This window comes from Dendrobates tinctorius, unplaced genomic scaffold (genome assembly GCF_039654945.1).
Source record: "Dendrobates tinctorius isolate UK_male_01 unplaced genomic scaffold, ASM3965494v1 ptg000041l, whole genome shotgun sequence".
Taxonomy (NCBI): domain Eukaryota; kingdom Metazoa; phylum Chordata; class Amphibia; order Anura; family Dendrobatidae; genus Dendrobates; species Dendrobates tinctorius.
Genome location: NW_027361709.1, coordinates 6,428,295 through 6,682,765, shown reverse-complemented (window position 1 = coordinate 6,682,765; position 254,471 = coordinate 6,428,295). Strand labels below are relative to the sequence as shown.

Sequence of the window (254,471 nt, the reverse complement as noted above, 5' to 3'; positions counted from 1 at the left end):
TGTTCATTTTGGAGGTTTAGGGTCTGTTCTTAGTAGATTTGTGTTCATTTAGTGGTCTGATCTGGAGGGTCTGTATTATTTTAGGGGGTCTGGTTTGATGTCTGTTACTTTGCGGGGTTCGATCTTGGGTCTGTAATTATTTAGGGATCCTGGTCTGGGGTCTATTTATGGGGTTTGTTCTTATTCAGGAGTTCTGGTCTGGGGGATCTCTTATTATTTTAGGGGCTCCAGATCTGTATTGATTTATGAGGTCTATATATTGGGGTCTGGTGTGTGTATTTAGAGGGGCTGACCTGGTGTCAATATTAAAGGGATCCACTCTGGGTCCTCTAGTTCTTTAGGGGGTGAGCTGTGACCAGTGCGGAGCGGATATGCGGTAAGGAACTTCGTAGACTTCGGAGATCTTGGCCGTTGTGCAGCGCTTTCTTCTCGATACTCTGGAAACTCATCGCATCGGCGCCATTTTTGTGACGGGATAGGGCGTAACGGGCTGATAACGGAGGACAATAGCTCCCAGAGAGCTGATGTCTGTAATTATAGTAATAGTTAATGATGAAGGAATTGGAGGCGATGAGGAGTAACCTGACAGTGAAGGCAAACACAGGGTTACTTTAGAGAGAAGCTTTGGGCAGACAGGACCCGACACGCCGCGCCTGACACATCTGCACCGTGCAAGTTCCATCGGGCCTGGTATCTGCGCAAGAATGAAAGGCGTCCAATCTAGGACCGGAGCTCTGTCCATCATCGTCGCCACCTCAAGTCAGACATTGTCGTTTCCTCCAGATTCATGCTTGGGTTTCAGATGATGTGCAAATAGCCTGTGGCACTCCAGTTATTGTAAAACTACAATTGCCAGCATGCCCCATGGCAACCACAATGCCGTACTTGCTTGATTTTGGTCCTATTTTCTGCATATAGGCTGCAGCTCGGACTTTTCTAACACATTGCTCCAAATCCGCTCCATAGAATGAGTGAATTTGCCTGCAGTCACCACTAGAGGGAGCTCACCAAGGGCAAGTTTACTATTTAGGTCAATGGGAGCTCCCCCTGGTGGTGACTTCTGGTAGCCACAATCTTAACCTTCAGGCTGTGTGCCCACGTAAGCGTTTTTTTTTTGCGTTTTTGAAGCGTTTGTCCTGATCAAAATGCTTCAAAAACGCATACAAGAAGCATCCCATTCATTTTACATGAATTCTGCACTTTTTGTGCACATTGATGCTTTTATTTCCGCGAAAAAAACGCTTTGCAGTAAAAAACGCAGCATGCTTATTAATTTTGCGGAAAAGTCTGCGTTTTTAGCTATTTTCTATGAGTCAGAAGACGCATAGAAAAAAACGCATCAAAAACACGCGTTTTTTGTGCAAAAAACGCGCGGAAATAAAACGCGCGTTTCCTGGGAAGGAGTCCGGTTTTGAAGCAGAAATTTTCTGCATACGTGTGCACATAGCCTTAAGACTGTGTGAAGGGAAAGCAGGAGCTTTGGAGCTCTGTATCGGATAAAACTAAGATCAAGACCCCATAAAGGAATTTTATCAGCCCATAATTTTACACTTATTCTGGTCGGGGTTCTTTATTTCTGTAATCTGGGGTCTATATTATTTAGTTGTTGAGTTTATTTATTTAGAGGGCCTGGTCTTGGGTCTAAATCTAGAGAGTCTGGTCGGGGGGGACTGCATTATTACAGGGGGTCTGTTCTAGGCTCTAGGGTTTATTTACTTCTACCTTTTGCCAGTCATTACACTGGCTACCCATCCACTCCAGAATTCAGTATAAACTTATTACCCTCACCCACAAAGCCCTCCATGGCTCAGCACCACCCTACATCTCCTCCCTTGTTTCAGTATACCACCCTACCCGCGCCCTCCGTTCTGCTGATGACCTGAGGTTAGCATCCTCAATAGTCAGAACCTCCACTCCCGTCTCCAAGACTTTACACGTGCCGCGCCAATTCTTTGGAATGCACTTCCCAGGTCAATACGATTAGTCCCCAATCCCCACAATTTTAAGCGTGCCCTGAAAACGCATTTATTCAGACTGGCCTATCGCCTCAACACATTAACCTAATCTATCCCTGTGTGGCACAGCCAAAAGTTTTACCATAACCAGGTTCCCCGCATCATGTTCCCACATGCTTTATGCATCCATTATCCCTCTGTGTCTGTACTGTTACACACTTAACATTATGGCTGGTCCATACAATCAGGGCAACTGTTACCACCCACCTCTTGTGTCTACCTCTTTCCTCATAGACTGTAAGCTTGCGAGCAGGGCCCTCATTCCTCTTGGTATCTGTTATGATCTATGTGATTATTGTTATGCTGTAATGTCTATTGTCTGTACAAATCCCCTCTGAAATGTAAAGTGCTGCGGAATATGTCGGCGCTATAGAAATAAAATTTATTATTATTATTATTACTTAGAGGGCCTGGTCTTGGGTCTAAATCCAGAGGGGCTGGTCTGGGGGAGGCTGTATTATTACACGGGGTCTGGGCTGGGATCTATTCATCTAGTGAGTATGGTTTGGGGCTATATCTAGAGGGTCTGCTATGAGGGGCTGTATTATTACAGGGGGTCTGGTTCCATTTATTTAGAGGGTCTGGTCTGAGGGGCTTTATTATTACTGGAGGGACTGGGCTGGCATCTATTTAGAGGGTCTGGGGGCCATATTATTACAAGGGGTCTGGTCTGGGGTCCATTCATTTAGTGGGTTTGTCTTAGGCTATATCTAGAGGTCCTGTCCAGCGGGCTGTATTTTTATAGAGGGTTTGGTCGGCAGTTTATTTATTTAGAGGGTCTAGCTGGGGTCTTTTTATTTGAGGGGGCCTGGTCTGGGGTTTGTATTGATTTAGGAGGTCTGGTCTGGTTGAGGTGTACTTTAAGGAACATTTTGCCGTAAAAAAAAAAGTTATTTTTGGGCGGCCGTGGATTCTGGTATTTAAAATATTTGTAAGATTTATATCAATAAAGCGTAACTACTGTAGAATAAACTGATATCTGTTGTTTTTTTTATTCCTTACTATGGCCAAGCTTTCTGCTTGCTGTCAGTGAATGTGAACATGATTTTCATGCAGAGGCTTAAAAAAAATCTGTCCTGATCGTGTTGGAGGACTCAGATACACTGTGACCAGCCAGACCCCTGTGTAAGCGGCTGATTGTGTCGGAGGACTCCTGTGTAAGCGGCTGATTGTGTCGGAGGACTCCTGTGTAAGCGGCTGATCGTGTCAGAGGACTCCTGTGTAAGCGGCTGATCGTGTCGGAGGACTCCTGTGTAAGCGGCTGATCGTGTCGGAGGACTCCTGTGTAAGCGGCTGATCGTGTCGGAGGACTTTCTGTGTAAGCGGCTGAGCGTGTTGGAGGACTCCTGTGTAAGCGGCTCACGCTCTATCAGGGCGTGCGATGAAACACTGAGATTGACTCAATCCTGATCCATTGTGCAGCCAGAATGAATCATGCAGATACCCTGCGACCACTAGGGAGGGCTGTGAACGGCCACATTCCTTCTGAGTTTGCATAAACTCTGTCAAGAGAAATCTGATGAGGACACTCAATGTCCAGAGGCTTTTCCGACTCTTACAAATGAGTTGTTGTAACCCGGCCGATCCCTGGAGAGCGTTAACCACAAGTTATTCTATCTACAAGGTCATCACCAGCGGTGAAGGGATCATCGTGTGCAGATGTCTATGAGGTTTGCACAGTTTCTTGGAGTGGTTGCTCTCACTGCAGATGCAGGAGATCGATTTCTCTGATACAAAGCTCCAAATCTCCTGCATAAATATGAAAAATCCAATGAGAATAATTCTGGCTGCTCAAAGTCACCACTAGGGGGCGCTCACTGCAATGGGTTTCATACAGCTCCCATTGAACGCAATAATAAATCCATCTGATCTCCCTCTAGTGGAGACTGCAGGAAGACAAAATATTATCTTTTTTCTTGCTTATGCAGAGGGTTTGGACCTGTGTATTAGAAAAACAGAGCTCCATTGCCAGCAACTATTCAGGCTGCAAATAAAGTGCAGGATAAGTCAGTGGGGAAATGAATAGATCTTCTGATATTGCAGGACTATAACTCGCAGCATGCCCTGATTACCTTTAGCTATCAGGGCATGCTGGGTGTTGTAGTTTTTCAATGGCTGGAGGTTTCCTCTATAACTTCTTGCATTCAGCCTCTCTTCCTCTCACATTGCCCATCTCAGCCTCTGTATTCGGTTACATTCCGGCCGCAGATATATGGAATTTCTGGAATCCTCGGAGCTTTGCTGCCTGTAAGGCTTTTTAATAGAAGAACATCTATTCCTTACTCAGGACATATAAGGGACTAAATCCAGGTGACAGGAGGAACACCCAAATGTGGAATCTATGGGAACAAGGGTGGTCCACCGCATCTGATGTATGGGAACGGTAAAGGGGCCTGAAGGTCAGCAGCCCCATCCGACCACAAGGTCATCATATCCATCCCCCCTGATGGATATAATTGTAGGGGTCTTCCAGGATGGAGTAGAGGCATACATGTCCTATTCTTGCTCACAGCTGAGGCCTTGTTACAATGTATGAGTCTGGTCAAGTCTTGAAGCTGCAGCACAAGTGTCTCCTGGTTTCAGGCTGATTGATACATTGTAACAATCTAGTAAGAAGCTTTGATCCTCCATTAGGGCAGAGGATGAGGATGTCACCGGCCTCCACTGACAGCCCTGACTTCATCCTCCGCATCTTGGGACGTCTCATCAACACTCGGGCTCCTTTCCTTCTCCTATAGGGATAAGTGGATATCAGCAGACGAAACGACGTCGTCATTCTGCAGCGGATACATTGTATGGACGGGAAATGAGAAATCCAAAATGGGGACATTACCAAAAAGAGCAATTATTTGGGTTATTTGTGTAAGTCTGGGTCATAGTTAAAAATTCTTTGTAAGGAAGTAATTTGGAATATTGACCAAATCTTGTATTATTGGTTAATGATTGCAATTATTTGAATGGCTATTGTCAACGTATCTTCTCGCTCTGGAACCAATAAAGTTTAAGTTACAAAAGAAATACAAAATGGGGACAAGGCAAGAATCAGCCGCCAACCGCAGAGCTGTAAGGTGTCGCCACCCCTTTAAATTGTACTTGGTATTTTTTACCTTTTATCTCTTGCATTGTTTATATTTATATGTGTAAATAAACTTGAATACAAAAAAAAATGTCCATTATTGCTGGATTGTCCATTGTTTTCTTTGGTTATTTGTGCTAAATTCTATGGATGAGTTCTTTTTCAGCCTTTTCTTGGGATTATTATCTTTCTCGTCTGCAGCGCTCAGTCGTCGTCCGCTCTGTATTTCCCGTCCTGTCACTGATGAGAAATGATTAGATTTTAGTTTGTTTTTATTTCCAGGATTAACTTTCATTTCTCTATTTGTATAATATGAAAGGAAACAGTTCAGGGAAGCAGAGACCAGGATTTTATGAGCAAACTTTGGGGGCCCTTGTACTTGAAGCCTCCCCCATCTGAGCAATTCAGGGAAAACACTGAGATGTTCTCTGCAAACGTCAAACTGAGCTCAGTAGGAACTGTTTACACTCCTATGTACAGAACTCGCAGTAGTGGTGGATGTATAAACCCCTATGTGAGCTCCCCCTAGTGGTGGCTGTATAGACCCCTGTATACTGTAGTGAGCTCCCCCTAGTGGTGGCTGTATAAACCACTATGCAGTGAGCTTCCCCTAGTGGTGGCAGTATAAACCCCTATGTAGTGAGCTCCCCCTAGTGGTGGCAGTATAAACCCCTATGTAATGAGTTCCCCCTAGTGGTGGCAGTATAAACCACTATGCAGTGAGCTTCCCCTAGTGGTGGCAGTATAAACCCCTAGGTTGTGAGCTTCCCCTAGTGGTGGCTGTATAAACCCCTAGGTAGTGAGCTTCCCCTAGTGGTGGCTGTATAAACCCCTATGTAGTGAGCTCCCCCTAGTGGTGGCAGTATAAACCCCTATGTAGTGAGCTTCCCCTAGTGGTGGCAGTATAAACCCCTATGTAGTGAGCTTCCCCTAGTGGTGGCAGTATAAACCACTATGCAGTGAGCTTCCCCTAGTGGTGGCAGTATAAACCCCTAGGTAGTGAGCTTCCCCTAGTGGTGGCTGTATAAACCCCTAGGTAGTGAGCTTCCCCTAGTGGTGGCTGTATAAACCCCTATGTAGTGAGCTCCCCCTAGTGGTGGCAGTATAAACCCCTATGTAGTGAGCTTCCCCTAGTGGTGGCAGTATAAACCCCTATGTAGTGAGCTTCCCCTAGTGGTGGCAGTATAAACCCCTATGTAGTGAGCTACCCCTAGTGGTGGTTGTATAAACCCCTGTGTAGTGAGCTCCCCCTAGTGGTGGCTGTATAGACCCCTGTATACTGTAGTGAGCTCCCCCTAGTGATGGCTGTATAAACCACTATGCAGTGAGCTTCCCCTAGTGGTGGCAGTATAAACCCCTATGTAGTGAGCTACCCCTAGTGGTGGCTGTATAAACCCCTGTGTAGTGAGCTCCCCCTAGTGGTGGCTGTATAAACCACTATGCAGTGAGCTTCCCCTAGTGGTGGCAGAATAAACCCCTATGTAGTGAGCTACCCCTAGTGGTGGTTGTATAAACCCCGATGTAGTGAGCTCCCCCTAGTGGTAGCTATATAAACCCTTATGTAGTGAGTTCCCTATAGCGGTGACTGTATAAACCCCTATGTAGTGAGCTCCCCCTAGTGGTGGCTATATAAACCCCTATGTAGTGAGTTCCCCATAGTGGTGACTGTATAAACCCCTATGTAATGAAATTCCCCTGGTGTTGGCTGTATAGACCCCTGTATAGTGAGCTTCCCCTAGTGGTGGCTGTATAAACCACTATGCAGTGAGCTTCGCCTAGTGGTGGTTGTATAAACCCCTATGTAGTGAGCTCTCCCTAGTTGTGGCTGTATAAATCTGTAAGCCATGAAGTTCCTCTAGTGGTGGCAGTATAAACCCCTATGTAGTGAGCTCCCCCTAGTGGTGGCAGTATAAACCCCTATGTAGTGAGCTCCCCCTAGTGGTGGCAGTATAAACCCCTATGTAGTGAGCTCCCCCTAGTGGTGGCTGTATAAACCCCTGTGTAGTGAGCTCCCCCTAGTGGTGTCTGTATAAACCCCTATGTAGTGAGCTCCCCCTAGTGGTGGCTGTGTAAACCCCTATGTAGTGAGCTCCCCCTAGTGGTGACAGTATAAACCCCCATGTAGTGAGCTCCCCCTAGTGGTGGCTGTATAAACCCCTATGTAGTGAGCTCCCCCTAGTGGTGGCAGTAGAAACCCCTATGTAGTGAGCTCCCCCTAGTGGTGGCAGTATAAACCCCTATGTAGTGAGCACCCCCTAGTGGTGGCTGTATAAACCCCTGTGTAGTGAGCTCCCCTAGTGGTGGCTGTATAAACCCCTATGTAGTGAGCTCCCCCTAATGGTGGCAGTATAAACCCCTATGTAGTGAGCTCCCCCTAGTGGTGGCAGTATAAACCCCTATGTAGTGAGTTCCCCCTAGGGGTGGCAGTATAAACCACTATGCAGTGAGCTTCCCCTAGTGGTGGCTGTATAAACCACTATGCAATGAGCTTCCCCTAGTGGTGGCAGTATAAACCCCTATGTAGTGAGCTTCCCCTAGTGGTGGCTGTATAAACCCCTATGTAGTGAGCTCCCCCTAGTGGTGGCAGTATAAACCCCTATGTAGTGAGCTACCCCTAGTGGTGGCTGTATAGACCCCTGTATACTGTAGTGAGCTCCCCCTAGTGGTGGCTGTATAAACCACTATGCAGTGAGCTTCCCCTAGTGGTGGCTATATAAACCCCTGTGTAGTGAGCTCCCCCTAATGGTGGCAGTATAAACCCCGATGTAGTGAGCTCCCCCTAGTGGTGGCTGTATAAACCCCTTTGTAATGAGTTCCCCATAGTGGTGACTGTATAAACCCCTATGTAGTGAGCTCCCCCTAGTGGTGGCTATATAAACCCCTATGTAGTGAGTTCCCCCTAGTGGTGACTGTATAAACCCCTATGTAATGAACTTCCCCTGGTGTTGGCTGTATAGACCCCTGTATAGTGAGCTTCCCCTAGTGGTGGCTGTATAAACCACTATGCAGTGAGCTTCGCCTAGTGGTGGTTGTATAAACCCCTATGTAGTGAGCTCTCCCTAGTTGTGGCTGTATAAATCTATATGCCATGAAGTTCCTCTAGTGGTGGCAGTATAAACCCCTATGTAGTGAGCTCCCCCTAGTGGTGGCAGTATAAACCCCTGTGTAGTGAGCTCCCCCTAGTGGTGGCAGTTTAACCCCTATGTAGTGAGCTCCCCCTAGTGGTGGCTGTATAAACCCCTGTGTAGTGAGCTCCCCCTAGTGGTGGCTGTATAAACCCCTATGTAGTGAGCTCCCCCTAGTGGTGGCTGTGTAAACCCCTTTGTAATGAGTTCCCCATAGTGGTGACTGTATAAACCCCTATGTAGTGAGCTCCCCCTAGTGGTGGCTATATAAACCCCTATGTAGTGAGTTCCCCATAGTGGTGACTGTATAAACCCCTATGTAATGAACTTCCCCTGGTGTTGGCTGTATAGACCCCTGTATAGTGAGCTTCCCCTAGTGGTGGCTGTATAAACCACTATGCAGTGAGCTTCGCCTAGTGGTGGTTGTATAAACCCCTATGTAGTGAGCTCTCCCTAGTTGTGGCTGTATAAATCTATATGCCATGAAGTTCCTCTAGTGGTGGCAGTATAAACCCCTATGTAGTGAGCTCCCCCTAGTGGTGGCAGTATAAACTCCTGTGTAGTGAGCTCCCCCTAGTGGTGGCAGTTTAACCCCTATGTAGTGAGCGCCCCCTAGTGGTGGCTGTATAAACCCCTGTGTAGTGAGCTCCCCCTAGTGGTGGCTGTATAAACCCCTATGTAGGGAGCTCCCCCTAGTGGTGGCTGTGTAAACCCCTATGTAGTGAGCTCCCCCTAGTGGTGGCAGTATAAACCCCCATGTAGTGAGCTCCCCCTAGTGGTGGCTGTTTAAACCCCTATGTAGTGAGGTCCCCCTAGTGGTGGCTGTATAAACCCCCATGTAGTGAGCTCCCCCTAGTGGTGGCTGTATAAACCCCCATGTAGTGAGCTCCCCCTAGTGGTGGCTGTATAAACCCCTATGTAGTGAGCTCCCTCTAGTGGTGGCTATAAAAAACCCCTATGTAGTGAGTTCCCCATAGTGGTGACTGTATAAACCCCTATGTAATGAACTTCCCCTGGTGTTGGCTGTATAGACCCCTGTAAAGTGAGCTTCCCCTAGTGATGGCTGTATAAACCACTATGCAGTGAGCTTCGCCTAGTGGTGGTTGTATAAACCCCTATGTAGTGAGCTCTCCCTAGTTGTGGCTGTATAAATCTGTATGCAGTGAGGTCCCTCTAGTGGTGACTGTAAATAAATCTGCAGTGAGCTCCTCCTATTGGTGGCTGTATAAACCTCTATGTAGTGTGCTCCCCCTAGATGCAGCTGTATAAACCCATGTGTAGTGAGCTCCCTCTAGTGGTGGCTGTATAAATCTGTATGTAGTAAGCTCCCTCTATTGGAATTTGTATAAAACATTATATTTTGAGCTCCCCCTGGTGGTGGGGAGGGGCTTTGGAACTGTTTATCAGAAAATAGAACTCCAGCCCTTATAAGAATTCGGGGCCCAAAAATGAATTAAAGCTGTACTTCACTGCGCAATGTCACCTCCATTGTCCCCTATTCCCTAGCTATATTATTATAAACTGTACAATGAATTTACATGAATATTAATCACTACAACACCCTGAGACAGAGATATTACATAATAACTGACAGCCCCCCCAACCGTCAATGGATGAATGATGTCAATTTAAGAATTTATTAATTCTTTTGATCAAGAAAATCAGACCCCAACTCTGACCCCTAAAATGAATCAGACCCTAAAATGTTGTCCTTCCCCCGACTTTTCCAATTAATCAACCCCCAGACCAGCCCCGAAAATGAATCCGACGCCAGACCAGACCCCAGACTTGAATCGATCACAGTACTAAAGCTACAACTCCAATCCTGTATGAGCATGATGGGGATTGTAGTTTCACAAGTGACGAGCCACAGGTTAGGAGGCCAGAACCGGTGCAGGCAGCCCCCCGAGTCCTGTATATCCAATCCTGGGGCATATGGGGTTAATAGATCCCACCTGTCTAATGTGTATATGGGACTAGTCATGGTATAAGAGGCGAGTGACTCAGTCCGCCCACAGAGGAGACGCAGGGTCTCATGTACAGGCAGCTGTGCCGAGTCTGAAAAACTCATCGGAATCAGCAACAAGTCCCATCGAAGTCCCCCAGGACCGACCCGAACACGGCAATGCCGGTCACAGACCGCAGAATCCGGCCGCAGCCCCGAGACCGTGCCCCATGGGAGCCATTACCCTTCTAGATTTACTGAACAGTCAGCTTAAAGGGACGGTCCAGGAACTTAGGAAAAGTTGCGTAAGAGCAGGAAAAGGTATAAAAATAACTTAAAAATCCCCATCTTCTAAAAAATGCCGCCACTCCGCTGGTCCCTGCTGATCCAGCATAGATGACATCACATATATCGTTGACATGACCGCTGCAGCCAATCGCTGGCCTTAGAGCACAAGACTGTTGAGGCCAGTGATTGGCTGCAGAAGGTCACGTGATTGATTAACATGTCATTGCTACAGGACCCTCAGGGTCAGGGACCATCCGCCAGAGAGGTCAATGGGTATTTAGCCAGCATTGGGTATTTCCGTCTCCAGCTTTGGGCATGTTTCTACAAATTCCTGGAGAACCCCTTTAAGGAATATACGTTAAACTCCTCCCTGCAGTGAAGAACGTAGAGCAGGGGGAGCCCAAAAATCAAATATTGCCCCCTACTGGTGCTAGATAATAGCCCGAGACCGCTCATTTCGGGGCAGGATGGATCAGAGCCTTTTTTTCCTCAAACCAACTCCACTTTTCAACCTCCCCAGAATAGAGGAGACGGGTGACATTCATTCACCTGCCCGATTCTACTGTATCCCAGCAACTCTCAGAACATGTCTCAATACCGCCTTGTGCCGTTTCATTTTTTTTTTTCCAGAAACAGCGCCACCTTTGTCCATGGATCGGCATTGCAATATTGACATAAATGTGCTGCAATACCAGGCACAGCCATTAGACAAGGGTGGCGCTGTTTGTAGGAAATAACGCAGGGGCAGGAATGATCAGATTACAAGGGATTCTCTATCTTCCAGCTGCTTCCCATCTTCCTCCTGCAAACTCTTTGCCTTTCCAAGTTGCAAATAAATCTTTTTTTTTTCTTTTCCCCCTTTCAGACAGGAGGCGGAGCGGGGGACGATGGAGGGGAGACTCTGTGTCACACAGGGTCCGGCGTCCATTCACCTGGCTGGCAGCAGATTGTAGCTGGGATTTCCATATCTCCCCATCTATTGGCTGTGAGCGGCAGGGAAGGGCTGGGGGATTCATTACAGCGCAGCCACTTTCTGTAGCTTTAGGGTACATGCTAAAAAAAAAAAAATCTGGGAGAGGCAGCGACAGAAAGGAGCAAAAGAAGAACCAGGAAAGGAAAATTTGGGGAGTCGTTTCATGACATTTCTGCATTTCTTCCAAGGATTTTCTCATCTTCTGGGGCCAGAAAGTGAATTTTAAAGAGGGCGGAAAGTGAAGAAGGCGACGGGACGTGTTGTGCCCCCCTGAGGATTCCCGGCTACCTATAGGAAGGGGACGGATCTGGAGGGTGGATTATGCACCTACAGCAAAGGTAACCGCTCAATTTACCTTCATTTTCGGAAATAGGAAGTTGATGTCTCCCCCCAAGTCCCTGCAGGACGACATATTAAGGGGGCGCGCGTCCCCTCTGCTCTCTAGAGCCACTTTTCAGGACCCCAGGAAAGCCGGGCATGCTCGTATGCCGGCATTACTCAGATTTCTTCTGCGGATATGCAGCAGATCCAGGCAGGATATAAGCCCACACCTTAGATTTTAGCTTCCTCTGACTATTGTGCCCCCTTTTCTGACTATATGCTGTCCGCCCCCCACACCTGCAGACCGGGAACATTATTGCCCTAGTGGGGTCTCTGATTTCTCATCTGAGATTTGATCCTTTTTCTGTTATACAAAGATTACATTTTAGCCCCTAATTTACTGCTTATTGGGGGTACAACCGCTGGGACCACCAGAGAACGGGGCCATGCAGACCCCTATCTAAATGGAGAACGCGCCCCTCCGCCCTGATCACTGTCTATAGGACTGCTGGAGATAGGGGACCCATTAACCCCTTTAGTACTGATGGGTGAGTTTTTTCATCTGTGACCACCAGGTAGACGGCACTACGACTGGCAGTAAGAAGACTGGTGGGAGGAATCGGAGCTCGGTTCTTCCAGGATCGTCATAGTTCGGAAAACTGAACTGAAAAACTTTGCCAGAATTTGATTCTTTGGCTTTCCTAAATTCTGGGATAATATTTGGCACCATCACACCGATCTGTGTATGCCGAGACCCGGACACAGGTGGGCGAACCATCCTGCTGATCATTTTAGAATAGATGGGATTTTTTTTTCATCTGTGACATCTGGCAGAGAAACGTTGCCGGTCTACAGTGAGGAACCAATACAGGCAGATTGTGATCGCTCCATCAGGGGTTGGTGTTTTGGGGCGGGTGCCTAGGTTAATGCCTTATGCCATCTGCAATTCCACCAAGGGCAATCCATAAGAGAGCATTCCCAAAGCATGGGCGTCCATTCTGTGAGCAAGCCTCTAATGCCAGGAAGAGGTTACTAAGGGAGGATGTAGTATGAGGGTGTAGAACGAGGGATGCCCTAAACTGATGCGGGCAACACAATGTATCTGCCACTGGGTGCAATAATGGTAGAAATGACAAAAAGTGGTAATGAAACCAGCTCGCCTCCTGTTCCTCCTTGCACAAAGGCTGAGGTAGCGGTCCTGCTGCTGGGTTGTTGCCCTCCTTCGGCCCCCTCCACGTCTCCTGGTGTACTGACCTGTCTCACTCTGGACACTATGCTGATAGACACAGCAATCCTTCTTGCCACAGCTCGCATTGATGTGCCAACCTGGATGAGCTGCACTACCTGTTGTGTGGGTGGTAGAGTCCGTCTCATGCTACCACGAGTGTGAAAGCACAACCAGCATTCAAAAGTGACCAAAACATCAGCCAGAAAGCATTGGTACTGAGAAGTTGCCTGTGGTCCCCACCTGCAGAACCACTCCTTTATTGAAGGTGTCTTGACAATTGCCAATAATTTCCATCTGTTGTCTATTCCATTTGCACAACAGCATGTGAAATTGATTGTCAATCAGTGTTGCTTCCTAAGTGGCCAGTTTGATTTCACAGAAGTTTGATTTACTTGGAGTTATATTTTGTTGTTTAAGTGTTCCCTTTATTTTTTGAGCAGTGTATATATCTATATCTATCATCTATCCCTCCATCCATCCATCCATCCATCTATCCCTCCATCCAGTTTCTAGGGGAATCCCTTGGAATGGCTTCTCGGTGGCTTTCTTGGCTCTGCGCAGTACTGGAGCATTAATCTCTCCCGGCCCCTCGCTGAGAATGGGGTAGACGGAGCAGAGGTTGCTGCCTCCATAAATAGGGGGAGATGTCTCCTTGGCAGCAGCACAATGACTGTCGTCTTCTCGGAGCCCCGAGCTCCAGCCGTGCCCTTTACAATGAACCAGAACCGGCCTCTCAGGATGTCAAAGGGCCTGGAAACTCCTCAGCCGGAGGCCCAACAGACCGATCAATAAATGGGGGGACCGGGTGGTGTCCGGGCAGCAGGGGGGCACCATGTTTTATGTCTTTCAGACCTTGAACATGAGACTTTAATAGCAAAATGTAGAAAAGTGACAAAAAAAACAAGATGTAAGATCATAAAAAAAGCAAAAGGCAAAAAGAAAACCAAACAGATAGATAAAGAGAGAGGGATGGATTGTATGTATTTTTCATATAGCGCCATTAATTCATCAAGTTCTGGCCTATTTTGTGGACAGGTGATCACTTTGCTCTCGTCATTTCTTCCTTTATCTTATGGCGACATTACACCGTGCTGTGAGGAGTTTCGCACCAGTACATCTGCTGTCTGCTCATTCATCCTAACCCTTTTATGAAACATGGACAATCCCTTTAATAAACATGTCTCTGTAACATGTGGCGGCATTATATATCTACCTGCACACCCAGCGCCGTGTGGCGTAACCAGGGACGGTTATATTCCTATTAATAGCTGGTAATACATAATCTGTAGCCTGCGAGCATACAGTGTGCGGGATAAGGATTGCCGCGTATGATGGGTGGCGTCCTCCATGCCCCCGGCTACACATTACAGCATGAGACACACCTATCCAGGTACAGATTATAGTGCCGAGCAACCAGATGTCCACCGGTGTCTCCTGCCTGGATCTGTACAGAGGAAGCGGCAACGTACACTATAATCAAAGCCTTCCATAGTCACTATACAGAATTCACGAGTAACACATAGGATAGATGTGTCACAGCTGCAGATCTGTACTATTGTGCCAGTGCAGTCACTGTGTACATACATTACATTACTGATCCTGAGTTACATCCTGTATTATACCCCAGAGCTGCACTCACTATTCTGCTGGTGCAGTCACTGTGTACATACATTACATTACTGATCCTGAGTTACATCCTGTATTATACTCCAGAGCTGCACTCACTATTCTGCTGGTGCAGTCACTGTGTACATACATTACATTACTGATCCTGAGTTACATACTGTATTATACTCCAGAGCTGCACTCACTATTCTGCTGGTGCAGTCACTGTGTACATACATTACATTACTGATCCTGAGTTACATCCTGTATTATACCCCAGAGCTGCACTCACTATTCTGCTGGTGCTGTCACTGTGTACATACATTACATTACTGATCCTGAGTTACATCCTGTATTATAATTCCAGAGCTGCACTCACTATTCTGCTGGTGTAGTCACTGTGTACATACATTACAGTACTGATCCTGAGTTACATCCTGTATTATACTCCAGAGCTGCACTCACTATTCTGCTGGTGCAGTCACTGTGTACATACATTACAGTACTGATCCTGAGTTACATCCTGTATTATACTCCAGAGCTGCACTCACTATTCTGCTGGAACAGTCACTGTGTACATACATTACATTACTGATCCTGAGTTACATCCTGTATTATACTCCAGAGCTGCACTCACTATTCTGCTGGTGCAGTCACTGTGTACATACATTACATTACTGATCCTGAGTTACATACTGTATTATACTCCAGAGCTGCACTCACTATTCTGCTGGTGCAGTCACTGTGTACATACATTACTGATACTGAGTTACATCCTGTATTATACTCCAGAGCTGCACTCACTATTCTGCTGGTGCAGTCACTGTGTACATACATTACATTACTGATCCTGAGTTACATACTGTATTAGGCTACTTTCACACATCAGTTTTTTGCCGTCAGGCAGGATCCGGCTTTTTTTAGAAAAAACGGATCCGGCATAAATTTTGGAGAACTGTAGAAACGGATCCGTTTTTTTGCTGGATCCGTCTCTGTTCCTGGCGGCTGGCCAATTGGATCTGAGCATGCGCAGACTTAAAAAAACCGGATCCGGTGGCTGGATCCGTCTTTTTCTGGATCCGGCGCATTCCGGCGCCCATAGACTTTCATTGTAGCAAAAAGCTGGAAGCACCGGATCCGGCGCTTCCGGCTTTTTCGCCGGAGACAAAAAACGTTACAGTAGCCGTTTTTTCCAGACGCCGGAATGAGACAAGTTGCCGGATCCGGCAAAAAACGGATGAAACGCAATGCCATCCGGCACGATCCGGCGCTAATGCAAGTCAATGGGGAAAAACCGGATCCGGCATTGCATTTTGCCGGATCCGGTTTTACAAAAAAAAGCCGGATCGCGCCTGAAGGCAAAAAACTGATGTGTGAAAGAGGCCTAATGCTCCAAAGCTGCACTCACTATTCTGCTGCTATGTAGCTTTTGCAGAGTTATGGGCAGCGGATCTCTGCACCGTGTTCTTCCAGCTTCGCTGCTGTGTTGCGGCTGATTACACAGACGTGCGGTGCAGGTTGTCACTCCGCTTTCCTAGAATCAGATATTAGTATTACACAGGTGACAGAATGGTTCTCACCTTCACAGATGATGGCGGTTGCAGCATTGAGGAATTATAGAAGATCACTAAATATTGGGCCTGGCCCAGAATCGCAGCGCTGACCTCTGACCCCTGTGATGGGTTTCGCAGGCGCTCTGCACGGCTGGTTTTTAGATTTCCTGAGCTGCCTCCTCCGTTTTGCACCGTCATCCCCCAGGTTGTAAGTAAACCAATGTTTCCTGGAGCGCAGCGGGCAGCCTGTGGGTGACAGATCAGAATTCATTTATATTGTGTTTACTGGAGGAATCACAGAAAAGTAACGGGATTATATTTCCAATACGCTTTGTGCATCTTCAGTGAGTTACCATGGCCGTATCTCTGCTTGCTGTCACTAAATGTAAAGATTTTGTGGAGTTAATGGCATGGAAGCCTGTGCGGCCTTTTGTGCATTTACATGTTTCAGGTTGTTACATTTATGTCCGGATGAGATAATTAGACATTTTGCCTTGGGGTCATCTCAGGGAAGACAGCATCCTATTGTCCTGGTATTAGGTGTGATTTGCCGATTCCACTGTCAGGAGGTCACCGACGAGTCCCCTACGGAAAACACACTGTATATAGGGGTCAGACACGATCCTGATGTGTTCTCCAAGTGTAGAGATGTTTTTACAGGTCATCACGGAGTTGACGTGTCTAGTGAGAGATCATGGGCTACAGACTTGTCTACTAGGTAATCATGGATTCATCATGTGTCTACTACGTCATCATCAAGTACACAAGTGGTTACTGAGGTGTCATAGTTTGGACAGGATGCTACTTGGTCATCATAAAGTGAACTTGTGTCTACTGGGTCATTGTGGAGTAGATGTGTCTACAAGAGTTACAGGTATCTACTGTGGGTCATCATGGAGTAGATATATGTCTGTCGGGTCATCATAAAGTGGACACGTGTCTAACTGGTCATCATGTAATTAGCACTAGTCTACTAGGTAATCATGGAATGGACACATATCTACTGGGTCATCATGGAATGGACACATATCTACTGGGTCATCATGGAGTGGACACATATCTACTGGGTCATCATGGAATGGACACATATCTACTGGGTCATCATGGAATGGACACATATCTACTGGGTCATCATGGAATGGACACATATCTACTGGGTCATCATGGAGTGGACACATCTACTGAGTGATCATGGAGCGGACAAGTGTCTACAGGCTGATCATGGAGTAGACATGTGGACTCGTGCCTACTGGATCATCGAGTCAGCACGTCTTCTGAGTCATAAAGGAGTGGACACATGTATACTGGATCATTATAGAGAGAGTAGATGTAAACTGGGTCATCATGGAGTGGACAAGTGTCTACTGGCTGATATGGAGTAGATATGTGGTCTTGTGTCTACTGGGTCATCATGGAGTGGGCACCTGCCTACTGGGTCATCTACTGTACTGAGTCATCATGGAGTAGAGATATGTCTCCTGACTGATATGGAGTAGACACGTGGTCTTGTATCCGCTGGGTCATCATGGAGTGGTCATCTGCCTCCTGGATAGTCATGGAGTAGACATGTGTCTACTTGGTCATCATGGAGTTATCACCTGCCTACTGGGTCATCGTAGAGTGGACACTTGTCTACTGGGTCATCATGGAGTAGTCATTCTTGGTTCTCTGGGTCTTAGGAGACCTGAATGGAATCTACATAGTTAATTTTCGAACTGCCTTCACCTTTATGGCTCATCTATTTGTAAAACATCCATGTTATGGGCTCGCTTGCAGGTGCATCATCACCGCCAAGATCGCTGTCAGCCGCCCTCATAAATTATCTGATATTTCGGGCTCAGCCAATCAATACTTTAATAATACGAATTCTTCAAAGCCGGGAAGCACAAAGGAAATCTGGGGGTGTCAGCGACGGTGGGACATTCCTACATTATGAGCTCACAGAGGGCTACGACTGATCATTTACCTCTTACCTCGGGTCACAGAGGAGAAAAGCAATGAGGACTTCAAAGGGAAAAACTTTCGATATAGAAGTGTTAGAAAGGATAATATGATTAATGTTCCTCGTGTGAAGGAGACTGGGGAATAAAGAAGGATACTTCACAGCCCCAGCCATTTCATCTGCACATAAGAGGTCTCAAGTGCTCCGGTCATGGCCATTTATTGAACAATGCAGAAAGTTCTTATTTGCAGCCACTTTACAGTCCACAAAAGTTTTAAAAAGTTTTCTAATGTACTTTCTGTATCAGCTTGTCATAGTTTTCAAGATCTCTGCTTCAATAAGAACCTTCTCCGAGTATAATAAATCAGCGCTGGTCATGTGCTTCTAATTAACATGACCAAGTCTGAAGCTGCAATACCAGACCATGCCTACAGATGAGAGTGGCGCTATTTCTAACAAATCCTATTTGTGGTTATTTTTAGTGTTACCATTGCCAATGGCATTTCTTAATATCATTTTTGACGCTTTGGAACCCCTTTAACATACAAGAGCAGATTCCCAAAAATTGTCCCAGGAAGATTCAATCCTGTTTCCTAGTAATGGGAGTTGTGGACACACAAAGGGTAAACTCCCAACATGTGTGTGTCAGGACTGGAGCGACAGATGTAAGGTTGCCATATCTGCTCGGCTTCTTAGCTCCCACAACCTGTAGATGCGAAAATGCTGTAAATTTCTGCAGATTCCAGAAATTCCAAATATAGAACAAATGTCAAGACGTGAATCACTCTCTGATCTGATCGGCCCATAGACGGTGACAGGCCCAGAGGCGCTGGAGACGCCCGTCATCTACTTGACTCCACGCTCTATTTAATAGACTTACTCTGGTAATGGACGGCAACCACATCATAGCGCCACATGTGAGGTCTGAACAGTCACCTCCGCAGCCAAAGTCAGTGTTTAGACACAAGTTTCCTCTTTTATAATCGTTCCCGGCCGGGATTGACCCTCTGTCTGTAGCTAACGGCAAATATTTGGATAAGGGATGTGTATGTGACTCATAACGGTGCTCGAAAATATAAGGAAAGATGATTAAGGGGAACGGGTTATAAGAAAATGGCCGAGTGTTTAAATCATGATTTTATGTGAAATTTATTCTTACATGTTTTTAAAATAATTTAATGCCACAATTTTCATGCTAGTCACTTGGCCTAATACTAGACTCACACTGCCTGAACAGATTACTTTCCAGCAGTGTCATTATCATCCCAGACAGGATTACAATGACTGATAACACCTCAAAATAAAGTAGGTAACACAGGATCCACCATTCACAATAGGTGATGTCACAGCTCACCTCCTCCTCCTGTACAATGACTCATAATACCTCTATATACAGTAGGTAACACAGAATCCATCATTCACAATAGGTGATGTCACAGCACACCTCCTCCTGTATAATGACTGATAACACCTCTATATACAGTAGATAACACAGGATCCACCATTCACAATAGGTGATGTCACAGCTCACCTCCTTCTCCTGTACAATGACTGATAACACCTCTATATACAGTAGATAACCTTGGATTCCCCATTCACAATAGGTGATGTCACAGCTCACCTCCAGTGTTACGGGTGGGGTACCACAAGGCTCTCTCCTGGCCCCAGTGTTGTTCAATATTTTTATAAATGATCTGGATAAGAGAACTAAAAGTAAATCAAATTTGCAGACGATGCAAAGCTAGAAGAGATAGCACTAGAGAAGACCGAGAAAGGATTCAGAAACATCTAGATAATCTTGAACAATGGGCAATGACTAATAGAATGGTATTTAACAGGGAGAAATGCAAGATTCTACATCTGGGCAAGAAAAATGAAAATTACATCTATAGAATGGGAGGAGTAGAACTAAGCACAGCACGTGTGAAAAAGACTTGGGTATACTAATAGATCACAGACTGCACATGAGTCAACAGTGTGATGCAGCAGCAAAAAAAAAAGGCAAACAGTACACTAACAGAAGCATAGAGTCTAGATCACATGAAGTAATTATCCCCCTCTACTCCTCCTTGGTCAGACCTCATCTGGAATGCTGTGTTCAGTTTTGGGCACATTTTAAAAAATACATTGAAAAACTGTAGAAAGTTCAGAGAAGAGCGACCAGGATTGTGAGCTGACTGCAAAGTATGTCCTACGAGGAACGGTTAAGGGATCTGGGAATGTTTAGCTGCAAAAAAGGCTAAGAGGAGACTTAATAGCGGTCTACAAATATCTGAAGGGCTGTCACAGTGTAGAGGGATCATCCTTATTTTCATCAATGAGTGGAACAGGCTGCCATGAGAGGTGATGAGTTCTCCTTCAATGGAAGTCTTCACACAGAGACTGGACAGACATTTATCTGAGATGGGTTAGCGCCTCCTGCATTGAGTCAGGGGTTGGACACGATGACCCCGTAGGTCTCTTCCAACTCTAACATTCTATTATTCTATGATTGTATGTTACAGCTCACCCTCTCCCCCTCCCTTCACAGTTATCGCTAGTAATGTCCATGTAACTAATAGGAAGTGGATCTAACATTAGGCCTAGTGTCCACTGTGAAAATTGCAATTTCTTATTTTTCCAATAATAATGATATGAAATTAACCTGATTAAAAAAATGATAATTTTCTAATGACTCGTTGCCTTTAAATGCATTGACTTTAAAGGGTGTGTAGATTTCTGCAATCATTTTTACTATTGCAATGCATCTAAAATAAAATAAAGCAGCTTAGTCATGATTAAAAATCTGCCGTTTTGCGTACGCAGCTCCTATGCAGAGCTAAATGTTTCCATGGTTTCAACAACAAAAAACACTCTCTTTGCTAACATATCGCTTGTAGGCTATAATATGCAGGCAGCACACTAATCCCACACGTCCAGCTCTGCTAGATCCCAGTATACCTGATGTGTCTGAATGATTTTCCATTCTGTGATGCGTCTCAGGCTTCGGGAGACTGTCAGTAGGAATGGCACGGACTTTATGTTTTCTATTAGCAGCATGCATCACTTGGCCGGCTGTTTCCTGTAGAGGAAAAACCAATCTGTAAATCTGGTCCCGATTTTCTACGTGTGATATGATCTAAAGTTGGACTTCCCTTAAAACTTTTCCAAACTAATTTCCATCCTAACAGACTTTGTGCATCAATTCCTGACTATTTGGTAAACACCTCTGCTTGCTGTCACTTTCATTGCTTGATACAATCGCAAAAAATCTGTTTTCTATTTGTTTATATTTATTTATTGATTTTAAATTTATTACTTTTTTTTTTGCATTATATGAGAAATTGATACATAAAAAGTTTACTAGAAAGTTTGCTAGAAAGTAAAACGCCTGCAGCGTTAGGGGGAAATCTAATTTTGCTACTTAGAAATTGTCGACAAGCTGCTGCTGACGGATTTTGTGGTTATAATTATGGGTTATTATCAGCATTTTGCTTCCAGACTCGTTAACAAGTAAAGAAACAATGTGTTATGGGATTCCTCTTACTATTTGTATACTTGCTTGTTAATTGATAAAAAAAATAATAATAAAAAATACCCAGAATTTGACATTGGAGGATATGAAGTTATGTCTGCAGCAGCATCAGTAATATTAATCATTATCATTATTTCTACATCTTCTATTTTTTTTTCTTATGTACCAATCATTTTTTTGTCTTGCAGGAATAGAAGATGATAGGGTCAATTGCCCTCCTAGTGGCACTGCACGCACTAATAATATTCCCTGAGCGCAGCTCCGGTCAGCAAGGTACGTAGCTGCAGGATCGCTGATCTTCCTGCTGACATCCATTAGGTCAATTTTTCTAAATCATCCTTTATTTCTACTGTATATTTCTACATTCTGGCTCGGTGGTTCACTGCACCTTCCCAAGTTAATTTAATTAATATGCAAATGAGGCTAAAGGACTATGGTAGATCTGAAGCCTCCGTCACTCCAGCTCTATTCCCTCCTCCTGCTTGAATGACAATCTCTGTGTTGTGTGACTTCAGGCATGGAAGCTTTCAGTGAAGCAGGGGGAGACAGCGCTGGGCGGGGAATAGAGCTGGAGTGACAGAGGCTTCAGATCTACCAATAGCACTTCACCCTCATTTGCATAAATTCAAACGCTGATTTCTCAGTAATGGATGAAAAGATCAGCCAGGTAAAGATATTACCGATTTTGGATTTAAAAAGAGCCAAATAATTTGGGTTGTGAAATCCCTTTAATCATTGATTGGGAGCTAACAGACAGAATCCCTTTAATCCCCCACTGTCCTAAGGAATAATGTATTGCATTGCTATAGGGATCACTTACTCATTTATATAGAGATATATTCTTGGCTGGACCATAAATAAATTTATTTCTGACAATGTATCTGAAATCATGTAGACCTCACTTACATTTCGTTGCCCTTCTCTTAAAGTCAAACTGTCTCTTGTTAGAAATATCTATTTTTTTTCTCTTGGTGTAAATGCTGCTGTTCTCCTGAATCCGGCGATGTTTTTCTTGTGTTCCTGCTCCTCTCTGTTCCTGAGATATGACCTGGATATAAATCTTGAATTATTAGCCATGTGGGTGCGGTTTTCAATGGTTCCTTGTGGGCGTCTCCTTTAGGACCACGCCCAATTGGTTGAAAAATAAATTTATATATATAGGGAAAAAGGGGTCACATCTCTGGAATGGAGAGACATAGGAAAAAAAGAAAAACATTGCTGGATTCAGGAGAACAGCGGCATTTACATCAAGTAGAAATACAAATATATGGAGTGATAGCCCTTCTTTAACCCCTTAACGTAAAAAGACGTTACATTATGGAAGGAATGCTCATTTGTGGAGGGGGCTCAGTGACAGCTCGGTCCACATGCGGTAGATGAGAGTTATGTTACATAGCCGGTATCTGTGTCTAATAGTGATGTGTCGTTCGCGAACGATCCAACACAAAGAGCCAGCTCCCTGCTGTGAATGATGGGAGCCGGCACCCCAGTGAGAGCCACTAAAATCCCTGAATGGCTCTCACTGGGTGTAAAATCCCGTTGTTCAGCAGATGTAACTCCGCCCACCCAAACAAAACTCCTCCCATTCAGCAGTTTAATTGGTCCCTAGAAAGTGGGCGGGGTTCATGTGGTAGGTGGGCGGGGTTTCTGACGCCTGCACAAGTATGCAGTAGGGATCCATTTAGGATCCAAAAAGAACCCGCTCCTTTTGGTGAGCGGAGCCGTGAGAGCCAGATCACCAAAAAGAGCCGGACTGCCCATCACTAGTGTCTAACAGCAGCAATTACACATCTCAGCTCCGATTGCTGCCATTAACCACATAGATGCTGCTGTCAATCTCTGACAGAAGCATTTATATAGAACCCTCGCTGGTGCTCATGTGCATCAGCTCCCATTGCCCCCCCCCATGACGCGATTATGGGGCACCGATGGGGTACCATAGCTGTCTTTTTATCTTTTTAATACGAGTATTTTATGGGGACTAACAAAAAATGTAAAAAATGAAAAAAAAAAAAAGTTTTAAAAATATTAAAAATTCAAAATTAACCCTCTTTTAAAAAAAGGAAAATACATAAATAAAAAAAAAAAATCTATATTTGGTATCTCCGCAGCTGTAAAAGTCCAGTCTATCAAAATATAAAATAAATTAAACCGTATGATAAATGCCGTAAAAAAGGGGAAAAAAAAATCAAAGTGCCAGAATTCCGTTTTTTTTTTTTAAATTTGTTTCTGTTATACCCAGGTTCCGTGTGTAGGGATAGGACATAGTATCTACAGCAGAACGTAGTTTTGGCTCATCTGCAAATACAGAAAGTATTTTGAAGTTTACTTAAACTGCGCCATAGAAGGGTTCTGCTTCATTATACTTACATGTTAATATTCCATATAAATCTGATACTAATTTTGCAGTTTGGTTGTTGGATTTCTCCCTTCTGGTTAGTTTTTAGTTGTATCCTTTCCGAGGCCCCTCTCAACTGAGGCAGAGAAATGTTTCACCGCTTTGTGACTTTTCATCCCCATCAGTTATTTTGTGGTCTCACGGTTCTCACCCGCGGTCAGACCTGCAAAACCATTTACAGGAATCTCTCAAACAAATCCTCATAAATGACATAAACACGAGCGAAAGAGCAAAAAAGGAAAAGGAAAAAATAGTGATAAAACGGTACTTAGAAAAGAAGAACCAAAATGGGGCCACACACACCCTGGTGCTAGTTCTTGCACATCCTCCCTGCCCATCACATGCAGATGGACCAGTGCAGGGGAGGAGGTGCACATCACCATGGGGAGGGGGTGAAGCTGAGCTGCAGCCGCACTTCTCACCATTATGATTGATAACAATGGATAATCTGGATTTATTGTCATCAGTGAAAGTAAATGCAATCAAAATGATTCGCCCTCCGCGCAGAGCAGGTTTATTGGCAAAATATACAAACTTTCTGCTGTTTCAAATAAATAAAACAATATAAATAGCTCAGTACAACTAATATAATAAGTGGTTTCTCCATATTCAGCACACATTGCCACTTGTACTGACTACTGCAGTCTGAGAATTGTTTATACCTTTATCACAAGCATCTCTGGCTGTTATAACCTGCTGCAGACATGATGTACAGTCAGACACCAGCTTCTTGTAGCATTCCTGAGGAATCTTAGTCCATTCCTCATGGGCAATGGCCTCCAGATCATTAATATTCTTGTGCATGGTACAAACTCCATGTTTCACTGTAGACATCACTGAGCTACCACCATCCTTCACTGTAGGCATCACTGAGCTACCACTATTCTTAACTGTAGGCGTCACTGGGTTCCAGCCATGCTTCATTGAAGGCAGCAGTGAACCATTGCCATGTTTCACTGCAGGCAAAACGGAGCCAACACCATGCTGTAGGCACAACCGAGTGACCGCCGTGCTTCAATATGTAATGACAAGTGACCTCCGTGCTTCATTATGTAATCACAAGTGACCTCCATGCTTCACTGTAGGCATCACCGAGTGACTGCCATGTTTCACTGTTGGTACCTCCGAGCCACTGCTTCACTGTGTGCATCAGCAAGCCACCACTATGCTTCACTCTAGGCATCACTGAGTCGCTGCCATGCTTCATTGTAGGCAATGATCCATCACTCTGCATTACTGTAGGCACCATTGAGCCACTGCCATGCTTAACTGAAGTCATCAGTAAGCCACAGCCATGCTTCACTATAGGCTGAGTGTTCTTTTTTGTTCATTGCTCCACAAAACAGAATCCCAAAACTTCTGTGACTTATTTCTATGTTTTAAGCATATTGGGGGCGACTTTTCCTTTGCTTTTGGGTCAGTAAAAGTGAAGTCTTGAAGTTCAAGCATGTAGAGCTTCAGCACTTAGTCACTTATGCTCCTTACTTTGCAAACTGAAACCTCAGCGTTTGCTGCCACCAAATCTTTCTGCAGTCACTCCACTGTTTTTCACCACCTGCCTCCTCGTGAATCTACTGGCAGCCGGTGACCTATCTGCCACATCCAGGCAGTGTAACCAGTGTTCCTTTGTGATCTCAGCTTCCAGCTGTATCTCTAGGAGCATTGGTTGGGTTTGTATCTCTATTTGAATCCTTTTCATTGTTTGTGCCGACAATGATTTTCCTTTCTTTACTTTTTGGACCACTCTCTTGACTTAGATATATTCCCATTCTACAATCCCCTTGCCAGTCTGGGTATTTGGTGAGTTTTAGCTGAATAGTTGTATCAGGAGAACTGGAGACGGCACCCAAGTTGCAAACCTGTGTTCTTGGTGAATCTCTTCAGGGGACTAATAATTCGGAGGTTGTAGGAGTCAGTAAAATTAGCATTTTGTGCCTAATTTGGAGAAATCATTTGTTATATTAGTTTTGCTGAGTTTTTCCCATTGTTCTTGTTTCGTTGACTGTTCACAAACAGCAGAAAGTTTGTAAAGGTCGTTTACTTTGCTTTTGATGTGAATAGAGAAGATATGATCTCGGACAGAGACAAGGTAATGGCAAAAGATGCACAGCATAAAATATTGGGTTTGTATCAGAAAGGGTTAATTTGTGTCTAAAAATGTTATGTAAACTCTCAGCAAAAATCCTAAAGTTTATCTATTAATGCACACAAGATTTAATAATAGTGACATACAGATAGATAAAATGGCTTATATTGTACAGATGGTTTCTGGGCTGGGGATCTGTTTCTTCTCAAAACCGTTGTGCTTTTAAGTTTTTTTGTTGTTGCTGAAAAGAACAGCGCCCCCTATATGCACATATTCAAAGAACAGCGCCCTCTATATGCACATATTCAAAGAACAGCGCCCCCTATATGCACATATTCAAAGAACAGCGCCCCCTATATGCACATATTCAAAGAACAGCGCCCCCTATATGCACACATGCAAAGAACAGCGCCCTCTATATGCACATATTCAAAGAACAGCGCCCCCTACATGCACACATGTAGAGAACAGTGCCCCCTATATGCACACATGCAAAGAACAGCTCCATCTATATGCACATATTCAAAGAACAGCACCCCTATATGCACACATGCAGAGAACAGCGCCCCCTATATGCACACATGCAAAGAACAGAGCCCCCTATATGCACATATTCAAAGAACAGCGCCCCCTATATGCACACATGCAAAGAGCAGCGCCCTCTATATGCACGTATTCAAAGAACAGCGCCCCCTATATGCACACATGCAAAGAACAGCGCCCTCTATATGCACACATGCAAAGAACAGCGCCCTCTATATGCACATATTAAAAGAACAGCGCCCCCTATATGCACATATTCAAAGAACAGCGCCCCCTATATGCACACATGCAAAGAACAGCGCCCTCTATATGCACACATGCAAAGAACAGAGCCCCCTATATGCACACATGCAAAGAACAGCGCCCCCTATATGCACACATGCAAAGAACAGTGCCCCCTATGTGCACACATGCAAAGAACAGAGCCCCCTATATGCACACATGCAAAGAACAGCACCCTCCTATATGCACACATGCAGAGAACAGTGCCCCCTATATGCACACATGCAAAGAACAGCACCCTCCTATATGCACACATGCAAAGAACAGTGCCCCCTATAGCCACACATGCATAGAACAGTGCCCCCTATAGCCACACATGCATAGAACAGCGCCCCCTATGTGCACACAACTAGTGATGGCATTACACCTGTACTCTATGATTCACTGTACTCTTGCACCGTAATGTAGCAGAGCTGGGATATATACAATGTCCCTCATTACTGTTTCTTTTTCCCTGCAGCAAGATGCGACAATATTTACGACTCCGATATAGTGTTTGTGATAGACGGATCGTCCAGTATCGGAAGGGCAAACTTCCGGATGATTAAGACGTTTATGGAAGGATTGGTCATCCACTTTGTAAATGTCGTCAGTCAGGATGGAGTCCGGTTTGGAGTTGTCCAATACAGCGATGACCCAAGGTGAGTCTTCTAGTCCAGGCGACACGTAGGTAGAAACAGGGTGGGGATTGCAAGTGGGTGAAATAGGCAGCTGCCTAGGGTGACATTAACAGGGCTAAGAATTTAGGGAGCAAAATCAATATCCAAACTTATACAGGAGGGTAACAGCAGGCGCTGGAAGAGAAGCTGCAGGAGCTGGGAGAGAAGCTACAGAAAGTGGAAGAGAAGCTGCAGGAGCTGGGAGAGAAGCTGCAGGAGCTGGGAGAGAAGCTGCAGGAGCTGGGAGAGAAATTGGAGAAGCTGGGAGACAAACTGCAGGAGCTGGGAGAGAAGCTGCAGGAAGTGGGAGAAAAACTGCAGGAGCTGGGAGAGAAGCTGCAGCAGGTGGGAGAGTAGCTGCAGGAGCTGGGAGAAAAACTGCAGGAGCTGGGAAAAAAACTGCAGGAGCTGGGAGAGAAGCTACAGGAGCTGGGAGAGAAGCTACAGGAGCTGGGAGAGAAGCTGCAGGAGCTGGGAGAAAAACTGCAGGAGCTGGGAGAAAAACTGCAGGAGCTGGGAGAAAAACTGCAGGAGCTGGGAGAGAAGCTACAGGAGCTGGGAGAGAAGCTACAGGAGCTGGGAGAAAAACTGCAGGAGCTGGGAGAGAAGCTGCAGGAGATGAGAGAGAAGCTGCAGGAGGTGGGAGAGAAGCTGCAGGAGGTGGGAGAGAAGCTGCAGGAGGTGGGAGAGAAGCTGCAGGAGCTGGGAGAGAAACTGCAGGAGGTGGGAGAGAAACTGCAGGAGGTGGGAGAAAAGCTACAGGAGGTGGGAGAAAAGCTACAGGAGGTGGGAGAGAAGCTGCAGGAGATGAGAGAGAAGATGCAAGAGGTGGGAGAGAAGCTGCAGGAGATGAGAGAGAAGATGCAAGAGGTGGGAGAGAAGCTGCAGGAGGTGGGAGAGAAGCTGCAGGAGCTGGGAGAAAAGCTGCAGGAGCTGGGAGAAAAGCTACAGGAGGTGGGAGAAAAGCTACAGGAGGTGGGAGAGAAGCTGCAGGAGCTGGGAGCGAAGCTCAGGGACAAAAGATGCAGGATTTACTATAGGGCAATGTTTCCAAAACTCCAGTCCTCACAGACCCCAACATGTCATGTTTTCAGGGTTTCCTTACTATTGCAAATGAGAACATTACAAAACTTATGGATATAAAAGGGAATCTTTTATAAAAACAGACTTTGATGCCAAAAGCAACTAATCAGAGGACAGCTTTTATTTCTTATACTGAAATGAAAGCTAAGCTGTGATTGGTTGCCATGTTAAACATAGACTTAAGAAAAGAGCCGTGAAGTGTTTTATAGATACAGTGGGGAAAAAAAGTATTTAGTCAGTCAGCAATAGTGCAAGTTCCACCACTTAAAAAGATGAGAGGCGTCTGTAATTTACATCATAGGTAGACCTCAACTATGGGAGACAAACTGAGAAAAAAAAATCCAGAAAATCACATTGTCTGTTTTTTTTTCATTTTATTTGCATATTATGGTGGAAAATAAGTATTTGGTCAGAAACAAAATTTCATCTCAATACTTTGTGATATATCCTTTGTTGGCAATGACAGAGGTCAAACGTTTTCTGTAAGTCTTCACAAGGTTGCCACACACTGTTGTTGGTATGTTGGCCCATTCCTCCATGCAGATCTCCTCTAGAGCAGTGATGTTTTTGGCTTTTCGCTTGGCAACACGGACTTTCAACTCCCTCCAAAGGTTTTCTATAGGGTTGAGATCTGGAGACTGGCTAGGCCACTCCAGGACCTTGAAATGCTTCTTACGAAGCCACTCCTTCGTTGCCCTGGCGGTGTGCTTTGGATCATTGTCATGTTGAAAGACCCAGCCACGTTTCATCTTCAATGCCCTTGCTGATGGAAGGAGGTTTGCACTCAAAATCTCACGATACATGGCCCCATTCATTCTTTCATGTACCCGGATCAGTCGTCCTGGCCCCTTTGCAGAGAAACAGCCCCAAAGCATGATGTTTCCACCACCATGCTTTACAGTAGGTATGGTGTTTGATGGATGCAACTCAGTATTCTTTTTCCTCCAAACACGACAAGTTGTGTTTCTACCAAACAGTTCCAGTTTGGTTTCATCAGACCATAGGACATTCTCCCAAAACTCCTCTGGATCATCCAAATGCTCTCTAGCAAACTTCAGACGGGCCCGGACATGTACAGGCTTAAGCAGTGGGACACGTCTGGCACTGCAGGATCTGAGTCCATGGTGGCGTAGTGTGTTACTTATGGTAGGCCTTGTTACATTGGTCCCAGCTCTCTGCAGTTCATTCACTAGGTCCCCCCGCGTGGTTCTGGGATTTTTGCTCACCGTTCTTGTGATCATTCTGACCCCACGGGGTGGGATTTTGCATGGAGCACCAGATCGAGGGAGATTATCAGTGGTCTTGTATGTCTTCCATTTTCTAATTATTGCTCCCACAGTTGATTTCTTCACTCCAAGCTGGTTGGCTATTGCAGATTCAGTCTTCCCAGCCTGGTGCAGGGCTACAATTTTGTTTCTGGTGTCCTTTGACAGCTCTTTGGTCTTCACCATAGTGGAGTTTGGAGTCAGACTGTTTGAGGGTGTGCACAGGTGTCTTTTTATACTGATAACAAGTTTAAACAGGTGCCATTACTACAGGTAATGAGTGGAGGAAAGAGGAGACTCTTAAAGAAGAAGTTACAGGTCTGTGAGAGCCAGAAATCTTGATTGCTTGTTTCTGACCAAATACTTATTTTCCACCATAATATGCAAATAAAATGAAAAAAAAACAGACAATGTGATTTTCTGGATTTTTTTTTTCTCAGTTTGTCTCCCATAGTTGAGGTCTACCTATGATGTAAATTACAGACGCCTCTCATCTTTTTAAGTGGTGGAACTTGCACTATTGCTGACTGACTAAATACTTTTTTTCCCCACTGTATATGTCAGATTAATTATATTTTTATGTCTACACCTTTTAAGACTCCATTAATAATTAAAAGTTGTAGATGCCAATTAGGGCATACGTCTGTGTAAGCCATAAAGGGGAAACATTTTAATTTTTATTTCCTAAATTAATAGCACAGATGAAAATAAGAAACTTTGTAATATATCGTATCAGAAAATGCAGCTTTTTTCTCAGCCTGGACTGATCTTTCACTCTCAATTCCGTGGTAAAATGTGTCTTGATTTTCCCATTACTGAGATAGGAGATGGCAGTTGGTGCCTATAGGATTCTATGGAGATGGGAAGGGGAGTAGGAGGGAGGAGTGTTATGAACGGGTCGCCGAGGAGGAAATAAAAAACAACACAAGCTAAGTCTCAGAAAACAAAAGAGGTTGGTAACTATGCAGACTGCAGACCCCTGATCCTAACACGCAACTAGCAGCAGTCGTGGAGCGTTCCTACGGTGGTCCTAGACGCCTCGTCACAACCGGAGAGCTAAATAACCCTAAAGCAGGAAAAGAGGAAAACTAACTGCCCCAGAGCAGACCCCAAAGGAAAGACAGCCCCCCACATGTATTGATGGTGAAACAAGATGAAAACACAAACAAAGGCAGGAAAATAGGCTGAGCAAACGATGGGGCCAAACTAACTAGAAAGGACAGGAAAGGAAAGACACTGTCTGAAATCTGCCAAAAACCCTACCAAAATGTCCGCCACAACTGATAGCAAAATTAACCCTGAAGTCACTAGACTTCTCCCACTATATCAGCACTCTGAAATATTCTGAGACAGAGCAAAAAGAGGCCAATCTAATAAGGGACAAAAAAGGCAAATTGGCAAATACAGATAAATAAGAGTGGAAATTCAGCACAGCTCTGTCGGGCTGGCTGACCACACAAAAAGCTGAATTGACCAACAAGAGCAAGTGTGAACATTAGCAAAAACAAACTTAACTTGAGAAGACTGGAACAGAGCTGAGTCCAAGACCTGAGAAGCAGACTGAATCACCAGCACCAGGCTAGGGCGTCGGCTGTCTTATATCCAGTCTGATACTCCAGAGATCCAATCGTCATCTTCCTCACCAGGTGGCAGATCACTACCAATTAAACCAACCTCACTACCTCCTGTCACCACCAGAGGGAGAACGGAGGGAGAACTCTCAACTGGTGGAGCAGAAAATGAGCTCATAACAGAGGAGTTAGAGGGGTGGAGCTGGAGGCAGACAGACAGAGGGGAGTAGCCAGAGGCAGCAGGGAGGGAATAACTAGAGGCTGACAGGGGAGCAGCTAGAGACAGACAGAGGGGAGGAGCTAGAGGCAGAGGGGAGGAGCTAGAGGCAGACTGAGGGGACAAGCTAGTGACAGAGGGGAGGAGCTAGAAGCAGCTGGGATGAAGGAGCTAAAAGCCAACAGAGGGGAGGAGCTAGAGATAGACAGAGGGGAGAGGCTAGAGACAGAGGAGAGGAGCTAGAGGCTGACAGAGGGGAGGAGCTAGACACAGGAGGAGGAGCTAGAGAAAGCAGGGAGAAAGGAGCTAGAAGCCAACAGAGGGGAGGAGCTAAAGGCAGACAGAGGGAAGGAGCTAGAATCAGCTGGGTGGAAGAAGCTAGAGGCCAACAGAGGGGAGGGGCTAGAGGCAGACAGATGGTAGTAGTTAGAAACAGAAGAGGGGAGGAGCTAGAGGAAGCAGGGAGGAAGGAGCTACAGACATCAGGGAGGAGCTACAGGCAGACAGAGGGAAGGAGCTAGAGGCATACAGATGGGAGTAGTTAGACGCAGACAGAGGGGAGGAGCTAGAGGAAGCAGGGAGGAAGGAGCTAGAAGCCAACAGAGGGGAGGAGCTACAGGCAGCAGGGAGGGGCTAAAGGCAGACAGAGGGAAGGATCTAGAGGCAGAAGGGAGGAGCTTGAATAATCAGGGAGGGAGGAGCTAGAGGCCAATAGAGGGGATGAGCTAGAGGCAGACAGATGGTAGTAGTTAGAAACAGAAGAGGGGAGGAGCTAGAGGAAGCAGGGAGGAAGGAGCTAGAAGCCAACAGAGGAGAGGAGCTACAGACATCAGGGAGGAGCTACAGGCAGACAGAGGGAAGGAGCTAGAGGCATACAGATGGGAGTAGTTAGAAGCAGACAGAGGGGAGGAGCTAGAGGAAGCAGGGAGGAAGGAGCTAGAAGCCAACAGAGGGGAGGAGCTACAGGCAGCAGGTAGGAGCTAAAGGCAGACAGAGGGAAGGAGCTAGAGGCAGAGGGGAGGAGCTAGAATCAGGGGGAGGAGCTAACTGAAGCAGGGAGGAAGGAGCTAGAAGCCAACAGTGGGGAGGAGCTACAGACAGCAGGGAGGAGCTAAAGGCAGACAGAAGGAAGGCGCTAGAGGCAGAGGGAAGGAGCTAGAGGCAGAGGGAAGGAGCTAGAGGCAGAGGGGAGGAGCTAGAAGCAGCAGGGAGGAAGGAGCTAGAGGTCAACAGAGGGGAGGAGCTAGAGGCAGCCCGGGGAGAAGGAGCTAGCGGCAGACACAGACATTTTGCTGTTAGTTCTGAATCGACAGTTACAGTTTAAATCCCAGGGATCAGAACTCTGGTATTTATTGCTCAAAGGAGTAAAAGGGAACACGGAGTCTCATGTATGACTTGAACCTGTCAGTTGTAATCTTTTCATTTTATGGCTTTATGCTCCAGCTGGAGGCAAAGTTGATCCCCCAGCGAGCAGGTGAGACCGTGAGCGCAAACTCTGTACTGTACAGCGACAAAAAGGGAAATCTCCTCTCTGCCCAAATCTTCTAGTGCAGACATGAGGGCAAAAATGTTTTACCCATAGTCTCCAATCAGATCCCGATTTACAAAAATAAGACCAGTGATCTGTTGATTTGTTTTTAATATATACTGTATGTGTGTATAATATATATATAGTAATTTTGCGTATAGCCCTAATGGATACATGTCCTGCTATTTTGTGTTTCCAGCTCCTCTGCAGACCTATGTGTCTCTGTGGCGAGAGACATCAGACACTGTATAGTCCGATGCTTCAGTCACGCTCATTTCCATCCATTCCCTAGTTGTTAATAACATATAATCAGTATATTAGCAGGAAAAAGCAAACAGCAAGAAACCAATCCGACTGAAGGATCAGACTACACAGCGTTTGTTGTCGTCTGTTACCATGGCGATGCATAGGTCCGCATAAGGCACACAATGCAGGGACACTTTTAATCATGAATCTGAAGTTTCTGAATAATGTGTATTAAAATAAATAAATATTAATGTAATTGGTATGAAGTCAGGGACAGATTGAAATGAGCACCAATATACGCTCAGACTACATAAGGTTTGCTTGTTGTCTGTTACCATGGAGACACAGGTTTGCATGGGGACTGCATGCACAGAACAGTAGGACATTTTCAATCAGTGTTGCGCTATTTTGCATCATGGATACACTGAGACAATAACGCGGCGGGTTACGTCAGCTCCACAAATGCTCAGACCAACGCCTACTTTTTTTGTGGTTAAATAAACTGGAATGACCTTTCCTTTTAGAACAGAGTTTGACTTTTCTCGATACCGAAATGGGTCCGAGGTGATTCAGGCCATAAGAACCCTGGCCTACAAAGGGGGGAACACGCGGACGGGCGCTGGACTGAGATATGCCACAGATAATTTCTTTGGACCAGCCATCCTGCGACCGGACATACCAAAGGTCAGAACTGGAATCTGCACGAACAGTAGAAATCACATTGTACAAACACCGCAATGTACCGCAATATGAGGTGGGGAAAAGGATGCAGTGAAATAGGAAGAATGATGAATGCAAAAGTGTTCTCTGCTATACCTGACGAGTCATCACACTGTATGTTCCTGAATAAAGACAAATTAGAGGGAAGGTTAAAAAAAATAAGAAATCCCCCCGAAAACAACAGAAAATGCTGCAATACAAAAAATAAACCCTTCTCATGTCTTCTATTCCTGCCAATGTAGCGCTGAGCTACAATGTCATTAGTGCAGGACATGAAGGCGCATAATAATAATAAAAAACTATGCCTAAATGATACCACCATATAGGGAATAAATAATACCACCATAGATTGCCTAAATAATGCCACCATTCAGTGCACAAATACTTTATAATACCACCATATAGTTCATAAATAACACCACCATGCAACGCTAAAACAATACCTCCATACAGTGCATAAATTAAAACTCCACATAAAGTATAAAAAAATACTTCCATGTATAACTGAATATACCACCATATAGTACATTAATCAAACTTTACAGTTCATAAATGCCACCATACAGTGCATAAATATACCACCATACAATGACTAAATGATATCACCACATAGTGATAAATAATACCGCCATACATTGCCTAAATAATACCAACATTCAGTGCACAAATACTTTATAATACCACCATTTAGTACATAAACAGCACCACCATGCGACGCAAAAACAAAACCACCCTACGGTGCATAAGTTAAAACTCCAAACAAAGCATAAAAAATAATTCTATATATAACTAAATATAACATCATGTAGTGCATGAATAACACATTACAGTACATAAAAATACCACCATACATTGCATAAATAAGACAGCCATTCCGTGCACAAATATGTTATAATACCACCATATAGTGCATAAATAGCACCACCATATAACAGAAACAGTTCAGAAATTCAAACTCCACATAGAGCACAGAAAATACTTCCATATATGCTTAAATAATACCATCATATAGTGCACTAATAACACAGTACAGTACATAAATACCACCATATGATGACTAAATGATGCCACCATAAAGTGCTTAAATAATACCACCATATAGTGCACAAATACAGTGATATCATCATATAGTGCACAAACAACATGACCATATGATGCCAAAATAATATTGCCATACAGTGTAAAAATAAGAACTCAACATAGAGCATAAAAATGCTACCATGCATACCTACATAATACCACGAAACAGTGCTTCTATAACAATCTACAGTACATAAATACCATCATACAAAGAATTAAAATACCACCATATAATACATAAATAATACTACCAGAAAGTGCATAGATAATACTACCATACAATGCTAAAATTATACTATCAGAAAGTGTATAAACAATACCACCATACAATGCTAAAATAATACTACCAGAAAGTGTATAAATAATACCACCATACAATGCTAACATAATACTACCATAAAGTGCATAAATAATGCCACCATACAGTGCTAAAATAATACTACCTTAAAGTGCATAAATAATACCATCATACAATGCATAAATAATACTACCATAAAGTGCATAAATAATACCACCATACAGTGCATAAATAATACTACCAGAAAGTGCATAGATAATGCCACCATACAGTGCACACAAACTATGGCGAGATGCCATCATCATAATCCAGCTCAATACCCAATCACTGTCCCCCACCAAACGTTACAATCCCACGCTGCTATTCACAGGGTAGTCACATACAGTGTACAGCTCTAGATTACTGACCGCATTTTGTGTTTTCCAGGTTGTAATTTTGATAACGGACGGAAAATCCCAGGATGAGGTCGATCAGGCGTCGCAGAGACTGAAAAATCTAGGGATAAAAATATTTGCTGTTGGTACGTCCCAGAGAGAAACGTAAACCTGGATCAGGATCTGGATCAGCCATTTACAGCAATGACTGAATATATTAGGGCATAGGTAACGGAGGATCAGAGAGAGGTGTCACACACAGGCGCTGGTGCCTGAGGGGGCCCAATACTTACCTCCTGACGTTTGTACCCCATTAGTGGAACATTTTAAGGAACGGCCTCAAAATCTCCCAGAATCTCCCCTTTTGAAGCACATTTGCACAGTCCCCACACCTTTTATGACCATTTCACAATGCCACAGAATAGTTTGCTTACTTGCAGCTCCCACTAGAGGGCGCTCACTGTATACAGATTTATGCAGCTCCTAAAAAGGCCTGTATACACCAATAGGACAGTGAGCTCCCTCTAGTGGTGACTGCAGACAGTCTCATCTTTAATATTTATAGCCCATTAATTTATTTACAGGAATTGAGGCTGAGTCTCGGTGTAATGTCACCCTATTAAGGAGTGACGTGACACTGGAGCTATACTGGTTCTGACCCAGTGTTCTCCGATATATATGACGATGGATTATAATAGGGAAGAGTGGAGGACGACTCAAAGACTTCATGACATTCTCTAATATGTTCATCAGGAATCAAAAATGCCGACAGCCGAGAGCTGACCAGGGTAGCGTCCACTCCGACAGAAGACTACTTCTTCTATGTGACTGATTTCAAGATTCTGGGGACACTTCTTCCTCTGGTTTCCCGAAAAGTCTGTATAACGACTGGAGGAGTCTACATACCTGAAAGCAGTAAGTCCTTACCAATGCCAAAATGTGTGGATGCAGCAGAGTAAATTTTAACAATGAATTTGAGTTACCTGAAGTCCTGTGCAATGACAACTGAGCAAACTCCGCTCTACGGCACCCCACAATACCAGCTCTGCTACATGTAACACTGTCAGGTTATTTACACATTTAAAGCAAAATGAATAATATGCCATAGGTTTCATCCGGCCTTAGTAATGTATACACAATTTGGTTCTAGCCTCAGAAACTTATAGAGGACCTTCCAATCTGGTATTCTCCGACCAGACAGCAGATTCCATGAGGATACAATGGACGGCAGCCACCGGGCCAGTTACTGGATATAAAGTTGTTTATGGTCCCCTGACGGGTTTAGGACAACAGATCCCACTGGAGCTAAGAGAGGTACGAAGGCAACTTACATATAAATGAGTCCTCTATTGCTGCAAACAAAATACAGTCACTATAATACTGCCCCTATCTATAGAATATAACTACTATAATACTGCTCCTATGTACAAGAATATAACTACTATAATACAGCCCCCTATATACAAGAATATAATTACTATAATACTGCCCCTATGTACAAGAATATAAATACTATAATACTGCCCCTATGTACAAGAATATAACTATTATAATACTGCCCCCTATGTACACATGGTCTGCCTGATACCGACTGAACACATGTGAGTGTTACTTTCTGTCTTTTAATCCCTTTATGTTATATTTGTATCTGTACATATTTAATGTCTCAATTTTGTAACAATTCTTTATCTATGTAATCACTGCCCTTTTGGGAATAAATGGTAAAAATCTATTAGTTTGCCTCCATGCTCTAAGAAACGAACTATGCGCCTATGTAAAAGAATATAGCTACTATAATACTGCTCCCTATGTACAAGAATATAACTACTATAATACTGCTCCTATGTACAAGAATATAACTACTATAATACTGCTCCTATGTACAAGAATATAACTACTATAATACTGCCCCTATGTACAAGAATATAACTACTATAATACTGCCCCGATGTACAAGAATATAACTACTATAATACTGCTCCTATGTACAAGAATATAACTACTATGATACTGCTCCTATGTACAAGAATATAACTACTATAATACTGCTCCCTATGTACAAGAATATAACTACTATAATACTGCTCCCTATGTACAAGAATATAACTACTATAATACTGCTCCTATGTACAAGAATATAACTGCTATAATACTGCTCCTATGTACAAGAATATAACTACTATAATACTGTCCCTATGTACAAGAATATAACTACTATAATACTGCCCCTATGTGCAAGAATATAACTACTATAATACTGCACCTTTGTACAAGAATATAACTACTATAATACTGCACCTTTGTACAAGAATATAACTACTATAATACTGCTCCTATGTACAAGAATATAACTACTATAATACTGCTCCTATGTACAAGAATATAACTACTATAATACTGCTCCTATGTACAAGAATATAACTACTATAATACTGCTCCCTATGTGCAAGAATATAACTACTATAATACTGCTCCTATGTACAAGAATATAACTACTATAATACTGCTCCCTATGTACAAGAATATAACTACTATAATACTGTCCCTATGTACAAGAATATAACTACTATAATACTGCCTGTTATGAATGAGTCACCGTAGGAGGCAAAAACAGAAATACTAGCTAAGTCCAGAAAACCAGAGAAGTTGGCAGCTATCGGATTGCAGACCCCTGAACCTATCAACAACAACTAGCAGTAGCCGTGGGGGGTTCCTACGGTGCCCTAGACCCCTCGATCACAGCCGGAGAACTAAATAGCCTAAAGACAGAAAGGGAAATCTAAACTGCCCCAGAGCAGACCCCAAAGCAATAGGCAGCCCCCAACATATAATGACGGTGAAGCAAGATGAAAAAACACTCACACAGATAGAAAGATAGGCTGAGCAAATGATGGGGCCCAAGCTAACTAAATAGGACAGGATAGAAAAGCTGCTGTCTGCAATCCGCCAAAAACCCTATCAAAACAAGAGCCAACAGACTGATAGGGAAAAAAACCCTGAAGACGCTAGGCTTCAAAAAGACTATATCAGTACTCAGGTATTTTCTGAAGACAGAGCAAAAAGGAATTCAGCTCACCCCAGCAGGGAATGGCAGAAATCCAGAAAAACAAGGCAAAACAAAACCAAAACACAAATGCAAAAAGCAGAGCAGAAAACTTATCTTTTGAGGAGCAGGAATCAGACTGGTCTCCTATAATCCCTCAGAGAAATCACCTGCAAGGCAGAAGGGCGTCGGCTGCATTATATCCAGTCAGTAATTCCAGTCACCCAGTCATCATTCTGCTCAGGTGCTTGGTAATCAGCCTCACTACCTTCCTTCACCAGAAGAGGGAGTTCATCAGCCCTCAATGGTGAAGGGGAAAATGAACTCACAACAGTACCTCCCCCTTAAGGAGGGGTCACCGAACCCTCATCCACGCCACCAGGGCGATCAGGGTGAGCCCGATGAAAGGCACGCACCAATCTTTTGGCATGAATATCAGAGGCAGAGACCCAGGAATTATCCTCCTGACCATAACCCTTCCACTTAACCAAATACTGGAGTCTCTGTCTAGCCAGACGGGAATCCAGTATCTTCTCTACCTCATATTCCATGTTACCTTCAACCAATACAGGGTCCGGAGGTGCCACCCCAGGAACAACTGGTTCAACAAACCTCTTCAACAAGTACTTATGAAACACATTATGGATTTTAAATGTGACAGGAAGAGCCAAACGAAAAGAGATGAGACCGGATTAATAATCTCCAAAATCTTGTAAGGTCCAATAAATCTAGGCTTAAACTTAGGAAAAGCCACCTTCATAGCGATATTTTTTGATGATAACCAAACCATAATACCAACCTTAAACTGGGGACCAATGGTCCTATGTCGGTTGGAAAAACGCTGGGCCTTTTCCTGGGAGAGAGATAACTTATCCACCACTTGGTCCCAGATCTCGTGCATTCTCTCCACTACAGTGTCAACACCTGGGCAGGCAGAAGGCTCCACCTGCCCTGAAGAAAATCGAGGATGAAACCCAAAGTTACAAAAAAAAGGTGACATCAAAGTGGCAGAACTAGCTCTATTATTTAAAGCAAATTCGGCCAAGGGCAAAAATGAAACCCAATCATCCTGATCAGCGGAAATAAAACATCTCAAATACGACTCCAAGGTCTGGTTTGTTCTATCCGTCTGCCCATTGGTCTGAGGGTGAAAAGCAGAGGAGAAGGACAACTGAATTCCCAGCTTGGAACAGAAAGTCCTCCAAAATCTAGACACAAACTGAACTCCTCTGTCAGATACAATGTTCTCAGGAATCCCGTGCAAGCGAACCACCTGTTGCAAAAACAGGGGCACCAACTCAGAGGAAGATGGCAACTTAGGGAGTGGTACAAGATGAACCATCTTAGAGAACCTATCACAAATCACCCAAATAACAGTCATTCTCTGAGAGACAGGCATATCAGAGATGAAATCCATTGAAATATGGGTCCATGGCCTCCTGGAGACCGGCAAAGGCATCAACAACCCACTAGAGCGAGAACAAGGTTTAGACCGGGAGCAAGTCCCACAGGACTGCACAAAATTCCTGACATCACGAAACAAGGTGGGCCACCAAAAAGACCGACTCACCAGATCTCTAGTACAAAAAATACCTGGATGACCAGCCAATGCAGAGCAATGAACTTCAGACATCACTCTCTTCTTCCACTGGTCAGGAACATACAACTTTCCACTGGGACAACGCTCAGGTTTGTCCTCCTGGAACTCTTCCAGAGCACGTCTCAAATCGGGCGAGATGGCAGAAAGAACTACCCCTTCGCCTAAGATGGTAGCAGGCTTTGGTCACCACAGGAGAATCAGCAAAGAAGCTCCTAGAGAGGGCGTCTGCCTTGACATTCTTAGTGCCAGGAAGAAAATAGACCACAAAATCAAAACGTGTAAAAAACAAGGCCCACCTAGCCTGTCTAGGGTTCAAGCGTTTGGCCGACTCCAGGTAAATCAAATTCTTGTGGTCAGTGAGTACCAGACTTGATGTTTAGCTCCCTCCAACCAATGTCTCCACTCCTCAAATGCCCATTTCATGGCTAACAGTTCCCGATTCCCCACATCATAGTTACGTTCAGATGGAGAGAACTTTTGGGAAAAGAAAGCACAGGGATTCATTTTAGATGTTACAGGATCCTTTTGGGACAAAACAGCTCCTGCACCAATCTCAGAAGCGTCCACCTCTACCTGGAACGGGAGTGAGACATCAGGTTGCCGCAAAACCGGGGCAGAAGTGAATCTTCGCTTCAGCTCCTGAAAGGATGAAACAGCCTCCGGAGACCAATTCAACACATCAGCACTCTTCTTAGTCAGATCGTCAATGGCTTGGCAATACTAGAAAATTTTGCTATAAATTTCCGATAAAAATTAGCAAAACCCAAAAACTTCTGGTGGGTCTTCAAAGAAGTGGGCTGAACCCAATCATAAATGGCGTGTACCTTGGCCGGGTCCATTTCAATAGTTGACGGAGACAAAATAAATCCCAAAAATGAAATCCTCTGTACCCCAAAAAGGCATGACATACAGGGAATTCTCCCTCAAGATCCGGAACACAGTCCAAACATGTTCCACATGAGAATCCCAGTCCTTGGAGAAGATCAAAATATCATCCAGATAGATAATCAAAAATTTATCCACAAAGTCTCGGAAAATGTCGTTCATGAAGCACTGGAAGACAGAAGGGGCATTAATGAGCCCAAAAGGCATCACCATGTACTCAAAATGTCCCGGCGAGTATTAAACGCCGTCTTCCATTCATCCCCATGCTTAATGCGGATAAGATTATACGCCCCCCTGAGGTCAAGCTTGGTAAACCAGCAAGCACCTTTAACTCTGGAGAATAGATCCGAAATCAGGGGTAACGGATACTGATATTTAATAGTAATTTTGTTGAGGGCACGATAATCAATACAAGGCCTTAATGAACCATCCTTTTTGGCCACGAAAACAAAAACGGCACCTAAGGGTGAAGAGGATGGTCTAATATGACCCTTCTCCAACGCCTCCTTAATATAGGATCGCATAGCCTCGTGTTCGGGTACAGATAAATTGAAAAGCTGACCCTTGGGAAATTTACACCCCGGGCTCAGTTCAATTGCACAGTCATAACTCCTATGAGGAGGCAAAGACGCAGACTCATTCTCACTAAATACATCATAAAAGTCCGCCAAATAGTCAGGAACATCATGCGACTGAGGAGAGGTGGAAAAAACCGGAGCCTCACTAAGGGCACACCGACAACCCCAACTCACCACAGACACAGATTTCCAATCCAAAACTGGATTATGAATTTGCAATCAGGGAAACCCCAGAACAATGGTATCATGCAAATTATGCAACACCAAAAATCTGCAATTTTCTTGATGGTCTGGGGCGACCCGCATTACCACCTGGGTCCAAAACTGAGGTTTATTTTTCACCAAAGGAATAGCATCAATCCCCCTCAAAGGGATAGGCGTCCGCAGAGGTGTCATAGGAAATCCACAACGTTTAGCAAAATCCAAGTCCATTAGGTTCAGGGCTGCTCCCGAATCCACAAAAGCCTTGGCGGAAAATGTGGACAGGGAGCAGATCAGAGTAATTGCCAGAAGAAACTTAGGTTGAACACCACCCACAGAAAACGTGTGTGCAAAACGTTTCTCTCGTTTAGGACAGACAGAAATAATATGCGAGGCATCTCCACAAAAAAAACACAGCTTATTACGCCTTCTGGACTCCTGACGTTGCTCTCTGGACAAAACTCTATCACATTGCATAGGTTCAGACACTTGTTCAACAGGTGGCAACACCTCTCGTGCAGTCCTGCATTCATGTAAATGCCGATCAACCTGAATGGCTAATGACATAGAATCGTCAAGACCAGAGGGAACAGGAAATCCCACCATAGTATCTTTTACGGCTTCTGACAAACCCTTCCGAAAGAGAGCTGCCAAGGCATTCCAGGTAGTTAGGACCGCCCACTTTCGGAATTTTTAACAGTATAATTCTGCAGAATCTCGACCCTGGCTCAATGCCAACAGGGTCTTTTCAGCCTGATCAATAGCACTAGGTTCGTCATACAACAACCCCAAGGCTTGAAAAAATGCGTTCACATTAGTCAGAATAGATCATCTGGTTTCAAAGAAAACGCCCAATCCTGGGGATCGCCACGCAGCAAAGAGATGACAATTTTAACCTGCTGCGCGGAGCTCCCTGACGAGTTAGGCTTCAAGGCAAAAAATAATTTACAATTATTTTTGAAATTCAAAAATTTAGACCGATCCCCAAAAAACACATCAGGGGTAGGGATCTTTGGTTCAGCAGCATGTGAATGAGCAAGGTAGGCGGAAATTCCCCGCACTTCCGCAGCGAGCTGCTCCACACGATCAGACAATTGCTTTATCTCCATTGAGAGAAAAAAAATTCCCCCTACGGCCTCAGAGATATAGAGGAAAAAATATACACACTTTTTTTTTTTTTTACAATTCTTTCCTGCTATTGAGTACCCTAGGATCTGTGGTATGGCGGGTGATTCTGTTATGAATGAGTCACTGTAGGAGGCAAAAACAGAAATACTAGCCAAGTCCAGAAAACCAGAGAAGTTGGCAGCTATCGGATTGCAGACCCCGGAACCTATCAACATCTAGCAGTAGCCGTGGGGGTTCCTACGGTGCCCTAGACCCCTCGATCACAGCCGGAGAACTAAATAGCCTAAAGACAGAAAGGGAAATCTAAACTGCCCCAGAGCAGACCCCAAAGCAATAGGCAGCCCCCAACAAATAATGACGGTGAAGCAAGATGAAGAAACACTCACACAGATAGAAAGATAGGCTGAGCAAATGATGGGGCCCAAGCTAACTAAATAGGATAGGCTAGAAAAGCTGCTGTCTGCAATTCGCCAAAAACCCTATCAAAACAAGAGCCAAAAGACTGATAGGGAAAAAAGCCCTGAAGACGCTAGGCTTCAAAAAGACTATATCAGTACTCAGGTATTTTCTGAAGACAGAGCAAAAAGGAATTCAGCTCACCCCAGCAGGGAATGGCAGAAATCCAGAAAAACAAGGCAAAACAAAACCAAAACACAAATGCAAAAAGCAGAGCAGAAAACTTATCTTTTGAGGAGCAGGAATCAGACTGGTCTCCTAGAATCCCTCAGGGAAATCACCAGCAAGGCAGAAGGGTGTCGGCTGCCTTATATCCAGTCAGCAATTCCAGTCACCCAGTCATCATCATTCTGCTCAGGTGCTTGGTAATCAGCCTCACTACCTTCCTTCACCAGAAAAGGGAGTTCATCAGCCCTCAATGGTAAAGGGGAAAATGAACTCACAACAACTGCCCCTATGTGCAAGAATATAACTACTATAATACAGAACCTTTGTACAAGACTATAACTACTATAATACTGCTCCCTATGTACAAGAATATAACTACTATAATACTGCACCTTTGTACAAGAATATAACTACTATAATACTGCTCCTATGTACAAGAATATAACTACTATAATACTGCTCCCTATGTACAAGAATATAACTACTATAATACTGCTCCTATGTACAAGAATATAACTACTATAATACTGCTCCTATGTACAAGAATATAACTACTATAATACTGCTCCTATGTACAAGAATATAACTACTATAATACTGCTCCTATGTACAAGAATATAACTACTATAATACTACTCCTATGTACAAGAATATAACTACTATAATACTGCCCCTATGTACAAGAATATAACTACTATAATACTGCCCCCTATGTACAAGAATATAACTACTATAATACTGCTCCTATGTACAAGAATATAACTACTATAATACTGCTCCCTATGTACAAGAATATAACTACTATAATACTGCTCCTATGTACAAGAATATAACTACTATAATACTGCTCCCTATGTACAAGAATATAACTACTATAATACTGCTCCTATGTACAAGAATATAACTACTATAATACTGCCCCTATGTACAAGAATATAACTACTATAATACTGCTCCCTATGTACAAAAATATAACTACTATAATACTGCTCCTATGTACAAGAATGTAACTACTATAATACTGCTCCTATGTACAAGAATATAACTACTATAATACTGCTCCCTATGTACAAGAATATAACTACTATAATACTGCTCCCTATGTACAAGAATATAACTACTATAATACTGCTCCTATGTACAAGAATATAACTACTATAATACTGCTCCTATGTACAAGAATATAACTACTATAATACTGCTCCCTATGTACAAGAATATAACTACTATAATACTGCTCCTATGTACAAGAATATAACTACTATAATACTGCTCCTATGTACAAGAATATAACTACTATAATACTGCTCCTATGTACAAGAATATAACTACTATAATACTGCTCCTATGTACAAGAATATAACTACTATAATACTACTCCTATGTACAAGAATATAACTACTATAATACTGCCCCTATGTCCAAGAATATAACTACTATAATACTGCCCCCTATGTACAAGAATATAACTACTATAATACTGCTCCTATGTACAAGAATATAACTACTATAATACTGCTCCCTATGTACAAGAATATAACTACTATAATACTGCTCCTATGTACAAGAATATAACTACTATAATACTGCTCCCTATGTACAAGAATATAACTACTATAATACTGCTCCTATGTACAAGAATATAACTACTATAATACTGCTCCCTATGTACAAGAATATAACTACTATAATACTGCTCCTATGTACAAGAATATAACTACTATAATACTGCCCCTATGTACAAGAATGTAACTACTATAATACTGCTCCTATGTACAAGAATATAACTACTGTAATACTGCTCCCTATGTACAAGAATATTACTACTATAATACTGCTCCTATGTACAAGAATATAACTAAAATACTGCTCATATGTACAAGAATATAGCTACTATAATACTGCTCCTATGTACAAGAGTATAACTACTATAATACTGCCCCTATGTACAAGAATATAACTACTATAATACTGCTCCCTATGCACAAGAATATAACTACTATAATACTGCCCCCTATGTACAAGAATATAACTACTATAATACTGCTCCCTATGTACAAGAATATAACTACTATAATACTGCTCCTATGTACAAGAATATAACTACTATAATACTGCCCCTATGTACAAGAATATAACTACTATAATACTGCCCCCTATGTACAAGAATTTAACTAATATAATACTGCTCCTATGTACAAGAATATAACTACTATAATACTGCACCTTTGTACAAGAATATAACTACTATAATACTGCTCATATGTACAAGAATATAACTACTATAATACTGCTCACTATGTACAAGAATATAACTACTATAATACTGCTCCCTATGTACAAGAATATAACTACTATAATACTGCACCTTTGTACAAGAATATAACTACTATAATACTGCTCCTATGTACAAGAATATAACTACTATAATACTGCCCCCTATGTGCAAGAATATAACTACTATAATACTGCCCCTATGTACAAGAATATAACTACTATAATACTGCTCCTATGTACAAGAATATAACTACTATAATACTGCCACTATGTACAAGAATATATCTACTATAATACTGCCCCTATGTACAAGAATATAACTACTATAATACTGCTCCTATATACAAGAATATAACTACTATAATACTGCCCTCTATGTACAAGAATATAACTACTATAATACTGCTCCTATGTACAAGAATATAACTACTATAATACTGCTCCTATGTACAAGAATATAACTACTATAATACTGCCCCCGATGTACAAGAATATAACTACTATAATACTGTTCCTATGTACAAGAATATAGCTACTATAATACTGCCCTCTATGTACAAGAATATAACTACTATAGTACTGCCCTCTATGTACAAGAATATAACTACTATAATACTGCTCCTATGTACAAGAATTTAACTAGTATAATACTGCCCCTATGTACAAGAATATAACTACTATAATACTGCCCTCTATGTACAAGAATATAACTACTATAATACTGCCCCTATGTACAAGAATATATCTACTATAATACTTCTCCTATGTACAAGAATATATCTACTATAATACTGCCCTCTATGTACAAGAATATAACTACTATAATACTGCTCCCTAGGTACTAGAATATAACTACTATAATACTGCTCCTATGTACAAGAATATAACTACTATAATACTGCCCCCATGTGCAAGAATATAACTACTATAATACTGCCCCTATGTACAAGAGTTGATACAAACTATAATCTGATTTCTGACCACAGATCAGCCTGACCTCAGCTCAGACATCTTCCCTCCTACAAAACCTCAGGGCCGGCTCGGAGTATTCGGTTACTGTGACCGCTTTGTACGCCAACAGCATTGGAGAATCGGTCTCTGGTCGGGGAAAAACCTGTAAGATTTTCTCGTCTCGTATCAGAGAGAAGAAAGCAAAGTGAATTGAATTTTGCTTATCTGAACCTTAAGCTCCGCCATTATTACATGGAGTTCTCCTTTAATAATAATTGTCTAATGTTTTTTTCCTATAAAGTTTTCCAGGTCACTGATTATAAATTGTGTGTTTTTATTTAGTAAGCGCCCTTGGTTTATCCAACTTCAGGGTGGCAGAGGCCGGACCCTCCTTCCTCAGGTTGGCGTGGAGCGTTTCTGGAGGAGAACCCCCATCGGGATACCGGCTCACCTATTCCACTAGGGGTTAGTGTCATCTATCATTATTTTGTCACTTATGAAAGGAGTGCGCAGATCTATTAGCTATACAGAAACTACAACACTTAGATTGCCATATCTGCAACAAGCTATAGGGGCATGCTGGGAGTTGTAGTTTTACCATGGCTAAAAAACCGCAGAGAGCAGTCCACTGTTCTAAGAATTTTTCCACTTTGTATGATCCCTGCGATCAGATATAATCCTGCATATAAACAGTGCTGAATTTCCCTGCAGCGCCACCACTGGGGCAACAAAGCATTACATGACTTTCGTTGAAATATATAGACATTTTGTAGTGTGAATTCTCCTATAAAGTCTAACCTGTGATAGGAGACGAGATATATCTCAATATGCTGTAATGCTGCAGCATTGCCATGTATTGTATGGGCGATGGAGCAATCGCAAGTTCAAATAACCTAAAGAGGACCAAAAAAAAAAACCAACACATTATATATACAGTGTGGAAAATAAAGTATTTGATCCTCTGACGATTTTGCAAGTTTCCCCCCACCTACATAGAATGGAGAGCTCTGTAATTTTTATTGTAGGTACACTTCACCTGTGAGAGACAGAATCTAAAAATAATATCCAGGAGATCAACTTTTATGATTTTTAAATTAATTTACATTTTATTGCATGAAATACCGTAAGTATCCGATCACCGACCAACCAGCAAGAATTCTGCTCTCACAGACCTGTTAGTTTTTCTGTGAGAAGCCTCCTCCTCTGCACTCATTACCTGTATTAATTTCACCTGTTTGACATCGTTACCTGTATAAAGACACCTGTCCACTCAATCAATCACACTCCAACCTCTCCACCATGGCCAAGACAAAACAGCTGTCTGAGGACCACAGGGACTAAACTGTAGACCTGCACAAGGCTGGGATGGGCTACAGGACAATAGGCAAACAGCATGGTGAGAAGGCAACAATTATTAGAAAATGGAAGAAATACAAGATGACTGTCAATCTTCCTCAGTCTGGGGCTCCAGGCTAGATATAATTTCATGGGGTAAGGATGATTCTGAGAAAGGTCAGGAATCAGCCCAGAACTACACGGGAGGACCTGGTTATTGACCTGAAGAGAGCTGGGACCACAGTCTCAAAGATTACCGCTAGTAATACACTACACCGTCATGGATTAAAATCCTGCAAGGCACGCAAGGTCCCCCTACTCACGCCAGCACATGTCCCGGCCTGTTTGAAGTTCGCCAATGACCATCTGGATGATCCAAAGAAGACATGGGAGAAGGTCATGTAGTCAGATGAGACTAGAATAGAACTTTTTGATATCAACTCCACTCACCGTGTTTAGTGGAAGAAGAAAGATGAGTACAACTCGAAGAACAACATCCCAACCGTGAAGCATGGTGGGGGAAACATCATACTTTGGGGGTGCTTTTCTGCAAACGGGACAGGACGACTTCACTGTATTGAAAGAAGGATGGATGGGGTCATGTATCGCAAGATTTTGGCCAACAACCTCCTTTCCTCAGTAAAAGCATTGACGATGGGTTGTGGCTGGGTCTTCAAGCATGACGATGACCCGAAACACAGAGCCAGTGCGAACAAGGAGTGGCTCCGTAAGAAGCATTTCAAGGTCCTGGAGTGGCCTAGTCAGTCTCCAGACCTGAACCCAATAGAACATTTTTGGAGGGAGCTAAAACTCAATAATGCCAAGTGACAGCCCCGAAACCTGAAAGATCTGTAGAAGATCTGTATGAAGGAGGGGGCCAAAATCCCTGCTGCAGTGTGTGCAAACCTGGTCAAGAACTACAGGGAACGTCCGACCTCTGTAACTGCAAACAAAGGTTTCTGGGCAAAATATTAAGTTTTGTTTTTCTATTGTATCAAATACTTATTTCATGCAATAAAATGCAAATTATGTAACAATCATACAATGTGATTTTCTGGATTTTATTTTTAGATTCTGTCTCACAGGTGAAGTGTACCTATGATAAAAATTACACACCTCCTCTATTCATTGTAGGGGGGGGGGGACATACAATACATGACAATACTGTAGTATTATGGCATATTGAGATATCACTCGTCTCCTATCACAGGTTAGGCTTTATAGGAGAATTCGCAGTACAAAATGTCTATATATTTCATTGAAAGTCATGTAATGCTTTATTTCACCAGTGGTGGCGCTGCAGGGAAATTCATCACTTGTTTATATGCAGGATTATAGGTGATATTTTTGTCTCTTTTTTTCTTTTCATTTTATTTTCCCAAATTAAAAATAGCAAAATGTAAAAAAAATAAAATAACTAACTTGACATTGCTGAGTGTGTAATCACCTGAATTAATAAAATATTAATTCAGTGAACACTGAAACAGAAAAAAAAATATATATAATATGCCAGAATAGGTGATTTTTCAGTCTCCACAATTCGCCCAAAACACAATAAAAATGTTCTATGTAAACAATGTGGCATAAAAAAAAAAAAGTCCGCTCTATGCATGAAAACTTGAGCCCACACACAGGTCCACTGATGAAAAAAAAAAAAAGTTATAGTTGCCGAAAACGACAACAAAAGGCAAATTTTGTTTTGCTAAGTTATGAATTTCTTTAACCACTAAAATATAAAAATCCTTTTAAGTTTGGTATCTATGTAATAGTACTAACCTGGAGAATTATGTTAATTGTGAATTATGTTCCCTACACGATCAATGTTGTAGTAAAACCGCCCTAAAAAATGATGCTGGAATTGCGCAGTTTTCACCATTTTGCCGCCCTTGAGTTTTTTCTTCTATTTTTTTTTAGTCTATTATATGGTAGAATGAATAGTGTCAGTCAAAAGTACAAAGTAACGACCCCTTATGTGGACAGAAAAATAAAAAAGTTATGACTTTTGGAAGAAGGAAAGGAAAAAAATGGAAGTGCAGAAATGAAAAATTGGGGTTCCGTTACCCCTGACCATCAGCACAGGGCCGTGGCGTCCAGTTCACACTGGCTGAGATGTGTCACATACACGCTACATAATATCCTCGCCGCATCTATGTTGATGCCAAATCCTTCACGGCGGCTTTGACATGTTGGGTCACAACAGATCTCCCCAGACAGTTGTAATTTTCCGTGCGAGGTTTTGACATTTATGTCTTTGTTTGGGCTCATTAAGGAATTTTTGTGATTTTTGAAGTTTGTTGTTCGGGGCTCCCAGTGCAGCTGGATGTGCTCCAGCCTCATCCGCAGACATCCCTGTACATGTCTGCTGCTCTGACGCTTGCATGCGTGCAGTCTTGTGTCGCCTCTGCTCCACGCCCTGTCGAGTATCTCCAGCAATTAGTGAACTCTCTGCCCTGGGGCTGATACATGAACGGTCTCATGACTCACCGGGAGATGACAGATTATGAGATTCAGGTGACAGGTCTGGAGGAATATCACTCTCATCCGGCTGATTTTATTTACAGGAGATGCAAGGACTGGAGAAAAGACCCTGAGTGGAAGCGCACTGTCCGACACCCTCGGCGACCTGCGACCAGATACCGAGTATATTCTTGTGCTCTATCCGCAGTACCAGCGGCAGACTGGTGCACCGGTCACCATCACTGGCCGAACGCGTAAGTACAAGATATTGCTTAGGACAGACAGTACTACTGACAGCCTGGTATCCAAGGCCTGCAACCGCTACCTTCTTTAATATGGATTGTATGGCGGTAATTTTTATACCACTGTACAGTGGTAGTATTTATGCATTGTATAACGGTAGTATTCATACATTGTATAATGGTGGTGTTCATACATTGTACAGCGGTAGTATTCATACATTGTACAGCAGTATTATTTACTCATTGTATAGTCATATTATCTATACACTGTATAGAAGTATTATTTATACATTGTATAGCTGTAGTATTCATACATTGTACAGCTGTATTATTTACTCATTGAGTAGTCTTATTATCTATTCACTGTGTAGCAGTAATATTTATAGACTGTATAGCTGTAGTATTCATACATTGTACAGCGGTATTATTTACTCATTGTATAGTCATATTATCTATACACTGTATAGAAGTATTATTTATACATTGTATAGCTGTAGTATTCATACATTGTACAGCAGTATTATTTACTCATTGTATAGTCATATTATCTATACACTGTATAGAAGTATTATTTATACATTGTACAGCGGTAGTATTCATACATTGTACAGCAGTATTATTTACTCATTGTATAGTCATATTATCTATACACTGTATAGAAGTATTATTTATACATTGTATAGCTGTAGTATTCATACATTGTACTGCTGTATTATTTACTCATTGAGTAGTCTTATTATCTATTCACTGTGTAGCAGTAATATTTATAGACTGTATAGCTGTAGTATTCATACATTGTACAGCGGTATTATTTACTCATTGTATAGTCATATTATCTATACACTGTATAGAAGTATTATTTATACATTGTATAGCTGTAGTATTCATACATTGTACAGCAGTATTATTTACTCATTGAGTAGTCTTATTATCTATTCACTGTGTAGCAGTAATATTTATAGACTGTATAGCAGTAGTATTCATACATTGTACAGCGGTATTATTTACTCATTGTAAACCAAAAGCAGGCTAATATCAAAGCTCATCCATCACAACAAGACATAATACCCAAAGAAAAAATGGATAAAAGAGCAATAAAGTAAAAAATGTATATTTTTATTATTTTCTTCCAAAAAAGGAATAATAGAATACAAGTAATGAGTCAATCAAGAATCACAATATATAAAGGAATCAGCGACACTTAGTATCCACATATAGATTAGAAAGGGTGTCGAAATAGGCAAGTAAAAATAGATTGCACAAAAATTGGTTTCATATAGTAGATACAGTATATATATATATATATACATACATATGTGGCAAAATATATAGTATAATGCATAGTTGCAAGTTTTTTCAAATATGTATATATGAAAAACAAGGCAGTTTATGTCACCAATTAGATATTAAAGTGCACAGGTGCGTATGTCAAAATATATCCATAGGTCTATAATAAATAATGTTAAAGCAATCCTAAAAAACGGATCTGCCATATATACATAAGGAGATAGAGAGTTTAATCACATGTCAATGGTGATAGATAACACTGCCAGATATAATGAAGTCAAAAAGAACCAGTGCAAAAAATTGTTATACAAAAATTACAATAAGCCAAAACCCAGACTTACTATTAGTGGAAAACGGGACCCCTAAAAAAGTTTTTGAAAAAACTTGCAACTATGCATTATACTATATATTTTGCCACATATGTATGTATATATATATCTCTACTATATGAAACCAATTTTTGTGCAATCTATTTTTACTTGCCTATTTCAACACCCTTTCTAATCTATATGTGGATACTAAGTGTCGCTGATTCCTTTATATGTTGTGATTCTTGATTGACTCATTAGTTGTATTCTATTATTCCTTTTTTGGAAGAAAATAATAAAAATATACATTTTTTACTTTATTGCTCTTTTATCCATTTTTTCTTTGGGTATTATTTACTCATTGTGTAGTCATATTATCTATACACTGTATAGAAATATTATTTATACATTATATAGCAGTAGTATTCATACATTGTACAGCGGTATTATTTACTCATTGAGTAGTCTTATTATCTATTCACTGTATAGCAGTAATATTTATAGAGTGTATAGCGGTAGTATTCATACATTGTACAGCAGTATTATTTACTCATTGAGTAGTCTTATTATCTATTCACTGTATAGCAGTAATATTTATAGAGTGTATAGCGGTAGTATTCATACATTGTACAGCGGTTTTACTCATTTTTTAGTCTTATTTATTCACTGTATAGCAGTATTATTTATACACTGTATAGAAATGTATACATTGTATAGCAGTATTATTTTTAGATTCTATAGTGGTAATTACACATTGTATAGTATTGTTAGTTATGTATTATGTAACAGTAACATTTATATATTGTATAGTGGTATTATATACTGTATAGAAAAATTATTTAAACGTTATATAGTGGTATTATTTATGCATTATTTATACATTGTACAACTGTATTATTTAGTGTATGTTGGCAAGATTTGTACATTGTATGGCAGTAATATTTATACATTGTATAATTATATTATTTATACGTTGTATAACAGTATTATTTATGTTTTGTATATCAGAACTATATAAATATTATATAGCACAATAATTTATATATTTAATGGCAGTATTACCTATATGCTGTATAGCAGTATTATTTATTGCTTTGTACAGCTGTATTATTTATGTATTAAATGCAGTATTTTTATGTTATATAGCAGAATTATTTATACCTTCTATAACAGTATTATTTATACTTTATATGGCAGTATTTACTGTATATTTTGCAGAATTATATATGGTAACTGGTGTATAACACTATTATTTATACATTGTATGGTAGTATTATTTATTCGCTGTATAGCAGTATTGATGGTAATATTTCTACTCTGTGTAGTATTATTTATACATTGAGTAGTAAAGCCTAGCAGTATTATTACTGGAATTACTGATCTGTTCTCTGCATTTATTATAAATTCTGTCTCCCATAAAGAACAAATTAAAAAAACAGATGACATTATCGCTTCTCTCATCCACAGAACGTATAGAAGGAGTCAGTGACCTGAACATCCAAGATGTCACCTCCCAAAGTATGGCAGCAACATGGAGGGCGGTCAGAGGAGCTACCGGTTACCGAATCTCCTGGGTGTCCCAGACAGGTATAGGAGATCTGTCATATGGAGATGTCACCCAGATTCCTGAATTGCAAATTTGTCTACTTTTGGAGAAATACGTCCTCGTCTGAATTCCTTAAAGCTGGGGGGGCACTTATTCTAGAGATTGATTTTTGAGGCAGTTTTCTGGACATATGTGCTGGCAATACATGTGCACCTGCTGCTGGATGTCAAGGGAGATGACAGGACACATTAGCCTTAGATGACATGTAGATACATAGAGTTACTACCAGAGGTGGAACTATAGACGTAGAGGGCGCTACAGGGCCCTTGATCATGGGGGAGTTGGTACACCATACAGTAAAAAGAGAGATTGTCACTGCTGAGCCCTCCTGGTGTGCTGCCAGCTCTGACAATAACCACACCCCCCCGCTCATCCAGTACGGGTGCTGTTAGAGTGGATTCCGCTGACTGGTGACCACTCACCCCCACTTGCCCAGTGCAGGTGCTGCTACAGCAGATGCCATTGGATGGTGACTACTCACCCTCACTCGCCCAGTGCAGGTGCTGCTATAGTAGATGCCACTGCCTGGTGACCACTCACTCCTACTTGCCCAGTGCAGGTGCTGCTACAGCAGATGCCATTGGATGGTGACTACTCACCCTCACTCGCCCAGTGCAGGTGCTGATACAGCAGATGCCAATATCTGGTGACCACTCACCCTCACTCACGCAGTGCGGGTGCTGTTTGAGTGGATGCCACTGGCTGGTGACCACTCACTCCTACTTGCCCAGTGCAGGTGCTGCTACAGCAGATGCCATTGGATGGTGACTACTCACCCTCACTCGCCCAGTGCAGGTGCTGATACAGCAGATGCCAATGTCTGGTGACCACTCACCCTCACTCACCCAGTGCGGGTGCTGTTTGAGTGGATGCCACTGGCTGGTGACCACTCACTCCTACTTGCCCAGTGCAGGTGCTGCTACAGTAAATGCCTTTGGCTGGTGACCACTCACCCTCACTCGCCCAGTGCAGGTGCTGCTTGAGTGGATGGCACTAGCTGTTGATAAGCAGGAGGAAGTGAAGGGTCAAGATGTCAGAGCTGCGAACACAGCAGGAGGCCCAGCAGTGATGAGCAAGATCCCCACTGAAAAGATTGCCATGGTGCCCTGACTCTTCTAGTTTTGCCTCTGGTTACGACATCTTTATATCTTCCTCTTTTGCAAACATTTTATCTATTGTTCATCCCCATCCAAAATGAAAAAAAATGAAGCAACTATGCAAATAGTTTTGAATAAAATTCCCCTTTGTTTAGATACATCCAGATTTATGTGTCAGAGGTGCTGAACATTTTTTGGTCGGAGTTACAAATTTTGTGATTTGGGCCGCATAATATTTGAAGGAATATTCTGATCAGAAATATATCTATCAACAGTTCTGTATGTGCCATAATCTAATAAGCGGGGGTTCTACTTTAGACTTAGAGGGTCTTCTGTTCCTCTATTGAGCATTACAGCAATCTGACCCTGCAGCCCTTATGGCTTCCATCTCTTACCTCTATATTTGCCAATATACAGTATGTTTAGTAGGAGTAGGGGACAGATGGAAGAGACTATGACTGAAAGATCAGACTACACAGTTTCATGTAGTCTGTTACCATGGAGATGCATAAGTCTGCATTGAAGCTGTATACACAAAGCTGTAGGAGATTTTTATAAATTTATCAGGACTGGTTACAAAGTTGCTTCATTTATCATTACAGATTAATTGGAGGCAAATAATAATTGATTGCGATGTTGATTTCAAGGGTTGGTCTGTGTTTTGGTTGCATTATGACCTTGACCGTGACCCCCATCATGTGTTCTCTCCTGGAGGTCGATTATAATGGGTATTATTACAATGGGTGATTATAAAGCTTGACTCCTTAGAAGGAGTATGGGGAGACATCCTCCTCTAGATTCTTGCTCTACAGATGGCAACAAAGGTAATGAACCTGTTTCCTTATCGCAAGCGTCTAAGCATTACCACTCAGTAATAGGGAGCAGGAATGTGCACGGTGCCTTTGATAGGAGCGGGGTAGAGGCTCGTACCTCCCAGAGCCTTCGCTCTTGCCAGCAATTGTCTGCTTGGCTCACGGAGGAGTTGGAAAGAATTATTGGAAGCCATTCAAAGGTAGATTTAAAGAATAGTAAAACAATAAGAGAACGGCATGAAAGAACAGGGGACTGGCCGTCCTCACACAACCCCGTGACGCATGTCTGCTATATAAACAGTCATACTCTCCCCATACTATGCATTAGGTAAAATGGCGCTAGGCTCTAATGCCAGTTGAATGTTTTTACTTACTTCCATGTGAGTTATCTGTGATTGACAAGTTGCATAAATATCTTTGTGTGACTTCGCTAAGAATTGTTGTCGCCTGTCTCACGTCATTAATTAGGCTTTTATAGAGACGTGGGTCGTGCGGCCATAGATCACTATGTACCTCTGATACAATATAGCAAACACAGGTGAGTGGGGCATGCATTGTGACCATTAGGGTATGTGCACACGTTGCGGATTTGACCCTGTGGAGCCGCAGCAGTTTTCCATGCAGTGTACAGTACCATGTAAACCTATGGAAAACCAAATCCGCTGTGCACATGCTGCGGAAAATTCCGCACAGATTTGCTGCGGTATATTTTCCGCAGCATGTCAATTTTTTTGTGCGGAATCCGCAGCGTTTTTACACGTCTTTCATTATAGGAATCCACAGGTGTAAAAACGTGGGTGAAATCAGCACAAAATCTGCACTAAATCCGCAGGTAAAACGCAGGTCATTTTACCTGCAGATTCTGCCAAATCCGCGCCGAAAAATCTGCAGCCAAATCCGCAACGTGTGCACATACCCTTAGGCTACTGCGTAATACAATGCAGCCATATTCACCTGCTTTACACCTCAATGTAGCAGCAGCATAATGAAATATTTGGCCGCGCGTCTTCTGTTGCAGCCACAGTAGTCGTCTATCCCCAGTTTAGTAGCCAAATCTGTGAAATGGATTACAGTTCTCGTCGTTAGAAAATAGTCCCTTCCTATAATAGCTGAAAGGCAGAATGAAAAAAAAAATCAGCTTTTTTTCCCCCCCCTAAACAGTGCCACTCTGTACCATAGGCTGTGTTTGGTATTGCAGCTCAGCTTCAAAATGTTGCTATCTGAATTATACAGAAGCCTGGCCTATCATGTTATGAATGTTTATTAGCAGTGGTGTAACTATAGAGAGGTCAGTGATCCAGAATTTTTTTTTACTATCAGATAAATAAAACAGTAAATTAAAGAAAAATGTCTACTTAGGAGACCCTGGAAACACTGGTCGTCCCACAATGCATAAATGTGCATCAGTTAGCTTTATCCAATCAATGTAATTAGTGGATCATGTAAGGATTGTTATCCCAGGGCAAATTTGCCATATAGGCAGCCCATGTGAGGGGCGCCGCCGCCGTGCCTGCCTAGGTTGGCTGCACCCTTTTTCTTAATGGCGATGAGTACAAGTGCAAAGATAGAGTCAATGACAGCTGCTCTCCTCATGTATCCTTGTCCTTCTGTCACTCATCTTTTCATACATTTGCTACAATGTATAAGTGAAAAAAAATACTCAAACAATGAAAACACATGGTAACAATTGTCATATAAATAGAACCATGTCTAAGAATATATATACCGCATGTGCATTAGTAATGGACTCTACTGAACCCATCGTCAAGCTCCAGCACAGATGAGAGATTCAGGCTGCTGTTCTGTTTAAGATTCCGAACAATTGTTTACATTGATACATTGTATCAAATGTTCCACCAGGACTAGATGAGGAACAGTGTATGATGAGATCTCGAAAACAGTAAAGAATTGAATTATAAGGCCTCTTTCACACATCAGTTTTTTGCCGTCAGGCGCGATCCGGCTTTTTTTTGTAAAACCGGATCCGGCAAAATGCAATGCCGGATCCAGTTTTTCCCCATTGACTTGCATTAGCGCCGGATCGCGGCGGATGGCATTGCGTTTCATCCGTTTTTTGCCGGATCCGGCTACTTGTCTCATTCCGGCGTCTGGAAAAAACGGCTACTGTAACGTTTTTTGTCTCCGGCGAAAAAGCCGGAAGCGCCGGATCCGACGCTTCCGGCTTTTTGCTACAATGAAAGTCTATGGGCGCCGGAATGCGCCGGATCCAGAAAAAGACGGATCCAGCCACCGGATCCGTTTTTTTAAGTCTGCGCACGCTCAGATCCAATTGGCCAGCCCCCAGGAAACAGATATAACCTGCTAGACGGATCCAGCAGAAAAACGGATCCGTTTCTACAGTTCTCCAAAATTTATGCCAGATCCGTTTTTTCTAAAAATAGCCGGATCCTGGCTGACGGCAAAAAACTGATGTGTGAAAGTAGCCTAAGGTATATTAGGAGGATGCATAACTTTTCATACAGGTGACAAAAATTTTGAGATGTTACATATTTCTTTTTTTTTTTCTCTGCAGGAGAAGACACCAAAGATTTTGATGTGGGCCCAGCCATTACTTCTTACGCCATCCAGAATCTGCAGCCTAGCACTGAATACACCATATCCGTCAGCCCACTATTTGGAGCCGTAGAAGGACCAGCTGTGTCCACCAGGGTCAAAACAGGTAAAAAAGATTCATGCTAAATATAACATTAATGACCCAAGTTATCTCATGTACACCGCCGGCGCCTACCTCCAGCGAGCAGCGCTCCGAGCTGTTAAATCTGGGCTAGTGACACTGGGAACAATTGTGCTTTTAATACAATATATGGTTATGCTAACTGACTGCTGCAGTAAAGTCTTCTCCACCTGCACACACCATTGCCATATCATCCTTCTTTTACAGATTCCGGGATTGTTCAGGTGCTGAGAACATTTGCCGACAGTCCGACCTCCATCCAGGTAACGTGGAATCTCATCCCTGAAGCTACAGGCTACCGGCTGGAATGGAGACGAGCGAGAGGTAAGTACATAACTATGGACTCATAAGGAAAGCCTAAAGAGAGAAAAAGCTGTTTCACTCCAACTGTGGATATTTTACAGGGGGCACAAAGAGTCCGCAGATTGTGAACCTACCAACGACGGTCAACAAGTATGACATCACCGGTGTACGGCCGGGAACAGAATATCGCATCACCTTATTCACTCTGTACGATGGCAAGGAAATTGCAACGCCTGCAACCACTTCTGAGACTGGTAAGAGGTGCCCTGGTATTATCTATCTATCTATCTATCTATCTCTCCCTTCGTCTCTGTGTCTCTCCCTCCATTCGTCCCTCTCTGTCTCCGTCCCTCCCTCTCTCCATCCATCACTCCCTTTCTCTGTTTGTCTATCTCTCCGTCCGACCCTCCCTCGCTCTCTCCGTCCGTCCGTCCATCCCTATCTCTGTCTCTCCATCTGTCCCTCCCTCGCGCTCTTTTTCCTGCCCTCCCTCTGTCTCTCTGTCTCTCTCAGTCCATCCCTCCCTCTCTCTGTCCGTCCCTCGCTCTCTGTGTCCATCCCTCTCTGTGTCTCTCCATCTAGCCCTCCCTCTCTCTGTCCGTCCCTCGCTCTGTCTGTCCCTGTCCATCCCTCCCTCTGTCTTTCCGTCCGACCCTCCCTCTCTCTATCTATCATTTGCTCTCTCTGTCCGTCCCTCCCTCTCTGTCTCTCTGCCCATCCATCTCTCAGTCTGTCTCTCCCTCTCTCTGTCCGTCCCTCCTCTCTCTGTCCATCCCTTCTTTTGTCTCTCTGTCTGTCCCGCGCGCTCTCTGTCCATCCCTTCCTCTGTCTCTCCGTCCGTCCCTCCCTCTCTCTGTCCGTCCCTTCCTTTGTCTCTACATCCGTCCCTCGCTCTCCCTGTCTGTCCCTTCTTCTGTCTCTCTGTCCGTCCCTCGCGCTCTGTCTTTCCCTTCCTCTCCGTCCATCCCTCATGCTCTCTGTCCGTCCCTTCCTCTGTCTCTCCGTCCGTCCCTCGCTCTCTGTCTGTCCCTTCCTCTGTCTCTCTGTCTGTCCGTCCCTCCCTCTCTCTGTCCGTTCCTTCCTCCCTCTCTGTTTGTCCCTTCCTCTCTCTGTCCGTCCCTCGCTCTCTCTGTCTGTCTCTTCCTCTGTCTCTCTGTCTGTCCATCCCTCCCTCTCTCTGTCCGTCCCTTCCTCCCTCTCTGTTTGTCCCTTCCTCTCTCTGTCCGTCCCTCGCTCTCTCTGTCCGTTCCTTCCTCCTTCTCTATTTGTCCCTTCCTCTCTCTGTCCGTCCCTCGCTCTCTCTGTCTGTCCTTTCCTCTGTCTCTCTGTCCGTTCCTCCCTCTGTCCGTCCCTCGCTCTCTCTGTCCGTTCCTTCCTCTCTCTCTCCGTTTGTCCCTTCCTCGCTTACTTTGTCTATCTATCCATTTCATATTGCGAACTTTCTATACTGTTGCTGCTTTTGTTTCCCTCGACAGGAAGCACCATTGGTACAATCACAGACCTAAAGGTCATAGAGGTAACAGGCAAGCGGGTACGGCTGTCATGGAATGGACTAACTGGCGCTACAGAATACAAGGTTGTGATTCGTAATGCGGACGGTAAGTTCTCTAACATAGAAGAAGTAAAGATAATGCGATAATGGAGTTTATATAAACGGTAATGATCACATCTTTTCTCATTATGTAACTTTTAGGTCCAAAATTTGCTGATCTATTTCCTAATTTCTTTCTTGGTTCCATATTTCTCAGAAATTCATGGAATGAAAGGTTTATCCCGTCTTCATAATTGCATATTGTTGGGTAGCACTGGGAAATAACAAACATCTTTGCAATTTACTCCTTAATAGAATTTTCAGCTGTTCTTAAAATATTAAAATTTTTCTTTTGTTTACAGCTCGATGCCTAGGAGACCGACCACCGCTGCTTTATAGCCCATCAGTATTATGCAGAAGATGGCCACGATTAGGAGGTAGCAGCGTGCTCCATTAATCCTGACCAGCTTAAAAAAAAGTGCTTACAAGCTTAATAGAAAAGAGCTTGTGAGTACTTTGCATGTTCAGTCAACAGCAGCAGTGGTCGGTCTCCAAGGCAATGACTTGTAAACAAAAGCGGTACTATCTCAATAATGGCCAAATATTTTAATAAATAACAAATTGGAAAATTGCTTATTTTTGTAATCACTGTCCGACAAGATCCATCTATAAACACTGAGGGACAAAGATAGACGAGGTCCATGTGCAAGCACAATATATGGGCCCTTTGCATCCCAATCATCCCATCATAATGTACAATTCCACCTGCTTTGGAGGTGGAAATGGGTCCCCTGACCTCTTGGGCCCCTGTGTGGCCCGACAGGTTGTACCAATGGAATGTCCACCAATGCGTTTAAATAAATAATCCTTAAGTGGAAAATCAATTATCAGAAAATCTGTATGCAGTAAGCTGTTGTGCCTCCCCCTAGTGGTGGCTGCGGGAAGCTAGAACTTTATCATTTATATCTATGTCTTCGGAGATTTGGAGCTTTGTATTAGACAAATATAGCCAAGACCTATGTCCTGTACATATAAAGATATATGGAGAAATATTCAGTGCAGGATTTTAAACTTATTTTGACAGAGAATTATGTTCAAGGGTGGACTAATGAGAATGATAAAATATTTTTTCAGGAAGCTTTGAAAGAACCAGAAATGTTCTTGGAAACCGAAACACGATTGACATTGATGATCTCGAAGAAAATGTAACGTACTATGTCCTGATATCAGCGCTTATAGGGAGACGGGAGGGCTCCCCTGTTTCTATCACTGTCCGAACAGGTATTTATCTAATGATCTGCATGGATCACACATAAAAATTCCATTTTGCCATTGCAAACCCACAAAGTCACTGCAATGGTTCCCAAACAGCACACATTACCCATGTGAGAAACCAATATAAGTTGTCTCCGCTTCTTCTATGTTGGGAAAAGAGTACCTGTCATCAGGTGACAGAATAAGATGTCCCGTGTGTATATAAGGAATAACATTATATGACTTGTATCCTGCATTTTTCACCAATTTTTCCACTCTGCAGACTCTGTCTCTAATTTTCAGTTGTCTCTGAGCTACTGGATTGTACAGAGCAGTGTAGCTGTGAATCCAACACTGGAGGAGATAAAACACTTTCTAGAGAACATCAGCTTGTAGGACATTCTACAGCAGTATTCAGCATTGTAGCTGTGAATCCAAATCTAGTGTGAGGCAAAAAAAAACACTTATTAGAAAGCAGCAGCATGGATGACATTATACAGCAGGACTGAGCACTGTAGTTGTGAATCCATCACTGGAGTGAGATGAGCTTACTAGATAGCAGCAGAATGGAGAACATTAAACAGTGTTTTGAGTGATGTTGTTATGAATTCAACACTTGGGGTAGATGAACACTTACTAAAAAACATGCAGCAGGGAGGGCATTTTACAGAAGCACTTAGAAGTGTTGCTGAGAATCCAAAAACTGCAGTGAGATGAATACATACTAGAAAGCAGCAACATGGAGAGTATTTTACAGTCGTTACTGAACAGTGTTGCTCTAAATCCTCAGTGGTGTGAGATGAACATTACCTGAAAAGCAATAGCAGGGAGGCATCATATGGAAATGCTGAGTAATGTTGCTGTGAATCCAACACTGAGGTGAGATGAACATTTATTAGACAGCAGCATCATGGAAGACATTATACAACAATACTGGGCAGTGTAGCTATGACTTGAGCATTGACGTGAGATGAACACTTTCTAAAAAGCAACAACATGGAGGGCATTTTTCAGTAGTACCGAACAGTATAACTGAATAAATCACAGGGGTAGAGAAATACTCACTAGAAAGCAGCAACATGGAGGAGATTATACAGTAGTACTGAACAGTGTAGTTGTGAAGCCAGCAGTGGGTGACATAATCACCTATCAGGTTGCTGTATTCTGACCCTACGTGAACTTAAAGTCCATGTATTTGACAAAGACAAATATTAGCTTTTTTTTCAGAGTGGATGATAAATTTAGGAAGCAGGGTAGAGTTTGGTGGTGGAAAAAAGGCTCATAAGTGGAGAAAGAAGCATATTTCTCTACTGTTACAAAATTTGCTATGTTCACTTGTACCATTGAGTTGTGCAGTTTGTTAAAACTACAGTGACATCTGTGGGTATTGTCATGGTTTTTCATGGTAGATTCTCTTCTCATTACAGAGACAGTCAACTTTGCCATCACAAACCTCCGGGTTTTGGATGCAAGGCGAGGACGTATCCGATTGGCATGGAATGGCATTCCCAGTGCTACAGAATACAGGATCTTCATCAGAAATTCAGAGGGTAAGGCCAACATTCATCACAGCATCAGAGGGGCAGGTTCTAGAGCTCTCTCACATGACACTATATGATGGCCCATTGTCTACAACCTGTGGTGTCCAGCAGCAAATACAAGGTATAGAAGCCATTTACCCAAGTGTGCATTATATATACAGTGCCTACAAGTAGTATTCAACCCCCTGCAGATTTAGCAGGTTTGATAAGATGCAAATAAGTTAGAGCCTTCAAACTTCACACAAGAGCAGGATTTATTAACAGATGCATAAATCTTACAAACCAAAAAGTTATGTTGCTCAGTTAAATTTTAATAAATTTTAAACATACAAGTGTGGGTTAATTATTATTCAACCCGTAGGTTTAATATTTTGTGGAATAACCCTTGTTTGCAATTACAGCTAATAATCGTCTTTTATAAGACCTGATCAGGCCGGCACAGGTCTCTGGAGTTATCTTGGCCCACTCCTCCATGCAGATCTTCTCCAAGTTATCTAGGTTCTTTGGGTGTCTCATGTGGACTTTAATCTTGAGCTCCTTCCACAAGTTTTCAATTGGGTTAAGGTCAGGAGACTGACTAGGCCACTCCAACACCTTGATTTTTTGCCTCTTGAACCAGGCCTTGGTTTTCTTGGCTGTGTGCTTTGGGTCGTTGTCTTGTTGAAAGATGAAATGACGACCCATCTTAAGATCCTTGATGGAGGAGCGGAGGTTCTTGGCCAAAATCTCCAGGTAGGCCGTGCTATCCATCTTCCCATGGATGCGGACTAGATGGCCAGGCCCCTTGGCTGAGAAACAGCCCCACAGCATGATGCTGCCACCACCATGCTTGACTGTAGGGATGGTATTCTTGGGGTCGTATGCAGTGCCATCCAGTCTCCAAACGTCACGTGTGTGGTTGGCACCAAAGATCTCGATCTTGGTCTCATCAGACCAGAGAACCTTGAACCAGTCTGTCTCAGAGTCCTCCAAGTGATCATGAGCAAACTGTAGACGAGCCTTGACATGACGCTTTGAAAGTAAAGGTACCTTACGGGCTCATCTGGAACGGAGACCATTGCGGTGGAGTACGTTACTTATGGTATTGACTGAAACCAATGTCCCCACTGCCATGAGATCTTCCCGGAGCTCCTTCCTTGTTGTCCTTGGGTTAGCCTTGACTCTTCGGACAAGCCTGGCCTCGGCATGGGAGGAAACTTTCAAAGGCTGTCCAGGCCGTGGAAGGCTAACAGTAGTTCCATAAGCCTTCCACTTCCGGATGATGCTCCCAACAGTGGAGACAGGTAGGCCCAACTCCTTGGAAAGGGTTTTGTACCCCTTGGCAGCCTTGTGACCCTCCACGATCTTGTCTCTGATGGCCTTGGAATGCTCCTTTGTCTTTCCCATGTTGACCATGTATGAGTGCTGTTCACAAGTTTGGGGAGGGTCTTAAATAGTCAGAAAAGGCTGGAAAAAGAGATAATTAATCCAAACATGTGAAGCTCATTGTTCTTTGTGCCTGAAATACTTCTTAATACTTTAGGGGAACCAAATAGAATTCTGGTGGTTTGAGGGGTTGAATAATAAATGACCCTCTGAATAAACTTTTCACATTTTAAAAAAAAAAAATAAACAAAGAAATAACATTCTTTTTTGCTGCAGTGCATTTCACACTTCCAGGCTGATCTACAGTCCAAATGTCACAATGCCAAGTTAATTCCGAATGTGTAAACCTGCTAAATCTGCAGGGGGTTGAATACTACTTGTAGGCACTGTAGCTACTTAGCTCTAATGCCACTCCTGTACCAGGGACCCCAAACATCAAAGTCCATTTACAGTAATGGTACTGGGCACCTGGACCCCAAAGAGTTTGCAGCCCTTGTATTGTCTACAGTAGTGTTCTCCATCCCGAGGCTCCATCAGTGGTCTCCATCCCGTGGCTCCATCAGTGGTCTCCATCCCAAGGCTCCATCAGTGGTCTCCATCCCGAAGGCTCCATCAGTGGTCTCCATCCTCAGGCTCCATCAGTGGTCTCCATCCTGAGGCTCCATCAGTGGTCTCCATCCTGAGGCTCCATCAGTGGTCTCTATCCCGAGGCTGCATCAGTGGTCTCCATCTGGAGGCTTCATCAGTGGTCTCCATCTGGAGGCTTCATCAGTGATCTCTATCTGGAGGCTTCATCAGTGGTCTCCATCCCGAGGCCCCATCAGTCGTCTCTATCCCGAGGCTGCATCAGTGGTCTCCATCTGGAGGCTTCATCAGTGGTCTCCATCTGGAGGCTTCATCAGTGATCTCTATCTGGAGGCTTCATCAGTGATCTCCATCTGGAGGCTTCATCAGTGATCTCCATCTGGAGGCTTCATCAGTGATCTCCATCTGGAGGCTTCATCAGTGATCTCCATCTGGAGGCTCCATCAGTGATCTCCATCTGGAGGATCCATCAGTGATCTCCATCCCGAGGCTCCTTCAGTGGTCTCCACCCCGAGGCTCCATCAGTGGTCTCCATCAGTGGTCTCCATCCTGTTGCTGTATCAGTGGTCTCCATCCGGAGGCTCCGTCAGTGATCTGCATCCGGAGGCTCCCTCAGTGGTCTCCATCCGGAGGCTCCCTCAGTGGTCTCCATCAGGAGGCTCCCTCAGTGGTCTCCATCCGGAGGCTCCCTCAGTGGTCTCCATCCGGAGGCTCCCTCAGTGGTCTCCATCCGGAGGCTCCCTCAGTGGTCTCCATCCTGAGGCTCCCTCAGTGGTCTCCATCCGGAGGCTCCCTCAGTGGTCTCCATCCGGAGGCTCCCTCAGTGGTCTCCATCCGGAGGCTCCCTCAGTGGTCTCCATCCGGAAGCTCCCTCAGTGGTCTCCATCCGGATGCTTCCTCAGTGGTCTCTATCCGGAGGCTCCCTCAGTGGTCTCCATCCGGAGGGAGATGTTAAACAATAGCTGTTCCCTGCATGCCCTGACAAGGTGTATTTGCTGGGAGCTGTAGTTCCCCTGGGGAGCCACAGATTGGAGGCTTTTGCTCCATAGTTACCTCTTCTTGCTCACTGCTTCTCTATCTATTACCTGTAGATGGGACGGAGCGGAGTCAGGTGATTTCTAGAGACCAGACAACATATGAACTGACGGATATACAGGAAGGCATCACGTATATAGTGAGGATCACGCCCATGGTGGGCACCAGAGAGGGGAACCCTGTGACCATCAATGTGAAGACAGGTGGGAGTGCAATGTAACGCTGCACTGTAGATATTTCTATATATAACAGGCAATGCTGCTTCTGCTTCTGATCTGACACTTGCTGGTTTTTCAGAGGATACAGTTTTGGCCGGAGTGGCAAATCTTCGGGTGGTGGATACAACATCATCCAGACTCAGGATTGCATGGACTGGGATTGCCAGAGCGACTGGATACAGGGTGACATGGAGGCACAGCGACGGTAACGGGAAACTGGGGCAGGACAGACGGATCCAGCGTTGTCTATCTATCTATCTATCTATCTATCTATCTATCTATCTATCTATCTATCTATCATCTATCTATCTATCATCTACTGTATATATTCTATCTATCTATCATCTATCTATCTAGAACAAGGGAGTTTCCTTTTTTTATTGCAAAATCTTCTTCAGGCTGCCCCTGGTATTCTAGGATTCATGTGTATGGGGATATGATGCTATACCAGAAACAGTCCTTGGAAAAACATGGCACTTTTCCAGATAAAAGCAGACCCTTTTTTTCTAATCCTGTCCCCTTATGGGCTCATTCAGACGTCAGTGATTTTTCACTTCTGCAAAAAAAAAAAGTTTTGGATCCGATTTTCATCGGTGTTTGGTCAGTGCCGGTTTTTACCATCAGTTTCATCAGTGTTTTTCATAAATGGATGAATAAATAAATGACAAAACGTCTCTTGCGATCCGTGTGCTGGATGTAATTATTATGGACCCTTAGACTTCTATGGGTGATTTTCATCCGTGACGCCTATAAAATCAGACTTGTGAGCGGCCCCATAGACTACAATGGGTACGGGTTCTATCCCTGAATGAGGCTTTAGACGGTATGAAGCTAATGTTTTACTGTTCCTGATTCTTGCTGAACCTCTCTAATACTTGTCTCTTTTTTAAGGTCGTGAGATCAGCAGGACTCTGCCGGCAGGAACAACATCTTTTGATATCGAACCTTTGCAAGGAAACACGGTTTATGTCATCGGGGTGACGGCTTTAATTGGCAACACTGAAAGCAGCCCTGCAACGGTCACAGTAAGAACAGGTATTGTGCTGAGCCACCATAGGCAGGTGCCAAGATTAACTTAATAGTTGTACAGGAGTTGAAAAACATGGCCACTTTTTTCCCCAAAACAGCGCCACCCGTGTCCCTTGGTTCTGTCTGGTATTGCAGCTCCATCGAGGTGAATAAGACTGAGCTGCAATACCAAACACAATCTGTGGACTAGGGTGTCGCTGTTTCTGGAAGAATACTGCCATGTTTTCCTAATCCTGGACTTTAATGGTGTCCTAAAAGGGCATTGAAATGTCTGGATGGACTGAGCCTCACCCGTATATCTAATCCCTGCAGAAGAAGATTCCGTAGATCAAGTGTCCAACCTGCGAAGTTCTTCTATTGGAGAGAATGTGATCCGTCTGGAGTGGAGCCCGGTTCCACGAGCGACGAGCTATAGGATCACCTGGAGGCGCCGAGATGGTTTGTCATCTTCACAATTGTAAAAGTGCATTAGGGAACATTGCGGCCGAATCTAAAGAACGTGTAGGCCAACCCGTACCTACCCACACTACATGTACAAACCCGTGACAGGCTGCAAACACTACCACTGTCAGCCACTAAGCGAAAATGACATCAATGTAGCACTATATGGGAGTATTTTTTTTGTGCATGGTATGGCACAATTATTTTAGGACTGTTGAGTTATATACCCAGACTGTCCTTCATCCAGGGCAAAAATTGAGGTAGCTGCCTTACCCTATCTCCAAATGTGGCCAGGGCAGAACTTCACCCAATGCACATGTCCCACCAGGACACCCGGACACAGAGTTAAATATTTTCTCTCCACTGTTATATATGTATTAATGCATTGCACTTTGTATTTCCAGGTGTTGAAATTTCCAGGTTGGTCACCAGGGACGTCACTTCTATGGACATCCCAGATTTGGTTCCGGGGACGGCCTACACCATCTTTGTCTCAACTCTGATTGGTACAAGAGAGAGTGAACCCATATCTATCGTGGCGCAAACAGGTAACGCCGAGATCGAGATTATTTTGGCAATTAAATTGCAGTAGTATGAGTTATTGATGACAGCATATGTGGGAACTAGATGGCAGCTTTATACGGGAAGTAAGCACATACAACATATGGTGGTATAGTTTGTGTTATATATGGCAGTTTTCATATCATACACTGCATATTATGTGGATACTATATAAAGGTATAATGTGGGAAGTATTATTTAGATCCTACATATTGTTTGGCCACTATATGGTGTGATTATGTGGCTTATTGGTGGCAGTATTATGTGGGAACAAGATGGCAGTATTATACTGTATGGGAAGTATTATTTAGATATTACATATTTTGGACATTATAGAGCAGTATTATATGGGAAGTATTATTTCATTATTTAATATTCTTTAGACACTACAGTATATGACAGTATTATTTAAAGATTTCATATTATTTAGGCACTATATGACAGTATTATGGGAGTTAATACATATTATGTGGGAACAAGATACCAGTATTAAATGGGAAGTATTATATAGATACCATATATTTGTGTACCATATGGTGTAATGTGGGTTATTTATGGTAATGCGGGAACTAGATGGCAGTATTATATGACAATTATTATGTAAATACAACATAATATTTTGATACTATATAGTGGTATTTTGTGCTAAGTATTTAGATATTACATATTATTTGGACTGTATATAGAGATGTTATGTGGGAACAAGATGACAGTACAATGTATAAAGTAACGTATTATTATTCACTTACTACAAATTATTTGGATCCCATATGTTGGTATTATGTGAGTAATTAATGGTAGCATTATTTATGAAGTATAATTAGAAGCTGAGTGTTATCTGGGCACAATATAGTGGTATTATGTGGGTTATTTCTGGCAGTATATTGTATCATCAGTAGTATTCTAGAAAGTTTTCTAATCCTCTAACATGTGATTTTTTTTTTTCCCATTCTCCAGCATCTCGTCAGGAGGTTGGTGCTGTGACAAGTCTGCGGATATTTGAGAGCCAGAATATTGTAAGGGTGACATGGGTTGGTGTTCAAGGAGCCACGGCCTATAAAATTTCCTGGAGCCCTGAGAGAGGTATAAGGTCTATATTACTTTACTTTTCAGGCGGCCATCATAATACACTCATAATACTGTGCTATAGTAGATGGTAAACCTATAGAGCGTCTATAGACATATATGTGAATGTTACTTACCCAAAACCTAATGGGATGTATCAATGGGAATTCTATTTTCACACATGGTGTCACACTGCCAGACAGCTGTAGCACAGGGAGTTTTTTTTTTTAAATTTGCATTTTATTTCACAGCTCAGTGACCTGATGATGTTTTTGCAGGTGGTCCTGAACAATCTAAAGAGGTGCCGGGTAATGCCAACACATTCGAGCTGGTGAATCTGGAGCCCGGTGTACGATATATTGTCAAAGTCACGGCACTGGTGGGAAATCGTCAGGGTGAACCGGTGTCTACGAGCGTTACAACACGTGAGTAAATCGGGATGTAATGGACTCAAAGTCAGTCTGTCTGATTTATTGGAGTCGTGGTGGTGTTTAACTTCCTTTTTATGAGCTAAAATGCAACATAGGAGGTGTACATACCAAAAACGGGGTCCTCATCAAAACTAAAAATGAGACTATCCTCCTAGTACTGGTTCTTGATGCCAAAAATGCTGCAAGAACTTGTCTTAGTCACCACTTTTGGTAGTAGAGATGGTAGCTGGACTCATTGCCCCTTGCATTGCTTTTTGGGGGGCTGCATAGGGATTTTTTAGTAGTAATTGAATCCACCGTGCAAAAGTTTATTCTGTCCAGAAAAAACAACTTTTTGAGAAGACCACCTCTTCATTTCCATGAAAGCTGTTCCATGCTGGCCACCAATTTGGAGACCACATCCCCAGTGGAAGATGTCTTTTGATGGCCATGTTGGCCGGTGGTCTCAAAGAGGTTTCACGATATGTTTTCCTCATGTTTTTCTAGCGGATATCCCAGTAAATCCTGTGCGAGATCTCAGAGTAATGGATGTAACACGTCAACGGGTGAGACTTACGTGGTCTCCAGTCTCCGGAAGCACCGGGTACCGTATCTACTGGAGACGGGCAGACGGTATGTTCAAGACTAGCCATAACTGCCTCCTGCATAGGGGGTCTTCTATTTAGGAATGCATACTGGTGGCAGAGAAGGAGCAAATGCTGCCCCTTACAGAGAAGGAAGGGTGGCAGCCTATGGTGAAGTCACGTCTTGCCTCGTGTATGGTGCATCGCATCTTCTGTATTGGTTTTAGCTTTTATTTTCCATTTTGAAGGTGGCCCCGAAACGAGCCGCGCGGTCTCTGGAGACGCAAGGTACTACGACATAGACAACCTTCTAGCCGGCGCCCGTTATCAGTTCCGTGTGGTATCACTTGTCGGTAGCCGGGAGAGTGAGCCTGCGTCAGTCTTGGACAACACCGGTCAGTTTATTTATCGGAGCACGAATGAGAGGCCGGAAGGGAAAATATTCTTATTATTTATTATTTTCTCCTCAGCCTGTGGGACGGGAAAGACGGACATTGTGTTCATGGTGCACACGACTCAGGATAATCAGTACAACGAGGAGGCCATTAAGAAATTCCTCTCGCAGGTCGTGTCCTCGGTGGGGCAGCTGGGATCGGACGCTACACAGGTATTAGACGGTACCAGATGCATTAGATTTCCATCCATTTCTGTCAGAGCAGTGGTCAACTGGAAATTTAACATGGCGTCACCATTGTACGTAGCATCTTCTGATGTGGCGCTATGAGAATAATGGAGTCTGGCAGAGACGCAACAGTTTATACCGACATTATTGTCCCCCTGGAGCACATGAGACAGGGTGAAGCAGCAACCTCGGCCTTCATAGTTATCCCTATCCTCATCCATGGGCTCCATTTTATTTTTTCTAACTTTTTATTTTGTCTCTATTTCAGATCGCAATTGGGGCCTACAGCTTCCGGCAGCGGCCATCTGTCCTACTGAACCGATCCAGTGAACTGCGGACGGTGGTGCAGCAAATTCAAAATATCCCATTCTCTGACCCCAGTGGGACCACTATTGGTAATGATTAAACTGATTAACATGTTATTAAGATGTCTGCCTTCATGGGCGGTGCTCTACCAATGGCTGTAAACACATGTAGGCCTCATGTATTACAACAGTCTTGGTTACCCATAGCAACAAATCACAGTGCAGCTTTCAATTTCCCAGAGTAGTTTAAGAAATGAAAGCTGAGCTCTGATTGGTTGCTATGGACAACAATCAGTTTTTCTTTCATCAATGAGACTCCTTGATAGTCTCTAATATGTGGAAGTTCTGAGCTCTGCTGGAGTAAATATATAGCATGGGCAACCTGGCCAAGCAACCATAGACGGCCACCATAGACACATGCCTTTTATTACTATCCTTCCATATAAAAGAAGAAGCATGTTATATTTGACGTCCTGCTACCCACCCTGTAATGGTAACCAATATATAACACCATGACTCCACCAGAAGAATAGTGAGTGCAGCTCTGGGGTATAATACAGGATGTAACTCAGGATCAGTAATGTAATGTATGTACACAGTGACTCCACCAGAAGAATAGTGAGTGCAGCTCTGGGGTATAATACAGGATGTAACTCAGGAGCAGTAATGTAATGTATGTACACAGTGACTGCACCAGCAGAATAGTGAGTGCAGCTCTGGAGTATAATGCAGGATGTAACTCAGGATCAGTAATGTAATGTATGTGCACAGTGACTACACCAGCAGAATAACAAGTGCAGCTCTGGGGTATAATACAGGATGTAACTCAGGATCAGTAATGTAATGTATGTACACAGTGACTGCACCAGCAGAATAGTGAGTGCAGCTCTGGGGTATAATACAGGATGTAACTTAGGATCAGTAATGTAATGTATGTACACAGTGACTGCACCAGCAGAATAGTGAGTGCAGCTCGGGGGTATAATACAGAAGGTAACTCAGGATCAGTAATGTAATGTATGTACACAGTGACTGCACCAGCAGAATAGTGAGTGCAGCTCTGGGGTATAATACAGAAGGTAACTCAGGATCAGTAATGTAATGTATGTACACAGTGGCTGCACCAGAAGAATAGTGAGTGCAGCTCTGGGGTATAATATAGGATGTAACTTGGGAATATAGCCTTTATTGAGTATGTACAGTATTTGAACATAGTCACATTTTTTGTTTGCTGTTCTTCAGGTGGTGCCATTGATTTTGCAAGGAACTATCTATTCACCACGGCCTACGGTAGAAGACAGAATGTTCCCGGTGTTCTGGTAATTCTGGCAGATAGTCCATCATCAGATGATACTCTTCAGGCAGCAAATGCCATCAAAGCTACAGGTATATAAAACAGGGTAATCCTGCCAGCACTCATCAGTCACAGGAGTAAGCACCTAACTGCAGGACAGCACCAGATAGGAGCTTAAAGCTACGTGCCGAGGCTGGTGGAGTTGTAGATGAAGAATATCGTGAAGTCACCTCTTTGCCTTTCTCCAGGTATTCGGGTTTTGGCAGTAGGTACAGATGGGGCCGATCAGGAGCAGTTACGTAGAATAGTCTCAGGTCAGAGCCAGAGGAATTTCTTCTACACGGCGGATGCAGAAAACTTGAACAGCCTCTCAGATTCGCTGTCGGAGGCGATATGTTCTGTCAGCCAAGTTCAGGTAAGTTCTCGGCCAACACATTAATAGGAAGTAATCCAATTGCAACCAACTGTTCCCTGTTATCAGCCTGTATGGGATGGGGACTGCAGTTGAGTGCTGAGATTGTTCAGGCACATGGACATCCACATACAGTGTAAGGACAAAAGTATGTATCCCCCGCCACATTAAACATCTAGGAGATTGTCTCACCTTCCATTCTACATCCATAGATATGGAGTCGTCACTCTGCAGATATAACGGCTCTTGCTGTTCTTGGAAGTATTTATACAAGATTTTGGAAGTGTCTGTAGGAATTTTTGCCCCTTTATTCAGAAAAGCACTTGTGGGGTCAGATCCTGATATTGGGGGAGACCGGGGTCACAATCTTGGAGTTGTTGGATGGGGTTGAGATCCGAGCTTGGTGTGGCCAGGCATGTTCTTGCACCAAATTCTTCCAACCATGTCTGAATGAACTTTGTGCACTGGCCGAGGTTGACCCCCAATATCAAGCCCATAGCATTATCCTCCTCCACCATCTGTACAGTGGGCACAGTGCAGTCAGGGGGTAACGTCCTCCTAGAATCAACAAACCTAGGCTCCTCTATTAGACGCAGATAGAGTAGTGTGATCCATCACTGCACAGAACACGTCTCCTCCAGAGTCCAGTGAAGGCGGCTTTACACCACTCCATCCAAGCTCGGCATTGTGCTTGGTGATGTACGGCTGCGTGCAACTGCTTGACCATGAAGCTCCTGGAGGAGGCACGGCGTTTTTGCTGATACCAGAGGAGGTCTGGACTCTGCAGTTATGAGGTCTGAAGAGCGGTGGTGACTTTTCTGCCCTGTATTCCTCCCCACTCGGCTCCCTTGCTCTGGAACATTACGGGGGTCTCCACTTTGTGGCTGAGTTGCTGCGGTTCCTTCCACTTCTCAGTAATATCACTCACAAGTGATGAGGGGAGATTTGGGAGGAAGAAATGTCAAGGACGGACCTATTACAGGACCGCGCTGGTATCCGTGAGCACTGCATCACCGTCTGGTCTGTCACATGGTAGTAAAGGCAGATGGCATTGTGGGGGGGCCTGAGGTTATACACTAGGGGGACGGATATTATACACTGGGGGCAACAAGGCAGGATATTATACACCAGGGGCAATGGGACTGTATGAGAAACCCATGATAAATGAATAAGACGTGTTGCCAATACCTTTCTCCATGTCGTTTATGTGACTGATATCAGCTGCTGCTCATATAATGCTCCAGCACTAGATAATAACAATAACCTCTGATATTGGGTGACGCCGATTATTATTGTTCTCCTAGGAGCCCTGTACGGTGCAGTGCCCGAGGGTGAGTGTGACAAATGTGATCAGAAATGACCAATTATCCTCATCACAACATGAAACATTATAATTTAATGGACAAAAGACTTGAAATGTGAAAACATGATCTGTCTGGACAAATGAATGCCCTGACTGGGCAGTGGAAGTACCAGTCTATGATTGTGATTGTACCAGTTGGACTATGCACTGACTTCACTCATAGTGCCTGATTGTCAGGATTTGCTCCCCAGGATTATTATGTTTGATGGTACAAAACCATGGAGTGGAAAATCTGTGAACATAAACCATCAAGTAGTGTCAATACCACATAATGACATCGAGAATGTCTCGATAAAAAGTTCACCTAAAGATCATTCAGCGTCACGGTGACACTGTTCAGGAGAGCCCCCATTAACACTTGTAGAATACTCCTATAAACAGTGCCAGCCAGATTTCACCCACACCCCTTACTAAGTCAGGAGAAACCACACTACCAGCTCTAAAATGCCCCAATAACAATACCATAATACTCCAGTAACAGGACAGAACAACCGCCATTTACAGCACAAGAGTACCATATCACCATAATAAACAGTGCTAAGAAACCCCATTAACATTTTCCAGGCCCCCCCCTAAATACTGCCGATGGACCATAAACAGTGCCCAATGACCAGTGTAACAATGTCAAAGCCCCCCTAAACAGTGCAAACTTTCACCACTATCAACCCAAAATAATATTGGCAAAATACAGCACTAAAGTGCTGCATGAAGAGCACCAGAGTGCCCATCAATAGAGTGCCCACATTGGTAGCTCCAGAGTGCCCATATTTCCATCAACAGAGTTCCCACATTGGTAGCACCAGAATGCCCATAGTTACATCAATAGAGTGCCCACATTGGTAGCACCAGAGTGCCCATAGTTCCATCAATAGAGTGCCCACATTGGTAGCACCAGAATGCCCATAGTTCCATCAATAGAGTGCCCACATTGGTAGCACCAGAGTGCCCATAGTTCCATCAATAGAGTGCCCACATTGGTAGCACCAGAGGGACCATATTTCCATCAATAGAGTGCCCACATTGGTAGCACCAGAGTGCCCATAATTCCATCAATAGAGTGCCCACATTGGTAGCACCAGAGTGCCCATAATTCCATCAGTAGAGTGCCCACATTGGTAGCACCAGAGTGCCCATAATTCCATCAATAGAGTGCCCACATTGGTAGCACCAGAGTGCCCATATTTCCATCAATAGAGTGCCCACATTGGTAGCACCAGAATGCCCATAGTTCCATCAATAGAGTGCCCACATTGGTAGCATCAGAATGCCCATAGTTCCATCAATAAAGTGCCCACATTGGTAGCATCAGAATACCCATAGTTCCATCAATAGAGTGCTCACATTGGTAGCACCAGAGTGCCCATAGTTCCATCAATAGAGTGCCCACATTGGTAGCACCAGAGTGCCCAGAATTCCATCAATAGAGTGCCCACATTGGTAGCACCAGAGGGCCCATATTTCCATCAGAGTACCCACATTGGGAGCACCAGAGTGCCCATAATTACATCAATAGAGTACCCACATTGGTAGCACCAGAGGGCCCATATGCCACCAGAGTACCCACATTAGTAGCACCAGAGGGCCCATATTTCCATCAATAGAGTGCCCACATTGGTAGCACCAGAGGGCCCATAATTCCATCAATAGAGTGCCCACATTGGTAGCACCAGAGTGCCCATAATTCCATCAATAGAGTGCCCACATTGGTAGCACCAGAGGGCCCATATTTCCATCAATAGAGTGCCCACATTGGTAGCACCAGAGGGCCCATAATTCCATCAATAGAGTGCCCACATTGGTAGCACCAGAGTGCCCATAATTCCATCAATAGAGAGCCCACATTGGTAGCACCAGAGTGCCCATAATTCCATCAATAGAGTGCCCACATTGGTAGCACCAGAGGGCCCATATTTCCATCAATAGAGTGCCCACATTGGTAGCACCAGAATGCCCATAGTTCCATCAATAGAGTGCCCACATTGGTAGCACCAGAGTGCCCATAGTTCCCTCAATAGAGTGCCCACATTGGTAGCACCAGAGTGCCCATAGTTCCCTCAATAGAGTGCCCACATTGGTAGCACCAGAGTGCCCATAGTTCCCTCAATAGAGTGCCCACATTGGTAGCACCAGAGTGCCCATATTACTAGCATCAGTGGCCACATTCACAGAACCACATTAACATTACAAGTGTGCCCGTACTTACTATACCAGTGTACCCATTGTCAAGCAGGTTTTTTACCACTAGCTCATACATTCAATATCTACTCTACTTGCTGAATAATTCTTAATTTTGATTTCATTTAAGGGTGAGAAAGGTCAGAAAGGAGAAATAGTAAGTATCCTACTTGTAACTATCATGGTCTTAAGGATTTCACTGGCAGGATACTTTAAAAAAACAAACAAAAAACACATTCTACTTTCAGGGGAGCAGTGGTCGTCCAGGGACATCAGGACCACCCGGAGACTCTGTGAGTATTATCATCAGGAAGATGCCTTATAAAGTACTGTATGTGCAAAAGAAATGAAGGCGAGAATTTTAAAGAAATTTAATTTCCCAGGGTCGACCAGGTTCTCCTGGTTCACCAGGTCCAGTTGGGCCCCGTGGTCCTCCTGGAGAGGGTACAGCCACGAGAGGACTAAAGGGAGAAGCTGTAAGTAACTGAAATATTAAGCAAATTGATCAACTGACCAAATTAAAATTTGTCACACCCCTATATATTTTAAGCCTCACCCTAACGACTAAGCCACACCCTGTCACATTAAGCCACATCCACTTTATTATCCAGGAATTTTGGTTACAACTCTGAGAATAGTGGCAGAAGGTCAGAGCATAAGATTGGAATATTCCTATTGGTTTTTTTTTAGTTCTTTGTCAAGCCCCGCCCCCGAGGAGCCTACACTTGCAAAATACAATGTTCCACTTTTTCCTGGAGTATTTCTCACAAATTTTTAAGCCATAAATGATAGTAGTTGATGATAATTGTAGTTATGGTATGGCTGACTCCTATTTGTAAATTACAGGAGCCCTTGTAATCACCAAACCATATTTATCAGTATTGCAACATTCTCTGCCTCATCCTCTGAATTGAAATGCCAAGATATCACCCTGTTAGGCATTACATCAGTTTTTGGAGTGGAAATATTGACATTCCTCTACTATAGTCTAAACTTGCCATACAGATTCCTCCCAATTAAAGTGGCGCATTCTCGTATCGTATTGTGACACATATATACATATATTACTTGTTCTTTTAGGGAGAGCCGGGAGTTGATGGTCTCCCAGGAAGTCCTGGTCGCCCTGGCAGTCCTGGCATTCCCGGCACGCTCGTGAGTCACCCTATATAATACAGTACTGTCAGTATATTGGTGTATATATTGTATATGTGCGATTCATGTTCTTTGTATTTCAGGGGAGTAAAGGATCCCAAGGAGAAAGGGGGGAACCTGTAAGTATTCACGCCGCATATAAAGATGGCATAACTTCATATTGGTACACTCAATATTCATATCACTCACTATATTCTGGTCTCTTAGGGAGAACGCGGATTCCTAGGTCCAGTTGGTCCAAAAGGAGAGAGAGGACTACCGGTAAGTGTAAGGGCAAGATGGAAACCTCATTATCCTTAGTCTCCAGGATGGAGCCATTTTTCCCCGGTCTGAACCTGACAGTTGCCTCCATTGAAATGAATAGAGTTTGTGTTGCTAACATCTTATGGGCCATTACGTGGTTGTTCTTATTTCCGTGTATGGTATGATGCAGTTTTTCTACCATGAGGTCACATTTCTTCTCTGCGTAGGGTGAACCCGGGGAGGTGATAAATGGCGGAGGAGGGATACCAGGCCGAAAAGGTGAACCGGGAAATCCAGTAAGTGCAATATATAAAATCTCTCTTTTATTGACATCATCCTTCTTGCTGCCATCTCTCAGGTAGCAGAAGTTTAATGTAAATACATTAAAGTTCGATAATGAAAAGTTCTGCAACTTTCTGCTCCATTGCTAACCTTTTGCAGGATCTCAGACTCCTATCAGAGACGACAAACCTCTCAGATCAAAATGCTGTGATAACAGACACAGACCAAGAGTGCTGCTGTCTCCAGAGATTTTCATAGTAGTCTCTGTGCATCACTAGAGCTAACAAACATAATGTGCACTGACCCATTATGAGTGTTTATCTATTTCTATTAGGGAATTCCTGGTCAGCCTGGAACCCCGGGTCAGAGAGGAATACCAGGAACTCCAGGACAACCTGGGCCAGAAGGACCAAATGGAGCGGCAGGTGTTCCAGGGCAATCAGTGAAGGTGATTTTCTATATCTTGCAGATAATTGAGCTACTACAATATTTCCATTTGTGTTTAAGAAAAAAAAACTACTATAATACTGCCCCTATGTACAAGAATATAACTACTATAATACTGCCCCTATGTACAAGAATATAACTACTATAATTCTGCCCCTATGTACAAGAATATAACTACTATAATACTGCCCCTATGTACAAGACTATAACTACTATAATACTGACCCTATGTACAAGAATATAACTACTATAATACTGCCCCCTATGTACAAGAATATAACTACTATAATACTGCCCCCTATGTACAAGAATAAAACTACTATAATACTGCTTCTATGTACAAGAATAAAACTACTATAATACTGCTCCTATGTACTAGAATATAACTACTATAATACTGCCCCCTATGTACAAGAATATAACTGCTATAATACTGCCCCTGTGTACAAAAATATAACTACTATAATACTGCCCCCTATGTACAAGAATATAACTACTATAATACTGCCCCTGTGTACAAAAATATAACTACTATAATACTGCCCCCTATGTACAAGAATATAACTACTATCATACTGCCCCCTATGTACAAGAATATAACTGCTATAATACTGCCCCTGTGTACAAAAATATAACTACTATAATACTGCCCCCTATGTACAAGAATATAACAACTATAATACTGCCCCCTATGTACAAGAATATAACTACTATAGTACTGCCCCTATGTACAAGAATATAACTACTATAATACTGCCCCTATGTACAAGAATATAACTGCTATAATACTGCCCCCTATGTACAAGAATATAACTACTATAATACTGCTCCTATGTACAAGAATATAACTACTATAATACTGCCCCTATGTACAAGAATATAACTACTATAATACTGCCCCCTATGTTCAAGAATATAACTACTATAATACTTCCCCCTATGTACAAGAATATAACCAATATAATACTGCTCCTATGTACAAGAATATAACCGCTATAATACTGCCCCTATGTACAAGAATATAACTACTATAATACTGCTCCTATGTACAAGAATATACTAACTACTATAATACTGCCCCTATGTACCAGAATATAACTACTATAATACTGCTCCTATGTACAAGAATATAACTACTATAATACTTCCCCCTATGTACAAGAATATAACTACTATAATACTGCCCCTATGTACAAGAATATAACCGCTATAATACTGCCCCTATGTACAAGAATATAACTACTATAATACTACCCCTATGTACAAGAATATAACTACTATAATACTGCCCCTATGTACAAGAATATAACTACTATAATACTGCTCCTATGTACAAGAATATAACTACTATAATACTGCCCCTATGTACAAGAATATAACTACTATAATACTGCCCCCTATGTACAAGAATATAACTACTATAATACTTCCCCCTATGTACAAGAATATAACTACTATAATACTGCCCCTATATACAAGAATATAACTACTATAATACTGCCCCTATGTACAAGAATATAACTACTATAATACTGCCCCTATGTACAAGAATATAACTACTATAATACTGCCCCTATGTACAAGAATATAACTACTATAATACTGCCCCTATGTACAAGAATATAGCTACTATAATACTGCCCCTATGTACAAGAATATAACTACTATAATACTGCTCCTATGTACAAGAATATAACTACTATAATACTGCCCCTATGTACAGGAATATAACTACTATAATACTGTTCTTAGAAGATTCATTTGATGATTTTAGTTTCTTAAAAACAAAACAAAAAAAAACATTGTAATTGACTTAATCTAAAAGTTAATTAATTTGATACACTTATTTCTTTTCAGGGAGAAAAAGGAGAACGAGGTGAGAGAGTAAGTGCACTTCATATTGATTATCTCAGTATAAGACTAGCATGCGGTGGATTTTTGTTACCGTGCACCTCTACAACCAGACCACCACAGAGATGATTACAATTAGGGGATCTGTTCATCTACACCTATAATGGAGAAATGTCTGTCCAGTTATGGTGACAATTGAAATATGTAAGAAGATGTTAGTTTTGGGAAAGCCGATAATGCATCATGGCTAAGAAGGTGGTGACAGCTGCAATGAGCACATATCTGATTTATGGCAGAGGTTGTCACTGATCCTGCAGCATAGTGATAATGCTAATACTCGCATGACTGCATTATTATATTATATACTAGCTGAAGAGCCCGGCGTTGGCCGGGCATAGTAACTAACTACCGACCCGCTCTCTCCCTCCTCAGTCCCGCTCTCCACCCGCCGTCCCGCATTCTCCCTCAGCAGCCCTGCTCTCTCCCTCCGCAGCCACTGTCTCCACTGGCCATCCCGCTCTCTCCCTCAGCAGGCCCGCTGTCTCCCTCCACAGCCCAGATCTCCATCTACCGTCACACTCTTTCTTTCCGCAGCCCCACTCTCCAATCGCCGTCTCGCATGTTCCCTCCACAGCCCCGCTATCTCCCTCAGCAGCCCCTTTCTCCATTGACTGTCCCACTCTCTCCCTCCGCAGCACCACTCTCCGCTGGCCATCCTGCTCTCTCCCTTCGCAGCCCGTCTCCGCTGGCCGTCCTGCTCTCTCCCTTCGCAGCCCGTCTCCGCTGGCCGTCCTGCTCTCTCCCTTCGCAGCCCGTCTCCACTGGCCATTATGCTCTCTCCCTCAGCAGACCAGCTCTCTACCCGCGTCCCACTCTCTCCCTTAACAGCCCCGCTCTCCACCCACAATCACGCTCTCTCCTTCCGCAGCCCTGCTCTCCACCTGCCGTCCTGCTCCCTCCCTCTGCAGCCCCGCTCTCTAGGCGCCATCTGGTTTTATCCCATCTTATCTCCATCTGTGTCCTGCTCTCCCTCCGCAGCCCCGCTCTCTCCCTCCGCAGCCCCGCTCTCTCCCTCCGCAGCCCCGCTCTCCATCCGTGTCCCACTCTCTCACTCGCAGCTCCACTCTCCACCCGCGTCCCGCACTTTCCCTCTGCAACCCTGCTCTCCATCCGCCAGTGGGTGGGGCTATGAGGAGTGGGCTTGATACATACATACATACATACATACATACACACACACACACACACACACACACACACACACATACACACACTCAGCAGTATATATATAGATAGATAGATAGATAGATAGGGTTATCTATCTATATATCTATCTATTAGACAGCAATGTTGCACAGATCAAGGTAAGGACATCTAGCAATGAGCTTTGTATCTACACATACATTCTTCGTTGATGGGGGCTCACCCCAAGGGACCCTCAAGCCATGGAATATTAATAAAATATAAAATTAAAAATATCTGGACACTGCCCATGTATGAAATCACAAATCATTTCTCTGTCTTGTAGGGTCTTCCAGGATTAATTAATGGCGTCGCTGGCAAGGGGGAGCCAGGAAGTCCAGTAAGTGGAGTAATTAGATAAGAAGTTTCATTATTTCCCTATAATACGATAAATCATTCAAACAAAATGTCTCCGTCTTCCTTTTAAGGGTCCACCTGGTCAAAATGGATCGCCCGGCCTTCGGGGGCTACCAGGACTGCAAGGACCTAAAGGTGACAAGGTGGGAAAATATATCAGGGCCAGGTCACCTGTTTACCCCCAGATTCTTTTGCTACCCTTAAAGCTACGGCCCAGGGATGCGGACAACATTATTATTTTGACTGTTTGACCAATTGTGAACCATTATTATTGCAGGGAGAAACGGGTGAAGGCTTCCCGGGTGCAGCAGGACGGACCGGAGATCCAGGTGATCGTGTGAGTTCCAATAACCCATTGATTAATGAACCTTCATAGGATGACAGTGACAATATGTGACTGTAGGGAGAGTGGTACTATATGACTAATGTATTGTAATTCATTTATATTGTGTAGGGACCCAGAGGACCTCCGGGAGAACAAGGAATAAAGGTAAGTGACAGGAAAAATGGGGGTCGTCCATAGTACACAGAAGGTTGCAGTTGTCAGAAGAGGAGGCAAAAGATTTGGACAATTACTTTAAATATCCCCTCTTCTATTTATGCTTTTTCCTTCTATAGCTCATTCTTCTGCTTCATCTTCTTTTTTCCTTTGTCCTTTTCTCCTTCTACTTTTCCTCCTCATCATTTTCTTTTATCTACAGTATCTTGTATACTTCCTATGCGCCTTATGCTTGTCCTATAACACTTTGTCATTTCCTTCTTTTCCTCCATATAGTTTCCCGTTCACTTCATCTCCTCCCTAATTTTCTTTACTTTATCCTAAACCTTCTTTTCCTCTTTCATATCCTTCACCTCTTCTGCCTCCTCCTCCTCTTTCATCATTCCCTTATTCTTCATTTATCGTCTACATATCCTTCTTCTTTTAATTTCTGGCTTGATTTCAGAGTCCTAGACATTAATACTACAATAATGTATTATGTCTCCTCCTGTCCTCTAACAGGGTGACCGTGGACAACCAGGTCTGGATGGAGAACCTGGGGTGAAGGTGAAAAATTACAGCTCTTGCTTCATAATAAACATATCTTCTATTAAACATGTCCATATTCTATGTACAAGAATGAGAAAAAACAAAAATATTGTCTTCTTTATACAATAATATAACTACTATAATACTGCCACTATGTACAAGAATATAACTACTATAATACTGACCCCTATGTACAAGGTAATAACTACTATAATACTGCCCCCTATGTACAAGAATATAACTACTATAATACTGCCCCTATGTACAAGAATATAACTACTATAATACTGCCCCTATGTACAAGAATATAACTACTATAATACTGCCTCTATGTACAAGAATATAACTACTATAATACTGCCCCCTATGTACAAGAATATAACTACTATAATACTGCCCTATGTACAAGAATATAATTACTATAATACTGCTCCTATGTACAAGATAATAACTACTATAATACTGCCCCTATGTACAAGAATATAACTACTTTAATACTGCCCCCTATGTACAAGAATATAACTACTATAATACTACCCCTATGTACAAGAATATAACTACTATAATACTGCCCCTATATGCAAGAATATAACTACTATAATACTGCCCCTATGTACAAGAATATAACTACTATAATACTGCTCCTATGTACAAGAATATAACTACTATAATACTGACCCCTATGTACAAGAATATAACTAATATAATACTGTCCCATGTACAAGAATATAATTACTATAATACTGCTCCTATGTACAAGATAATAACTACTATAATACTGCCCCTATCTACAAGAATATAACTACTATAATACTGCCCCCTATGTACAAGAATATAACTACTATAATACTACCCCTATGTACAAGAATATAACTACTATGATACTTCCTCCTATGTGCAAGAATATAACTACTATAATACTGCTCCTATGTACAAGAATATAACTACTATAATATTTCCTCCTATGTACAAGAATATAACTACTATAATACTACCCCTATATACAAGAATATAACTACTATAATACTGCCCCTATGTACAAGAATATAACTACTATGATACTTCCTCCTATGTACAAGAATATAACTACTATAATACTGCTCCTATGTAAAAGAATATAACTACTATAATACTGCCTCTATGTACAAGAATATAACTACTATAATACTGCCCCCATATACAAGAATATAACTGCTATAATACTGCCCCCTATGTACAAGGATATAACTACTATAATACTGCTCCTATGTACAAGAATATAACTACTATAATACTGCTCCTATGTAAAAGAATATAACTACTATAATACTATAATACTTCCTCCTATGTACAAGAATATAACTTCTATAATGTTTCCTCCTGTGTACAAGAATATAACTACTATAATATTGCCCCTATGTACAAGAATATAACTGCTATAATACTGCCCCCTATATACAAGAATATAACTACTATAATACTGCCCCTATGTACAAGAATATAACTACTATAATACTATAATACTTCCTCCTATGTACAAGAATATAACTACTATAATGTTTCCTCCTGTGTACAAGAATATAACTACTATAATATTGCCCCTATGTACAAGAATATAACTACTATAATACTGCTCCTATGTACAAGAATATAACTACTATAATGCTTCCTCCTATGTACAAGAATATAACTACTATAATACTGCCCCCTATGTACAAGAATATAACCACTATAATACTGCTCCTATGTACAAGAATATAACTACTATAATGCTTCCTCCTATGTACAAGAATATAACTACTATAATACTGCCCCTATGTACAAGAATATTACTACTATAATACTGCTCCTATGTACAAGAATATAACTACTATAATACTGCCCCCTATGTACAAGAATATAACCACTATAATACTGCTCCTATGTACAAGAATATAACTGCTATAATACTGCCCTATGTATAAGAATATAACTACTATAATACTATAATACTTCCTCCTATGTACAAGAATATAACTACTATAATACTGCTCCTATGTACAAGAATATAACTACTATAATACTGCCCCCTATGTACAAGAATATAACCACTATAATACTGCTCCTATGTACAAGAATATAGCTACTATAATGCTTCCTCCTATGTACAAGAATATAACTACTATAATACTGCCCCTATGTACAAGAATATAACTACTATAATACTGCTCCTATGTACAAGAATATAACTACTATGATACTTCCTCCTATGTACAAGAATATAACCACTATAATACTGCTCCTATGTACAAGAATATAACTGCTATAATACTGCCCTATGTATAAGAATATAACTACTATAATACTATAATACTTCCTCCTATGTACAAGAATATAACTACTATAATACTTCCTCCTATGTACAAGAATATAACTACTATAATACTGCCCCTATATACAAGCATATAACTACTATAATACTGCCCCCATGTGCAAGAATATAACTACTATAATACTGGAAAGACTAGAAGCAATGGGATGAAACTGAATGGGAGGAGACACAGATTAGATATTAGAAAAAACTTTTTGACAGAGTGATCAATGAATGGAACAGGCTGCCAGGAGAAGTGGTGAGTTCTCCTTCAATGGAAGTCTTCAAACAGAGGCTGGACAGACATCTGACTGGGATGATTTAGCGAATCCTGCTTTGAGCAGGGGGTTGGACCAGATGGCCCCGGAGGTCCCTTCCAACTCTACGATTCTATGATTCTAACTACTATAATACTGCTCCTATGTGCAAGAATATAACTACTATATGTCACGCTCGCGCCTTGGCCCCACTTTGCCACAAACCAGACTACCCTGGATGGGGCATGACTACGACAGCTACCTAGGTCTTCACTGGAGCCTCTTATGGTGAGGTCAGGCTTGTGCAGCAGGTAGCTGCCGGGTGCCACTCCAGGGTGGTGTCTGGCTGTGGCTGCTGATCCCACTCAGGGACAAGTCACTTGGACAGGTGTGACTGACAGGCAGGCTGAGACACAGGGCAAGCACGTACAGCTGAGACACAGGGCCGGCAGGCATGACTTGAGACAGAGGGCAAGCAGGCGCGGCTTGGAGACACAGGGCAAGCAGGCACGGCTTATGAGGGAAGAGGTAGACACCTGTTCACACAGCGGGTAACAGTACTGATACAAGCAGGAAGGAGTGGAATATGAAGGAACAGGTTTGGACCTGTTCACACAGGAGGTGCAGGTATGTATACAGGCAGGAAGGAGTTAAATAGGCGGAGCCGCAGGAGTGCGGAGTAAGCTGAACCACGAGGTCTGCGGAGAGAAGCTGCAGCAAGAGGTTCTGCAGCGGCAGCAGGAGCGGAGCAAAGCTGAACCACAAGGTCTGTGGAGAGAAGCTGCAGCAAGAGGTTCTGCAGCAGCAGAGCAAAGCTGAACCACAAGGTCTGTGGAGAGAAGCTGCAGCAAGAGGTTCTGCAGCAGCAGAGCAAAGCTGAACCACAAGGTCTGTGGAGAGAAGCTGCAGCAAGAGGTTCTGCAGCAGCAGGAGGGGAGCAGGCAGAGCTGCAAGGGTGCAGCGGCACAGACAGGGAGGACACAAGGAAAGACACAGCAGGGAAGGAAGCCAAAGACAAGGAGGCAGGGGTAGGACAGAGTTCAGACAAGGTACAGGGACAAAGACTCAAGGACCAGGATATTCTGCCTCCTGGCAGGCGGAATAACAAGTAAACACAAAGCTAGGACCAAGACACAGAGACCAGGATATGCAGCCTCCTGGAGGGCAGACAAATAACACAAAGCAAGGCTAAGAGAATTCCTACAGAGAAGGAGATACACAGAACAGGGCCTGGCTTCCTCAGCAGCAAGATACTAACTTAGTATAGACATTGCACAGGCAAGGGTTAGTGGGTGTGGCGGAACTAAATAGTCAAGGGCTCTAGGTGATTGGTCAGGGACAGATTAGACAGATGCCCCCTGACTGCATTAGAACCAGAGAGTTCCGGCACCGCCCCCCTATACACACACAGCCAGGAACCATGCAGGAGAGCAGAGGCACAGAGCATAGGACTGGCAGCAAACAGAATTCACAGCATGACCCGGAGCAGTGAGTAAGTTGGTGTGCAGGGGAAGGGAGGCCATGCAGTGATGCCAGCAGGGTTGTTACAGTACCCCCCCTTTACGGCCCTCTTCCTAAAGCCTGCCAGAATGACCTGAAAAAGTATGGGACCACACACAGTCCAGGTTGACACGATTCTCTTCAGGTAGGGAGGAGTATGTGTGCCATCAGGAATCCCAGAGTGCCAAGTCTCTTGGTGTCTGACGGAGTCAGCTTCCAACACAGAGGGTACAAAGACTTCTTCCTCCTGATTGGCAGACAGTAGGGACCTGGAAGCTTCAGACTTGACCCCTACATCAACTGGCCAGTAGGAAACTGAAGACGCCTTCACTGAGTCCAATTTCAGCCTGTTATCAGAAGAAAATTTGACCTCCTCCAGGAGGGTGAGAAACGGAGATACGTAGGCCACTGTTCCAACCTCTTTATCCTGCCACATGGAAGCTGGAGGCATACATACAGGGAGCCATTTCAGCCTGTTACCCTGAAAAAAAACTGGACCACATCTTTCTGGTTAGAAGATGAATGAAGCTCTGTCTTGGGACCTTCACCCCTAGGCCACAGGGGAGCTGAAAGCAACACTCTGGATCCATCCTCAGCCCTTTATCCTGGGGAAGACAATTAAGAGGCAGGGATGCTCCAGGGAGCAGAACACTGGAATAGTTGCTGGAGACGTGTGACGAGGAGGCCACCGCTTCCCCCTCTTCGGAGGCGTCATCACCCCTAGACTCGACGACTAGCAGACCAGGCAAAGATGATATAACTGACTGAGTCTGATGGCAAGGGAACCAGACAGCCTTTGTCACTTGGTTGTTTCAAGCGAGGCACCTTGCTGGGTCTCCAGACATAAATGGGTACTAGAATCTCTGGTTCAGAATGACCCATGGGCATACCAGTCAGCAAGTTGAAGATGAACTTCTTGTATAGAGCTCCAACCTGGAGCTGTCCTTGCAGGACAAGACTGTTCTCCAATAGGGCTCGGCCACCTCGAGACAACGCCCACGCCGGCTTCGGGAGCTGTACAACAGAGACTGCACACAGACTCCATATGGCTGGCGGTTTATACACACCAAAGCTCCCAGACGGCAGAGAAACAGTTCCAGCTTTTAATGGAGAGGTAGTGCACATCCCAAGAGCCGCCTCTCCTACAGGCCCAGGATTTTGGAGAATTGGCTTCGCAGGGCAGAGACCGTCAGGATGTTCCTTCTCAGGACTGAACTCTGGCGACAACCTTGCCAACCCCTTTTTCTTAGACCTCTTGGATCTTGCACGGGGGGCTGCTTTGGCAGGCTGTGGAACAGGTGGGTCATGGACGGTATCAGAGGGAAGAGACGATTCACCCACAGGTTTCTCTTGTCTGGTCTGTCTCTGGAAGCTTGGAAGGGAAGACTTTTCAGGAGATTTTGTGCTTGGTTTGTCGAAGGTTTTGCAGAAGGCCACCAGGAAATCCGGTAAACTCGAGGTGATGGGATCCCCCGCTTCCCAGAGGGGGTTAAGCCACTGCAAGGCATCTCCAGTTAGGTAGGACATTAGTAATCCTACCTTTACCAGATCGCTGGCGAAGTAGGGAGCATGCCATTGAAAATAGAAAATAGCGTAAGCAGTGCTCCATAAAGGCACGACACTGCTTAGGATCCCCGTCATATCTTGGCGGGTCCGAGGGGTGGTTCAACTTTAGGTATGCCAGCCTCTAGTTGAGCAAACATTCTATTGGAGACCACAATGGTGGGTGGAGCAGTGAAGGATTCGGCTTCCGACTGGGTAAATTTATTTGGTTGCCCATACTGGCAAAAAAGTTTATCTTGCTCAGAGAGCGAAAGGACATGGGACTCAGCGGGGACCATGGCCTGTGCAAGCTGTCACGCTCACGCCTTGGCTGAATGGCGCGAGACGGGGGGTTGTGGCCCCACTGTGCCACAAACCAGACTACCCTGGAAGGGGCGTGACTACGACAGCTACCTTGGTCTTCGCTGGAGCCTCTGATGGTGAGGTCAGGCTTGTGCGGCAGGTAGCTGCCGGGTGCCACTCCAGGGTGGTGACTGGCTGTGGCTGCTGATCCCACTCGGGGACAAGTCACTTGGACAGGTGTGACTGACAGGCAGGCTGAGAAACAGGGCAAGCAGATACGGCTGAGACACAGGGCAAACAGGCACGGCTTGAGACACTGGCAGGCAGGCACGGCTTGGAGACACAGGGCAGGCTGGTACAGACGAGACACAGGGCAAGCAGGCACGGCTTGGAGACACAGGACAAGCAGGCACGGCTTGGAGACACAGGGCAAGCAGGCACGGCTTGGAGACACAGGGCAAGCAGGCACGGCTTGGAGACACAGGGCAAGTAGGCACGGCTTATGAGGGAAGAGGTAGAGACCTGTTCACACAGCGGGTACCAGTACTGATACAGGCAGGAAGGAGAGGAATATGAAGGAACAGCTTTGGACCTTTTCACACAGGAGGTGCAGGTATGGATACAGGCAGGAAGGAGTGGAATATGAAGGAACAGGTTTGGATCTGTTCACACAGGAGGTGCAGGTATGGATACAGGCAGGAAGGAGTGGAATATGAAGGAACAGGTTTGGACCTGTTCACACAGGAGGTGCAGGTATGGATACAGGCAGGAAGGAGTGGAATATGAAGGAACAGGTTTGCATCTGTTCACCCAGGAGGTGCAGGTATGGATACAGGCAGGAAGGAGTGAAATAGGCGGAGCCGCAGGAGTGTTGAGTAAGCTGAACCACAAGGTCTACGGAGAGAAGCTGCAGCAAGAGGTTCTGCAGCGGCAGCAGGAGCGGAGCAAAGCTGAACCACAAGGTCAGTGGAGAGAAGCTGCAGCAAGAGGTTATGCAGCAGCAGAGCAAAGCTGAACCACAAGATCTATGGAGAGAAGCTGCAGCAAGAGGTTCTGCAGCGGCAGCAGGAGCGGAGCAAAGCTGAATCACATGGTCTGTGGAGAGAAGCTGCAGCAAGAGGTTCTGCAGCAGCAGAGCAAAGCTGAACCACAAGGTCTGTGGAGAGAAGCTGCAGCAAGATGTTCTGCAGCAGCAGGAGGGGAGCAGGCAGAGCTGCAAGGGTGCAGAGGCTCAGACAGAGCTGCAAAGGTGCAGAGGCTCAGACAGAGCTGCAAGGGTGCAGAGGCTCAGACAAAGCTGCAAGGGTGCAGAGGCTCAGACAAGGAGGACACAAGGAAAGACACGGCAGGGAAGGAAGCCAAAGACAAGGAGGCAGGGATAGGACAGAGTTCAGACAAGGACAAAGACTCAAGGACCAGGATGTTCTGCCTCCTGGCAGGCGGAAGGACAAGTAAACACAAAGCTAGGACCAAGACACAGAGACCAGGATATGCAGCCTCCTGGAGGGCAGACAAATAACACAAAGCAAGGCTAAGATAATTCCTACAGAGAAGGAGATACACAGAACAGGGCCTGGCTTCCTCAGCAGCAAGATGCTAACTGAGTATAGACATTGCACAGGCAAGGGTTAGTGGGTGTGGCAGAACTAAATAGTCAAGGGCTCTAGGTGATTGGTCAGGGACAGATTTGACAGATGCCCCCTGACTGCATAAGAACCAGAGAGTTCATGCGCCGCCCCCCCTATACACACACAGCCAGGAACCATGCAGGAGAGCAGAGACACAGAGCATAGAAGTGGCAGCAAACAGAATTCACAGCATGACCCGAAGCAGTGAGTAAGTTGGTGTGCGGGGGAAGGGATGCCATGCAGTGATGCCAGCAGGGTTGTTACACTATAATACTGCCCCTATGTACAAGAATATAACTACTATAATACTGCCCCTATGTACAAGAATATAACTACTATAATACTGCCCCCTATGTGCAAGAATATAACTACTATAATACTGCTCCTATGTACAAGAATATAACTACTATAATACTGCCCCTATGTACAAGAATAGAACTACTATAATACTGCTCCTATCTACAAGAATATAACTATATAACTACTATAATACTGCTCCTATGTACAAGAATATAACTACTATAATACTGCCCCTATGTACAAGAATATAACTACTATAATACTGCCCCCTATGTACAGGAATATAACTACTATAATACTGCCCCCTATGTACAGGAATATAACTACTATAATACTGCCCCCTATGTGCAGGAATATAACTACTATAATACTGCCCCTATGTACAAGAATAGAACTACTATAATACTGCCCCTTTGTACAAGAATATAACTACTATAATACTGCCCCTATGTACAAGAATATAACTACTATAATACTGCCCCTATGTACAAGAATATAACTACTATAATACTGCCCCTTTGTACAAGAATATAACTACTATAATACTGCCCCCTATGTACAGGAATATAACTACTATAATACTGCCCCCTATGTACAGGAATATAACTACTATAATACTGCCCCTATGTACAAGAATAGAACTACTATAATACTGCCCCTTTGTACAAGAATATAACTACTATAATACTGCCCCTATGTACAAGAATATAACTACTATAATACTGCCCCTATGTACAAGAATAGAACTACTATAATACTGCCCCTTTGTACAAGAATATAACTACTATAATACTGCTCCTATGTACAAGAATATAACTACTATAATACTGCCCCTATGTACAAGAATATAACTACTATAATACTGCCCCCTATGTACAGGAATATAACTACTATAATACTGCCCCCTATGTGCAGGAATATAACTACTATAATACTGCCCCTATGTACAAGAATATAACTACTATAATACTGCCCCTTTGAACAGGAATATAACTACTATAATACTGTCCCCTATGTACAGGAATATAACTACTATAATACTGCCCCTATGTACAAGAATATAACTACTATAATACTGCCCCTATGTACAAGAATATAACTACTATAATACTGCCCCCTATGTACAGGAATATAACTACTATAATACTGCCCCTATGTACAAGAATATAACTACTATAATACTGCCCCTTTGAACAGGAATATAACTACTATAATACTGTCCCCTATGTACAGGAATATAACTACTATAATACTTCCCCTATGTACAGGAATATATCTACTATAATACTGCCCCTGTGTACAAGAATATAACTACTATAATACTACTCCTATGTAGAAGAATATAACTTCTATAATACTGAAGATTTTGATGTAGTAGTCAGTTACTGTGAAGGTCCTGCATATATCTTTGGCTTTATTTTACAGGGAGATCGAGGTCCTCCTGGATTTCAAGGCCTTAAGGTCAGGAAAGGGTGTTAATCACTTTTTATTTAGGGGACTTGCTTGTCATTTTGGTTTATTACATCACTCCAATTCCCAGTTTATAATTTTGTCAGGATTATCCGGATGATATACTGGGAGGAATGGATGTTTACAAGTCTATGGTTTAATGTTTTTCTATTTCTTCCACTCTTTCCTTACAAGAGTAAATATTTCTTGAACTTTCTTTGTTTCCTTTTGCTATAAAGCTAATGTCGATATCATTATAACATTGCAGGGAAATCCAGGACAGAATGGACAGCCTGGGTCCATAGGACTTTTGGTGAGTTTTTTTTTCCTTGTTTCCAATTTTTTTTTTTTTACATTTTTTTTGGAAATCATACTACTGCATAACTCCATCCTTCACTCCACCACCTATCAGTAGCGCTGTGAGACCACACCTCTTTTTTGGAAGTTCTTCCTTCGCGGTACCAACTGTAGGTTTTTTATCATTTCCATTTTTGAGGTCCATACGAACTTCTGATCTCTTTTCATCAAATTTTTATTTTTTCTGGGTGGGGAGGAAAAGTGACCAAAATAGCAGCGAATCTGTATATATATATAGATAGATATAGATATATACACTGCTCAAAGAAAATAAAGGGAACACTTAAACAACAGAACTCCAAGTAAATCAAAATTCTGTGAAATCAAACTGTCCACTTAGGAAGCAACACTGATTGACAATCAATTTCACATGCTGTTGTGCAAATGGAATAGACAACAGATGAAAATTATTGGCAATTATCAAGACACCCTCAATAAAGGAGTGGTTCTGCAGGTGGGGACCAAAGACCACATCTCAGTACCAATGCTTTCTGACTGATGTTTTGGTCACTTTTGAATGTTGGTTGTGCTTTCACATTCGTGGTAGCATGAGACAGACTCTACAACCCACACAAGTGGCTCAGGTAGCGCAGCTCATCCAGGATGGCACATCAATGCGAGCTGTGGCAAGAAGGTTTGCTGTGTCTGTCAGCGCAATGTCCAGAGGCTGGAGGCGCTACCAGGAGACAGGCCAGTACACCAGGAGACATGGACGGGGCCGTAGGAGGGCAACAACCCAGCAGCAGGACCGCTACCTCAGCCTTTTGTGCAAGGAGGAACAGGAGGAGCACTGCCAGAGCCCTGCAAAATGACCTCCAGCAGGTCACAAATGTGCATGTGTCTGCACAAACGGTTAGAAACCGACTCCATGAGGATGGTCTGAGGGCCCGACGTCCACAGATGGGGGTTGTGCTCACAGCCCAACACCGCGCAGGACGATTGGCATTTGCCACAGAACACCAGGATAGGCAAATTCGCCACTGGCACCCTGTGCTCTTCACAGATGAAAGCAGGTTCACACTGAGCACGTGACAGAGTCTGGAGATGCCGTGGAGAGCCATCTGCTGCCTGCAACATCCTTCAGCTTGACCGGTTTGGCAGTGGGTCAGTAATGGTGTGGGGTGGCATTTCTTTGGAGGGTCGCACAGCCATTAGGTACCGAGATGAGATCTTCACACCCCTTGTGAGACCATATGCTGGTGCGGCTGGCCCTGGGTTCCTCCTAATGCAGGACAGTGCCAGACCTCATGTGGCTGGAGTGTGTCAGCAGTTCCTGCAAGATGAAGGTATTGAAGCTATGGACTGGCCCGCCCATTCCCCAGACCTGAATCCGATTGAGCACATTAGGGACATCATGTCTCGCTCCATCCACCAACATTACGTTGCACCACAGACTGTCCAGGAGTTGGCGGATGCTTTAGTCCAGGTCTGGGAGGAGATCCCTCATGACAACATGCACCGACTTATCAGGAGCATGCCCAGGTGTCGTAGGAAGGTCAAACAGGCATGTGCAGGCCACACACATTACTGAGCATCATTTCCTTGTCTTGAGGCATTTCCATTGAAGTTGGATCAGTCTGTAATTTGATTTTCCACTTTGATTTTAAGTATCCTTCCAAATCCAAACCTCCATGGGATATTCATTTTGATTTACATTGATCATTTTTGTGTTTTTTTGTTCTCAACGCATGCTACTATGCAATGAATAAAGATTTGCAGCTGCGATACTTCATTCAGTAATATCTGCAATGTGGTATCTTAGTCTTCCCTTTATTTTTGGGTGCAGTGTGTGTGTGTGTGTGTGTGTATATATATATATAATTTTTTTTTTATTTTTATGGGTTAATTATTATATTTGTTTTAGTTCCGCATACGGCGTTAGCAAACGTAATTTTTTTTGTTTTTTAGATTATATGTGTTTTTATAGTTTGGGATTTTTTTTTTTCAAATATTTTTCTTTCCTTTTTTTTTTTCATTGCTCCCCCTGAAACACTTGAACCTGCGATCACGTGTACAATATACTGTAATACTGTAATAGTACACTATAATGCAAAATTTCCGATATCCTATGAACCCGAGCTGCTGGCATCATTGTTATTTGTACATCCACATCAATAGATCCCTCACCCCGGCTGCCACGAAAATGGCATCGTCATCTTGCAATCTTACTGCAGGGTGGCGATAGACTTCATTAGTGACACTTTACCGCATTTCCAAACCCTTACGTAGTGCTTTCATGACTGACAACAGCAATTAAGAAGTTCTATTGCAGCTAGATCCAGGTTTGGGTGGTGGCTGTACAACACAGCCAGCGTCAGAGCTGTATGGAGCAGATTCAGCTCATAGATGGCAGATGTCAAAATCTGGGCACAGTGGGACCCCTTTGAGTCCCAAAACTTTCATGGGTTCACCCGCTGCTAGTGCCTTGGGGTGATGAGCCGATATCTGTACTTTTCGGGTTGTTCTATGCCTACTACTTTTTGGCTCCATTATGAGTAATCATCTTGAATTTCTCTTCCTATCAGGGACCTATAGGGCCACAGGGAATACAAGGAGAAAAGGTCAGTGATTAAACTCATTTCTGATGTTATATACTGTACAGTACAGAAGACCCCCTATAGACCTTAAGGCCCCCAGTTTCCCAATCTAACACATTATCTACAATTTCAGGGTGAACAAGGATCTCCGGGGGAGCCCGGTTCATCGGTAAGTCAAGTATTTATTGGCCAAGATTGCATTTGTAGCGCACAACAGAGAAGGGGTAATAATGGGGATACCCTTGTGTTCCAGACTTCCACCACAGCCGGGATGAAAGGGAACAAGGTGAGATTTCGGCCGCACTACCGAAGCTTGTAAGGACATGAAATATCCACCAGCTGTCGCTGTTCTCAATGCACACATCCCATTATATCACAGGGTGATCGTGGTCCATTGGGGCCGGAGGGGGCCAAAGGCGCAAAAGGCGAGGCAGGAGATAAAGGCGACAGGGTAAGTGCTTCCTACAGATCTATGCTAGTTACAGATTCTGAACTCAGACTTCGGAACCATTTTTGTTTTCCTGTACGATCAGGGTCCTGAAGGAGTCGGCACTCCTGGGCTGCCGGGAGAAAAAGGAGAAGCAGGGGATAGGGTAAGTGTCACGAAGTGGAACACCGCCGGTATACGGGACTAGCGACAAATTAGAATATGGGGCTGTTCATGGGTCAATTAATGACTTTTTTTCCCCATTTTGTTTGCTTTTCAATAGGGACCCATGGGTCTGGCTGGAAGACCAGGTGCCAAGGTAGGAAAACCTTCCAATACATAATATGTTTGATCAGCTAATGCAAAACCAAATGTGAACTTAAATCTCCGTCCAGTGGGGACGATCATGAGCGATAATTATGTCTGTAGGATTGAAACTTCCGAAACAGCGCCACCTTACTCCACTGGTTAAGTTTGGTATTGCAGCTTGGTCCACCATTCACTTGAATAGGGCTGAGCTGCCCTTCCATTGGCGCTGATTTAATAATCCAGACGATTTATAAATGTTGAAAAATTAGTTAAACCGTGTCCAATTGAGGTATTGGGGCGCCTGGAGGAATAATCATCCCCCCAACTCCGCAGGAGATGCTCCCACTTAGTTTCAGTGCCTTGAGCCCAAATCATCAATAAGGATTATTAGTTTGGAGGTGATGACCGCAGCTGCTGCAGAACATCATGCGGCCTGCACCATCCAGTTCCATGGTAAATTATCTTTTTTTTTTTCCCAGGGTGAAGCCGGTGATCCAGGAGAGAATGGAGAACCCGGGAAATCAGGGCCTCCAGGGCAAATTGGGCTCCGGGGTAAAGAAGGTGAAAAAGGAGACAAAGGAGATGAAGGGACGCCGGTAAGAAGCGTCCAGTGATGGCGATCTGATGGTAAAAGCAAAAGGTGACAACTTATTTCCATCGTCTTGCAGGGAGAATCGGGTATTCCAGGAAAAAACGGGGAAAGAGGCCTGAGGGTGAGTGAGGCCCGCACCGCTACTGCGCATTTCTCCTTTCATACATTTCTTCTCCTTTTTCAGGACAATTCATTTTTTTTATATACTGTAATTGTTTGTACTTTTTATTATCAGGGTATACCGGGGCCAAGGGGCAATCTAGGAGAAAAGGGAGAACCAGGAGAACCTGGGGAAGACGGGAGAAACGTAAGTGCCAGAATCCTCCTGTAGTGATCGGCCGTTCCCATTCACTGACAGCAAGCAGAGATCTTCAAGTGGTAGAAACTGTAAAGGATTAAAATGGATTTCCTATTGCAAACACTGAGAAGATATTCAGGTGGGGACAGAATGATGGCGGCTTTGTGCTCAGGTCTCGTCCATGGAAGTCTATGGGAGTCACCACCATTTCAGTAGCTCTGATATTTTTTTTGAGAAGAGCTGCATGAAATCTACAAGGAGGAATGGTGCCCACTACGTTACCTAATAATGGCTACGCTACTGCCCTGATCAATATGTATTTTATCCGCACTACAGGTGCCATATGGAGAAAAGTATGTGCCCCTCCACATCCACCTCCAGGATCTTACATCCATAGACATTAACATGGAGTCACTCCTCTGTGGATATAATGGCTCCACTCTCCTGGGAGGGATTTCTACAAGATTTTGGAGGTGTCTGTAGGAATTTTTGCCCCTTCGTCCAGAAGATTATTTGTGGGGTGAGACCCTGATGTTGGGGAGAGGCCGGGCTAACAATCTCTAGTATAGGTCATTCCAAAGGTGTTGGATGGGTCAGTTCGGCCACTCATGTTCTTCCACCAAAGTCCCCATGTCTGTATGGAGCTTGTGTACTGGGCACAGTCATGGGGAACAGATAAGGGTCTTCCCCAAACTATTCCCACAAAGCTGAAGCTACAATTGTCCACAATGTCTTGTGCTGAAATATTACGATTTCCCTTTACTGGAAAGAAGGGCCCAAGGTTGACCCCTGATAACGGCCCATAGCATTACCCTCCGCCACCATCTGTACAGTGGGCACAATGCAGTCGGGGGTAAAGTCCTCCAGGAATCACCAAACCCAGACTCCTCCATCAGAAGCCAGATAGAGAAGTGTGGTCTGTCAGTGCGCAGAACATGTCTCCTCCAGAGTCCAGTGGTGGCGGCTTTACACCACTCCATCCGACACTCGGCATTGTGCTTGGTGATATACGGCTGCATGCAGCTGCTCAACCATGATGCTCCTGGAGGAGGCGCAGAGTTCGTGCTGATGTTACCAGAGGAGGTCTGGACTCTGCAGGTATGGGGTCAGCAGAGCGGTTGTGACTTTTCTGCCCTCTGCTCCTCAGCACTCGCCCCCCCGCTCTAACATTACGGGGTCCCCACTTCATGGCGGAGTTGCTGCGGTTCCTTCCACTTCTCAATAATGTCACTCACAGGTAATGGGGAAGATTCAGGAGGAAGAGATGTCATGGACGGACATGTTACCCCAGTGGCTCCTATTACAGGACCGCGCTGGTCTCTCTGAGCTCTGCACCACCGGCTGATCTGTCACATGGTAGTAAAGGTGGACAGCATGACGGGGGGCTGGAGGTTATACACCAGGGGTGATGGGGCCGGATGCTATATACCGGGGGGGGGCACTGGGACTCGATGATTAAGAGGTGTGGTGTTCCATTTCTTTTCTCCATACACTGTTCATAATGATATAACGCTGTCACTTATTTTTTAGGGGAGCCCCGGTGTTGCTGGCAGTAAAGGCGACCAGGGTGAAACGGTAAGTAAGACGTTAAATGCCAATCCCGTCATAGTGTGACTATGGGCCGAGGAACGATTGCATTTTATTTTAGTTCGGCCCAAACAAAATGATAAAGTTGCCTGATTTATTAATTATATTATTATTGTAGGGGCCACAAGGACCTCAAGGACCCCCAGGAAAACCTGTAAGATATTTTTTCTTCTTTTATTACCCAATTTTACTCTATCCATAATCAAAAGTTTGAAAACTTGAAGGCATAAGTCATTAATTGGGATTTCATTGGAAATTTTTGTTTTTAGGGAACAGTCGATTCGGTGCTTCCTGGAGTTAAAGGGGACAAGGTGAGTATGAATATATTGTGATACACCTAGCAGCAAAATAGCAGTAATTCCCCTTTAAGATTCCCTTGGAATCAGTAAGAGAAGGCGTACACATCTACATAGCCCTTCATGATGGAGCATTAAAGGGATCGATCGGTTCCTTTAAATCTCTTACAATAACATTGTAGTTGATGAACCCATTGCAACCACTAAACAGTGTAAAGATTAAATTGCCGCATTTGCAGGGGCCGACATAGACAACAGGGACCCTGGATAACCCCAATATATTGACCCTTTATTATCTAAAAATATCAGACTACAAAGGGTTTGCTTGTAGTCCGTTACCATAGAGACACATGGCTATGCATAGGAGCTGTATACACAAAACGGCAGAAGATTTTTATTAATTTATTTTTTATTTTGCAACTTGCACCCAAAATAATATTGGTTACAAAGCAGACATGGTGGACCCAATTTATGTCAAAAGCCACGATTATGGTGACTGGACCCCTTTTAGGAATCTTGCAGTATAATACCAATGTGTACTTACTGTGTGCATGTAGGGAGATGCTGGAGACCCCGGAGAACATGGGATGAAGGGGCAGAAGGGAGAAGCCGGGATAAATGGTCTTCCCGGAGAGAGGGTGAGTGTTCTCATCCCATATACCATCTTATTATATTGTATTGGATTTTTACATGCAGTTTTAACCCTTGAATGCTGGCGGGTTTTTCAGATAATCTTATTGTGAATTCATCCTACATATTTTTAATAAAATATAATTGACTATTTCCCAGGGTTTGGACGGACCCAGAGGGGCACCAGGCTTACGGGTACGTTGTTCCTCTTTTTAGCACATTTCTTAACAGAACATTACTCTAAATCCTTTTTAGAATCTCCTGTTGCTTTGCTGTTGAACACAATCTATTGCTCCCTGTTGTCAACCATTTTGCATTCACACCAGTCATTTAACTTTATCCCTGTTATACAGGGAGACGCCGGAGATCGCGGGGGTCCAGGTGACAAGGTATGTAGCCAGAAGAATATATGCAGATCGCCTAAGATACTATGGCTTTATCTCCAAGATAGTGATCATCAAGACAAGCATGGTCTACTGGGAGGCTATTGGGCTCATACTGGTGTCCTTCATTCCACCGGATCCTGTGCTAATAACATCCAGATTCCCAGTGGCATGAAGCGCATTAGCCGAGCCCATAAACTGCAGACTACAAAAAAGCTGGAATCACTCAACATGTCTATCATATTCTACGTTATTGTTTGTTCTCTTCCATTAAGGGGGATCGTGGACCTCCCGGAAATGATGGCAGAAATGGAATTGATGGAAAACCAGGACAGCCAGGGACACCAGGACTAAGGGTAAAGAGGGAAACAATATGTAGATTAATTCTCCCATAATATACTCTAATACTGCCCCTATGTGCAAGAATATAACTACTATAATACTGCCCCCTATGTTCAAGAATATAACTACTATAATACTGCCCCCTATGTACAAGAATATAACTACTATAATACTGCCCCTATTACAAAAATATAACTACTATAATACTGCCCCTATGTACAAGAATATAACTACTATAATACTGCCCCTATGTACAAGAATATAACTACTATAATACTGCCCCTATATACAAGAATATAACTACTATAATACTGCTCCTATGTACAAGAATATAACTACTATAATACTGCCCCTATGTACAAGAATATAACTACTATAATACTGCCCCTATATACAAGAATATAACTACTATAATACTGCTCCTATGTACAAGAATATAACTACTATAATACTGTCCCCTATGTACAAGAATATAACTACTATAATACAGCCCCTATGTACAAGAATATAACTACTATAATACTGCCCCTATGTACAAGAATATAACTACTATAATACTGCCCCCTATGTACAAGAATATAACTACTATAATACTGCCCCTATGTACAAGAATGTAACTACTATAATACTGCCCCCTATGTACAAGAATATAACTACTATAATACTGCCCCTATGTACAAGAATATAAGTACTATAATACTGCCCCTATATACAAGAATATAACTACTATAATACTGACCCTATGTACAAGAATATAACTACTATAATACTGCCCCTATGTACAAGAATATAACTACTATAATACTGCTCCTATGTACAAGAATATAACTACTATAATACTGCCCCTATGTACAAGAATATATCTACTATAATACTGCCCCTATGTACAAGAATATATGTACTATAATACTGCCCCCTATGTACAAGAATATAACTACTATAATACTGCCCCTATGTACAAGAATATATCTACTATAATACTGCCGCTATGTACAAGAATATATCTACTATAATACTGCCGCTATGTACAAGAATATAGCTACTATAATACTGCTCCTATGTACAAGAATATAACTACTATAATACTGCCCCCTATGTACAAGAATATAACTACTATAATACTGCCCCTATGTACAAGAATGTAACTACTATAATACTGCCCCCTATGTACAAGAATATAACTACTATAATACTGCCCCTATGTACAAGAATATAACTACTATAATACTGCCCCTATATACAAGAATATAACTACTATAATACTGCCCCTATGTACAAGAATATAGCTACTATAATACTGCCCCTATATACAAGAATATAACTACTATAATACTGACCCTATGTACAAGAATATAACTACTATAATACTGCCCTCTATGTACAAGAATATAACTACTATAATACTGCCCCTATGTACAAGAATATAACTACTATAATACTGCCCCTATGTACAAGAATATAACTACTATAATACTGCCCTCTATGTACAAGAATATAACTACTATAATACTGCCCCCTATGTACAAGAATATAACTACTATAATACTGCCCCTATGTACAAGAATATAACTACTATAATACTGCCCCTATGTACAAGAATATAATTACTATAATACTGTCCCCTATGTACAAGAATATAACTACTATAATACTGTCCCTATGTACAAGTATATAACTACTATAATACTGCCCCCATGTACAAGAATATAACTACTATAATACTGCCCCCTATGTACAAGAATATAACTACTATAATACTGCCCCTATGTACAAGAATGTAACTACTATAATACTGCCCCCTATGTACAAGAATATAACTACTATAATACTGCCCCTATGTACAAGAATATAACTACTATAATACTGCCCCTATATACAAGAATATAACTACTATAATACTGCCCCATGTACAAGAATATAGCTACTATAATACTGCCCCTATATACAAGAATATAACTACTATAATACTGACCCTATGTACAAGAATATAACTACTATAATACTGCCCCCTATGTACAAGAATATAACTACTATAATACTGCTCCTATGTACAAGAATATAACTACTATAATACTGCCTCTATGTACAAGAATATATGTACTATAATACTGCCCCCTATGTACAAGAATATAACTACTATAATACTGCCCCTATGTACAAGAATATAGCTACTATAATACTGCTCCTATGTACAAGAATATAACTACTATAATACTGCCCTTATGTACAAGAATATAACTACTATAATACTGCCCTTATATACAAGAATATAACTACTATAATGCTGCTCCTATGTACAAGAATATAACTACTATAATACTGCCCCTATATACAAGAATATAACTACTATAATACTGCCCCCTATGTACAAGAATATAACTACTATAATACTGCCCCCTATGTACAGTACAAGAATATAACTACTATAATACTGCCCCTATGTACAAGAATATAACTACTATAATACTGCCCCTATGTACAAGAATATAACTACTATAATACTGCCCTCTATGTACAAGAATATAACTACTATAATACTGCCCTCTATGTACAAGAATATAACTACTATAATACTGCCCTCTATGTACAAGAATATAACTACTATAATACTGCCCCCTATGTACAAGAATATAACTACTATAATACTGCCCCTATGTACAAGAATATAACTACTATAATACTGCCCCTATGTACAAGAATATAACTACTATAATACTGCCCCTATGTACAAGAATATAACTACTATAATACTGCCCCTATGTACAAGAATATAACTACTATAATACTGCCCTCTATGTACAAGAATATAACTACTATAATACTGCCCCCTATGTACAAGAATATAACTACTATAATACTGCCCCTATGTACAAGAATATAACTACTATAATACTGCCCCTATGTACAAGAATATAACTACTATAATACTGCCCCTATGTACAAGAATATAACTACTATAATACTGCCCCTATGTACAAGAATATAACTACTATAATACTGCCCCTATGTACAAGAATATATCTACTATAATACTGCCCCTATGTACAAGAATATAACTACTATAATACTGCCCCTATGTACAAGAATATAACTACTATAATACTGCCCCTATGTACAAGAATATAACTACTATAATACTGCCCCTATGTATAAGAATATAACTACTATAATACTGCCCCTATGTACAAGAATATAACTACTATAATACTGCCCCTATGTACAAGAATATAACTACTATAATACTCCCCCTATGTACAAGAATATAACTACTATAATACTGCTCCCTATGTACAAGAATATAACTACTATAATACTGCCCCTATGTACAAGAATATAACTACTATAATACTGCCCCCTATGTACAAGAATATAACTACTATAATACTGCCTCCTATGTACAAGAATATAACTACTATAATACTGCTCCCTATGTACAAGAATATAACTACTATATCACTGAACAATAAGAGTATATATAAGTACTAAATTACAATTGTCATCATAGGGGGAGTTAGGAAAACAAGGAGATCCAGGTCGAGATGTGAGTATTTCATTTTGATTATGGATCTTCTATTTTCCCTTGTGATTTTTTGGATTAAAATTGTTATGAGTAATCTTGTTTAGGGTCTTCCAGGATTAAGAGGAGAGCACGGACCCCCTGGACCAATTGGACCTACTGGGCCACAAGGAGTAGTGGTGAGTAGTCACTGGTGGGATAAATTGTCAGTATTCAGCCACAGCAACCAATGAGAGCTCAACTTTTATTTCAAACTGCTCTGGTGAAATAATAGCAGAGTTCTGATTGGCTGATCTAAGAAATAAGGTCAGTTTTACTGTTAAACAGCTTTGATAAAGGAGTCCTCACCCTGATTAGTTTTGATCGCCACTTCCGGCCATGTTCTTGGGCTAATTACTTGCAAAAAAGACAGTGGAAAAAGTCAACACAGGGACTAACACTGGCGAAAAGTGTTAACACCCTGGCAGTAATTTTCGAAGACTGCTAGTATTAATGAAAAACTTGCTGATCTTAATGTTTCAGATTTTATTAAGAGGAGTACACCAAAAAAAACAAAACCTTTCTGGCATAAATTATAGTAATTGTGTGTGACCCCGCCCCTTTCACAGAGCCCCACCCACTTAAAGCAAGGTCAAGCAAAAAGTTACAATTTTTGGCGTACTCCAGAAATTGTGACTTTTTTATACAATAAAAGTTTTATTTTTGATAATTTTTTTTTTTACATGAAAAAGGGAAAACCTGGAGAAGATGGGAAGCCTGGCCTGAATGGCAAAACTGTGAGTAACTATTTTAAGCCTTTTCGGCAGTCTTTCTTTACTGCTTGTGTGTGCTATTGCTGCCATTTTTCTTTCTGTCTCGTAGGGGGAGGACGGGACTCCTGGAGAAGACGGCAGGAAGGTGAGCCATTGCGTTCTACTACCACCCTCTATAGATATAGCCAAGCCGGCTCACTGCTTATGGTGATCTACCTTCTTTCTCCTTCCTTCAGGGTGATAGAGGTGAAGCTGGTCCTCCTGGCAAAGATGTAAGTATTGCTAAATACGCTCTTCAGTTCAAACATACCATCTTCCTGTTATTCATGGCACCGAAAAGTGTGCCTCATGTGCAGTTTTGAACATTTTGTTTGCCCCGCCCATGAGGATCTTTATTTAGCTGCTCGTGGGAGGAGAAATCACAAATAAACAATTGAAGTAAGCATTGTATTATTCCATAGAAAAATTTTACTTTAGTGCGATTTTCAAGAGGCGTAACAAGGCTATGTGATAGATGTAAATCACTGCTCTGAGACCCACTGATCACCAGATCTCCCCCTGTGTAGGAGTTAAGGCTACATATGCTCCCTACCACTGAATTCAGTTATGGGACTTTGGGGATTGGAGGGGTCTCAGCAGATGCAATTGTCTTATGTTTTGTTCCTCTTTTTTATGTGCTCATATATTATGTTGCAGGGCCGAGATGGTACCAAAGGAGCAGCGGGAGTGATAGGCCCACCAGGTCCAATAGGACCCCAAGGAGTTCCAGGACCTCCGGGACAGGCTGGCGCTCCAGGGCAGGTGTGTGTCTGATAAATATCTCATGCTTCTATACATAGTTTTAGAACATTAAGGCCGCCTGGGCCACATGGTGACCTGAAAACAATACATTTTCAGCCTTGCTTTTTACCTTTAAGGGAATCCCTGGAGCAGCCGGCCCAGCTGGACCAAAGGTATGGTAATGAGTCAAAAGTGCTAAATCACTTTTTTCTCTATACCTGCAATTCCTCACTAGCTTTTAGTGTTTAATTATGCTATTTTTAATTATTTTTTAGGGCGACCGAGGTGAAGTAGGACTTAGAGGTGAACAGGTGTGTATCCAATTATCAGAATAAAAAATAAATAAATATCATTTTATTTTTTTTATTCAATGGTGTGTGTGTGTGTGTGTGTGTGTATATGTATGTGTGTATTATATATATATATATATATACAGTATATATATATATATATATATATATATATATATAAAACTGTATATTATTTTATGCAATGGTTAACATTATAAAGTAATGCTCTACCCCAAAATATTAGGACCATCCACAATTTGCATAGTTTTAGGCGCTCGCTCAAAACACATTTGTTCAGAGCGGCCTATCACATTCAGTAATCAAAGTCATGTTTGTGTGTGTGTAGCCCATTCACTATCTCCATCTAACCCCCACCCCCTGAAGATGGCTGGACCGTCATTGTAAATACATCATTGTAAATACAAACCTGTGCTTTGTATCCCCCCCACCTCATTGTAGATTGTAAGCTCCACGAGCAGGGTCATCTTATTTCGCTTTAATTATTGTATTGTTAACGTTGTTACTTATGACTGTTGTGTTTGAAACTGTTCAACTGTAAAGCGCTGCGGAATATGTTGGCGCTATATAAATAAAGATTATTATTATTATTATTATTAAGTTTCAGTTTCATAATTGTGAGTGAGCTGGTAGAAGTTACAACCGGCCCCTAATTCTTGATTGTATTAGGGTCTTACTTTTCCCGCGGTGGTGGCATATGTACATCCGCTAGAATAGAAGCAGGGAACACAGCTGCTATGAGGCCTGTAATAGAAGATAGCCCTCCACTGAGCCACCCGTGTGCTGTGATGTCACAGTGGCTATCTTTATCTACCACCAGGGGGAGCTCACTGCATACAGTAAATCCATATACACTTGGCTCCCCCTAGTGGTGAGTCAACATAGCCAAATTTATATGATTTATTCCCAGGACAATTTCCTCCCTATATAAATATGCGATTATATAAATCGATACAGGTGGTTTTATTATACCCGATACCAAAATATGAATACTTTTTAAGTTTTTTTTGGCTTTAATTTTCTTTTCTATATATTTTTTTTTTCATAACCCTTCTCACGTTTTCCTATAAGTAAATTTTTTTTCTATTGAAATTATCATTTTTCTTTTTATTAATATCAGGGGCGGCCTGGGGAAACTGGGCAAAAAGGAGAGCCAGGAACTACTGCAGTGAGTATTAAGACCACAAAAAAGGATCATCTACAAGAAGTATGGAACCGTCTCCCGTTATCTAATAATCACGTGATATTTAATTTTTTTCCTTTTCAGAACGTAGAAAAAGCCCTGAATATCCTGGGAATCAAGGTAAAATCGTCATTCTCAGCAGCATATCATTTTGTGTAAACAGTAAGTGAACTTCTGCAATGCAGTGGCGGCCAGGGCCCACCGGAGGATCCTCCGCTCTGCTGGTGGGCCAGTCCAATGCTGATACCGCCATTCAGTGTACAAGTAATAATTCCATAATGTAGCCATAGAATACTGCCATATAATGCCAAGATAATACTTCTATATAAATCAGTGTAAAACCACGAAATAGTGACCTGTATTATATCTACATTTAGTAAGGTGCCCACAACCATTAAGGCCCATGGCCCGGACCACTTTCTGCCGCCTTCTGCGCTAAACACACTGATATCACTCCATTCATTCGATCTGATTGGTCGCCAACATCCATCGTCATCACAGTCTGGTATTATTTTACAGATTTCAACCCTTAAAGATGTCATTGAAGTCTTTGATGACGGCTCTGGATCATCCGTCGTTCCCGTCCAGAAGAGGATTAAGGGTGAACCCGGGGAACCTGGAGAGAAAGGAGCTCCTGGCAAAGATGTAAGTCCAAAAATCTATTTTTTTTCCCCCGAAATTTTTTTTTATATAGAACTAAGGGCCCCCATAACAGTGACAGCACTGACACCAATATCAGAGACAGCCATAGGACCCCATAGCAGTGACAGCGCAGACACCAATATCAGAGACAGCCATAGGACCCCATAGCAGTGACAGCGCAGACACCAATATCAGAGACAGCCATAGGACCCCATAGCAGTGACAGCGCAGACACCAATATCAGAGACAGCCATAGGACCCCATAGCAGTGACAGCGCAGACACCAATATCAGAGACAGCCATAGGACCCCATAGCAGTGACAGCCGCAGACACCAATATCAGAGACAGCCATAGGACCCCATAGCAGTGACAGCGCAGACACCAATATCAGAGACAGCCATAGGACCCCATAGCAGTGACAGCGCAGACACCAATATCAGAGACAGCCATAGGACCCCATAGCAGTGACAGTGCAGACACCAATATCAGAGACAGCCATAGGACCCCATAGCAGTGACAGCCGCAGACACCAATATCAGAGACAGCCATAGGACCCCATAGCAGTGACAGCCGCAGACACCAATATCAGAGACAGCCATAGGACCCCATAGCAGTGACAGCGCAGACACCAATATCAGAGACAGCCATAGGACCCCATAGCAGTGACAGCGCAGACACCAATATCAGAGACAGCCATAGGACCCCATAGCAGTGACAGCGCAGACACCAATATCAGAGACAGCCATAGGACCCCATAGCAGTGACAGCGCAGACACCAATATCAGAGACAGCCATAGGACCCATAGCAGTGACAGCCGCAGACACCAATATCAGAGACAGCCATAGGACCCCATAGCAGTGACAGCGCAGACACCAATATCAGAGACAGCCATAGGACCCCATAGCAGTGACAGCGCAGACACCAATATCAGAGACAGCCATAGGACCCCATAGCAGTGACAGCGCAGACACCAATATCAGAGACAGCCATAGGACCCCATAGCAGTGACAGCGCAGACACCAATATCAGAGACAGCCATAGGACCCCATAGCAGTGACAGCCGCAGACACCAATATCAGAGACAGCCATAGGACCCCATAGCAGTGACAGCGCAGACACCAATATCAGAGACAGCCATAGGACCCCATAGCAGTGACAGCGCAGACACCAATATCAGAGACAGCCATAGGACCCCATAGCAGTGACAGCGCAGACACCAATATCAGAGACAGCCATAGGACCCCATAGCAGTGACAGCCGCAGACACCAATATCAGAGACAGCCATAGGACCCCATAGCAGTGACAGCCGCAGACACCAATATCAGAGATAGCCATAGGACCCCATAGCAGTGACAGCGCAGACACCAATATCAGAGACAGCCATAGGACCCCATAGCAGTGACAGCGCAGACACCAATATCAGAGACAGCCATAGGACCCCATAGCAGTGACAGCGCAGACACCAATATCAGAGACAGCCATAGGACCCCATAGCAGTGACAGCGCAGACACCAATATCAGAGACAGCCATAGGACCCATAGCAGTGACAGCCGCAGACACCAATATCAGAGACAGCCATAGGACCCCATAGCAGTGACAGCCGCAGACACCAATATCAGAGACAGCCATAGGACCCCATAGCAGTGACAGCGCAGACACCAATATCAGACACAGCCATAGGACCCCATAGCAGTGACAGCCACAGACACCAATATCAGAGACAGCCATAGGACCCCATAGCAGTGACAGCCGCAGACACCAATATCAGAGACAGCCATAGGACCCCATAGCAGTGACAGCCGCAGACACCAATATCAGAGACAGCCATAGGACCCCATAGCAGTGACAGCGCAGACACCAATATCAGAGACAGCCATAGGACCCCATAGCAGTGACAGCGCAGACACCAATATCAGAGACAGCCATAGGACCCCATAGCAGTGACAGCCGCAGTCGCTCAGTGGCGCAGCCTCATAGACTCTCAGCCGTCTTCATGTCCTCTTAGTGTCCTGGAGAATTGTAACTTGTGCTCCGAGCTGCAGGCAGTAATCAGGTACAAGAAGAAATCTCGCCAGAGAGGAGTGCAGCGTAGTATCCATACTCTCCAGAGATATTACCAGACCGTACGGGAAGAAGAGATCACAGACACGTGACAAAGCCCTGACATTCACATGTGCAAGTGCTGGAGATATCGGGGTATGTCTGTGTCACATCAGGGTACTATGGGATTCCCCGGGGAGAGAGGCCTGAAAGGAGACAAAGGAGAACATGGTCTGCCTGGTCCACAAGGCCCTACGGGACGTGCCATCGGAGAACGGGGACCTGAAGGCCCACCCGGCCCACCTGGCGAGTCAGGAAAACCAGGAATTCCTGGAGTACCTGGAAGGGCAGGAGAAGCCGGAGAACAAGGAAAACCGGGAGACAAGGTGAAGAGTCTGTCTTCTTTCTATCTATTCTTCTATCTATCCATCCCTTCATCCTTACATCCATCCACCCTTTCTTCCATCCATCCATCCTTCCATCCATCAATCCACCCATTTATCCATCCTTCCTTCCTTCAATTCTTCCATCCATCATTTCATCCTTTCATCCATTCATCTATCCATCCTTCCACCCACCCACCCATTTATCCTTCTTTCCATCCATCCATCCATCCATCCATTCATCCTTCCTTCCATCCTCCCACTCATCTATTCATCCTTCCATCATTCCATCCATCCATCCATCCTTCCACCAACTCATCCATCTATCCTTCCACCCATACCTACATTCTTCCACCTACTCATCCATCCTTCCATACTTCTTCTTTCCATATATTTTTCCACCCATCGCATCCTTCCACTCACCCATTCATCCCTCCATCCGTCCATTCATCCCTCCATCCATCCATCCATCCATCCATCCAATCATCCTTCCTCCTACTCATCCATCCTTCCATCATACTTCTTTCCATACATCCTTCCACCTAATGCATCCTTCCTTCCATCCATCCTTCTTTCCATACATCCTTCCACCCACCCATCCATCCATCCTTCCTTCCTTCCATCATACTCTATGATGATATATCCCTTTATTTTGCAGGGTGACAGAGGAGATAAAGGAGAACGAGGAGAAAGTGTAAGTTTTCTGTGAATCTAATATTTCTCATGACAATCATGGATGGGAGCAGTGACAGCGGATATTCCTATTTCTATTGCAATATTCATAATCTTAGTCTCCCCTCACTTTTACTTATAAGGTGCATGGGTCAGAGATGCTGAATATATATATATATATATATATATATATATATATATATATATATATATACAGCAGCTGACATTTATATCTTACAGGGCAAAGATGGACCAAGGGGCCCTATAGGACCCCCAGGACCTAAGGTGAGTACATTGTCACAAGCCGACATAGGATAAAATGTAACTTTTGTGTTAGAATTTGGACTTTTTTATTTATCTGAATGAATTTCTTTTAAGCTAATATTGCCTTTTCTATTCCTATTAAGGGGGAAGCTGTAGAACTTATTTCCACTGGGCCACGTGGAGAAAGAGGACTACCGGGACTGAAGGGAGTCATGGTCAGTCTATTTGCAGAACTTACCTCCCTTCATACCTCGCCACGTTGAGTTACCCCGCGTACTTAATAGTCGAGGGTCGTCTGTAATCTGTGCTGTGATTCTTCCTCGGCAGGGCGACCCTGGAGAAGATGGCGAGAAAGGACCCAAAGGAGATAAGGTCTGGTTGTAGTAGTAAGTCTATAGAGAGGCCTTCTATGTTCTTTTGTCTATTCCTCTTTCATGGCTTTGAATTCATTTCATGATTTAATTTCCACCCAAACGTCCCTGTTAGATTTTCTGTAATGGCAGGAGTTATGTTCACCTTTGTCTAAATTTAATCACCTTGTAATCTATGCGATCAGAATTTTGCGCTGATCATTACGTAATATATATTTTAAAGTTCAAAACTTTTCTATCTGATACAAAGTTCCAAATCCCCTGCATAAAGCTGAAGCTAAATGACCAAATTCTGGATGCCTGGAGCCACCACTAGAGGGAGCTCACTGCATACACCGCTATTACAGAGCTACAGTAACTGCACAAGCTCCCCCTAGTGGTGACTACACTGTCAGTGCAGGAGAATTACAGCTCTGTATCCACTGGACAATTGTATCGCCATTGTCAGATTGTGAAAATTCCACGCTTAACAAAAAAAGTATATATTATATGAAAACATTATAACTTTTGATGTTTCTTTTTTTTCAGGGAACAGAAGGTCCTAAAGGAGATAGAGGTGACCAAGGAGAGAGGGGAAAGGATGGTGCCCCAGTGAGTTTTTTTTTAATATTTCCATGTCCACCTTGTTCTGTTCCATCTAATGTGAAAAATCAAACAACTTTGCGTAACAAAATGTAATTTGCAATCTATTATTTTGTGTCTACAGCTCCTGTGCAGACTTATGTGTCTCCATGGTAACAGACTACAAACAAACCCAGCGTAGTCTTATCATAAAGTGATATTTCCTTCTATCCGACCCCTACTTTAGGTACGGGACATTCAGTAGCCAGAAGCAGCAGATAGAGTAGGGGAAGGAGAATCGGATCAGACTACACCAGTGTGTTTGCTGTCTGTTACCGTGGAGACACATTAATCTGCATAGGAGCTGGATACAGAAAATGACAGGAAAGTGTAAAGTTGTCTATTTTTACAGCTTAGAAGCATTGGGTAAAGATTTTGTTGGGAAAGTGGACACGGCCTTTAAGTTTCACCTGATGTATCTGTACTAAGTGATGTTTTTTTTCTAGGGAGCACCAGGAGAGAGAGGATTAGCGGGGCCCGAAGGAAAACCGGTATGTCTCAAGAAGGAATTCTGGATTAATCTATTAATACTTGGGCGGATAATTGTCCCATCCCCATAGGACCCAGCCTGCTATCATCTTCTCATCCATACTTAGACTTTATGTCCATAGATTCCCAATGCCAGACTGGAAGCCCATAAAGCATCTTCCACCCCAGATTTTATCTCACCGCCTCAATTCCTGTAAAACACAACAAAATCACTTTATTCTATGCAAGTTAGTCATCTGCTTTATTAAAGAGGAGATATGGTACTTTCCGGTAAGTGGGGCTGGTGAGGTCCATCCGCTATGACCCAGGGCTGGGGGGGAGCGATTGATGTTCTGCTCAGTTGACTGTCGGTTCACACATCCGACATTCACGGTCAGAGTATGGACCATGATGTCCGGACCGGTCGCAGGTCTCCTGATCTGAGCTCAGGTGCCCCATGTATACGGCTCTTCAGTTTGGGACAGGAGACCCGCGGCCGGTCCGGACATCACGGTTCAAACTCTGACCGTGAATGTCGGATGTTAAGGTCACCACTCCACAAATATAGGCTGCAACGCTGACATTTCCATCGGACGTCTGTCTTCTCTGACAGTATTATGAGCGCTGCAGCCAATCATTGCAGCGCTGCAGCCAATCAGTGCAGCACTCACGTGACATAACGATGTCATCTGACTGCCGGCAAGACCCGGCGTAGACATCGCTGGAATGGCCATCAGTGCGGGAGGTGAGTGTGAGGTTTTTATTTTCTATAGGGCGCTATTACATTTAAGAAGGGTTTGTCGAAGTGGAACACAACCAGCTCCCACAAGATGGAATTAAAGAGTTTTGTCCAAGAGTAGAAAAACATGGCCGCTGTCTTCCACACCCGTCTTGAGGTTGTGCCTGGTATTGACCTGAATAGGGCAGAGCTGCAATTCTAGACACAACCCATGGATAGAACGAAGAGAGCAGCCGCGTTTTACTGACACTTTACAACTTCTGTATTTTTACCACTAATATATGGTTCTGGTTCCTTTAAAGCTTTTATAAACTAAGCGTATGGAAGGTAACACCAATCGACCAGCCCAAAATGGGTAAGACTCCACGAGTGGCATCCGATCGCTCCACTTAGAGAAGCCAAGTGTTGTACCAGTAAATGTCCTCCTTTTTATTTAAATAGGTTTAATATTCTCTGCAGTTTAATTTTCTGAACTTTTAATCAGTAAGAACCATTTTTCAATCTCCAAATCCCCTACATAGATGAATTCTATTTTCTGTCTGCCTGCAGCCACCACTAGGGGGAGCTCGTGGCACAGTGGTTGTACATTTACCTCAATGACATATCAGTTTACACAGCTGAGCTCCTCCTAGTGGAGACTGGAAACAGCCAAAATTTAACCTTAAGGGTCCAGTGGGCGGTCCTAATCTGTGATTGACAGCTTTCCCTGTAGGACCATACATACGGACATAGCTGATGGCACATTGGAACATTAAATGTTATTCGATAAAGTAAGAAAAACCGGACTGTACACAATGTGTTACTGACCTGTCTGGTATCGACGTGGTTAATCCTATGTGGCCTACATTTGATCTTCCTGTTTTGTGTCCATTCCCTTCATTGTAGGGTGAGAAGGGCATTAGCGGGCTTCGAGGCCCAGCTGTAAGTAAATTCCGGAGGATAGTTGCCCTTCAGCCCTGGGCTAGTGCTGGCTGCTCGCATCGGCTTTGCGTGCTAAACCTGGTCTCTTCATGTGGTCACTCACACGTCTTGGTCACTTATAATGCGTTGATCTGTGCTCTGTGTGCCTCACCCTACTAATAATTTGGCTTGAATTAATATCCGCAGGGTATGTCAGGCTTCCCCGGAGTGCTCGGCCGACCGGTAGGTGTCCCTCATCGCCTCCGCATTTATGCCCTGCATGTGGCATGTCTGAGATAATATGTGCTGTTATAATAACTGTTCAGCCGTGATAATACAGCTGCAATACGTCTTGCCGTATAAGGTGCGATTCTCTGATGCACATGAATGTATACCTAGCAATCCTGTCATTAACTAAAATTTCCAAAATTCTGCACATACGAGTTAAAAAAAGTGCACTCCTTTCCATATAAACGTGTAATATTCCTTATTTTCCTACTTTGTACCTTAAAAAAAAAAGTTGCTGCAATACATAAGTCCAACACTAGGTGGTGCCTTAGACTGATCGCTCTGGGCTCTGATCCAAAACAGCACACCATGTGGTTAAGCTTGGTATTGCAGGTTGAATGTATCAATTACTTTCAAGCAGAATAAAATGCTAATAATAAATATATAAACGAAATGATAAATACATCATGCGTTTTATTAATTACAGTCTCTGGTATAAATCATTGGCTACTTTGTACGTGCTGTCTGGGAATCGCACCTTTTCTTGTTATAACATTATTATACGGCAGCTAAACGGACTTTCTGTATAGCAGTAACATATGACAGTGAGAGAAGAGGTACAGTCAGTCACGAGGAGCTCGTAGTGTGAACGCAGTCGTATTATCAGAGCATGACCTAGATGTGCTACAGATACGCGGTATAAACCAATCCTCCAAATATCTGGCTGTGGAATCAATATGTTGCATAAGAGGTTAAATAGGTAATAAAATAAAGCATTTTCCCGTATCATGTCCTCTAGAGTACCAGCTCCTAGTACGGGGCCCCTCCAGCTCCTAATATGGGGCCCCTTCTGGCTCCTCATATGGGGCCCCTCCAGCTACTCATATGGGGCCCCTTCCGGCTACTCATATGGGGCCCCTTCCGGCTCCTAATATGGGGCCTCTCCAGCTCCTAATATGGGGCCCCCTCCGGCTCCTAATATGGGGACCATCTAGCTCCTATTATGGGGTCCCTCTAGCTCCTAATATGGGGCCTCTCCAGCTCCTAATATGGGGCCCCCTCCGGCTCCTAATATGGGGCCCCTCTAGCTCCTAATATGGGGCCCCTCTAGCTCCTAATATGGGGCCCCTCCAGCTCCTAATATGAGGCCCCTTTTGGCTCCTAATATGGGGCCCCTCCGGCTCCTAATATGGGGCCCTCCAGCTCCTAATATGAGGCCACTTTCGCTACTAATATGGGGCCCCTCCGGCTCCTAATATGAGGCCCCTTTCGGCTACTAATATGGGGCCCCTCCGGCTCCTAATATGGGGCCCCTCCAGCTCCTAATATGGGGCCCCTCTAGCTCCTCATATGGGGCCCCTCCATCTCCTCATATGGGGCCCCTCCATCTCCTAATATGGGGGCCCCTCCGGCTCCTAATATGGGGGCCCCTCCGGCTCCTCATATGGGGCCCCTCCGGTTCCTCATATAGGGCCCCTCCGGTTCCTCATATGGGGCCCCTCCGGCTCCTAATATGGGGCCCCTCCGGCTCCTAATATGGGGCCCCTCCAGCTCCGAACCTGACCCATCCAATATAAAATATTGTAGTTTGTTAGGATCTGTCATTTTAGCATGACCATAACCCAGTCAATATAGTGTGATCACAAGCCAGATATTTGGTGTGTGACCCCGGTACGTTACTCTACTGATTGTTCATGGTGCCGTTCCAGGGAAATCCAGGAGAACCAGGTCAGCAGGGTCCTCCGGTACGTATACACGGCGCTCGTAGCTATACATCATATTCATATATGTCCTGTAAGTCACAACAACCTGACTATAAGGACAGCCCCGAGCCAGCGAGCCCACACACATCTATGGATGGCTATAGGCACATAATAAAACATCCACATAATATCACTGATTGTATCAACCGGACATTAAAGTAACTCTTCTGTCTGCTTTATTTGTCCTGTAATAGGGCCCCCCTGGACCAGCTGGGTTGAAGGTAAGTCAATAAGTCAATATTCATATTCATGGAAAAAAAACATATTATATATATATATATATATATATATACATACACATATGCAATATATATTCCATTTATGCAACATACTACTATCATTGCAGGGCACTCCAGGAGAACCCGGACCGAGCGTCAGGGTGAGTACTGTCTGTCTACCCGTTCATTGTTACTTCCCCATTAAATCTGCTTTGTTGATCTTGTATTCTGTCAAGGGTTGTTCTAGCTGGAAAAAATATAATTATTGATTGATGCACAATGAAATCATTTGCCAACATAATCATAAATGTCCACATCCATCAGTCCTCCATAATGGGCATCTGTTCAACAATCCTCTCCTCTCGATAACAGGGGGGGGGGCTAAGCTGATCACACACATTTATTATGTGCATATACAAAACGAGAGGAGATAGACAGGGCCTGTCCATGTGGGACTCACTGACCATTTAATGCAGTACTTTCCTGTCCCCTTCCTTTCCATTTCCTTTTTCATTCCCTATCTTTTTTTACTTTCCCAATCCTTTCCAATTCTTTTCCCTTTTCTTTCCTTTCCTGTCTATTTCTCACTTATTTCCTTTCCAATTCCTTTTCCTATACCTTTCCTTTCCCTTCATTTCCCCTTCCTTTTACTTTCCCTTTCCTTTCCCTTTTCTTTCCCCTTTATTTCCGTTCCCTTTCTGTCCATTTCTTTTTTCTTTCCAATTCCCTTTCCTTTCCTGTCAATCTCTCTTTTTTTCCTTTCCAATTCCTTTCCTTTTCATTTCCTTTCTCTTTCCTTTTCTTTCCTGTCCATTTCTCTTTTCTTTCCTTTCCAATTCATTTCCCTCCCCCTTCTCTTTTCTTTGCAAGTTTCCTTTCTCTTCCCCTTTCCTTTCCCTTTTCTTTTGCTTTCCTTTACCTTTCTTTCCTTTTCGTTTCCCATTTACTTTCTCTTTCCCTTTTCTTTTCCTTTCCCTCTTTATACCCTTCCAGCACTTTTTATATCTATTTATCTTTCTATTATAGTTTCTGCATTTCCTGCAGTGTCTTAGTATCTCTTTGGTTGTGTTTATTAGGGTTTGCCAGGTCCGCCCGGTGTTGCTGGACCTCCTGGTTTGCCTGGACCTCCCGGATTACTGGTAAGGACTGATGCCGATAAGTAATTGAGTGTTCCCTGCAGCACATGAGGCGCCATCTCGTCTACCATGACCTTACTTTCCATTACTACCCCCTTACAAGTCTCCTGATATCCAAGTATCTAGAATAGTCCTTGGTTGGGGCCAGAGTGTTGCCAGTGGCCACCACACAAGATAGAGTCTTCCAGATACGATTGGATACATCGTACATCGCATTTTCCATTGTTCTAATGTTGGCTCACATTTTTTGTTTCTTTCCATTCTTAGGGCCCACAAGGACCTGCCGGAGTCCCAGGCTTAGCGGTAAGTATCCGGGCAGGATGCAGCCATAGCTCTGTAGCTCACAGCTGTCAGTCACATAAAGAAGTGAAAATATTGGATTATGTATTTTTTTTCCTAGGGGGAAGCAGGAAAAAATGGACTACCTGGAAGAGATGGCGTACCGGGGAAAGACGGAGAACCTGGACTTCCGGGGAAGATGGTATCTATCAAGATTTTCTATTAATAAGGCTTTTATTTTTTGTTCAATGGTCATTGAAAAAAGTGTGTGAATTGAAGGTGGATTAAATGGGAACATTTTTTTTCTTACTTAAAAACGCGGGTTTCATAATGAGCTCGTTCTCTGACGATCAAGGAAGAGAGTTTGTAACTCATTTATCTGTCATTTTTTTTGAGCTCTTCTCAGCTGATTTATGACCACAGACCACATCAAAGTTAAAAGCGCAGGGACGCAAAGAGCCTTTAAAAGTCAAACGGCACAAAATTTTTAATGAAACCCAATTGCAAAAATTATTATTTTTTCCCAATATACTGTACATGCATTGAAGTAAACGAAAAAAAGATCAGAGGAACTAAACAGAACTGACGTTGGTGGTCACAGAGGATGCATTACATGTCATTGCTGAAGTCAACCACGTGGCCCTAATGACCTGGGTATCCGAGTGTGCAGCCCTGGTGTCCGATCCTATGGACAGGAAGCGGCACGGGATGCAGCCTTATTCTCCAGCTCATCGTTTTGGCAGCCTTATTCCATTACTTTATGGCAGTGTGATCTGTACACTGTATGCCTCTATTATTTGGGTACCATTTGGAACACTACAAGGGGGGTCGATGGAAGGAACAGCACTGTTTACTATCCAACCTACGACAGTTCCTGCACGTAGACTCATGCTGTAATATTGCGTTTTTACACTTCATGCCATTACTTTACTAAGTTTGTTACTCTTTTTTTGGTATCAGGGTGTTTCAGGTCCTTCAGGTACTGCAGGGTCCAAAGGAGAACCAGGAGAACCCGGCACTCCCGGGGAAGTGAGTAGTGACTTTTAGCTTCTGTGTATGATTAGGTTTAACCGTTTAGACTGTTGTACATTGATATTGTAATGTAGGCTTGGCGACGGCCTTACAGATTCCCACAGATATTACGGATTATGGACGTAGGTTTTTACATCCCCATAGCTAGCTAGAGGTTTGCAGAAAACGTGTTGATTTTTGATGCAGCCATATAATCAGTGATACCCATCTGATTTGTTTTCAGTTCGTGGCTGGTGCTCCTGGGCCGAAAGGAGAAAAGGTAAATACGGTTTACCAGCTACTGGGGAACTACAATTCCCAGAATGCCCGGCAAGCTTATACTTAATATATTGCAATGTATTGGATTTTGATTTTTTTCATTACAATGTATAGGATTTTGATGAATCCCTCTTACTGTGAGCACAATGGAATGACATTTCCTGTAGGATCATTTCATTATCAGTAAGGTCGGGGTAAACAGCGTCATCCAATTATCATTAGAGGGCAGGGTGATCTCTTCATTAATGGAGGGCAGGGTCTGTAGAGTCATATCAATACCATCAATAGACGGCAGGGTCATTAGAGTCATCTCATCATCAGTAGAGTCATTTCAATATAATCAATAGAGGGAAGGGTCAGTAGAGTCATGTCATCATCATCAATAGACGGCAGGGTCATTAGAGTCCTCTCTTCATCATGAATAGAGGGAAGGATCAGTAGAGTCACTTCAATATCATCAATAGATGGCAGTCATTAGAGTCATCTCATCATCATCATCATCATCAATAGATGGCAGGGTCAGTAGAGTCACATCTCTTAATAGAGGGCAGGGTCATTAGTCATCTCATCATCATCAATAGAAGGAAGGGTCAGTAGAGTCATCTTTTCATCATGAATAGAGGGAAGGATCAGTAGAGTTATTTCAATATCATCAATAGATGGCAGAGTCATTTGAGTCATCTCATCATCATCAATGGATGGCATGGTCAGTAGAGTCATCTCTTAATAGAGGGCAGGGTCATTAGAGTCATCTCATCATCAATAGAAGGAAGGGTCAGTAGAGTCATATCAATATCATTAATAAAGTGCTGGGTCAGTACAGTCATCTCTTCATTAATAGAGGGCAGGATCAGTAGGGTCATCTCATCATCATTAATAGAGGCAGTGTCAGTACCGTCATCTCTTTATTAATAGAGGGGCAGGGTCAGTAGAGTCTAATTATCAATATAGGGTCAGATTAACAGAGTTCCCTCATTATTAATATTAGAGGTGGGATACGCCAGGTAATCTCATTATTCTTTATGGGTATGGTCACTAGTCATCTCATTGTTATTATTAGATGGTAGAGACAGAAGAGTCATCTCATTATCGTTAGAGGCCAGAGGATCTATGATACAGTGACAACTCTGAGACCACCCAAAATCGCAATTGCAAGTCTTCTTAAAGAAGATGACAAGCATGCTAAATATATGGTGAATTTCACAGAAATTGTGCTCTATGTACTGGCATGATCTTCATAAAGAGGTAGTGGTTTAGAAAGGTTGCACTGTACATGAATCATTCTCCCATCCCTCGTAGTAGCATATGCTTTGTCTGTATTAGTCACGTCATGTATAATGTTTTACTAGGGCGCTCCCGCTGACCAAGGCAAAGAAACCCCTGGTGAACCGGTAGGTCATCTATCCGTCTATCTTTCCTTCCATCCATCTCTCTGCCTATCTGGCCTTACAAGTACAATTGTTTCCTGTTCCTTACCACACTTATCTTATGTTTGTTCCTTACAGCTATGCCCTCCTAGTAATTATAGTGTGGTAATGTCCTGTCCTGTGTTTCAGGGTCAGAAAGGTGACAGGGGATTACCTGGTCCAAGGGGAGAGAGGGTAAGTATTGTTGGGTATTGTGAGAAGACCAATATTTCCAAATGCAACTTTGTATTTTATTTTTAAGAGGAAAGTAGCATTGTCCTCACTTTCCAGCCGTCTGTAGTTCACCTTCCTCTTTCTCAGTCTCTAAAAAATTCTATCTAGAGTAATAAGTATATAGAAGACAAAGATGAGGGGATGCAGCTGCAGCTTCTCTCTGTCTCTGAGACTGTGTGCTGTGAGAGCGAAGGAGGTGGAGCAAGTGCGGAAACATCAGATTGGCTCAGAGTTCTGAGGACAGCACGGCTAGGCTCAGAGTTCTGAGGACAGCACGGCTAGGCTCAGAGTTCTGAGGACAGCACGGATAGGCTCAGAGTTCTGAGGACAGCACGGCTAGGCTCAGAGTTCTGAGGACAGCACGGCTAGGCTCAGAGTTTTGAGGACAGCACGGCTAGGCTCAGAGTTTTGAGGACAGCACGGCTAGGCTCAGAGTTTTGAGGACAGCACGGCTAGGCTCAGAGTTCTGAGGACAGCACGGCAAGGCTCAGAGTTCTGAGGACAGCACAGCTAGGCTCAGAGTTCTGAGGACAGCACGGCTAGGCTCAGAGTTCTGAGGACAGCACGGATAGGCTCAGAGTTCTGAGGACAGCACGGATAGGCTCAGAGTTCTGAGGACAGCACGGATAGGCTCAGAGTTTTGAGGACAGCACGGCTAGGCTCAGTTTTGAGGACAGCACGGCTAGGCTCAGAGTTCTGAGGACAGCACGGCTAGGCTCAGAGTTCTGAGGACAGCACGGCTAGGCTCAGAGTTCTGAGGACAGCACGGCTAGGCTCAGAGTTCTGAGGACAGCACGGCTAGGCTCAGAGTTCTGAGGACAGCACGGCTAGGCTCAGAGTTCTGAGGACAGCACGGCTAGGCTCAGAGTTCTGAGGACAGCACGGCTAGGCTCAGAGTTCTGAGGACAGCACGGATAGGCTCAGAGTTCTGAGGACAGCACGGATAGGCTCAGAGTTCTGAGGACAGCACAAATTGGTTCTCGGCAGTAGCATCACACTAGGAGCCCTGCATTTTCTGGCTTTATGCCATGTAATGTGCATCTACAACTGTCTTTAGAAATATGATACTTTTTTTACAATTATCATAGAAGTTCAAAATTCCCAAAATCTACAGCAATTCTAAGTTGTTGATAACATGCAAACCTGCAAATGACATTTCTTTCCTTCAACATTAGGGGGAACCAGGAAAAAAGGGAGAGATCGGAGACCCCGGAGAAGATGTAAGTGACCTCTGCTCTGAAAACACCATTGTTACTTTGTTATTGCTCCTGTATGACAAATGACAGCCCGTTATTGCCGTTTTTGCTATGCAGCAGTCGCCCTTGGTTCCCTGTGGTGCTTATTATTTACGTCTATAAATCTCTAATTGCACAGTATCGACACTTAAGTGCTTTTTTCTCCAGTTATGTCCAAAGCTGCTAATTGCCTCTGGAAACAGACACCAGTTTATCTCCGGCGCGTTGTCAGACATTTGACCTCTAAGTGTGTAAAAGACATCTGATCTCTGAGTGGAAAAGAGAATATCACGTAACCTAAAAATCAATGCACGATAAACAAGGAAACATTGTATATTTTAGCTGTAAATAGCTGGGGGTTTTTCCCCAATACAGCGCCACTTCTATCCAATGGTTGTATCTAGTATTGCAGCTGAGTCCCTTTCCCCTCAATAAAGCTGGGCTGCAATACCAGACACAACCATGTAGTGGCGCTGTTTCTGGAAGAAAGCAGTCATGTTTTGATAAGCTTGTAAACCCTTTTATGCAGCCTTCTTTTCCATTATTTGACCGTTCACTGAATGGGGTAAAATATTGGGGGAAAAAAATAAACGTCTTAATACCTTAAAGTGATCAGGAGTCTTCTATTTGCAGGGTTCCAAGGGACCTCCCGGACCTAAAGGTGATAAGGTAAGTCCTAGAAATACGGTGTCTCCAGCAACCACAAATCTTAGACAGATACGGACATTTCTTATTAACCTGTACATTTCCAGGGAGACGATGGCGCCGGTTCCCCTGGCCCTGCAGGGCAGAAAGGACCACCAGGCTTGAAGGTAAATCCTAAATAATAGGTCGCTCTGGTTTCCCTAATACATAAGTCTTATGTGACTTTTACATCAAATATTGAGTAATTTTGCCTTTTTTCGTTAGGGTGATCTCGGGCTGCCTGGTCCTCCAGGTCCGCCAGGTCTGCAGGGGATTGCTGGGACTCCTGGTCAGCCAGGTCAGAGAGGAGAACCTGGGCAGTCTGGACCTTCTGGTGCTCCTGGTGAGAGGGTGAGTGCTACCAAAACAGACCTCCAAATAGTATATCGTTCAATTATTTTGATTTTTACTAAATTTTATTACCAACTTTTGTTTAGGGTTTGATCGGTTTTCCTGGAAGAGAAGGGAATTCAGGAGCCCTGGGACCACCCGGGGCAGCTGGGCCACCGGTAGGGACCTTATTTCGTCTTTTCCATCTGTTATACACAGTATTTTTTACTTTTTCTAACTCTCACGTCTTGAAGCATTACTATACTTAGTAGGTGTATATTGTATGTCAATTAATATCATCATTTTATTACAGGGACCCCCGGGACCTCCAGGAGGAAAGGGGGACAAGGTAGGGTTAAAGAATATACACCGATATTTCTATACACCACCATTTTATGATCATTGATGGTCCGACCTCTGGGACCCCATCAGTCTTGTCTTCTCCCAGTTCCCCTGCAGAGTGGATAGCAGAGGGGCTGCCGCCGCTGTGCAGGGAAAACTGTGAAAGAGCTGCTGCCATGAACCAGCACTTAGGATCACTCATTTTTAGGATTATTTGAGATCCGAGAGGTTGAACCCACACCGATCATAAAGCGATGGGATATCCTAGCTTTATGCTATAGTAATAACCCTTTAAGCACTGAAATTAGTTGTCAGAGCTCTTATTTCTGGATTGTTTATACTTTTATTTACCATAGTACTACATTTTTAAGAATTAAAGGTGCACTCCGGCAACACTGAGCCAAAGATTTTGATCCGTGTCCTGTTCCGCAAGCGCCACGAATAACACAATGTATCAGCGTTGCTTGGAGGGTTCCTTTAAATTAATAAAACACTGCCCCCCAGTGGTCAAATTATCATCAAACTAGGTGACAAAAATGCTGCTTTGTCCCTTTTTTCCAGGGTGATCCAGGAATTGGTCAACTTGGTCCTAGAGGAGAGAGAGGAGATCCAGGTCCAAGGGTATGTCCACAATCGGGTAATGCCACCTCTACACCCCTAGTCTGCACAGTTCTAACGTGTAGCAGTGATACAATGTAACAGTTTCGTCCAGTCATTATCATTAGTATTAGTGATATTCAGGAGAACCCCGCGTCCCCTTATCCGGAGTCCTTCCATAAAGACTGACATGTTCAATTCCTACAGGGAGAGGATGGCCGTCCAGGATTAGAGGGAGACCGCGGCCCCCAGGTAAGTAATATCCCAGTGATCATGTGTGTACAATAACTTCTACCTTCTGATTCCATTTCTTGTTTTTTTTTCCCAGGGTCTTCCAGGAAACAGAGGAGAACGAGGAGACAAGGTAAGAAATGTGGCAAATGTCCTGTGGTCATTTCATACTAAGAGCGCCACACCACAGACACACTGATTTTAATAAGAACTGCGTAATGCTAAACTTCACCTGTAGGGGCGCTGCAGATAAATTGAAAACTTGCTGACAGGTTTCAGCTGATTGCTGGAGGATTCTCCTATGATTAGTTCAATATCTGGTGATCCTTATAACAGAAAGATATTGTACCAATGGGACTACTACCCCTTAAAGGAGCATGTGTTATGAGAATAAGACCCATTGTGTGAAAACAGTTTTTATATTAAACATATTTTTTAAGAATTTTTATTTTTTTTGTTTTTAATTTCCCATGCCACAAAATAAAAATTTCACAAATCTTGCAGTTTTGCAAAGCTCACTTCTCAGCAGTAGCAGTAAGTAATTTATCATCACAGACAGGAGTATAATGAAAGGTAACACATGTATACAGTATATAAAAGAGGATCCACCATCACCAATAGGTGATGTCACAGCTCACCTTCCCTTCCTCCTGTACAATGAATAACACCTCTATACAAGTGATAGCACAGGATCCACCATTCACAATAAGTGATGTCACAGCTCACCTCCTCCTCCTGTATAATGACTGATAACACCTCTATATACAGTAGATAACACAGGATCCACCACAGGTGATGTCACAGCTAACCTCATCCTGTACAATGACTAATAACACCTATTTACAGTACAGATAACACAGGATCCACCATTTACAATAGGTGATGTCACAGCTCACCTCCTCTTCTTTCTGCACAATGACTGATAACACCTCTATATACTTGTAGATAACAAAGGATCCACTAGTCACAATCAGGGATGATCACAGCTCACTTCCTTCCACTCTCTGCACAAAGACCTCTGCACAGGTCACAGAGCATGCCCACAACATTCTCCTATAGAAGTCAATGAGCCAGATCCTGTCTATTAGTCCGTGTGGCTGCTGCACCCCAGGCAGGACGGCCGCCTCCACAATCATCTTCAGGAAATTAAATAAAAATCCTCCACTTCAAAAATAAATGAAAAAAAAACAGATTATAAAAAAGAATAATCATCACTATCTTTCCCTAAATAAATAAAAAGTATAAAAAGTGATTCATTCCCTTTAAGTGTTAAGAGGCAGCTGTGCAAATTATATGGACACTTGTGTTCTGTGATGTTTCAGGGAGATCCGGGTCCAGGAGGAACGAAGGGAGACAAGGTAAGACTTCATCAGTGTACAGAGGTGCTACGGTGCTGTCATACCCTCCGGAGCAGCACTCATACAGTATGTCTTCATTTTGTCCTGTCTAGGGAGAAACACTGACCATTGAAGGACCAGCCGGAACAAAAGGAAATAAAGGGGAGCCGGTAGGTCAGAAGTCCGCTCACAGGAGCAACCACCATTCCTTTATGTCCTACATCTTCCATCCTCTTTCTTATTCCTCTTTGTCTTTCTTCATCCTCCTCTTCTCCTTTCCTATCCTTCTTCTTATTTCTAATCCCCCTCTTCTCCTTCCTCTTTCTTCATCCTCCTCTTCTACTTTCATTTTCCTCTTCTTCTTTCTTCATCCTCCTCTTCTACTTTCATTTTCCTCTTCTTCTTTCTTCATCCTCCTCTTCTCCTTCCCTATTATTCTTCTTCTTTCTTCATCTCCCTCTTCTCCTTTCCTATTCCTCTTCTTCTTTCTTCTCTTTTCTTTTCCCCTTTCCTATTCTTCTTCTTCTTTCTTCCTCCTCCTCTTCTCCTTCCCTATTCCTCCTCCTCTTTCTTCATCCCCCTCTTCTCCTTCCCTATTCCTCTTCCTCTTTCTTCATCCCCCTCTTCTCCTTCCCTATTCCTCTTCTATCTTCATCCTCCTCTTCTCCTTTCCTATTCGTCTTCTTTCTTCATCCCCCTCTTCTCCTTTCCTATTCGTCTTCTTTCTTCATCCTCCTCTTCTCCTTCCATATTCCTCTTCTATTTTCTTCATCCTCCTCTTCTCCTTTCGTATTCCTCTTTCTTCATCCTCCTTATTTCCTATTTATCTTCTTCTTACTTCATCCTCCTCTTCTCCTTCCCTATTCCTCCTCCTCTTTCTTCGTCCCCCTCTTCTCCTTTCCTATTCCTCTTCTTTCTTCATCCTCCTCTTCTCCTTTCCTATTCCTCTTTCTTCTTTCTTCATCCTCCTCCTTATTTCCTATTTCTCTTCTTCTTTCTTCATCCTCCTCTTCTCCTTTCCTATTCCTCTTCTTTGTGTTTCTAACACTGTAACGTATCTGCTTTTCAGGGTGACCGAGGAGTTAAAGGGTCTGATGGAGAAAAAGGGGAAAAGGGAGACCAAGGAATGAGCGGAGAAAGGGTAAGACGAGAAGATCGCAGGTCGGTAGGTTGTAGGAAGTTTCCAGGAACCTCGCCTCTTGCTGCCTGATTCATGCACCTGTAGTTCATGGATAAAGCACCTACTCGTTATAGCTAGAGATGAGTGAATCTCAACTTAAAAGTTTGGGATTCGCACTGGATAGTGAGCGTCTGGTGATAAACTCTGAACATGGACTTATCCTGGAAGTTTGTTGCAATGTTCAAAGTTTTGGGGAAAGTCCAAGAGGAGAGAGAGAATTTACCAGCTTTAAAGTTCTTGTCCCCATTGTTTTCAATGAGGTTCAAGTTCAGGTACAGTTCTGGTATCTGAACCAAACTTTGGAATAAAGTTTGGGTCGAGTACCAGAACTCAAACTTCCATGGGTCTGCCCATCCCTAGTTATAACCTATGGGGCTGCTCACATATCTTTTTTTTATTTGAAGAACATGTCTGGCCAAAAATCCCAGAAACATGTTGGCTGTGACAGGTTTAAATGCATCCGTGTGCTGTCCATGGGTAGAAGAAGCTTTGCAGTTTATTTTATTTATTTCAGCATATGAGAAAACCAGTGATGGTAAAAATAGAGTCACCGACCAAACACTGATAAAAATCGGAACCAAAACACTGATGAGAATGGGTCCATAAACATTAAAAACAGGATGTCTGAATGAGGCCTCCTCCTTAGTGGATGACCTTTCCTTCAGCTGACATAACCAAGACCACACTAGACCATATGACATAGGGATCCTAAGTGAAGAGGCTACACAAAAAGTGATGCCCAATATTTCAGCCTCGTTGACCTAGATTGCTTGAGATTTCTTTGAGTAATTGGCCAAGATTGGTGACACTTGAAATGGTGGCTGTCATCTGTGTGCTGTCTGTGATTTTCGCGGACCCTTAGACTTGTACGAGTGACTCAGATCAAAAAGGAACACATCTCCGTGATATTTTTGTGGACACTCGGTACACAAGAAAACACGGACATGGAAACAGCCCCTGTTGGCAACAATAGTCCCATAGATAAAGGGTATGAAGGAGACAAGGGACAACCCAGCTCCAACACCCTAGCGCAAGCTCAATAACATATAATACTTAGGAGAAGAAACACAAGAGCACGCAATAAATTCCATATAGAAAAGTATAAATTTTTATTATTAAATAGTTTACAGAAAATGGATAGCAAGAGATGTGCTCATAAACAATTAGGACAATAAATCCCATGTACCAACCAAATCCCCTCCAGATGGAAAACCAGATGAGAGTATTCAAATCATGTCTAAGATCTAAATAGCCGCCCCAGCAAATATGAAATCCATAATCAGGGTAGCGGTGACTGGTGTTACCAGTATCAATACACGCTAACAGCGGAGATCAAAATGCTGGTGAAAATGAAAGATGACCATCAAATCATATCATACATCAAAGTACCACCCCAACAGATATAGAATGAATAGTCATAGAAGCAGTGACTCATGATACAAGTACCAACACACACTGCCAGTGATAGTCAAAATTGCTGGTCGTAATACAGTATCAAATTGATAACAACTCACCAGGGAGGGGAGGAGGAAGGGGTCCAGCAGTGGGGCCTCCGACGCGCGTTTCGCGACGTCCCCCGCCGCTTTATCAAGGAGGAGAGTGAATAAAAAGATCCCAGTAGGGTCTTCAAATAGCCCATGACCCCGGTCACGTGACTGGCGTCAGCCAATCAAAATGGCATAAACGGCGCATGCGCCGTGGTGTCTGCAGGTCCTATGCTGCAGCCCGGCGTCCACACACTGCGCATGCGTCGAGACCCGAGGCAGGGCGCACTGTGTTGAAGGACGCCGACCACAGCATGGAGCCGCACACAGCACGGCGATGCGCACAGCCATATAACGATTGAACTAGGACCCAATGTATGTATTCCCTGATCCAAGATTCCCTGTCAAGGGGCCAGAATTATATGAAAATAAACCCCATAATATTAGAGGCAGACATGCTGTATAGAAGTACTAGAGGCACTATAAACAATATACCAGAAAAACCCCCATCCAATGATATGTAGATAATATAGTACATTATAATTCCATACTAATTGGAATGAATGGGCATAAGGTCATGAATACATAAAGAGTGGAATATAAAAATATATAACAGAAAGAAAAAATAAAGAAAAAAAGGGGAAAACACATTCAAATATACAGCATGTTAGATGATATTCAGCCTATAGAAATATCCATAGGTATTCTTGATTGTAGACAAAGGACAATCGGATCCAGTATATAGGGCTACTTGAGGCGAAACCGGGACATATAAGGTGATACTAAAAATAACAAAACACATATATCAGGATTAAAAACAATGAAGTTAAAAGAAAAAATAAAAACAACCACTACAGGAAAACATAGGAAATATGGAGTCCTGCGGGAACCTGAAACAGACTAGGGAAACCATGTTACAATTAATTCAGATTGAGTCAAAAAAGGGGGGGGAAAAGGGGAATCTCACATAAAAAAAGAGATGTTATAAATAACAAAGGGTCAAAAGGGGAAGGGAAGCCATAGAGTCTAGTTGGGTCAAATGGAGTGTCACAAGAATGGAGTAAAGCTTAAGGACTCATTTAGTCCTCTAGGTCTCATAGTGTCCAATCGGACAATCCACTTAACCTCCATTTGCCCAAGAATCTTTCTATGATCCCCACCCCTTATGCCCATATGCAATGCATCAATCCCCCTGATCTTCAATAGGCCTGCCTCACAATTGTGATGGGCCCGGAAATGTCTAGGGATAGTTTTCAATTCAGTGGGATCAGATATAGTACTGGCTGCGCCAATGTCCCGCACATGTTCACGTATCCGCACCCTCAGCTCTCTCGTGGTAAGGCCCACATAAATTTTGGGGCACGGACAAGTTGCGTAGTAGATGACATTAGACGTACCACATGATATCCGTTGTCTAATTGTAAACTCCCTTATGCCATCAGAGGAGCTAAAGGTGGAACAGCGCAGGACATTAGCGCAAGCCAGGCAGTGTCCACACTGAAAAGATCCCCAGACCGGGCCACTTGTCCCAAAGAAATTTTTGGGAGTGGGCACATAGTGGCTCCGAACCCGGAGATCCCTCAGGTTCCTGGATCTACGTGGCGTCATAGAGGGGGAGTGTCCAAGGGCAGTCCTCAGGGCTGGTTCTGTCTCCAAAATGGACCAGTGTTTTTGTAAAATAGTACGCATATTGGACCATTCATGATTGTATGTTGATATAAAACGTATAGGTCCATCTCTATCTCGTCTGCCAGTCTTCGTAGTGGATTGTAGTAGACCATTGCGCGGGGTACATCTTGCTCGATCATAGCCCTTCTTGATGCACCTACGGCTATAGCCCCTTTTGAGAAAGCGATCACTCATGTCTTGAGCTTGTTTTTCAAATCGATCATTGGTGGAGCAGATGCGTCGCATGCGGAGGAACTGTCCGACCGGGATGGCCCGCACAGTAGCCGGATCATGGGCCGAAGATGCATGTAGTAAAGAATTGACAGAGGTGGGTTTCCTGAAGACGTCCGTCTGGATACGCCGATCAATGTCGATCTCCAGACGGACGTCCAGGAAATCCACAACCCTGTCATCATGTTTATATGTCAAACGAATATTATAATTATTGACATTTAACGACCTCATGAAGTTCCCGAGCCGGTCGACCCCACCATCCCACAAAAATAAAATATCATCAATAAAGCGGTACCAGCACAGCACATGGGAAGCGTCACGTGGGCCCCCGTCGCCAAAGAGATCCCTCTCCCAAGCCCCCAAAAAGAGGTTGGCGTACGAAGGCGCACAGGCCGCTCCCATGGCCGTGCCCCGCTTCTGCAGATAGAATTGGTCCTTAAAAACAAAAAAATTGTGGGTTAAGATGAAGCCGACCAGCTCAAGAACCAGCTCACATAGCGGGCCATCCAGGTCGGAGGCCCCCAAAAACATGCGAACAGCATCAACTCCAACCGAATGATCGATGCATGTGTAAAGGCTCTCTACATCGGCAGTAACGAGAAGAGTGGATGGTTCCACAAGGATGCCATCAACCCGTGCCAGGACATCCGTCGTGTCACGTATATAGGATGGCAGTGCCTCTACTAATGGTTTCAAATAGAAATCAATAAAACGACATACGGGCTCACACATACTGCCAATCCCTGACACTATAGGACGCCCTGGGGGGTCAAGGGCATCCTTGTGGACCTTAGGTAGAAGATAAAAAGTGGGGGTTCTGGGGAATTTTACCACCAAGCCATCCAAGACCTTTTTAGTTATGACACCGCTCTCAAATGCCCTCTCCAGGATCAGTCTAAGCTCATGTAAAAAGCGACTCCCTGGATCAGAGGGTAATTTTTTATATGTTTCTGGGTCCCTCAGTTGGCGAAACACTTCTTTCTCATATTTATGGCTAGGCCATACCACTACGTTCCCCCCCTTATCAGCAGGTTTAAACACAACATCCTCCAATGACTGTAATTGGGAGATCGCCAAACGTTGTTTATGGGTTAGATTATCCAATTTACGTCGTGAGGATAATTTTTTAAAATCCTCACTCACCAATTTGGTAAAGATATCCACAGAGGGACACAGCGACAAGGGGGGGAACCTAGTGGATTTGGGCCCAAATGAGGGGGGGAACTTACTCATAGACGGACCATCCTGTTCAGCAAGCAAGTCCTCCAGATCACGAATTGCCTCCCTTTCAGTGTTGTTGAGGGACCCAGGAGCATAGCTTGCAGTATGAAGTTTTTTCAAAATTAATTTCCTTGAAAATAGTTGAAGGTCTTTCAGGGCTGTAAAGTAATTAAAGGAATTAGTGGGTGAAAATGTTAATCCCTTCCCCAGAACCTCCAATTGTATATCAGTTAAGACATAATTTGAAAGGTTTAGTACCTGTAAATCCCCCTGAGGACCACCCTTGGAGACTCCCGATCCCACCGCTCTAGTTTTTGTGAACTGGCGCGTCTCGACCCTCTTGGAAGCAGCTACCTTAGGGCCAAAATTCGACCCAGTACCTCTCTGCCCCTAATCATCATCCTGGGTTGATATATTGGAGCGAAGTGAGGTCGATCTTGACCGTGAATATGATGCATTTCTATTTCTTGGGCGGGATCGACCACTCATATCCCGCCATCTATAGACCCTAGAAAGTTGTTTGTCTTGGACATCTCTTTTAAATTTTTTTGCCTTATTTACTTGGATGTCCTGAGCCCATTTTTGTAGATCCGAATCAATCTGATCATTCAATTTTTTAAGGGCATCACTAGACATCTCTTTATGCAGAATGGATTGCAATTCATCAATTTCCGTTTCAATAACAGCAAGGGAATCATGATCCATCTGCTTTAAGAGGGTCAAAAAACCTTTAGAACAGTTATTGGTCAGTTCTTCCCATTTATTTTTAAAAATCTCATCTGAAATCAGAAAAGACGGGAATACTTGAATTCTAAGTCCCCTCGGTATCAACTCATCCTAAGTGAAGAGGCTACACAAAAAGTGATGCCCAATATTTCAGCCTCGTTGACCTAGATTGCTTGAGATTTCTTTGAGTAATTGGCCAAGATTGGTGACACTTGAAATGGTGGCTGTCATCTGTGTGCTGTCTGTGATTTTCGCGGACCCTTAGACTTGTACGAGTGACTCAGATCAAAAAGGAACACATCTCCGTGATATTTTTGTGGACACTCGGTACACAAGAAAACACGGACATGGAAACAGCCCCGTAGACTATAATGGGAACGTGTTGTTACTTTGAAAGAGATTTTCTTGCCTCGCGGACGTCTGAACGCGCCTTCAGTGTGATGTGTGGAGTTCAGTAGTCAACGAGTTTGCCAACTTTTCTCAACAGGGAACCAAAGGAGAACCTGGAGACAAAGGGGCAACTGGTTTTATAGGACCCCGCGGACCTGGTGGTCAAAAGGTAATTTTAGTTATAATTGATATGATAATTTAAATTTAAAGCCCTTTAAAACCCTTTAACTTACATATGCCAGAATAATTGTATATCTTTTTTTTTTTTTTCCAGGGAGAAAGAGGAGATCCGGGAGAGCCAGGAGAAGCGGTATGTATCTCAGATTTGCTTCAGCTTGGGTATCGCGGCTGTTTAGATACATGGCGGCTCGGTATTTTTTGCTTGATCCTACTGATGTGCCCATTAGAAAGGGGGCAGACTCTCCTCATCCACTTTATGGCATGAAATATTCAGGCTTATAGTCACATACTTTTACAATTATTTTATTCCATAGGGCGTCCCAGGGAAAGACGCTCTGCCTGGGTCACGTGGAGAGAAAGGAGATCCAGGTCTAAATGGGTTAAGAGGACCAAAGGTAAGAAACCTATAGTGACCGCCATATTGTCACAAATTCTTTAATGCCGTCCTAAAACCATAAATGGATAATAAACAATCCATGCATCACAAAGAAAGTAATAACTAAATCCGTCGCTCATATTTTTGTGTTTCAGGGGGATCGTGGTATAAAGGGTCTTTGCGGTCAGGATGGAGAGAAGGGGGATAAGGTATTAGTTACTGCTGATATTTTTTTGCATAGTTGTGTTACATTGAGACATGAATAGATGGAGAAAGGGTTAAATTTGGGGTCATGTATAACACCTGGGCTATGGGGCAGCTTGACCTTTTTGCATGCAGCTCTGATCAGTACTAAATGCTGCTCGTTGTAGGGTGACACCGGCATGCCTGGGCGCCATGGTCTACCTGGAAGGAAGGGAGACACGGTAAGTGTTTTGTCTTTTACTTATCCAGGCTGGAATACCCCTTTAACCTTTCTTTTTTACTCCTATAAACCCCTCCTTACTTCCCAGCTATTTCCCGACTCTCCCATATAGAGGAGCGCTCCTGCAATTTCTATGAGAAAGCAGCTGTTAGGAAGAACAGCCGGGATGTCAGTCCCAAACTCAACAGTCAAAAAATTCAGGGATGCCGCCATACATATTAGACTTTGTGCCGATTCTGCAGATATCGATGGGTTTGGACGACTTTATCGTGTGTTGGGAAGCCTTAACTTTGCGCCCCCTATTACCGTAGCTGCACAGACCCCGATATTTACTGAACGCATGAAATGTATGAGGAATTCTTCTAATTCTAGGGAGAAGCCGGAATCCCCGGACAGCCCGGCCTGCCTGGAAAAGAAGGACTTGTTGGCAGCAAGGTAACGTCTGGTGTAGTGATTACCACCACAGACTACTCTCCTCTGTTATTGCTTTTTAAGGTCTTGTGTTTCTCTTGTGGATCCTTTGTAGGGTGATCGCGGTATAGAAGGTTTACAGGGCAATAAAGGAGATCAGGGAGAAAAAGGAGAAAGGGTGAGTAATGTTGCGTCAAAGGCTATAGGGAAGACTTCGGGTCTGGGACACCCAGGCCTGTACTGCAGAATTACGCCCAAGACAGAGAAACTTTCAGTTCAGCTGAACTCTAGAGGATGGAAGATGAGGAGGCGAAACACCAAAGAGCATTTTAGCTGGTGAAACCTACTGACCAGACCTACTTCATTTATCCTTTGCCAGGGTCCTGTTGGTGTTATTGGTCCAGCTGGACCCAGAGGTGTTGATGGAAATCCTGGGCCTGCTGGTCCCCCTGGTCCTCCTGGTACAAAAGGTCCTGAAGGTCTTCAAGGGCAGAAGGTATGAAAAGTGACAAATGGCGTAAACTTTCAGTATTTATCCACATGGGGTTTTGTGATCCGTTCCAGCCTATTTTTTGGCTATATAGCCCTTGTCAACGTCCATTGTTCCTACATCCACAGAAAAAGTTAGAGAAAGACACGACCCCGCTGTCAGACAGAACTAATCAGCTCAAAACTGAGGAAATGCTAGATTGTCCGACGTCTCGGCAGCCCAATCCTCACCCCGAGCAGTGATAATAACCGGGTTACTCTACAAATCTAGCTTACTAGTAAATCTGATATTTATAGGGCGAGAGGGGCCCTTCTGGAGAGGCAATTACGGGGCCACGTGGAATCCCAGGTGTGCCAGGAGAACGAGGCGACCCGGTAAGATTGCATTGTAAGATGTAAAGTCCACGATGAACCTGTGATATGTGCGTCATGTAATGGATCTAATCCCCACATCTAGGGAAACATGGGGCCGGATGGAACAAAAGGAGACAAAGGTTCCCCAGGAATGACTGTAAGATACGGGGCCTCCCGTCATTACCTGTGTATCTATCTATATGTATCTATAATCTACCTATCTATCTGTCTATCACCTATTATCTATATATCGATCTATTGCGATATCCGTTTATAGTATACATTTCCATTCTATTCACAGGAGGAAGAAATCCGCGGATTTGTGAGGCAGGAGATGAGCCTGCACTGCGGTGAGTGGGATCATTAATCTACAACCTGGAAACCTCTTTCTGGATATATTATGGTGCAATGCATAGATGAATACTTTAGTTACAGTCATGGCTGAAAGTGTTGGCACCCTTGAAATTGTTCCAGAAAATGAAGTATTTCTCCCAGCACAAAAAAAAAAAAAACGGAGAAAAAAAGGCAAATTGGACATAATTTCACACAAAACCCCAATATGGGCCGGACAAGAGTGAACTTAATATTTGGTTGCACACCCTTAGGAAGCGATTGACTGCAGTTATTTATTCCAATTACCATCTTTAAGTTTCTTACACCTCTCATCTGGAATTTTGGACGACTCTTCTTTTGCAAAATGCTCCAGGTCCTACATATGTGAAGGCGCCTTCTCCCAACAGCAGTTGTAAGATCTCTCCACAGGTGATCAATGGGATTTTGATCTTGACTGATTGCTGCCACTTCAGAACTCTTCAGCGCTTTTGTTTCATCCATTTCTGGGCTCTTTTTAAAGTAAGTTTGGGGTCATTGTTCTGCTGGAAGACCCATGAGCTAGGACCCAAACCCAGCTTTCTGACACTGGGCACTACATTGCCACCCAAAATCCTTTGGTAATCTTCAGATTTCATGATGCCGTTGCACAGACAGGGCACCCAGTGCCAATAGTAGCAAAACAATCCCAAAACATCTTTGATCCTCCACTATATTTGACTGTAGGTACTGCGTTCTTTTCTTTATAGGCCTCATTCTGTTATCATTAAACTGTAGTAGAATGATGTGCTTCACCAAAATGCTCTATCTTGGTCTCCTCTGTCCACAAGACGCTTTCCCAGAAGTTTAGCTTTTTTATGTCTGTGTCAGCAGTGGGGTCCGCCTTGGTCTCCTGCCATAGCGCTTCATTTCATTCAAAAGTGGACGGATAGTTCGCGCTGACACTGATGCATCCTGAGACTGTAGTGAATTTCTTTGGACCTCGATTGGGGTTTATCCACCATCCGGACTCTCCTGCGTCACAACCTGTCATCAATTTTTCTCTGCCGTTCACGTCCAGGGAGATTGGTTGTAAACTTCTTGATTATGTTGTGCACCACAGACAAAGGAACATCAAGATCTCTGGAGATGGACTTGTAACCTTGAGTTTTTGATATTTTTCAACAATTTTGGTTCTCATGTCCTCAGACAGTTCTCTTCTCTTTCCGTTCTCCATGCTTAGTGCGGCACACACAGACACACAATGCAAAGATTGAGTCAACTTCTCCCTTTTATCTGGTTTCAGGTGTGATTTTCATATTGCCCACACCTGTTACTTGCCACAGGTGAGTGTGAGTGAGCATCACATGCTTGAAAAAAAAATTGTGTACCCACAATATAGGAAAGGTGCCAACAATTTTGTCCGACCAATTTTTGAAGTTTTGTGTGATATTATGTCCAATTTGCCTTTTTTTTGTGTGTATAACAAAGCACATAATTGCAATAATTTTCTAGGAGAAATGCTTCATTTTCTGGAACAATTTCAAGGGTGCCAACGCTTTCGGCCATGACTGTATGTGTCACGTGGTGGACAAGAAAACTGAAACTTTGGTTTGCTGATAATCTGAGAAGTTAACTACTTCCTCTCTCACCAATGTGACCACTGACGCACATTTCCTATTATTGCTCATATATGAGTGTGCAGGCTGTGTAAGCACGGCGGTTCTGTGCTCCAATTGTCAATCACTGCCAGGAAGGACTACCCGAGTGACACACACATCTACCCTGTTCAGTGGGACATGGCCGACAATTAAAGTTTGGCTTTTATAAACCCCACAATCCCATGATAGTCCTTAGTTAATTCTATGTTGTAACATTGCGTTGTCTCAATGACGTCTTGTTGTTTTTGTCTTTTTTCAGCTTGTGGAGGTCAGTTTACACTTCCTGAAAAGAAAAACATTGGTAAACCCAGAGGTTGCATGGATGAGGGTGAATGTGTGCTCTCTTTTTACTATATAAACTAGGCCCAGATATAAATGAATATAACTGCCCCAATGTACCAGGGTGAAAAATGACAGGAAGTGTCATTCTTGTGAATTCTTGTCCTTAGGAGAGGTCATCAATGTCTGATCGGTGGGCGTGCGATCAGCTGTTCCCAGTGTTGGCCGGTACTGCATAGCACAGCTCCATCGAATGTATAGTGGCTGCGGGCGGTACTACACATCCGCCACCTATTCATTTCAGTAGCGCATAGATGTGCAGTACCGGCCGCGGCCACTATTCCGTCATTGGAACCGTACTGAGCAGTTCCGACACCAGGAACAGGTGTCGTACCCCCTCCAATCAGACATTGATGACCTAACCTAAGGATAAGCCATCCATGTTAAAGTCCTGGACACCCCCTTTAAGCTAGGCATACATTTCCAGGAGGAATAACAGAGGGGAAAAAAAGAGAAAAGCAAGTATTTATTAAAACAGACATGTCAGGAGAGCCTGGCAGACACACTGGTGACTTTCTGTAGGTAATGAAAGGGTCTGTGCACACGGTGCGGATTCTGCTGCGGATCCGCAGTGGATTTGGCCCTGCGGATCCGCAGCAGAACTGCAGGTGATGTACAGTACCATTATTGGCTATGTAAAAAAAAAAAAAACGCTGTGCACATGCTGCAGATTTTTCCGCGCGGATTTCGTGCGGAATAAAAGAAGCAGCATGTCACTTATTTTGTGCGGTTTTGCTGCAGTTTTCCACCTGCTCCATTCTACAAATCCGCAGGTGGAAAACCGCACAAAAACGGCAGTAAATCCGCACAAAAAATGCACTAAATCCTCAGAAAAAACGCAGGTCATTTGATCTGCGGATTTAGTAAAATCCGTGTGGAAAAATCCGTGGGAGAATCCGCACCGTGTGCACATAGCCAAATAGTGTTTACCCACAACATGGGGTTACAGATAATGGACGAATCTCCCTTATTACGTGCCATTAACCCCGTCCAGATCTGTGTTCTGCCTGTGTGAGCTTCGTGTGTCTTGTGTGTTATTGACCCGTCACCTGTCCATAATGTGACCCTACAAGAATGGATGAGAGGTGGGTGACAGCAGCAGGGGTGACATCATGGATCCATCTTCTTGTCATCTCTCCCCATCCATGTATTACTAATGTCTTGCAGATTCATTATATACCCACTACATGGTATCCTCTATATACTCCTATAATGTATATATATGTATCACATGCATTTTCAGGTGGCAAATATTGCTAAATAATAAAGTAACCTGCTTGGGGGGGGGCCGGCAGCATTAACCACAGGCAGAGCGGGCGGGCATGCCGGTTGCATTTTCTTTGGTGCCAGTACGTTTAGGGTGCGTGCACACGTTGCAGATTCTGCTGCGGATCCGCAGCAGTTTTTGCTGCGTTGTACAGTACCATATAAGTCAATGCAAATTGTAAACCGCAGTGCCCACGGTGCGGAATTTTCCGCGGGTTTTAAATCCGCAGCATGTCACTTCTTTGTGCGGATTCCGCAGTGGTTTGGCACTTGCTCCATGACAGGTGTCAAACCGCAAGCAAATCCGCAAATAAACCGCAGCAGAATCCGCAACGTGTGCACATACCCTTAGCAATATTAGCCCTACTATGACCATGCATGCACCTCTGCTATTATATACTAAATGTAAAGGGCAAGTGGTGTGCAACGAAAATAAAGCTAATATCAGCTGCATTACTGCAAACCAAGTCACTGGGGTACCCCAGGTTTTTTTTTTCCCAAAGACAGCGCCACTCCTGTCCACGGTGACACCTGGTATTACAGCTCAGTCCCCAAAAATATATTTTGCGCTAATGCGGCTGCTGTTACTGATCTCAGTTGCTCTTTAATCCTATAAATGATGTATTTGTATCCGTGACTCTTGACTTGCACACGGCATGTGACTGTATTAACGTGCCCGTCTTGTTCCCGGCATATCTGAATCTGTTGTTATGTCCTTGCACCTCCCAGGTTCTGTTTCCAACTATCCATCTCCCCCACCGTATCCATCTAACCCTCGTCTTGTCCCAGTCCCAGCCCTAAAGTTCTCTCACATTGCTGAAGACGAGGGTGAGTTGGCATCGCCGGGACGTGCGCTGCGGCAGCAGTTTCTGTCCATACCACAAGTCTCTTGCGCTTCACAAATCCAAATAATCCGGTGTTGCTTCCTCTTTGCTTCCTTGCAATACTTGGCATGCTATCGGGACGGCTGGCAAAGGTTTTACACTCTGGGCACATGGAAGGAGATCCAGATGCACTACAGATTGGGCAATTTATTGCCAGCACTGAGGAAAGATGTTCCACCATATTGCCACTGCCAAACCTCAGCTTGTAACCTGGGGGAATTTTGCAAGCTTTCTCCTATGTTCTTCCTATATTGCGTCCCAAGGGAACATAAATATACCAATTACATATTTCAAAGTCCCTCACCTGGTAAAGTCTAAGGCTATGTTCACACAAAGGTTTTGGTTTTTTTTGTTATAGGGGATCCTTTTCAAATCCCACCTCAAAAAAAACACTCCATAAACTCTTGGGAAACTTTTTCAATTAATTTCTTAGGGTTCATAAAAGGAACAATATCCAGAGGAGAGACGGTGCAACAGAGTCTAGACAAATGACGCATGGATAAGTGATAATCAGGACAGCAGGGAATGCAGGATGGCAGACAAAAAAGCCGAGCAGGTAGCAAGGATAAGGCAGAGCCAGCTGTGTGGATTCACATAGGAATAGTACCAGTTTAAGAAAAAAGCAGAGACGCAATTAATCATAGGAATGCAGTCTGGTATCTTCTGGTAGGGCAATGGTTAAACACAGGAGAAACTGAGAAATAAATACGATCTGGTATCCTCTAGCAGAGCAATGGTTAAGAGCAGCGAAGTAACAGAAAAGTAAATGCAGTTTGGTTCCTTCTAGCAGGTTAATAGCAGTGATGTATCCGCAAGTAAATGCAAGTCTGGTACCTTACCACAAGGCAATGGTTAGTAGCAACGATGTAGCAGAGAATTAAATGTAGTCTGGTATATTACAGCATAACAATGGTTAATAGCAGTGATGTAACAGAGAACTAAATGCAGTATGGTATGTTCCAGCAGGGCAATGATTAATAGCAGTGATGTAACAGAAAAGTAAATGCAGTCTGATATCTTCCTGCAGGGCAATGGTTAATAGCAGCGATGTAACAGAGAAGTAAATGCAGTCTGGTATCTTCCTGCAGGGCAATGGTTAATAGCAGCGATGTAACAGAGAAGTAAATGCAGTCTGGTATCTTCCTGCAGGGCAATGGTTAATAGCAGCGATGTAACAGAGAAGTAAATGCAGTCTGGTGTCTTCCTGTAGCGAAATGGTAAATAGTAACACTACAACAGAGAAGTAGATCCAGTCTGGCATCTTCCAGCAGTGCAATGGTTAATAGCAGGAGTTAAATCATGTAAATGTAGGAAACATGGCTGAACATTAAAATAATGCTGGTTGTAACATGGAAATCAGGAGAATCTGAGGAGATGACAAACACCTGACTGCAGCCGAGCCCAATGAAATTGCATTTAATTTCAAGATGTCTTTCTTGAAGCACCTGTGGATAATGCTACTTAATAGCCAAATTCCTTTAGCATCAGCCAAAGCTGGCAATAATAGGCCTAGGGTGATGATGTCACAGGACTTTGCCAGTTATCTGAAAAACCAAGGGTAGACTGCTGTAATGGAGGGCAGCCATAGCAGAAGGAAGACAGTCCTGTCATTTGTCCTGGGACTGGTAACATCAAAACAATACAAAGAGCGCATCTGGACAAAAATTCTTCAATAATTCCCTCCAAAATAAGTGTTTCCTGAATCTTACACATGACACCAGAAAAACGCTGTTTGCATGCATTTTTGCATGCGTTTGCTTTGCTTATGCACATGCGTTCTATTTGAGATCAGACAAAAATGGGCGTGTCTCATGGAATTTCTATTTACATTTTGAAGAACGCATGCGTATTGAACGCATTCGTATGCATGTCCTTGCGTACGCATGCGTTTTTTTCATGCACTCATCCGCATGCGCATGAGTGATCGGACCCAAAGAGTGGTCGTAAATGGCTGCACATCCAGTTGGAAGAATGTCTCAAGTGGGGTACCACAGGGCTCTGTCCTAGGCCCTGTATTGTTCAACATCTTTATCAATGATTTAGATGAAGGAATTGAGGGTAAACTGATTAAATTTGCTGATGACACAAAGCTAGGAGGGATAGCTAATACTAGAGAAGAGAGAGAGAGGATTCAAAAAGATTTAAATAAACTGGAGAAGTGGGCAGCAACTAACAGAATGGTTTTTAACAGGGAGAAATGCAAAGTACTACATCTGGGCAATAAAAATGAAAAAAGCATATATAGAATGGGAGGAATAGGGCTAAGTGACAGCACATGTGAAAAAGACTTGGGTATACTAATAGATCACAGACTGAATATGAGTCAACAGTGTGATGCAGCAGCAAAAAAGGCAAATGCAATTCTAGGATGTATTAACAGAAGCATACAGTCTAGATCACGTGAAGTCATTATTTCCCTCTACTCCTCTTTGGTCAGACCTCATCTGGAATATTGTGTCCAGTTTTGGGCACCACATTTTAAAAAAGACATCAACAAACTGGAGCAAGTTCAGAAAAGAGCGACCAGAATGGTGACCGGTCTGCAAACCCTGTCTTATGAGGAAAGGTTGCAGGATTTGGGAATGTTTAGTTTGCAAAAGAGAAGACTGAGAGGAGACTTAATAGCTGTCTACAAATATCTAAAGGGCTGTCACATTGTAGAAGGATCAACTTTATTCTCATTTGCACAAGGAAAGACTAGAAGCAATGGGATGAAACTGAATGGGAGGAGACACAGATTAGATATTAGAAAAAACTTTTTGACAGAGTGATCAATGAGTGGAACAGGCTGCCACGAGAAGTGGTGAGTTCTCCTTCAATGGAAGTCTTCAAACAGAGGCTGGACAGACATCTGACTGGGATGATTTAGCGAATCCTGCTTTGAGCAGGGGGTTGGACCAGATGGCCCAGGAGGTCCCTTCCAACTCTACGATTCTATGATTCTATGACTGCGCATATTTGACGGATTTTTGCCGCTTCCAAAAATGCAACATGTTGCGTTCGCCGAACCCCGGCGAAAAAAGAAGCATCCGTACGCATACGCATGTGAACTGATGCAAACGCATGCCCCTGCGTACACCATGTTAAAGATAGGTACACATAACGTATGTGGATCTATGCGGATGAAACGCTGCGCCCACAGACGCAAATGTGAAACCAGCTTTAAACATCTCATACAACTTTGTCTGCACATAGCCTAAGGCCAACAGGAAGGCCAATGATCAACTGGAAAGTTTTTAGATTATTAAACAAAAACTTGGTCAACTTAGAGAAACTATCTATAGAACTTAAGATCAAAGCTTCTAAACTTCTGCCACCAGATTTCTAAATGTCTTCTTAATTCTATGACAGCAGCCTGGCACATACACATGGTACGGTTCGTCTAAAATGCACATGCATTGGCCTTCAGTGATAGCGCAAGACCGCTCATTGTGGGTCATCTAGGGGGCTGAATTTTCCTATGGATCACACCAGCAGTACGATCAGGTTGAGCTGTGTCCGTAATAACCTTTCTGGCTTGTTCTATGGTGGTCAATTGCAGAGGGCTTGATCTGTGGTGGTCAGTTGCAGAGGGCGTGATCTATGGAGGTCAGTTCCAGAGGGCTTGTTCTGTGGTGGTCAGTTGCAGAGGGTTTGTTCCATGGTGGTCAGTTCCAGAGGGCTTGTCTCATGGTGGTCAGTTCCAGAGAGCTTGTCTCATTGTGGTCAGTTCCAGAGAGCTTGTCTCATTGTGGTCAGTTCCAGAGAGCTTGTTTCATTGTGGTCAGTTCCAGAGGGCTTGTTCCATGGTAATCAGTTCCAGAGGGCTTGTCCCATGGTGGTCAGTTCCAGAGAGCTTGGCTCATTGTGGTCAGCTCCAGAGAGCTTGTTCTATGGTGGTCAGTTCCAGAGGGCTTGTTCCAGAGGGCTTGATTCATTGTGGTCAGTTCCAGAGGGCTTGTTCTATGGTGGTCAGTTCCAGAGAGCTTGTTCTATGGTGGTCAGTTGCAGAGGGCTTTTTCCATGGTGGTCAGTTGCAGAGGGCTTTTTCCATGGTGGTCAATTGCATAGGGCGCCTTGCATGGATAAGTATAATGATTCTCATTCTTCGCTCCTCATCTTGTGTTATTTCTTTCATTGTGGTCGTCCTTTATTGAAAAAGACATCAAGAAGCAAGAAGACAAACAGGACCATGGCCAAAGTGATCTCCTGCATGTCCTGTCTGCTGCGTATAGATGTTATCACCATTGTTTTAACTAACACATGTCTCCGATTTGTGTCTCACGTTGCTGACATTACTGGGAGATTTACTTACTAATGCTTTGGTGAGAACTTTTTTCATGGAAGACACCTAGTTCGTTTATGGAGGCTTGCAGGAAATGCTCTCACTACCGTCCAAGGTTTTTGCTACCATAGTGCCATCTTCTTAATATCTTACCAATTTTCCTTGAGCATCAGCTCAAAGATGCTTTTTGCACATGCTTAGTACATTTCAATCAATAGGTTAAACATTTCTAAGACTGTTATAGATTTCCGGTGTTTGGGGCTTTTTGGTCAATTCATGCTTCACATTTAAATAGGACTTGTCAATAGTTAAAAAAATTGAGTTAAACACCTTGTAAAAAAAACCTGAGCTCCCCTGATTCTGCTGCTCTTTTTTTTGTGCTACATCGCTCTATTTCAGAGATATTCACATTTATTTCTTTCGGGGCACAGTATGTGAAATCTCTGCTTGGGCGTTTCTGCAGAGTCTTCCCTGGGGGCGTGTGCTTTCACCCCTGCCTCAGAGCTGTGATTGGCAGGTTTAGAAGGGAGGGGTGGTAGCGCACGACCCCAGAGAAAACTCTGAAGACATGCCCAAGCATTAATAAATGATAATCAATGGTGCACATTGTGAAATGGCGCAAATAGCTTGGTGCTTCTTTTAGGTCTGGCATCGCTTTTTGCTTTTTTCTGCTTCAGGTTTACATTTTAAGCTTCATCCCTTATGAAGTTCAGACATTTCTGTTCTTCTTGTGACATGTATTCCCATGATTTCTCCAGGACGTGAGCTGAGGGTGGTGGTGAACACTAATGATCCGGATTACGAGCATATATACACCGTGGATGATTACAAGGAAACCATGGATGAAGATGGGACGGAGAGCACTATCCTGGCAGATGGTCAGTATGATAGTCAGTGGCCTGCCTGGACAACTATACTAAATCAGCGCCACTCCTGTTCACAGGTTGTGTCTGGTATTGCAGCTCTGTCCCATTCACTTCAATGTAGCTTAGCTGCAATACCAGACACAGCCTGTGAACAGGGAGGGAGCTGTTTTTATAGACAGACAGCCTATTATACTATAGAAACCTTTTAATCATCTATTTCGTAATAGAAGAAAAGAAAAACTGACCCCACAGTATGTTTTTGGCATATGTTTCCTTTACAGACATGACAATCCCAACAGCATCTGAGGCCAGTCTGCGAAACAAGAGGGACACTGAAAAACATGGTAGCTATAGCCTACAATGTATTATACTGCCATTAATATACTGCTACTGTACTGTATTACTACTATGGATTATAATCGTACCGTTACACACTAGCATTATACTACTACGGATTATAATCGTACCATTATACACTATTACTATACTACTACTATGGACTATAATCATACCATTATTGTGACGTCCGTCCGCGGATCTGGACTGCAGTAGGGACAGCACCCCGAGAAACCCCGAGACCCTTAACCCCTGTACATGGATCTGGAATTGTAGCAAGGCCCAGGGGGGTGGCTGTCTGGTGGAGCAGTGCGCCAGAGCAGGACGGTCGCCAATAGGGAAGAAGGCGGGGAACCAAAAACGTAGTCAGAAACCGGGAGAGCAGCGGAGGTACAGAAACGGCAGGCAGTGGCAGAGTCGACAGTCCAGGCCAAGGTCACAAACCGGGAGATCGGCAAGGTACAAAAAACGGCAGGCAGTAGCAGAGTCGAATATGCAGGCCAAGGTCACAAACCAGGAGAATGGCAGAGGTACAGAATCGTCAGGCAGTAGAGGGGTCAGAAATCCAGGCTGAGGTCAGAGTCAAACAATAGCAAATCACACCGTAGCACATAGGGGAACCAAGAATATATCCGGCGGCTTGCAAGACCAGTCCCAAGGTATTTGAGGGATCAGGTCATCCCTCACAGGCTCCCGGACTGATGATGTCACCAGGACCGCCCCCAGGACCAGGCCAGATGATGATGCACCAACCCCTTCATGATTGACAGAGGAGCAGAGCCTGCGTCCATCAGATGCTTGCGCAGGAGCCCCCTTCTCTGTCGCCGCCATTACTCGGGGGCGAACCACGGCGCCTCCCAGTGGCCGAGGCAGGAACAGCAGGCCCCGAGTCTGACGGCAACGTGACAGTACCCCCCCCCCTCTAAGAGGGGCCTCCAGACCCTCAAAACCCGCTTTGTCAGGGTGAAGGAGATGAAATCTCCTAATTAATGCTTTGGTATGGATGTTCCCCACGGGGACCCAGGACCTTTCCTCCGGGCCGTAGCCCTTCCAGTGTACAAGATACTGTATGGAGCCTCTCACAAGGCGGGAGTCAAGGATACCCTGGACTTCATACTCCAAGGTACCCCTGACGGAAACAGGAGGAGGAGGGGATTGGACAGGGTGAATTGGGGAGTGATACAGCTTGAGGAGAGACTTGTGGAACACGTTGGGCAACTTAAATGACTGAGGAAGTTTTAAACGGAAGGCTACCGGGTTAATCACCTCTATAATTTCATATGGGCCAATAAATCTGGGACCCAGTTTGGCAGACGGCACTTTAAGCTTGATGTTTTTGGTAGAGAGCCAAACCTTGTCTCCAACTCCCAGGTGCGGCCCCTTAGACTGCCGTCTGTTCGCAGCCGAAGCCTGTCTAACCTGGGTCCCTTTCAAGTTCGAGTTTACCTAAGACCAAATCGTTTTTAAGCGATGTGTATTTTTCTCTACCCCAGGGAGCTCCGACATCCTGGCCGAGAATGAACCAAAGCGCGGATGCAGTCCATGGTTGCATAAAAAGGGGTTAGTCTTAATGGAGTCCTGGTATCAATTATTTAGGGAAAACTCGGCTAATGGCAGATGTTCCACCCAATCGGACTGATGTTCTGACACATAACAGCGGAGGTATTGCTCCAGAGCCTGGTTGGTACGCTCGGTTTGACCATTGGTTTCGGGGTGGTAGGCAGAGGAGAAGGACAACTCAATACCAATGCGTTTGCAGAACGCCCTCCAGAATTTTGAGACGAACTGTGTACCTCTGTCGGACACAATATTCACCGGAGCACCATGAAGACGTACAACATGCACAATGAACAGTTTACTCAAGTTTTCGGAGTTAGGTAACCCAGACAGGGGGACAAAATGACATTGTTTGCTGAACCTGTCCACCACCACCCAGATACACGTTTTTCCATTTTAGGGCGGCAGGTCCGTAATGAAGTCCATGGAGATGTGGGTCCATGGACTCTCAGGGGTGGGCAAGGACTGGAGCCAGCCGGCAGGGCGATTATGGGGGGACTTGGCGCGGGCACAGACTTTACACGCTAAAACATAGTCTTTACAGTCCTTAACCACCGTCGGCCACCAAAAGTTCCTGGTTACCAATCTGGTGGTTTTATTGAGACCAGGATGGCCTGCCAGAACAGAGTCATGCGATTCTTTAAGAACTTGTAGGCGAAACGTAGCCGGGACGAACAATTTTTTTGGGGGTGTAGTGTCAGGAGCTTGTTTTGGGGACCTACGGATCTCCTCCAGAGGGTCCAAAGACACTGCCGACACAACGATCCCATTGGCCAATATCGGGACTGGGCTTGTGAGGGGCAAAAACTGCGAGAGAGGGCATCGGCCCTCACATTTTTAGTACCAGGGCGAAAGGTGATTAAAAAAATCAAACCTAGAGAAGAACAAGGCCCACCTTGCCTGTCTAGGACTTAGTCTTTTAGCTGACTCCAGGTAGGTCAGGTTCTTGTGATCAGTAATTACAGTGATCTTATGTTTGGCGCCTTCGAGGAAGTGGCGCCATTCCTCGAAGGCCCATTTGATTGCCAATAATTCCCGATTACCTATATCATAGTTTTTCTCAGTGGCAGAGAATTTGCGGGGAAAAAAAAGCACGTGGGCGAAGCTGAGTGAGGGATGCAGTGCCTTGTGATAGCACTGCTCCCACTCCGACTTCAGAGGCATCTACTTCTACAATAAACGGACGGTCCAGATCAGGCTGAACCAAAACCAGGTTGGCCACAAAGCACTCCTTTAGCGTAGAAAATGCCTGAATTGCCTCAGGGTTCCAATTGGCCACGTCTGCCACTTTCCGGGTCAAATCCGTGAGTGGTTTGGCAATTTCTGAGAAACCCCTGATGAACTTGCGGTAATAATTAGCAAACCCTAAAAATCGCTGTAGTGCTTATAGCGATTTGGGTTGTACCCAGGCTTTAATAGGTTGGATCTTGGCAGGATCCATGCGGAACCCTTTGCCTGAGACCATGTACCCTAAAAACTGTACCTCCTCAAAAAAAACAAAAACACATTTCTCCAGTTTAGCAAACAAGGAGTGTTCTCGCAGTCTCTGCAGCACAGAACAGACGTGTTGAGCGTGTGTCACAGGGTCAGCAGAGTAAATCAAGATGTCATCTAAATACACGACGACATACACCCCACAAATATCCCTGAAAATATCATTACCAAAGTTATGAAATATGGCAGGTGCGTTACTGAGTCCGAACGGCATTACAAGGTACTCAAAGTGGCCAAGGGGTGTATTAAACGCGGTTTTCCACTCATCGCCGTCTCTTATGCGGACCAGGTTATATGCCCCCCCGAGGTCAAGTTTAGTAAACCAACGGGCTCCCATTAGCTGATGAAAAAGATCAGGGATGAGTGGAAGCGGATACTGGTTCTTTATAGTGATTGCGTTTAATTCCCAGTAACCAATGCAGGGTCTGAGACCACCATCCTTCTTCTCTACAAAGAAGAACCTGGCCCCAACTGGAGAAATGGACGGTCTAATAAACCCTTTCTTTAAGCTGTCTGCTATATAGTCATTCATGGCCTGACGCTCTGGAGCGGAGAGATTAAATATTCTCCCTTTTGGGAGACGGGCATCCGGAATCAGGTCTATAGGGCAATCATACTCTCTGTGGGGGGGTAACTTCTCAGATTCTACAATAGAAAAAACATCTTCATAGTCTCTGAAAGCAAACGGTATGAGGGGGGGTTTTAAGCTTAACTTGGTTTACTGCTAATGATATGCAGTTATCCTGACACTGCGAACTCCAGCGCACAACATCAGCCAGGTGCCAGTCGATGACAGGATTGTGCTGGCGTAACCACGGCATTCCCAGAATAACTGCAGAGGATAAATCCATCACAAAAAATGACATAAGATCGGTATGTAATGCTACCACAGACATGGCAATTTTCGCAGTAACAAATTTAACCTCCTCCTGAATAATGGATGTGCCATTAATAGCCGTTTTAATAGGTTTTAATAGGGGCATTAAGTCTTAGTAGCGGTACACCAAGATCCCTAGCAGCCAAAGAATCCATAAAACTTCCTTCAGATCCACTATCCACATAAGCTTTTAAACACAGAGATTTCTGACTAAATGAAAGAGAGATAGGTAATAAAACTTTAGCAGCATCTGCGGGCAGGACCTGAGCCCCTGGGCAACCATGGCCAGAGCCACCCAGGGGCCGATGTCCCAGGAGTGTGGATCTCTGACGTTCAGCTTTCTCCCTGAAGTCTCTAGACTGCAGCATGTTTATGCAGGAAGATGAGAGTGATCCTCCAGACTGTGCACTGAAGCAAGTAACAGGTGGTCAGGCCAAAAATCAGCTCAGGCAGGAGAAGGGGAAAAAAAAGTTCAGGGAGATTGCTTTTGTATATGTTGGATATATACACAAGAAGCAGTTTTTTTTTTTTATGGCCAGATATAATGTGATGTCCATCCGCAGATCTGGACTGCAGTAGGGACAGCACCCCGAGAAACCCCGAGACCCTTAACCCCTATACAGGGATCTGGAATTGTAGCAAGGCCCAGGGGGGTGGCTGTCTGGTGGAGCAGTGCGCCAGAGCAGGACGGTCGGCAATAGGGAGGAAGGCGGGGAACCAAAAATGTAGTCAGAAACCGGGAGAGCAGCGGAGGTACAGAAACGGCAGGCAGTGGCAGAGTCGACAGTTCAGGCCAAGGTCACAAAACGGGAGAGCGACAAGGTACAAAAACGGCAGGCAGTAGCAGAGTCGAATATCCAGGCCAGGGTCAAAAACCAGGAGAATGGCAGAGGTACAGAATCGTCAGGCAGTAGAGGGGTCAGAAATCCAGGCTGAGGTCAGAGTCAAACAATAGCAAATCACACCGTAGCACATAGGGGAACCAAGAATATATCCGGCGGCTTGCAAGACCAGTCCCAAGGTATTTGAGGGATCAGGTCATCCCTCACAGGCTCCCGGACTGATGAGGTCATCAGGACCACCCCCAGGACCAGGCCAGATGATGTTGCACCAACCCCTTCATGATTGACAGAGGAGCGGAGCCTGCGTCCATCAGATGCCTGCGCAGGAGCTCCCTTCTCTGTCGCCGCCATCATTCGGGGGCGAACCACTTCGCCTTCCAGTGGCCGAGGCAGGAACAGCAGGCCCCGAGTCTGACGGCGTTGTGACAGTTCGGCGCCTCCTAGTGGCCGAGGCCGGGACAGCAGGCCCCGAGTCTGATGGCGACGTGACAGTCCGGCGCCTCCTAGTGGCCGAGGCCGGGACGGCAGGCCCCGAGTCTGACGGCAACGTGACAATTATACACTATTACTATACTACTACTATGGACTATAATCGTACCGTTATACACTATTATTATACTACTACTAGAGACTATTACTAATGTTACATATTATTATTATACTACCACCTTACACCATAATACTACTGTTGTATACAATCATTATACTACTACTATACGCTGTAATACTAATGTTATATATTATTATTATACTACTACTCTACACTATAATACTACCGTTATATGCTATTATTATATGACCACTATAGACTAGAATACTCCTTTTTTATACTATCTTTATGCTACAATTCTAGGCTATATTACTTCTATTTTATACTGTTATACTACTGCAGCCTATGATGCTCCTCCTATATACTATTATTACTGTGCTAATAATGCCATAGACGATTATCCGTGTTATATTATTTCTATGGATATTCTATTATTTTGATGCCACTTCTATAGATTTCTTGGAGGTTCTCATAGTTTAGACCTCAGTACTTGTGCCTGAGTCTCATTTTGCTTTCAGATGTGTGCAGTCTCCCAATGGTGGAAGGCGAATGCACCAAATACACATTAAAATGGTATTATAATCAGCGGGCGAGAGGATGTCGGCCGTTTGTGTACAGCGGCTGCGGCGGTAATCCCAACCGATTTGACGAGAAGGACGAATGTGAGCTACAATGTGTGCACAGAAAAGAAGGTTGGTATCACATCTATAACCTTTCATGGGACTTATAATGTCACAACACTTTTTCATTTATCGTATCAACCAAGTGCACTAAATAAGAAAAAAAATAAATTTCCGGATTTAGATTAGGATTTTTTTTTAGGTTTATTTTGGATTTTTTAGGTTCATTTCAATTTCTAACAGCATTTTAGATATTTAAGGGTTTGTACCAAAATTATAAATTAATCCCTAGTAATAGGAAGAAGGATAACTTACTGATCGCGGGGGGGGGGATTGTTGCCACCGATGCCAGTATCAGGGCTCCATAGACAAAGAATGGAGTGAAGAGCGCATGGTCAGCCTCTGCTCAATTCTGAGTCCGGTCCCTGGAGAAGTCGGCTTATTCCTAAGCTCAGTCTCAGAGGAATAAACATTCCAGTCCTTTGAGTTGATGTAGGCTCAGAAGTCACAGAAGACAGGAGCTCCCACCGGAATAGTCTCAAAAAGGGGTCACCCATAATGAAAAGGGATGGGGCCGATGCAGACTAAAGCCTCCTCTCGACGGGCCGTGAATCTTGTTGCATGCCCATTCGCTTTACACAACTGCATGTAGTAAATTTTTTTTTTTTTTTTTTTTTTTTAATTTGCAGATAAACCACAAGAAGATGGAAGTTAAGAGATCGCGCAGTCGTAGAAAAATAGATGTATATTATAATATTTTTATAAGATTGACTAAGTTTGAAAGGAAAAAGGAAAACTTTGCAAGTTACAGGGTCCAAATGATGTTCCTCTGTCCTCACATCTGGGAAATATTTGTATTTGTTATTGTGAATATAATGATGATTTCTGTATCTCTTATTATATGGTGCATAGAACTTTTTTTTTTCGTAGCAGAGATTGGTGCTATATTTTATACTATTTTTCTGCCAAAAAGGGAAATTTCTAAATAAATAAAACAACTTTATACAGGTTGTAGGTTACATTAGAGAAAAAGAATGATTTGTAACTGAGTAAAGAAAAATCTGATTAATATGGCAGAAAGACCTACCAATCGGAAAAGCTAGGGTAATCCCAAGCCCTGTGGCCCCTTCTGTTGTTCAGTTACAACATGGCCTTGAGTTGTCGACTTTAGCAAGCTCAGACTAGTTGCCAAGGGCTTGCTGATGGCCAACCTCAGCTTAGAGACGAGTTGGCCGTGATTTGAAGACTTGAGTTGGCTCAGACTAGTTGTAGGGACAAGCTGACGGACGACCTAACGTGTAACCTCAGCTTAGAGTCTACAATAAGCTAAGGGTAGATATTAGGTTTGCCATCAGAAAATTCTTAGCAACTAGTCTGAGTTTACAACTCAAGGCCAAGTTGACATCAGTATGCTCAGTCTAGTTGAAAAGGATTTGTTGATGGTAAACCTAATATGTAGCCTCAGCTAAGAGACAACTTGGCCTGGAGCTGTAGACTTGAATAAGCTCAGTCTAGTTGCTAAGGATTTACGAATTGCCAATCTAATACACAATGTCAGTTTAGAGACAAATTGGTCTTGATTTGTAAACTTAAACTTAGTCTAGTTGCTAAGGACTTCCCAACAGATAACCTAATATCTCAAATTAATGACAACTTCCCCTTGAGTTGTAGACTTAAGTAAGCTCAGTCTAGTTGCTAGGTACTTGCTGAATGAAAACCTTATAACCTCAGCTCCATGACAACTTGGTCTTTGAGTTGTAAGCTTGAGTATCCTCAGACTCATCGCTAGGGACATGCCGACGAGCAACCTAATATGTAACCTCAACTTGGAGTCTACAGTTTCAAGCCCAACTGTGTCTAAGATAAGGCTAGGTTTGCCATCAGCAAGTTCTTAGCAACTAGTCTGACCTTCCTCAAGTTTACAACTCAAGGCCTAGCTGATTGCCAGTCTAATATATAACCTCATTTTAGAGACAACTTGGTCTTGATTTCTAAATTTGAGTAAACTCAGTTTAGTTGCTCAGAACTTCCTGACAGACAACATAACATATAATCTCATTTTAATGACAACTTGCATTTGAGTTGTAGACTTAAAGCTCAGTCTAGTTGCTAGGTTGCTAGGGACTTGCTGAAGGCTAACCTAATATATAGCCACAGCTTAGAGGCAACTTAGACCTTGAGTTTTAGACTTGTTTAAGCTCAGTCTGGGTGCTAAGGATTTTCTTATTGCCAGTCTAATATATAATCTCATTTTAGAGACCACCTGGCCTTGATTTCTAAATTTGAGTAAGCTCAGTCTAGTTGCTAGGGACTTGCTGAAGGCTAACCTAATATATAGCCACAGCTTAGAGGCAACTTAGACCTTGAGTTTTAGACTTGTTTAAGCTCAGTCTGGGTGCTAAGGATTTGCTTATTGCCAGTCTAATATATAATCTCATTTTAGAGACCACCTGGCCTTGATTTCTAAATTTGTGTAAGCTCAGTCTAGTTGCTAAGAAATTTCCGACAGACAACCTAATATATAATCTCAATTTAGTGACAACTTGCCCTTGAGTTGAAGACTTAAGAAAGCTCAGTCTAGTTGCTAGGGATTTGCTGAAGGACAACCTCAGTTTAGAGACAACTTGCCTTTGATTGCTAGACTTGAGTAAGGTCAGTCTAGTTACTAGGGACTTGCTGAACGACAGCCTTAAGACTTCAGCAAAGTAATAAATTGAGCCTTGAGTTGTAGGCTTCATTAAGCTCAGACTGGTTGCTAAGGGCATTCTGCCTGACAGCTGTGCTGCTCTTAGGCAGTGTCTCCATAGCAACCAGTCTGACTTAAATAGCTGTTAAGCTTATAGGGCGATTCTGGAGCCATTACAGTCTCATCTTTCCTGCCTTATTAATCAAATTTTTCTTAAAAAAACCAAAAAAGAACACTTTACAAAACCAGTAATTTCTCTTGTGACTAACTGGAAACCAGTGACACCCCCTAGACTTATGGTAATCGCCAGCATTCTAGATACATTTCCATTAATTTATCGAACAGTCATAGGTGCTTGTATCTACACACAGGAATCCCTACAACCTGCCGATCGCGCGTCTGTATGTAAATAACCAATATATACTATATAAATGCATTATATAAGAAAATGGTTGTAAACCAGAAATAATAAAAAAAAAAGATTTCAGGGACTGTAATATGGTGCTATGACGACCTCCAGACAAGCATATTGCTTGCAGATTATTATAAATCGCTTACTGTTTTTTTATTATCCGTAGGTTTTTCTTTTTGTATTTTTGCAGGCAGTGGAATGAAATTTCTAGCTGATAAGTCCACTATAACCACTCACATCTAATCCAAAACACCCAATAGTTCGTGCCCAGGAAATTCCAAGTAATTCTGGGTTACATTTAACCAGATTACATTTTATCTCCACGTTTAAAGGGCAACTCCAGCCGTGTAAAAAATGGCGCTACCTGTATTCTAGTGCAGAGGCATTATAGCAGTTCTATTACTAACCAAGGTGAGCAGTATTATAGTAGCTACAGCAGTTACCGTAGTACTATTTGGACAGATGTTATTTATGCATGATATAGCGGTTTTATTTTATAAATGTTGACATTTTCAGAGAAATTGGAAAATCATTATTCAGATGTTAATACCAAAAGGGAATTTGTACTCAGAAAATAACACAAGCATAGAAATGTCAGAAATATTGTGCAATTTTCACTAGAATGACACTATTTGTTCTGTAGAATGATTTGTCAACATTCACCACCATTCATAATAGGTGATGTCACAGCTCACCTCCTCATCCCTCCTGTACAATGACTGATATAATCTCTATATACAGTAGATAACACAGGATCTACCATTCACAATAGGTGATGTCACAGCTCACCTCCTCCTCCTACACAATGACTGATAACACCTCTATATACAGTAGATAACACAGGATGGATCCACCATTCACAATAGGTGATGTCACAGCTCACCTCCTCGTCCTCCTGTTCAATGACTGATAACACCTCTATATACAGTAGATAACACAGGATCCACCATTCACAGTAGGTGATGTCACAGCTCACCTCCACCTCCTGTACAGTGACTGCGAACACCTCTATATACAGCAGGTAACATAGGATCCACCATTCACAATAGATGATGTCACAGCTCACTTCCTCCTGTACAATGACTGATAACACCTCTATATACAGTAGATAACACAGGAACCACCATTCACAATAGGTGATATCACAGCTCACCTCCTCCTGTACAATGACTGAGAACACCTCTATATACAGCAGGTAACACAGGATCCACCATTCACAATAGATGATGTCACAGCTCACCTCCTCCTCCTGTACAATGACTGATAACACCTCTATATACAGTAGATAATGCAGTATCCATCATTTACAATAGGTGTCACAGCTCACCTCTTCCTCCTACACAATGACTGATAACACCTTTATATACAGTAGATAACACAGGATGGATCCACCATTCACAATAGATGATGTCACAGCTCACCTCCTTGTCCTCCTGTTCAATGACTGATAACACCTCTATATACAGTAGACAACACAGGATCCACCATTCACAATAGGTGATGTCACAGCTCACCTCTTCCTGTACAATGACTGATAACACCTCTATATATAGTAGATAACACAGGAACCACCATTCACAATAGGTGATATCACAGCTCACCTCCTCCTGTATAATGACTGATAACACCTCTATATACAGTAGATAGCACAGGATCCACCATTCACAATAGATATCACAGCTCACCTCCTCCTGTATAATGACTGATAACACCTCTATATACAGGAGATAACACAGGATCCACCAATCACAATAGATGATGTCACAGCTCATCTCCTCCTGTACAATGACTGAGAACACCTCTATATACAGTAGATAACACAGGATCCACCATTCACAATAGATGATATCACAGCTCACCTCCTCCTGTATAATGACTGATAACACCTCTATATACAGTAGATAACACAGGATCCACCATTCACAATAAGTGATGTCACAGCTCACCTCTTCCTCCTTTACAATGACTGATAACACCTCTGTATACAGTAGATAATGCAGTATCCATCATTTACAATAGATGTCACAGCTCACCTTCTCCACCATAAAGTGAATTTAAAAAAATAGGTGATTTTCTGGCGATTCCCTCTGATGTATAATGGTTGTACATATACCTTGTTGTCGGAGTTGCTCTTTACTTCATCGGTTATGGCTAGTGCAGGAGTACTGGCCTTCTGGACTCGTGTTTGCCTCTGTAGCTAAATCTACACCGTTTGTACTACTGCCTGAAATAAAAAGATTTTATTTAAAGTGAATGGTAATCTGAATGCCGCGCCTCATGATTTTCTGTATTATTGCCATTACGTGGTCATTCCAATGAATGCCGCCCATTAAATACATGGATATCCACAGCTGCCGGAGCAGAACTCTCTGGCTTTCTACCAGTTCTCCTCTCTTGCTAACAGAAGGGGTCGTCTATGATGTTCATATGTGTTACAATGAAATGTGTAGGAGGAGAAGCTACTGCCTTACTTATTCCAATCCCCATTGAACCACAATGCCCAGCAATGTATCTGACCTGACATTATGACACATGTGGACATATTCCGCCCCCTGATCCCTCATCCAGATTTTCTGACCTCACGTCCTACATCCATAGACATTAATATGGAATCGCTCCTCTGCAGATATAACGGACCCGCTCTTCTGGGAAGGATTTCTACAAGTTTTTTTAGGAGTCGGTGGGATTTTTTGCCCCTTCATTAATGGGGGAACAGATAAGGGTCTTCCCAAAACTGTTCTCACAAAGCTGAAGCGACAATTGTCCACAATGTCTTGTGCTGAAGATTAAGATTTTCCATCACCGGAGCTGAGGGTCCGAGGCCGCCCCCTGATAATAGCCCATAGCATTGTTATTTTAATATACAGAGACTTAAGGAGCAAAATTCCAATTTTTCTACATTGTCTGAGGCATTCGCTAAGATGACCTCATCTGGCTCGCTGTTCGCTATGAAAGGGTTAACCGCCAGGTTCAGATAAGCGTCATTCTTAGGTGACACATTGAGACATTGTTCAAAGTACAGACGCCTCATACAGGAGGACGACACAGGATCGTACAGTCGCCTCATACAGGAGGGCGACACAGGATCGTACAGACACCTCATACAGGAGGACGACACAGGATCGTACAGACGCCTCATACAGGAGGACGACACAGGATCGTACAGTCGCCTCATACAGGAGGACGACACAGGATCGTACAGTCGCCTCATACAGGAGGACGACACAGGATCGTACAGTCGCCTCATACAGGAGGACGACACAGGATCGTACAGTCGCCTCATAAAGGAGGACGACACAGGATCGTACAGTCGCCTCATACAGGAGGACGACACAGGATCGTACAGTCGCCTCATACAGGAGGACGACACAGGATCGTACAGACGCCTCATACAGGAGGACGACACAGGATCGTACAGTCGCCTCATACAGGAGGACGACACAGGAGGACAACACAGGATCTTACAGACGCCTCATACAGAAGGACGACACAGGATCACTGCCGCTCCACGGGAGGCAGTAAAATCCTGGAAGCCATGTTCCTGGCAGACCATCACCATGGTAGGTACACATCTCTATATAGTAGGAAGGTGACGGAGAGCAATAAGTGAGGCGGATATGGAGAATGTCAGATAGGATGCAGCGTAGTAAACCTCCCAAGATCTTACACCAGGCAGCTCTATACATTGGGGGTGACCGCTGCCATCTACCACACTGACAGCGAGAACTGACTGTCTGCAGCGCTTCACGTGCTCAGTGCTACTGAGAAATATATTCCCGGATGTTTTTTCAGCAGCGTTCTGCATCTGATTTTCAGTCTTTTTGATCCGTGTTCATTTACACAAGTATTTTTTTTTATAATAAATTAAAAATTCCAGGTTTCTCATATCAGTTAAAAGGAAAAAACAACAGCACTTAAATGACCTGTGGATGGCACGCATGCGCTACTATATCATGCAACCATTGATTTGATCTGTGACAGACATGTCTGCGGACAATGGGGTCGCAATATATCTCTGACTTCAGAACAGCCTCATAGACCATCATGTGCACATGTTCCATCTGGGAGCAGCGGGCGTTCTGCTACCACGGGCCGGGATTGCCCACCTGTCTTTGGCTAGTGGGTCATATTGGGAGTTGTAGCTTCCGGACAATGCAACAGGTTGGAAATCGCTGCCATAGATCCAATGATCATTGTATGTTTCCAGCACTCTCCTCCATCATAGGAACAGCGCTCGATATACTGTACCCCACTGACTCGTATTGGGGTCTGTCATGGTCGCCTTCATTTTGCTGCAAATTGCGCTATATTTTCTCCAGAATCTGCGATGCAGGCTCAGATATAACCTGAGCCTCGCGTCTTTCCTTCTATCGGATCCGTACCTAACTTGTCTTGTCTGGTACTCGGTGACTGATACTTATTGACTCCTGCACGAACTCCAGATCTCCGCAGGAAGGTTAGAAGTTATGGCTCCAGATTTGTACAACCGTACGACGAGACAGCTTTATATCCTGATATCCCATTAACCCTTCATTGTATATATATATACATCGCTGACAGATGATATGTAACGCAAGGTGATGTAAATATTTGGCGCTTACATGGCGCGGGCTCAGGAGCCGATCCTGCACCATCTGTAACATACAGACTTATCCAAACATTAGAAAAGTAGCCAAATAGTGATGAGCGAGCGTGTTCGGATAAGGTGTCCTCAGAGCACACTTGTATCCAAATCGGGTATTTTCGGCATGCTTGACAAAAAATGCTCACGTCACCACTGCTCTATGTTTCGTGGCTGTTTGACAGCCACAACACATGTAGGGATTGTCTGTTAGGCTATCCTTGCATATGTTGCGGCTGTCAAGCAGCCTCGAGACATGCAGCCGTGGTGACTCAAGCATTTTTTTTTTAGACCACCCCGAAAATACCCGATTTGGACATGAGCATGCTCAGATCACATCTTATCCGAGCATGCTCGCTCATCACTATAGTGAAATATAAAACCAATGGCCCCTGGCCCTGAGTAATTTTTTGCACCTTTTATTTTTTTTTACATAACTCTATTTTTTCTTCCTTTTTTTGCGGGTCGGGTTGTATTTTTTAAGGGCACTTAAAATCTTAGTTTTGTTCTTTTCATAGTTCTTCCGGTACAAACGCTACAAAGAAAATATCCAAATAAACATGGACAACTACATGCAGTTATGTCAATTTTTGTACAATATTATTATTATTATTTATTTATATAGCGCCATTATGGCCAAAGCTCTTTAAAGCTGATCTTGCCAAATTGTTGGGTTTGGCCAACTTGTATTTATCTAATTCCCATGGCCGGCTTTGATGTGCATAAAAACGCAGCACTGATCCTTGAAAACACTAGCATTTAATAGCAGACATGTCAAGACAAGTGACAGGTGCTGCTCAACAATACAACTCTATCTTCAATTTTTCAATTAGAATGTCTTACGACAGATCAGGAACTTTGTATAATTTTTTTTCCCGGTCAATATTGGCAAAATATTACAATTGTAACATTTCCTTATCGTTAGTAAGAAGTCGACGTCTCCAAGAATAAAGCTGCTTACGTCGCTCTGCTGCAAAGTTGATTTTGCGTTCTGCAAGAAGTCGGCTCTGTCGACCGTCAGTTGCCGCTGCGCCTTTGTTGCTTCGGACTTCTTTTTATAATCCAGCTAAATGAAATCAGGAGAAATGTAGATTATTATTACTCTGTATAAGGAGACAGAGTCTAATATGAGAGCTAATAGATGGAGTACTGACGTTGCTAATGGACTTCTAGGCTTCTTTAGCCCTTTTGATCTGTACAGCATCGGCCACCATGGTGCAGTGTCCTCTGCTCTTCCCATACAGTTCTTTATACTTCAGCTGTGAAAGACAAAAAATAATAATATATATACTAGCTGAAGAGCCCAGTGTTGCCCGGGCATAGTACCTAACTGTGGGTCCCACTCTCTTCCTTACCAGCCCCACTCTCCACCCGCCATCACGCTCTCTCCTTCCGCAGCCCCGCTCTCCACCCGCCATCACGCTCTCTCCTTCCGCAGCCCCGCTCTCCACCCGCCATCACACTCTCTCCTTCCGCAGCCCCGCTCTCCACCCGCCATCACACGCTCTACTTCCGCAGCCCCGCTCTCCACCTGCCATCACACTCTCTCCTTCTGCAGCCCCGCTCTCCACCTGCCATCACGCTCTCTCCTTCTGCAGCCCCGCTCTCCACCTGCCATCACGCTCTCTCCTTCTGCAGCCCCGCTCTCCACCTGCCATCACGCTCTCTCCTTCTGCAGCCCCGCTCTCCACCTGCCATCACGCTCTCCTTCCGCAGCCCCGCTCTCCACCCGCCATCACTCTCTCCTTCCGCAGCCCCGCTCTCCACCTGCCATCACGCTCTCTCCTTCCGAAGCCCCGCTCTCCACCCGCCATCACACTCTCTACTTCCGCAGCCCCGCTCTCCACCTGCCATCACACTCTCCTTCCGCAGCCCCGCTCTCCACCCGCCATCACACTCTCTCCTTCCGAAGCCCCGCTCTCCACCCGGCATCACACTCTCTACTTCCGCAGCCCCGCTCTCCACCTGCCATCACGCTCTCTCCTTCTGCAGCCCCGCTCTCCACCTGCCATCACGCTCTCTCCTTCTGCAGCCCCGCTCTCCACCCGCCATCACACTCTCTCCTTCTGCAGCCCCGCTCTCCACCCGCCATCACACTTTCTCCTTCTGCAGCCCCGCTCTCCACCCGCCATCACACTTTCTCCTTCTGCAGCCCCGCTCTCCACCCGCCATCACACTCTCTCCTTCCGCAGCCCCGCTCTCCACCCGCCATCACACTCTCTCATTCCGCAGCCCCGCTCTCCACCCGCCATCACACTCTCTCCTTCCGCAGCCCCGCTCTCCACCCGCCATCACGCTCTCTCCTTCCGCAGCCCCGCTCTCCACCCGCCATCACGCTCTCTCCTTCCGCAGCCCCGCTCTCCACCCGCCATCACTCTCTCTCCTTCCGCAGCCCCGCTCTCCACCCGCCATCACACTCTCTCCTTCCGCAGCCCCGCTCTCCACCCGCCATCACGCTCTCTCCTTCCGCAGCCCCGCTCTCCACCTGCCATCACACTCTCTCCTTCTGCAGCCCCGCTCTCCACCTGCCATCACACTTTCTCCTTCTGCAGCCCCGCTCTCCACCCGCCATCACACTCTCTCCTTCCGCAGCCCCGCTCTCCACCCGCCATCACACTCTCTCATTCCGCAGCCCCGCTCTCCACCCGCCATCACGCTCTCTCCTTCCGCAGCCCCGCTCTCCACCCGCCATCACGCTCTCGCCTTCCGCAGCCCCGCTCTCCACCCGCCATCACGCTCTCTCCTTCCGCAGCCCCGCTCTCCACCTGCCATCACACTCTCTCCTTCTGCAGCCCCGCTCTCCACCTGCCATCACACTTTCTCCTTCTGCAGCCCCGCTCTCCACCCGCCATCACACTCTCTCCTTCCGCAGCCCCGCTCTCCACCCGCCATCACACTCTCATTCCGCAGCCCCGCTCTCCACCCGCCATCACGCTCTCTCCTTCCGCAGCCCCGCTCTCCACCCGCCATCACGCTCTCGCCTTCCGCAGCCCCGCTCTCCACCCGCCATCACGCTCTCTCCTTCCGCAGCCCCGCTCTCCACCCGCCATCACACTCTCTCCTTCCGCAGCCCCGCTCTCCACCCGCCATCACACTCTCTCCTTCCGCAGCCCCGCTCTCCACCCGCCATCACACTCTTTCCTTCCGCAGCCCCGCTCTCCACCCGCCATCACGCTCTCTCCTTCCGCAGCCCCGCTCTCCACCCGCCATCACGCTCTCTCCTTCCGCAGCCCCGCTCTCCACCCGCCATCACGCTCTCTCCTTCCGCAGCCCCGCTCTCCACCCGCCATCACGCTCTCTCCTTCCGCAGCCCCGCTCTCCACCTGCCATCACACTCTCTCCTTCTGCAGCCCCGCTCTCCACCCGCCGTCCCATTCTATCCCTCCGCAGCCCCGTTCTCCACCCAACGTCCCATTCTCTCCTTAGCTGCGCTCTACATCTGTGTCCCGCTGTCCCTCCACAACCCCGCTCTCTTCCTCCACAGCCCCGCTCTCCATCCGCGTCCCACTCTGATGCTTCGTGATTGGTTAGTGATACACACACACATACATACATTCACTTTTATATATATATATATATATATATGCTGAGATCTTGGCAAAAATGTGCCGTAATTCTGTCTTAGAAGAGAAACTTATAACGGATGATGCTCGCCCCATCAGTCACCTGACTCTGTAGCCAAACAGGGGCCTCGGTGTTTAGGTGACTCTATGGACGAGATGTTATCACTTACGTTCTGGCGGTGGCTCTGGGGCAGGGAGAGGTATCAGAATTCTTTATTTTGTAACCATCCCTACTCTATGGAAACTTTAAAAAAATCTCTTCATAAGTATCTGTTTGGTTTTTTTTAAGTTAGGAAGTTTGTTAAAAAAAAAGTAAGCTTCAGAGACCGCATTCAAGTTAGCTTCTGTTCGCAGGATAGGGGGATAGCGTTCGGATTGATGGGGAGTCCAACATGACTAATTATCATCCACTGTGGATCAAGGTGTTCTTTTTTTTCTCGTTCATGCAATTTGCACAAAATATAAAAAATGCTCTTTGGGCCCAGCTTATTATTGTATTTGCGCCTTTTTTTGTCTACTTCTTGGTGTTTTTTATTTGCATCTAATGCTTCAGTTAATTTCCTTTTTTTTTTTTTTTAAAGTCTATCTTATAGGTGTTCGCTTTTTTTTTTTTATGCGTGCCATTGAGGTTTCCAGATGATTCATCGATGGCTTCAGCTTTAAAAAAAAAAAAGTGTGAAAGTTGCTAAAATTTTTTTTTTAGATGTTCTTTTTTTTTAAATAAAGTTTGGGAAATTTTAGCAATTTTTTACACTAAAAGCCCCTTGCTAATCATTTTTTTTTTTTTAACCCCCAAGGGTGGTTTGCACGTTCAGGATCGGGCCAATTTTTACAACTCTGACCTCTTTTTTTTTTTCTCATGTTTTTTGAGGCCATTTTTTTGGCTTCAAGTTTGTCAAAACGGCAAAAGGGATTCATCAATTTTGAACAAAGTATAAAGGAAAGGTCATATGCTCGGCAAAGTTTGTGCAAAAAGTACAAAATAAACTTTTTTCGAGGATGGGGAAGAGGGGGTAAAGCCGCACAAAAAGATTTTCGACTTTTTAAAAGGACGTATCTGAGGAACCATCCAAAAATATCTGAAAACAACAAACTTAATAAATAACAAGCGAATACGTATAAAATAGACAAACGAAAAATAAGGCGCAAATGAAAAACACCCAAAAAACGACACAAAAAAAGTAGCAAAATTCACGTCAGCAATTTACGTCACTTGGAACGAGACGATAAAAGAAAAAAAAAATAAACAAAATGACATCATTAACTGTTTGTTTGCGAGTAAGGTTATTAGCTGCGAACTTTTCTGTTTTTCCACCTAAAAACTGAGGCACAAACACCAGAAATCCCATGTGAGAGCGTAGCCAGGGAACTGCGCATGCGTGTTAGCACAGGGCGGAAGAACTGCTCGTACGACAGTGTCGTAAATGGCCGGAAGCGCGCATGCGCGGGCCTAACACTCCCGGCGTTCCTGCTCTTTCCCTTCCTATCGCGCATGCGCGGACTGTGTTGTCAGGGGTGACGTGTCCCGGTGACAGCCTGGCAGGAAGTGGCGGAGCTCGTACCCGGGAGTCGTGAAGATGCTGAAGAAGTTCGATAAGAAGGACGAGGAGTCCGGTGAGAAGCCGGGACGGGGACTGAGGCGTCATGACGGCCTTGTATCGAGCATGGAGGGAGCGGGGGATGGGGAACCACAAGTCCCAGCGTGCTGTGTGCCAGCCCTGCGGGGCATGCTGGGACTTGTAGTGCACTTTCTGGGTTCTCTGTAGTTTCCTCTTATTTCTAGGTGCAGATGTCGCCCCGTGCGCTGCCCTGCTCATTCGGGGGTCTCTGCACTCGGACCCCTGCTATCTACACATTATCACCCATCCGGGGCTCCAGGGATCACTTATTTTTGGAGAATCCCTTTAATATTCTCTTAAAGGGGTGTCCCATGATGGTAGCCTCTGTGGATGCCCTGTTAACCCATGACAGTGGTATTAATCCCCCCAGCTTTATTACATGTCATAAGATAACCGTCTGCATGGCATTAAAGGGGTCCGCGGGCGACGCCACGACCCCACACAAGTCCCGAAACACCTGCATAATCGCCAGAAACCGCGCCCGGGTCTCAGGAGGTTTGTGAGGTGCCGGATGATCCCTTTAACAGTGCACATTCAATACCATTGATTTATTGGGGGTCCGACGGCTTCGGCAGAGATGTCAGAAACATGTCTCCGCACGTGACGTAGTCACAGTTATATAATACAGGTGACAAAAGACATGATAAAGGGACAACCTCAAGGCGGGATCCGGGCTGCCCCGAGGAGTCATCCGGGCCACCCCAAAGAACTAATTGGTCCCTCCTGATCCCAGTTGTGGGTCCACTGGATCACCTTTATACAATGACATAATTATTTCCTTCTAAAAAAATAATCTAAGTCATTTTGAAACCATCAACAGTTCCCCCGGCTCCTGGCGTCTTGTATAGTCACTGCTCTTACAGTAAAGAACCAGCTCTGGCGGTCGTCTGCTCCACAGATTGATAGTCCTTACGGTAAAGAAGCCTCGGCTCTGGAGGGAGCACCCTCTTTTCTTTTGAGGGTGTTTTTTCATGAAACCGGTTTTGACGATACTTATAGTATGAGCCATTTATGATATTGTTCTTCCTTTAGTAAATTTGTGATGAAGGCTCCGTTCAGATAGGGCCCAGTTCATCAAAACCGATGTTCACATGGGCTGGAGTCGGACATGTGCATCTTTATGAATCGAGGGTGCTGGATAAACGGCGTATACCTTCCTGTGCGCCAGTCCCTGCTGGAGTAAGATACATGGCGTAGCGAACGCCGACACTCGTCATGCAGGAGTTTCCATGCCCCCTCTCCCATCCCACATTGTGTAAGCTAGGCGAAAATGTCCCCCAAAAATCACATTATTTTAGCACAGCCTCCAGGTGCACCAAACTTCTGCCATAAAAGCTTTGATGAATCTGCCCCATAACGTCTGAGACTCCCTGCGGACGTCTTCATAGGAAGAACATGTACGTACATCGCTCATTGGCTTCTATTATAGAAAAGTAGTTTACCTCCCAATCAGTTTTTTGCACATGACGCCTTAGCCTGATGAAGGTCAAAAAGATGCTCTATATCGGCCTTCAACAGGTGAATGGAGCCATATGGCGCATGGGCTCAGCGCATGCAGCACATGAGGCCGGAACGCAATGTGAATAGTGCCCTACAGGCAGCTTGTATGACCGTCCTCACTCCTGGGTCACTTTCAGACATCCATAATACTAGTGTGTTGTAGTGTTTATATTATAGTCGCATCTGAATTTCTTTTTCCCTTTTAAAAACTAAAACTTGGACCTGTGGTGATTTACGTTTGGCTTGCACCCAGTGCACAGAAGCCAACGGTTTAGTCCCACGTTCCTTTAATGTGTATGGGCACCATAAGTCTTTCACTATACCAGGCTCTAAGTGTTAAACTGCAGACGCTGGTTTATTTCCAGTGCGGCTAAGTGATTATTTTTGTTTCTGTGATTTCAGGTGGCAGCTCCAATCCTTTCCAGCACTTGGAGAAAAGTGCCGTTCTCCAGGAGGTGAGTCTTATGTCTGTCTCCTGAGGGAGATTGAGGGTGGGAGAGAAACCTTACAATCCCCGGGACGCTGTCACACAATACAGCTGCAGATATGTGGGTGGAAAAAAATTGCAGCAATATTTTGTAAATTTTTGCTGCAGGTTTTACCTCGACCTTCATACTTTACAATTCCGAAGGTGAAATGTGCAGCTTACATCATGTCCATAACTAAATCCGCAATGGTGCTTAATGCTTCGTCTGTGCCCTGGGGGGGTTAGATCTGCCACTTTATCACATATTTGGCCAAATTGTCTTATTGTCTATTAATATTTTTTTTTTATTCTAGGCTCGTTTGTTTAATGAGACTCCCATCAATCCCCGAAAATGTGCTCACATCCTGACCAAGATCCTGTATCTGATAAACCAGGTATGTCTCTTGCACCCTAGACACCAGGAAATGTGGTGGGCGGCATATTCAGAAGAATGTACCCCTCCATACACAGTGTGCATCCTTGTGCCGAGACTGTGCACACACACTCTCGGTGGGCTGGGTTGAGACTGCGCACACATGTTCTCGGCGGGCTGGGTTGAGACTGCGCACACACGTTCTCGGCGGGCTGGGTTGAGACTGCGCACACGCGCTTTCGGCTGCCTGGGTTGAGACTGCGCACGCGCGCTCTCGGCAGGCTGGGTTGAGACTGCGCACGCGCGCTCTCGGCAGGCTGGGTTGAGACTGCGCACGCGTGCTCTCGGCAGGCTGGGTTGAGACTGCGCACGCGCGCTCTCGGCTGTCTGGGTTGAGACTGCGCACGCGTGCTCTCGGCAGGCTGGGTTGAGACTGTACACTCGGGGGGTTGAATTGACACTGCGCACACACGCTCTCGGTGGGCTTGGTTGAGACTGCGCACACACGTTCTCGGCGGGCTGGGTTGAGACTGCGCACACGCGCTTTCGGCGGGCTGGGTTGAGACTGCGCACGCGCGCTCTCGGCTGGCTGGGTTGAGACTGCGCACGCGTGCTCTCGGCTGGCTGGGTTGAGACTGCGCACGCGCGCTCTCGGCTGGCTGGGTTGAGACTGCGCACGCGCGCTCTCGGCTGGCTGGGTTGAGACTGCGCACGCGCGCTCTCGGCTGGCTGGGTTGAGACTGCGCATGCACGCGCGCGTTCTCGGGCTCTGTTAAGACTGTGCTCACTCTGGAAATTGACAGAAGCAGAGGAAGATCTTCATCATACAAAATTAGGTGGTTGTAACAGTGCACTACACTCTCAGCCTCGCCATGGGTGCTCTAAAGCCTCGTCATTTGCATGCAAATTAGTATTTTTCTCAGGCACTGTATGACTGACAAGTACAGTCCTAGGATGATTTTTTTTTTTTTTATAGGGGCTCACTCCCCTTATATTTATTTTGGTGGGACAGACTCCCTTTAGGGTGGACTCCGCTCCGCTCTTCTTTTGCGTTCTCCCCATTGAGCTGCATTCACATCCCTTCTATATACTGTACTTACATTGGTCTTTTCTCTTCCCTGTAGGGTGAGCACATGGGAGCCACAGAAGCTACAGAAGCTTTTTTTGCCATGACCAAATTGTTCCAGTCAAACGATGTGAGTGATTGCTGCAACTTACAGAAACAACGTAATTGTGCGCAGCCCCGATCCTGTCCGCGGGGCAGACTGTAGATTCGGCTCCAGGGTTGCAATGAGGCATTTTCTGCTCTTAAACTTATATTTTCCTGATACGAGTCGATGCTTACATAGGTTTTTGTCTGTGATGTATTTATCCACAAAATAAATTAGAAAGTATTAGGACTTTTGTTTTGGGATATTAGTACAATGCTATTACATTTGACCCTGTTTTCCTCACCCAGCCGACCCTGCGCAGGATGTGCTACCTCACCATAAAGGAGATGGCGAGTATCTCTGAGGATGTCATCATCGTCACCAGTAGGTAAGATCCGGCATCTATTACATTTAGGCCATTAGTTATAAGTGACGTACATACGATTCGGTATAATTTATGGCGGAGATTATAGGTTGTTATTTCACTTTCAGCTTAACCAAAGACATGACCGGGAAGGATGACAGCTACAGGGGTCCCGCCGTGAGAGCCTTGTGTAAAATCACAGATGTAAGTCATGTTTCCTGCTGCTTGGCTTTTATCTTCCATTCTCCCAGTTTCCCGTTGTCACGCCGCTATGCCCTTATTTTATCAGAGCACCATGCTGCAGGCCATTGAACGCTACATGAAGCAGGCCATCGTGGATAAAGTGCCAAGCGTGTCCAGCTCCGCTCTGGTTTCCTCGCTGGTAAGTCATGCGTCAGTTTTACCTGCGAAATCACAGCGGCCTTGTCATCCCTACAAAATGAAGAGATTGTGCAAAGGAGTAATTAGAAAAAAACGTATAGTAAAAACCACAGCGGCTGCAATGGTTTTCTGCTTCTGTTTATGAACGCAGCCTTTATTTTGCATTTAGATCTAAGCAGATGCATAATGGAGGTTATTTTCTGTGGTGTTTAACCCCCTCAGCACTTGCTGAAGACCAGTTTTGACGTAGTGAAGCGGTGGGTGAATGAAGCGCAGGAAGCAGCGTCCAGTGATAACATCATGGTGCAGGTGAGCTTTGTATAAATCCCCCTCTGGTCGCAGAACACCTCACATTGGGAATAATCGCCTCCCGTCTTTCTGATCCTCAGTACCACGCTCTTGGATTGCTATACCACGTCCGTAAGAACGATCGTCTCTCCGTTAACAAGATGCTGAGTAAGTTCATGCGTCACGGCCTGAAGTCTCCATTCGCCTACTGTATGATGATTCGGGTGGCCAGCAAACTCCTGGAGGAGGAAGATGGAAAGTAAGTGACTCAGTGATTAAGTGATCCCTAGATATTGTGTGTGAGGATGGGGTAGTAACTTTATGCTCCTTTCCAGCCGGGACAGTCCCCTGTTTGATTTCATTGAGAGCTGCCTGAGAAACAAGCATGAAATGGTGGTTTATGAAGCTGCTTCAGCCATCGTTAATCTTCCCTCCTGCACTGCCAAAGAGCTGGCACCCGCTGTGTCTGGTGAGTAGGATCAGTAGCACCATGGCCTGATTAGACGTGTGACGTTCATGAGCTGAGCTGCTGAGCCTGGCTGTGTTATACAGCCAGCAACTGCCTCTGATGATCAGGGTTAGCTCCGATCGCTGCTGTTTAACCTACATGCTGCTGCTAATCTCTTTTAAGTGCTGGAATTGCATAACGCCACCTTTCCGGTGCCCGTTGCACCCTGCGACCCCATCACTCCCATCATGATCTATTTGATATTGCGGAGTCCATAATAATCCTATCTGTAATAATCTGAAATCATTTAACACATACAAGAAACTTCATAAACAGGAAAAAATAAATAAAACCGCTGAACTGCTGGTTGCTTTATTACTCAATAATAATACAACACAGTACAAAAAGAGGACTTGAAAATCCTCCAATAATGAGAACAGCAAAAAAACAACAAGGTTTACCCATACAGGCCTCCAAACAAATGCACTATCAGGATGCAGTGGACCCATATAATAAAGATGGCAACACAGGTGCAAAAATACCAATCAAGCAACTGCTCCAGCCTACCAATACATGGAGGGGGCGATTGCCTGGTATGTTGATGCACAAAACAACTTGTATGCGGCGCTGTTCACACTATGGCCCGCACAGCATCCAGACCAGCCTAGTACCAACACCCTTCTATTAGTTCAGGCGGGCTGCCCAGCGCTAAAAAAATGCATGCCGTGTGAACAACAGACACCGCAGTTTACAAGACCAAATGGGCCCAACTGCACCCCGAATAAAAAGTGCAAAAAACACATTTAAAAAAATGTGGAGTATTAGCTGATATTTTGGCCAAAATACGTGAGCCCGTAACCTACGTCAAAGATCTCCACGCTTACGGGTACCTAACACTAAATAATAATACAGCACAGTACAAAAAGTGGACTTGAAAATCCTCCAATAATGAGAACAGCAAAAGAACAACAAGGTTTACCCATACAGGCCTTCAAACAAATGCACTATCAAACAAATCAAACAAATGCACTTTTTATTCGGGGTGCAGTTGGGCCCATTTGGTCTTGTAAACTGCGGTGTCTGTTGTTCACACGGCATGCATTTTTTTAGCGCTGGGCAGCCCGCCTGAACTAATAGAAGGGTGTTGGTACTAGGCTGGTCTGGATGCTGTGCGGGCCATAGTGTGAACAGCGCCGCATACAAGTTGTTTTGTGCATCAACATACCAGGCAATCGCCCCCTCCATGTATTGGTAGGCTGGAGCAGTTGCTTGATTGGTATTTTTGCACCTGTGTTGCCATCTTTATTATATGGGTCCACTGCATCCTGATAGTGCATTTGTTTGGAGGCCTGTATGGGTAAACCTTGTTGTTCTTTTGCTGTTGCTTTATTACTCCCAAAAATTGCATCTAAGAAGCGATCAAGACAATCGTGTGTACCAATAAAAACTACAGGTCAGCATGCAGAACGCAAAGTCTAGTACAACTCCATCGATGGGAAAGTAGAAGATACACAACTGATAAAATGGAAACACAAGCATTTTTTGGGACAATTCTTTTTTTTCACCATTTCACCTCATTTTTCAGTATATTTTATGGAGTCAGTCAAAACTATAACTTGTTCTGCAAAAAAAAAAGCCAAAATACGATCCAAACGACGAAAAATAAAAAAGTTACTGTTCTTGTAAGGAAAAAAACAAACGCGTCTCCGTGAGATTAATATTCCGGGCGTGTTGTAGTGTTTTTCTGGCTTTGTTGACTTACTAGTCAGTAGCTAATTTAGCTTTTTTGCAGTCCACGATTTTTAAAGCTTACATTTCTTCCATTTTTCTTATCGCAGCCATGGCTTGTACACGTTTACTGATTTGGTGCTTTTTTTTTTTTTCTTTTTAGTGTTGCAGCTGTTCTGCAGTTCTCCAAAAGCCGCCCTGCGCTACGCTGCGGTCAGGACACTTAACAAGGTGCGGAGCTCTTACCTGGTGTCATGGAACAGCTCCAGTAATAACCACCTCAGTGCATATTAATATAGAACTGTGATGACTGATGATTGCTTTATCTGGATGGTTACAGGTCGCCATGAAACACCCATCAGCCGTCACTGCCTGCAACTTGGACTTAGAGAATCTGGTGACCGACTCCAACCGCAGCATTGCCACCTTGGCCATCACCACGCTGCTGAAGACTGGCAGCGAGAGCAGCATCGACCGACTCATGAAACAGATCTCCTCTTTCATGTCTGAAATCTCAGATGAGTTCAAGGTGTGAATCTTATCGTCTATGAAATGGGTGGGCTGGTCAGAAACATTAAGTACCTATCCCCCACCAATCACAAGAAGGGAGGGCATTGATCTGCAAAAGCTTAATTGATTCTCTCCAGAAATTCTATTCCCAGTACATGTATCTTATGGTCTTTCCTGGCCCCAGATCATAATAAACGTAGGGTAAAATGCAGAAATGTAAAATATAGAAGCTCCAGCTTATAGCAGAACGATGTGTTTTAGTAGCTGTACATGTTTATTGAAGTCTAATATCCCATATTTTGTTTTCTAGGTGGTGGTGGTACAAGCAATCAATGCTCTATGTCACAAGTATCCCCGTAAGCATGCTGTCATGATGAACTTCCTATTCACAATGCTCAGGGAGGAGGTAAACTCGGTTATGAGGTTGAAAGTGATGGCAATTAATTGGTCAGTATTTAAGGAGTATTTTTAATATTTCCTTTGAACACAGGGCGGCTTTGACTACAAAAGAGCAATTGTGGACTGTATCATCAGCATCATCGAGGAGAATCCAGAAAGCAAAGAGACCGGACTGTCCCATCTGTGCGAGTTCATAGAGGACTGCGAGTTCACCGTTCTGGCCACCCGCATCCTCCACCTCCTGGGACAGGAAGGTCCCAGGACCAGCAGTCCGTCCAAATACATCCGCTTCATCTACAACAGAGTTATACTGGAGAACGAGGAGGTTCGAGCAGGTGAGGGCCGCACGGGGTCTCGGGTATATATAGAAGTCCTGACCTTTTCATTCTGATTCTGCTATCCATTCTGTTTGGTAGGTGCTGTCAGTGCTTTGGCCAAATTTGGTGCTCAAAATGAAGACGTGTTGCCCAGCATTTTGGTGTTGTTGAGAAGGTACGTAAATTGATGTATTGTTTTTCCATGGCAGTAACTTTCTCAGTCTTTCAAGGAAACTTTTCATCTGTAAAATGAATATATGTGATTAAAAAAAGGCGCCACTATGGTCACATCTGGTACTGCAGCCCAGCCTCGTTTACTGCAGTGGGTCTTGAGATGCAATACCAGACACAACCCAAGGACAGCAGTTTCAGTTTTTTGTAGTTTTCACCTGTGGGATGAGTGATGTAAGGAATCTCTGTTTTAGTTTCTTACCTATTATTATTATATTTTTTTTTTTGTCTTTTCCAGATGTGTAATGGATGACGATAATGAAGTGCGAGATCGAGCTACATTCTATCTGAACATTTTGGAGCACAGGCAAAAGGCTCTGAATTCTTCCTACATCCTCAATGGTGCGTTCATTGATTTCCTGCAAATGTTTTCAGTTACGGACTGCTCCACACAGGACGGCTACATGTCGTAATTCTTTTCTGATCGCAGGGTTAACGGTGTCCGTCCCGGGATTGGAGCGGGCGTTACATCAATACACCCTGGAGCCCTCTGAAAAGCCATTTGACCTGAAGGCCGTGCCATTGGCTACCACACCCATAGCAGAACAGAGAGCAGGTTGGTCATCCCATCGTCAGACAACGCACAGCCCTGTGATTACTGACATTATCGAGCAGTCCCATCCTACTTCTCCAGTGCAGTCCTGCTCATGTGTTATTGTTGGCAGCATAAAAAGGTTTCTAAGATTACAAGCAGGGTTTGCATTAATTTCAGAAACCGCCACGTCGTGCTTTGTCTAGTATAGAAGCTTGAAGTCTAGACATAGACCGGACATATCGAATATTTGTAGAGATGCAAACTCAGTCATAAAAACATAATCTAATATAAGTTTGAAAAAATGTTTCTACATGCTCAGGCATATACATTTTATTTAATTTGTGACTAGTACGGTCTCTTGTTTATTAGAAAATGTACCTGCCACAGCAGTAAGGCAGCCAGAAAAAGTGGTATCCACCAGACAGGACATATTCCAAGGTAAGTTACCCTTTATAGTGAATTGCATCACAAAACCAGATATTTGTGGGATTTGCAAGGCACATTCTCTCTTGCAAATCCCATACAATGGTAATGCATTCTTTTTTAACTTTTGTTCAGAGCAACTTTCTGCTGTCCCTGAATTTAAGAGCCTCGGCGCTCTATTCAAGTCGTCTCCTGAACCCGTGGCCCTTACTGAATCTGAGACGGAATACGTCGTCCGATGCACGAAGCACACGTTCGCCAATCACATAGTGTTCCAGGTGAGATTCCCACAGTAGCTGCTGTGCCCACAATGTGGAGCCTGACGTCCACTTTTACTGACCACTTTTCTCTTTCATAGTTCGATTGCACCAATACACTGAACGATCAGATCCTGGAGAACGTCACTGTACAGATGGAGCCCATAGAGGGATATGAAGTCATCTGCTGTGTGCCAGCGAAGTCTCTGTCCTACAACCAGCCCGGGACCTGTTACACTCTGCTCTCTATCCCTGAGGAAGATCTCTCTGCCTGTAAGGACTGGGGATCAGCTTACAATTATATGTTATTATTATTTGCACTTCACCACCTTCTGAACAGACTCCAATTTTAAAGTTTCTTAATTCCTTTTTATTTGCTCCTTCTCTTCTAGATTCATGCACATTCAGCTGCATGTTGAAGTTTACTGTTAAGGACTGCGATCCTAACACCGGCGAAGCCGATGAAGAGGGTTATGATGATGAGTATGTGGTAAGTAGATGGTTTCACCCAACTTTTCATCCTTGGTGTTGGGTAGGAGCCAAATGTTGGCACGAAGGATGACTGCCAAAAGGGAGGGGGAGAACTATTTAATGGGGATAATTGTCTCTAACTACCAGATCTTTCTGACTAGAAGACAGACTTTTTTCCCCCCAAATTTGGGGGGAAATTGGGGGGTGCGTCTTATAGTCCAAATGTAGCTTATCGGGTGGTTGCGGCAGTGGTGAGGCAGGATCTCCTCAAGATGCCGGTGGCGGTAGAAGCTGTGCAATACTGTCATCGATGAGGCACAGTGGAATGTATTGCTTTCCCAGCAGTCAATTTCTTGAAGCCGTGGGCCGCTGTAATCGGCGCATGTGTAGACTGGGATTTCGGCACGGCCGAGATCTCAGCCCGCAGAAGCGCCGACTCTGGTGGCCATTTCCATGAAGCTCATGGCTTCGGGAAGATGGCCATCAGAGGCGACGCTTACTTGGATTGACATCTCAGCCGGGCCGAAATCCCAGTCTGCGCATGTGCAGCCTCTAGTGACCATCTTCCTGAAGCTGCGGGCTTCAGGGAAGTGGCCACCAGAGGCGGCGCTTGCGCAGATCGAGATCTCGTCTGGGTCTCCAGCGGCCCACGGCTTCAGGAAAATGGCTGCCGGGAAAGGAATGCGCTCTGCCTCACCGCTGACATCGGGCCTGCAGCATTGCATCGCTAGGGCACCCACTTCTCCCACTAGGGGCCCGTAGCATTGTCACACTTCTGCCACTGCCAGCTTTTTGAGAAAGGGACCATACCTCCTCTGACCCCGCTCCACCGCTGCCCCCAGGTAAGATACCTTAAATTTGGACCATAAGATGGACACTTAGGAAAAAATAGATTTTTTTTAAAAATCTTTTTATATTTTCATCCCTAAAATGTGGGATATGGTCCGGTGCGTCTTATAGTCCGACAAATATGTTACTTTATCTGGCAGACGGTCAGTCTCGCTGATACGTACAGTTGGGCCAGATTTATTAGTTTCTGCTCCTTTTCTGCAGCTGGAGGACGTGGAGGTGACTGTGGTGGATCACATACAGAAAGTTCTGAAGCCAAACTTTGGTGCCGCTTGGGACGAGGTGGGAGATGAATATGAAAAAGAAGAGACATTCAATCTTTCCACCATTAAAACTCTGGAAGGTAAAACCTCTATATGCTACTGATAGGCTGAGTAGTCGGAAAGCGGCAGACTATGGATATTGTATTTTATTTGGTTTTCATCATTTATCTTGTGGCCAAATCTGACTTGGGGATGTCTTTTTATCCACAGATGCCGTTGGAAATGTAATAAAGTTCCTGGGAATGCAGCCATGTGAGAGGTCTGATAAAGTGCCAGAGAACAAAAATGCTCATACCCTGTACCTGGCAGGTAAGTGTTCTTCTGAACTTGGTCCAAATGGTGAACTATATATAACAATAACATGGCACTGATCTGTATATGTATACACTCACTGGCCACTTTATTAGGTACACCTGTCCAACTGTGTGTTAAGACTTAATTTCTAATCAGCCAATCACATGGCGGCAACTCAGTGCATTTAGGCATGTAGACATGGTCAAGACAATCTCCTGCAGTTCAAACCGAGCATCAGTATGGGGAAGAAAGGTGATTTGAGTGCCTTTGAACGTGGCATGATTGTTGGTGCCAGAAGGGCTGGTCTGAGAATTTCAGAAACTGCTGATCTACTGGGATTTTCACGCACAACCATCTCTAGGGTTTACAGAGAATGGTCGGAAAAAGAAAAAAAATCCAGTGAGCGGCAGTTCTGTGGCCGGAAATGCCTTGTTGATTCCAGAGGTCAGAGGAGAATGGGCAGACTGGTTCGAGCTGATAGAAAGGCAACAGTGACTCAAATTGCCACCCGTTACAACCAAGGTAGGCAGAAGAGCATCTCTGAACGCACAGTGCGTCGAACTTTGAGGCAGATGGGCTACAGCAGCAGAAGACCACACTGGGTACCACTCCTCTCAGCTAAGAACAGGAAACTGAGGCTACAATTTGCACAAGCTCATCGAAATTGGACAGTAGAAGATTGGAAAAACGTTGCCTGGTCTGATGAGTCTCGATTTCTGCTGCGACATTCGGATGGTAGGGTCAGAATTTGGCGTAAACAACATGAAAGCATGGATCCATCCTGCCTTGTATCAACGGTTCAGGCTGGTGGTGGTGGTGTCATGGTGTGGGGAATTTTTTCTGGGCACTCTTTGGGCCCCTTGGTACCAATTGAGCATCGTTGCAACGCCACAGCCTACCTGAGTATTGTTGCTGACCATGTCCATCCCTTTATGACCACAATGTACCCAACATCTGATGGCTACTTTCAGCAGGATAATGCGCCATGTCATAAAGCTCGAATCATCTCAGATTGGTTTCTTGAACATGACAATGAGTTTACTGTACTCAAATGGCCTCCTCAGTCACCAGATCTCAATCCAATAGAGCATCTTTGGGATGTGGTGGAACGGGAGATTCGCATCAGGGATGTGCAGCCGACAAATCTGCGCCAACTGTGTGATGCCATCATGTCAATATGGTCCAAAATCTCTGAGGAATGCTTCCAGCACCTTGTTGAATCTCTGCCACGAAGAATTGAGGCAGTTCTGAAGGCAAAAGGGGGTCCAACCCCTTACTAGCATGGTGTACCTAATAAAGTGGCCAGTGAGTGTATATCAGTTAGTATTAAGCCAGCAAGAAATGTCTTTGGCTAAAATGTGCAGAATAGTGAGTGCAGCTTTGGAGTATAATACAAGATGTAACTCAGGATCAGTAATGTAATGTATGTACACAGTGACTGCACCAGCAGAGTAGTGAGTGCAGCTCTGGGGTATAATACAAGATGTAACTCAGGATCAGTAATGTAATGTATGTACACAGTGACTGCACCAGCAGAGTAGTGAGTGCAGCTCTGGAGTATAATACAGGATGTAACTCAGGATCAGTAATGTAATGTATGTACACAGTGACTGCACCAGCAGAATAGTGAGTGCAGCTCTGGAGTATAATACAGGAGGTAACTCAGGATCAGTAATGTAATGTATGTACACAGTGACTGCACCAGCAGACTAGTGAGCGCAGCTCTGGAGTATAATACAGGATGTAACTCAGGATCAGTAATGTATGTACACAGTGACTGCACCAGCAGAATAGTGAGTGCAGCTCTGGAGTATAATACAGGATGTAACTCAGGATCAGTAATGTAATGTATGGACACAGTGACTGCACCAGCAGAATAGTGAGTTCAGCTCTGGAGTATAATACAGGATGTAACTCAGGATCAGTAATGTATGTACACAGTGACTGCATCAGCAGAATAGTGAGTGCAGCTCTGGAGTATAATACAGGATGTAACTCAGGATCAGTAATGTATGTACACAGTGACTGCACCAGCAGAATAGTGAGTGCAGCTCTGGAGTATAATACAGGATGTAACTCAGGATCAGTAATGTAATGTATGTACACAGTGACTGCATCAGCAGAATAGTGAGTTCAGCTCTGGAGTATAATACAGGATGTAACTCAGGATCAGTAGTGTAATGTATGTACACAGTGACTGCACCAGCAGAATAGTGAGCGCAGCTCTTGGGTATAATACAGGATGTAACTCAGGATCAGTAATGTATGTACACAGTGACTGCATCAGCAGAATAGTGAGTGCAGCTCTGGAGGATAATACAGGATGTAACTCAGGATCAGTAATGTAATGTATGTACACAGTGACTGCACCAGCAGAATAGTGAGTGCAGCTCTGGAGTATAATACAGAAAGTAACTCAGGATCAGTAATGTAATGTATGTTCACAGTGACTGTACCAGCAGAATAGTGAGTGCAGCTCCGGAGTATAATACAGGATGTAACTCAGGATCAGTAATGTAATGTATGTGTACAGTGACTGCACCAGCAGAATAGTGAGTGCAGCTCTGGAGTATAATACAGATCAGTACCCAATAAGTAGTATAATATGTTTAAAAGGTGTCACGACTTAGTTGTACAATAGGTATGGATGGGTTTTCCATTGCTTTGAGTCTTTCTGATTGTTTTACAGGTGTATTTCGGGGTGGCCATGACATCTTGGTACGGGCAAAGTTGGTCCTGACAGACACGGTGACTATGCAGGTTACAGCCCGGAGTAAGGAGGAGTATCCAGTCGACGCCATCATGGCATCAGTTGGTTAAGGGTAGCAACTTTTTTATGCTACAGACAGAATTGGCATTACATTGTACAGTCCATTAACCCTTCTCAGCCACGAGGGTGCCTTGAATATATGGGAACACTACCACATAGTATATTTCAGTCCTCCTGGCTTTTCACTGCTCGGTCCTCCTGCTGAGGATCTGCAGGTCACTAGTGATTTACCATATACATAAGGGGAGAAAAAAAAAAAAAGAAGGAAGCCTGTCTATTACGAGGTGGACAGGCTAAGGGTTAAAAAATTACTTTAGGAATCCTGTAATTATCGGTTCTGCTTTTGTAACAAGCGAAAACATGACGACCTTTATCCTTGCTGATAAAATTATTGTCTCGGTATTGATTTCCTCGCACTTCTCAGTTCGGACATTATGCACAAGCGTCCTCCTCTGCCTATTTGTGGAGACCAAGTTTCAATAAATGTCGCCCCAGCGTTCCTTTATTCTGCTTTCGCCATTTGCCTGGGTCTGGATATTTGCAGTCAGCGTTCAAATCCTGGCTGGAAAAGGAGTGTGAAATGCGTGTAGAGGGTTATTTAAGATATTCCTAAGCTGAGAGGTAGCGGCATGTTTCTTCTTTTTCAGGAATTATCAGTCCGGTATTTGTATGTTTTATAGACGCCATAAGGAATATCCTGGGGAATACAGATTGCTCTTTCATATCTCTACAGAGAGATTACGCTCTTATATGTCCTTAAAGTGGTATACCACCTGTAAATAGAATAAGAAAAAGGCTGGGAATCTTTTACGGGGTTGTCACATAAACTACAGGGGCATCTTACAAAATTAGAATATCATCAAAGAGTTCATTTATTTCAGTTCTTCAATGCACAGTGGACCTACACCAGCAGATGACATGACTCCCCAAACCATCACTGATCATGGAGACTTCACACTAGAGCTCCAGCAGCTTGGAATGTGACCTCTCCACTCTTCCTCCAGACTCTGGGACCTTGATTTACAAGTTCTAGTGTGAAGTCTCCACAATCAGTGATGGTTTGGGGAGACATGTCATCTGCTGGTGTAGGTCCACTGTGTTTTATCAAAGTCAGCGCAGCCGTCTACCAGGACATTTTAGAGCACTTCATGCTTCCCTCTGACGACAAGCTTTATGGAGATGGAAGTGTCATTCTCCAGCAGGACTTGGCCCCTGTCCACACTGCCAAAAGTACCAATACCTGGTGTACACACAACAGTATCACTGGGCTTGATTGGCAGCAAACTTGCCTGACCTTAACCCCATAGAGAATCTATGGAGTATTGTCAAGAGGAAGATGAGAGACACCAGACCCAACAATACAGACGAGCTGAAGGCTGCTATAAAAGCAACCTGGGCTTCCATAACCCCTCAGCAGTGCCACAGGCTGATCGCCTCCATACCACGCCGCATTGATGCAGTAATTGATGCAAAAGGAGCCGCGACCAAGTATTGAGTGCATTTACTGATCATACATTTCAGTAGGACAACATTTCAGATTTTACAATCATTTTTCAAGCTGGTGTTATAAAGTATTCGAATTTCCTGAGATAATGACTTTTGGGATTTCATTGGCTGTAAGCCGTAATCATCAACATTACCAGAAATAAACACGTGGAATAGATCACTCTGTGTGTCTTGACTCTAGAGAATATAGGAGATTCACTATTTGTACTGAAGAATTGAAATAAATTCACTTTTTGATGATATTCTAATTATGTGAGAAGCGTCTGTACATGTAGCACTGACGGCATGATACATGTATGATGGAGTGATGTATGTGGGAACGGAGCGGTACTGAGCGTGTGAGACCACCACTCCTATAGATGGTCGCACATGCTCACTACTTCTCCATTCACACAGTGTTTTGAGACTGGACCGTGGGGGTCCTAGCGGCCAGACTCTCAGCGATCATACATACTGTCATGTATACAGGGGATATATTTTGTCCCCTTTAAGTATGGGACTTAAAATACAAAGAAATGTGATTTTGCTCCTGTAGTGAAAGCCATAGATTCCTCCGTGCAGTCAGCAGAGGTGATGCAGCTCGTCCCTCCAGCACATCGAGGAGGAAGAAAGAAGGGATCCTCTGCTCACAGGATGAGAGCCTAATAGCCAAATAAAAGGGTCCTGGACAAGCCCCTGCACCCAGCACACCGAGGCCTCACCTGAGCCCTGCGTTTCCAGGAGTCTCATTGGCCACATTTCATTATCCAGTGATGAAGTGCTGGGAGATGTGTGGAAATCCTATGGAGAAACGCCCGGCGCTCCGGAGAATGGCCGCCCCTGGACTCTGTACGCGCTGTTACGCTTTTCTTTTTTGTGTGTGAAAGACTACAATAAAATAATCTGATCTGCCGCCTGCGTCATTACAAGCTGCACTCGGGACGATTAAGGGGCTTATTGCCACGTTCCGTCACTGCACCAAGGCCTGATGATGGAGGGGTGACGGCTGGACGGCGGGCTATGGGGGACCCCTTTAACAAGACCATCTGCAAGACTCCCCCCTTTCTTCAGCTTTATGATTTCACTATTATTGCAGACACATATATATTATTTTCCTTGATGTTGTTGCTCATACTTTCTAATACCTAATTCCCTGCCTTCCATTGTGGTGTGATTGGTTTTTTTTTTCTTGCGATTTTAAGATCTCGCAAATTGAAACAGAAATGATGAGATTTTACCGTGATTCCTGGTATCTTCGCAAAAAAAAAATCTTCAGAATAAACCATTTGTTTCATGAATTTTGTGCAAAATTAAAAATGCTGTTTATTTTTTTATCTTTAACCTTTTTGTAGGATAAAAAGTTGTAAAGTTTGTGAAAAAAAAAAAAAAAAAATTCCAGATGTCCATAAATCACTCCGGGGGGAGGACTAGAGAACATTCACAAACAAGTTCAATGGTCAGAGAGGCGCTCGCCGCTGCAAGAAGAAAAGGGGGACGCATTGACATTCCAACACGATCTGTCAGCAGTCGGGAGCCCCCCATACACGTTAGATGGTGGGCCGAGACCTGCAGGCAATGGCCCATGGAAAAAAAAGGTGCAAATTATCTCTCCCCTAGAGGGAAGAGTCATCTGTTTATGGAGCAGAGCTAAGGTGCAAACTTTCACACGGCAACCAAGTTGAGAAGCAGGGTAAAGCATGGTGGGGAAAGGACAGGACAGGAACTTATGTTTTTTGATGAGATACAAGATACTTTTCTGATTCATATCCTAATACTGTGCCAGAAGTAGAAGTGGAGCCGCTGTGCACAGGTTGCACCAATGGTCCGTCCAGCCCTCCATAAAACCAGCGGCGCCTGGAAGGGATGAGGAAAAGATCAGTGGCGCCTGGAAGGGATGAGGAAAAGATCAGCGGCGCCTGGAAGGAATGAGGAAAAGATCAGCGGCGCCTGGAAGGGATGAGAAGATCAGCGGCGCCTGGAAGGGATGAGGAAAAGATCAGTAGCGCCTGGAAGGGATGAGATCAGCGCGATTGGAATAGATGAGATCAGCAGCGCCTGGAAGGAATAAGATCAGTAGTGCGATTGGAAGAGATGAGAAGATCAGCGGCGCCTGGAAGGGATGAGGAAAAGCTCAGCGGCACCTGGAAGGGATGAGGAAAAGATCAGCAGCGCCTGGAAGGGATGAGGAAAAGATCAGCGGCGCCTGGAAGGGATGAGAAGATCAGCAGCGCCTGGAAGGGATGAGAAGATCAGCAGCACCTGGAAGGGATGAGAAGATCAGCGGCGCCTGGAAGGGATGAGGAAAAGATCAGTAGCGCCTGGAAGGGATGAGATCAGCGCGATTGGAATAGATGAGATCAGCAGCGCCTGGAAGGAATAAGATCAGTAGTGCGATTGGAAGAGATGAGAAGATCAGCGGCGCCTGGAAGGGATGAGGAAAAGCTCAGCGGCGCCTGGAAGGGATGAGGAAAAGCTCAGCGGCACCTGGAAGGGATGAGGAAAAGATCAGCAGCGCCTGGAAGGGATGAGAAGATCAGCAGCGCCTGGAAGGAAAGATCAGCGGCACCTGGAAGGGATGAGGAAAAGATCAGCGGCGCCTGGAAGGGAAGATCAGCGGCGCCTGGAAGGGATGAGGAAAAGATCAGCGGCGCCTGGAAGGGATGAGGAAAAGATCAGCGGCGCCTGGAAGGAATAAGATCAGCGGCGCCTGGAAGGAATAAAATCAGCGGCGCCTGGAAGAGATGAGAAGATCAGCAGCTCCTGGAAGGGATGAGGAAAAGATCAGCGGCGCCTGGAAGGGATGAGAAGATCAGCGGCGCTTGGAAGGGATGAGAAGATCAGCGGCGGTGCCCCGGCTGCGGTGGTTGGATGCATCGATATAAGACATCCGGCAGACAGGTGCAGATTATCTCCATATTATGGACGGTTTGTATACGATGAATCTTACATTTCACTACAGACTAATAGCGTTCAGTGAACTTCTATGCAAATCAGGCAGTAAGTGCACTGGGGGCGTGTCACTGCTCCTCATCTGCCTCTCTTGACACGCCCCCGCTGCACTTCCTGCCTGATTTGCATAGAAGTTCTGCATGACTCCTCATGACTGGGACATCAGATCTCTACAAGATAGGTGTGGTTGTCATTGGGGTGCACTGCAGACTCCTGTAACAGCCGCTCCGCTATCTCCATCTATAAAAACTTGCTGACAGTTTCCTTTCAAACCATATTTACTTGTATCATGAAAGCTTTCCAGCAGTTGTCAGACTACAGCTGCCATGATGAGACTAGCTGCAGGTATGCAGCAGCCTGTGATAGACAACGGTGTAGCTTCCATGGTAGACATGTATGGAACTAGCAGTCCCAGGAAAGACAGAATCACGACAGCCGGAAAGCACACTGCAACCTGTCAGTCATTCTCTGGCCACGCCCCTTGCTCTAGGTCAGGTGACCTGTTATGTAAGCGGCTGCTCCTCCTCCTGCCCCCGGTCCTCACACTCCTGCCCGGTGTCCCGGTGACTGTGCTCGGTCCCGGTGTCCAATATCGGATTATTACCGGTCAGTAATGATGTAACCTGCACCTTTACCTCACAGCGCTGCCTTGCTGCCATATTTGTTGGGAAACTACATTTCCCAGCATGCCTTTACAGCTTGTGGCCGCCAGGGCATGCTGGGAGTTGTAGTTTCCGGACTACTACATTACATGTTATAAATTATTATTATTTCTCTATTAATGTGCTGGGAACCACAAGTCCCAGCAAGTGACTCCAGGCGCCCTGTACCCTGCTGTCACTCCTGAAACCTCCATACAGCGCTCTTGTGGGTTTCACTTCGCTCCCAGGAGGTTTTATACTTAAAGTGAAAGTAGCAGCTTTTCGCTTTTAGGTTTTTTTATTATTATTATTTTGGCGCCACTTACAAGGGAAAAGAAAATTTTGTTTTCTGACAATTTGTGAATTTCTAAAGATTGAGGGTTGTCACAGTTGTGTCCAGTCCCCTGTGAGAGCGAGTCTCTTTTCTGTGCTGATAGTTTGTTGCAATGTGTCAGTCAAGGGTTTTGTGGACCGGGTGCAATTGTGACAAACCCTCCGCTGCGAGAGCTGCCGGGTTTGTACTGCCTTTCTGGGTTTCTATAAGAACGACCACACTACTGTCAGCAAGCAGAGGCGCTGAACTGAAAAACATTTTATGCCAGAAGGTTGCAGAAGTTTTGGATCGTTTTCTTTAGACTTTTTGCCCAGTTTTTCTATCAAACGATCTTTTTTTCCCTGCACGTTCAACTTTGTGGTGTTTGGTGATGAAACAGCTGAAAGGAGTTCAGATAAAGGTGGTACGAGTGCTCTCGTTGCTCCGTCAGAGTGAGCTCGCTGAGGGATTCACAGTTTACTCATTCTGCAGCCGGCAATAGACAATAGCAAGTCGGAGGCAATAGAAGGCGAGCGGTATAAAAAATATGCACGCATTAATAATTGTCCTCAATGGCCGAGAGCCCCTGTAATGTCTCTTTTTCAGAACCGGCCCCGAGATGTGTGGCCGCACAGCCTGCACGCTGGGCCCGGAGGACGTCAGTAAAGCCTGCGAATATAAAGACAAACAAGGGCAAAGGAAGTGTCCGCAATGGAGGGACGGCGACGCTGAGAATTACCGGCCCTCGTACAATAAAAGCCCCCAGTCCAACAGCCCCGTCCTCCTGTCCATGAAGCATTTCCAGAAGGTAACAGGACTGTACAGCTGGGGGGTCGGCAGAGGTGAGGAGGGGGCACTATGATATATCATCAATGTAGGACCCCATCAGTGCGTAGATTAGGGGATCATGACCCCATAGCTTTTCTCTCTGACCCCTGAAGGGGGGCAGCAGGACCACCCGCAATCCCTTATCAGGTGGACTCCAGCCGCTTAAAGAGGCACTTCTAATCTTCCCCAAAACCCCCCCAAATTCTTGCATTGTGCACATTCCATTGTTTCAGTGCATCTACAATAGAATCTGCAAATGGTTTTGGTTTTGCAAACATGTATCATGTATATTTTTCATATTCCTGCAGTTTATAAGATCTCTGCTTGTGGTCAGGGAATGGAAACTTTTTTCTTTTTTTTTGCACCTTTTCCGGGTCGGGTGCTTAATTTTCTACAAGACTCCTGTTTGACTTGCCCTGTAACGCCAATGACCAGAATGGGTGCTGAGAGCAAGCAGTGATCTTGAAAACTGCGATCGTCAAAACCCTTTCAAGCCTTCTCTTTTCTGCCGCCAGGATGCTGACTCTTCGGAGCGAGTCCTCGCCGCCATGCGCTGGGGTCTTATCCCCTCCTGGTTCACAGAATCAAACCCATCTAAAATGCAATATAGCACCAACAACTGCCGCAGCGACACCATGTGCGAGAAGACTCTGTATAAGGCGAGTGGGATTCCGGAGACCACCCACAGATTGCTACTTGGGGAGGGGGTGGCTCAAATGATTGGGGGGTGTCAGCTGTGCCTCCTAAAGATATGGCCTCTTCTTTCCCCCAGGGGCCGTTTTTTAAAGGCCGGAGATGTGTGGTTCTGGCGGACGGATTCTATGAGTGGAGACGACAGGACGGGGAGAAGCAGCCGTACTTTATATACTTCCCGAAGGTCAAATCTGAACAGGTGCCAGCAAAGAAAAACTCATTTTTAGATCATGAAACACGCCTCACTGTTTTCAGGATCTCTGCTTGCTGTCTTTCATCTGAACGCTGTTCACCTTCTGGAGTTTATACATAAATCTGTGTTGGATTTTTTATTATTTCTCTCCAGTATGAAGACACTAAGGACGGTCCCGATGGAGGGGAGCAGAGGCTGCTCACCATGGCTGGACTGTTTGACCTCTGGGACCCCCCTGCAGGATGCGGAGACCCTCTTTATTCCTACACTATTATCACAGTGGACGCCTCCAAAAGTATGAATTGGATTCATGACCGGTAAGTAAAAGCCTCCCTTATCTATGGCACCTCCTGAGTCTCACCCCTTCCATGTCTCCCATTAATTTCAGCGGACAGGTGAGTGTGCACATGCAGTCGTGAAGGTGGAAGGCTGGAACCTTCTCATTCTTTACATTAAAGGCTTATTCTGCAGATTCCACAAAATCAACACTATATTTTAGGTTTTCTTTCTAGGCATAAAGCTTGCGGTGCCGCTTTGCAGCGTGGCATGTAATGATCTTCCGTGGCTGAGACTGACTGTGACACAACCATTGCAAAAAAATAATTCAACATCGTTGTGTTTCTGGTTGTAACTTCCCACATAGACTTTAAAACAAGTCGCAGAAAAATTGCATGTGTGTTTTGTTGCACGATCTGGCGGCGTGACCTGTGTAGTTCTTCTGTATTTCCGGTCACAGGGCTGATATGACAGCTGATGAGCCCCGTTCTTAAACCGCCTGAACCCTGTGTCTTCTGTTCCCCCGCCAGATCATCCTCAGGTCATGGCGTTTGTGATGGTGTAACTAGTGAAAGTGCCGACCTCTGTATCGCGCCTCTGCTGAACGGTTTCTTATTGACTCAGAGCTGGCGAAGCGGAAAGTGTCTCTTCCTGCGCACACCAGCTTGTCTGTCAGCGCCGCCGTTTCCATTTTCTAGACTGAGATTATACTAATTTCACATTTACTTACACTACAGAAATCAGCGCAAAAATGTCCTCTATGAGCTTTAAAGGGTTCGTTGGCCCCGCAGAAGATGAGTAGTGCGGTCCCATCTACAGATGCCGGCCGAGACCCCCGTGTGATGGCCAGAAGCCGATGGGACCTCTTCCCTCGGACACAATTCTGCTCCTGTTCCTGTATAAGACATCTTTGTTCTCTCTCACCAGGATGCCGGCGATACTGGACGGTGATGAGGAGATCCAGAAATGGCTGGACTTTGGAGATGTTCCTGCCAAAGAAGCGCTGAAACTTATACAGCCCATCGAAAACATCACCTACCACCCTGTGTCCACCATCGTGAACAACTCTCGGAACAACAGCCCCGAATGCATCACTCCCATCATCCTGCAGAAGAAGAAGGCAAGTCTGCACAACAATAAATTAAATGTTCAATTTTATTTTTTTTATACATATTTATTAGTTTACTGTGTAGGTTTATGTCTTTCGCAGCCTTGATAATACCAAATATACTTGCTTTTTTTTAACTTTTAGTTTATTTAGGAAAAGGGGATAATTTTTATAATATTTTTAGCTCTCTTAGGGGACTTGAACCTGCGATCGTTTGCACGATCTACTGTAGTGTATAGTAATAATAATGACCGTCCACTATGGAGGCCACATTGGAGTACAAAGATGGCGGCGATGATAAGAAAAAAAAAAAAGATAACGGGGTCCAGTCCACGATGATGAAGAATCCTTTTCCTGCTTGCTCTACATTAATATCCCTACTGTATTTTCTTACAGGAGCCCGCTCTGAGCGCCAGCAGTAAGAAGATGTTAGCGTGGCTACAAAATAAATCTCCGAAGAAAGAGGAACCAGAAGGGGTTAAACCGCCGGCTAAACTTTCTCAGCTCGCTTTGTCACCCAAGAAGACGAGTGCGGGGTTAATGCACCAGTGGCTGAAGAAAGAAGGAGAGCCGTCGCCAAAGAGGCCGAGGAAATAAAATGTAGTCTGGGCGCTACAGATCCCAGCACACCCAGCCTGCACCGTCACAGCATTGCCTTGTTTACTCGTTGTTGTATACACATTGTTGTTGAGGTTCTGTCCATTTTTGTGCTCCACTTTCTACATTGTTGGTTCCGAGAAGGAATTCTTTCCAATAAGTTGTTTCTCCTCGTAGACGGTGGCACTAATGAGACTGTGACCTGTGCCTGAATCCAGCTGGAAAGGACAAGGGCGGAGGGTTGTGGGTAGAAAGTGGCTGAGGGCAGCTGGCCAATCAGCATCACAGGAATTTTTCTTGGTAAAGCTGATTGGTGCAGAGCAGACTGCTCCGTCTTCATGTCCTTTTCAGCTGGATGTGCACATAGTTTGCGGGCTTTGATGTTGATGCGTGTATTCCTGTGACTAAATATCATTTTGGTCATCTTCTCTTCATGATGAAAGTTTTTTGGATGCTCCTAATACAGTATACAGGCATTTCAGGGATCAGCTTTGAATATGTTTTGACCCCCAAAGGGGCAGGTGTACATAGAATTCTGATAGAAAATACACAGTTTTTATTTCTGGTCTTACATTGGTCTCGTGAGGAAACAATAAAAAGTTGAATTAAATGGTTAAATAAATAAAAATGTTTTAATAAAATAAATATGTTGAGTTTAGTTGATATGAGCAGGATCGGTCCGCAGCGCCGTCGTGACCGTTAGATATTCTCTACATGCACAATACGTGCGGAGGGCGAGAGAAGGGTCCAAAAGACTGAACATTCAGCTGGATAATTGGAATTGGCTGATGACAGACTCCGCACCCTACTGTCAATTTAAAGAGAAGCTGTCATCTGCTGCCGAGACATTATGTGCCTCCTAATTGGGTTCCTCCCTATCCATTCCCTGATCCCTATTGGTAATAACCATCTTTATACGCGCTCTTGGTGGTTGGATGGGAGGGGTCATCACCTGAGCAGCTGTGACATCACCTGAGCAGATGTCACATCACCTGAGTAGCTGTGACATCACCTGAGCAGTTTTGACATCACCGGAGCAGCTGTGACATCACCTGAGCAGCTGAGACATCACCTGAGCAGCTGAGACATCACCTGAGCAGCTGTGACATCGCCTGAGCAGAAGTGATATCACCTGAGCAGCTGTGACATCACCTGAGCAGCTGAAACAGCACCTGAGCAGATGTGACATCACCTGAGCAGATGTGACATCACCGGAGCAGATGTGACATCACCTGAGCAGCTGAGACATCACCTGAGCAGATGTGACATCACCTGAGCAGCTGTAACATCACCTGAGCAGCTGTGACATCACCTGAGCAGGTGTGACATCACCTGAGCAGATGTGATATCACCTGAGCAGATGTGACATCACCTGAGCAGCTGAAACATCACCTGAGCAGCTGAAACATCACCTGAGCAGATGTGACATCAAATGAGCAGCTGTGACATCACCTGAGCAGATGTGATATCACCTGAGCAGCTGTGACATCACCTGAGCAGCTGTGACATCACCTGAGCAGCTGAGACATCACCTGAGCAGATGTGACATCACCGGAGCAGTTGTGACATCACCGGACCAGATGTGACATCACCTGAGCAGTTGTGACATCACCTGAGCAGTTGTGACATCACCTGAGCAGCTGTGACATCACCTGAGCAGATGTGACCACCTGAGCAGCTGTGACATCACCTGAGCAGCTGAAACATCACCTGAGCAGCTGTGACATCACCTGAGCAGATGTGACATCACCTGAGCAGCTGTGACACCACCTGAGCAGCTGAAACATCACCTGAGCAGATGTGACATCACCTGAGCAGATGTGACATCACCGGACCAGATGTGACATCACCTGAGCAGTTGTGACATCACCTGAGCAGTTGTGACATCACCTGAGCAGCTGTGACATCACCTGAGCAGATGTGACCACCTGAGCAGCTGTGACATCACCTGAGCAGCTGAAACATCACCTGAGCAGCTGTGACATCACCTGAGCAGATGTGACATCACCTGAGCAGCTGTGACACCACCTGAGCAGCTGAAACATCACCTGAGCAGATGTGACATCACCTGAGAAGTTGTGACATCACCTGAGCAGCTGAAACATCACCTGAGCAGCTGTGACATCACCTGAGCAGCTGAAATATCACCTGAGCAGATTTGACATCACCTGAGCAGCTGTGACATCACCTGAGCAGATGTGACATCACCTGAGCAGTTGTGACATCACCTGAGCAGCTGAAACATCACCTGAGCAGCTGAAACATCACCTGAGCAGCTGAGACATCACCTGAGCAGATGTGACATCACCTGAGCAGATATGACATCACCTGAGCAGCTGTGACATCACCTGAGCAGTTGTGACATCCCCGGAGCAGATGTGACATCACCTGAGCAGTTGTGACATCACCTGAGCAGCTGTGACATCACCTGAGCAGCTGTGACATAACCTGAGCAGATGTGACATCACCTGAGCAGTTGTGACATCACCTGAGCAGCTTAGACATCACCTGAGCAGATGTGACATCACCTGAGCAGCTGTGACATCACCTGAGCAGATATGACATCACCTGAGCAGCTGTGACATCACCTGAGCAGTTGTGACATCCCCGGAGCAGATGTGACATCACCTGAGCAGTTGTGACATCACCTGAGCAGCTGTGACATCACCTGAGCAGCTGTGACATAACCTGAGCAGATGTGACATCACCTGAGCAGCTCTGACATCACCTGAGCAGATGTGACATCACCGGAGCAGCTGAGACATCACCGGAGCAGATGTGACATCACCTGAGCAGATGTGACATCACCGGAGTAGCTGTGACATCACCTGAGCAGCTGAGACATCACCGGAGCAGCTGTGACATCACCTGAGCAGCTGTGACATCACCTGAGCAGATGTGACATCACCTGAGCAGCTGAGACATCACCGGAGCAGTTGTGACATCACCTGAGCAGTTGTGACATCACCTGAGCAGCTGTGACATCACCTGAGCAGCTGTGACATCACCTGAGCAGCTGTGACGTCACTGATTTGTAGTCTGGGAAGCAGTTTTTCCATCTCACTGTCAGGATCAGGACTGTTCTCGGGCTGGTAACATCAGGGACAGATGTAGTAAAATATTAGTTGGGAAATAAGGCCCCCTCCATGCACAAGGGTCTCTCTGCTTTTGATGCCCCCTCCCCTGCCCATGACCTTTACAGTTTTCCATTGAATGTCATTTCTGATGGGTAATTAAAGGGTTAATCATGGAGGAAGCGCTATTGGTGATAATTAGCCATTGTCAGACATTGTATTTATTAATATCGTTTAGAATCTTTTCCACCAATCAGATTCGCGCGATGTCTCCTATTAGTTCTCGGAACGTTCCATCCAACAACAGAACGCGGAGACTCGGGAGGGGCGTGTCCATGCAAATCGAGGATGACGGACTGTCCACTGAGAAGGAGGGAGCGCTCAGATACTAGCCAATCCGAGTGTTCAGCGCTGTAGGCTAGGCCGGAGTGGGCGGGGCTTGACGTCAGTGCGGCGCTGGCTGTGGCGGAGGGCAGAGCTCCCGCAGGTGATCCCGTGTAACGCGCTACCTACCACGGTACGTCATACCCGGCCCCCGCGCCCGGCGCTGCTCCCGGGAACCGGCGCTAACGCGTCTTCTGTCCCCGGCTGCAGGTGTTGACCATGTCAGGACGAGGGAAATCCGGCGGAAAAGCCCGGGCCAAGGCCAAGTCCCGCTCCTCCAGGGCCGGGCTGCAGTTCCCAGTAGGCCGCGTCCACCGGCTGCTCCGGAAGGGGAATTACGCGGAGCGGGTCGGGGCCGGCGCCCCCGTGTACCTGGCCGCCGTGCTGGAGTACCTGTCCGCGGAGATCCTGGAGCTGGCGGGGAACGCGGCGCGGGACAACAAGAAGACGCGCATCATCCCGCGGCACCTGCAGCTGGCGATCCGCAACGACGAGGAGCTCAACAAGCTGCTGGGAGGGGTGACCATCGCCCAGGGGGGCGTGCTGCCCAACATCCAGGCCGTGCTGCTGCCCAAGAAGACGCAGAGCTCCAAGAAGTGAGCGCCGGGGAGCGAGGGACCCCCAGCCCAGCACAGAGCCCGGGGAGCGAGGGACCCCCAGCCCAGCACCAGAGTCTGCTCCGGGAGAGGGGATCGTCGGCCATAGATCAGCGCAGCGATCAATCTGGTGTCGATCCTAAGCTCCACCAATGCTGTGTCCAGTATTACCCCCATCTCCACTATTGGTGGGGCGGTCTGACATCCTTCAAGGGTTAATATTCATTATTGCAGATTTTACCTCCACAATCCTCTGTATAGACTGGGGTACAGAGTGCAGTCCTGCAGGGGTTAACTTCAGCCCTGCCCCCATGCTATCCTGCAGGGGTTAACGCCTGTCCTGCCCCCTATACTGTCCTGCAGGGGATAACGCCTGTCCTGCCCCCCCCATACTGTCCCTCAGGGGTTAACTCCTGTCCTGCCCCCTCATACTGTCCCGCAGGGGTTAACTCCTGTCCCCTCATACTGTCCCGCAGGGGTTAACTCCTGTCCTGACTCTGTACAGTCCAACTGGGGTTAACTCCTGTCCTGCCCCCTACTGACCTGCAGGGGTTAACTCCTGTCCTGCCCCACATACTGTCCTACAGGGGTTAACTCCTGTCCTGCCCCTCCGTACTGTCTCACAGGGGTTAATTCCTGTCCTCGCTCCCTGTACAGACCTGCAGGGGTTAACTCCTGTCTTGCCCCACCATACTGTCCTACAGGGTTTAATTCCTCTCCTGGCCCCTATACTGTCCTGCAGGGGTTAATTCCTGTCTTGGCTCCCTGTACAGACCTGCAGGGGTTAACCCCTGTCCTGGCCCCGCCCATACTGTCCGACGGGTTAACTCCTGTCCTGACCCCCCCCATAATGTCCAGCAGGGGTTAACTCCCACCTCCCCATACGGTCCAGCAGGGGTTAACTCCTGTCCTGATCCCCCCCATACTGTCCCGCAGGGGTTAGCTCCTACCCCCCCATACGGTCCCGCGGGGGTTAACTCATGCCCCTGCATACTGTCCCGCAGGGGTTAGCTCCTGCCCCCCCATGTGGTGCCGCAGGGGTTAACTCCTGCCCCCCCATGTGGCCCCGCAGGGGTTAGCTCCTGCCCCCGCATACGGTCCCGCAGGGGTTAACCCCTGCCCCCGCATACGGTCCCGCAGGGGTTAACCCCTGCCCCCGCATACGGTCCCGCAGGGGTTAACCCCTGCCCCCGCATACGGTCCCGCAGGGGTTAACCCCTGCCCCCGCATACGGTCCCGCAGGGGTTAACCCCCGCATACGGTCCCGCAGGGGTTAACCCCCGCATACGGTCCCGCAGGGGTTAACCCCCGCATACGGTCCCGCAGGGGTTAACCCCTGCCCCCGCATACGGTCCCGCAGGGGTTAACCCCTGCCCCCGCATACGGTCCCGCAGGGGTTAACCCCTGCCCCCGCATACGGTCCCGCAGGGGTTAACCCCTGCCCCCGCATACGGTCCCGCAGGGGTTAACCCCTGCCCCCGCATACGGTCCCGCAGGGGTTCGCTCCTGTCTGCCCCTCAGTTTCCAGGGGTTCTTCTCGGAGTGCAGTGGGCTTACACTCTACATTTGGCCCTCGTGGTTCTTTGTGGCCCCGGTTTCCGTATCGGCCCCTTTGGAGCTAATTTTTTTGCTGGCATGGGGGGTAAAGAGCTCGCCCCTCGGCACCGCTCTCTGCTGTGTTCACGTAGGGTTAATGGTTCTGGTTTCTCCATGCTCCGCACCTTTTAGAGGTTTTCCCCTTAGTTCCGGTTGTGGTCGCTCGTCGTGTTCTTAGGGTTCACATGTTGTGCTGTGTTGTAATGTTTCTCCAGGTTGTCAGGATGGAACCTTGTCCCGGACATCGCTGCTTAACCCTTTCTACACTACGTGTAATGTCAGAACTGCTTTTATACTGGAGTGTGGGGGGGTCATGTGTTTTTTGGGGGCAGAACCTGTAGGAGGGGCCGCGGCTATGTATATTGGTGACGCTGCATGAGCTCAAAAAATGTGAATTTTATTATTTTTGTGTGTGATCTATCAGGGATGATTTTCATCTCTCTGCAGTGTGGTCCGGAAACGGAGATGGGGGTCTGTATGTACAATCACCCCAATACTGTACGGAGGGGGACGGTCTACTGTGATGTCCCACAGCCCAACACCGACTCCCTGCGGGACCGCACTGCACCGACGTCCCCGATACAAAGTGTTAGCACCTTAGAGATGAAGAATAATGGACTGATCCCGAGCAATTGTACTAATGTGCACCCCCAAAACTGCGCAAGATAAGTAACAGAATGTATGAGCACAGTCACTGCACGTAACATCTGCAGCAAGGGGTGAGCATCTTATAGTTGGCCTCTATTATACTCCAGAGCTGCACTCTATTCTGCTGGTACAGTCACTATGTACATACATTACATTACTGATCCTGAGTTACATCCTGTATTATTCTCCAGAGCTGCACTCACTATTCTGCTGATGCAGTCACTGTGTACATACATTACATTACTGATCCTGAGTTACATCCTGTATTATACCCCAGAGCTGCACTCACTATTCTGCTGGTGCAGTCACTGTATACAAACACTACATTACTGATCCTGAGTTACATCCTGTATTATACCCCAGAGCTGCACTCGCTATTCTGCTGGTGCAGTCACTGTGTATATACATTACTGATCCTGAGATACATCCTGTATTATACCCCAGAGCTGCACTCACTATTCTGCTGGTGCAGTCACTGTGTACATACATTACTGATCCTGAGTTACATCCTGTATTATACTCCAGATCTGCACTCACTATTCTGCTGATGCAGTCACTGTATACATACATTACATTACTGATCCTGAGTTACATCCTGTATTATACCCCAGAGCTGCACTCACTATTCTGCTGGTGCAGTCACTGTATACAAACACTACATTACTGATCCTGAGTTACATCCTGTATTATACCCCAGAGCTGCACTCTCTATTCTGCTGGTGCAGTCACTGTATACAAACACTACATTACTGATCCTGAGATACATCCTGTATTATACCCCAGAGCTGCACTCACTATGCTGGTGCAGTCACTGTATACAAATACTACATTACTGATCCTGAGTTACATCCTGTATTATACCCCAGAGCTGCACTCACTATTCTGCTGGTGCAGTCACTGTGTATATACATTGCATTACTGATCCTGAGTTACATCCTGTATTATACTCCAGAGCTGCACTCACTATTCTGCTGGTGCAGTCACTGTGTACATACATATTACTGATCCTGAGTTACATCCTGTATTATACTCCAGAGCTGCACTCCCTATTCTGCTGGTGCAGTCACTGTGTACATACATTACTGATCCTGAGTTACATCCTGTATTATACTCCAGAGCTGCACTCCCTATTCTGCTGGTGCAGTCACTGTGTACATACATTACTAGTCTATGGAAGTTCTTATGTTCCAGCTCCTGAAGTCCACAGCGGTGACCCCCAACCTGTCACCATCTGGTTGATGCACAACTACTGCTCCAGGAGAAAGTGTGTAAGAAGTTGACCACTGTTGTTACATTTTCTCCCCCTGAATTTTCGCTCTTGTATGACACCTGTTACATGAAGCTCCTGCACATTGGGGCTTTCAGGAACCGTCGTGTCTGGTCTTGTATCCAAGCCCTTTATTAGGTTGTAACATTTCTGGTAAGGTAAGGGTTAACCGCTTTCATTTCCGCTGGGGTTGGGTTTACGCTTGGAGGCTGTGGGATGAGGCTGGGGGACTTAAGGTTCTCAGCTGGGGGTCTAATCGTCACATCCAGAAACGTGTCAGATCTCGGCACTTTCTGGTCCTGACTATATAACAGCACAACAGCAGCCCCCCCGACCCCCTCTGCTTCGGGACTTGCATGTATTATTGGGGGGTACGTTGTCTTGGACTTGGTTATCGCCCCTTCATCACCAGCACAGTGAGCACGGATCCCAGCATGGCCCCATTGTAAGTCCAGCCCAGGCGCCCCATCCTCGCCCGTCCGTCCTCTGGTGCTCTCGCGGCGTCTTGTTAGGGTCCGATGACTTGGTTGACAGCGATGACGCTGATTGCAGTGAGTTTCCGTTCTTTCCTGTGTGGTGGGATCGTCTCGAGTCGTTTCTAGAAGCACTTTATGAATAGCGTGCAATATTGTTTCTTTATAAATAGGACAATGTCTTTTTCTATTTAATGTGTCAATAAACTTCCCCCAGTTTTAATGGAAACGTGTCCAGTCTGCGTCACTGTGTCCTGCGCCCGCCACAGGGGCCGAGCTAGACCCATCCGAAGTATATGGGGGTCCAACCTAGTGAGCGTCTTCATTGTTTTCCATTACATATAATAACGGCTGCGCTGGATACTGCGGCCACCTTTAATTTTGACCCCGTTGGTGCTCAGAGCTCCTGTCTGTCCAAGCCTGGGATAGACCTGACACACACGGAGCCCATGGTGGTGCCCTGTAGTTTTGGACTGTAGCAGCTGTCATAGAAAGTAGCAGCTGCTGCCAACAACTGGGATGGTATTGTTTAGGGTTCACCATGACATGCCGACCCCCCACACACAGCTGTGCCGTGTGTCACGTAGCATGAAACCACCGCGCTGTGACACAGTTACCCCCAGGACTTTGTTGGCATTTACGACACTTTCGGTCCCCCATTATAAATAGAAAACTGAGCTGTGCCCCAAATGTAACGACCGTGCACTGTACGTAGGATGGGGGGGTCTGCAAAATACAAGGTGTCCCCTGAGGTGTCTGGGGACATGATCCCCCGGGATTAGTGCTCTCCAGCCACTGCACAGCTACAACTCCCACCGGGCTGCAGTCCTTCTGTCCTTATAGTTCTGTTCTTGGTCACAATGCTTTTAGAAGTGTTTATCAAAAAGTAACAAAAATTCACATTTACAAAGAAACCAAAAAACGACATTTAAAGGTCTTGTGTTTTTCTATTTTCTTTCTTGATGACGCCACGAACAGGCAGCGTGCCAGCGAAGGAGGCTCCAGAAAAGAGGCAGTTTATGGCACCTGCTAACTAACTAAAACAACGGTTATGCGTTTTCTGGATCATGTAACGAGACCGCATTTAGCTCTGTAGCCCCCGTTATGGTGCCTGGGATTCCAAGTACAGTGCGTGAAGAAGCGGTCTCCTGCAGAACTATGAGTGCTGCTCTGCAGTAAAATAAGCTGAAGGCATTAGTGAAGGTCCTGGAGGCCGGACCCCCGCTGTTCATAAAGTTGGTGATTTTCCATCACTTTATGAGATGGGATCACCCTTTATAAGGAGGTCTTCGTCTTCCTGCGGATGTCATAAGGGTCTAAAGTGAGAAAACCCAGCAGCAAATAATTAAAGGAGCGCTCCGGCCACTGACAGACTTCTATCTAGATCAGGGGGCACCATAAAGGAATCTTCTTGGCTGCTGCCCCTCACTCTCAGTCCCTGCATCAGGAGATACTGAATCATTATAGGTACTATTACTCCGTCGGACACCATCTAACCAAACACTGATGCCCAGCACATGGCCTTTACTGTTACATGGGCTGACCAAGACTTTATTTTTTTAACCCTTTGTCTGAAACTACAGCTCATTCCTAGCAAGTGAATAAGGCAGAGCTGTAATACCTTGCACAGCCTACACTGACATGTGGCGCTGTTTCAGGCATAAACCTGTTCTCCAGGACTAGAATACTGATCGTCTATCCTTAAGACTGCCCAACAATGTTTGGTTAGTGGGTCCAGCACAGCAAGAGACCCCCCTACAATACGTGTCTGATCCTGCAGATCATTGCATTTAGATTAGGGACGAGGTGTATGTGGCAATGCGCAGGAGCACCACAGTCCCCCTAGACTATTTAAAGGGGTTTCCAACTTTTAGAAAAGTGCAAGATAGTTGGTCCAAATCTATTCGCAGCACCTGATCCCATTGGTCACGTCAGTAATCTGTGACACCTCTGGGACAGGAGCCCCGAAAACCACCTCTTACCGATTGGGCTCGTATGGAGAGAGGTCACATGTGCGGGGCGCTGCAACTAATCGGGAGGAGGGAGGGAAAAAAGTACCTTTTGTCCCATAGGAATAGATCAATACAGACCCATGAAAGTTTGGACCCAAGAGCTTGACGTTACAACTCTGATCCTGGGAATTAATTAGCTCCCACTCTGGTGCCAGAAATGACTCCAGTAATGTAACATAACAGCCTCGGGCCCTGTGCACACGGCGCCTTTTAGACACTGGCGCCGTAGTCACATCTTCCATGCAAACACTTGCAGATTTCCATTCACGCAGTATGGGGTTGCGTATAGCGAGTGGTCAGCTTACTCTAGGACGAATGCGCATGTCACTTTTGTTAACCACTTCATGGTTTCCTTACCTTAAGTGGTTAAAAGAAATGGCAAGATGGAACCTGCACCAGCAAATTGGATTTTAACGTTACTGTGCAAGAATTAATTTTTGATGGTGCACGTTAGGATTGCAATCTGCCTGAAAAATATCTTGTGTACACAATGCCAAGAAGTTCTCACCCTTCCTCAGGGCTGCTCTGGCTTCTCTGTGATCTTTCACCGCTGCTGCCAGTCACTGAGCAGCACAAGAGCTCTACATCAGGAGAGCGATTGGCAGCAGCGATGTGCGAAATGAATGGATTTATCGGCACTTTTCAAAAAGCAAAATCCAGATTTTAAAAAAGTTACTTCAATATGATGATTACATAAAGATGAAACTGAGAACTTAAAGGGGTTGTTCAGGCCAAAATGAAAAGTTTTCAATCACTGACTGCAGACTTCTGAATCCCCCCCCAAATGCAGGCATTGTACTTTGCAAGGATTCGCTGAATCCTCAGCGCTCAATACCTGCACTGGGGAAGCGGCGTATTCAGGAGGCTGCAGGAACAGGTACTGCGCTTACTTTAGGATAGACAATCCCTTTAAATAAATGAAGGCTGCCCCCCGCCCCCCCCCCCAATGACAATATCTGCAGTTAATAACCAGAACACAAGACCTGGGATAAAACTCCAACTCCCAATCTGTAAAGGAAATGCTGGGAGTTGTAGTTTTCCCCAAATCTGGTAACATTGGGAGACATTGTGTCTTTTAGATCAGTATTTGTAATCCAAAGCCAGTAATGGGGGCTAGAAACACGTCATCACTTTGTAATACGTCTCGGATTGTTTCACTGTATTTTGATAAACAAATACTGATATAAAAACACTAAATATTGACCTGGCTTTAAATTTTTATAGCACCATTGATTCCATGTCTTCTATTTTATGAGCCCCAATGGGCACTGTGATGCTGTGGAATTTATGGTGCTATACAAAGTGTTCAAACCACTCCCCTCCCCCCAAAACTATAAAGAAAAACGGTAAAAAACGAAATCCTCCTCATGAGACATTTGTTATTTTATTAAAAAATTATATATAAAAAAAACAAATATTCTACAGACCGTAGAAAAAAAAAAAAGTTATACGTCACATGCAAACAATAACAAACAGATAATCAAATTCTTAAAAAAAAATAAAACATAATAAAGTGTCAGCAGGGTTAACCCCTTACACCCTGCACAGGAGAAGAAGAAGAATAAGTGCTATTGTCTCTGGAGCGAAAGCGTCAAAAGGGGAAAAAAAAAATTGCAACAAAGTATCAAAGATCATCCTGGAAGATAAACAAATAGAACGCGGGGGATGCGGGGGGGCACAGTCTGGGCTCTGGGGGCTTTCTTCAGCCCCCTCGGGCACAGTGTGGGGGGCTTTCTCCAGCCCCCTCGGCCTCGCTCGGGCACAGTCTCTGGGGTCTCTCAGGCTTTCTTGGCCTTCAGCCCCTTGGGCTTGCTCGCCTTCTTGCCGGGGGCCCGGCTCCCGCTCGCCTTCTTGGGGCTCCTGCTGCTCTTCTTGGGGCTCCCGCTCGCCTTCTTGGGGCTCTTGCTGCTCTTCTTGGGGGCCGGCTTCGCCTTCTTGGGGCTCTTCTTCGGAGCCGCCGGCTTCTTGGCGGCCGGTTTGGGGGCCGGAGTCTTCCTCGTGGGCACCGCCAGCCCCTCCAGCTTCTTCTTGTTGAGGCGGAAGGAGCCGTTGGCCCCCTGGCCCTTCACCTGCAGCAGGGTGTCGTTCTGCACCAGCGCCTTCACCGAGTACTTCAGGTAGGTGCGGCCGTTCTGCTGGTCGAACCAGGACACCTTCTTGGCCTCGCCGTAGATCTTGGCCAGGGAGGAGCCGCTGCGCTCGCCCAGGCTGCGGATGGTGTCCACCACCAGCTGGCTGTAGCGGCCCGGCTGGTTCTTCTTCTTGCCCCCGGACTTCTTGCCGGGGGTGGCCGGGGCGACCTCTCGCTGCGCCATGTTCCCTCTCTCTGGTCCCGGCCCCGCCTCCTCCGCCTCCTTTATACGGAGGGTGCGGACCACGTTGGGAACAACAACAGCTCCCTGCGCCGCTTCCCCGCAACTTGTGTTTCTTCCCGCTCAGTTCTGCGCCATTTTCTGCCATCCGGGAGCGTCCAGCACCGGGACCCGCACCGCCCCCCGCACCCGGGACCCCCCGCTACCGATCTGCGCGGGAACCGACCCCGATCTCGGCCTTATTAACCCTGAAATCCCCGGATTGATCGGCGTCTCCCCAGGCTGCCGGAGCCCTAGCGGTGGGGAGGCGTGACACTGGGGGGCGATTTACGGGGGTTTCCCGGGGGCGATCAGGGGGGATCAGGGTCGGGACCAGGAGAGGGGGTTTCAAGGGACAGATGCGGATTTATTTGGGGGGTCTGGGCTCAGCCGGGCTGGAGATAGAGGGGGGTTAAATTGGTGCAAGTAACACAGGGCGCCCCCCACGTGATCTGCGGCTGCAGGGGGATCCCAGGCTGCCACTGTATATGTGGGGGGTCCTGGCACCCACCCACCCTGTCTGGGGAGAAGGATCCAAACTATAGGAATGATGTAGCAGAGCTGAATGTGTCACCCAGCTGCTGGGCAGAGTCAGTCAGGGCTTTAACTGGAGATTTCTTGCAGTCCTATGTAAAATCCTGAGACGTGCCAAATTATATCAGTGTTCTTGTATGAATTTGTAGTTTATTTGTTTTGGACATGGCAGTGACTTGCTGATATAATGTAGCAGATTTCCCTGCAGTCCTATGTAAACCACAGATAATGGATTCTAGAATCACAATAAGTGGCGTAGCAACTGTTCGTGGCACCCGGGGCGGTCGAAAAATTTGCCACCCCTTTGGTCATTGATAATCCGGAAGCATCCGAAGAGCCCACACTACACTCAAAGATCTAATTTTTAGGCTGCTACTAACTCGGCTGTTATTATTTCTACATTTCTAGACTTTCATCTTGCAGTTCTCTCTATAAGTATGTATTAGCTTGATGATGCTGGATGAAGACCTAATGGCTTTTTTAATAATAATTTTTAATAATGTGACAGAAAAAAAAAACAGAAAGTACAAATTATTTTGGCGGACAGGGGGCGGACACTGACAGCTTGGGGTCCCTGTGCAAGAAATGTGTCCGGGCCCCCCTCCTTTTATGGCGTCAAAGCTACGTGTGTGTGTGTATAGATGGATATTGATATTATATAGCCACACACACACATACAGGTATATATATTACATAGTCTCCTTTATTATGTATATTGCTGTCCCTTATTACACAGTGCCCTCTCTTGTTATGTACAGTACCGTCCCTTACATATTGGATTATATAGAGCCCTGTTTTTTATCACATGCCGTCCTGTCTTGTTGGCTGTATAATGCAATGATGGCTGATGGAGCATGGGAAAGCTTCCTTTCTAATGGAGGAGCTGATGGACTGGTCGTCTGGTCACCGGCTCCTCGATCAGCAGTCGTTTTGTATCTAAAAAGAGAGGGGACTATGTAATAAAAGAGGGCGCTGTAAATAACAAAATTAACAAGAATACACTATGTAAGAGACAGCACTATACATAACAGCAGAGGAAGCTATATAATAAGGGACGGCAAAATACGTATATAACTAGAGAGGATGATACGTAATAAGGGATGGTGTTATACATAATAAAAGAGGAAACTATGTAACTAAGGATGGTGTTATACAGAACTAGTGAGTACACTATATACTAAGGGACTGTGTTAGACATAGTGAGTACACTATATACAAAGGGACTGTGTTAGACATAGTGAGTACACTATATACTAAGGGACTGTGTTAGACATAATAAGCGATATGTCTTCCTCCACCTCCCCCTGTTCCTAAGGCCATTATAAGTCCCCCTTCCTCCCATCCCAATTCCCCACACCCCTCATTGTCCTCCTCCCCTCGAATCCCATTATTGTCCTCTCCCCCACCCCATCATTGTCCTCTTCACCACCTCCATCATTTTCTTCTCCCCCACCACTATCTTTGCTTTCTCCCCCACCACTTCCATCATTGCCCATTCCACCACCTCCATCATTTCCTCCTCCTCCACCACCCCCATTTATTGTCCTTTCCACCACCACATCATTGCATTCTCCCCCACCACCCCATCATCATTTATTTTTCCCCCACCACCCCATCATTACCCTCTCCATCACCCCATCAATGCCTTCTCCCCATCACTCCCATCATTGCCTTCTCCTTCACCCCATCACTGCCTTCTCCCCATCACTCCCATCATTGCCTGCTCCATCACCCCATCACTGCCTTCTCCCCATCACTCCCATCATTGCCTGCTCCATCATCCCATCACTGCCTTCTCCCCATCACTCCCATCATTGCCTGCTCCATCACCCCATCATTTTCTGCTCCATCACCCCATCACTCCCATCATTGCCTTCTCTGCATCACCCCCATCATGGCCTTCTCCCATTACCCCCTCAAGGCCTTCTCCCATTACCCCCTCAAGGCCTTCTCCCATTACCCCCACATGGCCTTCTCCCATTAGCCCCTCAAGGCCTTCTCCCATTACCCCCTCAGGGCCTTCTCCCATTATCCCCTCAGGGCCTTCTCCCATTACCCCCTCAGGGCCTTCTCCCATTACCCCCACATGGCCTTCTCCCATTACCCCCTCAAGACCTCCCATTACCCCCACATGGCCTTCTCCCATTACCCCCTCAAGGCCTTCTCCCATTACCCCCTCATGGCCTCCCATCACCCCAGGCATCATGGCCTTCTCTCCCCATCACAGTCTTCTCATGTCCCCATCTCCTCCAGGGCCAGGCTAACCTACAGACACACACACAGACATACACACACATACATACACACAGACATACACACACAGACATATATACACACATACACACACACAGACATACACACACATACAGACAGACATACACACACAGACATACACACAGACAGACATACATACACACAGACATACACACACACAGACATACACACACAGACATACATACACACACAGACATACATACACACACAGACATACATACACACACACAGACATACACACAGACATACATACACACAGACAGACATACACAGACATACATACACACAGACAGACATACATACACACAGACATACACACAGACATACATACACACAGACATACACACATAGACACACACACATACATATACATACACACACACACAGACATACACACAGACATACACACATACACACATAGACACATACACATACATATACATACACACACAGACAGACATACACACATACACCACCTCTCTCTCACCTGTCCGCAGCATCGCCCGCTCTTCCTCGCTCACACAGCAGCGGCCGCTGAATGATGACGTCATTCAGCGGCGCTCCTCTGTGTCAAATAGGAAGCGTGGCCTCCGGGCAGGAAGCAGGACGGGTCTTTGCAGCTCCGCTTCTGCTATTCCCTCTTGCAGGCAGCGGAGCTGCTGTGATCGCTCCCTGCCCGCCGCTGCACTGCACTGTGCCTCCGCGCTTCTCCCACAGAGAGGAATTGCTGCTGCTGCCGCGCCGCCCCCACAACGTGCCGCCTGGGGCGGACCGCCCCCCCCACGCTACGCCACTGATCACGATGAGATGCAACAAATGACAAACTCACCTCTGCTGTATCTCTGATAATGACGGGTGACGCAGCAGAGATGAATGTGTTCTGGTGACAATAATTATAATATTGTTTATTATTATAGCGCCATTTATTCCAAGGCGCTTTACATGTGAGGAGGGGTATACATAATACATACAAGTACAGTAATCTTAAACAATATAAGTCACGACTGGTCCAGGAGGAGAGAGGACCCTGCCCGCGAGGGCTCACAATCTACAAGGGATGGGTGAGGATATAGTAGGTGAGGGTAGAGCTGGTCGTGCAGTGGTTTGGTGGATTGGTGGTTACTGCAGGTTGTAGGCTTGTCGGAAGAGGTGGGTCTTCAGGTTCTTTTTGAAGGTTTCCATGGTAGGCGAGAGTCTGATATGTGGTGGTAGAGAGTTCCAGAGTAGGGGGGAAGCACGGGAGAAATCTTGTATGTGATTGTGGGAAGAGGAGATAAGAGGATAAGAGGGGAGTACAGAAGGAGATCTTGTGAGGATCAGAGGTTTCGTGCAGGTAAGTAAGAAACGAGGTCACAGATGTATGGAGGAGACAGGTTGTGGATGGCTTTGTATGTCATGGTTAGGGTTTTGAACTGGGGTCTTTGGGCAATGGGGAGCCAGTGCAGGGATTGACAGAGGGGAGAGGACGGGGAATAGCGGGGGGACAGGTGGATTAGTCGGGCAGCAGAGTTTAGGATAGAAAATAGAATAAAATACAATTTAGTTATAGGAACTGGATAGACCCACCCTTCCCTTACAGCAGAGGTGGGCAATTAATTTCCCCAGGGGACCACATGAGAGACCATGACTGTTGTGGAGGCCGAACCAATAGGCTGAAATTAATTCTGCTCAACATTAATATTAACATATTAATTATAATTATTTTATATTGATTGTATCACTTAATGTTGAGCAGAATTAGGTATGCTGACAACCCCTACATGTATGAGCTCCACATTGTCTCCCTGTATACATTAGCCCCCACACAGCCTCCATATATACAGTATGAGCCTTTACATAGACCAGGGGTCCCCAACCACCGGTCCGAGGCCCAGCACTGGGCCGTTGCAGTGCCCTTGCCGGTCCGCGGACACAAGGGGAGCCGGCGGTGGTGCAGAAGCTGATACTCACCTAGCGGTCCCTGCCGGCGCGGCGGCTTCATCCAGCGCTGAGCGGTCAAGTGTACTGCTCAATTAAGGTCATGAATATGGACGCCACTCATCACCCATAGGCATGGCGTACATATTCATGCACCGTAATGAGCGGTAGCACGTGATCGCTCCGCACAGGAGCTAAAGCACCGCGAGATGCAGGGAGGGAAGTTCAGCGACGGGAAGGAAGGTCAGAAATGTGAGGGTAAGAATGATGGGGGAGGATGGGGGAGCCAAGCGGAGCCATATATACAAGGGTGGGAGAGTGGGAGCGGAGCCATATACAGGGGAGGGTGGGAGCGGAGCCATATATACAAGGGAGGGAGAGTGGGAGCGGAGCCATATATACAGGGGAGGGAGAGTGTGAGCGGAGCCAAATATACAAGGGAGGGAGAGTGGGAGCGGAGCCAAATATACAAGGGAGGGAGAGTGGGAGCGGAGCCATATATACAAGGGAGGGTGGGTTGGAGCGGAGCCATATATGCAGGGGAGGGAGAGTGGGAGCGGAGCCATATATGCAGGGGAGGGAGAGTGGGAGCGGAGCCATAAATACAGGGGAGGGAGAGTGGGAGCAGAGCCATATATGCAGGGGAGGGAGAGTGGGAGCGGTGCCATAAATACAGGGGAGGGAGAGTGGGAGCAGAGCCATATATACAGGGGAGGGAGAGTGGGAGCGGAGCCATATATGCAGGGGAGGGAGAGTGGGAGCGGAGCCATATATACAGGGGAGGGAGAGTGGGAGCAGAGCCATATATACAGGGGAGGGAGAGTGGGAGCGGAGCCATATATACAAGGGAGGGAGAGTGAGAGCGGAGCCAAATATACAAGGGAGGGAGAGTGGGAGCGGAGCCATATATGCAGGGGAGGGAGAGTGGGAGCGGAGCCATATATACAGGGGAGGGAGAGTGGGAGCGGAGCCATATATGCAGGGGAGGGAGAGTGGGAGCGGAGCCATATATACAGGGGAGGGAGAGTGGGAGCAGAGTCATATGTACAGGGGAGGGAGAGTGGGAGCGGAGCCATATATACAAGGAAGGGAGAGTGGGAGCGGAGCCATATATACAGGGGAGGGAGAGTGGGAGCGGAGCCATATATACAAGGGAGGGAGAGTGGGAGCGGAGCCATATATGCAGGGGAGGGAGAGTGGGAGCGGAGCCATATATACAAGGGAGGGAGAGTGGGAGCAGAGCCATATATACAGGGGAGGGAGAGTGGGAGCGGAGCCATATATACAAGGAAGGGAGAGTGGGAGCGGAGCCATATATACAGGGGAGGGAGAGTGGGAGCGGAGCCATATATACAAGGGAGGGAGAGTGGGAGCGGAGCCATATATGCAGGGGAGGGAGAGTGGGAGCGGAGCCATATATACAGGGGAGGGAGAGTGGGAGCGGAGCCATATATACAAGGAAGGGAGAGTGGGAGCGGAGCCATATATACAGGGGAGGGAGAGTGGGAGCGGAGCCATATATACAAGGGAGGGAGAGTGGGAGCGGAGCCATATATGCAGGGGAGGGAGAGTGGGAGCGGAGCCATAAATACAGGGGAGGGAGAGTGGGAGCGGAGCCATATATACAAGGGAGGGAGAGTGGGAACAGAGCCATATATACAGGGGAGGGAGAGTGGGAGCGGAGCCATATATACAGGGGAGGGAGAGTGGGAGCGGAGCCATATATGCAGGGGAGAGTGGGAGCGGAGCCATATATACAAGGGAGGGAGAGTGGGAGCGGAGCCATATATACAAGGGAGGGAGAGTGGGAGTGGAGCCATATATACAGGGGAGGGAGAGTGGGAGCGGAGCCATATATACAAGGGAGGGAGAGTGGGAGCGGAGCCATATATACAGGGGAGGGAGAGTGGGAGCGGAGCCATATATACAAGGGAGGGAGAGTGGGAGCAGAGCCATATATACAGGGGAGGGAGAGTGGGAGCAGAGCAATATATACAGGGGAGGGAGAGTGGGAGCGGAGCCATATATACAAGGGAGGGAGAGTGGGAGCGGAGCCATATATACAGGGGAGGGAGAGTGGGAGCGGAGCCATATATACAGGGGAGGGAGAGTGGGAGCGGAGCCATATATACAAGGGAGGGAGAGTGGGAGCGGAGCCATATATGCAGGGGAGGGAGAGTGGGAGCGGAGCCATATATGCAGGGGAGGGAGAGTGGGAGCGGAGCCATATATACAGGGGAGGGAGAGTGGGAGCGGAGCCATATATACAGGGGAGGGAGAGTGGGAGCGGAGCCATATATGCAGGGGAGGGAGAGTGGGAGCGGAGCCATATATGCAGGGGAGGGAGAGTGGGAGCAGAGCCATATATACAGGGGAGGGAGAATGGGAGTGGAGCCATAAATACAAGGGAGGGAGAGTGGGAGCGGAGCCATATATACAAGGAAGGGAGAGTGGGAGCGGAGCCATATATACAGGGGAGGGAGAGTGGGAGCGGAGCCATAAATACAAGGGAGAGAGAGTGGGAGCGGAGCCATAAATACAAGGGAGGGAGGGTGGGAGCGGAGCCATATATACAGGGGAGGCAGAGTGGGAGCGGAGCCATATATACAGGGGAGGGAGAGTGGGAGCGGAGCCATAAATACAAGGGAGGGAGAGTGGGAGTGGAGCCATATATATAAGGGAGGGAGAGTGGGAGCGGAGCCATAAATACAAGGGAGTGAGAGTGGGAGCGGAGCCATATATACAAGGGAGGGATGGTGGGAGCGGAGCCATAAATACAAGGGAGGGAGAGTGGGAGCGGAGCCATATATGCAGGGGAGGGAGAGTGGGAGCGGAGCCATATATACAAGGGAGGGAGAGTGGGAGCGGAGCCATAAATACAAGGGAGGGAGAGTGGGAGCGGAGCCATATATACAAGGGAGGGAGGGTGGGAGCGGAGCCATAAATACAAGGGAGGGAGAGTGGGAGCGGAGCCATATATGCAGGGGAGGGAGAGTGGGAGCGGAGCCATATATACAAGGGAGGGAGAGTGGGAGCGGAGGCATATATACAGGGGAGGGAGAGTGGGAGCGGAGCCATAAATACAAGGGAGGGAGAGTGGGAGCGGAGCCATAAATACAAGGGAGAGAGAGTGGGAGTGGAGCCATATATACAAGGGAGGGAGAGTGGGAGCGGAGCCATATATACAAGGGAGGGAGGGTGGGAGCGGAGCCATATATGCAGGGGAGGGAGAGTGGGAGCGGAGCCATATATACAAGGGAGGGAGGGTGGGAGCGGAGCCATATATACAAGGGAGGGAGAGTGGGAGCGGAGCCATATATACAGGGGAGGGAGAGTGGGAGCGGAGCCATAAATACAAGGGAGGGAGAGTGGGAGCGGAGCCATAAATACAAGGGAGAGAGAGTGGGAGTGGAGCGATATATACAAGGGAGGGAGAGTGGGAGCGGAGCCATATATACAAGGGAGGGAGGGTGGGAGCGGAGCCATATATGCAGGGGAGGGAGAGTGGGAGCGGAGCCATATATACAAGGGAGGGAGAGTGGGAGCGGAGCCATGTATACAAGGGAGGGAGAGTGGGAGCGGAGCCATAAATACAAGGGAGAGAGAGTGGGAGTGGAGCCATATATACAAGGGAGGGAGAGTGGGAGCGGAGCCATGTATACAAGGGAGGGAGGGTGGGAGCGGAGCCATATATACAAGGGAGGGAGAGTGGGAGCGGAGCCATAAATACAAGGGAGGGAGAGTGGGAGCGGAGCCATAAATACAATGGAGAGAGAGTGGGAGTGGAGCCATATATACAAGGGAGGGAGAGTGGGAGCGGAGCCATATATACAAGGGAGGGAGGGTGGGAGCGGAGCCATATATGCAGGGGAGGGAGAGTGGGAGCGGAGCCATATATACAAGGGAGGGAGGGTGGGAGTGGAGCCATATTTACAAGGGAGGGAGAGTGGGAGCGGAGCCATAAATACAAGGGAGGGAGAGTGGGAGCGGAGCCATATATGCAGGGGAGGGAGAGTGGGAGCGGAGCCATATATACAAGGGAGGGAGGGTGGGAGCGGAGCCATGTATACAAGGAAGGGAGAGTGGAAGCAGAGCCATATATACAAGGGAGGGAGAGTGGGAGCGGAGCCATATATACAGGGGAGGGAGAGTGGGAGCGGAGCCATAAATACAAGGGAGGGAGAGTGGGAGCAGAGCCATGTATACAAAGATGGGAGGATGGGAGCAGAGCCATGTATACAAGGATGGGACAGGGGAGCCATGCATACAACAGGGCTCGGAGCCACACAGAGCTCGACAGGACGGAGGGAACCACTCATACATTTTCTGATGATTAGAAAATAATCTGCATGTACAGTACTCCAGTACAATTTTTCTTAAGTGCTCAATGCTCCATTTCCTTGTAGGTTCCAGTCATCATTAGCAGTGACGGTCATCAGTAGAAGTAGCCCGGTGCTACCACTGAAACAGAGAAACAAGCCAGGTGCTCCCACTCATTCAAAACCTATGGTGAGTTGAGTCACATTATAAATGTTATAATTAAATGATAAACTACAACCGCATCCATAGCCCCGCCCCCTTATGACCAAAGCCCCACCCCTGTCACACCTCTATCCCCGCCCTGCCGGGCCATGGAAGAATGGTCTTGCTTGAAGCCGGTCCCTGGTGCAAAAAAGGTTAGGGACCACTGACATAGACCCCTATATACAGTATGAGTCCTCACATAGCCTGTGTACAGTAAGAGCCCCCACATAGTCCGCTATATACAGTATGAGCCCTCACATAGTTTCCTGTATACAGTATGAACCCCCACATGGACTCCTATATACAGTATGAGCCCCCACATAGGCTCCGTATATACAGTATGAACCCCTCTATATAATGTATGAGCCCCAACTAGCCTCCTATATGTAGTATGAGCCCACACATAGCCACCTGTATACATTATGAGCCCTTACATAGCCCCTATATACAGTATGAACCCCACACAGCCTCCTATATACAATATGACCTCCATGTAGCCCCTATATACAGTATGATTCCCCACATAGCTCCCTATATACAGTATGAGCCCTTAAATAGCTCGCTGTATACACATACCCTCCTATACAGCGTGAGCCCAGCATAGCCTCCCTATATACAGTATGGGACCCCACATAGCCTCCTATAAATAGAATGAGCCCCTGCATAGCCTCCTATATACAGTATTAGCCTCACATAGCCTCCCTTATACACTAAGCCCCCACATAGCCTCTATATACAGTATGAGTCTCCACCCAGCCTCCTAAATACAGTACAAGCCCACACATAGCCCACTATATACAGCAGGGGTGAGGAACCTCCTATATACAGTAGGAGCCCCAAATAGCCTCTCTATACACAGTTAAGCCCCTATATAGCCCCCTATATACAGTATGAGCCCTTACATAGCTCCCTATATACAGTATGAGCCTCATATAGCCTGCTATATACAGTATGAGTTTCCACCCAGCCTCCTAAATACAGTACAAGCCCCCACATAGCCCACTATATACAGTAGGGGTGAGGAACCTCCTACAGTTGTGGCCAAAAGTATTGGCACCCCTGCAATTTTGTCAGATAATACTGTTTCTTCCTGAAAATGATTGCAAACACAAATTCTTTGGTATTATTATCTTCATTTAATTTGTCTTAAATGAAAAAACACAAAAGAGAATGAAGCAAAACATTGATCATTTCACACAAAACTCCAAAAATGGGCCAGACAAAAGTATTGGCACCCTCAGCCTAATACTTGGTTGCACAACCTTTAGCCAAAATAACTGCGACCAACCGCTTCCGGTAACCATCAATGAGTTTCTTACAATGCTCTGCTGGAATTTTAGACCATTCTTCTTTGGCAAACTGCTCCAGGTCCCTGATATTTGAAGGGTGCCTTCTCCAAACTGCCATTTTTAGATCTCTCCACAGGTGTTCTATGGGATTCAGGTCTGGACTCATTGCTGGCCACCTTAGAAGTCTCCAGTGCTTTCTCTCAAACCATTTTCTAGTGCTTTTTGAAGTGTGTTTTGGGTCATTGTCCTGCTGGAAGACCCATGACCTCTGAGGGAGACCCAGCTTTCTCACACTGGGCCCTACATTATGCTGCAAAATTTGTTGGTAGTCTTCAGACTTCATAATGCCATGCACACAGTCAAGCAGTCCAGTGCCAGAGGCAGCAAAGCAACCCCAAAATATCAGGGAACCTCCACCATGTTTGACTGTAGGGACCGTGTTTTTTCTTTGAATGCCTCTTTTTTTCTCCTGTAAACATGTTGATGCCTTTGCCAAAAAAGCTCTACTTTTGTCTCATCTGACCAGAGAACATTCTTCCAAAACGTTTTAGGCTTTTTCAGGTAAGTTTTGGCAAACTCCAGCCTGGCTTTTTTATGTCTCGGGGTAAGAAGTGGGGTCTTCCTGGGTCTCCTACCATACAGTCCCTTTTCATTCAGACGCCGACGGATAGTACGGGTTGACACTGTTGTACCCTCGGACTGCAGGGCAGCTTGAACTTGTTTGGACGTTAGTCGAGGTTCTTTATCCAACATCCGCACAATCTTGCGTTGAAATCTCTTGTCAATTTTTCTTTTCCGTCCACATCTAGGGAGGTTAGCCACAGTGCCATGGGCTTTACACTTCTTGATGACACTGCGCACGGTAGACACAGGAACATTCAGGACTTTGGAGATGGACTTGTAGCCTTGAGATTGCTCATGCTTCCTCACAATTTGGTTTCTCAAGTCCTCAGATGGTTCTTTGGTCTTCTTTCTTTTCTCCATGCTCAATGTGGTACACACAAGGACACAGGACAGAGGTTGAGTCAACTTTAATCCATGTCAACTGGCTGCAAGTGTGATTTAGTTATTGCCAACACCTGTTAGGTGCCACAGGTAAGTTACAGGTGCTGTTAATTACACAAATTAGAGAAGCATCACATGATTTTTCGAACAGTGCCAATACTTTTGTCCACCCTCTTTTTTATGTTTGGTGTGGAATTATATCCAATTTGGCTTTAGGACAATTCTTTTTGTGTTTTTTCATTTAAGACAAATTAAATGAAGATAATAATACAAAAGAATTTGTGTTTGCAATCATTTTCAGGAAGAAACTGAGTATTATCTGACAGAATTGCAGGGGTGTCAATACTTTTGGCCACAACTGTATATACAGTAGGAGCCCCACATAGCCTCTCTATACACAGTGAAGCCCTTATATAGCCTACTATATACAGTATGAGCCTCATATAGCCTCCTATATAGTGTTAACCCCACATTGCCTCTATATACAGTATGAGTCTCCACCCAGCCTCCTAAATACAGTACAAGCCCCCACATAGCCCACTATATACAGCAGGGATGAGGAACCTCCTATATACAGTATGAGCCCCCACATAGCCCCTTATATACAGTATGAGCCCTTACATATCTCCCTATATACAGTATGAGCCCTTACATAGCTCCCAATATACAGTATGAGCCTCATATAGCCTCCTATATACAGTGTTAACCCCACATAGCCTCTATCTACAGTATGAGTCTCCACCCAGCCTCCTAACTACACTACAAGCCCCCACATAGCCCACTATATACAGCAGGGGTGAGGAACCTTCTTTCTGCCAATGGCCAGTTGGATATTTAAGCCATCCTTCTGGGGACGTACAAACACCTACAAGGTACGTCCTTTCATTGCAGGTGCCTCAACGTTCAGTAGTGAACCCTGCGTGAACGATCAAGAAGAAATAATAAACACGCTCTGTCCTCCACCAATACATTCACTGCTGTCTGCATCCTGAGGATACGGATGTCGGTGACAGCGGCGGTGGCGTGTGGGAGCACGGTGTGGGCCTTCGGTTGGCTCGGTCTGCCGGCCGCACGTTGCCCAGATCTGCCTGGGTTTATTGTATAGAGATGGCTTTTACAGGGATTGTCTCCTTTGCTGAGCTATGTCCTTTTGAAGCAGTTTTTCCCCTGGAATAACCCAGCATTCAGGAATAGCCCTGTAACCTGACGGCCCCCCAGGACCCTGCTCTCTTTGCCCCAGCTTTCCCAATGGCTGCAGGACAGATGGGTCTATTGAGATCAATTGAATTGGACTCATTTTAATGTAGGTGCTCTTGTTAATTTGCTGTGGGGGGGGGGGTGCAGGATCCGGGGTGAATGGGGGACAGGGATTTTTTTGAAAGGGCGAAAACCCTTTATGGATTGGGGATAATTTTTGGATTTTTACAGGGCGGAGCGGACACAGACCGAAGAGGGAACACTATATGGTCGCTTTGCAGTCGCTCACCTGCTTTGAAGGTACATGTGGTCCCCTGACCTCTAGGACCCCTGGGCGGCTGCACAGGTTGCACCAATGGTACGTCCACCCCTGAGCAGAGGTCCGACATCTGGTGGTCATATTTCCAACCTTAGAGAATGAATGGTGGTGGGCATAACCCTATAATTTGGTGGCGCAATAGGGAAGTGTTATGACGTTGCACTCTGCCCATGGGTCTCAGAGCTCTTTATGTTTCGAGGACCTTTATATTGGTCCAGATTAGGGTGGTCATGTGACCCTGGGCCTGATGACATAACTGGCTTAGTGCTGATGATGTCATTGCACCAATGTGGATCTGTCAGATTTCCATCTTCCCCCAGTAATTGTGGACTATAAAGGATAAGCGAAAAAACCTCTGCAGCATCGCCTCTGTCGCTGCAAGTTCCAGTGACTCCAAACTACAGCGAAACATGGGGTCTCGACAGCGGGGGCATCCTGGGATCAATTTGTCGTTGACCCTTCGAAGGCTCTGGTCACATCTTGTTAACAACATTTTTTACTTCCATACTAAAAACTACAACTCGTCACAATCATTGGGATCCGTCTGCTTCCCTTTTCATTACAGATGCAGCAGATGAACAGAGGCAAACAGAAAAGGACGGCGCCAAGCAGTAGCATAGAGTCCGACGGGCCCCTCCCTATCCCGATATATACTAGCATAAAGGACATATACACAGTACAGACCAAAAGTTTGGACACACCTTCTCATTCAAAGCATTTTCTTTATTTTCATGACTATGAAAATTGTAGATTCATTCTGAAGGCATCAAAACAATGAATTACCACATGTGGAATTATATAATTAAAGTGTGAAACAACTGAAAATATGTCTTATATTCTAGGTTCTTCAAAGTAGCCACCTTTTGCTTTGATTACTGCTTTGCACACTCTTGGCATTCTATTGATGAGCTTCAAGAGGTAGTCACCGGAAATGGTCTTCCAACATAGGTCTCCTCCTGGCTCCCATGAGGTACATCTATGGGAGCCAGGACGAGACCCTCATAGATCCTAATTTACATCTATGGGAGCCAGGACGAGACCCCCCCTATAGATCCTGATGTACATCTATGGGAGCCAGGGCGAGACCCGCATAGATCCTGATGTACATCTATGGGAGCCAGAAAGAGACCCTCATAGATCCTGATGTACATCTATGGGAGCCAGGACGAGACCCGCATAGATCCTGATGTACATCTATGGGAGCCAGGACGAGACCCGCATAGATCCTGATGTACATCTATGGGAGCCAGGACGAGACCCTCATAGATCCTGATGTACATCTATGGGAGCCAGGACGAGACCCGCATAGATCCTGATGTACATCTATGGGAGCCAGGACGAGACCCGCATAGATCCTGATGTACATCTATGGGAGCCAGGACGAGACCCTCATAGATCCTGATGTACATCTATGGGAGCCAGGACGAGACCCGCATAGATCCTGATGTACATCTATGGGAGCCAGGACGAGACCCCCATAGATCCTAATTTACATCTATGGGAGCCAGGACGAGACCCCCATAGATCCTAATTTACATCTATGGGAGCCAGGACGAGACCCTCATAGATCCTGATGTACATCTATGGGAGCCAGGACGAGACCCTCATAGATCCTGATGTACATCTATGGGAGCCAGGACGAGACCCGCATAGATCCTGATGTACATCTATGGGAGCCAGGACGAGACCCGCATAGATCCTGATGTACATCTATGGGAGCCAGGACGAGACCCTCATAGATCCTGATGTACATCTATGGGAGCCAGGACGAGACCCGCATAGATCCTGATGTACATCTATGGGAGCCAGGACGAGACCCCCATAGATCCTAATTTACATCTATGGGAGCCAGGACGAGACCCTCATAGATCCTGATGTACATCTATGGGAGCCAGAAAGAGACCCTCATAGATCCTGATGTACATCTATGGGAGCCAGGACGAGACCCCCATAGATCCTAATTTACATCTATGAGAGCCAGGACGAGACCCTCATAGATCCTGATGTACATCTATGGGAGCCAGGACGAGACCCTCATAGATCCTAATTTACATCTATGAGAGCCAGGACGAGACCCCCCATAGATCCTGATGTACATCTATGGGAGCCAGGACGAGACCCTCATAGATCCTGATGTACATCTATGGGAGCCAGGACGAGACCCCCATAGATCCTGATGTACATCTATGGGAGCCAGAAAGAGACCCTCATAGATCCTGATGTACATCTATAGGAGCCAGGATGAGACCCTCATAGATCCTGATCTACATCTATGAGAGCCAGAAAGAGACCCTCATAGATCCTGATGTACATCTATGGGAGCCAGAAAGAGACCCTCATAGATCCTGATGTACATCTATAGGAGCCAGGACGAGACCCTCATAGATCCTAATTTACATCTATGAGAGCCAGGACAAGACCCCCATAGATCCTGATGTACATCTATGAGAGCCAGAAAGAGACCCTCATAGATCCTGATGTACATCTATGAGAGCCAGGACAAGACCCCCATAGATCCTGATGTACATCTATGAGAGCCAGGACAAGACCCCCCCATAGATCCTGATGTACATTTATGGGAGCCAGAAAGAGACCCTCATAGATCCTGATGTACATCTATAGGAGCCAGGACGAGACCCTCATAGATCCTGATGTACATCTATGAGAGCCAGGACAAGACCCCCATAGATCCTGATGTACATCTATGGGAGCCAGAAAGAGACCCTCACAGATCCTAATGTACATCTATGGGAGCCAGGATGAGACCCTCATAGATTTGCAGAGATACGTGTCCTCCGGTAGGTCACTAACTACTGAAGTCTGACTCCAGCGGTGCTGATCGAATATGAAGATGGTGGCGGGTGAGTATTAGACTGGGGGGCTGGGGACTTAGAAGCGCTACTTCGGTGGGGAAAAAAATAAAAAATGCCAGTGGCGCTTTATAGGGGTCTCAAAGTTATCACTTATCTGGGGGATAGGTGATCACTTATCGACTGGTCGTGTCCAGCAGTTGGGACCGGCGCTGATCGGCAAATGATTGTACCTGATACAAAATGGAGTGTGAGGTGGAACGAAGGAGCGTGCTCCACTGTTACAGAGATACAAGCGCCTGATCTGCGCCTCAGCGAGGGTCCCAGGGGTCGGCACCCCCCACCCTACAGGACTGATCACCTCTCAGAACCTGCTTTTCACCAGACAACCCCTTTAAGTGTTTCTGGCGCACAACATTCTCATTGTTTGCTCTCATATGTCGGCGCTATAGAAATGCAATTATTACTCATAAACAAAATATCACAAAGGTTTATACAACTTGTTTTTTTTACATTTAGCATAAAAAAAAATCACCAACCACAAAATACAGAAAAGATAAAATTATAAAGTGCAAAATAAAGCGCAAGAGAAAATCTACAAAAGGAAGGAAAGGTCCCAAGGAGAAAAAGAGGAGGAGGAGGAAGACAGGGGAGGAGGAGAGAAACGAGAAGGAGGAGGAGAAGAAGAAGAGCAAAGAGAAGGAGGAGGAAAAGAAGAAGATGGGAGGAGAAGAGAGAAGAAAAAGGAGGAAAAGAAGAGCAAAGAGAAGGAGATGAGAAGGAGGAGATGGAGAAGAAGACAGGGGAGGAGGAGAAAAACAAGAAGGAAAAGGAGGAGGAGGAAAAGAAGATGGGAGAAGAGGAAAGAGAAGAAAAAGAAGGAGGAAAAGAAGAGCAAAGAGATGAAGAGGAAAGAGAAGGAGGAGATGGCGAAAAGGAGAAGAGGAAGAAAGTGGAGAAAAGTAAAAAGAAAGAGGAGGAAAAGAAGAGTAGAAGAGGAAAGAGGAGAAGGAAGCGAAAAAGAAGACGGAGGAGAAGCACTGAGCTGTCACTGTCCTGCAGCTCCTCCTGCCCCATCCCAGCTGTCACTGAGGCCACGCACCTGGAACGCTGTTGCTAGGGTGACAGCTTCTCTCCAGCCAATCGAGTGGTGCAGATCGTGTCAAAGTTCCGAGCAGAATGATGGCGGATACATTGTGTCCCGGCAGCGGCTCCGGGCTGCTGTGTCCGGCCTCAGGTCGTTGTGTCCGGGCTCCATCTCTCAGGACATGATCACATCATTGCACAAACACGAGTATATACAAGCCACCTGCTCAGTGCCCCCCAACAGGACCTGTTCACCTCTCAGAACCTGCTTTTCACCAGACAACCCCTTTAAGTGCTTCTGGCGCACAACATTCTCATTGTTTGCTCTCATGATCTCATGTCGGCGCTATAGAAATGCAATTATTCCTCATAAACAAATTATCACAAAGGTTTATACAACTTTAAAAAAAAAAAAGCATAAAAAATCACCAAACACAAAATACAGAAAAGATAAAATTATAAAGTGTAAAGAGCAAGAGAAAATCTACAAAAGAAGGAAAGGTCCCGAGGAGAAGGAGGAGGAAGACAGGGGAGGAGGAGGAAAAAGATAAAGAAGAGGAAAGAGGAAGAAAAGAAGGGAGAGGAAAAATAAGGAAAGAGGAGGAGGAGCGCGCGGTCCTTCTCCTGCGGCCCCACGGTCCCCTCGGTCTCTGCTCGGTGCTCGGCCTCTCACGCCTTCCTGGCTTTGGGCTTCTTCCTCGCCTTCTTGCTCCCCGCCGCCTTTTTCTTGCTGCTCTTCTTGGGCTTCTCCTTCTTGGCTTTCTTGTGGCTTTTCTTGGCGGCGCTGCTGGCACTTGTAGTCCTCCTGGCCGGTGCCGCCTTCCTCCTCTCCGGGGGGCTCCCGCCGCCGCCCTCCAGCTTCTTCTTGTTGAGGCGGAAGGAGCCGTTGGCCCCCTGGCCCTTCACCTGCAGCAGGGTGTCGTTCTGCACCAGCGCCTTCACCGAGTACTTCAGGTAGGTGCGGCCGTTCTGCTGGTCGAACCAGGACACCTTCTTGGCCTCGCCGTAGATCTTGGCCAGGGAGGAGCCGCTGCGCTCGCCCAGGCTGCGGATGGTGTCCACCACCAGCTGGCTGTAGCGGCCCGGCTGGTTCTTCTTCTTCTTCCTCTTGGAGGCCCCCGAGGAGGCTGCGGCCGGCTGCTTCCTCCTGGAGCTCCTCTTCCCTGCGGGGCTCTCCTCCTCCTCCCCATCCTCCTCCTCCTCAGTGCTGGGCACATTCTCCTCCAGCTCCAGAGACATCTCCTGCTCCGCTCTGTGGATCGCTCTGCTCAGTACTCTGCTGCCTCCTCTCCTCTGCTCAGTACTCTGCTGCCTCCTCTCCTCTGCTCAGTACTCTGCTGCCTCCTCTCCTCTGCTCAGTACTCTGCTGCCTCCTCTCCTCTGCTCAGTACTCTGCTGCCTCCTCTCCTCTGCTCAGTACTCTGCTGCCTCCTCTCCTCTGCTCGGTACTCTGCTGCCTCCTCTGCTCAGCTCCTCTCCTCCTCCTCCTCCTCTTGTACTGGCGGAGCGGACCGCGTTGAGGACAGCCGCCTCCTCCTCTCTCTGCAGGAACTTGTGTTTCTTCTGCCGCCTTCGCCGCCCTGTCCCCCCTCACCCTTCGCCCCCCCAGCGCCGAGGACCCCCCATTCCTGCAGTCCGGACGCTTCCCTTCACCTCCCACCGCGACCCCCCTGCAGAATCCCCCCAGAAATCCCCCCCAGACAGAAAATAACAGGTGCTCCCTATGTCAGCGCTGCAGCCAGGGGTGGGGGGCTGCACTTCACCCCTCTATTTCTCAGGCTCCCCAGTGATTCTACTAGGATAAACACCGGGGGTGCAGAGAGAGCCCCCCGCAGGCGCCGCCGGACCCCATCTCGGGGGGGTCGTTACATTGGGACTTTTAAATTAAAGGCTTTAATTTCTTGGAACTAACACAGTCTGCGCCCTCTGCTGGAGGAATGGAGGAAGCGCACGTCACCAAAACTACATCTAAATTTCACAGAAGGACCCTCCTCATCCTCATCCACCGAGCAAGAGAAGAAGGGGTCCAGGGGGAGCCAAATGCCCCCAATATCTCCACACATACAGCACAATGGCCCTGTGTGCACTGTCCTGATGACGAGAAGGGTATGAGATCACTTGGAGCCCTTTTCCTATTACTCCCCACATGTCCTGGTTTCTTGGGCCATTAGTGGCCATGACCTCGGCTACACGACCCACTCACATCCCCCATAATGGATCTCACTGGGGCAGTCTGTCAGTTACAAGGGTGCTGATGTGGAGCCTCCTAGACGCCTGCAAAGCCATAATGATGACCGCACAGTTTCCATTTATGATTTTTCACATGTACCCATTGCCTTAATGACCTTGGTCGCTCTTCTCTGCCCCCGCTCTGGGTCACTCATGTCCTTCTTATATACCGGAGAAACAGATTGTACACAGTAATAATCTGTGCGGCCGCACTAGTGACTTGTATGGAGGCAAAACTACATTCTCATCAAGCGCCTCTGCCTCTTTAACGCATCCCATTATTTTATCTGCCTGACACTGGTCCCTAAAGTGAAGTTTGCCGCCCACCCACCCAATTCTGTAACTTTAAATTATCCTCCTCTGTGATGATTAACCCTGCAGAGTTTATTATCATCTGCCAATAATGAAATTCGCCTCTGCATATCTGCTACAAGGTCATTAATAAATATTAAAAGGAAGAGGGCCCAATACTGACCCCTGTGGTTCCCCACTGCTAGCTGTGACCCAGTGTTTTCCATTAATAACCTCCCATTGTTTCCAATCAGTGAGCGAGTTGTTAACCCAGTAACACATATCTGTACTGCGCAAGTGCTGGTTAATAATAATAATAATAATCTTTATTTATATTCCGCAGCGCTTTACAGTTTAACAGTTTCAAAACACAAGTCATAAGTAACAACGCTAACAATACAATAATTAAAGCAAAATAAGACGAAATAAGATAGACACTGGCATCTTGTGCTTCTGATTAGCCGGTGGGACTATTGAGGTGTGTGAGAGCCTCATTCACACTGGGACGCTGCTATTCATGCTGACAGTGGGATTGGGCATTAGCTATAAGTAGAGTGTAGTGATGGAGCTGGGTACAGTATGCCTGGCAGCAGCACACATGCCCACGGTATGGAGGAGGCTGGGAGTGATATAGAGCGACATCATAATGCCAATCAACACTGGAAGGATGGGAATAGACATTGGACTGACTCTCCCGCATGCAGCACTGCCCACCTGACTCTCCCACATGCAGCACCGCCCACCTGACTCTCCCACATGCAACACCGCCCACCTGACTCTCCCCACATGCAACACCGCCCACCTGACTCTCCCCACATGCAACACCGCCCACCTGACTCTCCCACATGCAGCACCCACCGCCCACCTGACTTTCCCGCATGCAGCACCGCCCACCTGACTCTCCCAAATGCAGCACCGCCCAACTGACTCTCCCACATGCAGTACCGTCCTCCTGACTCGCTCGCATGCAGCACCGTCCTTCTGACTGTTTAGTTCCAATTACAATATAGCAAGCGCCATTGATTTTACAGCATCTGAAAAGTCCTGCGGGGTTATGCTTTCACTATATGGTAATTATCCCAGGTGGTCTATTCTGGCATGGTGTTTCTGGAAAGAGTAAAATGACAGGTTTTGTTTAAAGTGGTATGTCATGGATGACAGCTGGTAGAGTCACGCAGATCCAACCGCTGCCACCAATATGTCACAGATGACAGTCAGGATCCCTAGATCCCACCACTGTCACCAGTTTGTCAGGGAGACAGACTCCACTGCCTCCATTCGCTGGTTATTGGGGAACTCACAGTGAGCGTATGGTATATACACCTCCAACTCATGTAGGTCTTCAGGGGTGCGGTTTACAGAGCAAGAGGAACAAAGATATTACATTCTGTAGTTAATCGGGAAGGATAGGATGTGTTTATAAAAAAAATACAAAGATATTACGAAACGGGAAGAAAGCAATGTGATATATACAATCACATTATAAACAGGAACAACGAAAGAGAAGTCCTAAACCTGATGCTGCAGGAATGACTCTTATTTTTTTGAAGAGAAGTGCTCCGATTAGGAAAATGGGACACACAGCAAACTGTGGTCCAGAATAAACAATGACAAAACGCTATTCTTATTAGATCAAGGTTACACACATATACCTCCCCTTGGTGGGATCATATGGGGGCTGGTTGTGGTAAGTGCTAGGTCTTTAGAATTTTATGAGATTGTCACCTTCACCCCTGGAGGTCCCAGGCAATAGATATCATCATCATGTTTCTTATCTCTATTTTACCTTTATATAGACAAAACATTGCATGGATAGCATCATCCATCAGTACATGATATGGTCTTATGGCGATGTGAGTGAAGGCGTTATGTGTGTCTCTTCACCAAAAAATATTTCTCCTTTAAATATTAGATTCATGCAAACTCCAATATTCATGACTGGCCACTGGTTCCAAAAGGGCTAAAAAAAAACAAAAAACCTTTTGAACAGAGGAAGCCCCTGTACATCTCCAAATCTGAATAAACAGATCTCAATCTTGGGTGTCTTTTTCCCCAGAATTGATCTCTGTGGTAATTACCTGATCATTGCAGGAGGTCCCTACTACAATGGAGGTTGAAGGGTCGACTCTCTCACATCCCCTAGTTATAATTCGTTTCTCTCTTCCCCAGCTATAATTAATCTGTTATGCTCAATGTGAGGGTGATAGGTTATTTTTCCAGAGAGGTCTTATGGATTTTAATTTCCTTCTATATGCAGGTATTCCAGCCTAAACAAGTTATAACCCATTATCTGTTAAAATGGAGGAGGGGTGTCCTGCTGCCAGAGAACTGGGGACACAATTACAGCCCGCTCCTGGGTGACAGCATTGTGGCAGATAGAGCCAGGTGCCAGCTGTACAACCGCCCGCTCCACACACACAGTGGGCACCAACACTTACTCAAGTTCCTGGATAATTCCCCATCCTGGTTTTCAGTGGCCCGACCCCAGGCTGGGATACCCCTTTAAGGGCAATAGGTTGAGCGGTGAAGACAATTTGACGTGGATGTTATTACCGTGCGGCCATTACTAGGTCGTCTACCGCATCACATGCCCTCGGCATTGTGGGGGGCTACGTCGCACTCGACCACGAGTTCTGCTGATGGATGTCGATCAGGAGGGATAGCTTTCTCAGTGGTGAGTTGCACCCTGAGGTCCCGGTGGCCGCTTACTTCCCATCGTGCAGGCGACCGAGCATTCTTCTATGTGACATGTATGGGCAGACGTGCCAAGGGAAAACCACAGAAGAGTCAGATGTTGTGGCTGAATGACGATATTCCATCGGATTAATATTAGATGTTCCATTAAAGAGGTGGACAATTTAAAATTGGGACAATGAGATTGTAAAGTCAGCGTTCCCCTGTACCTAACTGCAGCCACCACTAGGGGGAGCTCACTGTATAGGGAATTATACATCCATGGAAGCTCTATCAGTGTGCGCAGTGAGCGCCACCTAGTGGCGCTGCAGGGAGCAGCTCACTGCGGAGCCCCTTCCAACCTCAAATCTATAGGCTTTTGGTGGGATAATATTAAATGAAGATTTTTGGGGGCTTCAAATTATTTATTAGTAACTATACTACATTATATCTGCATGAATGTATAATCAGCGGCAGTAAAGCAGAACGGTCACATTGTTACTTGGATTACATCTATTCTGCATGTCCCATACGTCCGAGTCTGACCTAAAAGATGTCACAGAATTTCTGCCGGCACAGAGGAAATCTGTGACGGACATTTGAAGGTTGGCGTTTTATAATGCACTACCATCTTCTGCCACTAGGTGGCACTGTAACGTGTGACGCATCCGCTTCCAGCAGAGTACACAATGGCACTTAAAGGGGGTGTCTACAGTTGGGGACCCCAATGACAAAATAACAGGATGCTGGAAAGGGGATTCCTCCTCCAGGCAGCATTACATCCACTGTTTCCATCAGAGGCTCAGCTTCATATTGGGGGGCTACAAACTTTGGCAGCACAAGGGAATGTCAAACTTTTTTCTTTGCTCACCCAGTGGTTCCCAAGAATGACTTCACCCTACAGATGAATGCTGGGAGGTTTTCCAGCTGGAGCTTTGAATGTGACTGGAGAAGAAAAATCCAGATTACTTACCGGTAATAGTGTTTTATGGAGTCCACGACAGCAACTCTTTCTGGAAGAGGATCCACTGAAAAGGGCACCATTTTGTTTGGTCTCCTTTGTGTCCCAGCGATCCCGGTTTTCATAAGGCTTTCTGAACGTTCTGTAGGATGGAACAGACTTGTTAGGGATCCCCTTTCTCTCTCTGGCCTTGGTGAGGATCTCATCAAGTACCTTGCCGAACAGGAACTCACTCTGGCATGGGACTGCGCACAACTTAGGTTTTGATTGCACATCACCTTCCCAGCAGCCACAGAACACGACCAGCAGAATTAACCAGACCAGCAGAATTAACCAGACCAGCTGACCTAGCCACCAGACACGGAATCCGCTGATGTGTCCGCTAGATACGCTGTGGCTCCCCTGATCAACAGAATGGAGGATAACAACTCCCTAGTCACTCCTGCCTTGTGATTTGCTCCTCCAGCTGGTCCACCAAAACTACCATTGACCTCGCCGTGCTGGATATGGCCGGTCCGGTACAAGACTCCCATGACCTCTTGAGTAGTGTCTCTGCTTTGCGGTCTAGTGGGTCAGACAGAACCTCCACATCCAGGGCCGCCATCAGGGCATGACAGGCCTTACATGTGTATGGGGCCCGGTGATTAGGGGGGCCCGACCATGCTGGCAGCCCGATCCGCGCTGGGGCCCCCCTACATTTTATACAGGCTTCTGCAGCTTTATTTTAAATTCAGACTCAGCGCCTGCCGGGCCCCTCGGGCAGGCACCCCCCGCACCATGGTCCAGCCAGCGCCGAAATCCCCCCCTGCACAATGGTCCAGCCACAGCTCCGCCCTCACCTGACACTGCTCTGCTCCTCCACTTCCTCATTCAGTCAGTGTGGAGCACAGCCAGATAACAAGGTAAGAAGAATTTTTTTTTTTTTTTTTTTTTGAGAGCGGCTATCCAGGGGGCCTGGGGCAGAATGCTGGACACTGGGGCAGAATGCTGGACGCTGGGGGCAGAATGCTGGACGCTGGGGGCAGAATGCTGGGGGCAGAATGCTGGATGCTGGGGCAGAATGCTGGACGCTGGGGGCAGAATGCTGGGGGCAGAATGCTGGACACTGGGGCAGAATGCTGGGGGCAGAATGCTGGACGCTGGGGGCAGAATGCTGGACGCTGGGGGCAGAATGCTGGACGCTGGGGGCAGAATGCTGGACGCTGGGGGCAGAATGCTGGACGCTGGGGGCAGAATGCTGGGGGCAGAATGCTGGATGCTGGGGCAGAATGCTGGACGCTGGGGGCAGAATGCTGGACACTGGGGCAGAATGCTGGACACTGGGGGCAGAATGCTGGGGGCAGAATGCTGGACGCTGGGGGCAGAATGCTGGACACTGGGGCAGAATGCTGGACGCTGGGGGCAGAATGCTGGGGGCAGAATGCTGGACGCTGGGGGCAGAATGCTGGACGCTGGGGGCAGAATGCTGGACACTGGGGGCAGAAAGCTGGGGGCAGAATGCTGGATGCAGAATGCTGGACGCTGGGGGCAGAATTCTGGAGGCAGAATGCTGGATGCTGGGGGCAGAATGCGGGGGGCAGAATGCTGGACGCTGGGGGCAGAATGCTGGGGGCAGAATGCTGGACATGGGGCAGGAATGCTGGGGGCAGAATGGACATGGGGCAGAATGCTGGACGCTGGGGGCAGAATGCTGGACGCTGGGGAAGAATGCTGGACGCTGGGGGCAGAATGCTGGGGGCAGAATGCTGGACGCTGGGGGCAGAATGCTGGGGGCAGAATGTTGGACACTGGGGGCAGAATGCTGGGGGCAGAATGCTGGACGCTGGGGGCAGAATGCTGGGGGCAGAATGTTGGACACTGGGGGCAGAATTCTGGGGGCAGAATGCTGGACGCTGGGGGCAGAATGCTGGGGGCAGAATGCTGGACGCTAGGGGCAGAATGCTGGGAGCAGAATGCTGGACGCTGGGGGCAGAATGCTGGACATGGGGCAGAATGCTGGGGGCAGAATGGACATGGGGCAGAATGCTGGACGCTGGGGCAGAATGCTGGACATGAGGCATAATGCTGGACACTGGGGGCAGAATAGACATGGGGCAGAATGCTGGACGCTGGGGGCAGAATGCTGGACGCTGGTGGCAGAATGCTGGATATGAGGGCAGACTGTGAGACGGGGCAGAATGCTGGACATGGGGCAGAAGAATGCTGGACGCTGGGGCAGAATTCTGGACATGGGGCAGAATGCTCGAAGCTGGGGCAGAATGCTGGAGACTGAGGCAGAATGCTGGACATGGGGGCAGGCTGTGAGCTGGGGCAGAATGTTGGACGCTGCGGGCAGAATGGTGGACGCTGGGGGTAGAATGCAAGAGACTGGGGCAGAATGTGACAGTGAGACACAGGAGGGGGCAGAATGTGACAGTGAGACACAGGAGGGGGCAGAATGTGACAGTGAGACACAGGAGGGGGCAGAATGTGACAGTGAGACACAGGAGGGGGCAGAATGTGACAGTGAGACACAGGAGGGGGCAGAATGTGACAGTGAGACACAGGAGGGGGCAGAATGTGAGACACCGGGCATGATTGGAGATAGATGGAGCAGGGTCATGGGGCAGGATGGATACGATTTAGACAGATTGGTCAGGAGGGGAGATCATATGGGGCAGAATGGATACTGATGAGGGTGGGATGGGAGAACATATGGCTGAAGCCAAAAATGAGACACACGGGAGTCAGGATGGGGGATATTATTACCATAGGGGCTAATTAAGGGATATTATTACTGCAGTGATGTATTTTATTTTCTTGAGGATACTGTTGTAAATGGGGGGGCGGTCCTGTTACTGTGTAGAGTGATACTATGTCGCCTTTTTTTCTTCATGTGGTGTAATGTAGAAGTTGGGAAAAAATAAGTAATGTGTTCTGCAAGCGGAGCTCTAGATAACTGTGATATTTCCTGCAGAGACAAGTCCTGGCTGGAAGACGTGATGGCGATCTGTGCTGGATGAAAGATGAAAAACAAAGATGAAGGACTTCACCTAGAGACATCACTGGTGAGTTAGTGTGTTACCTGTACACTGACACTATGTACAGAGGTCCTGTGTATAATGTCACCGGTGATCACTGTGTTACCTGTACATTATATACAGAGCTCCTGTGTATAATGTCATTGATCACTATATTACCTGTACACAGACACTGCATACTAAGTACAGATCTTGTGTGTATAATGTCTCTTATGGTCATAGTATTATGTTTTTTTAATTAATGTCAGTACTGTAGTATTCAGTCTCCATGTGGTGGTAATATGTGGTCTGGGCGTGGTGCAGTGGTATTTGTCCCTTGTATATTCTATTATTTGGTCACTTTGTGGTGGTAATTTGTGGTCTGTTCATGGTGCGGTGGTATTTGTTCGTTGTATGTGATATTATTCGGTCACTATGGTAGTAATATGTGGTCTGGTCATGGTATGGCGGTATTTGTTCCTTGTACGTCTTATTATAGGTCACTATGTGGTGGTAATATGTGGTCTGGACATGGTGTAGCGGTATTTGTTCCTTGTATGTGATATTATTGGTCATTTTAAAAAATTGAAAAAATAAAAATACCTAAATTGTATTGCATATTTTAACAAATATTTAATAGGTTACAGTAGAGTAGGGCCTGGCCAAAAGTGTCTACCCTGTTATGGTGGCGACTTAAAACAATCTTTTGGCCAAAGCAAAAGCTGCTGGCTATATGTGTGACCTGGTGATGGGAACTGTTAATGTGTGATAGGTGAGAAGTGGAGTTTATCCAAGAGAGCGGTGGGACTGTGGACAGTTCGAGTGGTGGAGGCGGGGCTGGATGGAGCCTGGGCGGAGTCTAAAGGGGGCCCCGAAAATTTTGCCAGTATGGGGCCCCGAAATTCCTAGTGGCAGCCCTGTCCACATCCTCCACCGGCAGGACAGATGACGCCACCGCCACTTTGGTGACCTTGGAACAGGTTGTCAACGCGTTTCTCTTAGAAGATGAAGGGAGGAACCCTCGCTGACCGTTTGTCTCACTGCTGCAATAACCGGGAAGGCTTGCCGCCTCTTCTTTTGTGCGAGACCCGCAAACATAATGTCCTGCGTAGATCGGGCTTTTGTGTCTGCGCCCCCCATGGTATTCCTGACTGACTTCACCAAGGTGTCTATACTCTCAATGGGGAAACAAGAACGTCCTTCCTCAGATGATGATGAAGATGAATCAGAATCCAGAGGACCTGACCTGGTCACTACCAGAATCCAGGCTGGAGGCAGGGGGGACATTTTTCCGACTGATCTAAGGCCTGGAGCTCTTCCCTTATCATCCATTTATCAGCAGATGTAATCGCAGCCTCCCCTTGTAATGTCTGGCTGATACAACCCTGGCACCGTCTTTTAGGATAGGGGTCAGGCAGGGGCTGCAGGCACACACTTATGTTTGGATTGTTTTTGTTTTCTTAACCTGAAAGGGAGGTACACAGAAAGAAGGGGAATCGGCTTAATAGGCAGAGTCACACTCTGCCTCCGTGCCTGCCCTGCACCGCGTTCCTCGTGAGCCCAGACGGCCATCACCGGATCCAGGTCCTCACGATCCCATCGCCAGACGAAGGGGGGAGACTGACCGGCAGGGCTCCCCTGACGCTGCAGCCCCTGCCAGTCTCACGGACACTCTGCACAGGCGGCATGCTCAGGCTGAGGTACTCCTCTTCTTTTTCCGCAGGTTCCCGTTGGAACAGGAAACCAACTGAGGAGGCGAGGGGCAGCGCCCCTTTTATTCTGTAGGCTTCCTGTTCCTATGAGCGGGTCAACTCTGTCTTGGCAAAGAGAAAACAAGTGATTCTCATTCACCTCCAGTAGGTGGCACTGCACACCATTCAGGGGAGGAGGCCTAATTTGCATGCCTTCTCCCATGGAGCATTGCCTGTAGGACTCCATATTGTCTCTTCCACTGGATGACTTCCAGTATTAACCCCTGACAGGAGGCACGAGAGACTCCGCCTTCTTCTGGAATAGCTCATTTGCATATTTAAATGAGAACTTAAGACAAATTACACACACAATAGACTTTTCTTGTTAAGTTTATTGGCATCATTTTCATCTTTACAGAAGAACCCAGCCTACACCGTACAATGTAGACTGTATGGAAGAGAAAAAATAAAAAATAAAAAAACAAACAAAAAAAAAAAAAAGTAGCAGTGCTCTATGGGAATATGGGTCCAAGCTACAAACTGAAATACCAGACATTAGGGAAGCTGAACGGCCAAGAAGGTTTTAATACAAGAGTCTGATCCGCGGGGGAGGGTCTAGGAAAAGGGGGAGGGGCTTCTAATACTACATGTTACCTGCCAGTGGAGGGAATGAAACATATATTACACCCCAGATTGGGAATAGCACTGAAACTCTACAAGATATTTGGGGAAATTTACTCCCCAAATCTGAGCATAGCAAGGTTCCCCTGCAGACATGGCAAGATTATATATAATAAAAAAAAAAAAAAAAAAAAAAAAAAAGGCGTAATAATACCTGTACTTAACCATACAAATAACGTCCAATATTCACATCATGGTTACAGACCTAACTGCAGTCATGGAGCCATTGACAGCCTGGGGTTAGTGAGATGAACGAGTAGCAGCCTGTTCAAACTGTACCCGTTGGGAGGCGGAGTTAACAATCAGCCTATCATCTGCATACCCGGTTCCTCAGGTGGCGGTCACTAGCTCCCAATTGAAAGTGATTGGCTGAATATTGATGCAGCTGCCCTACGTCTAGGAGGATGGGCAGACTCGCTCCGACAAAGCCATAAGCTGCGTCTGAAACGTTTGCAGGCAAAGCACGCAAATTGTAAGGAGGCGTCCCTATATTTTTACGTGTGCTTCATTACTTAAATCAAGAAAAAAAACAAAAAAAAACAAAAAAAAACAAAACAAATATTATTCTTACACTAATTTATACATTTACTTGGTTGCATATATTAACATGTACTATAAGATTCTGACTGGTTTCTGCTCTAAAGGAAGCATTACATCATAAATGGATTCTGTAAAAAGTTCTGATTAGTTAAAAGTAATAAAGAAATTAACAGGAACAATACAAAACTCAAAAGAACCGAGCAGTGGACACCGGGGTGCTGAGCTTGTAAAGAGAAGAGGGTATGCAGCAGTCCCAGCAGGCGCCTTTGGAGGGACACGGAACAATTAAAAGATTTATTGTCATATCATATATGTTAATTATACACAAAACTGTAAAAAGAATGAAAAAAAACAAACAAAAAAACGAACAAAACCCCGTCTCTCCACAAGACACAAAAATTAACTTATGTTCTAACAAGACCGTAAAGGTATCTGGCGTTAACCGCTGTGCGCCCCGAAGAGGCCTGCAACGCTGATGGTTGCAGGCCACTTGGTGAGACAAGGGTTAACAAAGACATGGGCGTGTAGTCCACAGGGAGGGTGGGGGTGATGAGGAGGATGATGGTGATCTGCTTATAATACAGGTGTCTGTTTCCATCTGGACCGGTGCCTGGGATCTGGAGAGGGCGCAGGCGATTAATATTTATCCTTTACACTCTGGGCAGGGAGGGGAGAGGGGTCTCATGTTCGAAGGCCTAAGTGTGATATCTGTTAGTGAAGGACTCCAGGTTCACCTTCTCCCCCCTCAGCAGCTGCAGGTCTCCGCAGACGCCTTTGCCCGGTCGTTCTTGTCCAGTTTGATGGGCTCTGGGAATTCGTTGTACAGCTCGACCTCTGTTTCCTGGAGCGAGAGGAGAAGAGCTGTCATGTTAGGCGTCGTAGAGGTAAAAAAACCCGCCATATTGCCTGCCAGCAGCCGCCACTAGAGGGAGCTCTGTGCATCGCAAACATACAAGGAGCTCAATCATGCAGTCAGCTCCCTCTAGTGGTAGCTGCAGGTAAAAAGTAGCCTAAAGCCCTGCAGCTTCCCCAAGGGGGGGGGGGGTCAATTTTTTTTTTTTTAGTATTCTTTCTACAAGAGTCATGACATTTTCTCATTTATGCACATGCAGGTTGCAGTGTTAATTTACACCATTAATTTTACCATATAAATGGTGCAAAGAAAAAAAAAAAAAAAAAAAAAAATTGGTGTTGTGGGAGGGTTACTTAGATGGTAAGAGTTACTTCCCCGATTACAGCAATAACTTTTGTTTTCTATTTTAGTGGTATAAAAAACAAACCAAACTCTATAATATATATATATATATATATACACACACACACTCACTGGCCACTTTATTAGGTACACCTGTCCAACTGTGTGTTAAGACTTAATTTCTAATCAGCCAATCACATGGCGGCAACTCAGTGCATTTAGGCATGTAGACATGGTCAAGACAATCTCCTGCAGTTCAAACCGAGCATCAGTATGGGGAAGAAAGGTGATTTGAGTGCCTTTGAACGTGGCATGATTGTTGGTGCCAGAAGGGCTGGTCTGAGTATTTCAGAAACTGCTGATCTACTGGGATTTTCACGCACAACCATCTCTAGGGTTTACAGAGAATGGTCCGAAAAAGAAAAAAAATCCAGTGAGCGGCAGTTCTGTGGCCGGAAATGCCATGTTGATGCCAGAGGTCAGAGGAGAATGGGCAGACTGGTTCGAGCTGATAGAAAGGCAACAGTGACTCAAATTGCCACCCGTTACAACCAAGGTAGGCAGAAGAGCATCTCTGAACGCACAGTGCGTCGAACTTTGAGGCAGATGGGCTACAGCAGCAGAAGACCACACCGGGTACCACTCCTCTCAGCTAAGAACAGGAAACTGAGGCTACAATTTGCACAAGCTCATCGAAATTGGACAGTAGAAGATTGGAAAAACGTTGCCTGGTCTGATGAGTCTCGATTTCTGCTGCGACATTCGGATGGTAGGGTCAGAATTTGGCATAAACAACATGAAAGCATGGATCCATCCTGCCTTGTATCAACGGTTCAGGCTGGTGGTGGTGGTGTCATGGTGTGGGGAATTTTTTCTGGGCACTCTTTGGGCCCCTTGGTACCAATTGAGCATCGTTGCAACGCCACAGCCTACCTGAGTATTGTTGCTGACCATGTCCATCCCTTTATGACCACAATGTACCCAACATCTGATGGCTACTTTCAGCAGGATAATGCGCCATGTCATAAAGCTCGAATCATCTCAGATTGGTTTCTTGAACATGACAATGAGTTCACTGTACTCAAATGGCCTCCTCAGTCACCAGATCTCAATCCAATAGAGCATCTTTGGGATGTGGTGGAACGGGAGATTCGCATCAGGGATGTGCAGCCGACAAATCTGCGCCAACTGTGTGATGCCATCATGTCAATATGGTCCAAAATCTCTGAGGAATGCTTCCAGCACCTTGTTGAATCTCTGCCACGAAGAATTGAGGCAGTTCTGAAGGCAAAAGGGGGTCCAACCCCTTACTAGCATGGTGTACCTAATAAAGTGGCCAGTGAGTGTATATATATATATATACACATTTATTTATATTTTTTTTTTTCCCCCGTGGTTGTCGCCGGGCGAGGGCTTGTTTTGTGGCCACCTAGTTGACGTTTGTCAGCCACGTGAGGATATTTATTTTTTTATTGTATTTTTTGGAGAACAAAAAAGGCAATTCTGGCATTATATATTTATTTTTTTTCTCTTTATAGCACTTACCAAATTTTTTCATAGATCAGACTGATGGATGTGGGGATACCAAACTTTTTTTTTTTTTAATGGAATTTTCACACTTTCTCCCGCCTTGCAGTTCTCGGAGCCGCCATTTCTTACCTGTTTAAGTGCGTTCCGTGCAATTGTCTGAAATGCCTGCTCCACGTTTATCGCCTCCTTCGCGCTGGTCTCAAAGTAAGGGATGTTGTTTTTGCTATGACACCACACTTGTGCCCGCTTTGTGGTGACCTGGAGGGGGGAGAAGAGAAGCATTTTAGCCTCAAGTCACGATGACCCCACAGCGTGCAGACCCCACAGCGTGCAGACCCCACAGCGTGCAGACCCCTTACTTGTCTGTTTTCAAGGTCTATCTTGTTCCCCAGGACAACAAACGGGAAGTTCTCCGGGTCGCGGGGACTGGCCTGGATGAGGAACTCATCTCTCCAGCTGTCCAGGGTTTTGAAGGTGTTCGGCGCGGTGACGTCAAAGACCAGGACGCAGCAGTCAGCGCCCCGATAGAAGGCCACCCCGAGAGACTGGAAGCGCTCCTGGCCGGCCGTGTCCCATATCTGCAGGAGAGGAACATTTACAGGACGGACATTTGCACCTTGTGTCCCTGCTGTCCGTCCATCTACGTTGCGGTCAATTCATCGCCGGCATTGACCTGTGATCATTAGTCGACACGGATACATCAGGTCACCGGCATCTGACTGGACCAAACGCTCGGACATCTCAGCCAGAAGGGTTTTAGGACGGAGCAAAAAAATTCTGGCTTTACATCTAATCAGAACATGCAGGAAAGAGCTTAAAGGGGTTATCCACTCCGGACATATTGGATTAGTCATTACTATCAGACTGGTGGTCCGACACCCTCACAGATCAGCCGTTAGCTCCATACACCATGTAGTGGCCGTTCTTGGTACTGCAGATTAGCTCCTGTGTGATTCGAAGTGCAGTACCCCAAACAGCCACTTCATGGTCTGCGGAGCTGCGCTCCATACACCGTTTACACCCAGCAGCTGATCAGTGTCGGATCTTCACCAACCTGATACTGAGGATGTTTCCTAAAAAGCAGGCCATCAACACGCCAAAAAAAAAAAAAAAAGTTGTCCAGGAGTTTAAGCAATCATTCCTATGCGCTCCAGTAATAGGGTGCGGTATATACAGGAGACAGTCGCAGCCTCATCCTGTACATGCCAGATCACCACTGAGGCCAATGATCAGCTGCAGTGGTCATGAGCGTGTACGCCGCTCGCCATTACTGACCAAAAGTGATCAGCTGGGGATTTAACAGGTGGTTTGATGTTTTTAAAGGCTTAGACAACCCCATAAAGCAGATTGTGCGTTCCTTGGACCCCTGACCTCACAGCGCTCTCCCAGCCAGGCTCAGACCACAGCAAGGACAGACCACCCAGCCAGCCTGGCAGGTCAGACGGGGCAGGCTCTGCAGCGCCACATCCCATTAGAGGGGGTTGGCCGCCACTGACCACACATCAGTCATCTGCCTCCAGTGTCTTACAGGAGAGGACCCCCTTAAGGGAGATTGATATTATTGGATCATTTGGGTTCAAACCTAAAAATCTGAAGAGAAAAAAAAAAAAAAAAAAAAAAAAAAAAAGCCCCTCACCTGCATTGTGACCAACCGGTCGTCCACCATCACCTCCTTGGTCAGAAAGTCTGCCCCGATCGTGGCCTTGTACTGATTAGTGAACTTCTTATTAACATACTGGTTCATGAGCGAAGTCTTCCCAACCCTGAAATGTTAACACCATGAGTCATCACCGGGTACAATAGCTCAGATACACACACACAGGGGTAGACGGCAGCCATATCGAGGGGAATTCTGATATGTTGGGGTTTACCCCATCCAGTCTATTTCACAAAGCGGAGCGGCAGCAGACGTCTATCAAGTTTCATAACCCCAAATCTAGGACCAAATTGCCAAAGATGTAATCTATAAGGTAAACCTTGTAGGGAAGAAAAGTTATCGGAACAATCTCAGTTCTCACTTGTTGCACATTCCACAAAATATAAAAGTGCAACATCTCCAAGATGTCAAATAATGTGCTATACAGTGAGGGGGATCTTTGATGTGTTGTAGATTAATAATAAATTTTATTTCTATAGCGCCGACATATTCCGCAGCACTTTACATTTCAGAGGGGATTTGTACAGACAATAGACATTACAGCATAACAATAATCACATAGATTATAACAGATACCGAGAGGAATGAGGGACCTGCTCGCAAGCTTACAGTCTATGAGGAAAGAGGGAGACACGAAAGGTGGGTGGTAACAGTTGCCCTGATTGTATGGACCAGCCATAATGTTAAGTGTGTAACAGTACAGACACAGAGGGCTAATGGATGCATAAAGCATGTGGGAGAATGATGCGGGGAACCTGGTTATGGTAAAACTTTTGGCTGTGCCACACAGGGATAGATTAGGTTAATGTGCTGAGGCGATAGGCCAGTCTGAATAAATGCGTTTTCAGGGCACGCTTAAAATTGAGGGGATTGGGGACTAATCGTATTGACCTGGGAAGTGCATTCCAAAGAATTGGCGAGGCACGTGTAAAGTCTTGGAGACGGGAGTGGGAGGTTCTGATTATTGAGGATACTAACCTCAGGTCATCAGCAGAACGGAGGGCGCGGGTAGGGTGGTATACTGAAACAAGGGAGGAGATGTAGGGTGGTGCTGAGCCATGGAGGGCTTTGTGGGTGAGGGTAATAAGTTTGCACTGGATTCTGGAGTGGATGGGTAGCCAGTGTAATGACTGGCACAAGGTAGAGGCATCTGTGTAACGATTGGTGAGGAATATTGATCATGGCTGCAGCATACAAGACAGATTGGAGAGGGGAGAGTTTGGTAAGAGGGAGACCGATTAGAAGAGTTACAATAGTTGAGACGAGAATGAATAAGAGAAACAGTAATTGTTTTTGCAGAGTCAAAAGTAAGAAAAGGTCGAATTCTAGAAATGTTTTTGAGGTACAGATTTAGACATCCGCACAGCAGGATGATCCCAAGTAGAAACCTTCCACAGCACTGTGATCCGTAAAACCACCCTCTCGCCTGTGGATTTTATCTGCAGGTAAAATCCGCAGCTTTCCCATCTTGTGCAGACAAGGGTCACAGGCGGCTCGCACTCACCCGGAGTCTCCCAGGATGATGACCTTCAGAAGCACTTTCTTCCTGGACGTCATCTTTCAAAGAAAATAATCTGTGAAGAGAAGGGAAAAAAAGAGCGATTACCAAGAGCAACGCGACCCTGACTCATGGTGTGACACGGTAGGTGTCATGATGCAAGGAGTCACCGCAGCACAAAGTATTTAAGCAATGCATTAACCATGCAGTGACTGGTCTGTTCTTGCATTAACGGAGGAAAAGTGGGATGGATGAATGTAGAGCAAGGGGTGTATTCCACAGCAGTGCAGAGGATTTTAAGAGGGACCTATTCATGTGATGTTAATGAGACCAGGGGGAATAAATGGAACGAAAACAAGTTGTTGTCAGAGATGAGGGCAGATAAGGAAAGGACGGAGGAGGCATCCGGTGACGTCACCCCGATATTAATCATACACAATGGCAGCGGGTGCTGTGTACTCTGATGTGCGCTGTCAGTATATACAGTCTGTGCCTCCGCTGCCCGGGAGGAGAGGTCTGCGGCTGCCTCTGTCAGCTGATCCCACCCTGACCGCTTCCGGTGACCGCTGGAATCACCCGACCTCAAAGTATACAAAACCTGCTCTCGAGTAACTTAAAGGGATGTTCCACAACCAAGACACTGATGACTTTCCCTTTATTTGTGCTGTCAGCATCATATACCGTGGAGGTCGGCAGCCGCCAGATCGGGAACAGCGCCATGTAGTGGCTGTTCTAAGTATTGCAGCTGGGATCATATTTACTTCGATAGGAGCTGAGCTGCAGTACCGAGTACGGTCACTACAGAGTGTGTGGCACTGTCCTCACATCCGTCTGGTGCAGGCTCGGCTGATCGTCGGTGGAGCCAGGTGTCAGACGCCCATTGACCAGATCCCATCGGCCTATTCTAATACCTTCGCTGAGGACGGGTGTAATGAATGGACCCCTTTCTTGCAGTCATTCAGGTCTCCAAAAATTGTGTCTAGTTAAATGCAACCTGTTGTTCCCTGTTATCAGCCATTAACTTATAGAATTCTCTCGGGAACATTTATGGCTGCACACACACCGGGCTCCTCTGTTCAGGGGAGGAGGCCAAAAAAAAAAAAAAAAAAAAAAAAAAAAAGCAGAGGAGCATGAAAGCATAAAGCCGTCACCGGTCACACCTGAGGAATGGCAGCGAGCTCTACAGACCACGGGCAGCCAGGTGTGGAATAGCCGATCACCTGCGACAGAGGCCAACACCGGTGCACAACAGCGCCTCTCCTGTCCAGAGGCAGAGCCTGGGATCGCCCATCAGACCGCTATCTGGATCCTGGATTGCAGCTATTCAAGAGGAGAAAGGTTGCACCATTATTCTGCACCGTCTGCAGGTTTTGTAAACGGAGTTTGTGTCCTTGTCAGCACGGAAGGAGGAATAGGACTCCGGCCAAGTAAACAACCCCCATCCTCCTCCTGGACATAAGATGATGTGGGGTCAATAATACGAGCGCTCGAGGAACTGTGACTAAGGGTCCGATGACGAGTAACGTGACGCCTGTGTAAGACACCAAGCGAGTTCCACAGGTACTGAAATCTGGCAACCGAACAATGATGAACCGAGACCCCCAACCCACGGGACCACCTGCAGCAGGGTCAGTGGCCGAGACCCCCAACCCACGGGACCACCTGCAGCAGGGTCAGTGGCCGAGACCCCCAACCCACGGGACCATCTGCAGCAGCGTCAGAGGCGCTATAAGAAATAAGACGCAACCTTCTAATCACACACTCTGCCCCATTCTTAGGCTCTACACTTCCTAAAAGTCAGGCCAGGAAAGGTTTCAAGAAAGCTTCTACTAAGGCCTCAGGGCATGCTGGGAGTTGTAGTTTCACAGCTCGCTGACCCCTTGATTTAGCAATCCCCTGCACGTCAAGTAAAGCAGCAGAACAAACCTCAGTCGTCAGGTCCAGGAGGGCGAAGAAGAAGATCTCGACACTGAGCCGTCAGTTGTGAGGACACGGCCGGGGACGAGTGCAAGTAACATGAAACGTCACTCACAAAACAGAGATTTACATGAGTAATGGAGAAAAAAGCCGGAGAAATACCAGGAGACCGAACGTCACATTAATAGCTGCAGGTTATATGACCGGACGATGCAGCAGAGCCGAACAGACACCTGACAATAAGTAGTGACTGGAATGTGAGAAACCGGCTCATGTCCTGCCCAACCGCGTCACCCACACGTGCGGCTGAGTCACCGAAAACAGCCAGAAATACGGGGAAAAGGGAACAGAAATGTCAACATCAATTGCAGGAAGCCAAATGTAGAGGGATATACACCAGATCTTATACTCCAGAGCTGCACTCACTATTCTGCTGGTGCAGTCACTGTGTACATACATTACTGATCCTGAGTTACATCCTGTATTATACCCCAGAGCTGCACTCACTATTCTGCTGGCGCAGTCACTGAGTACATACATTACTGATCCTGAGTTACACCCTGTATTATACTCCAGAGCTGCACTCACTATTCTGCTGGTGCAGTCACTGTGTACATACATTACATTACTGATCCTGAGTTACATCTTGTATTATACTCTAGAGCTGCACTCACGATTCTGACCCCATGTCCTCATTAGTGACCATCACTCTATAGTGTTGCACAGATCTGGTTATACTCAGTGGCCGCCCGCTGCGGTCAGACAGGATCGCCATTGCTGCCTGCATTGTACAGTATATCAGATTTATCGGCCACAGATCGCGGGCGCCCGGTGTCAGGCGGCCTCCTACAAGCCCCAGGCGACAGTACAAGGAGCACTGAGGAGCTGCTCAGTCTATATAGAGGGGCAGGAATCCCTCTTACCATGAGGTTGGTCCGGTATTTCAGTACTGTGAGATTCTGCTGCCGTGATGGCGACGTGCTGGGCGTAGCACTCCGGATTGATAGATGAAAGGTCCGGCCCATCCCTGCCATTATATACAGTCAGGGCCCACGACTAGGAGGACGGAGCCGCTTCCGCAGAGCCGCTGCTTCACCAGAATCACTTCCTCCATTATTCACTTGCTCATCAGTCTCCCTCCAGGATTGCAGCTCCCCGAGGTCTATTTATGTCTATGGGCAGCGCTGCGGCAGAACCCTGCAAGGGTTAGAGGGGGTTTCCACTTGTGTCAATTAAGCTTAAAGGGGCGGGGGCAGCAGAGCAATATCAAAGTTAGCCACTTGCTGACTGCAGCCTTTTTGCAGATGTGGCCCAAAGCTCCAATTGGGGGGTTTGGGTTCAATACAGGAAAGGTTTCCTCTATAGGCCCGTGACTGACGCCGTGTGCGGAGGGGGCTGACTACTGGTTGCAATTGCCGAGCCAGCCCCCTTTGTTACAGTATAATTGCAGACGGGGCTGGCTTAGGCTGGTTTCACACTATCGTTTAGCGTAGTGCATCGTGCGCTGACATGCGCATACGTCCTGAGCCCCTATCTTTAACAGGGGGGGGGCGCATAGTCTAGCGTTTGCATGCGTTTTTTTGTAGTGTGCGCTCAGGCGCGCCAGACACAACCCGTTGTATTTTTGGTCCATCCGACCTGTCTCAAAAAAATGCATGCACGCAAAAAAATAACATTACAGTCTACGGGAACGCAGGCGTGGGCATGTTTAAAATTGCATGTGTTTTAAGAGTCAATATGGCCACAAAGTGGTTAAAATGCATGCGCATAAAATAAGCAAACGCATGCAAAACGCTTGATGCGTTTTTTGTATGCGTTTGGACTGTGCACGCAGCGCAAAAAAACGCTAGTGTGAAAGTAGCCTTAGGCAACGAAGTCAGCCAGCCCCCTCCGCACAGCACTAGTCACGGGTGAAGAGTAGAAGCCCCCTAACCCAGAAGTGGAGCAGCAGAACCAGCACTGATCAAGGGCACACGTGAGAAATAAAGCCCATCATATGCAGCATAAAGCCACATGTCTAAGGCAATGAGGGCGGCCGCTACCCCATTTCTCAATACTGCACACATGCACGCTCAGCCACACAGAGCGCACATCACGAGCAATGCATCAGTGTAAGGAGTGACATCCCCTGTGCTGGATATCACGGCAGACAAACCCGGAGCGGCCCTTTAAAGGGAACCTGTCAGCAGGATTGTGCTCACTAGGAAAATCCTAGTCCTAATAGCAAGCGTTATGCGCCGTGTGCAGAAATTTTGGAGAAGTGGCTCATTATATATATATATATATATATATATATATATATATATATATACACATACATACATACAGGAATGGCAATGGATGGATCATGTATTGGCTCTCGATGGGTTAACCGCTGCTGCCCAGACTTAATTCTTGTAGGGAGGATCATGTGGTTCATCAGCTGCTTGAGTCACAAGGGAGGGGACGGCACGTGTGAACAAAGAGGCCGAATGATCCGGCGTGAAAACCCGCAGCACATGGGCAGGAGAACCCACGGCGAGAGCGCCAGCCGCAGCACAGACTGCAAGAGACGACCATCAGGTTCTCCGCTGCTGCAGCCGGCTGCTCGATTTATGACTTGCTGCAAAGCTACTGGCCTAAGTAATTGGAGGATCTCCAGATGCTGCGAGACTACAACTCCCAGCATTCACTCCTAGTAGATTACAAAAATCACATTTCATTGCAAACAGCACAAAACAATAGACAGACCGAAAAGAAGACGCATTAACCCCGCGCTAACCAGTCACTGGGGGGAGACTCAGTGTAGGATCGGTCTCAGGCGAGAGTCACATGGATGCATGAACAATCCAGGCCTGATCACGGCTTTATCGGAGCCATCAGTTTGTGACTCAGATGCAAAGTTTGTATAAAGTTGCTCATGTACCACTCGTCCGATGTCTTATTCTGGAAACATCCAAAATGAGATCTGTCTGAAACAAATATGAGTCAGGAATAGTTAACATCGACGAGTCGTTACCTATAGCAACCATTCAGCGCTATTCACATTTGTCACCCCATTCCGGAACGCCGAGTGGGATTGGTTTTTTTGCTCGCCATCGATGGGTCAGCCTCATAGAAAGAAGCCGGCGTCACATACAGGAGTAGGGGGGCTGGGTCTCTCCCCCAAAAGACGCCAGACCGGAGTTGGGGGTCCAGGATAAACAGACATCCCCGCCTAAAAGCTTCATCTTAAAGGAGGTGTCTCAAGATAGACATTGCTATAACTTTATACTGGAGGAAACATGGCTGCCCTATTACAGACAGCGACAATCTATGGGGGCAGACAGGAGGCGATGCGGTAGCGGTGCTAGACTGTCAAGGTCCCCCCCCCCCCCCCCCAACCTTCCCCATAAATAGCGAGCCCAGCCTCGGGGGTCCCCCCCACCTTCCCCATAAATAGCGAGCCCAGCCTCGGGGGTCCCCCCCACCTTCCCCATAAACAGCGAGCCCAGCCTCGGGGGTCCCCCCCACCTTCCCCATAAACAGCGAGCCCAGCCTCGGGGGTCCCCCCCACCTTCCCCATAAACAGCGAGCCCAGCCTCGGGGGTCCCCCCCACCTTCCCCATAAACAGCGAGCCCAGCCTCGGGGGTCCCCCCCACCTTCCCCATAAACAGCGAGCCCAGCCTCGGGGGTCCCCCCCACCTTCCCCATAAATAGCGAGCCCAGCCTCGGGGGTCCCCCCCACCTTCCCCATAAACAGCGAGCCCAGCCTCGGGGGTCCCCCCCACCTTCCCCATAAACAGCGAGCCCAGCCTCGGGGGTCCCCCCCACCTTCCCCATAAACAGCGAGCCCAGCCTCGGGGGTCCCCCCCACCTTCCCCATAAACAGCGAGCCCAGCCTCGGGGGTCCCCCCCACCTTCCCCATAAACAGCGAGCCCAGCCTCGGGGGTCCCCCCCACCTTCCCCATAAACAGCGAGCCCAGCCTCGGGGGTCCCCCCCACCTTCCCCATAAACAGCGAGCCCAGCCTCGGGGGTCCCCCCCACCTTCCCCATAAACAGCGAGCCCAGCCTCGGGGGTCCCCCCCACCTTCCCCATAAATAGCGAGCCCAGCCTCGGGGGTCCCCCCCACCTTCCCCATAAATAGCGAGCCCAGCCTCAGACGTCCCCCCCCTCCCCATAAATAGCGAGTCCAGCACCAGGGACTCACCACTAACCTTGCTGTGAATATAACGGACAGTTTCCACCATAAATCAATGAGCTCCGTCCTTCGTGACTTTTAGGAGAACAGAAAAGCAAACCTGCGCCCGTCATCAGGAAAATCCTCAGCACCCGCCAATCACCGAGCAATAAACAGCAGGCACGCTCCGCAGCATTGCACAACGCCTGGATGTGTCATGTACCAAGTGCCCGGGTCACATTTCCCCAGGTCCCGTTACACCAACTGAATACTGAACTACAGTCACTGCGAGCCAAAAAGAAAGCCCCCCGAGGCTCAAGGGGGTCGTAATAATGATGTCAGACCCTACAAGGCAACAACAAGAGAATGAGCCGAAAAACGGATAGGAGCAAAACAGCAGCATAGATCGTCCGGTCGACCAATGAAAGTGTAACGCTCCATTCCCCCTGCAGGGGCACTGCAGGGAAACTGAACCCTTACAGCCAGATGATTCTTCGCAACTGATCGATCAGCATCGCTCCTGTGTGATGAGCAAGGACAGCCCAAAGCGGAGATCCCCTCCATGCAACAATGACAAAAGGGAAGTAAGGAAGAGGAAGGACGAGGTGAGGAGCACGGCCGCCAATGTGGATTTAATTACTACTCTAGTCAATAACACCGACAAGAACAAGTGACGCCTGCAAAACACAACAAACAGTGGCAGAACCAAATATTTCCGCAATGAAAAGGGGGAAAAGGAAAAAAAAAGGGGCAGAAATAAAATATGCTAAAATATGAAAGAGAAATATAGGATCACAGGAAAAGAGGAATTAAACGTTGGACATAGGAGACACCCCCCCCCCCCCCCGCAGTTACAGGTTCACAGGACGGACGGCACATGGGAATCGACGGGGGCCATATGCCGCACAATAAGACCAAACAATAGGAGCAACAACAAAGTGCGGCCAACAACGGGAGACCGTCCAGGTAACCGGGCCCCCATGTAACTAAGGCCAGCGAGACCCTCAGAACAAAAAGCTGCAGTTAATAGAGGGGCTCCACTCCGACATAAGGGTTCACATGAGCCCCAAAATAAGACATCGGCGTTAAAGGGGTTTCTGCCACTGAACAATAAAAAGTTACATGCGGCCTCCACAAAGTGGGCGGGCAAAACACCCACAGCGTGCTTCAGCGAGGAGCCGTCACACAACGCAACGCTGCCTGCAGAGCGCCCACCATCACAGCGACGGGAAAATATAACTGCTATTATACGGTAAAGTAAGAAACCGTGCAACAAAGAGCAGTATAAGAGAACAAAGCAAATGTATAGTATATAGGGGGCAGTATTATAGTAGTTATATTCTTGTACATAGGAGCAGTATTATAGTAGTTATATTCTTGTACATAGGAGCAGTATTATAGTGGTTATATTCTTGTACATAGGGGGCAGTATTATAGTAGTTATGTTCTTGTACATAGGGGCAGTATTATAGTAGTTATGTTCTTGTACATAGGGGCTGTATTATAGCAGTTATATTCCTGTACATAGGGGGCAGTATTATAGCAGTTATATTCTTGTACATAGGGGGCAGTATTATAGCAGTTATATTCTTGTACATAGGGGCTGTAATATAGCAGTTATATTCTTGTACATAGGGGGCAGTATTATAGTAGTTATATTCTTGTACATAGGGGGCAGTATTATAGTAGTTATATTCTTGTACATAGGGGGCAGTATTATAGTAGTTATATTCTTGTACATAGGGGGCAGTATTATAGCAGTTATATTCTTGTACATAGGGGCTGTATTATAGTAGTTATATTCTTGTACATAGGGGCTGTATTATAGTAGTTATATTCTTATACATAGGGGGCAATATTATAGTAGTTATATTCTTGTACATAGGGGCTGTATTATAGTAGTTATATTCTTATACATAGGGGGCAGTATTATAGTAGTTATATTCTTGTACATAGGGGGCAGTATTATAGTAGTTATATTCTTGTACATAGGGGGCAGTATTATAGTAGTTATATTCTTGTACATAGGAGCAGTATTATAATAGTTATATTCTTGTATATAGGAGCAGTATTATAGTAGTTATATTCCTGTGTATAGGGGCAGTATTATAGTAGGTATATTCCTGTGTATAGGGGGCAGTATTATAGTAGGTATATTCCTGTGTATAGGGGCAGTATTATAGTAGGTATATTCCTGTGTATAGGGGCAGTATTATAGTAGGTATATTCTTGTACATAGGAGGCAGTATTATAGTAGTTATATTCTTGTACATAGGGGCAGTATTATAGTAGTTATATTCTTGTACATAGGGGCAGTATTATAGTAGTTATATTCTTGTACATAGGGGCAGTATTATAGTAGGTATATTCCTGTGTATAGGGGCAGTATTATAGTAGGTATATGCCTGTATATAGGGGCAGTATTATAGTAGGTGTATTCCTGTGTATAGGGGCAGTATTATAGTAGGTATATTCCTGTGTATAGGGGCAGTATTATAGTAGGTATATTCCTGTGTATAGGGGCAGTATTATAGTAGGTATATTCCTGTGTATAGGGGCAGTATTATAGTAGGTATATTCCTGTGTATAGGGGCAGTATTATAGTAGGTATATTCCTGTGTATAGGGGCAGTATTATAGTAGGTATATTCCTGTGTATAGGAGCAGTATTATAGTAGGTATATTCTTGTACATAGGAGCAGTATTATAGTAGGTATATTCCTGTGTATAGGGGGCAGTATTATAGTAGGTATATTCCTGTGTATAGGGGCAGTATTATAGTAGGTATATTCCTGTGTATAGGGGCAGTATTATAGTAGGTATATTCCTGTGTATAGGGGCAGTATTATAGTAGGTATATTCCTGTGCATAGGGGCAGTATTATAGTAGGTATATTCCTGTGTATAGGGGCAGTATTATAGTAGGTATATTCCTGTGTATAGGGGCAGTATTATAGTAGGTATATTCCTGTGTATAGGGGCAGTATTATAGTAGGTATATTCCTGTGTATAGGGGCAGTATTATAGTAGGTATATTCCTGTGTATAGGGGCAGTATTACAGTAGGTATATTCCTGTGTATAGGGGCAGTATTATAGTAGGTATATTCCTGTGTATAGGGGCAGTATTATAGTAGGTATATTCCTGTGTATAGGGGCAGTATTATAGTAGGTATATTCCTGTGTATAGGGGCAGTATTATAGTAGGTATATTCCTGTGTATAGGGGCAGTATTATAGTAGGTATATTCCTGTGTATAGGGGCAGTATTATAGTAGGTATATTCCTGTGTATAGGGGCAGTATTATAGTAGGTATATTCCTGTGTATAGGGGCAGTATTACAGTAGGTATATTCCTGTGTATAGGGGCAGTATTATAGTAGGTATATTCCTGTGTATAGGGGCAGTATTATAGTAGGTATATTCCTGTGTATAGGGGCAGTATTATAGTAGGTATATTCCTGTGTATAGGGGCAGTATTACAGTAGGTATATTCCTGTGTATAGGGGCAGTATTATAGTAGGTATATTCCTGTGTATAGGGGCAGTATTACAGTAGGTATATTCCTGTGTATAGGGGCAGTATTACAGTAGGTATATTCCTGTGTATAGGGGCAGTATTATAGTAGGTATATTCCTGTGTATAGGGGCAGTATTATAGTAGGTATATTCCTGTGTATAGGGGCAGTATTATAGTAGGTATATTCCTGTGTATAGGGGCAGTATTATAGTAGGTATATTCCTGTGTATAGGGGCAGTATTACCGCAGTTGTTACCGCACATGTTGCTGGCTGTGTGGCCGCACTGACACCCTTCCCTGCGGTCCAGCTGAGCAGTTGTCGGCCCCTCCCCCGCTCCTCAGCGGTCACGGTTGGGGCAGGATACCGGACACTCTCGGTGCCGGGCGTGGATCTCCGTGGAGTGTCCCGGGATAACGGGGCTGAGAGCGGCTCTGTAGTGGGGTCTCCCCGCCCTGGGCCTCCGCTCCTCTCTCAGGCCTCCACGGGGGTCGTCCACCAGGATGCGGCCTCCCCTCCCGCCGCGGTGCTCGGTGTCACCCTCCCGGGAGGAGGCGCTCGCCTTACCCGCGGTGAGTAGGTGGCTGCTGGGTGTGCGCTCGTGTGCCGGGCCGCTCCTGTGCTCCGCCGGGCCCTCTCCGCTGCTTCTCTCAGCTTCCTCCCTGCCAGCCCTTCTCTTCCCAGCGGAAGTGATAACCAGTCATGGGACTGCTGACGTCACAGGCTATTCCCTCACGCCCATTGGTAGATGTGGAGAAGGAGGCGGGGTCACGGCTGGTCACCTGACGTGCTGTGTCACTTTCACTCCGCCATGTTACCTGAGGCGAGGTGCTGCTTTATAGATCGGGGAGAGGGTGGGTGGTCGTGTGTGTCTGCGGATGGATATACTCGGCTGTGATTGGAGTCTGCTATTATGTAGAGTGACGAGTCGGGGTCTGTCGGGAGTAGCCAGTGTGAGATAATAGTCTGTATTGGGGCGCAGCACCTGGACACCCCCATTGTGCAAGTGGGATGAACCTTGGTTGCCATAGATTATTACTGTATCTAAGCACAGTCCACTTGAATGATGGGGGTTCTGTATTGGGGTTGAGAACATGGACACCCCCATTGTACAAGTGAGCACAACCTAGATTGCCATAGGGTTATATGGTAGCTAAGGTCAGTCCACTTCAATCGTGGGGGATTCTGTTATGTTCTCAGATTCTGGACAGCCCCCTTGTGCTAGAAAGATAAGCCTAGATCTCCATAAGCTTCCATGATATCTGAGTTAAGCCCACTTATATAGCGGTGATTCTCTATTTGGGGGCTCAGAACTTGAACACCCCCATTGTGCATGTGAGACCACCCTACATTTCCATAGGGTTCTATGACAGCTAAGGTCAGTCCACTTAGACCGTGGGGGTGCAGGATTTATATAATGGATTTTTCTTTTATCGTTCTCAAAACTGAACCGTGAATTTTGTGTGCGTGTTGTTCAGTGGATCCGTGCGTTCTCTGGATCGTGCGCATGGAGTATAAACGATCCGTCCATATTGTTACAGCTCCTCGCCCATTTGTTCGGCTGCTCCAGAAATAATGGGAAAAACCCGAATACCGAGTTGTCAGCGTGGTTTTTTTTTGTTTTTTTTTACTGCTTTTTCAAGTTTTTGTTTTACCCTTGACTCTGGCACCAAATATTCTTATTCAGACCGTTCCGCAAGCGTTGATGACAAAAAATGAGATTTTTAAATTTATTTTATTATTTTTATCTATTTTTTATTTTTCATTATTTTTACATATACGGTATATTTGTTATATAAAGCTCAAGTATGTGTGTGTGTGTGTGCCAAAATTTGGCACAGTCACACGTCTGGACCCCGAGAGCGTCCTAGGCTATGTTGTGAGGCGAAATTTTAACCCTGCGCGTTGCAATTCGCCAAACAATTTTGCCCCTATCTACATAATGGGGAAAAAGTGTGTGTGTGTATCAAGCCCCGCCCCTCATTATGATGTCATAATGGTTGCCATGGCGACGCTGATGTCATCATAGGGTCATCATAGGGTGAACCGGTGATCAATAGGATTGACGCAGCTAGAGAGGCGAGGAGAGCCCCGCTGCCCACATCGATCCCATACTCGCACTTATCGGACCCCCCATAATGCCAGGACCGCCAAAATCCACAAAGTTGTATTAAACTTTAAAAAGTTTCTCAGTCGTCCTGGGAATATACATCATCAGGCCGTGATCACATGTAGCATAAAATCTGCATTTTTTTCCCATTATGTTTTTTTTTTTTGTGCCAAAAATCTGCTGCAAGCAAAGTGGACGTGATTTCATGGCTGTTTGAGGACGCCGTATTTTTGGTCCATTTATTCCCTATATTCTTCCCAAGTAAGATCCAGTGCACATGTTGCATCTTTGTCGCGCTTTTTTTCTGCGCGGTTTTATGATAGGATTTCCTATCACCAGCAATGAAATGCAGTTTTGTTTGGCAGCGCAGAATCTCACCCCTTTTGTCCTAAAAAATTTGCTTGCTTCAAAAACGCATTAAAAAAAAAAAAAAATGGAGAAATGCAGCAAAAAAAAAAACAAACAAAACAAAAATGCAATATTCAAAGCAGATTGTGATTGTGTATTTTGGTATAAAAGTTTGCAGAAAAAAAAAACGAGGTTTTAAATGATGTGATGTCCATAAATGCTTCGGGCACGTTTGCGTTTTATACAGTCTTGCTTTTAATACATTTAGGAGGCCGCAATGGCACAGCGAATATAAAGAACGTAGAGTAGGACTGCCCCGTATGAGAGTGCCTTGGCGCGGCGGCTCAAATGATTGATCAACTGTTTGCTAAATGTCTCATTTTAACTAAGTACAGTTAGAAATTAATATGTGCACTTTATGCATTGTGTGCTGACCATAGGCAGCGCTGGCTTCTTGGCTTTTTTATTTGTACGGCGGACAGCTATGGGATATTGTTGCTTTTTTATTTTGGATTTTTTTACAAGAGAACGATGGCTTCGATTGAATTAGGAGTGAAATAAGGATGGAAAAAAAATGTGTGTTTATTTATTTCATTAAAAGTCTTTTTTCTTAATGTCTGTGTGTGTTTTTTAACCCTTTCTGACTAGTGGATTAATAATGGAGAGGTGTCATAATGACACCTCTCCATTATTAACCAGGCTTAATGTCACCTTCCAATAGCAATGTGACATTAACCCCTTATTACCCCATATGCCACCCGCTACAGGGCAATGGGAAGAGAGCGGGTAAGTGCCGGAATTGGCACATCTTCTAGGGGTGGCTGGTGGCAGATTTTTTTTTAGCCAGGGGCGGCCCAAAAAAACAATGGTCCCACTCTAGGCTATTAATTTCTGCCCTCAGTCACTGGCTTTCCCTCTCTGGCGGAGAAAATTGGGCGGGAGCCGACGCCAGTTTTTTCCAGAAATTAATCCTTTGATTTAACACCTACAACTCCAAAATTGCACACACACACACACACACACACACTACTAACATTATTAGTGAGGGACATATATAAATCTAACGGATATGCAATGGTTTACTATATGTAAACCAGGTCTCATATCCTGTCCGGTTATGTAATGATTTTACAGATGCCGACAATTGGAATTTTCACCTTTTCTGCTATCTATATCTCTATAAAATATAAATATATATATGTGTGTCAATGACATATATATACCTATACTGTACTATGTGTATACATGTATTCTATGCTATTTTTAACCTGTCAGTGTGATTTTACAGTATAGCACACTGAATTGCCGGCTTTTCTAAAAGACACCAGGTTCTCGCAAGTCACATGTCTGGTCTGTGTGTAATCCTCTTTTTTCTCGCACCCATAGACTTGCATTGGAGAATCTCGGCTGATATACAGTGCAGCATGCTGCGATTTCACCCGCATGTATAATAGGGGCGCGAAAAAAAACGGATGATAGGAGCTGCCCCATAGATTAACTTTGGTCCGAGTGCTATGTGATTTTTTTCTCGCATAGCACTCATCCGTATTTCTCTCTACTGTGACTCCGGCCTAACACTGGGAGGATGACGGTCGCTGACTGGCAGGGATCCTCTACACATGGGTCCCTTGATAGGAAGAAATGGACATATTCCCTCCACATCGCCTTCATTTGTCCCATATGGTTAGGGCTCCCCCTAGAGGTGAACTTTGTGTAAAACGGAGTCTAAAAAATAAGGAAACAACCGCAGAAAATAAAAATGGATTTGTAGGCGGTGACCCCTAGTCTTCTGCGCTGAACACCACTCGGTGAAAATTTGGTGCCATGGTAAAAAAAAAAAAAAATGTAGTTTGTGATGCCGTTTTCCGAGACCCGCATCTTTTTAATTTTTCTGTCAATAGAGCAGTGTCCTCACTGCACTGTTGTTTTTTTTGTTGCACTTGTCTTCTATAGCCTCTGCCTTTGCATTGTCTTCTATAGCCTCTGCCTTTGCATTGTCTTCTATAGCCTCTGCCTTTGCATTGTCTTCTATAGCCTCTGCCTTTGCATGGTCTTCTATAGCCTCTGCCTTTGCATTGTCTTCTATAGCCTCTGCCTTTGCATTGTCTTCTATAGCCTCTGCCTTTGCATGGTCTTCTATAGCCTCTGCCTTTGCATGGTCTTCTATAGCCTCTGCCTTTGCATGGTCTTCTATAGCCTCTGCCTTTGCATTGTCTTCTATAGCCTCTGCCTTTGCATGGTCTTCTATAGCCTCTGACTTTGCATGGTCTTCTATAGCCTCTGCCTTTGCATTGTCTTCTATAGCCTCTGCCTTGCATTGTCTTCTATAGCCTCTGCCTTTGCATGGTCTTCTATAGCCTCTGCCTTTGCATTGTCTTCTATAGCCTCTGCCTTTGCATTGTCTTCTATAGCCTCTGCCTTTGCATTGTCTTCTATAGCCTCTGCCTTTGCATGGTCTTCTATAGCCTCTGCCTTTGCATGGTCTTCTATAGCCTCTGCCTTTGCATTGTCTTCTATAGCCTCTGCCTTTGCATTGTCTTCTATAGCCTCTGCCTTTGCATTGTCTTCTATAGCCTCTGCCTTTGCATTGTCTTCTATAGCCTCTGCCTTGCATTGTCTTCTATAGCCTCTGCCTTTGCATTGTCTTCTATAGCCTCTGCCTTTGCATTGTCTTCTATAGCCTCTGCCTTTGCATTGTCTTCTATAGCCTCTGCCTTTGCATTGTCTTCTATAGCCTCTGCCTTTGCATTGTCTTCTATAGCCTCTGCCTTTGCATTGTCTTCTATAGCCTCTGCCTTTGCATTGTCTTCTATAGCCTCTGCCTTTGCATTGTCTTCTATAGCCTCTGCCTTGCATTGTCTTCTATAGCCTCTGCCTTTGCATTGTCTTCTATAGCCTCTGCCTTTGCATTGTCTTCTATAGCCTCTGCCTTTGCATTGTCTTCTATAGCCTCTGCCTTGCATTGTCTTCTATAGCCTCTGTCTTTGCATTGTCTTCTATAGCCTCTGCCTTGCATTGTCTTCTATAGCCTCTGCCTTTGCATTGTCTTCTATAGCCTCTGCCTTTGCATTGTCTTCTATAGCCTCTGCCTTTGCATTGTCTTCTATAGCCTCTGCCTTGCATTGTCTTCTATAGCCTCTGTCTTTGCATTGTCTTCTATAGCCTCTGCCTTGCATTGTCTTCTATAGCCTCTGCCTTTGCATTGTCTTCTATAGCCTCTGCCTTTGCATTGTCTTCTATAGCCTCTGCCTTTGCATTGTCTTCTATAGCCTCTGTCTTTGCATTGTCTTCTATAGCCTCTGCCTTGCATTGTCTTCTATAGCCTCTGCCTTTGCATTGTCTTCTATAGCCTCTGCCTTTGCATTGTCTTCTATAGCCTCTACCTTTGCATTGTCTTCTATAGCCTCTGCCTTTGCATTGTCTTCTATAGCCTCTGCCTTTGCATGGTCTTCTATAGCCTCTGCCTTTGCATGGTCTTCTATAGCCTCTGCCTTTGCATTGTCTTCTATAGCCTCTGCCTTTGCATTGTCTTCTATAGCCTCTGCCTTTGCATTGTCTTCTATAGCCTCTGCCTTTGCATTGTCTTCTATAGCCTCTGCCTTTGCATTGTCTTCTATAGCCTCTGCCTTTGCATTGTCTTCTATAGCCTCTGCCTTTGCATTGTCTTCTATAGCCTCTACCTTTGCATTGTCTTCTATAGCCTCTGCCTTTGCATTGTCTTCTATAGCCTCTGCCTTTGCATTGTCTTCTATAGCCTCTACCTTTGCATTGTCTTCTATAGCCTCTGCCTTTGCATTGTCTTCTATAGCCTCTACCTTTGCATTGTCTTCTATAGCCTCTGCCTTTGCATTGTCTTCTATAGCCTCTACCTTTGCATTGTCTTCTATAGCCTCTGCCTTTGCATTGTCTTCTATAGCCTCTACCTTTGCATTGTCTTCTATAGCCTCTGCCTTTGCATTGTCTTCTATAGCCTCTGCCTTTGCATTGTCTTCTATAGCCTCTGCCTTTGCATTGTCTTCTATAGCCTCTACCTTTGCATTGTCTTCTATAGCCTCTACCTTTGCATTGTCTTCTATAGCCTCTGCCTTTGCATTGTCTTCTATAGCCTCTACCTTTGCATTGTCTTCTATAGCCTCTGCCTTTGCATTGTCTTCTATAGCCTCTGCCTTTGCATTGTCTTCTATAGCCTCTGCCTTTGCATTGTCTTCTATAGCCTCTACCTTTGCATTGTCTTCTATAGCCTCTGCCTTTGCATTGTCTTCTATAGCCTCTGCCTTTGCATTGTCTTCTATAGCCTCTACCTTTGCATTGTCTTCTATAGCCTCTACCTTTGCATTGTCTTCTATAGCCTCTGCCTTTGCATTGTCTTCTATAGCCTCTGCCTTTGCATTGTCTTCTATAGCCTCTGCCTTTGCATTGTCTATTGCTTGCCGCAGAAGGGGTTAACTGAGTTTTCAGCAGTGAGCTCCCGGAGTATGGAACTCTTTTCATTGTCTTTTTCTGAGCTCCTCTCGGGTGTTCTGTGACCACATACCACATCAAAGTTGAATGTGCAGAAAAAAATGAGCCAAGCCGCGCATTGTTTTTGATGAAGTGCAACTGCAAAAATATTTTTTTCCCCATATACGGTGATTTTGCAAGTTTTCCCACCTACAAAGAATGGAGAGGTCTGTAATTTTTGCCGTAGGTACACTTCACCTGTGAGAGACAGAATCTAAAAATAAAATCCAGAAAATCACATTGTAGGATTTTTACATAATTAATTTGCATTTTGTTGCATGAAATAAGTATTTGATCACCGACCAACCAGCAAGAATTCTGGCTCTCACAGACCTGTTAGTTTTTCCGTAAGAAGCCTCCTACTCTGCACTCATTACCTGTATTAGTTGCACCTGTTTGACCTCTTTACGTGTATAAAAGACACATGTCCACACACTCATCAATCACCATCCTCTCCACCATGGCCAAGACCAAAGAGCTGTCTAAGGACACCAGGGACAAAATTGTAGACCTACACAAGGCTGGGATGCGCTACAGGACAATAGGCAAGCAGCTTGGTGAGAAGGCAACAACTATGGGCACAATTATTAGAAAATGGAAGGAACACAAGAGGACGGTTAATCTTCCTCGGTCTGGGGCTCCACATTTGATCTTGCCACGTGGGGTAAGGATGATTCTGAGAAAGGTCAGGAATCAGCCCAGAACTACACAGGAGGACCTGGTCAATGACCTGAAGAGAGCTGGGACCACAGTCTCAGTCATTACCACTAGTAACACACTACACCGTCATGGCTTAAAATCCTGCAGGGCACACAAGGTCCTCCTGCTCACGCCAGCACATGTCCAGGCCCGTTTGAAGTTCATCAATGACCATCTGGATGATCCAGAGGAGACATGGGAGAAGGTCATGTGGTCAGATGAGACCTGGGACCCCTGCCACCCAAACCCCACCATCCCACATACTATAACACCCATCAGCCCGATCAGTGAATATTGCTTTTACGTGGTCGCGCCCTGCCCCTCACCATTCTCTTAAAGAAGTTATTTGAAGAACCACATGTCAATGGCGCCGCAGGGCGTTCGATCGACCACAGCTCCATTTAGATGGCGCCCTACAAAGCTACGTTTCCCAGCGGTCGGATCTACAGAAAAAGTCATCCTGTATCCAGGAGATGGAGACAACTTCCAAACTTGGGATCACCCACTTAAAGAGGTTTTTCAAGATTTTATTTTATTTTTTTTTTGCTCATCGGAATGTAGAAACGAATAATGACAATCAGGAACGCGGGCAATGACGATGTCATACAGAGAGGCCGCGCAGAGAAACGTTTTATTTCTCGTACTGATTCGTGTGAGAAAACAAATCGTATTAAACCCACAATCTGACTTTGTAATTGGATGAGACTCGACCATTTCAATCTATGGGCACGAGAAAAAAATCAGATCTATCAGTGCAGCGCCCAATACTGACGGAGACATAACAATCCTGTAACGGAACTGTGAAAGATTAATATCTGACGAGAAACAAACTGACCGTACACGGGTGATGGGAAGAAAATCATCCCACTGTCCATGATGAAAGTCGGAACCATGTTTTTTTTTTTTACTGTCGTGTGAACCCATCCTTATAGCGATCTAATTACACCCAGTATACAGGAGAGAACTGCTACTGTGCAGTGTAGATACAGGAGAGAACTGCTACTGTGCAGTGTGTATACAGGAGAGAACTGCTACTGTGCAGTGTTCATACAGGAGAGAACTGCTACTGTGCAGTGTACATACAGGAGAGAACTGGTACTGTGCAGTGTATATACAGGAGAGAACTGCTACTGTGCAGTGTAGATACAGGAGAGAACTGCTACTGTACAGTGTATATACAGGAGAGAACTGCTACTGTGCAGTGTTCATACAGGAGAGAACTACTGTGCAGTGTACATACAGAAGAGAACTGCTACTGTGCAGTGTATATACAGGAGAGAACTGCTACTGTGCAGTGTTCATACAGGAGAGAACTGCTACTGTGCAGTGTATATATAGGAGAGAACTGCTACTGTGCAGTGTATATACAGGAGAGAACTGCTACTGTGCAGTGTATATACAGGAGAGAACTGCTACTGTGCAGTGTATATACAGGAGAGAACTGCTACTGTGCAGTGTATATACACTGCGTGCAGAATTATTAGGCAAGTTGTATTTGAGAGGATTCTTTTTATTATTGAACAACAATTATGTTCTCAATCCACCCAAAAGACTCAAATATCAAAGCTTAATATTTTTGGAAGTTGGAGTGGGTTTTTTTTTTAGATTTGGCTATCCTATCTGTTTTTTCAGGTAACTATTACTGTGCATAATTATTAGGCAACTTAATAAAAAACCAAATATACACCCATCTCACTTGTTTATTTTCACCAGGTAAACCAATAGAGCAACACAAAATTTAGAAATAAACGTTTCTGACATACAAAAAAAAAAAAAAATCTGTGACCAATATAGCCTCCTTTCTTGACGATGACACTGGCCTTCCTCCCATAGATTCTGTCAGTTGCTTGATCTGTTTACGATCAACATTGCAATGTGCCGCAGCCACCACAGCCTCCCAGACACTGTTCCGAGAGGTGTACTGTTTTCCCTCCCTGTAGATCTCGCATTTTATGAGGGACCACAGGTTCTCCATGGGGTTCAGATCAGGTGAACAAGGGGGCCATGTCATTATTTTTTCTTCTTTTAGACCTTTACTGGCAGCCACGCTGTGGAGTATTTGGATGCATGTGAGGGAGCATTGTCCTGCATGACAATCATATTTTTCTTGAGCGATACCGACTTCTTCCTGCACCACTGCTTGAAGAAGGAGTCTTCCAGAAACTGCCAGTAGGTCTGGGAGTTGAGCTTCACTCCATCCTCAACCCGAAAAGGTCCCACAAGTTCATCTTTGATGATACCAGCCCATACCAGTACCCCACCTCCACCTTGCTGGTGTCTGAGTCGGAGTGGAGCTCTCTGCCCTTTACTGATCCAGCCTCGGGCCCATCCATCTGGCCCATCAAGAGTCGCTCTCATTTCATCAGTCCATAAAACCTTACAAAAATCAGTCTTAAAATATTTATTGGCCCAGTCTTGATGTTTTTTCTTATGTTTCTTGTTGAAAGGTGGTCGTTTTCCAGCCTTCCTTACCTTCCCCATGTCCCTGAGTATGGCACACCTTGTGCTTTTTGATACTCCAGTAACGTTGCAGCTCTGAAATATGGCAAAACTGGTGGCAAATGGCATCTTGGCCACTTGACGCTTGATTTTCCTCAATTGATGGGCAGTTATTTTGCGCCTTTTTTTTATCAACACGCTTCTTACGACCCTGTTGGCTCTTTGCCATGAAACGCTTCAAAAGTTTGGCAATTTCAAGACTGCTGCATCCCTCTGCAAGACATCGCACAATTTTTGACTTTTCAGAGTCCGTCAAATCTTTCTTCTGACCCATTTTGCCAAAGGAAAGGAAGTTGCCTAATAATTAAGCACACCTTATATAGGGTGTCGATGTCATTAGACCACACCCCTCCTCATTACAGAGATGCAAATCACTTGATTTACATAATTGGCAGTTGGCTTTCAAGCCTGTACAGCTTGGAGTAGGACAACATGTATAAAAAGGATGATGTGATCAAAATACTCATTTGCCTAATAATTCTGCACACAGTGTATACAGGACAGGAGGAGTGGTACTGTGCAGTGTATATATACTGGAGGAGTGGTACTGTGCAGTGTATATATACTGGAGGAGTGGTACTGTGCAGTGTATATATACAGGAGGAGTGGTACTGTGCAGTGTATATATACTGGAGGAGTGGTACTGTGCAGTGTATATATACAG

At 45.3% G+C, this 254,471-nt stretch overlaps 6 protein-coding genes, 1 long non-coding RNA gene and 1 pseudogene across 12 annotated transcripts; 6 read left to right on the top strand and 2 right to left on the bottom strand.

The window, feature by feature from the left end:
* Positions 1 to 11,367: 11,367 nt before the first annotated feature.
* Positions 11,368 to 156,129, top strand: COL7A1 (collagen type VII alpha 1 chain). Of its 3 annotated transcripts, none has more exons than XM_073575067.1 (121): positions 11,368 to 11,760; positions 21,774 to 21,858; positions 27,355 to 27,535; positions 33,988 to 34,147; positions 35,988 to 36,081; positions 36,689 to 36,850; positions 37,086 to 37,249; positions 47,258 to 47,387; positions 47,565 to 47,687; positions 51,119 to 51,268; positions 54,319 to 54,438; positions 58,900 to 59,046; positions 59,269 to 59,385; positions 59,466 to 59,618; positions 60,840 to 60,962; positions 62,030 to 62,176; positions 63,577 to 63,699; positions 66,732 to 66,878; positions 66,973 to 67,098; positions 67,785 to 67,928; positions 68,235 to 68,360; positions 68,768 to 68,911; positions 69,882 to 70,007; positions 70,268 to 70,414; positions 70,907 to 71,032; positions 71,232 to 71,378; positions 71,454 to 71,590; positions 71,874 to 72,000; positions 73,153 to 73,296; positions 73,453 to 73,619; positions 74,921 to 74,947; positions 77,285 to 77,311; positions 77,403 to 77,447; positions 77,538 to 77,630; positions 78,235 to 78,306; positions 78,390 to 78,425; positions 78,514 to 78,567; positions 78,777 to 78,845; positions 79,166 to 79,279; positions 81,136 to 81,162; positions 82,658 to 82,711; positions 82,800 to 82,871; positions 83,006 to 83,065; positions 83,183 to 83,218; positions 83,729 to 83,773; positions 93,040 to 93,075; positions 93,332 to 93,376; positions 95,946 to 95,981; positions 96,091 to 96,126; positions 96,211 to 96,243; positions 96,337 to 96,408; positions 96,491 to 96,550; positions 96,668 to 96,703; positions 97,173 to 97,289; positions 97,362 to 97,406; positions 97,521 to 97,592; positions 99,114 to 99,158; positions 99,289 to 99,324; positions 99,440 to 99,481; positions 100,024 to 100,104; positions 100,256 to 100,291; positions 100,450 to 100,485; positions 100,755 to 100,835; positions 104,327 to 104,362; positions 104,446 to 104,517; positions 105,070 to 105,114; positions 105,200 to 105,235; positions 105,327 to 105,362; positions 105,787 to 105,891; positions 106,008 to 106,043; positions 106,146 to 106,181; positions 107,299 to 107,346; positions 107,446 to 107,481; positions 107,881 to 108,006; positions 110,224 to 110,433; positions 111,089 to 111,124; positions 111,343 to 111,387; positions 111,510 to 111,581; positions 111,694 to 111,738; positions 112,266 to 112,328; positions 112,805 to 112,849; positions 114,673 to 114,708; positions 116,403 to 116,438; positions 116,651 to 116,677; positions 116,803 to 116,835; positions 117,751 to 117,813; positions 118,078 to 118,113; positions 118,211 to 118,291; positions 119,050 to 119,118; positions 119,345 to 119,380; positions 120,729 to 120,770; positions 120,936 to 120,980; positions 122,195 to 122,239; positions 122,888 to 122,923; positions 123,007 to 123,066; positions 123,164 to 123,289; positions 123,376 to 123,447; positions 123,582 to 123,617; positions 124,172 to 124,231; positions 124,415 to 124,459; positions 124,536 to 124,571; positions 125,761 to 125,796; positions 125,889 to 125,945; positions 126,845 to 126,916; positions 132,776 to 132,847; positions 132,953 to 132,988; positions 133,173 to 133,253; positions 133,390 to 133,443; positions 133,606 to 133,659; positions 134,031 to 134,093; positions 134,185 to 134,247; positions 134,449 to 134,565; positions 134,856 to 134,933; positions 135,016 to 135,069; positions 135,214 to 135,262; positions 137,142 to 137,183; positions 139,217 to 139,315; positions 144,394 to 144,513; positions 144,783 to 144,845; positions 150,676 to 150,849; positions 151,467 to 156,129. In XM_073575067.1, exons 2-121 carry the CDS (start codon positions 21,783 to 21,785, stop codon positions 151,490 to 151,492), a joined length of 9,312 nt encoding a protein of 3,103 aa, XP_073431168.1. In that variant the 5' UTR covers positions 11,368 to 11,760; positions 21,774 to 21,782; the 3' UTR covers positions 151,493 to 156,129. The 3 variants fall into 3 exon arrangements, 2 of the variants coding, with proteins under 2 accessions (XP_073431168.1, XP_073431169.1); XM_073575068.1 differs by lacking the exon at positions 114,673 to 114,708 and adding an exon at positions 114,451 to 114,486; XR_012232076.1 differs by lacking the exons at positions 132,953 to 132,988; positions 133,173 to 133,253; positions 133,390 to 133,443; ... (11 more) ...; positions 150,676 to 150,849; positions 151,467 to 156,129 and having other exon boundaries at positions 124,172 to 124,247; positions 132,776 to 132,839.
* On the top strand, positions 27,779 to 33,237 carry LOC141088768 (uncharacterized; annotated as a pseudogene).
* Positions 156,130 to 156,956: 827 nt separating the features above from the next.
* COPG1 (COPI coat complex subunit gamma 1) lies at positions 156,957 to 178,201 on the top strand. 2 transcript variants are annotated; one of them, XM_073575066.1, is made up of 24 exons: positions 156,957 to 157,435; positions 165,581 to 165,633; positions 165,959 to 166,039; positions 167,142 to 167,213; positions 167,477 to 167,556; positions 167,661 to 167,736; positions 167,822 to 167,914; positions 168,136 to 168,222; positions 168,303 to 168,460; positions 168,537 to 168,670; positions 170,541 to 170,608; positions 170,718 to 170,906; positions 171,198 to 171,293; positions 171,378 to 171,621; positions 171,703 to 171,778; positions 172,073 to 172,176; positions 172,265 to 172,390; positions 172,739 to 172,807; positions 172,928 to 173,070; positions 173,151 to 173,322; positions 173,442 to 173,539; positions 174,574 to 174,712; positions 174,843 to 174,941; positions 177,616 to 178,201. In XM_073575066.1, the coding sequence occupies exons 1-24, from the start codon at positions 157,411 to 157,413 to the stop codon at positions 177,744 to 177,746; spliced, it is 2,613 nt and encodes an 870-aa protein (XP_073431167.1). In that variant the 5' UTR covers positions 156,957 to 157,410; the 3' UTR covers positions 177,747 to 178,201. The 2 variants fall into 2 exon arrangements, with proteins under 2 accessions (XP_073431167.1, XP_073431166.1); XM_073575065.1 differs by lacking the exon at positions 156,957 to 157,435 and adding an exon at positions 163,480 to 163,673.
* Positions 178,202 to 182,573: 4,372 nt separating this feature from the next.
* HMCES (5-hydroxymethylcytosine binding, ES cell specific) lies at positions 182,574 to 187,424 on the top strand. Of its 3 annotated transcripts, none has more exons than XM_073575062.1 (7): positions 182,574 to 182,736; positions 183,691 to 183,892; positions 184,428 to 184,571; positions 184,685 to 184,804; positions 184,952 to 185,115; positions 186,002 to 186,194; positions 186,579 to 187,424. In XM_073575062.1, exons 2-7 carry the CDS (start codon positions 183,704 to 183,706, stop codon positions 186,777 to 186,779), a joined length of 1,011 nt encoding a protein of 336 aa, XP_073431163.1. In that variant the 5' UTR covers positions 182,574 to 182,736; positions 183,691 to 183,703; the 3' UTR covers positions 186,780 to 187,424. The 3 variants fall into 3 exon arrangements, with proteins under 3 accessions (XP_073431163.1, XP_073431164.1, XP_073431165.1); XM_073575063.1 differs by lacking the exon at positions 182,574 to 182,736 and adding an exon at positions 182,814 to 182,997; XM_073575064.1 differs by lacking the exon at positions 182,574 to 182,736 and adding an exon at positions 183,311 to 183,620.
* A 2,810-nt stretch (positions 187,425 to 190,234) lies between these two features.
* On the top strand, positions 190,235 to 195,046 carry LOC141088844 (histone H2A type 2-B). The gene is made up of 2 exons (XM_073575061.1): positions 190,235 to 190,370; positions 190,448 to 195,046. Exon 2 carries the CDS (start codon positions 190,457 to 190,459, stop codon positions 190,835 to 190,837), a length of 381 nt encoding a protein of 126 aa, XP_073431162.1. The 5' UTR covers positions 190,235 to 190,370; positions 190,448 to 190,456; the 3' UTR covers positions 190,838 to 195,046.
* A 3,147-nt stretch (positions 195,047 to 198,193) lies between these two features.
* On the bottom strand, positions 198,194 to 199,179 carry LOC141088843 (histone H1.10-like). Its single transcript, XM_073575060.1, has one exon. The coding sequence runs from the start codon at positions 199,142 to 199,144 to the stop codon at positions 198,608 to 198,610; it is 537 nt and encodes a 178-aa protein (XP_073431161.1). The 5' UTR covers positions 199,145 to 199,179; the 3' UTR covers positions 198,194 to 198,607.
* An 8,944-nt stretch (positions 199,180 to 208,123) lies between these two features.
* On the top strand, positions 208,124 to 213,398 carry LOC141088842 (uncharacterized). Its single transcript, XR_012232075.1, has 3 exons — positions 208,124 to 208,414; positions 212,152 to 212,278; positions 212,805 to 213,398. It is a non-coding gene; the product is annotated as an uncharacterized lncRNA (long non-coding RNA).
* A 13,955-nt stretch (positions 213,399 to 227,353) lies between these two features.
* Positions 227,354 to 244,452, bottom strand: RAB7A (RAB7A, member RAS oncogene family). The gene is made up of 6 exons (XM_073575059.1): positions 244,219 to 244,452; positions 234,087 to 234,156; positions 232,562 to 232,688; positions 231,285 to 231,503; positions 231,055 to 231,183; positions 227,354 to 229,041 (listed from the first exon to the last, which is right to left on the bottom strand). Exons 2-6 carry the CDS (start codon positions 234,137 to 234,139, stop codon positions 228,946 to 228,948), a joined length of 624 nt encoding a protein of 207 aa, XP_073431160.1. The 5' UTR covers positions 234,140 to 234,156; positions 244,219 to 244,452; the 3' UTR covers positions 227,354 to 228,945.
* Positions 244,453 to 254,471: the final 10,019 nt, after the last annotated feature.

Coding starts and splice junctions, on each gene's coding strand:
- COL7A1 (XM_073575067.1), top strand. CDS start 21,783: ATGATAGGGTCAATTGCCCTCCTAGTGGCACTGCACGCACTAATAATA. Junction 47,388..47,564: donor CTCTGGTCGGGGAAAAACCT/GTAAGATTTTCT, acceptor GTTTTTATTTAG/TAAGCGCCCTTGGTTTATCC. Junction 105,115..105,199: donor CTGGCCTGAATGGCAAAACT/GTGAGTAACTAT, acceptor TCTGTCTCGTAG/GGGGAGGACGGGACTCCTGG.
- HMCES (XM_073575062.1), top strand. CDS start 183,704: ATGTGTGGCCGCACAGCCTGCACGCTGGGCCCGGAGGACGTCAGTAAA. Junction 184,805..184,951: donor CGAAGGTCAAATCTGAACAG/GTGCCAGCAAAG, acceptor ATTTCTCTCCAG/TATGAAGACACTAAGGACGG. Junction 185,116..186,001: donor ATGAATTGGATTCATGACCG/GTAAGTAAAAGC, acceptor CTCTCTCACCAG/GATGCCGGCGATACTGGACG.
- COPG1 (XM_073575065.1), top strand. CDS start 163,637: ATGCTGAAGAAGTTCGATAAGAAGGACGAGGAGTCCG. Junction 165,634..165,958: donor AAAGTGCCGTTCTCCAGGAG/GTGAGTCTTATG, acceptor TTTTTATTCTAG/GCTCGTTTGTTTAATGAGAC. Junction 167,557..167,660: donor GTCATCATCGTCACCAGTAG/GTAAGATCCGGC, acceptor TTTCACTTTCAG/CTTAACCAAAGACATGACCG.
- LOC141088843 (XM_073575060.1), bottom strand. CDS start 199,144: ATGGCGCAGCGAGAGGTCGCCCCGGCCACCCCCGGCAAGAAGTCCGGG.
- LOC141088844 (XM_073575061.1), top strand. CDS start 190,457: ATGTCAGGACGAGGGAAATCCGGCGGAAAAGCCCGGGCCAAGGCCAAG.
- RAB7A (XM_073575059.1), bottom strand. CDS start 234,139: ATGACGTCCAGGAAGAAAGTGCTTCTGAAGGTCATCATCCTGGGAGAC. Junction 231,504..232,561: donor ACCGGTTGGTCACAATGCAG/GTGAGGGGCTTT, acceptor CCTCTCCTGCAG/ATATGGGACACGGCCGGCCA. Junction 231,184..231,284: donor TAGACCTTGAAAACAGACAA/GTAAGGGGTCTG, acceptor TCCCCCCTCCAG/GTCACCACAAAGCGGGCACA.